General features: G+C 45.3%; 2 protein-coding genes across 2 annotated transcripts in view; one reads left to right on the top strand and one right to left on the bottom strand.

Moving 5' to 3' along the window:
• Positions 1–50069: 50069 nt before the first annotated feature.
• Positions 50070–174181, top strand: LOC139313376 (protein hinderin-like). Its single transcript, XM_070938970.1, has 7 exons — positions 50070–50133; positions 56348–56467; positions 92959–93629; positions 98681–98785; positions 127682–127860; positions 134524–134623; positions 173623–174181. Exons 1-7 carry the CDS (start codon positions 50092–50094, stop codon positions 173816–173818), a joined length of 1413 nt encoding a protein of 470 aa, XP_070795071.1. The 5' UTR covers positions 50070–50091; the 3' UTR covers positions 173819–174181.
• Positions 174182–214505: 40324 nt separating this feature from the next.
• The window catches only part of CELF4 (CUGBP Elav-like family member 4), a gene marked incomplete at its 5' end in the record, with an annotated part of 118300 nt that continues 44447 nt past the window's right edge, over positions 214506–288358 (bottom strand). The window contains 4 exon segments of the mRNA XM_070938971.1: positions 214506–214629; positions 247461–247628; positions 274928–275071; positions 285380–285460. Coding sequence (XP_070795072.1) covers positions 247501–247628; positions 274928–275071; positions 285380–285460 — 353 coding nt within the window.

The raw sequence follows: 288358 nt of genomic DNA, 5'->3' as shown, positions 1-288358 counted from the left end.
TCTCCAGCCAGCTGGCTGGAGAATTCTGGGAGTTGAAGTCCACAAGTCTTAAAGCTGCCAAATTTGAAGACCTCTGCTCTAGAGGTAGCGATCCCTGCCAGTTACGGTCCTGGGTAAGCCTGGGTGAGGGTCTTCACCCTGGGCGGGTATCGAGAATCTCAAAAGGAGCCCACTTTGGAATCCCTCCCCCTCTGCAGTATTGGATGGTAAATAGAAAAGAGTTGCATTTTTTGGGGTCCTTGGTGCACCCGGAGTTTGGTTGGTTTTTTGCAGACCTTTCATTATTTATTTATTTATTTATTTTATTTTATTTCGAATTTATATACCGCATCTTCTCCCGAGGGACTCAGGGCGGTGTACAGCCAGATAAAAACATACAATACAAACATTAAAAACAATTAAAAGGACATATATTAATTTGGCCCCAATTTAAAATAACAAACCAATTAAAAATATTTAAAAAATATATAAAGCCAGCCCGGCTTGCTGGAAAAAGAAGGTTTTAAGGGCACGGCGGAAGGCATCGAGGTCTTGGATTCTCCTTATCTCTGGGGACAGCTGATTCCAGAGGGTAGGTGCCCCCACAGAGAAGGCCCTCCCCCTGGGGGTCACCAGCCTACATTGTTTGGCTGATGGCACCCCGAGGAGGCCCTTTCTGTGGGAGCGCACGGGTCGATGGGAGGCCGTCGGTAGCAGCAGGCAGTCTCGAAGATAACTAGGTCCTATGCCATGGAGCGCTTTAAAGGTGGTAACTAACACCTTGAAGCTCACCCGGAAGACCACTGGGAGCCAGTGCAGCTCGCGCAGGAGTGGTGTTATGTGAGAGCGCCAGGTGGCTCCGTGATTACCCGCGCGGCCGCATTCTGGACCAGTTGGAGCTCCGGGTGCTCCTCAATGGGAGCCCCATGTAGAGAGCGTTGCAGTAGTCCAGGCGAGAGGTGACAAGGGCGTGAGTGACTGTGCACAGGGAATCCCGATCAAGAAAGGGGCGCTTTCTGGCGGATCAGGCGAACCTGACAAAAGGTCCCCCTGGCTACAGCCGTCAGATGTTCCTCCAAGGACAGCTGCATATCCAGGAGGACTCCCAGATTGCGAGCCCTCTCTGCGGGGGCCAAAGACTCGCTCCCAATAGTCAGTGATGGAGTCAACCGACTATATCGGGATGCCGGGAACCACAGCCACTCAGTCTTGGAAGGGTTGAGCTTGAGCCTGTTCCTCCCCATCCAGATCCGCACAGCCTCCAGGCACTGGGACATTACCCAAGTAGGTAACGTCATCAGTGTTAGAAGGGAGTGGGGATTGTGGAATGGAGGAGAAAGGAGGAGGATGGTCCTTGATGCTCTCTGAGCTTGGTTGGTTTTTTGCAGACCTTTCATTACCCAACTAGGTAACGTCATCAGTGTTAGAAAGGAGTGGGGTTTATGGAATAGAGGAGGAGGAGGAGGACAATGACTGTGGGATCCTTGGTGCTCTCTGAATTTGATTGTCCCAAAGGTCCTTTTTTTCAAGAGGCAACTGGACTTTCTTGAGAAAGAAAGAAAGAATGAAAAAGAAAGGAAGGAGAGAGGAGAAAGATAGAAAGGAAGGAAGGAAAGAGAAAGGAAGTGAAAAAGAAAGAAGAAAGAAAGAAAGAAAGAAAGAAGAAAGAAAGAAAGAAAGAAAGAAAGAAGAAAGAGAAAGTCCACTTAACAATAGAACTATCAACAGAAATTTTGAGCTCAATTGTGGTCATAAATCAAGGACTACCTATATTTAATACAGGTTGCATCTTGGATCTCACTTATTTAGGTGTTAGCTTGTTTTACAAAAGAATTTTGACTCATCTTAAATTTTATTTTGTTGGTTACCTGTCTTTGATCTCACTGAATTTCAGAGTTGAATTGAAATCAAATATCAACGTCGGAAAAGAGCTTTGGTCAAAATATTTCAGATTTTCCAGACCTTTTCAGCCCTCGCTTAAAATCCTATTTTGCCTATATCCGTACTTCCGGCTAGGATTCTCAGATTGGAAAAAGAAAAGATTGCACCCTCTAGCAATTTTGCGTAGCAAGAGGGATTTAAAAAAAAAAAAAACACGAGTTACTTATTCAGAGTTGGGAAGATGGTGGCAGCATCTCAGCAAGGTACGTCTTAAGCACTGTGGTTTGCTTTTTGCTAGTTTTCCGGGGTTCCCCACCAGGAAACTGATTTGTTTGTCAAATGATTCACTTAACAACCATGGCAAGAAAGGTCATAAAATGGGGGCAAAACTCACTTTAACAGCTCTCCTGCTTGGGAATGGAAATTTTGGCCTCATTTGCGGTCGTAAGCAGAGGTGGGTTGCACATATTCTTACCACTGTTTCGTCCCGCGTGCACGCGCCTTTCACCCATGCACCCGGCCTTGAAAACATGGCTAAATAGAACGGTATTACGCCGGGGCAGTGTGCCGCTACCTGTTCGAACCAGCTGAATACCACTATTGGTTGTAAGCTGAGGGCTACCTATGTTTCCGTTCTTTATCTTCCCCCAAATTCGTGCTTTCATAGTGTGGTTTTGATCAGCGATCGCCAACTGGTGGAGTCCGCGAGAAAATTTTGGTGGTCCGCAGAAAAATTATTTGCATTTTTAATATTGCACTAAATCAGGGGTCCTCAAACTACGGCCCCTGGGATGGATACGTGCAATGGACGTTTGTGTTGCTGCAGAGAGTCTCCCCCTTTGGGGTCTTTTTCTGTGGGTCGGAGGGAGGCAGAAATTCTGACTCGGGGTCTGCTTTGGCCTCCTGGTGTGGGGCTTTGGACGAAGGTTGGAGGGAAGAGCCACTGGTGGCGAAGAGCCGGAGAGCCTTGTTCCAGTGTGACAGCATCATGGCATGGAACTGGCTGACCATCTCAGCCCGCTGAGCCTCCAGGCGCCGGTACCTGGTCTTGCACTCCCGCAGGTCTTCCCTCTACTTAGAAAGCCTATGCTCCTAGTCCTCAGTGAGGTGCTGCTTCTACTGAGCCTCCTTCTCGGCCAGATCCAATTTGAACTGAGCTGTTTTGCCAACTCTTTCTCGTGGTGGATGCTTAGCTCCAGCAACTGCTTCCTGTTGGGGCCCTGAGGAGCCCAGGCGGGGAGGCGAGCTGGCCACGCCCATCCGGTCACATGACCACCTAGCCACACCCACCCAGCCGGTCATTATGCAGATCATATTAGTGGTCCGCGGGATTTAAAATTATGAATTTAGTGGTCCTTGAGGTTCGAAAGATTGGTGACCCCTGATTTAGATGATTCTATAACTGTTTTAGGTCCTGGAAATGGCGAAGATTTCTGTAGTGGTAGAAGGTTGCTCCAGTCAGAAATGGGCTGTATTTTTATTTTCTGCTTATTATGCCGTGATAATTTTCCATGTGCTAGATGGCTTATTTCATAGCAGTTTTTCACCACTTTTCTAAGGTTTGATGCCATTTTGCCGAGTGCTTCAATGCATTTTAAACTGATTTCCATTTTGGCTTGGGTTTTCTTTAACCGTCATCTTTGCCATGATCACACTGGAGCAAACTGTAATAAGCAGAATTAAAAAAAAAAAAAAACAGCTTTTCCGACCTTATAAAATCTTTAAGCAATTGGGTGGATTAAAAACACAATACATCTAACGCCAGTTGTTAGACTTAACGATTAGGTGACAGATCATTGACAACTCCGATTTAAGTTAATCGTTTATTTTCGTTTAAATTTTAGGCAGCTTTTTCTTCCTGAACTTTAAAAAGAAAAGGCATTTTTGAATCTTGCCATATGCTAGTTCGGCAGGAATATCGCTTCAACTAAATGTCCTCAAGCATGTGTTTCCATCGTGTAAAATAATTCCTTTTATAAAAAAGCAAATTTTGATAAGCATTGTTGATGAACCGTGAGGTTGGTAATTCCAACTTTTCTCCAAGAAGCAATGAGTAAAAAAAGCCTGATTATGTACTTTGCTGTAACTTGGAAAAAAATGCAGAATAACCAGAGTTGGAAGGGACCTTGGAGGCCTTCTAGTCCAACCCCTTGCTCAGACAGGAAACCCTATACCCGTGATGGCGAACCTATGGCACGCATGCCACAGGTGGCACGCAGAGCCATATCTGTGGTCACGTGAGCATTGCTCTAGCTCAGCTTCAGTGGCCATGTGCGCACCGGCCAGCTGGTTTGCGGGCCTTCTGGGCTCACTGGAAGTCGGGAAACGGACCGTTTCCGGCCTCTGGAGGGCCTCCAGGGGGGTGGGGAAGGCTATTTTTGCCCTCCCCAGGCTCCAAGAAAGGCTCTGGAGCCTGGGGAGAGCGAAAAAACGGGCCTTCTGGGCTCACTGGAAGTTGGGAAATGGGCCGTTTCTGGCCTCCGAAGGGCCTCCGGGTGGGGGTGGGGGTGGGGAAGGCTGTTTTTTGCCCTCCCCAGTGTCCAAGAAAGGCTCTGGAGCCTGGGGAGAGCGAAAAACGGGCCTTCTGGGCTCACTGGAAGTTGGGAAATGGGCCGTTTCTGGCCTCCGAAGGGCCTCCGGGTGGGGGTGGGGGGTGGGGAAGGCTGTTTTTTGCCCTCCCCAGTGTCCAAGAAAGGCTCTGGAGCCTGGAGAGAGTGAAAAACGGTCCTTCTGGGGTCACTGGAAGTTGGGAAATGGGCCGTTTCTGGCCTCCGATGGGGTGGGGAAGGCTGTTTTTGCCCTCCCTGGGCTCCAAGAAAGGCTCTGGAGCCTGGGGAAAGCGAAAAAGGAGCCTACCGGGCCCACCTGTAACCTTTTTGCTGTCATGTGCCAAAAGTGGGGGGAGTGGGGGGGGGGTTTGCGCATGCATGCACGGGGGTCATTGAATTTTGGGTGTGGGCACACGTGCGTGCGACACCCCCCCCCCGCAACCTCCCTGCTTTTGGCACACGGCGGCAAATAGGTTAGCCATCACTGCCCTATACCATTTCAGACAAATTGTTGTCCAATCTCTTCTTAACAGCCTCCAGTCATGGAGCATGCACAGCCTCTGGTGGCAAGCTGTTCCACTAGTTATTTGTTGTAATTATCAAGAAATTTCTCCTTAATTCTAGGTTGCTTCTCTCCTTGGATATTTACTTATTTATTTATTTATTGGTTTGATTTATATGCCGCCCTTCTCCGGAAACTCAGGGTGGCTTACGATGCGTTAAGCAATAGCCTTCATACTTTTGTATATACCTGCTTAGTAGGGCTTTCGCGCCCCCCCTTAAGCAGTGTTCTTTTTTATACAAAGTCAGCTTATTGCCCCCACAATCCGGGTCCTCGTTTTACCTACCTCGAAAGGATGGAAGGCTGAGTCAACCTTGAGCCTGGTGAGATTTGAACTCGCAGTAATTGCAGACAATTACAACAGATACTTTTCCTCCGTTGCTTCTTGTCTTGCCTTCCGGTGCTTTGGAGAATAGGTTGACCCCTTCTTCTTTGTGGCAACCCCTCAAATACTGGAAGACTGCTATCATGTCCTGCCCAATCTTTCACTTCTCCAGACTGGACATACCCAATTCCTGCAACCGTTCTTTATTTGTTTTAGCTTCCAGTCCCCTAATCCTCTTTGTTGCTCTTCTCTGCACTCTTTCTAGAGTCTCCACATCTTTTTTACATTGTGGCGACCAAAACTGAATGCAGTATTCCAAGTGTGGCCTTACCAAGGCCTTATAAAGTGGTATTAACACTTCACGTGATCTTGATTCTATCCCTCTATTAATGCAGTCTCCGACCAATGCTGAAATATAATCTCTGGTGTGCAGAAGAAGAAGAAGAAAAAAACCCTTAATAAATTGACTGTTCCTTTAGAAGCCAGAATTCAATATTGGCTCTCTAAACTGGCAGAATCGTTGTGGCTCTTCGAGCCTCAAGAGGTTGAATATGCGAGCTGCGAATCGATGGCTTAATTGATCCATTATTTCTGTTCACAAGATCTATTTAATACGGCAGCAGGAACCTGCTTGTCAATCCATTATGGATGGCAAATGATCTGTAGGAGAGCCGAATGCAAAAAACCGATGGAAAAGCTTATTTGATGTACGTTTACGAAAACTTTAGCCGTTTGCTGCTTTCCGTATTCTCCGATGTACGGCTTTCGACGGTGTTTCTTTGAACATAAAGGCTTCCTCCAGACTTCATTCCTGATGGATACCTGGATGCATCCCTTCCCCTGGGCTGGCGGTTTTTTCCGAAACCCACAAAACTAAACTTCCCAATCTGCTTGAAAAAGTTTCCGGTGTCCTCCCTGAGGATACACGTAGTCCTCGACTTACGACTGCAACCGAGGGCCCAATTTCCACGGCAGTGGTTAAGGGAGTTTCGTCCCGTTGTACAACCTTTTTGTCACAGTTGTTAAGAGTCTCACTGCTGTTGTTAAGTGTAAGCCGCCCAGAGTTACCTTGAGGTCAGATAGGCGGCCGATAAATTTTACAAATAAGTAAATAATGAGTAAGTAAGCAAGCTTGGTGGTTTTACTGTAGACGTTTCTTGCAGATGTTTCATTACCCAACTAGGTAGTGATATCGTGATCATCATCTGAGGCAGATGTTAGCTAGTTGAGTAAGGAAACATCTGCAAGAAATCAGCCAAGTTCAAAGAACACCAACTTCCACACAATCGTTCTTCTCCTCCTCCTTCTCTACCACCCACTGCCGCTCCTCCCCCCTTCTCCTCCTCCTCTCCTCTCCTCTCCTCTCCTCCCTTCTAGGACTGATGATGTTACCTAGTTGGTTCATGAAATGCCTGCAAGCAAACAACCAGGCTCGGAGAACTCCAAGGACCCCACAGCCCCCCTCCTCCTCCTCCCTCCACAATCCCCTCTCCCAGTGGTAAAATCACTGGAGCCTGAGTGGCGTAGGAGGCTAATGCCTCCTACTAAGGCAGCATTTAACATCCAGCTGCCTGTAATTACTGCGAGTTCAATTCTCCCCAGGCTCAAGGTCGACTCAGCCTTCCATCCTTTCTAAGGTGGGTAAAATGAGGACCCGGTTTGTGGGAGCAATAAGCTGACTTTGTATAAAATATACAAAAGGATGAAGGCTGTTGCTTAACGCATTGTAAGCCGCCCTGAGTCTCCGGAGAAGGGCGGCATATAAAAATAAATAAATAAAAAAAATCAGATTTTTTTTTTAACTACCGGTTCTGTGGGCGTGGCTTGGTGGGCGTGGCAGGGAAGGATATTGCAAAATCTCCATTCCCACTCCACTCTGGGGCCAGCCAAAGGTGGTATTTGCCAGTTCTCCAAACTATTTGAAATTTCCGCTGCTGGTTCTCCAGAACCTGTCAGAACCTGCTGGATTTCACCCCTGCCCTCTCCCTTCTAGCACTGATGATGTTACCTAGTTGGGTCATGAAATGCCTACAAGAAAACATCCAAGCTCTGAGATCACCAAGGACCCCACAGCCCTCGTTCCCCTCCTCCTCCTCCTCCTCCTCCTCCTCCTCCTCCTCCTCCTCCTCCCTCCACAATCCCCTCTCCCTTCTAGCACTGATGATGTTACCTAGTTGGGTCATGAAATGCCTACAAGAAAACATCCAAGCTCTGAGATCACCAAGGACCCCACAGCCCTCGTTCCCCTCCTCCTCCTCCTCCCTCCACAATCCCCTCTCCCTTCTAGCACTGATGATGTTACCTAGTTGGGTCATGAAACGCCTGCAAGAAAACATCCAAGCTCTGAGATCACCAAGGACCCACAGCCCTCCTCCTCCTCCTCCTCCTCCTCCTCCTCCTCCTCCTCCTCCTCCTCCTCCTCCTCCTCCTCCTCCTCCCCCCCCTCCACAATCCCCTCTCCCTTCTAGCACTGATGATGTTACCTAGTTGGGTCATGAAATGCCTGCAAGAAAACATCCAAGCTCTGAGATCACCAAGGACCCACAGCCCTCCTCCTCCTCCTCCTCCTCCTCCTCCTCCTCCTCCCCCTCCACAATCCCCTCTCCCTTCTAGCACTGATGATGTTACCTAGTTGGGTCATGAAATGCCTGCAAGAAAACCACCCAGCTTAGAGAGCATCAAAATCTCCACCGGTCAACTCTGAGCTACTAAAATGCTCTTGGATCGATAGCTGCTTATCTCTTTAGACGATATAACACGGTGCTCATGATTTTCAGGAGTTTGCCTCTGAACATTGGCAATCAGATTTATCGTATCTTCTGGGCGTGTTTATTATTTTGGGGCCTGTCCGGATGTTCTGGCTGAGAAGGTCAGCAAGCAGACTGGGGAAAGCTGGTTTGCAAGATTATGTCCAAAAATCCATAACGAGACCGGATCACGACTCGAAAGCGTCCATTGCACCCCGTTGGCCGTCTTGCTCGGGAGCACCTGAACCCGCCTGTTCCTTCCCTGAGGAACTGGCACCGAAGTCGTGGTTGCATCTGTAGTCACCGCGGAATGCCAACATTAGCCAGATGTTAATGGAACCAAGCCATGGTTTGGCTAACGTGACAGCAAATCGTCCTCGTTCTCCCACGGATTTTAGAGCACTTGGTGTTGTGTGCGAATGGCTTCATTTCCTTTGGTGTCTTCCCAAAGTTTCCTCCCAAACTTTGAAACAGATGTTCCAAACGCGGCTAATTTGGCAGTCTAATAGACTTGGCTTGCCGCTGCTGTTGCTTTGAGTGCCTCCCGTACCCAGCATCCTACTGCGATGCCTTTAATCGTCCAGCCCCATAAAAAGCAAACGATAAAATTGCTCCTCGATTTCAAATCTGCCTTTCCTGCTTTTCCTTGCATCTGACGGAGCTCCAAGATGTCAGGTTGTTTCAATTGCCCGTTTGGAGGCAGTTGGTCCTTTTCTTTCCAGGGCTCCAAGATAGCTGGGATAAAACAGAACTCCTAAAGGAGATTTGTGGCTCAGGGTTGAAATAAATTTATCTATCTATCTATCTATCTATCTATTTATCTATCTATCTATCTATCATCTATCTATCTATCTATCTATCTATCTATCTATCATCTATCTATCTATCTATCATCTATCTATCTATCTATCATCTATCTATCTATCTATCTATCTATCTATCTATCTATCTATCTATCTATCTCCATCCTTCTATCTATCTATCTATCTATCTATCTATCTATCTATCTATCTATCTATCTCCATCCTTCCTTCCTTCCTTCCATCTATCTATCTATCTATCTATCTATCTATCTATCTATCTATTGGTTTGATTTATCTCCCGCCCTTCTCCGTAGACTCAGGGCGGCTTACAATGCATTAAGCAACAACCTTCATACTTTTGTATATACCTGCTTAGTAGGGCTTTCGACACCCCCCCCAAGCGGTGTTCTTTTTTTTATAGAAAGTCAGCTTATTGCCCCCACAAACCGGGTCCTCAGTTTACCTACCTCGGAAGGATGGAAGGCTGAGTCAGCCTTGAGCCTGGTGAGATTTGAACTCGCAGTAATTGCAGACAGCTGGTGCTAGTTAACAGCACTTTAGTCTGCTGCGCCACCAAGGCTCTTGGTGCTCTCTGAGCTTGGTTGTGTACTGGCAGACGTTTCATAACCCAACTAGGTAATAATATCGTCAGTGTTCGAAGGGAGGGGGGTTTGCAAAGGAGGAGGACTGTGGGGTCCTCGGTGTTCTCTGAGCTTGGTTGTTTTCTTGCAGGCATTTCGTTAACCAGCTAGGATGTCAGTGCTAACGTGAGCAGGATTTGTGTTGATGGAGGAGGAGGAGGAGGAGGAGGAAGACCATGGGGTCCTTGGTGCTCTCTGAGCTTGGTTGTTTTCTTGCAGGTGTTTCACGACCCAACTAGGTTACATCATCAGTGCAAGAAGTGAGGAGGGTTTGTGGAGACGGGGAAAGAGGAGGAAAGGAAGAGGAGAGGAACATTCGATAAACTAGACCACAACCTATTTCTTGATAAGCTAGACCAGGGGTCTGTAACCTTAAACACTCAAAGAGCCATTTGGACCCGTTTCCCGCAGAAAAGAAAACACCGGGAGCCACAAAACCCTTCCCGTGCCTGACTATTTCTTGAGCGGCCACAAAACTAGCAGATGTACTTGCATTAAACCTTCTGTTTTCTACTGAAACTTTTCTTTTCTTGGATTTATCCATGGTTGGCCTACCAGGGGTTGAAAAGCTCAATAAATCGTGTGCTGGCAGATGTCACACATTGGCGGTTATGACACATATTTTGAGTGACAGGGAGCCGCAGCAGAGGGGTGAAAGAGCCACACACGGCTCCAGAGCTGCAGGTTGCTGACCCCTGAGCTAGACAAATGTGGGATAGACAGCATCACCACCAGATGGATTTGTACCTGGCTTACAAATCGTACTCAACAAGTAGTCCTTAACAGTCCTACATCCACATGGAGGGGAAGTAAGCAGTGGGGTACCACAAGGTTCCGTCTTAGGCCCAGTACTCTTCAATATCTTCATAAATGGCTTAAATGAGGGGATAGAAGGGGAACTCATTAAATTTGCAGATGACACTAAGCTGCCAGCTTGGTGGTTTTCTTCCAGACGTTTCGTTAACCAGCTAGGTAACTTCATCAGGGCTAAAAAGGTTGTGGGAAGGAGGAAGAGGATGAGGACTGCAGGGTCCCTGGTGTTCTCTGAGCTTGGTTGTTTCCTTGCAGACATTCAATTTCATTACCCAACTAGGTAACATCATCAGTGCTAGAAGGGAGCGGGGTTTGTGGCAATGGTGGTGATGGAGGAGGAAGAGGAGAAGTACGACCGTGGCGTCCTTGTTACTCTCTAAGCTTGGTTGTTTTCTTGCAGATGTTTCATTATTCAAGCTAGGTAACATCAGTGTTAATGCTAGCAAACTAAACCCCCTTGGTATTTTTTCCTTTTGGGGGGCGTGCAACAAAAGGTGTAAAACATCAACTGAAGCTTGGCCATTGCTCCTTTTCATTTCTCTTTGGTGGTTGAGGCATTAGAGACAAAACTGAAGCTTGAGTAGATCCTTCTGGAGAATGGATGCAGGGGCTGATTTGTCTTCCTCCATTCTACACCAAAGATCTACAAGTGGGGATCGAAGCAAAAACAATTGGAAGCATCTCAGCAACTTTCCTTTATTTATTAGAGGTTGTAGAGATATGCTCTTAATTGAGCTTGGTTATTTTCCGGCAGATGTTTCACGACCCAACTAGGTAACATCATCAATGCTCCAATGTAGTAGAATTTTCTGTCTGTTTATATACAGTGACTTGTCCTTGGTGGGGATGTTCTTAGTGGTTCCTTGATTGGGCAGTTGTTCATTGGTAGTTGGTAGTTCCTTGATAGGGGTATTGTTTGCGAGCAAACCCCACTCCATAGTAGCACTGATGATATCATCTAGTTGGGTAATGAAATGTCTCCAAGAAAGCAATTTAGGTCAGAGAGCACCAGGGAGCTTACAGTTCAGCCCTGAGTTACAAATACTATTGTCAGGGTTCCAGGTAATAACTCCATTGAAAGCAAAACTCTGAAGCAGGCAGACTCCTCAAAGAACAATTTTGCTGGAGATATCCTATTGGCACAAACTGGTGAAAACCGACTCTGAAAGTTCCCGCGATTTTCACCTGTGATTAAAAAGTGAAAGTTCCCCCTTTCCCCAAACGATCAGTCACATTGTCCAATCAAAGTGCTGGCTGGTTGCCTGGTTACCGTGCTCCTCCTCCTCCTCTCCAGCCACCTGTTGGAATGTCCTTGGTTCCCACAGGAAACTTTTTTTTTTTTTTTAATTTGATTTATATGCCGCCCTTCTCCAGAGACTCAGGGCGGCTTACAATGCATTAAGCAATAGCCTTCATTCTTTTGTATATTTTATACAAAGTCAGCTTATTGCCCTCACAAACTGGGTCCTCATTTCACCTACCTTAGAAAGGATGGAAGGCTGAGTCAACCTTGAGCCTTGGAGAGATTCGAACCAGCAGAAATTGCAGGCAGCTGGTCTTAATAACCAGCTTAATAACAGGGTGCCTTAGACCACTGTACTATCAAGGCTCATTTTGTTTTGGCTACAAAACCCACATCTAACTATGTTCCCCCTCCCTATCCCTTCTTTGCATTGTGGCAACCCTGAAGCCTTCGAAATGGGCCCAGCCAGGTTCGCTTCAGAGTTTTGTTATATTGGTACATGTTTTTAAGCCACATTCAAGGTCCTGGTTGTCACCTTTAAAGACCTACCTGGCCCGAGAACAGATTATTTGAAGGGTCATCTTCTCCCAGGCCTATCTATCCGACCCACCAGAGCAGGAAGGCAGGGTCCCCTATCTTAAGGAGGTCCTTCTAGCAGGACCAAGAAGAAGGGCCTACTCTGGGGTGGCTCCCTCCCTGTGTAACATCATCCTGCAGAGATAAGGACTGGCCCCACCTGGAACTCTTTCACAACGTCCTGAGGACGCGGTTTGGCCAATGGGCCTGGGGATCCCCAGAGTGGGATGATGACCATGGAGTGGCTGGTCTGATTGTTATCATCAGTGTGTGTGTTATGTGTGGGTGGGTTTATTGAATTTTGTGTTGAATAATGTTATAATAGAATAACACAGTTGGAAGGGGCCTTGGAGGTCTTCTAGTCCAACCCCCTGCTCAGGTTTAAGATTAGTTTAAGACTAGTGGTTGTCCAGTCTCTTCTTGAAAAGCTCCAGTGTTGGAGCACCCACAACTTCTGGAGGCAAGTCATTCCACCGATTAATCCTTCTCACTATCAGGAAGTTTCTCCTTAGTTCCAGGTTGCTTCTCTCCTTGATGAGTTTCCACCCATTGCTTCTTGTCCTGCCTTCAGGGGCTTTGGAGAAGAAATTGACCCCCTCTTCTTTGTGGCAGCCCCTCAAATGTTGGAAGACAGGTATCATGTCACCACTCGTCCTTCTCATCAAAGTAGACATTAAACAGCTCCTTAGTTATTGGAATATCTAATTTTATTTTATTTTTTTCATTTCATTTTCTTATTATTATTTATTCATTAAACATGAAACTCAGTCAACTGAACATTCAAAAATGCACCACAAATACCATTGACCAGTGCTAATGGTTGATACGGGTTGCTGCCAGCGTCCTAGGGATAAACCAAGTACCTTCTTAAGATGTACCATGTTCCGAATAGCGCAGTGTTTTTGCAGTTCCGCTGGTGTTATTGTAGGAAGCTGCAATTTGTTGATGTATCTTATAAAATTCTTGGACATGGTACCAAGTTCCCCAATGACAACGGGTATCACTGTTACATATTTCATCCATAGCCGTTTAGTTTCGATGGGCAGGTCGCGATATTTTGTGATTTTTTCCAGTTCTTTTTCTTTGACTCTGGCGTCTCCTGGTACCGCGATGTCAATAAATTGTACGTTTCGGTTTTCGACAAGTGTGATATCTGGCGTGTTGTGTTCCAAATGACGATGAGTACTCCTCCTCCTCCTCCTCCTATTAATAATAATAATAATAATAATAATAATAATAATAATAATAATAATAATAATAATAATAATAATATTTTTAGTAAGCTGCCTGGAGTCACCTTCACTGAGTTGGTTGGCTGTATAAATGTTCTTAATACATTTTTTTTTGGAAAAAAGATAAATATTCTCCAGTGCTTTGTCTTCTCTGCATCGACCCCTTTCTTCAGGGTGGACTTCTTGCTTCTTAAGGCTGCTAAGGGGAAGGAAAGGACAGGGAGTCGGGGTCCTGCCTTCCCTTGCCAGAGCTGCTCTAAAGGTGGGGGAAGTTTTTTCCCTTCCTGCCTCTATTAAAGCCCATTTGACTCTGCAGATGTCTGGCCAGCTTCTAACTCAAAGGTGCAGCTAAATCCAGATTTTGTTGTGGCCTGTCAGCCGCCAGTCCCTCCAGCAGCCAAATCGGAGGAGGAGGAGGAGGCGTGGGAGTCAGGGTCAGCATCAAAGCAACCTGAGAGCTCCGAGGAGGAAGAGGGAATGGAGCTGGCAAAGAGAGAGAGAGAGAGAGAGAAAGAGAAAGAGAAAGAGAAAGAGAAAGAGAAAGAGAAAGAGAAAGAGAAAGAAAGAGAAAGAGAAAGAGAGTGGGAGTCAGCATCAGGGCAACCTGAGAGCTCTGAGGGGGAAGAGGGAATGGAGCTGGCAGAGAGAGAGAGGGAGGGAGGGGGAGGAGAGAGAGAGAGAGAGAGAGAGAGAGAGAGAGAAAGAAAGAAAGAAAGAAAGAAAGAAAGAAAGAAAGAAAGAAAGAAAGAAAGAAAGAAAGAAAGAGAAAGAGAGTGGGAGTCAGCATCAGGGCAACCTGAGAGCTCCGAGGGGGAAGAGGGAATGGAGCTGACAGAGAGAGAGAGACAGAGGTGAAGCCTGGGCCCTCCGTCAGCCCTCAGATGGAGAGTCAACAGCCCCCCAGGTTTAGAGGTGGCTGATGAGGAAGAGGAGGAACAGCTGGGTCCAGAGCCTGATGCGTGGATGCGCAGAAGGCAGAGGAGAGGAGAGCAGTGGAAATCTATGGGCCGGTCCTTGGGACAGAAGAGCCACCGCTGCTAGTGAAGCCCCTCCCTAGCTCTGGGGATAAAAGGCAGGGGCAGAGATGAATAGATGTGGCAGATAACTATTCTTCTCCCTGCCGGACGGACTAGTTAGCCTGCGGTGAGAGAGAAACTTTTAACCGGGGCTGCTGGCACTCTTAATAAAGGAATCTTTTGAGTTCACTTGAGAGGGTTTGTCGTGTTTGGGGAGCTGGGTCAGAACAGATTTATCCCAAAAGCAATTTAGGAATCCATCCTATCTCGCCTTCCTCTTCCCCGTCACTGCTGTTGCTTAAACACATCCATATGGCAGCCTTATCGCTGCCTTTTTTTTAATGGTCTCTTAATTGGACAAATAGCATTAGAGATGAAGCTACTGTACGAACCAGGGTTTATGGCCCCATCTTAAAAACAAAAAGAAATCCGATAAACAGGCATGCTTACCTAAATTTATGTCAAAATAGTATCAAAGGCGTTGCTGGAAAAAAAATATATATTGCAGGAAGCGAGTTTTGAAATACCAGCAAGTTAGTGGGGTCAATCCGGGGACAAAATTAAAGCTTCAGTGCTTTTCCTTGGTAGAAAAGCAAATTAAGGACAAATTAAGGACAATTAAAGCATTGCTGGCTGTTACCCATTGCTTTTGCTAGCTTAAATAAGTGGCATGTATTAGAGGTTGTGCTTTTGAGTAAATACTCCGTCATGTCACAGAAACAAAGATAATTAGGGGGTTGGAGGCTAAAACATATGAAGAACGGTTGCAGGAACTGGGTATGTCTAGTTTAATGAAAAGAAGGACTAGGGGAGACCTGATAGCAGTGTTCCAATATCTCAGGGGCTGCCCCAAAGAAGAGGGAGTCAAGCTATTCTCCAAAGCACCTGAGGGCAGACAAGAATCAAGGAGAGAAGCAACCTGGAACTAAGGAGAAATTTCTGGACAGTGAGAATAATTAATCAGTGGAACAGCCTGCCACCAGAAGTTATGAATGCTTCCACACTGGAAGTTTTTAAGAAGAGATTGGACAACCATTTGTCTGAAATGGGATAGGGCAGTGATGGTGAACCTATGGGGCGCATGCTGGGAGTGGCACGTAGAGCCATCTCTCCAGGCACGCCAGCTGTAACCCGTTGTTCTTTCAGGTCCAGTAGCTGATGCCCAGATGCACAGAAGGCAGAGGAGAGGAGAGCAGTGGAAATTTTATGGCCTGCGCGGGAGCGCTGAAAACCCAAAGAGCAGGTTACCAATGTGCATGCGCACGCCAGAAAGCAGAAGCTCCCGCGCACTCGAAGACCAGCTGGCTGGCACGCATCTATTCATCTCCGCCCCCTGCCTTTTATCCCCAGAGGTAGGGTGGGGCTTCGCTAGCAGCGGTGGTTCTTCCGTCCCAAGGACCGGCCCATAGATTTCCACTGCTCTCCTCTCCTCTGCCTTCTGTGTCAGGCACTGGACCCAGCTGTTCCTCCTCTTCCTCATCAGCCACCTCCAGCCCTGGGGGCTGTTGACTCTCCATCTGAGGGCTGATGGAGGGCCCAGACTCCACCTCTGTCTCTCTCTCTCTGCCAGCTCCATTCCCTCTTCCCCCTCGGAGCTCTCAGGTTGCCCTGATGTTGGCCCTGACTCCCACACCTCCTCCTGATTCGGCTACCAAGAGGGGCTGGCGGCTGACAGGCCACAGCACAACCATTTGTTTAGTGACTATTTGAAAAAACAAGGGCACCGAAAAATGTGGCTTCTGACCACTGCTCACATTTAGAATCGGTCCTCACATTTATAACCATCCTAGCATTCCCCCATGCTTACGTGCCCAAAATTTGGGTGCATGGCAACCGGCGTGTATTTATGGTGATTGTAGCATTTTGGGGATGGAAGCACCATTCGGGACACTTCCACAAGGAAAGTGGACTTCTGACAAGCAAAGTCCATGGGGGTGGGGGGGTGGGAGGAAGCCGGATTGACTTAATGACCTCATGATTCGTTTAACAACTGCAGTGATTCGCTTAAGAAGTGTGGCCAAAAAAAAAAAAAAATCTGGTAAAATAAGATGCAACTCAACCGGGCTTGCTTAGTGATGAATATTCTGGGCCCTATCGTCGTAAATCAAAGACTGCCTATATTCCAACAAAATTTTGTCTGGTTTATAGAAGAGACCGGTGCAGATCTGCAAAGAATAACAGAATGACAGCATTGGAAGGGATCTTGCAGGTCATCTAGTCCAACCCCTGTCCAAGACCTTATACCAGTGGGTCTCAACCTTCCTAATGCCGTGACCCTTTAATACAGTTCCTCATGTTGTGGTGACCCCCAACCATAAAATTATTCCTAAAACCATTGAAAATATGTGTTTTTGGATGGTCTTAGGCGACCCCTGTGAAAAGGTTGTTTGACCCCCCAAAGGGGTCCCAACCCACAGGTTGAGAACCACTGCCTTATACCATTCTGGAGCAATGGTTCCCCGATCTCTGCTTAAAAACCTCCAGTGTTGGAGCATTCACAACTTCTGGAGGAAAGTCGTTCCACGGGTTAAATTTTTCTCAATGCTAGGAATTTTTTCATTAGTTCTAGATTCTCAGTGCCTTGTAAATAACCCTTTACAATCATAGGATAATAGTGCTGGAAGGGACCTTGGAGGTCTTCTAGTCCAACCCCCTGCTGAAGCAGGAGACCGTATTCCATTTCAGACAAGTGGTTGTCCAGTCTTTTCTTTAAAAAAAAAAACCCTCCAGTGATGGAGCAGCCACAACCTCCTGGATTGAATCTCCAAAAGTCAAAGCAGAACAAGCTTCTTTAAAAAAGTGTCCCAAGATTCAGCAGGAAAATGGGACTATCCCCGGTGGGAATACTACTTCAAAAAGGGTTTTCTCCTTGACTTAGCTGCTAATTCTCAGCGTATCTTTGATACTTGGGAGCCCATAACAGGACAGATTATAGCTGCGAAAAGGTTCCATTAGCGAGCAGGGCTATTTTTCAGATAAAACTGCCGTGAGCACGGACTGGAAATAGCCTAGATGTGTGAAGATGGTTAATTTTTGGGGGTGGGTGGGATGTCTGGTGCTATTAGAAAATCAGAGTGCATGCAGAAAACTGTGGCAACCCCCATCCTAAAGTCACAATTATCTTAACTCCATTGAAGTTGCAGGAAGTGCTTGGTGGCTCTTCAAACATTTGGGTTTTTTGCCATTTTCTCTCCCCCACCCCCACGAGATGGCAATTCAGGAATCAGCTTTAGACGTATTTTTTGGAGTATAAGACACACTTTTCCCCTCCTAAAAGAGGCTGAAAATTTGGGTGCGTCTTATAGTCCTAATATAATCTCGCCCACCAGCCGGCCCCCACCCTTCGGCCTTCGTGCGTCTTCTTCCTGGCTGCAGAGATTGCCACCAGCAATGGCTTGTGGTTTTGGGCTCCCTGCATCGCTTTTTCAGCCTCCAAACCCTCCGTTTGAGAGCCCTTCAAGGCTACGGGGATCGCCAAAGCACATCGCCACCGATCACCGCCCAAAAATGCAATGCGTTTGGAGGCTGAAAACGTGATGTGCGGTGCCCAAAATGGCTACCCGGAACAGCTGCTGCCTTCTTTTACCCCTTCCGCGCTTCGCCTGCTTTAGTCACTGGAGCTCCCTCTGATGTGCTTTTGAAGCTGTTTTTCCGCCCCAACATGAGCGAAGTGATCTTCCGTGCTTTGCCTGCTTTTCTAATTGCTGCTCCCTCCGATGATCATCTGTGCTTTTGAAGCTGTTTTTCCGCCCCAACGCGAGCGAAGCGATCTTCCATGCTTTGCCTGATTTTCTAACTGCTGCTCCCTTCGATGATCAGCTGTGCTTTTGAGGCTGTTTTTTAGCCCCAACCAGCAAGCGAAGTAATGTGCTGAAGCTGACCAGGCTAAGGACGCTAGCCAGATGAATACCTGGTAGGCAGAAATTCTTTTTTCCTATTTTCCTCCCCAAAAACTAAGGTGCGTCTTATACTCCGGTGCATCTTACACTCCAAAAAATACTTAAAGTTAAAGTTTAGTACTTGAGTTAAAGTTCAGTACTTGCATTTTTTGTTCTCCTGATTTTGCTCTGCCAGCATCCAGAGTCGAAGTTTCTTATAATCCTTAAAATTGCATTGCTGGTGTGGTCGCGACCCCTTGTTCTGCATAAAGCAGACTCGTCCCGGATCCGGAGCAGTGAAGGGCTTTCAGGGAGCTCTCACCCTGCAAATCCCAGGCTTAAAAAAAAAAACCTGGGGGTCTAGGGGAGCTCTGCCCAGACCCTTCTGCTCTTGTCTCCCCCTTTTTCCCTAGGGGAGAATTTCGAGCCGCTAAACAGCTGATTTTCGCTGTTCTAGCGGCAAACGGAATCGCGGGGCTGGAGCTCCTAAAGGAGCGTCCATCGGGGTTCGCGGAGCCACCGGAAGTTGATTTGAACATTGCCTTTGAATCGGTAGAGGGCAAATCTATAAAGGCCACACACGGAATACTGTACCACATGACCAAAAAAAGATGTTGAAACTTTGGGGATGGGTGGGGGGAAGTGCAGAAAAGATAAACTAGGATGATTAAAGGCCTGGAGACTAAAACATGCGAAGAACGGTTGCAGGAATTGGGACTGGCCAGTCTAGAGAAAAGAAGGACTAGGGGGGACATGATAGCAATATTCCAGTATTTGAGGGGCTGCCCCAAAGAAGAGGGGGGTCAACCTATTCTCCAAAGCACCAGAAGGCAGTAGAAGAAACAATGGATGGAAACTAATCATGGAGAGAAGCAACCTGGAATTAAGAGAAACTTCCTAACAGTGAGGACAGTTAACCAGTGGAACAGCTTGCCACCAGAAGTTGTAGGTGTTCCCATCATTGGAGGTTGTTAAGAAAAGACTGGACAGCCACTTGTCTGAAATGGTATAGGATGTCCTGCTTGAGCAGGGGGTTGGACTAGAAGACCTCCAGCTCTATTCTGATTGAAATTGAAAAATATTTAAACAGATACAAACAGATTAACAGTGTTGGAAGGGACCTTGTAGGTCATCTAGTCCAACCTCCCACCCAAGCATTTCATGGGTCTACTTCTGGGTTAATCTACCCAGTTCGCAACATGTGTCAATGTGAATCTGGGATTGCTTTATGCGATGGCCTGTTTCATCCAGCAGTTGGCAGATATTGAAATCTATTTCACAAAAAAATAATGTTGAGTTACACCGTGGTGGATTTTCCTTCTCCTTTCCCTTTCTCCTTTTCTGTCCCTTCTTGAATGGCTCAAATGCAAAAATTTCTCCTTTTGTTTTTAGTTTGGTTTGATAGCCCTCTGCCCACCCCCACCCCCGTTTCCATTTTCGCTACGGGAGGGACTGCGGACCGGTCCTTTGCTGTTTCCAGGCCGGCCCCCCGAGCCAGCTCTAAGCACCCCATGGGCCAGATCCGCCCCCCCCCAGGCCTTGAGTTTGACACCTCTGCTCTAGATAATAGAGCCCTTCCCCCCCCCCCCATATTTGCCTACGGAAGTTGAAAGATGGGTTAATTCAACATACCGCATTACTTTCTCTACCGGTTCGCAAATGTGCCCAGCCACGCATGCGCCCGGCCTTCCGTGCATACGCTTTACTGGCGTGTGTACATTTCCTCGCATGCACCCGGCCTCAAAAATGTGACTACGTAGGATGGCGTTGTGGCCCGTCAGTGGCCTGTGCAGTTAGTAGCTGATTCCGACAGCGAGGAGGCTGGTATGGTGCTGCGCCAGCAGCCTGTGCAGCTGGCACTCGAGTCAGACAATGAGGAGGCTGGAGAAGACGTGGTGCCAGAGGCGGGGATTCAGCCAGGGCCTTCAGAACCTCCAGAAGCTCCCATAAGTGAAGAGGAAGAAGAGGAGGAGCCTCTTCTCAATGCATGAGCGCACAGAGCTGCGAAAAGGCAGGAGTGGCTCCTCAGGAGGAGGTCTCAAGAGTAAGGCTTGGGGCTAATTGGCCACTCCCTTAGCTTATTTAAGGAGGAACGCCGACTGAAGCAATTTGTAGGGAACAACTTTAGTTCATTCTCCTTCGCGTCTGGATTCTCTGCAAATTGCTTCTGGGCTTTCTGCCAACCTTAGTAAGATTGTGATTACTTTTATCTTTGGTTTCTTGTAGGGTGTTAAGAAAGTTAATCAGGGTTCCCCAGGCAACCTGAAGACCTGGTGGACTTCAATTCCGAGAATTTCCCCAGCTCTGCTGACTGGGGAATTCTGGAAGTTGCAGTCCACCCCTCTGGTTTGAGAATCTCTGTTTTTAGAACATCGGATCTTAAGAAACCTCCTTCCAGCGCTTGAACGACGATTGATCCTCATAGCCGAGAAAAGCAGTGAAATTATCAATAGGCATCTGGCCTGCCAAAATAGTATATATATATATATATATAATATAGATAGATAGATAGATAGATAGATAGATAGATAGATAGATAGATAGATGATAGATAGATAGATAGATAGATAGATAGATAGATAGATAGATAGATATATCATGCGACAATTAGCCGAGCTCCGTTTCCTCTTGCCTAATATCCTAAAGTAAAGCAAGCCATGTTTTTTTGAAGCCTGTCGCTTAGGCGTGACGTCTTTTTTTTTTCTTTTTCCCCCCCGAGTTTGTGGGGAAAGCAGAAAGAGAGAGAGAGAGAGAGAGAGAGAGAGAGAGAGAGAGAGAGAGAGAGAGAGATGCTGTCAGGATCTAAGACTTACATCTCCTGGAAAGAAGAAAAAAAAAAAAAGAGAGATAGAATTGATTTCTCTTGTACCGTCTGCCCTGATACCGAAATTGTTCTAACACAGCATTGGCTGCGTCTTATCTGTTTTATTGGCAAGGGCGATGATTAAAGCCGGGTTTTTCTGCCTATTTCCTTGGCAACTCCTGCCTTCTTTTTTTTTTTTTTGACTCTTGATATCGGTAGCTTTGGGTTAATTAAATGGGGGCCCTGATCGGAGTTAAGGGTGTAGAATGGTAACTCTCCCCTTGTTAACAGCTGAGGCAAAGTATCACAGTGCGGGGATGAGCCGCAAAGAAATCTAATACATAAAATGAAAATAAACCGAAGAAATGCGGGATGGATATTAGTTCTCTTTTGCTCTGAAGCGTCAGATTCCTATTGCTGCTCAGTTTTAATTGGTGCTCATTGCTGTTTATTCCTCTGGTAATTGAAGATGCATTTGCCAACGGATGAAAAGCAAATTACGAGTTAACTCGTAGAGTCGATCTTCCTTAACATCTGGCTGGGAAAACATCTCTTGACAGGACCCAGTGATGTCAGATCGCTCAATTTTAGGAGGGTCTTCTCAATTGCTCTACAGTGGTAAAAAAAAAAAAAGGTTCTGGTGCGCACATGCACGCCGGCCAGCTGCACTCTTCCAGGTTCTGGTGCGCGCATGCACGCCGGCCAGCTGCACTCTTCCAGGTTCTGGTGCGCACATGCACGCCGGCCAGCTGCACTCTTCCAGGTTCTGGTGCGCGCATGCACGCCGGCCAGCTGCACTCTTCCAGGTTCTGGTGCGCGCATGCACGCCGGCCAGCTGCACTCTTCCAGGTTCTGGTGCGCGCATGCACGCCGGCCAGCTGCACTCTTCCAGGTTCTGGTGCGCACATGCACGCCGGCCAGCTGCACTCTTCCAGGTTCTGGTGCGCACATGCACGCCGGCCAGCTGCACTCTTCCAGGTTCTGGTGCGCACATGCACGCCGGCCAGCTGCACTCTTCCAGGTTCTGGTGCGCACATGCACGCCGGCCAGCTGCACTCTTCCAGGTTCTGGTGCGCACATGCATGCCGGCCAGCTGCACTCTTCCAGCTTCTGGTGCGCACATGCACGCCGGCCAGCTGCACTCTTCCAGGTTCTGGTGCGCACATGCACGCCGGCCAGCTGCACTCTTCCAGGTTCTGGTGCGCACATGCACGCCGGCCAGCTGCACTCTTCCAGGTTCTGGTGCGCACATGCACGCCAGCCAGCTGCACTCTTCCAGGTAATACGTAATACCAAGCACGCCTGCCAATATTTTATTAGGTAAACAGATTAGAATTCTTGGCAGACCAAGGTTTTGGCAGCAAACTGCCGAATGCCTACCAAGACCGTTTTCACTCCCATAAAGCAGAAGAGGACTTTTCTTCAGTCCGTTCCAGGAGCAACAAATTATCCACCAGACAAGAGTTTAGACAATGTTCAGTCCAGAATATATCCAAGCCGAATTTCAGAGATCACGATGTGACTTTCAGGGTTTAACTTTGTCCGTCACAAAGCCTGAAGAGCAATCCCACCCACTTTTATTCCTGGTGGGGCGTGGCTCCGTGACTCAGCTCAATCTCTGGCCCTCCCACGCCTCTTCCGTTGCTGCGCACGCTTCTCCCTCCGACGCTGCCTGGGATCAAGCCAGGATTCATCCTCCTCACTCCGAGGAGTTGTTCATCCTCACTCACTCTCTGTTGTTGTTCCGATATGCCTTCCTCCTGGCACATCCCAGGCTGTTCCTCCTGACCCTAACCTGAGGCATTGCCAGAGAGGAGGGTCCTGGAGACCCTTATCCTTGTCAGTTCCTCCCCATCACCTTCTGAGTCCTCTTCCTCTGTTAGGACAGGCTCAGGATTCGGGGTCACAACAGCCGCCTGCACCAACCTGGAAGTCAAAACGGGGCAGGGTGTGTCGCGCGAGCCCCCCCCCCGTGCCCCGTTTTGGGCCTAGAAAGCCTCCTGCACCAACCTGGGGGGCAGGGCACATGTGCAGGGGATGCAGACGCATGCACAGGAGTGGGGTGCGCTTGCATTGCATTTTGGAGATTGGGGCACGTGCACCTGCATTTGTGTGCCCATGCACTTTTGGCACTCGGCACCAAAAAGGTTAACCATCACTGTACTAGTATAAAGCATTAAAAGAATAAATAGGGGTCTTGAATTCAGCCACCCACAGCTAACCGTTCAGCAATGTACAGAAGACACAGGTGATCCTCGACTTACAACCATTTGTTGAGTGACCAAAGTTACAACGGCACTGAAAAAAGTGACTTAGGACCGTTTTTCTCACTTAGCGACGGTTGGTGCCTCTCCGTGGTCATGTGATCCAAATTCAGGCGCTCAGCAGCTGGCATGTGTTTATGACGGCTGCAGTGTCCCGGGGTCGCGTGATCCCCTTTTGCGACCTTCTAACAAGCAGAGTCAGTGGGGAAGCCAGATTCACTTAACAACCATGTCCCTAAATGAATCAGTGCGGTGATTCACTTCACAACTGTGTTACTCGCTTAGCAGCTGTGGCAAGTCACTCAACAATTGTGGCAAGAAGGGTCGTAAAATGGGGCAGAACTCAGTGATTAGCTCTCTTGGTTAGCAATGGAAATTTGGGACTTCATTGTCGTAAGTCGAGGACTACCCGTACTCTGAACTTTTAAGCCCAATTTGAGTCTCTTTCCAGATCTCTTGGGACCACAATTCCATTTTCTTTTTCCTTCCCCTTTTCCTTCTCTTGGTTTTCCCCGACTTTTACTTTCCTTTGCATTTCACATTTTGATAAACAAAACTTGAAAATTTGAAACCGAAAATAAAATCATGCTTTTTTTCATAGGAGGACATTTCCCCCACTAACCATTTTAGTCTGCCATTATTCAGGTGGAATTCTCTTTACTTTGCCTTGAGCCCAGCAAGTCTTCTTCCCCCTTCTGATTTTCTTAATCACATTTGGGCTCCTAAATTCTCCGTTGCATTAACCCGCCTAACACGATTTTATGAATACCTGTACAGATGTTCTTCCTAGCTTTGGTGTCTGTGATGCCCTTGTTATTATTTTTCTACTACTACTACTCCTTCTATCCAGCAGTAGCTTTAATCTCTCTCTGGAGCTGTTAGATATTTTCTGTAAGTAGGTTTATATAACGGATACTGATTCCTTGTATAACTGAAGGGAATCCAGAAAAATCAAATCTTGCCGTTTGAAGCGGGATCTTATTCCACTTCAGTTTAAACATCTAAAATTTAAAAACATTGAAATTCAACTGTGAAAAAAGCTAGGTTCTACATTTAGGCAAGAAAAACCAAATGCACAGGTACCGTATATGTAGTACCTTACTCAATAGTAGTAACTGTGAGAGGGATCTTGGAGTCCTAGTGGACAACCATTTAGATATGAGCCAGCCGTGTGCAGCAGCTGCCAAAAAAGCCAACACAGTTCTGGGCTGCATCAACAGAGGGATAGAATCAAGATCACGTGAAGGGTTAATGCCACTTTATAAGGCCTTGGTGAGGCCACACTTGGAATACGGCATCCAGTTTTGGTCGCCATGATGTCAAAAAAGATGTGGAGACTCTGGAAAGAGTGCAGAGAAGAGCCACAAAGATGATGAACAGTTGCTGGAACTGGGTATGTCTAGTTTGATGAAAAGAAGGAGTAGGGGTGAAATAATAGCTGCGCTCCAATATCTCAGGGGCTGCCACAAAGAAGAGGGAGTCAAGCTATTCTCCAAAGCACCTGAGAGCAGGAGAAGAAGCAATGGATGGAAACTCATCAAGGAGAGAAGCAACTTAGAACTAAGGAGAAACTTCCTGACAGTGAGAACAATTAATCAGTGGAACAGCTTGTCACAAGAAGTTGTGAATGCTCCAACACTGGAAGTTTTTAAGATGATGTTGGATAACCATTTGTCTGAAGTGGTATAGGGTTTCCTGCCTAAGCAGGGGGTTGGACTAGAAGACCTCCAAGGTCCCTTCCAACTCCCTTATTCTAAATCTGTTTGAGCCTCTTCTGTTTGTCAAGAAATCTTCCATTCCGACAATGGTGATTGTGGCTTGGTGGGTGGGAACTCTCCCCCCTCCCCACTTGAATTTAGATAGATGTATTTCTAAATGGAGGGTGAGAAGTAGATGAGAAAACTTTTATTTGTAGAACACTATGTAGGGAAGTTCCCCCCCCCCTTCTTGGAGTCTAAAAGAAAAGGATTGTGACAGATAAATTCCTGAGAAAATATTTTGGCATTTGACTGAACCTTGCTTGAAATAAAATGATGTTAAAACAGATTTCAGGGAAGAAACAGGAAAAAGTTCAAGGGAAAACGGTGACGTTTATTAGGGATCCTTGAACGTTGCTTTGTTTAACAACCGGGCAGATACAGGTAGTCCTCGACTTAACAACAGTTCATTTAGTGAAACAGGCAATATGTTGTTAATACATTTAACCACCAGGTGGCAGCATTAGATAAGCCTGGGTCCTTTCTCCCAGGTGTTGCTAAGATAATACTGGCAGAAGGAATCCAGATGTATTGTGTTTATATAAACACACTTACTTGATAGTGGTGGACATTTTTTTCTGCAACCTGAAACACTTTAATTTAGGAACAGGAAGGCAAGCCTCATATTTTTAAGAGGGTTCTTCTTTTTGATCGTCTCAGAGGCTGCGTTCTCGTCCCTATGGACAAATCATTTGTCTCTCTTGAACCCAAAGTGGCAAATATCACCTACAGTGGGGAGAACATTTTTTTTTTTTTAAAGTCTTAATGTAGGGGCAAAAGGGCTGCCTGGAGAGCGGAAGCCGAGGCCATTTGAAAACGGTTTCTCTTTTATATGGTTCCCTTTTTTCTGAGCTTTAAGTGGGGAGCCACGAGAGAAAGCGTGGTGGTTTCTAATGGGAGTGTCCTTGAAAGAGCAGGCAGGTGCAAAAAGAAGATGTCGGATACTGAGAGAGAAAGGAGGGGGAAAGGGGTTAGAATGCATATTGTCAACAGGAGATGATATTTGTAGCTCATCGTTTAAATGAAGGGGTCCTTGGTACTCTCTGAGCTTGTCTGTTTTTTCGCAGACGTCTCATGACCCAAGTGAGTAACGTCATCAGTGCTGGAAGGGAGCGGGAGTTGCTCTCCTTTTATATACTAGCAGGGTCAGGGATGGTGGGAGTGGTCTTGGGAGCCTCCTTGATTGGGTAAGTACCACTTGATTGTTAGGCTTGTATTAATCTAGAGAGCGAGAAGAGAGAGAGTCAGAGGGAGAGACAGAGAGACAGGGAGACAGAGACAGAGAAAGAGAGGGAGACAGATGGAGAGGTGGAGGGAGGGAGAAGGGGGAGAGAGAGAGAGAGAGAGAGAGAGAGAAGGAGAGAAGTCCTGTGAAGCAGTCTAAGTGCTATTGCTATTATTCTCTCTGTCTGCCTGTCTGCCTATCTATCTGTCCGTCCGTCCATCCATCCATCCATCCATCCATCCATCCATCCATCCATCTCTGAAAAGGATGGTGCAGTGGTTAGAATGCAGTATTGCAGGCTAATTCCGTGGACTGCCAGGGGTTTGATCCTGACCAGCTTCAGGTTGACTCATCCTTCCATTCTTCTGAGGTCGGTAAAACAAGGACCCACATTGTTGGGGGCAAGAGGCTGACTCTGTAAACTGCTTAGAGGGGGCTGGAAAGCATTGTGAAGCAGTATATAAGCCTAAGTGCTATTGCTATTCCTTCCTTCCTTCCTTCCTTCCTTCCTTCCTTCCTTCCTTCCTTCCTTCCTTCCTTCCTTCCTTCCTTCCTTCCTTCGTGGTGGCACAGTGATTACAGCGCAGTACTGCAGGCTACTTCTGCTGGCTGACTGCAGTTTGGCAGTTCTAATCTCACCAGGCTCGAGATAAACTCAGCCATCCATCCTTGTGGGGTCGATAAAATGGGGACCCAGATTGTTGGGGGCAAGAGGCTGACTCTGTAAACTGCTTAAGAGAGGGGTGCAAAGCACTATGAAGCGGTATATAAGTCTAAATGCTTTACTGTCATTATTTCTGTCCATCCATCCATCTATCTCTGAATCGTGATGGTGCTGAGGTCAGAATGCAGTATTGCAAGCTGACTCTGCCCACAGCCAGGAGTTTGATCCTGACCGGCTCAAGGTTGACTCAGCCTTCCATCCTTCCGAGGTCGACAAAACGAGGGCCCAGATTGTTGGGGGCAATAGGCTGACTCTGTAAACCGCTTAGAGAGGGGCTGTAAAGCTCTGTGAAGTGGTATATAAGTCTTAAGTGCTATTGCTAACATCATCAGTGCTAGAAGGGAGAGGGGTTTGCTCTCTGTTTATGTACAAGTGACTTCCCCCATCAGTGTTGGTAGGAGTATTCTTGATGGTTCCTTGATTAGGCTGTTGTTTGTTGTTAGATTGATTGTCTGAGTTGGTCGTTCCTAGATTGGGATATTGTTTTTTTGTTGATTGTTAAGCTTTTTATAAACAGCATCTACATACCATTCAAAACAGATGATCAAAAACACAAAAAGGAAACTCAAAGACCAAAAACACTACCTTAGCAGCAATCAACAGCCAGAGAAGTGGAGATTAACACCAATATTAACACCAGCCCAACAATCAGGAAGTAAACAACACCCCAATCAAGGAACTACCAACTTAGTGTGTAGTTTACTCCCTTTTATTTTGTTTTCATCCAAGAACACATTCTCTCCAGCAGCCAACATCCAGATAAGCAGGGGTTAACTCCAGACAAACAATCCAGCAGAAAAATAAATCTCTAATCAAGGAATTACCAAAGAGAAGACCACAGCAACAGCACTACAGGTAGGGGAAGCTACTGTGTATAAACAGCCAGTAAACCTCACACTTAACACTGATGATGTTACCTATCTGGGTAACAAAACGTCTGTAAGAAAACAATTAAGCTCAAAGATCACCAACGACTTCACAATTCAACCCTGAGCTACAAATATTCTCTTCCGTTGGAACGTAGAGGAAGAAAATAATGTTTGTAAGAAAGAAGTAGCTAAAACGGAGGAAAACAGTCCCTGAAAATCAGAGTGCGTTCTGCAGACGTTTGCCAATCTACATTTTTAAAATATATTCTTCTGTTCTGCTAACAAATATAAAAATAAGATGATCTGATAGACATGGATTTCTGAGGAGGGCTTGACCACGGTCAAAAAGGCTCCTAAATACATTTTAAAATGTGTGGACTACGTATTAAAATTAGAGAGCAGGTTATTGTATGTCTGAATAACAGGAAACAAAAGACAAGAGACAAGCAAGTAAGAACGCAAGAAGGAGATTTCTTCCCAAATTTAATTGTTCCTTCGTGCTCCAGAGTCAGAAGGGAGCACCAGGTTATCCAAGACATTGGATATCCCTAAACTCAGAGGTGGGATTCAGCCAGTTTGGACCAATTCGGGCGAACCGGATGTTAATTTTAATCTGATTCGTGGAACCGGTAGTTGTAAGGACTGGCTCACCCCTCCCTGCCCTTCCCATCCCAGGAGTCTCCACGCGGCCCGTTTTGGATGCCAGGTAAATGCAGGGCCCACGCGGAGGCTCTGGGAGGGTGAAAAACAGGCCTCCCGGATGTCCGGAAACGCGCTCGTTTCCGCCGTATGGAGGGCCTCTAGAGCCCGGGGAAGGCCGTTTTCGCCCTCCCAGAGGCTCAAGGAAAGCTTCCGGAACCTGGGGAGAGCGAAAAGCCCCCCCTCCACCGTGGTTCAGGAAGCCAACTAGACCACACCCCCATTGCCACGCCTACCCAACCCCCGGGCAGAGAAGCAGTTGCTAAAATTTTTCAATCCCACCCCTGCCTAAATTATTCAGGATTTTAAAGTGATTCTGATGCTGCCATAAAAAGACGAGGCTTGACTTTTCACCTACTTATTTTCTCTGTAGATAATATCCCCTAGGAGATGGGAGGGGAGGGGAGAACATTCCTGTGGGGTGAGGTCAGAATCTGGGGAGACTGACTTGGAAGATGGCCAATGAGAAGATGAGAATTGGGGAACAGAAAGGGAAGGATTTGGGGGTTAGAGGGTTAGTATCGACTACGACGAAGTCGGGGCCAGATCTGTCATACTCAATAAATGGAATATCTCAGCAAAGATTAATTGTTTGGGAGTGCAAAGATGACATCGAAACCTGACACTAAGTGGCCTGAAAACAGTTATTTTCTAAACTCCCTTCATTCTGCGCAAATGGCTAACCAAATGGTAAGCGAGGTGCAAATAATCCCCAAGTGTGAATAACCAGAGATGATCTTGAGGTTACTACGGACAACAACATTCAGATTTTAGCCGGCTTTGTGATGGCACTCGGGGGGAATAAAAGAAAAAAAAAAACACATTTATGGGGTAAAGACCTTGTCTGATCTGGCAGATTTTGTGACTTTATGAACCTAGCGGTGACACCTCTTAGAAGTTTCAAATGCCGTTCACCATGAATGATCTCCGTCCGGAGCTAAAAGGAGGCTGGAATCGGAGAACAGTGAAGCAGGAAAAATCTCTGTGAAGAAAAAGTGAAAAAAAAAAAAAAATGGAGAGAGAAAATACAAGATTTAGAAATGGAGGAATTGAGTTTGGAACGAATGGTGAATTCACCAGCATCATGGGTCAGAATATGAAGTTTTTGGTTACATGCCAGGTACTTCATCACTGGAGGTTTTTTAAGAAGAGACTGGACTTGTCTGAAATGGTATATATATATATATATATATATATATATATATATATATATATATATATATATATATATATATATATATATATATAGGGTCTCCTGCTTGACACCAGGAGGTGGACTAGAAGACCTCCAAGGTCCCTTCCAGATGTATTCTGATCTAGTATTAAGGATTACTAAAAGAAGGACCACTACGAACTGTCCCATACTTTGAAAAGTATCATGCGTGAAAAGTGGTTGCACTTCATGGTGTCCAGAGCACCTGAAGGCAGGAGAAGAAACAATGGACAGAAACTCATCAAGGAGAGAAGCAACCTGGAAATAAGGAGAAACTTCCTAACAGTGAGGACAATTAACCAGTGGAACAGCTTGCCACCAGAAGTTTTGGGTGCTTCATCACTGGAGGTTTTGAAGAAGAGACTGGTCAGTCACTTGTCTGAAATGGTATATAGGGTCTCCTGCTTGAGCAGGGGGCTGGACTAGAAGACCTCCAAGGTCCCTTCCAGTTCTATTCTGATTCTGGTTTCATCCTGAGTTCCCACCAACACAAGAGTTTGAATTTAGTGTTGCAGAACAGGAAAAGAATTACAGGTAGGCCTCGAGTTACGGACCAGAACGGTGCCTCAAATTTATGTCGCTAAGCGAGACAGTTGTTAAGTGAGCTTTGCTCCATTTTATGACCTTTCTTGCCACCGTTGTTAAGCGAATCACTGAAGTTGATAAGTTAATAACCCAGAATCTGCTTTCTCCATGGACTTTGCTCGCCAGAAGATTGCAAAAGGGGATCATGTGGTAGATAGACAGGTGTAGATAGACAGGTAGATGAAGGGGAGAGAGAGAGAGAGAGAGAGAGAGAGAGATAAAACAGATGATAGATAGATAGATAGATAGATAGATAGATAGATAGATAGATAGATAGATAGGTAACATATTTTCAGACTATAGGACGCACTTTCCCGCCACAAAAAGTGGGTGGAGATGTCTGTCTGTCTTATAGAGCGAATGTTGCCAAAGCTCCGCCCACCAGCCAGTCCCACCCTTCGGCCTCTGCCTCCCAGCAATTTGCCTCCTTGCAGCAAACAGCAAAGAGCCTGGCCAGCTTCAGCACAGCCTGATTTAGCACGAGCAGCTGATTGGCCGTTGGAACTGCCTCCCAGAATACAACCGATCACCTGTTCCAGGCTGTGGGGATCGCTGCTGTCCCTTATCACACACACCCTTTTTGGCCTCTGCGCGTCCTGGTTTCAGCCCGTTCCAGGCGTCTATCCCCACCGCCTGGAACGGGCCGAAAATGGGATGTGCGGAGGCCGAAAATGGCGCGTGGAGGCTGCAATTAGTGGCAGCACTGATGGGCGGTGACGATCCCCACAGCCTAGAACAGTTGATCGTCGGTATTCTAGGAGGCCGATCTAACCGCCAGTCAGCTGCTTGTGCTAAATGAGGCTTTGCTGAAGCTGACCACGCTGTTTGCTGCAAGGAGGAAAATTGCTGGGAGGTAGAGGCAGATTTTTTTTTCTTGTTTTCCTCCCCAAATGGTAGGTAGGTAGGTAGATTAGATGATAGGTAGGTAGGTAGATTAGATGATAGGTAGGTAGGTAGGTAGGTAGGTGGGTGGGTGGGTAGGTAGAATAGATAGATAGATAGATAGATAGATAGATAGATAGATAGATAGATAGATAGATAGATGATAGGTAGGTAGGTAGGTAGATAGGTAGATAGGTAGATAGATAGATATGGATATAATATTGATATAATAAATATAATAAAGATGAGAAATAGATGGATATAGAGATGAGATAGAGATAAGAGAGATTATAGATATAATTATAGATATATAAAGATGGGAGAGAAGAGTTAAAGAGATATACTGTAGATATAAATATAAATATAATAGATACAGATAGAGATATAGAGATAGATAGATGATAGATAGATAGATGATAAATAGATGATAGATAGATAGATAGATAGATAGATAGATAGATAGATAGATAGATAGATAGATGATAGATATGGATATATAGATATAATAAAGATTAGAAATAGGATATGGATATGGAGATAAGAGATTATATAATTATAGATATATAAAGATGGGAGAGAAGAGTTATATAGATATACTGTAGATATAAATATAAATATAATAGATACAGATAGATATGGAGATGATAGATAGATAGATAGATAGATAGATAGATAGATAGATAGATAGATAGATAGATAGATAGAGGTAGATACATACACAGGATTGTGTTAGCATGGCAAATTTCAGTCCCCTCGGCATTAAAAATACAAATTGACGTCCTTCCCAGGAAGCAGAACTGCCTTCTGGACTAAAACTGAATCGGGGTTAAAGGAAACTGAAGGGCTGAATCCGTAAGCAGCCCCACTCTCTCGGAAAATAACAATAATTTGAGATAAACTCCGCAATTTTGAGGCATTTCCTTGTTTGTCCTGCCTAGTGCCAACGCTTCAGCCCCACTGCTGTTAGAGAGATGCTATAACAGCGGGTGATAACTGTCCTGAAATTACTAAAATAATCTCTGGGCTTCTTTTATAACTTTTTTTTTCCAATCCACACTTGGGCGTTTTATATGAAGCCGCTCCTGACGAGCTTTCTCGCCTAGCCGATTGCTTTGGATGAGGCCTGAAGTATTATTCAAGCAAATCACTAATAAAAGTTTTAAACCTGTCTCTATTTTTGTTAAAAGCACCGAAACCTCTTTGTTTCAATTTCTCACTCGCTCAAGTGCAAATCCCACAAGAGTCTCCTTTTTGTCATCTCTTTGCAACAGAGAAAGGAAAACCTTGTGCATTGATCTTCAAATGGGTGGGTGGGCTGAAGACCACCACTCTCCTGAGAAGGTGCACAGGACACAAAGGTATACAAGTACACCCTATAATAGAGATTACAGGTAATCCTCAATTTACAACACTTCATTTAATGACCGTTTGAAATCAGCACACTGCTGAAAAAAGTGACTTACTGTATGACTGTTTTTCACCCTTATGACCGTAGTAGCAACCCCATGGTTCCATAATCAAAATTCTTGGCAACCGGCACATATTTATGATGGTCACAGCACCCAGGGTGTGTGCGAGTGTGTGTGGTCATGTGATTCCCCTTGTGCGACCTTCTGACAAGCAAAGTCGACGGGGAAGTTGGATTCACTTAACTGTGTTCCTAATTTAACAACCGCAGAGATTCACTTAACAACTGCGTGGCAAGAAAGGTTGTAAAATGGGGCAAAATTCTCTTACCTACCGTCTCGCTTCCCAACGAGGAAATTTAGGACTCAGTGGTGGTCGTAAGTCAAAGACAAGCTGTAGAGTCTTCTCATGATTGAGGAGCTGCAACCTTGTAGAGTCTTCCCAATCATAGGCAGCAGCTCTCAGAAATGCTAGTTTAAGGGTGCAGGCACGTTCTAATTTGCCTCTCCTCTGGGTACGAAAATACAGTGGAACATACTCTACCCTTCCTAGAAGCTAAGGAGAATCTCTTATGATTCAACTCAATTACTGCACATTCTTAATTCATGTCATTCGGTAGCTGGGCAACTGTTCTCTGTAAATTTTTCCCCCCTTACCAAAAAAGAAAGCAATGAGGATCTGCAGGAAACCTGGATTTTCCCTCTAGGTAGCCTCTGCCTTAATAACCACTTCAGGAGACTTTATAGCAATCGTGTGCATATCACACCAATCGTCTTTCTTACCCTTACAATGGGGTTGCCCTTCATTGAGATCTTGTATGGAGGCACCCAGGTTCTATGACTAGAAAAATATACTGCATGTATAAAACTAAGGAAAAACATGGATGGTTTCTTTAAAATTTCTTTGCCTCTGCTGAGAAGAACCAATAGCAATAAGACTTATATACCGCTTCATAGTGCTTTACAGCACTCTCTAAGCGGTTTACAGAGTCAGCCTCTTGCCCCCAACAACCTGGGTCCTCGTTTTGTCGACCTTGGAAGGATGGAAGACTGAGTCAACCTTGAGCCGGTCAGGATCGAACTCCTGGCTGTGGGCAGAGTCAGCCTGCAATACTGCATTTTGACCTCGGCACCATCATGGCTCAGAGATGGATGGATGGATGGATGGACAGACATAACGATAGCAATAGCACTTAGACTTATATACCGCTTCACAGTGCTTTGCAGCCCTCTCTAAGCAGTTTGTAAACCTCTTGCCCCCAACAATCTGGGTCCCCGTTTTATCGACCTCACAAGGATGGATGGCTGAGTCTACCTTGAGCCGATTAGGATCGAACTGCCTGCAATGCTGCATTCTAACCACTGCGCTGCCACAGAACCAAGCTGAAAGGCCATGGAATAGACTCTCTTCTTCACCACGGACCCCACTTTAAATACCTTTTGTGGCCATGGACCCCCCGAGACTTAAGATTTAAATCAGACCACTCTTCAAGCCTTCGTGGACCCCTTATGATGACATCACCTCCCACCTCCCCCGGGATCCATGGACCAAAGGTTGAGAACCACCGGAATAAGAGAGCTTCGTAGCATGTGATCACTCCGCTACCTTGAGAAAGAAATATTGAGGTGTGCTGGATTGTGGGAACAAGGCCAACTGAAGAGGGAGGGATGATAACACTCTCAGTGAGTTATACCTGACCCAAGTCAGCTCCGGTGTCAAGAATGAAACCTTTTCAGACTTAAACCTTCTGTACATTTTAGTTGGCAAGGTGCTGTGATGATTGTTTACAGATTGTGGGGTCCTTGGTGCTCTCTGAGCTTGGCTATTTTTCTTGCAGATGTTTCATAACCCAACTAGGTAACATCATCAGTGCTAGGAGGGAGCGTGGTTGGTGGAGAGGAGGAGGAGAAGGAGGACGGGGAGGAGGAAGAGGACTATGAGAATATTGGTGCTCTCTGAGCTTGGTTGTTTTCTTGTAGACGTTTCATGACCCAACTAGGTAACATCATCAGTCTTCGAAAGGACTGGGGATTGCTCTCTGTTTACATTCTAATGGCTTACCCTATCAGTATTGATAGGAGTATGCTTGGTGGTTTCTTGATTAGACTGTTGTTTACTGTTTGATTGTTTGAATTGATAGTTCCTTAATTAAGATATTGTTTACTTCTGTATTGTTGGTGTAGTGTTAACCCTGGCAGTAATTTTTTACTCATCCAGTTGTTGATTGCTGGCCAGGAGGTGTTCTGGTCTATTTGTTTCCTTTTTCGCTTTTTGAGTGTTTCTTTTAATGGTATGTAGATGTTGTTTATCTCTCTGTGCCTGTTGATGGCAAAATTTGAATCCGAAGCCTGGCAACGATCAATCCATGAAACCTGAAATGGGTTTGTGAGCGATCCCATCCCCGTTGGCAAAAGTTGGACGTTATATTTTTTTATTTTTTTTTTGCCCAGAGTTAAAGAACACTTTCCTTCTCAAGGCCTGCATGCCTTTCTCAGCCTCCGATGGATATTGTTCTGTGAGCATATTTCTTATTTCATGCTTCATTTTGTCTTCTCCCAAAGCAAAAAGTGTAATAAAGAACGTTGCATTATAAGCGCCGGGGATATGGTGTCCAGAGCAATATTTCCTCCTGTGGAAAACGAGAAAAAAAGGACACGTGGACCTAAATAAAATAGATTTTTCTCTCTTTTTCATTCCAACTTGGGCCTGATCGTCACAGAGTGAGAAAAAAATATAAGCGATTAGATTAGGACCGGCTTGACCATGGTAGCCTCTGCATGGATTTTGATATTTTATGAGTATGGTCCAATTGTACTTCGATCGCTACTATTAGCATTCTTTCTCTCTTCCTCCCAGTCTCCCTCCCAGTTTTGGGTCTGTTCCAGGGGTGGGTTTCAATTTTTTTTACTACCGGTTCTGTGGGTGTGGCTTGGTGGGCGTGGCAGGGGAAGGATACTGCAAAATCCCCATTTCCTCCCCACTCCAGGGGGAAGGTTACTGCACAATCCCCATTTCATCCCGATCAGCTGGACTCTGGAGGCAGAGAATAGATGGGAATGGGGCCATTCAGAGGTGGTATTTACCGGTTCTCCGAACTACTCAAAATTTCCGCTACCAGTTCTCCAGAACTGGTCAAAACCTGCTGAAACACACCTGTTCCCCAAAATGGGGAATGGGCTCCACCCTTTATAGGTAGTCCTTCTTCCATTCTGACTGAAAGGTGGAGGATGGAAGGATTTATATTCCTTGTGGTCATTTAGTCATTAGCACTCTCTCTCTCTCTCTGAGAGTCCTTGAGGCTACCTGGAGGTTTGTCTGTAGTCCTCAGGGACACCTGAGTACTGCCAATGGGTGTGGAGCCTTCTTGGAACTGTTGAAAGGACTGTGTTGTAAACAGGAGATGGTGGTGTGGTATCCTTTCTCCTCTGTTGAGGGAGGGCTGTTTAATTTGGAGATAGATGGCCTCTTTGACCCCTCTTTCAAGCCATTGGTCCTCTCTGTCCAGACTTTGCAGTCTTCCAGAGTGGCCTTTGTGTTTCAGATACAGGTGGACCGTTGAACCTTATCCTGATGGGTTGGTTCTCCTAAGTGGTGCCATGCGTTTGTGAAATGGTTGGGCACAGATAAACCTCCAAGTGCCCTCAACGACTCTCAGAGAGAGCGCTAACAACCAAATAGAATAATACCCTCTTTCCCGAAAATAAGACACCCCCTGATAATAAGCCCAATCAGGCTTTTGAGTGCATGCACTAAAATAAGGAGCCTGGAATAGCTCAACAGACAGAGCTCTGTAATTTAACACCAGCTGTCTGTAATTAAAGTAAGATCGAATCCCGCCAGGCTCAAGGTTGACTCAGCCTTCCATCCTTTCTAAGGTAGGTAAATTGAGGACTCAGTTTGTGGGGGCAATAAGCTGACTTTGTCTAAATATACAAAAGGATGAAGGCTATTGCTTAACGCATTATAAGGCGCCCTGAGTCTCCGGAGAAGGGCGGCATATAAATCAAATTAAAAAAAAATAAAAAAATAAGCCTCCCCCGAAAATAAGCCCTCCCTGCAAATATTTAAACGCAGTGCTTGAAATCAGGTAAGATGGCAAGAGGAGTCCCGTCTTGCTCCATATGCCCCAAAAGAATAAGACCTCCCCGAAAATAAGGCCAAGCACTTATTTCGGGGTTCAAAAAAAATATAAGACAGTGTCTTATTTTCGGCAAAACACGGTAGAATAATAATAACTTTATTGTCACTTTGAATGTACATAAGGTCAGGGTTCCAAGTAATACATTCATATTGAACAGAACTCTGAGGCAGGTAGATTCGTCAAAGAATAGTTTTATTGGCTATATCAGATTGGCACAGGCTGGTGAAAACCGACTCTGAATATACCGACGGTTTTCACCTAATGAAAAGTAAGTTTTCTCGCTTCCCCAAATAATCAGTCACATGGTTCAATCAGGGTGCCGTCTGGTTGCTTGGTAACTTCACTCCTCCTCTCTCCGACCACCTGTGGGAATAATGTCCTTGGTTCCCAAGAAAAAGTATTTTGTTTTGGCTGCAAAACCCCAGCTCTCTCTATTCCCCACTCCCTCTCCCTCAGCTCCTGTATGGCAACGCTGAAGTCTCAAAATGGCCTCGGTCAGGTCAGCTTCAGGGTTGACACACTAATCTGCATACATTAAAATGTAATTTTGTTGCATACAGCTCTCAAAGGGTCACCACCTCCAATATGCACTACACGAACATGACAAAATAAATAAATGCAAAATTATGCATACACCCACTTATATGACACGGAGAAACAACACAGTCTAGTTTTTTGGTTTTTTTTGTTTTAATTTGATTTATATGCCACCCTTCTCCGGAGACTCAGGGCGGCTTACAATGCGTTAAGCAATAGCCTTCATCCTTTTGTATATTTATACAAAGTCAACTTATTGCCCCCACAAAATGGGTCCTCATTTCACCTATCTTAGAAAGGATGGAAGGCTGAGTCAACCTTGAGCCTTGGAGAGATTCGAACCAGCAGTAATTGCAGGCAGCTGTGTTAATAACAGGGTGCTTAGACCACTGTACTATCAAGGCTCGTATTAGTTCAGATGTATACATGTACAAGGCGAGAAAAACGAATCTTGCGAGTTTGCCAGACGGATGGCATAAGGAACAAAGCCGTTGCAGAATCTGGAAGTCCTGCTAGAAATACTCCGAAACCACCTCCTAGAGGGGAGCAACAGAAACAGCCCGTGAAGTGGTTGTGTGGGGTCTCTAACAATGCTTTGAGCTCTAAGCACATAGCCCTTATAAGCGGTATCCTGGATAACAGGAAGCGAGCTTCCTATAATCTCCGCTGTCCTCAGCATTCTCTGTAGGGACTTTCTATCTGAGACACTGCTGCCACCAAACCAAAAAGTGATGCGGCTTGTTAAAACGCTCTCAATTGTGCCTCTGTAAAAAATGGCTGCAAGGAATAGAAATCCTTCCATCCTCCACCATCCAGTCAGAACTGAAGAAGCTTCTTGGATGAGAAGCGAAACGTCTTCAAGGGGAAAAAAAATCCCAAGAATGTCCAGTTGCCTCTTGAAAAAAAAAAGCACTTTTGGGACAACTTGGCTGGCAGTTTCCCAACAGACCTTCATCTTCCCCAACCCAAACCAGATGTCAGCTGCCCTGGTTCCTCCGCTGGGTTCCTCTTCGTGCCTGGAGTTTGTGATTGTTGCGTGGAAAAAGGTGCCACGTTCTCATGTTCATCCCCACTTCGTCTTTGACTCTGGGGCCATGCGACCGCATGTGTGTTTGTGTCCCGGCCTGGGCAACCCCTGCTGTGGGAAATCACCCTTCGGCCGTTATCTCTTGCTGTTTTTTCCGAGCCGGCGATCGCCAAGGATGCCTCATTCCCTGGAAGGCATTATTATTGAGAAATGTGAATTTCCAAACCTTTCCGCGTCAGTTTCGTTCTGCGCCGTTTGCGAGCAGCTCAGCCAATGGTCACGCAGAGCCCTTCAAAAGCCTCCTGCAAAGACGTAATGCGCTTAACCTTTAGTTCAAGGTAACATTTAAAAGGAGAGCATTTTGCATGGTGAACCGCTAAATTGCCGCAATAACCAGTTAGCTGAAGTGCAAACAGCTCGGCCGTTATTATTTACCGCTCTACATTTTTCTGGCATTTTATTATTATTATTTTTTTTTTTTACAGACATGCTATTGTAAACGCCCTGGAAACAGTTTTTACGAAAATGACCTGCCATGGAGTAAAAGTTTACTCTGCCTTTGTAAACCCTTTGTTGGCTTTCTCTGCTTTGGCGTGCTGCACTCCGATGATCTCAAATCAATCAGAATAGAGCCAGAAGGAACATTGGAGGTCTTGTAGTTCAGCAGGAGAACCTATACAATATGAGACAAGTGGCTGTCCAGTCTGTATTTAAAAAGCCTCCAGTGATGGAGCACCCACAACTTCTGGTGGCAAGCTGTCACACTGGTTAATTGTCCTCGTTGTTAGGAGGTTTCTCCTTAATTCCAGGTTGCTTCTCTCTTTGAGTAGCTTCCATCCATTGTTTCTTGCCTTCAGGGGCTATGGAAAATAAGTTTTTTTTTTTATTTGATTTATATGCCGCCCTTCTCCGGAGACTCAGGGCGGCTTACAGTGCGTTAAGCAATAGCCTTCATACTTTTGTATATTTATACAAAGTCAGCTTATTGCCCCCACAAACTGGGTCCTCATTTCACCTACCTTTGAAAGGATGGAAGGCTGAGTCAACCTTGAGCCTGGGGAGATTCGAACCTGCAGTAATTGCAGGCAGCTGGTCTTAATAACAGGGTGCTTAGACCACTGTACTATCAAGGCTCAAGTTGACCTCCTTCTCTTTGTGGCAGCCCCTCAAATATTGAAAGCCCCCCTCCGTCCTTCTTTTCTTCAGAATACAGGTAGTCCTCGACTTATGACCACGATCGAGCCCAAAATTTAGGTTGCTAAGCGAGGCATTTGTTAAGCGAGCTTTGTCCCATTTTACGACTTTCCTTGTCACATTTGTTTAGTGAATCCCTGCAGTCGATAAGCGAGTCACGCGGTTGTTAAGTGAACCTGGCTTCCCCGTCAACTTCGCTGGTCAGAAGGTCGCAAAAGGGGATCGCGTGTCACACACACATCGGGACGCTACAAGCGTCATAAATGAGAGTCAGTTGCCAAGCGTATAAAATATAAATCACCTGACCACAGAGGAGGCTGCGACGATCATGACTGTGGAAAAACGATCGTAAAGTCATATTTTTTTCACGGCGGTGGTAGCTTCAAACGGTCACTAAATGAACTCGGGTGGGATTCAGCCGGTTCGGACCAATTTGGGCGAACCGGATGCCAATTTTACATCTGGTTCACCAAACCGGTAGTTCCAAGGACTGGCTGGCCCGCCTGCCCTGCAGCGCCCCGCCCGGGAGTCTCCATGTGACGTGTTTTGGATGCCAAGTAAGTGTAGGGCCTGCGCGGAGGCTCTGGGAGGGCGAAAAACGGGAAGGCCCATTTCCGGCCTCTGGAGGGCCTCCGGAGCCTGGGGGAGGCTGTTTTCGCCCTCCTGGAGGCTGAAGGAAAGCCTCTGGAGCCTGGGGAGGGCAACCCCCCCCGTCCCCCGCTGTGGTGCAGGAAGCCAAGTAGGCCACGCCCACCATAGCCACGCCCACCCGGCAACCCGGGCAGAGAGCTGGTTGGTAAAATTTTTGAATCCCACCCCTGAATGAACTGTCGTAAGTCGAGAACTACCTGTACGTTTTTCAGCTTCCCCTTTTTTTCGTTTAAATGCAAGAATTTATACGGCCGGGGGTTATTTTTTTCCGACGTTACGCAATTCAAAAGTGATGACTTGAGGAGGGGGAGAGAACCCGAGGGGAGTGATTTCTCTCCCCCCACCTCCCGGCCCCCCAAACCTCAGCTCTGATTATCCCAGCTTTAAAGAGGCCTTCCCTGCTTCTACTTTACAGCTAAATCATCCCTAGGAAACATCTATCAAAACTTATTTTCGAGAAGATATTCCGAGAAAATTGATTCAGGGATTGGAAGAATATAGGCAGGGAGCCAGTAAAGTGATGATATATATATATAAAAAAAATCTGCTTTTCTTTCTGTCTTTTATCTTTTTTTTTTATTTTCATTATTTATTTTTTCGCTGCCCATAGAAAAGATTTATGTCCGTAAATTCTCGGGAAAGAAGCTTTGAGTACAGAAAGTTCAAGGTTTATTCGGGAGAAATCAAACTGCGGCCCAACATATAGGTAGTCCTCGACTTACGGCTACCATGGAGCCCGGAATTTATGTTGCTGAGTGAGAAATTTTGTGAAGGGAGTTTTGTCCCATTCACACGACTTTCCTTGCCACTTTTTGTTAAGTAAATCACCGCAGTTGTTAAATCAGTAACACGGTTGCTAAGTGAATCCGACTTCCCCCATTGACTTTGCTAGTCAGAAGGGTCGCAAAAGGGGATCAAGTGGCCCCGGACACTGGAACCGTCATAAATATGAGTCAGTTGCCAAGCGTCCCGAGTTTGGATCACGTGATTGTAGGGATATTTCAACGGTCCTAAAAGTGGAAAACGTAACAACAGTGGCAAGAGAGCTCGTAAAATGGGGCAGAACTCACTTAACAAATGTCTCACTTAGCGGTAGAAATTTGGAGCTGAATTGTCGTAAGTCAAGGATTACCTGTATGCTACATTTTTTGACTGTTGACCATGACCGTTTTTCACACTTACGACCGTTGGCAGCATCCCCGTGGTCAAAGTGATTTACATCCGGATGCTTGGCAACTGACTCACATTTATGACGGTTGCCGTGTCCCGGGATCACGTGATCCCCTTTTGCGACCTCCTGACATGCAGAGTCAACGCGGAAGCCTAGTTCGCTTAGCGACCGTGTGACTAGTTTAGGAACTGCAGTGGTTCGCTTAACAACGGTGGTAAGGAAGTTCGTAAAACAGGGCAAAACTCACTTAACAGCTGTCTCGCTTAGCAAGGGAAATTTTGGGTTCAATTGTGGCTAGAAGCTGAGAACCATCCGTAATGCCAAAATGCTGGAACGCATCATCTGATGTTCCTCAGCCTTGGCAACGTTAAAATGGGCGGCCTTCAATTCCCAGAATTCCTTATCAGCTCCATGACAATCATAAGTCGAAGACTTCCTGTACCCCGGAATTGGCTTCCCACCACAAAAATGGCTCTCCTGCCACCATTGGGATGCTTCTTCTTGGAGATGTGTCTGAACGGACGGCCCTTGCTGGAATCACCTCTTGGGCCCTCAAACTGAAATCAAGAGAACCAGGTGGTTAAGGCACCCAGGCTACAAAGCAGGAGACTGTGAGTTCTAGTCTCTCCTAAGGGATGAAATCCAGTTGGGGGACTTTGGGCCAATCACCAGGTGACAGTGAGTTCTAGTCCTGCCTCAGACAGGAAAGCCAGTTGGGGGACTTTGAGGTCAATCACCAGGTGACGGTGAGTTCTAGTCCTGCCTTAAATAGGAAAGCCAGTTGGGGGACTTTGAGGTCAATCACCAAATGACAGTGAATTCTAGTCCCGCCTTAGACAGGAAAGCCAGTTGAGGGACTTTGGGCCAATCACCAGGTGACGGTGAGTTCTAGTCCTGCCTTAGACAGGAAAGCCAGTTGAGGGACTTTGGGCCAATCACCAGGTGACGGTGAGTTCTAGTCCTGCCTTAGACAGGAAAGCCAGTTGGGGGACTTTGGGCCAATCAGCAGGTGATGGTGAGTTCTAGTCCTGCCTTAGATAGGAAAGCCACTTGGGGGACTTTGGGCCAATCACCAGGTGACGGTGAGTTCTAGTCCTGCCTTAGACAGGAAAGCCAGTTGGGGGACTTTGGGCCAATCAGCAGGTGACGGTGAGTTCTAGTCCTGCCTTAGATAGGAAAGCCACTTGGGGGACTTTGGGGTCAATCACCAGGTGACGGTGAGTTCTAGTCCTGCCTTAGACAGGAAAGCCAGTTGGGGGACTTTGGGCCAATCAGTAGGTGACGGTGAGTTCTAGTCCTGCCTTAGACAGGAAAGCCAGTTGGGGGACTTTGGGCCAATCAGCAGGTGATGGTGAGTTCTAGTCCTGCCTTAGATAGGAAAGCCACTTGGGGGACTTTGGGCCAATCACCAGGTGACGGTGAGTTCTAGTCCTGCCTTAGACAGGAAAGCCAGTTGGGGGACTTTGGGCCAATCAGCAGGTGACGGTGAGTTCTAGTCCTGCCTTAGATAGGAAAGCCACTTGGGGGACTTTGGGGTCAATCACCAGGTGACGGTGAGTTCTAGTCCTGCCTTAGACAGGAAAGCCAGTTGAGGGACTTTGGGCCAATCAGTAGGTGACGGTGAGTTCTAGTCCTGCCTTAGACAGGAAAGCCAGTTGGGGGACTTTGGGGCCAATCACCAGGTGACGGTGAGTTCTAGTCCTGCCTTAGACAGGAAAGCCAGTTGGGGGACTTTGGGCCAATCAGCAGGTGATGGTGAATTCTAGTCCTGCCTTAGATAGGAAAGCCAGTTGGGGGACTTTGGGCCAATCACCAGGTGACGGTGAGTTCTAGTCCTGCCTTAGATAGGAAAGCCAGTTGAGGGACTTTGGGCCAATCACCAGGCAACTATGAATATTAGTTCATCCTTAGGGACAAAAGTTGACTGAATGATTTTGTGTCAATGACCAGGAGACGGTGAGTTCTAGTTCCGTCTTAGGCACAAAAAGTGGTTGGGGGACTTTGGCTCTACCAGCAGGCGACTGTGAGTTCTAGTTCTGTGTTGGACTCTAAAGGTGGCTGGGTGACTTTGGGCCAACCCACCGGAGATGGTGAGTTCTAGTTCCGCCCTAGGCATGAAAGCCAGTTCGGTAACACACTCACTTGGCCCCGACCCACCTCACAGGGTTGTCGTTCTGGGGAAGAGGAAGCTGTATGGGCTATGTTTCACCGTTTCTGAAACTAATCCAGGCGGGATACGAATACAGAAAACGGATACATCCTAGCAAGGGCCACAGGAAGACCTACAGGATTGGATACTGGATTGTTGTGTATCAAGGTACAACCTCCATACACCACAAAACAAAACTCCCCGTTGAACCTGCAACGGGATTGTGTCTAAATTGGTTGAAGTAAGGAAGCTTCTTTGTGAGAACAGTTGCAAAATTAGGCATTTCCCATTGTTTTCCCATTAAGGCCACCCCTCAACAAATCCTTGCTTTTTATTCCTACTGGATTTGAAGGAATAATATTTTGGCATTTCAAGTTCGGCGCCTGCAGAAAATTGATGTGGAGAGCAGAGAAGGATTTGGAGGGCTGGGGCCAGAGACCCTGCTCTCCATCCCCAGCTGAGACCCACGGAGGGGTCTGAGCTGCCCTGGCATTTCCCCTCCCTGGCCACTAAGGGGAGCCTGCGGTCCATTTTCACCTCCGCGGCCCGTCGCGCTGACCCTTGCTTTTTGCAAGCTTTGTTGAACGCACATATGGTAAAATATTATCATTTTATAGTCACAATTATGAGCAATTTGATAGGAAATGACAGCTAAATTATGCCGGCTTCTCTGCAGTTGTTTTAATCTAGTGTTTTAGACACATAAAAGGGAAAGAGAGAAAGACCCCGCTTTTCTTTAGCGGGGGGTGGGTTGGTGGGTGGGTGAGCTAAGTTATTCCCGGCTTTAGCTGCCCCATCGTCTCTCGCAGGCTGAATTTGGGGGCGGATTCCCGTTTGGTTGCCAAGGGAATCTCTGTTCTCCCCCAGATTTTGCACCTCCAAAGAGAATTTGGCCCTGTTTGATCCTGTCTCCTCCAGAGGTGGGTTTCATATAATTTTACCATCGGTTTGGCGCGCACCGAAAATGTGAGCGCGCACACGTACTGCTTTGTTGTGACCCAGGCCCAAGTAGGTAGTATTCGACGCAAACAGTTCCAAAACAAACTTTATTAGAACAGCTGAGAATTAACTCATTCTCAGCATAGTCCAAACTAAATCAAAACAAAGTCTTCATAACACAAATTCTTCAGTCTAATCACCAACCTTGGGATAATTGGGCAACCTGCCAAAGGCTTTTCTTGGCAAAAGTTCAGAAGCAGAAGACGCCGACAAGAGATAAATGCAGCAAAACAAGAAACAAATCTATCAACGTTGTTTTCCGACAAAGAGCCCAAGAGCCATTGCTGATCTTTTAAGCCTTATGGGAGGGGCCAAACATCTCCAGGCCTTACTCCCGAGTCGTCCTCTTTGCTTTAGCTGCTCCTGCCTTCTGGCAGCTCTTCTCATACGTACACTAGGAACAGGCTCCTCCTGTTCCCAGAAAGCCAGAAAGAAAGAAATATAGGACAGGATAGGGTGGGTGGGTGGGGCCACCTGATCTTCAGAACTACTGGTTCGCCCAAACCGATCTGAACCCGGCGGCAGCCCACCACTGTTTGTGGGCGAACGCCAAAATGGTAACCATTCTTGACTTTTCTCGTGCCAGAGAGGTGTGGATCTCTTCGGGATTGGCCAAGCAAAGTTGTTTCTTCCCCCAAATTTAGCACTGATTTTATTTAGCAAGACAGGGACGCAGTGGCCCAGTGGCTAAGGCACTGAGCTTGTCGATCGGAAAGGTCGGCAATTCAGCGGTTCGAATCCCCAGTACTGCGTAACGGGGTGAGTTCCCGTTTCTTGTCCCAGTTTCTGCCTACCTAGCAGTTCGAAAGCACATAAAAAATGTAAGTAAAAAAATAGGGACCATCTTTGGTGGGAAGGGAACAGCGTTCTGTGCGCCTTTGGCGTTGAGTCATGCCGGCCACATGACCACGGAGACGTCTTCGGAGAGCGCTGGCTCTTCGGCTTTGAAACGGAGATGAGCACCGCCCCCTAGAGCCGGGAACGACTAGCACATATGTGCGAGGGGAACCTTTCCCTTTATTTATTTAGCAAGAGTGTTTGCAGAATTTGATGCAACTGGAAACCTTGCTAGTTTTCCATTTTAAACTCTTGGATAAATTGCCCTGAAGCGTTGGGTTAGCATTTCGTTTTATGAGATCAACGAGAAACAGGTGTCGGGCTTCATTGAACGTACGAATGTGCCATATCCAGTTGTCGATCACTGGCCATTGTTCGTGGTATTTTGTCCATGACCTTGTCAAAGCTTCAGAGAAGGAACTCCTTGGGGTCCTTGGTGCGCTCTGTGTTTGGTGGTTTTCATTGAGACGTTTCATGACCCAACTAGGTAACATCATCAGTGCTAGAAGGAGGGGAGGTTTGTGGAGGAGGGGGAGGGGGGAGGAGGACCGTGGAGTCCTTGGTGTTCTCTGAGCTTGCATGTTTTGAGACATTTCATGACCCAACTAGGTAACCTCTTCAGTGCTAGAAGGAGGGAGGGGGTGTTTGTGGAGAAGGAGGAGCTGTGGGGTCCTAGGCACTCTCTGAGTTTGATTGTTTGGTTTTTGCAGACGTTTCATGACGCAACTAGATAATCTTATCAGGGCAACAGGGAAAGCTTTTTTCACATCTGAGGGAATAATGAGAATTATAGTGAAATAAATGGGGTTTTGTTTGCAAAAAGGCAAGAATATACTAGCAATATTAGTGGACAAAATGAAGTGAGTTCATGCCCTTTCTTTGATGACATGATTGTGTCAGTGCAGTAAATGATTGTAATTGAGAGCCAGTTTGGTCCAGTGCTTAAGATGCTGGCCTAAGAACCAGGTGCTGGCGAGTTCTAGACCTGTCTTACACTTGAAAGCTGCTGGGTGACTGGGCCAATCACCAGGAGGCTGTGAGTTCTAGTCCTGCCTTAGTCAGGAAAGCCAACTGGATGCCTTTGGGCCAATCACCAGGAGACAGTGAGTTCTAGTCCTACCTTAGCCATGAAAGCCAACTGGGTGACTTTGCTTCAGTCCCTCTCTCTGGACACGACCCTCCTCACAGGATTGTTGTTATGGGGGGAAATAGGATGAAGAAAGTGTGTTAAGAACGTAACACCATATTGAGTTATTTAGAAACGGAAATAAAGGCAGGGTAAAAAAATAACTTAAAAACAAATTAGTTCAAGTGACTGGAAATCATAAGGTAGAAATGTTGGAAACAGGGTCAGAAAAAGGCTCAAGTGGGAGGATCGGGGTATATCCACGAATGGCTGATATCTCAGTCTCAGCAGTCGGTATGTATTCCAAGAACGACTTTTAGGTCTGCTGGGGTAGCAGGCAAAAAATAATAATAATTAAAAAAATCAAATAATTAAAAAAAAACCTTACTTTGAAGACAGAGCACACAACTTGAGAAGTTTTAAAGTCCGGTTTTGATGCAAAACGGCCCAATTATGAGCTTAACGCTGCCTCCAATCTCTTATTTTTCCAGTAACCTTTTTGATATCATAAGAGCTGAGGTGGCACTGTGGTTTAGAGTGCAATACTGCAGGCTACTTCTGATCATTGGCTGCCTGCAATTTGGCAGTTCGAATCTCACCAGGCTCCAGGTTGACTCAGCCTTCCATCCTTCTGTTGGAAGAAACATCCTTCTAGGTTCTGCTCCAAGTGGGGAAAAAGACACTGGAAACATGGGAGACTGCTTGGAAAGATGGTTTAATGGTGGACAGGATCACATGGCTTGAGTTCCCGAACAGAAAAGGGGCAGATACAGTAAATCCTCGGGTTTTTATGCTGTCTCTGGCTCTGCATTTCTTGGGGCCCCAAAAGAGTATCCTGATTGGTTGTCAGACTCCCAGGGGGTGGGGGCTTTGCTGGCTGATGGTCACATGTGCTTCCCAGGTCACATGTGGTGAGTTTCTGCTGCTATTGTGTAGAGGGCTAATCCTATCTTTGTTGGATCTTTGGCAATTCCTACTATGGCTCTGCCTGAAGGAGGCAGATCTTTGTTATGTAGAATAGACTGGCCCAGGCCTTAATGGCCCATTGACAAAGGGTGGGGGGCAGGAAGGTGGGAGCTGCTTTGTCTATAAAATATGCTTCTCCATTTCTCATCCAGGGAAATATAATATTCTGCCTTTTTCATATTTCCTAAAATATTTCACTCTTCCAGGAAAGGGGTGGGTGCTAACTTCCTACACTTCCGAGGTGGGTAAAATGAGGACCCAGATTGTTGGGGGCAACAGACTGACTCTGTAAACTGCTTAGAGAAGGCTGTAAAAACAGTATGAAGCAGTATATAAGTGCTGTTGCTACTGCTTGGCAGCTTTTAATCTGTCCTTTTTTAAAAAAACGAAACCCCCCCCCAACTTTGGGGAGGTAAGTCTTTAATTCAAAGAGCGGAAGCAGGAAAGGCCTGTAAATCTCCTTTTAATAGTTTGCAAAATGCCCCTCTTGTTTGCGCAAAGAAATCCCAAGTTGGCTGTTTGGATCAACCTAAGAAGCTTAAAGGGGGGAGGGGGGGTTGTGTGTGTGTGTTTGTGGGGCGGGGGTTTATTTTTCAAACCGGGTATTCGCTTCTCTCCTGCGCAGGTGGCCGAGGAGGAGCTGCTAGGATTATTTGCCCAAACAGCTCGTTCCTTTGATTGGAAAGTGCATCTGTAAGTGATGCCAGTGGGCCTGGGTGCCAGATGGGCGCAGAAAAAGATTTGTATTTGATATCTCCAGCTGGAGAGCCCTTCCTTGCCTTTGTTCCCTGTGCCAGCCCCTTCCTCTGGCAACCCACCCAAACTCATCCAGAAACCCGAGCAGGTAACTGAACTGTCGGCTTCATTGATATGCATCCTGGCCCCTTCCCTCTCACTTCAAAGTATAATCAAGTCATGAACTAATTATGATACCACCGTGTTCTTCCAGGAATGTAAATTTAATTTCCTTTTCAAGACGGTGGCAAGGAAGGAGCTGCGCCTCGCTGCCGAAGTTCGGCAGTTTAAGGGGGAAAGGCTCCCAAGAGAAGGGCAGGGCTTGGGTCCTGTTCCAGTGTCCCGTCCCCCCCGTCCCCCGGTCTTCCTCTCCTCCTTTCTCTGCTGAAGGTCTATTCTCTTCCTTTTGTGCATCGGGGGATAGTTGAAAAAAGCGACAGCAGCCAAAATCTCTCCACTGGCCCTTACTACAACATTGTTTTTCCTCCTCTGCCTTTTTGTATTTTCCTGCTTTCATTTTTCATTTTTAAGATCTTGGCAACTAGTATTTGGTGAGTGTTTACCGTCAGCCAAGGTGCAAAGCCAAAAACGCAGGCGAATTTTAAAGGCTGGAAACCTTTATTATTTCATGTTTGCTAAGCTTAAGGTTAGAGGGAGATAGGACTGGTCTAGCTGAAAGCATTACTCATCTGAAAATCATAAGGGTTTCATTGGGAAGCAAAGAAACAGCCTTGTTATAAACCCGATTCATTATAAAATGGTAAGAAAGGGAGAGATGGATAATATATATAATATGGATAAATGCACACGTACAGTATATGTGGTACCTTGCTCAATAGTAGTAACTGTGAGAGGGATCTTGGAGTCCTAGTGGACAACCATTTAGATATGAGCCAGCCGTGTGCAGCAGCTGCCAAAAAAGCCAACACAGTTCTGGGCTGCATTAAACAGAGGGATAGAATCAAGATCACGTGAAGTGTTAATACCACTTTATAAGGCCTTGGTAAGGCCACACTTGGAATCCTGCACCCAGTTTTGGTCGCCACGATGTAAAAAAGATGTGGAGACTCTAGAAAGAGTGCAGAGAAGAGCAACAAAGAGGATTAGGGGGCTGGAGGCTAAAACATATGAAGAACGGGTGCAGGAACTGGGTATGAATGGTTTAATGAAAAGAGGGAGTAGGGGAGACATGATAGCAGCCTTCCAATATCTCAATTTCTGCCACAAAGAAGAGGGAGTCAAGCTATTCTCCAAAGCCCCTGAGGGCAGGACAAGAAGCAATGGGTGGAAACTAACCAAGGAGAGAAGCAACTTAGAACTAAGGAGAAATTTCCTGACAGTGAGAACAATTAACCAGTGGAACCACTTGCCTCCAGAAGTTGTGAATGCTCCAACACTGGAAGTTTTTAAGAAGATGTTGGATAACCATTTGTCTGAAGTGGTGTAGGGTTTCCTGCCTAAGCAGAGGGTTGGACTAGAAGACCTCCAAAGTCCCTTCCAACTCTATTATTCTATTCTATATTGGCAAGGTAGAGTTAAACAAAACTCTGATTTTACACGGTCTCCTGGTTTTATTTGGGTGCTGCAGGCTTTATATCCCTGGAATTTTTTTTTTTTTTTTCTTATTCAATTTGGCAGCTTAGGAAATAGCAAGTTTCCTTGCTTTGAAAAGAAACGAAATCTTCAAAAATAGGTCCAGCCTGTTTTACGGCAGACACATGACTGATGAACTGTCAAAAGTTGAACGGGCAGCAAGTGATTGGTCAAAAATTCAGACGGCTTATTTTTTTTTAGATATTTTATATTTTGTCCTGCCATTTGGGTTTAAACGAATTGGACTGTAATTCGTACTCAAAGGCCAGTGTTTAACTCTTGAAGGATACAAATGAAGAGGCATTTTCAAGAGGAAAAGTCACTCTGGCTCCAGGTGAATGTGTTCATTTATTATAAATTTAATTACTGATTGTTATATACGTGATCACTGACGAAGGCTTCAAAGTCCAGAGTTGCTTAGATGAGATAGATAGATGGCCATACAAATCAAATAAGCAATAGTAATACTTCTCTTTCTTGTGTGCTTGCCTCCTTTCCTTTCCTTTCCCTTCCCTCCTTCCTATTTTCCTTTCCTTTCCTTTCCTTTCCTTTCCTTTCCTTTCCTTTCCTTTCCTTTCCTTTCCTTTCCTTTCCTTTCCTTTCCTTTCCTTTCCTTTCCTTTCCTTTCCTTTCCTTTCATCCATTTACATCTTTCCTTTCCTTTCCTTTCCTTTCCTTTCCTTTCCTTTCCTTTCCTTTCCTTTCCTTTCCTTTCCTTTCCTTTCCTTTCCTTTTTCCTTCCTTTCCTCTCTCTCTCTCTCTCTCTCTCTCTCTCTCTCTCTCTCTCTCTCTCTCTCTTCCTTCCCTTCCCTCCTCCTCCTTTCCTTCCTTTCCTTCCCTTTCCTTCTTCCTCCTATCTTCCTTTCCTTTCCTTATTCATCCATTTACTTCATTTCCTTTCCTTTCCCTCCTCCTCCCTCCCTTCCTTCTTTCCCACCTTTAATACTTTTATAAATAAATCAACGGGGAGGGGGAGACAAACATACCTAGTCCTCCTCCTGTTTTCCCCCACAACACCAACTGTGTTGTGAAGTGGGCTTAGGCTGAGAATCACAGGACCAAAGTCACCCTGTCAATTATAGTATTGACAGTTTGCTCAGGAATATGCTCACCTTCTTTAAACCTTGCTTGACTCTTTCTCGATTCAAGTTCCTTGGAAACGTTATTCTTTCAACGGAAGGAAATTCCATATTTTGTCAGCCTGCTTCTAATGGAAGGGTTTATATATTAAACAAAGTTGTGAGTTGGTTGGGCTTGGAAAGACTGATTGGCCCAAAGTCACCCAGCTGGCTTTCATGCCTAAGGCGGGACCAGAACTCACTGTCTCCTGGTGATTGGTCCAAAGTCTCCCAGCTGGCTTTCATGCCTAAGGCGGGACTAGAACTCTCCGTCTCCTGGTGATTGGCCCAAAGTCACCTGCTAGCTTTCATGCCTAAGGCGGGACTAGAACTCTCCGTCTCCTGGTGATTGGCCCAAAGTCACCCAGCTGGCTTTCATGCCTAAGGCGGGACTAGAACTCTCCGTCTCCTGGTGATTGGCCCAAAGTCACCTGCTAGCTTTCATGCCTAAGGCGGGACTAGAACTCTCCGTCTCCTGGTGATTGGTCCAAAATCATCCATCTGGCTTTTATAGCTAAAGCAGAATTGACAGTCTCCTGGGAATTGGCTCAAAGTCACCCAATTAGCTTCATGCCTAAGGCAGGATTAGAACTCCCCATCTTCTACTTTTGCGGCCACCTCCCTTAACTACTACACCCAACTGGCTATCTTCCATACCGCCTTTAGCTTAGAGGGTCACGATGGGCTTTCACCCCCCCCCCACCTTTTCCACCTCTGGTTTGTCTTAGAGCAAAAAATATGCAACCCACCTACCCTCCAAGACCCTCTCTGGCTGTGGGCCAGATGTGCTCCAAGTTTCCTCCCAGTTTTGCTCTCCCTTCCCCTTTCTGTCAATCAGAATAGAGCTGGAAGGGACCTTGGAGGTCTTCTAGTCCAACCCCCTGCTCAAGCAGGAGAACTTATCAAGGTGGCTCTCCAGTCTCTTCTTAAAAACTTCCAATGATGAAGCACCCACAACTTCTGGTGGCAAGCTGTTCCACTGGTTAATTGTCCTCGCTGTCAGGAAGCTTCTCCATAATTCCAGGTTGATGAGTTTCCATCCATTGTTTCTTGTCCTACTTTCAGTTGCTTTGGAGAATAGGTTGACCCCTCTCCTCTTTGTGGCAGCCCCTCAAATATTGAAACACTGCTATCATGTCACCCCCTAGTCCTTCTTTTCTCTAGACTAGCCAAACCTAAATCTTGCAACCGTTCTTCACATGTTTTTGTCTCCAGGAATTTAATCATCTTAGTTGCTCTTCTTTGTACTTTTTTCCAAAGTCTCAAAATCTTTTTTGTAATGTGGGGACCGCAACTGGATGCAGTATTCCAGGTGTGGCCTTACTAAAGATTTATAAAGTGGTACTAATGCTTGATGTATAATACTTGATAAAGTGGTACTAATACCGATTTTGATTCCGTGCCTCTGTTTATACAACCATGGTATTAGCTTGGCCTTCCTGCCTAATTAGGGGTCCCAGGCAGAGAACAAAATGCAGAGGTGGGGGTGCCACCTCTGCGCCTCCCCAGGTTCAATGAGCGAGACAAGTTAGGTACAGCATAGTGGTACCTGGCTCAATAGTAGTAAGACAGATAGCAATAGCAATAGCACTTAGACTTATATACCGCTTCATAGTTCTTTTACAGCCGTCTCTAGGCGGTTTACAGAGTCAGTCTCCTGCCCCCAACTATTTGGGTCCTCATTTTACCCACCTTGGAAGGATGGAAGGCTGAGTCAGCCTTGAGCCTTGTGAGATTTGAACTGCCAAATTGCACGCAGCTGGCAGTCAGCAGAAGTAGCCTGTAGTACTGCACTCTAACCACTGTGCCACTGTTCCCCAGATCTTGGAGTCCTGGTGGACAATCATTTAAATATGAGCCAACCATGTGCAGCAGCTGCCAAAAAAGCCAACACAGATCAAGGCTGCATAAACAGAGGGATAGAATCAAGATTCCATGAAGTGTTAATACCACTTTATCATGCCTTGGTAAGACCACACTTGGAATCCTGCATCCAGTTTTGGTCGCCACGATGTAAAAAAAGATGTAGAGACTCTGGAAAGAGTGCAGAGAAGAGCAACAAAGAGGATTAGGGGACTGGAGGATAAAACATATGAAGAACGGTTGCAGGAATTGGGTATTCTAGTTTGAAAAGAAGGACTAGGGGTGATATGATAGCATCTTCCAATATTTGAGTGGCTGCCCCAAAGAAGAGGGAGGCAAGCTATTCTCCAAAGCACTTGAAGGCAGGACAAGAAGCAACGGATGGAAACTAATCAAGGAGAGAAGCAACTTAGAACTAGGGAGAAATTTCCTGAGAGGTAGAACAATTAATCAGTAGAACAGCTGATGTGGGTGCTCCATCACTGGAAGTTTTTAAGAAGATGTTGGATAACCATTTGTCCGAAGTGGTGTAAGCAGGGGGTTGGACTAGAAGACCTCCAATGTTCCTCCCAACTCTATTATTCTAATTCTAATGCTACAGAAAGAATTGCCTGGTGAGAAGTGTGGAGCCTGCTCATCTCCTTCGGGGAAATGTGCTAATATCCTTGCAAAGGCCACCGTGGGCTCTTTCTCTAAATCACTGTCCAAAATCTGTCTTCTCCGGAAGGCCAGCCAGGCTGAGCCTGCGTTTGCGGAGCCGCAGGGAGCTCGCCAACAGCCTCCCATGTGGGAAGGGGCGTCAAGGAAATGGATGACCGGCCCGGCCCCCGATACATAAATCACCTTTATTTGCATGTGGGTCTGTCTACTCACCCCCACCCTTGTTTGTTTCCGTCTTGTTGCATCTTCCCTTCTTTGGCTGAATTAACATCCTGCTTTCTGCTGAAGGCGTTTATCCCCTTGTTGGAAATTCTAGTAAACAAAGGGACATTTTGCCTTGGGTGCTGGAGATGTTTGAGTTGCTGGGCGATAAGAGGTAGCTCTCGATTTGCAACCAGCTGTTTAGTGACCGTTTTGAAAGATAGATGTGGCCCTTGAATTAACAACAGTTGGTTTAGTGAGTGTGCAAAGTTACAATGGCACCGAAATGAGCGACTTAGGATCATTTTGCACACTTTACAACTATGGCGGTATCTCCGTGGGAGGAGAGAGAGGGAAGAAAAGAAGGAAGGAAGAGAGAGAAGGGAAGGGAGGAGAGAGGGAGAAAAGGAAGGAAGAGGAGAGAGAAGGGAAGGGAGGAGAGAGAGGAAGGAAGGAAAGAAAAGGGAAGGCAGGAAGAGGAGAGAGGGAGAAAAGGAAGGAAGGAGAGAAGGGAAGGGAAGGGAGGAGAGAGAAGGGAAGGAAAGAGGGGAAGGGAAGGGAAGGGTAGGGAGGAAGAAGAGAGAAGGGAAGGGAGGAGAAAGAGGGAGAAAAGGAAGGAAGGAGAGAGAGGGAAGGGAGAGGAGAGAGAGAAAAGGAAGGGAGAAAAGGGAAGGAATCCATCCACCCACCCATCCATACCTACCTACCTACCTACCCACCCATCCATCCATCCATCCATCCATCCATCCATTTTTGGTGCTGCATTTGAGATTAAAAAGCGAACATTGTAGCTGACTTTTTCCCATACACAGGAAAAATACGGGTTGCTTTATTGGAAGCTCTAATAATTTTGACCCTAAGTTAATTTCCCTTCTTCACCCCGCGAGTTAGCAGAGTTTGCTTTGAGCAATTAGGATGATTAAATAAGAATATATGACAAGCTTTTTTCCCCTCTTTTTTTGTGTGTGTGTGGCTAATTTGTCCAGTCTCTGTGACCAACCTTTATCCCCCTGCGCTGAGACCCAGGGAAGGTTAGAAACAGCAATGGGGGAGGCGAAATGCTGAGAGGAGGGGGAGAGCCCACCTACAGCTCAAAAACATCCCACAGAAAAATTACATCATTTTATATTAGTAGAAGAGCAACAAAGAGGATTAGGGGCTGGAGGCTAAAACATGAACAGTTGCAGGAATTGGCTATGTCTAGCCTAGTGAAAAGAAGGACTAGTGGGTGAGATAATAGCAGTCTTCCAAAAAGAGGGAGTCAAGCTATTCTCCAAAGCACCTGAGGGCAGGAGAAGAAGCAATATTCTATTCTGTTCTGTTCTGTTCTGTTCTGTTCTGTTCTGTTCTGTTCTGTTCTGTTCTATTCATACCAAAGGCAGGACTAGAACTCACAGACTAGGTTTGTGGAGTAGTAGTAGTAGTAGGAGGAGGATTGTGGTCCTTGGTGCTCTCCGAGCTGGGTTGTTTTCTTGCAGACATTTCACGACCCAACTAGGTAACATCTTCAGTGCGAGAAGGAAGTGGGGTTTGCTCTCTGTTTATATACGAATGACTTGCCTGGTCAGCAAATTTATAAACAAGTATTTTACCCTTCCTCATCTGCAGGGTTTTCCAGTTGGAAAACCATTTTGACCAATAGAAGAGAATGTTTGTAGCTCAGGGTTGAACTGTGGGGTCCCTCGTGCTCTCTGAGCTTGGTGGTTTTCTTGCAGATGTTTGTTGTGGCCCGCCAGTGGCCTGCGCGGATCGTGGCTGATCCCGACGATGAGGCAGGTGTGGGGTCGCGCCAGCAGCCAGCGCAGCTGGCACTCGCATCGGACAGCGAGGAGGCTGAAGAGGATGTGGTGCCAGAGGCAGAGACTCAGCCAGGGCCTTCAGAACCTCCAGAGGCTCCTTCAAGTGGAGAGAGCGAAGTGGAGGAGCCTCTCTTCAATGCTCGGGCACGCAGGGCTGCCAAAAGGCAGGAGTGGCTACTCAGGAGGAGGAGGTCTCCTCGAGAGTAAGGCTTGAGGATAATTGGCCACTCTCTTAGCCTATTTAAGTCACACGCAGCTAGTGCGTTCTTGCTGGAAACAACTCGTATTATTATCAGAGTATTTTGGTTTATCATATCTTGTTTTCTGGGCTGGTTGCCAACCTTTGCCGGTCTTGTTTATTCTTGTTACTTAATAAATTTGATAAGAACCATTGGTGTGTATCAATATCCTCAGAAATCCGGAGCTGGGGCAGAACAATGTTTTATGACCCAACTAGGTAACATCATCAGTGCTAGAAGGAAGTGGAGTTTGTGGAGAGGAGGAGGGGGGAGATAGGAAGAGGAGGAGGAGGAGATTGTTTAGTCCTTGGTGCTCTCTGGAATTTGGTTGTTTTCTTGCAGACGTTTCATGACCCAACTAGGTAACATCCTCAGTGTTAGAAGGGAGTGGGGTTTGCTGTCTATATCTGGACCTGAACCCGCGAATGCTGGTCTTGTGTTGGTCAAACTTTTGCTTCTTCTGAGTCAGGAGTTTTCTCCCTCCCCTGCGGTCTACCTTTCATGTTGCATTTCCCCGTCTCTTCTTCAGATGTCAAAAAAAAAAAAAAAAAAATCAGATTTGCGCTGAATTAGCAGCAGGGGGTCTCCTGCATTGCCTTCCCTGCCTTTTCTCCACTGGAAATGTTCTTTTTTTTTTTTTTCCTTAACTCGTTATCTCACCCCTGCAGCACCAATACCGCGAGTGCCAGGAGCTGCTCAGCCTCTATCAGAAATATCTTTCCGAGCAGCAGGAAAAACTCACCCACTCCCTTTCCGAGCTGGAGGCCGCTAAGCAGAAGGAGCATCAGGTGAGCCTCTCTTCCGCCAACTCTCCGGTCGCTTCTGTCCATTCGTTTCTCAAATGCCTGCCTTTGTATCCCGCACTTTTTATTTTCACAAATGACTCGCGGTGGCAAACATATTCCGACAACGTCCTTGTGTTTTCCCTGTGACGACAACCCTGTGAGGTGGGTTGGGCTGAGAGAGACAGACTGGCTTAAAGTCACCCAGCTGGCTTTCATGCCTAAAGTGGGACTAGAACTCATAGTCACCTGGTAATTGGAAGTCATCTAGCTGGGTTTCACTCTGAAAGTGGGACTAGAATCACAGTCACTTGGTGATTGAAAGTCACCCAGTTGGCTTTCATGGCTCAGGTAGAACTAGAACTCACCATCTCTTGGTGATTGGTCCAAAGTCACCCAGTTGGCTTCCATGGCTCAGGCAGAACTAGAACTCACCGTCTCCTGGTGATTGGATCAAAATCAACCAGCTGGCTTCCATGGCTCAGGCAGAACTAGAACTCACCGTCTCCTGGTGATTGGACCAAAATCAACCAGCTGGCTTTCATGGCTCAGGTAGAACTAGAACTCACCGTCTCCTGGTGATTGGACCAAAATCAACCAGCTGGCTTTCATGGCTCAGGTAGAACTAGAATTCACCGTCTCCTGGTGATTGGACCAGAATCAACCAGCTGGCTTTCATGGCTCAGGTAGAACTAGAACTCACCGTCTCCTGGTGATTGGATCAAAATCAACCAGCTGGCTTTCATGGCTCAGGTAGAACTAGAACTCACTGTCTCCTGGTGATTGGTCCAAAGTCACACAGGCAGCTTTCATACCAAAGGCAGGACTAGAACTCACAGGTTTGTGCAGTGCAAGAGGAGGATCGGCGTGGAGTCCTTCATGTTCTCCGAGCTTGGTTGTTTTCTTGCAGACGTTTCATGACCCAACTAGGTAACATCATCAGTGCTGGAAGGGAGTAGGATTTGCTGTCTGCGCCTATACAAGTGACTTGTCAGTGTTGATGGGAATATTCTTGGTGGCTCCTTAGTTAGGCTATTGTTTAGTATTAATTTTGCTTGTGTGACTCACTATAAGCCTTGGTGGTGCAGTGGACTAAAGTGCAGTTAAAGTAGCACCAGCTGCCTGCAATTACTGCAAGTTCAAACCTCACCAGGCTCAAGGTTGACTCAGCCTTCCATCCTTCCGAGGTAGGTAAAATGAGGACCCGGATTGTGGGGGCAATAAGCTGACTTTGTATAAAAAAGAACACCGCTTGGGGGTGGGGGGCGAAAGCCCTACTAAGCAGGTATATACAAAAGTATAAAGGTTGTTGCTTAACGCATTGTAAGCCGTCCTGAGTCTCCGGAGAAGGGCGGCATATAAATCGAACCAATAAATAAAATATATTTTCTTGATTGGGGTGTTGTTTTACTTCTTGAGGAAACCTTACTCCCTTCCAACACTGATCATGAAACATCTGAAAGAAAAAAGCCAAGCTCGGAGAACACAATCCCCCCGGTGACTTCAAAAAGGTTATTACATGATGGATGAAGCAGAGTCCTCATGACAGAAAGGCAAGGGAGTGGAATAACACGGAGGAACATGGATGGGCTTTCTTGCAAGAATCATGAAGGGGAAATCCCAGGTGGAAAAATCCATTCAAGGGCCCCAAAGTTGCTTTTGCAAAAGGCAACTGCACCTTGTTTTTTTTCCTTGAAGACGTTTTGCTTCTCATCCAAGAAGCTTGTTCAGTTCTGACTGACTGAACGGTGGAAGATGGAAGGATTTGCATTCCTTGCAGTCATCCGGTCGTTAGTATTCTTTCTGAGAGTCCGTCAGCCCCAGCCTTGCAACGGTCCTTGGGGCCGCCATTTGTGTGGGGATCGCCATTCCGCTGCTGCATACTTTCGCCGATGATCCTTCCTCTGTGCCTGCTCAACTGCGTCGTCAGCCCCGAGACATGCCTCTCACTTCGACTTCCCAGCCGATGACGTCAGGGCAGTGGTGAAATCTAAAATTTGTTACTACCAGTTCTATGGGCGTGGCTTGGTGGGGGGGAGGTAATGTGACTGGGTGGGCGTGGCCATTTTTAAAAACTTTTAAAACCATTTTTTCTACAACCTCTTCCGCGAAGAGGTTGTAAAAAAATGCTTTTAAAAGCCTCTGACGATCCCAGCTGAGTTGCCTGATCGTCAGAGGCTTTTTTTCTTTTAAAAGCCTCTGATGATCAGGCAACTCAGCTGGGATCGTCAGAGGCTTTTAAAAGAAAAAAAGCCTCTGCCGATCAGGCAATTCAGCTGGGATCGTCAGAGGCTTTTAAAAGAAAAAAAGCCTCTGCCAATCAGGCAACTCAGCTGGGATCGTCAGAGGCTTTTAAAAGAAAAAAAAGTCTCTGCCGATCAGGCAACTCATCTTGGATCGTCAGAGGCTTTTAAAAGCATTTGACAATCTCGGCTGAGCCGTGCGATCATCAGAGGCTTTTTTTTACTTTTAAAAGCCTTTTTTCGGTCGAAGAGGTTGTAGAAAAAATGCTTTTAAAAATTTTAAAAAAAAGCCTCTGATGATTGTGCGGCTCAGCTGGGCATGGGGTGGGGGTGGGCAGGGATTTTTGCTACCGGTTCTCCAAACCACCCACCTCCATCGCTACCAGATCGGACGATCCGGTCCGAACTGGGAGCGTTTCACCCCTGCGTCAGGGTCATGCACTGAAGCAGTTTCTCACCATCTCTCACTTTAAGGAAAGACGGGGCAGCTGCGGAACAACTGAAGTGACTTACGATGGATTGGGGAGGGAGAGGGAGGATACGGGTTAATTGGATAATTGAGTGATTGCACTGGGGTGGAGCTGTATGCTGCTTAAAAGGTGATGGGGAGCACGGAACATCAGCTCCAACAAAGATTCCTTTCTGTAACACTTTAAGGGGGTCAGTTGGTACCTTAAAGCAAACCTGGGCAAGAACCCCATATAGATATTTTAATAAGATATTTTAATAGAGCCTTGGTAGTACAGTGGTCTAAGGCACCCTGTCATTAAGCTGGTTATTAAGACCAGCTGCCTGCAATTACTGCAGGTTCGAATCTCGCCAAGGCTCAAGGTTGACTCAGCCTTCCATCCTTTCTAAGGTAGGTAAATTGAGGACCCAGTTGTGGGGGCAATAAGCTGCCTTTGTATAAAATATACAAAAGTATGAAGGCTATTGCTTAGCGCATTGTAAGCCGCCCTGAGTCTCCGGAGAAGGGCGGCATATAAATCAAATTAAAAAAAAAAAAGATTTCTCTGAACCTCCCAAGGCTTAGGAGACCAACAATTGCACAGGTACAGTATATGTGGTACCTTGCTCAATAGTGGTGACTGTGAAAGGGATCTTGGAGTCCTAGAACGGTTGCAGGAACTGGGTGTGTCTAGTTTGATGAAAAGAAGGACTAGGGGAGACCTGATAGCAGTCTTCCAATATCTCAGGGGCTGCCACAAAGAAGAGGCAGTCAAGCCATTCTCCAAAGCCCCTGAGGGCAGGACAAGAAGCAACGGGTGGAAACTAATGAAGGAGAGAAGCAACTTAGAACTAAGGAGGAATTTCCTGACAGTTAGAACAATTAACCAGTGGAACGACTTGCCTCCAGAAGTTGTGAATGATCCAACCCTGGAAGTTTTTAAGAAAATATTTGTCTGGAGTGGTGTAGGGTGTCCTGCCTAAGCAGGGGGTTGGACTAGAAGACCTTCAAGGTCCCTTCCGACTCTGTTATTCTATTCTTTTTTAAATTCCTGTTTCATCTCTGCTTGATGGTTCTCTGAGACACCACGGATGAGCTGAGACGAAAACGGCCTTAGAATCACAGTCTATTGCCTCCATTTCAACTTTTCTCTTGACATGAGTTCCCGAGCTTTGGGGGGGGGGGAGGAATGGTGCCAAAATGATTTAAGACAGAGCTCTCATGGAGTCAATAATCAGTAACTGGAACGTGAGTCTTTTTTTTTCTCTCTCTCTCTTTTTCTTTTTTCTTTTTTTGTATGTGCGTCCGAGATAAAGTTAATTCCATTTGAAAAGATACTTAAGGTGACACGAATTGAATTATTCAAACCGGCTTTCTCAGCATTAACTCTAGGTTAATATCTCATGATGCCTCCGGTTTCATTACTGGAGTTTTTAAGGACATAACTTTTTATAATAAATTCAATACCGAGAGAAGCCGGACTGAAATTGGTTTACTTTCTAGCCAGCCATAAAAGAAAAAGCAGTATTAATTGTAAAAGCGAATATTAAAACGCTCACCGAACTTGACTCAAGACAGATGTGGAAATAACCCTTCTGATTGCGGTGGGCCGAGCCACTCATTTTCTGCTCTTATAATGTTAAAAATGTGAAAATATAGTTTAAGGGGCTTCCATCAAGAACAGTTGGAGACTTGTTTCTTAGCTGCTGTGCTGTGATCTTCCTTGTTTTCAGAAGGCTACAGATGTTTAGAAAAATCACCTCCATTCCAGGTAATCTCTGTGGATCTAATTATAAAGTTAGGTTATTATCTCCAGTGGGTGGAAAAATTCACTTGGTTTGGACCAGGGGTGAAATCCAGCAGGTTCTGACAGGTTCTGGACAACCGGTAGTGGAAATTTTGAGCAGTTCGGAGAACCAGCAAATACCACCTCTAGCTGGCCCCAGAGTAGGGTGGGATTGGAGATTTTGCAATATCCTCCCCCCAGGAGTGGGGAGGAAATAGGGATTTTCCAGTATCCTTCCCTCAGGAGTGGGGTGAGAACGGAGATTTTGCAATATTCTTCCCCCAGGAGTGAGGGAGGGAATGGAGATTTTGCAGTATCCTTCCCCTGGAGTGGGGAGGAAATGGGGATTTTGCAGTATCCTTCCCCTGGAGTGGGGAGGTAATGGGGATTTTGAAGTATCCTTCCCCTGGAGTGGGGTGGGAATGGAGATTTTGCAATATCCTCCCCCCAGGAGTGGGGAGGGAATAGGGATTTTGCAGTATCCTTCCCCCAGGAGTGGGGTGGGAATGGGGATTTTGCAGTATGGAATGGGGACTTTGCAGTATCCTTCCCCCAGGAGTGGGGAGGGAATGGGGATTTTGCAGTATCCTTCCCCCAGGAGTGGGGTGGGGGAATGGGGATTTTGCAGTATCCTTCCCCCAGGAGTGGGGTGGGAATGGGGATTTTGCAGTATGGAATGGGGACTTTGCAGTATCCTTCCCCCAGGAGTGGGATGGGAATGGAGATTTTGCAATATCCTCCCCCCAGGAGTGGGGTGGGGATGGAGATTTAGGGGTATCCTTCCCCTGCCACGCCCACCAAGCCACACCATACCCACCAAGTCATGTCCACAGAACCAGTAGTAAAAAAAAAAAAATTGGATTTCACCACTGGTTTGGATGGACATGATTTCATCTCCCTGAATTGCCTCCATGCCAAGGGTAAAGTCTTTAGGAACCCGGAGTGGCTTGCCGGTTTGATGTCGTGGCCCCTGCGGAGGATGAGGGCGCGTAGGGATTCTTGGACATAGAGTTTCATCCCCTTCCACTCTAGGTCCTCTCTTTTTGTCAAGCTGTGTCGGTTGTCTCGGAACCAGGGGTCTGCTAGCAGTTCGGTTTTGAGTTTCGTGATTAGATTGCTTACGGGTTGGTCTTGCCGGTTGCGGCGTTGTCGTCTGGTGGTTAAATGGGCGTCTGGGTAGGGGGGGACGATGGCGTTTACTACCTCCTCCCGTTCCCATTTGTACTGGAGCATGCGTGAAAAGGACTCAGCTAGAAGGTTCCTCCCCACCTCCGGGGATGTGCTTTAGCACGAAGTCAAACCGGTTGAAGTATTGAGTCCAGCGGACTTGTTTGGGTGGTAGCTTTCGTGGGGTTTGAAGGGCCTCCACAGATTTTTGTGGTCAGTCCAGACTTCATTCATTTGACATTCATTCATCGGACATGACGGCTCATGATTTTATTAGGGCAGTGTTTCTCAACCTTGGAAGCTTGAAGATGGGTGGACTTCAACTCCCAGAATCCCCCAGCCAGTTGAAGTCCACCCATCTTCAAGCTTTCGAAGGTTGAGAAACACTGAATTAGGGCATCCGTCAGAACCCTGACACCAGAATGATCTTCTGTAGATGGTCTTCCTGCCTTCGATCAGAACTATCTGGGTGATGTGGTCCACCAGCAGCCTGCAGAGCTGGCAGCGGAGTCGGACACTGAGGAGGCTGAGGAAGAACATGGGCCAGTCCTGGAGTCTGGGGAAGGCCCGGACAAGGGCTCTGCGTCGGAGGCAGAGATGGGGCCAGGGCCATTTGGGAGTGTTGTGCAGACTCCAGAGCCTCCAAAGGCTGACAGCAGGGAGGCAGAGGAACAGGAGGAGCCTGTTCCTAGTGCACGCATGAGAAGAGCTGCCAGAAGGCAGGAGCAGCTAAAGCAAAGAGGACGACTCGGGAGTAAGGCCTGGAGATGATTGGCCCCTCCCATGAGGCTTAAAAGACCAGCAACGGCTCTTGGGCTCTTTGTCGGAAAACAACGTTGATAAATTTGTTTCTTGTCTTGCTGTATTTATTTCTTGTCGGCGTCTTCTGCTCCTGAACTTTTGCCAAGAAAAGCCTTTGGCAGGTTGCCTAATTAGACCAAGGTTGGTGATAAGGCTGAAGAATTTGTGTTATGAAGAATTTGTTTTGAATTAGTTTGGACTACGCTGAGAATGAGTTAATTCTCAGCTGTTCTAATAAAGTCTGTTTGTTTCGAATTGATTGCGTCTGATAATACCTACTTGGGCCCTGGGTCACAACTCTGGGTGACTTGTGGACTTTGACTCCCAGAATTCCTCAGCCAGCCATGGCAACCCCACTCCCTTCTAGAGCTGAGTCACGCTGGCTGGGGAATTCTGGGAGTTGAAGTCCACAGGTTTTAAAAGTTGCCAAGTTTGGAGAGTCACCTGTTCTTGAGGGAGAAGGAGATTCTCCGATTACTCCAAGGTGGAAGCAGAGGCACAATTCTGATTAGGTTGGGTTTCTTTGGAGAATGGGTGAACCCAACAGGTGCTTTGGTCTTCCGGTTTTTTATTATTATTATTATTATTTATTTATTTTTATATGCCGCCCTTCTCCGGAGACTCAGGGCGGCTTACAAGGCGTTAAGCAATAGCCTTCATACTTTTGTATATTTTATACAAAGTCAGCTTATTGCCCCCACAAACCGGGTCCTCATTTTACCCACCTTAGAAAGGATGGAAGGCTGAGTCGACCTTGAGCCTGGGGAGAATTGAACTCGCAGTAATTGCAGGCAGCTGGATGTTAAATGCTGCCTTAATAGGAGGCATTAGCCTCCTACGCCACTCAGGCTCCTAAATTGGCCTAAGGTCACTGCTGTTGCAGCCCCGGTTCATAGTTTTATGTTGACTGCTAACATGTCATTAAAAGAAGAAAGCGCTACTGTATTTTTCAGACTATAAGACACACTGGAGTATAAGACACACCTAGATTTCGAAGAGGAAAACGAGAAAAAATAGTTTTTGGCCTCCGCGCATCTGGTTTTTGCCTTCCCCGGCCCCCAGAAGCACTCTGCAGGCCTCCCAAATCCTCTGCGGATCCTGTTTTTGTGAAAAACGGGCCCGTTATTGGCCTCCCAAACCCCCAGGAGCTTCTGTAGGCCTCCAAAACCTTCTGCGTGTCCTGTTTTTACGAAAAATGGGCCCTTTTTTGGCGAAAACAGGATCTGCAGAGGGGAAGTGTTTCGGGAGGTCAAAAACAGGTCCGTATTTGGTCTATAAGACGCACGAACATTTCCACCCAACTTTTTTGGGGGGAGAAGTGCGTTTATAGTCTGAAAAATACAGTAACTGGACAGTTTTCCTGTCCGAACTTGGGGACCCAAAATGCAACAATCTTGCAGGTAAGGCAAAGGCGAAAGGTGGTGAGTTCTAGTCCTGCCCTAGGCATAAAAACAAACTGGGTGACTTTGGGCCACTCATCAGAAGATGGTGAGTTCTAGTCCTGTCTGAGGCATGAAAATTATCTGGGTGACCTCGGGGCAATCACCAGGAGATGGTGAATTCTATTCCTGCCTTACGAGGAAGATTAGACATGTTCACCGCCTTGAGTGGTTTATACAAACAATAAAGCAGGATAGAAATCAATAGATAAGGGAATTCTTATGAAGGCTCCAAGGATGTTCTTTGGAAGCTCATTGTCGAACAGGTCAATTTATCTCACCCTGCCACGTCTACGGAGATTCTCCGTCATCCAAGTCATGGTTCTCCCAAAAGTGCTTTTTCAAGAGGCAAGTGGACTTTCTCGGTTTTCCTTTGAAGGCCTTCCTTTCGCTCTGAGCTGAAGAAGCTTCTTGGATGTGAAGCAAAACGTTTTCAAGGAAAATCCAGAAAGTCCAGTTGCCTCTTGAAAAAGCAAGCACCTTTAGGACTTACCCCATCACCCAAAACGATAATGAGGAATATAACATGCAGATTTCAGGCTGTAGAAGTTTCCTAAGTGGCAAAAGTGATAATGTTAAGGATATTGGTGTTGTGTTACCAACCAGCAGAGTAAATGCAGAAGGAAACGTTGCTGAGAGCAATGAATAAGAAATATGCAAACTGGTTTATCAAAAGCTTACTTTATAGTAGAAAAAACAGTCTCATAGTCTTTAAACAAATTCCAAGTCTTTGCCAGTTAAATCAGTCCAGTGGTTACAGATATCTTCTTACCAAACAGACAGTAGTTGGTTAGAATAACAAACTCACTCTGGTTCACAAACCATGATGGTAGCAGATCCATCAAACGATGATAGCAGATAGCAACTCCTCACAATGGTAGCTTATCATAGCAACTCCACACACAAAGGTAGCATATCACATCAGCTTCATACACAATGGCAGCATAGCATAGCAGCAACTGAACACGTTACAATACCTTGCTTAAATACTCTCGCAACCAGTGATTACCTAATTACAGCATGACTCAGCATTATAATGATTCAGCAATAAAGCCTTAAAGTCACACAATACATTTACAGATTAAAGTTACAGTACACATATATTGCCTGGACAACTTGTTAGGCTCAAACCATATCCTAACAGATACAACGGGAACTTAAGAGGCAAGAGTTTTAACACAGCCAAAACCCTGATCAAGGGAGTAGGCATGCATGTAGGAGTATGTACCTGTGAATGTGTACCTCCATCTAAAATTGAGGTGTAAGAAGAACCCCTTACTAGATATCTCTTGGGTGAAAAACCTGTGGTCCTAACGGTCTCAGCCCAAGTCCCATTCCGTGTCTCTGTTGCTGGCACGAGACAGCACAGGACGATGGGTGATGAATGCCCTGGGCAGGCAGCTTCCTTTTGAAGGTAGCTTTTCAAAGTGTAAGTGGCGCATTTATCATTTGCGATAGCAGCTTTATAAATTATACACCGTGAATTTCTGGCCCAGCCGTTTCTCTCCGAGCTTCGTCCCAGGATCCGACAGAATGAGGACGGGGATTATTTTATTGTGGGGGACACCATGGAAGAAGGGCGAACTGACATCTCCCGCCTCATTCTAGCTGAGCTGCAAGGAGTGTTTCCCTACAGATAGTCCTCGACATACAACCATTCGTTTAGTGACCGTTCGGATTTACAGTGTCACCAAATAGGAGCCATCCGTGTGCTGCAGTTGCCAAAAAAGCCAACACTGTTTGTTTATTTATTTATTATTCATATTTCTATGCCGCCCACTCTCCGAGGACTCTGGGCGGCTTACACCAAAGACAGTATACTAAATAGCATCTTGCCCCCAACAATCTGGGTCCTCATTTTACCCACCTCGGAAGGATGGAAGGCTGAGTCAACCTTGAGCCGGTGAGATTTGATCTGCTGATCTGCTGAACTAGCAGTCAACTGAAGTAGCTGCAGTACTGCACTCTAACCACTGCACCACCTCGGTTCACAGTCCTAGGCTGCATCAACAGAGGGATAGAATCAATCCACGTGTTTCCAACTCATACAGTCCTGGGATTTCTTTTGCCAATTGGGCTCGCTGTACTTGCTGATGTGGTCGCTCCATCTTGTTTGAGGTCTTTTTCGTGGAGGCTTTTGATCAAGTGGGATCCATTCTATGACTGCCTTGGTCTACCTACCCTCAGTTCTTCGTGCTAGGTGACCAGCCTGTTTCCATTTCAATTCTTTTACTCTCTTGATGGCATCGTATACTTTCATTGCTTGTTTCATTGCTCCCCTTGAAGAGCACTCGGAGGCTCCAACTGGTCCAGAATGCGGCCACGCAGGTGGTTATGGGCGCACCTCATTATGCCCATGTAACACCTCTCCTGCGCGAGCTGCACTGGCTCCCAGTGGTCTTCCGGGTGCAATTCAAGGTGTTGGTTACCACCTTTAAAGCACTCCATGGCTCAGGACCAGGATATCTACGGGACCGCCTTCTGCAGCCAATAGCCTCCCACCAACCAGTTCGCTCCCACAGAGAGGGACTCCTCAGGGTGCCGTCGGCCAAGTTGTGCCGGCTGGCGACACCCAGGAGGAGAGCCTTCTCTGTCGGAGCCCCTGCCCTTTGGAATGAATTGCCCCCGGATATTTGTAACATCTCTGATCTCCGGGTCTTTCGCTGCGCCCTCAAGACCCTACTGTTCCGACAGGCGGGGCTGTCTAATTGAATGATTTTAAATTGGGTTTTAACTTTGGGTTTTAAAATTCGGCCAAAACTATTTAATGATTTTAATTAATTTTAATTATGATATTGTATATTTATGTTTTAATTTTGGCTGTACACCGCCCCGAGTCCTTCGGGAGGAGGGCGGTATATAAATAAAATTATTATTATTATTATTATTATTATTATTATTATTATTATTATTATTATTATTATTATTATTATTTAATCTGTAGTGAGATTCACAGCCTTTGAGGCTGGTTAATAGCTCAGCAGCTCGAGTCCTAACCAAGGACCTAGGAACTGTTAAGGTATCGTCGGAGGATGTAAGCTGTTCCGAGTAAGGTGGTTTTTTGTAGAGTCAAAATGTTCAAGTCCGGCAAATTTAGAATTTCTAAATAGCGGGGTAGCCCTTTGGGTATTGCTCCAAGGGCTCCAATTACAATCGGGACAACACACGATTTCTTTTTCCACAGTCGCTCAACTTCAATTTGCAAGTCCCGGTACTTTGTGATTTTTTCTTGCTGCTTATCTTCAATCCATGCATCACCAGGTATTGCAATGTCAATGAACCATACTTTTTTCTTTTCAACTATTGTTATGTCAGGTGTGTTGTGGACCAAGTGGCTGTCAGTCTGAATCCTAAAGTCCCACAAGATCTTGAGTTTCTCATTCTCTAAAACTTTCTCAACCTGATGTTCCCAGTGGTTTTTGCTGTACTCAAATCCAAACTTCTGGCACAATTTCCAGTGAATGATCTTAGCAACACGGTCATGGCGTTGTAGGTAGTCAGTTTGTGAAATTTTGCTGCATCAGGTGGTCGACTGTCTCATCTTTCTCATTGCAGAGGCGGCATTTGCTGTTGGTGGTAACATGTTGAATTTTTGCCTTCATGCAGTTTATGGCTAGGTCTTGTTCTTGAGCTGCCAAAATAAAGCTTTCTGTTTCTTTTTTCAGTACTCCTGATCTTAACCAGTTCCAAGTTAGTTTCTGGTCAGCTTTGCCTTCAATACTTTTCAAGTATTATTATTATTATTATTATTATTATTATTATTATTATTATTATTATTATTATTCATATAAAGTGTAGATTTTATATCTATATCTATCATCTATATTGATTATCTATCTATCTATTCATTTATCCATCTATCTATATTGATCATCTATTCATCTATCTATCCATCTTATCATCTATCTATCATCTATCATCTATCTATCCATCCATCCATCCATCCATCCATCTATCTATCATCTATCTATCTATCTATCTATATCTATCTATCTATCTATCTATCTATCTATCTATCTATCTATCTATCTATCATTCTATCTATCTATCTATCTATCTATCTATCTTATCTATCTTATCTATCTAATCCATACTTTATAAATAGAAGAAACAACGCCAATAATACACAACGCACTCTCATTCTTCCTCTGGAACTCAGCTATCTTCCTGGCATCCTCAGCATCGTCAGCATTCCAGGAGGTCACATCTGGTGGATTCTGCACTACATTCCATAGCCCTTCTTTGCGCAAGAGGAGACTGCACTTGGTGGACCAGGATTTGTAGTTGGTGCCATCCAGCCGGGTAACCAGCGATAAGTTGGGAGCTTGGCCTTGTGCCATCCTCACCAGGATATTTAATACGTAACAGAACATCTGGAGCAATAATGTGTGTCGCAACTCTCTTATTGCTGTAACTGGTACACACACTCTGGCACTGGGCCCATAACCAGTGTTGAGGGTAAAACTGCCCTCTGCAAAGTGGTGCAACGGACCAGACAGCGAATAGATACGATGCTTAGCAAAACACACAGATACTCACAGACTCTGAACGTTTAAAGAAAAAAAGAATCCGCTGGCTAGATATATATCCCTTGCTGAGAATAAAATTTCAGGCAAACGTGTTCTCTCTTTATACAAGCGAATGCCGTCGGAGGCAAATAAGCTGGAAAAAAACTCCCGGAGCTGGCCTATAATGCATCCTTTAAAAAAAGAAAGAAAAGCTTTGCAGGGTAGCCTGTTCAAAAGCACAGCTGGCCACAATAAACCTGGTTTCCTTTTTTTCTTTGCGCGTAATTTACTGCCCTCCTGACCTGTATAAACATCAACCGCTTTGGCAGTCTAAATGCCTGCTCGGAGGCGCTGGTGCGGGTTTTAAATATTGCATGTGTGAAAGGTTTTCAAAGCAGGTCCTTTGGAAGTGGGAAACATTATATTTCCATCGGCTGCAGCGGCTTCGGCCCTGGGGAAGTTGTGATCTTGAGGATTGTGGGGAGACATCTGGTTTTTGTTTCGAAAGAGAAACCCAGCGGGCTGGAATTTCCTTTTTTTTTTCCAGGATTGACTCAATTAAAACTTTCTAAGCTGGATCTAGTTGGTTGATCCCAACAACTGCGCCATTGTTCAAATTGTCTTGTGTTGTGTGTGCCGTCAGCAGATTGTATAATTGCGGGGTCCTCGGTGCGCTCGGCTGGGTTTCCTGCAGACATCTCCCGACCCAGCTAGGTAACATCATCAGTGCTAGAAGGGAGCGGGGTTTTCCTCTTTGTTCGTATGTTAGTGGCTTGACCGGTCAGTGTTGCTGGGGAATGGTGTTGGTAGTTCCTTGATTAGGCTGTGGTTAATTTATTATGAGATTTATCTTTCTTGCAGTCCTCTGGTCATTAGTACTCCCTCTGAGAGTCATTGAGGCCACTTGGAGGTTCATCTGTGCCCATGGGGGTCATCTCTTCTTGGAACCTGCACACCACACGGGGGTGTGGCGCCTTCTTGGAACCTGCTGAAAGGACAGTGTTGTTCAGGTGAGCCTGAGGTCACAGGTAAACCTCCAAGTGGCCTCAACGACTCTCAGAAAGAGCGCTAACGAACAGAGGATTGCAAAGGAATAGAAATCCTTCCATTCTCTGCAACAAAACCAGTTGGTACCTTTCATCAGAACGGATGAAGCTTCTCGGATGAAAAGCAAAATGTCTTCAAGAAAAAACAAAATCCAGTTGCCTTTCAAAAAAAGTGCTAGCGGCCCCAGAGAGAAGCAATGTAGGGTCTCCGCAGCTGTTGCCGTCATGAGTTTTCTCAATTTGTTTCAAGTTTCCAATTTCCTTGGAGGTTTTTTTTTTTGCGCCCTCAAAGGCTCCTCGTCTTTCCAATGAATGCTGGTGAATTAGAAAAAAAAAATCTTAAATGCAGTTAACGGATACAGGTTTTGAATCGCCACCTGTCTCTAGTCTTTTTTTTTTTTCCCATGTGCCTTCCTTGGCATGCATCTCTTGAGAATCTGAGGATAAACAAGGCAATTAAACTTCCGTCCTTTTGTTTCGGCGTGATTTCTCTACCAACGTCTCTCTTCAAAGCCCGGATTTTGGATCTTTCTTGGAAGCGTTGCCCTTAATTTTATTCCCCCCCCAGAAGCTAGGTTCAATCTCAGTGGTGTCTCCTTTCTACCACTGCTTTTTTTTCCCAGGTATAGATCCGGATACGTAGATAAATAAATGTTTTGGGGATTGCAAGCAGGTCTCGAGGGATGAGCACCATTGAGGCCCAAATTCCTACCACTAAGCTAGACAGGTGTTCAGTGAATTTTGTCCCACTTTATGCCCTTTCTTGCCACAGTTGTTAAGTGAATCACTGCAGCTGTGAAGTATGTAACTTAGTTGTTAAATGAATCTGGCAGTCCTGTTGACTTTAACAGAATTTTATTAGCAGAATAACAGAGTTTGAAGGGACCTTGGTGGTCTTCCGTCCAACCCCCTGCTTAAGCCAATCCCCTCCCTCCTTCCCTCTCGCATCTTCCTTCCTTCCTTCCTTCCTTCCTTCCTTCCTTCCTTCCTTCCTTCCTTCCTTCCTTCCTTCCTTCCTTCCTCTCTCCTTCCTCCCATCTTCTTTCCCTCCTTCCTCCCACCCTCTCTTCCTTCCTTCCATCCTTCCTTCCTTCCTCCCATATTCTCTCCCACCCTCTCTTCCTTCCTCCCTCCTTCCTCCCACCCTCTCTTCCTTCCTTCCATCCTTCCTTCCTTCCTCCCATCTTCTCTCCCACCCTCTCTTCCTTCCTCCCTCCCTCCTTCCTCCAACCTTCTCTTCCACCCTCTCTTCCTTCCTCCCTCCCTCCTTCCTCCAACCTTCTCTTCCTCCCTTCCCTCCCTCCTTCCTCCCACCTTCTCTCTCTCCCTCCCTCCCTTTCTTCCTTCCTTCCTTCTTTCCTCCCTCCCTCCTTCTCTTCCACCCTCTCTTCCTTCCTCCCTCCCTCCTTCCTCCAACCTTCTCTTCCTCCCTTCCCTCCCTCCTTCCTCCCACCTTCTCCCACCTTTTCTCCCTCCCTCCCTTTTTTCCTTCCTTCCTTCTTTCCTCCCTCCCTCCTTCCTTCCACCTTCTCTCCCACCTTCCCTCCCTTTCTTCCCTCCCCCCTCCCTCACCCCCTTCCTATTATTGATCATCTTTTTGTCTGTTTGACCAACCAACCGATCAGCCTCCCTACTATCACTGATGATGTTCCCTAGTTGGGTCATGAAACATCTGCAAGAAAACCAGCAAGCTCAGAGAGCACCAAGAACCCTGTAGTCTTCCTCCTCCTCCTTCCTCCTCCCTCTTCCTTCTCCTGCATTCCACTAATACCACTTCTAGCACTGATGATGTTACCTAGGTGGGTCAGGAAACGTCTGCAACAAAACAAACTAGCTCAGAGAGCATTATGGACCCAGAGTCGTCGTCGTCATCATTGTCCTCCTCCTCCTCCTCCTCCTCCTCCTCCTCCTCCTCCTCCCTTCTAGCACTCATGATTTTACCTAGTTGGGTAATGAAACGTATGCAAGAAAACACCAAGCTCAGAGAACACCAAAGAACTACAGTCCTCCTCCTCCTCCTCCTCCTCTCCACAAACCCCACTCCCTTCTAGCATTGATGACGTTACCTCATTGGGTCACGAAACGTCCTCAAGAAAACCACCAAGCTCAGAGAGCCCTAAGGACTCCCGCATAGCCGTTGTGGAAGCTCTGGTTGCTTGGCGAATGTTCACTTAGCGTCAGAGTGTCGTGAGTCAAAAACCTGGATTGCTAGTGAGTTGCTCTTTTGGGGACAAGCCCGCCGTCTTCGAGTTGCCGAATTTAATCAAAGGCCCCAGCCTGTAATGCCATTATGAATAATCAAAACCTTTTAGCCCCCGGGGCCCACCCTGTCATTCTGGCAAGCGCCGAACTCCGTCAGTCTCGATTGAAGCTCTGCCAATCTTTCTCAGTGACGCTGATGGGTGCGATCGCTCGGCTCGCCGTTAATTTGAAGCACCCCACAGTGCGCGGCTCACGTCCGGCCATCACGGGGTCCCCAAAATAAATGCGTTTTGACATCTTCCGCTACAGATTTGGGGGCAAATGTGCAAATCTCGGGGAAGAACTTTTTGGCCTGTGTTTCTTCCGGTGCGTACGCCGTGAAGGATGCTCACAGCTTTTCTCCAAAGCCTCCAACGCGCGTCACCTCCCGCGTTTCGGATTTTATTTTTGAATTTGCCTTCCTCAATTAGATCACATCACATCAGATTAACAGAGTTGGAAGGGACCTTGGAGGTCTTCCAGTCCAACCCCCCACCCAAGCAGGAGATCCTACACCATTTCTGACAGATGGCCGTCCAGTCTCTTCTTGAAAGCCTCCAGTGATGAAGCTCCCACAACTTCTAAAGGCAACTTCTCTTCCATGGGTTGATTGTTCTCACTGTCAGAAAATTCCTCCTTATTTCCAGGTTGAATCTCTCCTTGACCAGTTTCCATCCGTTATTCCCTGTCTGGCCTTCGGGTGCTTTGGAAAACAGCTTGATCCCCTCCTCTCTGTGGCAGCCCCTCAAATATTGGAAGATGCTCTCCTGTCTCCCCTGGTCCTTCTCTTCTCTTCACTAGACTAGCCAGGCCCAGTTCCTGCAACTGTTCTTTATATATTTTATCTTCCAGTCCCCTAATCATCCTGGTTGCTCTTCTCTGCACTTTTTCTAGAGTCTCAACCATCTTTTTTCTAGTGTGGTGACCAAAACTGGATGCAGTATTTTAGATATGGTCTTAGTAAGGCTTTATGGAGTTGTATTAGTACCTCCCTTGATCTTGATTGTATCCCTCTGTTAATGCAATTTAGGATTGCATTGGCTTTTTTAGCTGCTGCTGCACACTCCTGGCTCATATTTAGCTGGCTGTCCACTAAGACTCCAAGATCCCTCTCCCAGTCACTGCTATTAAGCCTGGTTTCCCCCAGTTTATATGTGTGCTTTTGGTTTTTCTTACCTAAGTGTAGGACTTTACTTTGAATTTCATTTTGTTAGATAGGGCCCAATGTTCAAGTCTGTCAAGATCCATCTGGATCTTGAGCCTATCTTCTAGAGTGTTAGCTATTCCTGCCAGCTTCATATCATCTGCAAATTTGGTGATTTCTAGTCCTCACGACCACAATAACAATGTCTTCCATAACATATTATATTTTATTATATTGTATTGTATCATATCATACTGTACTATGCTAAATTATACTATACTATATTTTATTGTACTAAATGATATTATTTCGTATACTGTACTGTACTATCCTATTATAAGAGCCTTGATAGTACAGTGGTTTAGTGCACCCTGTTATTAAGACCAGCTGCCTGCAATTTCTGCTGGTTCGAATCTCTCCAAGGCTCAAGGTTGACTCAGCCTTCCATCCTTTCTAAGGTAGGTGAAATGAGGACCCAGTTTGTGGGGGCAATAAGCTGACTTTGTATAAAATATACAAAAGAATGAAGGCCTTTGCTTAACGCATTGTAAGCCGCCCTGAGTCTCTGGAGAAGGGCGGCATATAAATCAAATTAAAAAAAATAAAATAATGACTGCTGTGAGAGAGCAACCAGGAAGTCCTTGGGCCAAAGGACTCTCCCACCTGCATTGCAAAGCAGCTCGAGAAAATGCTGTTATTTCCTCTGCAGACCTTCCGAAGTCCATATTTTTAACCTTCGGTGAGTTGTCAACCCTCCGTGCTCTCTTAAAACAAATTAAGTGAAAATTGAATTAATAGTGGTGGGTGCGGAGTGATTTTTTTTTTTTTAATCATCCCGAGATCGTGAATCTTGGTCTGAAGAAAAGCTACGTATTGCATCTCTCGGTGCCCTTTCCCCCCCCCCCCCCAGCAATTGAAATCTTTATATTAAGCATAAGCTGAATGGCGATTTCTTTCATCTAAATTATGAGCATGCAGACGGGCGGCGGATTTCAGCTAGGAAGAATTTCTCTGCATCAGGGTTTAAAACTTTCTGGAAAGATGTACAGGTTGGCTTGAAAATGTTGTCAACACACAAAAGATCCAATAGAAGGCATTGGATTAAGGAGTGGAGAGATTCAGGTTGAAATTCATCCATCAGTAACCATCTAAGCAACCTGAGTGGAGCCTCCAGTGATGGAGCACCCACAACTTCTGGTGGCAAGCTGTTCCACTGGTTAATCGTTGTCACTTTTAGGACGCTTCTCCTTAATTCCAGGTTACTTCTCTCCATGATTAGTTTCCATCCATGGGGATGCTGGTAGGCAGCAAACACTGACTTGTTCTGTCCCCGTCCCACACATGCACCCCCACAGACGGCCCGGAGTTAATAAGCCACACAACAAAACTCTTTGAAGATAAAGCTGGCAGCAACCCAGTGGCTAGCTGCCAATTCAGACTTTACTCACACAAAACAAAGATTAGACTGCAAGCATTCCGATAAAACAGGCAGAGTTTCAACAATACAAGGATTAATCCAAATGCAGTCCGATAAAGCAGGCAAAGTCCAGTAACGCAGAGATCATGGATTATTTCCAGTTTTTGCTCGTCACAAACTGAACCGGCCACCACACCCACATTTATACCCTGTGGGGTGTGGTCCAGTGACTCAGCTAATCTCTGGCACGCCTTCCCCTCTGCTGCGCACGCTTCTCCCTGCGCCTCTGCTGAGGGTCCAGCCAGCACTTATCTCCTTCATCGCTGTCCACCTGTGGCTGCGGGGACGTGCTTGGCTCTGGGCCTATCTTTTGGCCTTCGGTGTCCTCCGGAGGCATTGCCAGAGAGGAGGGTCCTGGAGAGGGAGGCCTTGCCAACTCCTCTTCCTCACTCTCAGAGTCTGCATCTGTCGATAGCCCAGGCTCAGGCAACGGAGGCACAACACTTGTAGCTAATAACTTGGAACTCACCCTTGCTTGGTCTTAGCCAAAGATCAGGAAGAACCAGTTGCAGAGAGGACCCTGGATTTGAACCCAGGCCTCCTGAGTATAGAGCAGAATTTAAACCCTGGATTTGCTGCTTCTCCACAGGATATTCTATCCACTTGCCATCTTTCATGTCTCTGTAGTACACTGTCCCATTCAAACAATCTTGGGGAACCCAGCACTGTTATGAGTTGAACATTTTCTGCTGCTTATTTGAATTAATTAATTAATTAGTCCTTTATAGGTGATTTTGTAAAGTCAGGATGGGAGCCTTGATAGTGCCATCAAAACTCTAGGGTCCTTGCTGCTCTCTGAGCTTGGTGGTTTCCTTACAGACATTTCTTTACCCAACTAGGTAACCTCATCAGTGCTAGAAGGGAGGGAGGTTTGCAGAAAAGAGGGGGAGGAAGAGGAGGAGGAGAACTGTAGAGTCCTTTAGTGCTCTGTGAGTTTTGTTGTTTTCTTGCAGACATTTATTTATTTATTTATTTTATTGGTTCGATTTATATGCCGCCCTTCTCCGGAGACTCAGGGCGGCTTACAATGTGTTAAGCAATAGCCTTCATACTTTTGTATATACCTGCTTAGTAGGGCTTTCGGGGCCCCCAAGCGGTGTTCTATTTTATACAAAGTCAGCTTATTGCCCCCACAATCCAGGTCCTCATTTCATTATTTATGAGGGACATTTCATGACCCTAATAAATAATACCATCAGTAGAAGAGAGTGAGGTCTGCAGAGTGGAAGAGGAGGATTGTGGAGTCCTTGGTGCTTCCTAAGCTTGGTTGTTTTCTTGCAGACATTTCATGACCCAACTACATAATATCATCAATGCTAGAAGGGAATGGAGTCTGCAGAGTAGTAGTAGGATTATTGGGTCCTTCATGCCAGTGGTGAAATGTAAAATCTGTTATACCGGTTCTGTGGGTGTGGCTTGGTGGGGAGGGTAATGTGACTTGGTGGGCGTGGCCAACTTTTTTTAAAAAAAAAACTTTTCAAAGCATTTTTTCTAATGCTTTGAAAAGCCTCTCTGCCGATCAGGGAACCCAGCTGGGATCATCAGAGACTTTTCAAAGCATTTTTTTGACCACCTCTTCGGCCAAGAGGTTACAGAGAAAAATGCTTTGAAAAGCCTCTGAGGATCCCAGCTGAGCCGCGCAATCATCAGAGGCTTTTTTTTTTTACTTTTAAAAGCATTTTTTCATCGGAAGAGGTTGTAGAAAAAATGCTTTTAAAAGTAAAAAAAAAAAAAAGCCTCTGATGATCGTGCGGCTCAGCTGCGCATGGGGGGGGGCGCAGGAATTTTTGCTACGGGTTCTCCGAACCACCCGCCACCATCACTACTGGATCAGGCGATCCGGTCCGAACCATTTCACCCCTGCTTCATGCTCTCTGAGCTTAGTAATTTTCCTGCAGACGTTTCATTGCTGAACTAGGTAGTATCATCAGTGCTAAAGGAAGTGCTAAAGGAACAGGGACTTTCCCTATTAGTGTTCATGGGAGGGTTCTTGATTGCAGCATAAAATAAAACTTCTTGGTTATTGGTCTAGTATTCAGATGAATGGATGGAAGATAGATAGATAGATAGATAGATAGATAGATAGATAGATAGATAGATAGATAGAAAGAATACGAAGGAGGATGGATGATAGGTAGATAGATAGATAGATAGATAGATAGATAGATAGATAGATAGATAGATAGATAGATAGATTATAGATAGAATGAATACGAAGGAGGATGGATGATAGATAGATAGATAGATAGATAGATAGATAGATTATAGATAGAATGAATACGAAGGAGGATGGATGATAGATAGATAGATAGATAAGATAGATAGATAGATAGATAGATAGATAGATGATAGAATGAATACGAAGGAGGATGGATGATAGGTAGATAGATAGATAGATAGATGATAGATAGAATGAATACGAAGGAGGATGGATGATAGATAGATAGATAGATAGATAGATAGATAGATAGATAGATAATAGGAAGGATGGATGATAGATAAGAAGGAAGGAAGATAAATGATAGAGAGATAGACAGACAGACAATAGGAAGGAAGGAAGATGGATGATAGATAAGTAGATAGATAGATAGATAGATAGATAGATAGATAGATAGATAGATAATAGGAAGGATGGATGATAGATAGGAAGGAAAGAAGGAAGGAAGATAAATGATAGAGAGATAGACAGACAGACAATAGGAAGGAAGGAAGATGGATGATAGATAAATAGATAGATAGATAGATAGATAGATAGATAGATAGATAGATAGATAGAAAGAATACGAAGGAGGATGGATGATAGATAGATAGATAGATAGATAGATAGATAGATGATAGATAGATTAGGAAGGAAGGAAGATGGATGATAGATAGATAGATAGATAATAGGAAGGAAGATGGATGATAGATAGGAAGGAAGGAAGATAAATGATAGGGAGATAGCTAGACAGACAGACAGATAATAGGAAGGAAGGAAGATGTCTGATAGATAGATAAGTAGATAGATGATAGATAGATAGATAGATAGATAGATAGATAGATAGATAGATAGATAATAGGAAGGAAGGAAAAGATGGATGATAGACAGACAGACAGACAATAGGTAGGAAGGTAGGTGAATGGCTGGATGGATGGGCAGACAGACGGACAGACAGACAGATAAGTATCCATAGAAGAGAATATGTGAGGTTGGTTGCTTTCTTGCAGAGGGATTGAACTGGAGTCAGACCAGCGTTTGATAGCTGAAGGAGCGATGAAATCCTCCCAGTTTGGACCGGTTTGGGCAATCCAGTAGCAATGGCAGAGCAAAGCTCCGGCCACCCACCGGGGTGTCGTTACTTCCTGGTTTTAACCAGGAAGTAATGTTTTCTTTACCTTTTGCACATGCGCAGAAGGTCTGCGAGCGCGGTGCGTGCATTTCCAAACCGGTAAGGAAGGTAAGTAGATTTCACCCCTGGGCTGAAGGGCAGGTCTCCTCCTGCTGCCAAAGCTGAAACGTCTCTCCAATTTTCAGGGCTTTTGAAGATAAAAAAACCCCTTCATTTTAAAGAGAGAGAGAGAGAGGGAGACTTGTTTTATTCCGAACTTCCGAGAGTACCTTTAAAACGCCCAAGTTCTGTAGAAATGGAGTTATCTTGACTCAGCAGCCCAGACAAATCGCTTCATTCTTTTCACACACACACAAAAAAGAAATCACATTACACAGAGCCCATGCATCAAGGGATGTGCCTGGATCAACAGCGGGGCCATCCGAGAGTGCCCTTTTTGGCGGGCTCTAATTTAAGATCCAATAAAAACCCACATGTTAAATCTTCAATTAATGAATCCATCAATTAATGGTATCAATTGATAAATGTTTTCTTCTCCTTATTAGTTTATGGGGCCTGAGATGCAAAGTAGATAGAGGGAAAATCATTAATTTTCTTCCTCCCGTGGTGCAGGCTCACAGTGGCAACAAGAGCCTCTTAAAGCGAGCGAAGCTTTCCTCCATCCAAAGTGGACTGAGAACTGGGTGACGGTATTAGAATGTTTGCCTTTGTATAACGGGAAGTCCTTGATTTATGAGTGGGGACAGGGCAAGTCGCTAGTATGTAAGCAGAGAACAAAACCCCACTCCGTTGTAGCGCTGATGAAGTTACTTAGCTGGGTCATCAAATGTCTGCAAGAAAACAACCAAGCTCATAGAGCAGCAAGGACCCCACAATCGTCGTCGTCTTTTGTCTTCTGTCGTCGTCGTCTTCTTCCTCTTCTTCCTTTCTTCTTCCACCTTTCTCCTTCCTTTGTCTTCCACCTTCCTTCTTCTTCCTCTTCCTCCTTCCTCCTTCTCCCTTCTTCCTCTTCTTCCTCCTTCCTTCTTCTTCCTCTTCCTCTTCTTCCTTTTTCCTCCTTCCTTTCTCCTTTCCTTCTTCCTCTTCCTCTTCTTCCTTTTTTCTCCTTCCTTCCTCCTTCCCTTCTTCTTCTTCTTCTTCTTCTTCTTCTTCTTCTTCTTCTTCTTCTTCTTCTTCTTCTTCTTCTTCTTCTTCTTCTTCTTCTTCTTCTTCTCCTTCTTCCTCTTCCTCTTCCTCTTCCTCTTCCTCCTTCTTCCTTCCTTCTTCCACCTCTCTTCCTCTTCTTCCTCCTTCCCCCTCCTCCTCCTCCCAAACCCCCAGTCCCTTCTAGCACCAATGAGGTTATCTGGTTGGGTAATGAAATGTCTTCAAGAAAAACACCAAACTTAGAGACCACCATGAACCCCCCACCGTTCAATCCTGAAGATTCCTTTCTATCGGTAGTAATTCACTAGTTGGCTTTTCCTGAACTGGCACCATCCAAAGGAATTCATACTTTGGCTCTCATAATTTTCAGTCAACAGAGGGGTGTTGGGTTTTTTTGGTGAGATGTCGCTTCTAGGAACCGTAGGCCAATCCAATCCACCCTATGGTCTCCATCTTTGTGGAATCCCCAATGGATCCATCCTAGCACAGCCGATTTTTCATCTGTCTTCTTTCTTCCAGACAGTATTGAGCCATCCTGGTTTCTGTCCTTATGTCGCTATATCCAGAACGACGTAAGCGATGGCCCGTCTCGCCGAAGTTGCATTTTGACTTTTCCCGTTTAAGGCTCCCTTGTGTGCTTTGAATTTCAAAAGCAATCTGAATGCATATTTTGGCCAGAGCCTGACATTTAATTCGTCAGCCAGGCTGCATGTCTAATGATCAATTTATAAATGCCTTTTTTTGATGTAAAGCTGCAGATAATTGGCATTAGCGGATTCTTTGCCAGGGCTGTTGATCACCCACTGCTCCTGCCAACTTCGATGAGATGTGGGGTGCTTTGGGACACAGTGAAATGAGAAATTATATTTGCTAGGGAGAAAGAAACCCTGTACCATTTCAGACAAATGGTTGCTGAGTAGCTTGACCCCCTCCTCTCTGTGGCAGCCCCTCAAATATTGGAAGACTGCTATCCTGTCTCCCCTGGTCCTTCTCTTCACTAGACTAGCCAGGCCCAGTTCCTGCAACCGTTCTTCGTATGTCTTAGCCTTCAGTCCCCTCATCATCCTGGTTGCTCTTCTTTGCACTTTTTCTAGAGTCTCAACATCTTTTTTATTGGTGGTGGTGACCAAAACTGGATGCAGTACTCTAGGTGTGGTCTTACTAAGGCTTTATGGAGTGGTATTAGTACCTGCCTTGATCTTGATTGAATCCCTCTGTTAATGCAATTTAGGATTGCATTGGCTTTTTTAGCTGCTGCTGCACACTGCTGGCTCATATTTAGCTGGCTGTCCACTAAGACTCCAAGATGCCTTTCTCAGTCACTGCTAGTAAGCCTAGTTCCACCCAGTCTATAAGTACTTATGGTTTTTCTTTCCTAAGTGTAAGGCTTTACTTTTCTCTCCATTGAATTTCATTTTGTTAGATAGGGCCGCAGGGTTCAAGTCTGTCAAGATCCATCTGGATCTTGAGCCTATCTTCTAGGGCAGGGGTCAGCAACCTGCGGCTCCGGAGCCGCATGTGGCTCTTTGGGCCCTCTGCTCGGGTTCCCTATCAAGTGATCCCACCACTGGCTGGCCCTGCCCCTCGCCTTCCCCTCCCAGTCACTCCTCGCCTGGCCTGAGTAGGTAAGGGTGACGGGGGGGATGGAGAAGCAGCCGGGGCAGAGACAAGGAGATACAGAGAGGGGGGAAGAGAGAGAGAGACATAGAGAGAGAGGGGGAGAGGGAGAGATGTCAAAAGAATTTTTTTTTAATTTATTTTTATATGCCGCCCTTCTCCAGAGACTCAGGGCGACTTACAAGGCGTTAAGCAATAGCCTTCCTACTTTTGTATATTTATACAAAGTTAGCATATTGCCCCCACAATCTTTCACCTACCTTTGAAAGGATGGAAGGCTGAGTCAACCTTGAGCCTGGTGAGAATTGAACTCGCAGTAATTGCAGGCAGCTGGATGTTAAATGCTGCCTTAGTAGGAGGCATTAGCCTCCTACGCCACTCGGGCTCTCTTTTGTGGTTCCGGTGTTTTTTAACAACTGGTTCTCTACCCTAATGACCCGCTAGGTAGGCATGGGTGGGGGTGGGTGGTTTCATGTGACTGGTGGAAGTGAGTGACGTCAAGTTGGCCACGCCCACCCAGGTTTTGTGGCTCCCGGTGTTTTCTTTTCTGTGAGAAATGGGTCCAAGTGGCTCTTTGAGTATTTTAAGATTGCAGACCCCTGGTCTAAGGTGTTGGCTATTCCTGCCAGCTTAGCATCATCCGCAAATTTGATAGGTTCCCCTCATCTAAGTCATTTATGAAGATATTGAAGAGTCCTGGGCCTAAGACGGAACCTTGTGGCACCCCACTGCTAACTTCCCTCCATGTAGACATAAACCCATTAAGGACTATGTCAGCACTTCAAGCTGCATTTACTCTAGTGCTGACATAAGAAGGAGAAGTGGAGGCGTCTAGAAAGGGATGTTTGACTTTTCACCTACTTATTTTCCCTGGCGATAATATCCCCTAGGAGATGGGATGGGAGGGGGGCAATTCCTTTGAGCTGGAGCGGTAGATTAGGGGTAGAATGACTTGAAAGATGGCCAATGAGTGCAGGGGAGTGGGGAACAGAAAGGGAGGGTTTTGGGTCTGGAAGTCAGTGTTGGCGTCGATGGAGTTGGGTTTTAGAATGCCGTGCTTAATAAATAGGAGTTTTTCTTCAAAGACTTTGTTTGAAATGCAATTTATTTGAGATGACCTCGAAACTTGACAGACTACTCATACTTGCTAAGGAGAAAGAGGCTCAAAGTATGGGAGAAAGGATCAATTATTATTTCATCGGTGATTCTCCATTCCCGGAGAGCTGGGGCAGTGCTGTTCATAAATAAGTTGTGATCTCTGAGAATAATGTGGAAAACTTTTCTTGGTGATCTTCCCACCAATCAGGGAACTTTCCAATTGTACCGATAGAGGTGAGTACAGGTAGTCTTCAGCTTACGACCACAATTGAGCCCAAAATTGATGTTGCTAAGCGAGACATTAGTGAAGTGAGTTTTGCCGCAACGGTCGTAAGTGTGATAAACAGTCATAAGTCACTTTTTTTTAGCGCCGTTGTAACTTCAAACAGTCACTAAATGAACTGTTGTAAGTGGAGAACTACCCGTACAATGGGTCTGCAAGAAAAGAGCCAAGCTCGGGGAGCATCAGGGACCCCACAGTTGAGCTCTAGCTACAAATATTCTCTTTTATTGGTAGAAGGAAGGCAGCTTCACTTTACGACTGTTACTTACTTAACGACTGCAAGAATTCACTTAACAACTGTGGCAAGAAAGGGCGAAAAATGAGCGAAATTCTAACAAGTGTCTTGCTTAGCAACAGAAATTTGGGAGTCAATTTGGTGGTTGTAAATTGAGAACTACCTGTAACTACCTATCCATCCATCATCCATCCGTCTGTGTCTGTCTGTCTGTCCGTCCATCCATACATCATCTATCTATCGTCAGGTTCCAGAATGGCACTTTGAAATAAGACTCCAGGCAACTGGATTCCTAGTTGTAGACTAGTTGTCGCCAGGTCAGCTCCCCGGTCCTGCCTGAATGACAGCCCCAAGCCACGAGGTGCGGCGCTGTGGGGCTGACATCTATCTATCTATCTATCTATCTATCTATCTATCTATCTATCCATCTATTATCTGTCTGTGTGTCCATCCATCCACCATCCTCTCTCTGTGTCTATCCGTCCATCCATCTTCCATCCATCATCTATCTATCTATCTATCTATCTATCTATCTATCTATCTATCTATTTATCTATCTATCCATCTCTATCTATCCATCCATCCATCCATCCATCCATCCATCCATTATCTCTCTATCCATGCATCTATTGTCTGTCTGTCTGTCCATATGTCCATCCATCTGATTATCTATCTGTCCATATGTCCATCCATCCATTATCTATCATCTCTCTCTCTCTCTCTCTCTCTCTCTCTCTCTCTCTCTCTCTCTCTCTCTCTCTCTCTCTCCTCTCTCTCTCTCTCTCTCTCTCTCTCTCTCTCTATCTATCTACCATCTAACTATCATCTACCCTGTTTTCCCTAAAATAAGACATCCCCTGATAATAAGCCCAATCGGGCTTTTGAGCGCATGGCAATAAGGCCAAGCACTTATTTCAGGGTTCAAAAAAAAGTAAGACAGGGTCTTATTTTTGGAAAAACACAGTATCTATCTATCTATCTATCTATCTATCTATCTATCTATCTATCTATCTATCTATCTATCTATCTATCTATCTATCCTGTCTGTCAGTCCATCCATCCATCCATCCATCCATCCATCCATCCATCCATCTATCTGATTTATATGGCCGCCCACTCACTCTCCCTGCTTCTGGGCAGTTTACAAACAGTAATCCCGTCTTAGGACAAATTGTGATTTTGGTGACTTTGGGGCTAGACTTTCATGGCTGCGGCGTCTCTTCCACCAAGTTCCCATTTTACAGGCAGTCTCAAACCTTCCTATAATTCCTCAAGCGGGAAGCATCTTTATTTGGTGGAGAGGGAAGAAAAAAAGAAGATGAAGCTTTTTGTGGGTTGTGTGCCTGTTGTTTTCAATAGTCATTCAATTTCCCCTCCCTTTTCCCCCGCCTCCTGCAGGGAGGCCTTTGCATGAAAACAAGTCCTTTCTCTCTGAAGAGCCTCACCTGTTCCTCCTGCTTGTTCTCCCACCTGGCTGTAATCCTGTAGCTATTGACATCTCCACAGGAGGCCGTGCAAATGATTACCATGTCAAAAGAGGAATTAGGGCTTCAGGTGAGACCTAAGCAGCAGGAGCAGGTGGGCTCAGGAGGGGAAGCCGATCTTGTTCCCATTCTGGTCTCCTGTTAATGCAGAGTAATGCCTCTCAGATGTCTTTTGGTGTAAAATTTGCATCTCTTCCTTCGCAAGTATCTAGTTTCAAATGAAGTTTCTGATCTGTATGCTAAATTCTTTTTTTTTCTTTTTCAACCTGAACCGTGTGTGGTGCATTCCAATGAGGGATTATATCCTAGAATCCTAGTGCTGGAAGGGACCTTGGAGGTCTTCTATCTAGTCAAACCCCTGCCTGAAGCAGGAGTCCTCATACCACCCTGGACAAACACCGTGTTTCCCTGTGTAGGAAGTTAGCACCCACCCCTTTCCTAGAGGAATGAAATATTTTGGGAAATATTAAAAAGGCAGAATATTATGTTTCCCTGGATGAGAAATGGAGAAGCATGTTTTAAAGACGAAGCCGCTCCCATCTTCCTGCCCCCCACCCTTTGTTAATGGGCCAGAGGCAGAAACTCAATCTTTGTCAATGGACCATCATCATCTGCAACACAATAGGGCCCATCTAGCAACAGAAACTAACACAATAGGACCCATCTAGCAACAGAAACTCCCCACATGGCGCCTGGGAATATTACATCAGCCAGCAAGGCTAGCTAAGACCCCCACCCCTTGGGAGTCTGACAACCAATCAGGATACTCTTTCTAGGGCCCAGGAAGTTCAAAGCCAGAGAGGGCATAAAACCCGGAGACTCGCAGCATCTTGGCCCTTTTTCTGTTCAGGAACTCAAACCATGTGATCCTGTCCACCATTAAACCATCTTTCCAAGCAGTCTCCATGTTTCCAGTGTCTTTTTCCCCACTTGGAGCTGAACCCAGAAGGATGTTTCTTCCAACACCTGTAAATAAGACCCGGTCTTATATTTTTTTTGAACCCCGAAATAAGCGCTTGGCCTTTTTGAGCGCATGCGCTCAAAAGCCCGATTGGGCTTATTATCAGGGGGTGTCTTATTTTCGGGGAAACAGGGTATTTGTCCAATCTTTTTCTTGAAAACCTCCAGTGATGAAGCAGCCACAACTCCTGGGAAGGCAAGCTACTCCATTGATGGATCGTTCTCAATGTTAGGAAATTCCTCAGTACCCAACTAGTTAACATCATCAGTGCTAGGAGAGAGTGGGGCTTGTGGGGAGGAGGAGGGACAGTGCAGCCGTCATATGTACACGCCAGTTTCCAAGCGCCTGTATTTTGATCACATGATCCTGTGAACGCTACAACAGTCGTAAGTGTGAAAAACGGTCAGAGGTCGATTTTTCCAGCGCCGTTGTAACTTCGAACGACGACTAAATAAACTGTTGTAAGTCCAGGACCATCTGTGCTATTCTTCCTCAGTCCTGAGCATGGCTGTTAATTTTATTTCCCAAGGTTCAATTATTTTTTTGCCAAAACCTTGACAGAGCCAACAAAATAAGAGCCTGTAGTACAGTGGACTAAAGCACTGTAATTTAACACCAGCTGCCTGCAATTACTGTAAGTTCGAATCTCCCCAGGCTCAAGGTTGACTCAGCCTTCCATCCTTTCTAAGGTAGGTGAAATGAGGACCCAGATTGTGGGGGCAATAAGCTGACTTTGTATAAATATACAAAAAGTATGAAGGCTATTGCTTAACGCCTTGTAAGCCGCCCTGAGTCTCCGGAGAAGGGCGGCATATAAATTAAAGCAAAAAAATAAAAATAAAAAAAAAATTGACTGAATTTCAGTTCTCCCGACATCGCAAAAACTTCCTTTGGAGATGCTAAACCTCTTGTGAGTCACCCTGCCCCGAAGCCCGGAAAAATCCCTTTGTTTAGAAAATACAAAATCCTATTATTTCTCCTTTCCCCCCCCCCCCTGCCTCCACGGAACTTCCAAATCCCAATTTTTACAGATTACGCCGTTCTCTGCCTTCTGCTTTTATTCCACCCACTTCGACACCCCCCCCCGGGATTAGCGTGGGGTTATCAAATAATGACGTAAGCGCCACCGAAATAACATACTTTGACAGGGGCTAAGCCAAATCACCGGCAGCTTTCATTGTGGGCGTCAAAGAATTATCCTAAGAGGGCGTCGTTCGGATTTCTCCATAAAATAATGTTCTGTTCGGCTTCCTTGGAAATTAGCAATTTCACGGCACACTCGCGAGAGATGTAAATACCTGTGTTGCCAAGCCATGACATAACCCACACCAGGCTCTTGAGTTGTACCCAAAAACAAGATACCAGAAGTGAGATACTGGTAGAAGCAAATGCCAGAGGCGATTCCAATTCTTAGCAAAGCAATTTGTACAGAAGCAAAACAGCAAGTCAAACCAATTCTACCGACTATGTCCCACTACCGATTGTACCAATTCTACCGATTATGCCCCACTAATTCTACCTATTCTATTATTGTTATGTCCCTTCAGTTTCATTCCAAATACTGCAGGCCAGATGCAAACGGTTGTAGGAATTGGGTATGTCTGGCTTAAGGAAGAGAAGGACTAGGGGTGACAGGATAGCAGCCTTCCAAAATTTCAAGTGGATGTCCCAAAGAAGAGGGAGACAAGCTGTGCTCCAAAGCACCTGAAGGCAGGACAAGAAGCAACGGGTGGAAACTCATCAAGGAAAGAAGCAACCTAGAAATTAAGGAGAAGTTTCCTGACAGTTAGAACAATCAACCAGTGGAACAGCTTGCCACCAGAAGTTGTGGGTGCTCCATCACTGGAGGTTTTTAAGAAGATGTTGGATAACCACTTGTCTGAAATGATGTAGAGTTTCCTGCTTGAGCAGGAATTCTGGGAGCTGAAGTTCCCGGATCGTAAAAGGGCCATACTTTCCCACCTCTGCTTTAAGCCAATTATCAGATAAGTAACAGATTAACAGAGTTGGAAGGGACCTTATAGGTCATCTAGTCCAACCCTCACCCCCGCTCAAACAGGACACCCTAGACCATTTCTGACAAATGGCAGTCCAATCAGTCCAGTTTTCTGGGTCCACCTGACCCAGATTTTCTGCGTGATGCTTCCGTCCGTCGGCAGGCGCACTGGGAAATGCAAATCCAAACAGCTGCAGGGGGAAATCTCTGCCAAAGGCCCCGTTCTCGACTTAAACGGGGCGCCTTCTCCCCGGTGCAATTAGAAATCCTACTCTGGCAGCTTTTCAGCCGGGGAGATCATCGAGGTAGATGACTTTCCAGCAGATGAACTAAAGACTTGCAGGTGTTCCATTGCCCCCCCCCTCCTCCCCCCGATCCCCCCCCCGCGCCCGTCGTTTCCAAAAACCTCCCTGCTTTTTAACGAGGCCAGCTCTGCCAAAGGAAGCATCTCGGCCATGCATTATGCATGAGAGCCGTTTGCCTGCCACGCTCCCGGCGTCATCCTTGGCCTTTTCCAGGTTGGACGACACCAATTAAGAGCTGGGATTTTTATTATTATTATTATTATTTTAAATTATTCAATAATCTGAACTCTCACGGTCGTTTAACATACCGGTATCGATGTCGTAAACAAGTTCTAATGGGCCCTAGAGGGTTTTGCGGGTGGGTTATATTTTTCCCTCGTCATTTTCCTGCCCGTAAGCGACAGGGATTGGACTCTGTGGGACAAAGGAAGGAAGGAAGGAAGGAAGAAAAGAGAAAGAGAAAGAGAAAGAGAAAGGAAGGGAGGAAAGGAAAGGAAGGAAGGAAAGAAGGAAGAGAAAGAAAGAAAGGGAGGGAGAAAGGAAGAGGAAGGAAGGAAGGAAAGAAAGAAAAAAAAGAGAAAGCAGAAGGAAAGAAGGAGAGAGAAAGGAAAGGAGGAAGGGAAGAAAAGAAAGGAAGGAAGGGAAGGAAGGAAGGAAAAAAGGAAGGAAAAGAAAGCAGAAGGAAAGAAGGGATGGAGAGGGAGAAAGGAAAAGGAGGAAGGGAAGAAAGGAAGAAAGGAAAGAAGGAAGAAAAGAAAGGGAGGTAGAAAGGAAAGGAGGAAGGAAAGAAAAAAGGAAAGAAAGGAAGCAGAAGGAAAGGAGGAGAGACAGGAAAGGAGGAAGGGAAGAAAAGAAAAGAAAGGGAGGGAGAAAGAAGAAAGGAAAGGAGGAAGGAAGGAAGGAAGGAAGGAAAAAAGGAAGGAAAGAAAGAGAGCAGAAGGAAAGAAGGGATGGCGAGGGAGAAAGGAAAGGAAGGAAGGAAAGAAGGAAGAAAAGAAAGGGAGGGAGAAAGAAGAAAGGAAAGGAGGAATGAAGGAAAGGAAGAAGGAAAGAAAGCAGAAGGAAAGAAGGGACAGAGAGAGGGAGAAAGGAAAGGAGAAAATATGGAATAGAATAGAATAGAATAGAATAGAATAGAATAGAATAGAATAGAATAGAATAGGGAATAGAATACAGTAGAATAGAATAGAAAATGTGGAATAGAATAGAAGAATGGAATGGAATGGAATGGAATAGAATTCTTGATTGGCCAAGTGTGATTGGACACACAAGGGATTTGTCTTTGGTGCATACGCTCTCAGTGTACATAAAAAGACAAGATACATTCGTCAAGAATCATAAGGTACAACACTTAATGATAGTCATAGGGTACAAATAAGCAATCAGGAAACAATATCAATATAAACCGTAAGGATACCAGCAACAAAGTTACAGTCTTACAGTCATAAGTGGGAGGAGATGGGTGGTGGGAACGATGAGAAGATTAATAGTAGTGCAGACTTAGTAAATAGCTTGACAGTGTTGAGAGAATTATTTGTTTAGCAGAGTGATGGCGTTTGGGAAGAAACTGTCCTTGTGTCTAGTTGTTCTGGTGTGCAGTGCTCTATAGCGTCATTTTGAGAGTAGGAGTTGAAACAGTTTATATCCAGGATGTGAGGGGTCTGTAGATATTTTTGCAGCCTCTTTTTGACTCGTGCAGTATACAGGTCCCCCATGGAAGGCAGGTTGGTAGCCATTGTTTTTTCTGCAGTTCTAATTATCCTCTGAAGTCTGTGTCTGTCTTGTTGGGTTGCAGAGCCAAACCAGACAGTTATGGAGGTGCAGATGACAGACTCAATAATTCCTCTGTAGAACTGGATCAGCAGCTCCTTGGGCAGTTTGAGCTTCCTGAGTTGGCGCAGAAAGAACATTCTTTGTTGTGCTTTTTTGATGACGTTTTTGATGTTAGGTGTGTATCTATCTGTCTATCTCATCTCTCTCGTCTGTCTGCCTCTGTCTGTCTATCATCTCATCTATATCTCTATCTGTATATGTATATCTATATGTATGTAAAAACATTTCACCTTGTACTGAATGGGATATTTATCCCATTTGATTATATATATATGTATGTATGCATGTATGTATGTATGTATGTATGTATGTATGTATGTATATGTATATATCATCAAATTTCCAACAGTTAAGTAATATCCCATTCAGTACAAGGTGAAACATTTTTACCTCGAATTCCCCGCTGTGTAATGGCCAATCAGATGGTATTTATAAGGGGTAGAATGGATTTCCTGGCTCCGTTATTCAAAATTAAACATTTTTCAGGCATTAACATTTAATGGCTTGTCTTTTCTTTCCTTTTTTTTTTCCCCCCGCCACACTTCAAGTTGATTTTATGTAACCCTAGATACTCGCAATTCCTGGATAGGCTGAAGTGCCTTATTTATACCCCAGATCCTGCAGGCGATGCTTTTATATTTATTTGTACCTGTGTAGACGGAATTAAATTGCAGATTTGATAGCACGTTCTTCTCTTTCGCTTGGAAACAATGGACTGGGGAGGTGTGCTGGCTCTTGATAATCAAACCATTTCATTTCTGTATCTTTGTTTTTTTTAAAAAAAAAATCGCCTCATAAATCACGGACAAGAACTAGCCAAGGAACCATAGACAAGATTTTAACGGAATAATGGAGTTGGAAGGGACCTTGGAGGTCTTCTAGTCGGACCCGTTGCTCAAGCAGAAAACCCCATACTGGTAGTCCTCAACCTACGATCACAATTACGAGCCCAGAATTTCTGCTGTTAAGTGAGACGTTCGTTAAGTGCATTTCGCCTCATTTTACAACTTTTATGGTCACCGTTAAGTGAATCACCGCAGTCAATAAGTTAGCAACCCGGTTGTTAAGTGAATCTGGCTTCCCTATGGACTTTGCTGGTTCGAAGGTTGCAAAAAGGGATCACGTGACCCCGAGGAACTGCGATTGTCATAAATACGAACCGGTTGCCAAGCATCTGAATCAGGGGTGAAATGCTCCCGGTTCAGACCGGATCACCCGATCCGGTAGCGATGGAGGCGGGTGGTTCGGAGAACCGGTAGCAAAAATCTCTGCCCCCCCTCACATTGCCCAGCTGAGCCGTGCAATCATCAGAGGCTTTTTTTTTATTTTTAAAAGCATTTTTTCTACAACCTCTTTGGCCCAAAAAATGTTTTTAAAAGTTAAAAAAAAAGCTTCTGATGATCAGGCAACTCAGTTGGGATCGTCAGAGGCTTTTAAAGGCATTTTTTTTCTACAACCTCTTTGGCCGAAGAGGTTGTAGAAAAAATGCTTTTAAAAGTAAAAAAAATAATAATGTTGGCCACACCCACCCAGTTACATTACACCACCACCACCAAGCCACGCCCACAGAACCGGTAGTAACACATTTTACATTTCACCACTGATCTGAATTCTGATCATGTGACCACGGGGAGGCTGCAAAAGTCATAACTGTGAAAAATGGTTTGTAAGTCACATTTTTCAATGCCGTTGTAACTTCGAATGCTCACCAAAATGAACAGTTGTAAGTCAAGGACTACCTGAACCATTTCAGACAGGTGGCTGTCCTGTCTCTTCTGGAAAGCCTCCAGTGCTGAAACACGTACAACCTCTTGTGGCAAGCTGTTCCACTGGTTAATTGTCCTCAGTGTTAGGAAGTTTCTCCTTAATTCCAGGTTGCTTCTGTCCTTGATTAGTTTCCATCCATTGTTTCTTGTCCTGCTTTCAGGTGCTTTGGAAAATAGCCTGACTCCCTCTTCTTTGTTGCAGCCCCTCAAATCTTGGAGCAAATCTTAGGTTGAACCCTTTCCTCTTTGTGGCAGCCCCTCAAATACTGGACTACTGATATCATGTCTCCCCCTACATTCCTTATTTCCTCTTAACCTAGCCAAACCCAAATCCTGCAACTGTTCTTTGTATGTTTTAGTCTCCAGGCCTTTAATTATCTTTGTTGCTCTTCTCTCCACTCTTTCTAGAATATCAGCCTATTTTTATATCTTGGGAACGAAAACTAGATGCAGTATTCCAAGTGTGGTCTTATCAAGGCATTATCTGGTATCAATACTTTGCGTGATTTTGATCCCAACTCTCTGTTAATACAGCCTAACAGAGGTTGGATCTTTCCTTGATTGGTTTCCCTCAAGAGGTCTTGGATGTCTCCTAGTCCAACCCCCCTCTGTTCTGTCCCCCTTCCTCACACAGGCAAACGTAATACCAATACCAAAACGCCTGCCAATATTTTATTAGGTAAACAGATTAGAATTCCTGGCAGACCAAGGTTTTGGCAGCAAACTGCCGAATGCCTGCCAAGACCGTTTTCACTCCCATAAAGCAGAAGAGAACTTATCTTCAGTCTGTTCCAGGAGCAACAAATTATCCACGAGACAAGAGTTTAGTCAATGTTCAGTCCAAAATACATCCAAGCCGAATTTCAGAGATCAGGATGTGACTTTCAGGGTTTAACTTTGTCCGTCACAAAGCCTGAAGAGCAATCCCACCCACTTTTATTCCTGGTGGGGCGTGGCTCCGTGACTCAGCTCAATCTCTGGCCCTCCCACGCCTCTTCCGTTGCTGCGCACGCTTCTCCCTCCGACGCTGCCTGGGATCAAGCCAGGATTCATCATCCTTGCTCCCTATCAATGGGTTCTCCGATATGCCTTCCTCCTGGTATCTCCCAGGCTGTTCTTCCTGGCCTTCGGATGGAACCTGAGGCATTGCCAGAGAGGAGGATCCTGGAGAGGGAGGCCTTGTCAGTTCCTCCCCATCACCTTCGGAGTCCTCGTCCTCTGTTAGGACAGGCTCGGGAGTCGGGGTCACAACACCCTCCTTAAGCACGAGACCTTATACCATTTCAGACAACTTTTTGTCTAATCTCATCTTAAAAACTTCCAGTGTTGGAGCATTCACAACTTCTGGAGGCAAATTGTTCCACTAATTGATTGTTCTCACTGTCAGGAAATTTCTCCTTAGTTCTAGGTTGCTTCTCTCCTTGTTTAGTTTCTACCCATTGCTTCTTGTCCTGCCTTCAGGATCTTTGGATAGGTTGACTCCCTCTTCTCTGGGGCAGCCCCTCAAATATTGGAACACGGCTGGCATTTACCACCTGCCAGGTTAGCTAAAATGTTTAAAAATATGTCTAGCAAATGTTGGAAATGCAATAAAAAAAAAAAACGGGCACATTTTATCATATGTGGTGGCAGATGGCTAGAAAAGATAATAGGGAAACATGTAGACTTTAAACCTGAACTGTTTTTATTAGGGATGATATCAGGAAAAAAATTGATAGGAAAAGTATGTATTTAATATTACACGTCTTAACAGCAGCGAGGATTATCTTCGCACAATATTGGAAAAGTGAAGAAACACCGCAAGACGAGGAGATAGTTCAGAAGATACTAGTAGATTGTCCAGAAACGGATTAGACTTGCATTGAAAATCAAACAGAAAGAAGACATAGAATATTATCAAACATGGAATTTATTTTACTGGTTGGAATTTATTTTAGTGGTTGGAAGAAAAAGGGGTAGAGATTGAGAATCTGTATTGCTAAGCAAATTAAAAACCCAGACAACACAATGTTTATTAAATACTAAGAAATGTAATTAATAGAAAATTAATACAATTTATATATTTTTTAATAAAAACTATTGGAACAATGCTATTTTGGAATTGTCAAAGCTGAATGTGGTTTTCGTTTCCTCTTTATCTACAGATGTCTAGCCAGAGAGGTCATGGACAGCTGGTGCCACCTTCCGAAATGGATGGCTCCTACCTTGGTGTAGCTCGACTACAAACTTTGCAGAAGGACCACAACTTAACTTGTAGAAGCCCTAGTCTTCAACCTTCAACTCGACCTGGTAGGAATAGGGGCGTCCTTGAGGCCGGCACCCCCGGAGGTCAGACGGAGGCCAGGAACAGTCGTCTTTTGCAAAACGGATTGCCCCATAAATGCAACCACAGGGCATCTCCAGCCACGCAGCCATTGGCTCCTCTTCTTCGGAGAACTCCCGATGGGGAGAAGAGGAGGAACGGCTGTCCTCTTCCGGGGTGTCCCTTCCATCAAAAATTAAGAAACTCGGCTCACGAGTCTTTCCAAGACGCTTGCCACATTCGAGACCGATATCCGGGGGCCCCGTGCGAATCCTCCTCGGAATATTTTGGCTCGCCGCACCTTCGGAGGCCAAAGGCCGGCGATGTCACGAGACCGAAAGAAGCCGATCAGCGCGGCCAGAACTTCTCCGAAGAGAAAAGGAAAGAGCTCCTGCTCCAGAAAATTGAGCTGGAAATCGAGAAGGAGCGTCTGCAGAATTTGTTAGCGGAGCAAGAGGCCAAACTTCTCCAGCAGCAAGAGCAGCTCCAGCAATCCAGGCGGGAGTATCATCGGTAAGCTTGGGAAAGGGGAATAAGAAACCGGTTTTTGCTACCTTAAGAGGTTGTAGAAAAAAATGCTTTTAAAAGCCTCTGACGATCAGGCAACTCAGCTGGGATCGCCAGAGGCTTTTAAAGGCATTTTTTTTCCTTCTACAACCTCTTCAACCGAAGAGGTTGTAGAAAAAATGCTTTTAAGAGTAAAAAAAATAAGCCTCTGATGATTGTGTGTCTCAGCTGGGCATGGGGGGGGGGCGGGGGGGCAGGGATTTTTGCTACTGGTTCTCCGAACCATCCACCGCCATCGCTACCGGATCGGGTGATCCGGTCCGAACCGGGAGCATTTCACCCCTAGTAGGATAGCTTGGGAGGGGAGGGGAGTGAAGTGGGACTGGGAGTGGGAGTGTTAGAGGAGGGATAGGAGAGGGGAGGGAGTGGAGAGGATGATAAGATAAGATAGGATTATCTTTATTGTTGTTTATTCTGAGCACACAGACACACATTAAAAATGAAGTTCTGTGAATCACCACGGTTGATAAATTAGCAACCCGGTTGTTAAGTGAATCTGGCTTTCCTGTGGACTCTGCTTGTCAGAAAATCACAAAAGGGGATCATGTGACCCCTGGACACTGCAACCGTCATAAGTACGAACCGGTTGCCGAGCATCTGGATTCTGATCACGTGACCTCGTGGAGGCTGCAAAATGGTAACTGTGAAAAATGGTTGTAAGTCACATTTGTCAATGCCGTTGAATGGTCACCAAATGAAGTCGAGGACTACCTGTACCATTTCAGACAGGTGGCTGTCCAGTCTCTCCTGAAACGCCTCCAGTGATATAAGCACCTACAACTTCTGGTGGCAAGCTGTTCCACTGGTTAATTGTCCTCAGTGTTAGGAAGTTTCTCCTTAATTCCAGGTTGCTTCTCTCCTTGGTTAGTTTCCATCCGTTGCTTCTTGTCTTGCCTTCTGGTGCTTTGGAGAATAGGTGGACCCCCTCTTCTTTGGGGCAGCCCCTCAGATATTGGAAGACTGCTATCATGTCTCCCCTGGTCCTTCTTTTCCCTAGACTAGCCATGTCCAGCTCCTGCAACCGTTCTTCATATGTTTTAGTCTCCAGGCTTTTAGTCCTCTTAATTGCTCTTCTCTGAACTTTTTCCCAAAGTCTCAACATCTTTTATGCAGTGTGGTGACCTGTTTGGAGGGTTTGAATAAATACCTGCAGAACTCTTGCCATGCATATGTGTGTGTCTGTCTGTGTGTGTATAGCAGCACATTCCCTCAATCGTTCATCTGGTTGAACCGTCTTACTGGCTTGAAGCCACAATCCGCACATCATCGTCGCCACCACCCTGTTCTGCCCCAGCTACAGACCCCAAAGAACACAGCACACACAAACCCTATACAAAGCTTATTTTACTCTAATAACTCAGTCTTTATCAACCAAAGACTGTTAATGAACTGTCTTAACAGCCTACAAGAATTCTAAGATAAAGTAATCACAGTCTTACTAGAGTTGGCAGAAAGCCCAGAAGCAATTTTGCAGAGAATCCAGACGCGAAGGAGAGTGAACTAAAGTTGTTCCCTACAGCTTGCTGCAATCAGCGTTCTTCCTTAAATAGGCTAAGGGAGTGGCCAATTAGCCCCAAGCCTTACTCTCGAGGAGACCTCCTCCTGAAGAGCCACTCCTGCCTTTTGGTAGCCCGTGTGCCCGTGCATCGAGAAGAGGCTCCTCCTCTTCACTTAAAGAAGCTTCTGGAGGTTCTGAAGGCCCTGGCTGAATCCTCGCCTCTGGCATCAAATCTTCTCCAGCCTCCTCACTGTCCGACTCGAGCGCCAGCTGCACAGGCTGCTGGAGCAGCACCACACCAGCCTCCTCACTGTCGGAATCAGCTACAATCCACACAGGCCGCTGACGGGCCACAACACCCCCAGAGCTGAACACCCTGCAGCCCCGAACTCTCTTAACTGGTTTATTTCCAACCATTGTTTGATGAGAGAATATCAGAGCTGCAGTGTTTTGAGAAGTTGGCTTGGGGGGGGGGGTTTCACCCGCCAAGGTCAAGAGCAAAGCGGGAGCAGATGGATTTTTAACGATCAAAACCACCTTTAATCATCCCTACACGGGACTTTCTTTTGGTGAAAGGGAGGCAGGAGAGGAGAGGGAGGCCGAAGGGCTGGGGAGGGGAGGGGGTTTGTTTTTCAAGCCGGCTCAGAGCGCTCAGCGGGGACCCTGCTGTCCAGCCGCAGGACTCTCTGCCGGGTCTCGGCGAATTTGTTTCCCTTCTCCTCCTCCTCTTTCCGGATGCTCCATCGGAAGTCTGCTGAGAAGATTGCACCTTGTGCAAAGGACGAGGGGATGGAGACTTGAGGTGGCCTTTATTGTGTCTGCTCAGCGCCTTCCCGCAGTTTGATGGACTTAAGTTCACAGAGGATAGATGGGTCTCTCTCCACACCGATAGGACTGATAGCTAGATTCTGTCTTCATTTTAGGATACGTGGAGTTTCTCTCCCTCCCTCTCTCTCTCTCTCTCTCTCTCTCTCTCTCTCCTCCCTCCCTCCCTCCCTCCCTCCCTCCCTCCCTCTGCCACTTTCCCCTCCCTTATTCTCTCTTTCTCTCCCTCCCTCCCTGCATCTATCTCCCTCTCCTTTTCTTTCCCACTCTTTTTCTCCCCCCCTTTTCCAGCCCACTCCCTTTCTCTCTTCCCCTCCCTCCTTCTCCTCCCTCCCTCCCTTTCCACCTGTCTCTCCCTCTTTGTTTCTCTCTCCCTTTCCGTCTGTCTCTCCCTGTCTTTCTCCCTCCCTCTTCCTCTGTCTCTCCCCCTCTGTCTCTCTCTTTATCTCCATCTCTCTCTCTCAGTCTTTCTCTCTCTATATATATATCCTTGTCCCTCTCTCTCTCCCCCTCCCTCCTTCTCCCTCCTCCCTCCCTCCCTTTCCACCTGTCTCTCCCTCTTTGTTTCTCTCTCCCTTTCCGTCTGTCTCTCCCTGTTTTTCTCCCTCCCTCTTCCTCTGTCTCTCCCCTTCTTTCTCTTTCTCTTTATCTCCATCTCTCTCTCTCTTAGTCTTTCCCTCTCTATATATATATCCTTGTCCCCCTCTCTCTCCCTCTTCCTCTGACTCTCTCTCTCCGTCCCTCTCTCTCCCTCTCCATCTGTCTCTCCCTCTATATATCCCTGTCTCTCACTCTCTTCCTCTCCCTCTGTCTCCCTTTCCATCTGTTTCTCCCTCACTCTTCCTCTGTGTCTTTCCCTCTCTTTCTCTTTCTCTCCATCTCTCCCTCTTAGTCTCTCTCTCCCTCCCTCTCTCTATATCTATCCCTGTCCCTGTCCCTCTTCCTCTGTCTCTCTCTCTCTCCCTCTCTCTCTCTCTTCCTCTGATTCTCTCTCTCCCTCTGCCTCTTTCCCCTCCCTCTCTCTCTCTCTGTCTGTCCCTCATTCTCTCTCTTCCCCATCTCCTTGTCCCTCCCTCCCTCCCTCTCAGCCTCTCTCTTTCTTCTTCTTTTTTTTAACTCTCTGGGTGGGGAGGCTTCTCACTGCTGGGAGAAAGATAGGAGATAGGTAGATGCAAAAAATCTAGCTACCTTGTACCGTCCATTTTGCTTGTTTTACACAACTCCCTTGACCGGTTTTGAAGTTTGGATCAATATTCTCTGTGTGTGTGCAGGCACCCACTCACAAGGACACTCGCATTTAGTTTAGAGGCAGCGTTATGTGTTGGCCTCTAATTAGACCCCCAACGGCAACTGTGATAGTGATAACGGGAACAACAACAACATGGACCAGAGCCCGCCTGCTAGAAGGGCATTTCTCAATGTGAGCAACTTTGGGGTCCTGGATCTTCTCTGAGCTTGGTGGTTTTCTTGCAGACGTTTCAGGACCCAACTAGGGAACATCATCAGTGATACAAAAGAATGGTATTTCTTCTCCTATTAGACACACATGCTTTTTTTCTCTGTCATTCTACAACAGAAATCTGCATCTTAGGGTTGAACAGAGCCTTGGTAGTACAGTGGTTTAATGCACCCTGTTATTAACACAGCTGCCTGCAATTACTGCAGGTTCGAATCTCTCCAAGGCTCAAGGTTGACTCAGCCTTCCATCCTTTCAAAGGTAGGTAAAATGAGGACCCAGTTTGTGGGGGCAATAAGCTGACTTTGTATAAATATACAAAAGTATGAAGGCTATTGCTTAACGCATTGTAAGCCGCCCTGAGTCTCTGGAGAAGGGCGGCATATAAATCAAATTAAAACAAAACAAAACAAAACTGTGGGGTCCTTGGCACTCTCTGAGCTTAGTGGTTTTCTTGCAGACATTTCATGACCCAACTAGGGAACATCACCAGGGCTAGAAGGAAGTGAGGTTTTCTCTATGTTTATTTACTAGTCTCTTTTGTTTTCTTTTTTTCATCTTGTTTTATTGTCTCTTTCGAAGGGTATGTACATGTTGTTTATCTCTAATTGCCTGTTGATGGCTGACTTGGCTGAGCGCCAGGCTTCCAGCAATTCTTGAACATTTTCCATAGCACCTTCTCCATTAATTTGAACTTCCACATGGACTTCAACCCCCCAGCATTCTCCAGCCGCAGGGAAAATTACATTTAGAGGAGTTTTATCAATTGGAATAGAGTTGGAAGGGACCTTGGAGGTCTTCTAGTCCAACCCCTTCTCAAGCAGGAGACCCTCTACCATTCCAGACAGGTGGCTATCCGGTCTCTTTTTAAAAACCTTCCAGTGATGAAAAGCACCCACAACTTCTGGTGGCAAGCAGTTCCACTGTTTAATTGTCCTCACCATTAGGAAATGTCTCCTTAGTTCCAAATTCCTTCTCTCCTTGGTTAGTTTCCATCCATTGTTCCTTGTCCTGCCCTCTGGTGCTTATCCTGAAGTGTCTCCTTTGAAGGTGGAGTTTGGTGGAGTTTCCTCTTGGAGAAATGTGTCTCTCATTTCAAAACCTTCTCAATATGCTTACCTTATAAAATGGGAGTAAAAAAGACGGGACAAAAGCACATATAGTTTCTCCGATATTTGAGCCTGCACATGGTGAGGAGGGTCTCTGTTTTCCTTGCAGGTTTAAAACCCGGACTGGCAATCCGGAAGACGGGCTGATGGGGGAAGCCCTGATGGGACCAGGCTCCTCGGCTCCGGCCCTGAACGGGATTTGTGATGGCCTCAGGTAAGGTCCTGACTTGGCTCACCTGTTAACTGCCTTTGGTGTGCCAGAATATTGTATGATGTGCAAGGAGCTTGACTTGGTATCACCCACACTTTTCTTCATGACTTCTTCTCTTCTCTTCTCTTCTCTTCTCTTCTCTTCTCTCCTCTCCTCTCCTCTCCTCTCCTCTCCTCTCCACTCCTCTCCTCTCCTCTCCTCTCCTTCTTCCCCCTTCCTTTCCTTTCCTTTCCTTTCCTTTCCTTTCCTTTCCTTTCCTTTCCTTTCCTTTCCTTTCCTTTCCTTTCCTTTCCTTTCCTTTCCTTTCCTTCCCTACCATAACTCTCTCCCCTCCCCTCCCCTCTCCCTTCTCTTCTCTTCTCTTCTCTTCTCTTCTCTTCTCTTCTCTTCTCTTCTCTTCTCTTCTCTTCTCTTCTCTTCTCTTCTCTCCTCTCCTCTCCTCTCCTCTCCACTCCTCTCCTCTCCTCTCCTCTCCTCTCCTCTCCTCTCCTCTCCACTCCTCTCCTCTCCTCACCCCTCTCCTCTCCTCTCTCCTCCCCATCTCTCCTTTCTCCTCTCCCCTCTCCTTTCCTCTCCCTTTTCCTCTCTCTTCTCTCCCTCCTCCTCTCCTCTCCTCTCCCCTCCCCTTTCTTATCTCTCCTTTCTCCTCTCCCTCTCCCTCTTCCTCTCTCTTCTCTCCTCTCCCTTCACCCCTCCCCTCCCTTCTCCTCTCCTCTCCTCTCCTCTCCTCTCCTTCTTCCCCCTTCCCTTCCCTTCCTTTCCTTTCCTTTCCTTCCCTACCATAACTCTCTCCCCTCCCCTCCCTTCCCCTCTCCCTTCTCTTCTCTTCTCCTGTCCTCTCCTCTTCCTCTCCCCTCCCCTCTCCTCTCCTTTTTCCCCATTCCCTTCCTTTCTTTCCTTCCCTACCATAACTCTCTCCCCTCCCCTCTCCCTTCTCTTCTCCTGTCCTCTCCTCTTCCTCTCCTCTCCTCTCCCCTCCCCTATCTTATCTCTCCTTTCTCCTCTGCCCTCTCCTCTCCCACTTCCTCTCTCTTCTCTCCTCTCCCTTCCCCTCTCCTTTCTCTCCTCTCCTCTCCCTTCGCCCCTTCCCTCCCCTCCCTTCTCCTCTCCTCTCCTCTCCCTTCTCCTCCTCTCTTCTCTTCTCCTCTCCTCTCCTCTCTCCTCTTCTCTTCTCCTCTCCTCTCCCCTTCTCCTGTCCTCCCCTTCCCTCTCCCTCCTTCTACTTCCCTGACCTCTCTTTGCCCTCCCCCTTTCCTCCCCTCTCCCTCCCTTTCTCCCCTCCTCTCCCCTCTATATAACACTGGATCGCTGTATCCGAAATCCATACCCCTAGCTTTCACTACAGTCACAAGCAGAAGGAAATGCCATTCCTTCTTTGGGATTTCCAGTGGGCGTCGTGCAAGCAGGGGGCAAAAAAAAAGGAAGATGGCCTCTAGGGTGCTTGGTGTTGGAGAAGCCTGGTGGGAGTCCAGCCCTGATGGGTCGGGGCTGAGGCCCAGATTAGGAAAGTCATTTTTGGACGGTTTATGCAAAACTGCTCCTCAAGTATGCTTCTCAACCCATTTGGTGCTCGGGCGATTAACATGCTGTGAGCACCTTGCCTCTCTTAAGTTTCATCAAAAGAACCTTGGATAGTACAGGGGTTTAGTGCACCCTGTTATTAACACAGCTGCCTGCAATTTCTGCTGGTTCGAATCTCTCCAAGGCTCAAGGTTGACTCAGCCTTCCATCCTTTCTAAGGTAGGTGAAATGAGGACCCAGTTTGTGGGGGCAATAAGCTGACTTTGTATAAAAATATACAAAAGAATGAAGGCTATTGCTTAACGCATTGTAAGCCCCCCTGAGTCTCCGGAGAAGGGCGGCATATAAATCAATTTAAAAAAAAAAAAAAAAAGCTTCCAGTCACGGTGCCAGATCTGGAGTGGCAGATGTGGGGAGACGCTGGGTTCCAGCCAGCCCAATAAAATGCGCGTGGTCAAAATGGCCTTTTATTTTTGTTTTTTATTTATTTTATTTATTTTCATTTTCAAAAATGAAAGTATACCTATAGATGAAAGTGTAATAAAGAAAATACTAGATTGGACAGGTTAACTATGAAAATTAAGGATAAAGAGGAAACATGGGACTTATTTTACAAACGGTTAGAAAACAGAAGCAGAAGTTAGTAAATTTATAATTAAGTATGATCAATAAAATAGAGGTTAATGTATATATAGATATATACGAAAGGAAAGGAAAACAGATATATAGATATATATATAAACATAACACTATAAGCAATATTATTATTGGATTACATTTGATTATAGATTAAATTGTATAGAACAACCAGAATTGAAGATTATATTGCATATATCATGAGAACTGTATATATATCCTGGAGGCTGTACGGATCTGGATGGGGAGGACCAGACTCAGGCTCAACCCATCCAAGACCGAGTGGCTGTGGTTTCCGACGTCCCGCTATAGTCAATTGGTGCCATCACTGACTATTGGGGATGAGTCATTGCCCCCCATGGAGAGGGTTCGCAACTTAGGCATCCTCTTGGACTCACGGCTGTCTTTAGAAGAACACTTGACAGCTGTGGCCGGGAGGTCTTTTTATCAGGTTCGCCTGATTCGCCAGTTGCGTCCCTTTCTGGATCGGGACTCGTTAAAAACGGTCACTCATGCCCTCGTCACTTCACGCCTGGACTACTGTAATGCTCTCTACATGGGGCTCCCCTTGAGGAGCACCCGGAGGCTCCAGCTGGTCCAGAATGCGGCCGCGCGGGTAGTTATGGGAGCAGCATGGCGCTCCCATGTGGCTCCCCTCCTGCGCGAGCTGCACTGGCTCCCTGTGGTCTTCCGGGTGCGCTTCAAGATCTTAGTTACCACCTTTAGAGCGCTCCATGGCTTAGGACCGGGGTACTTACGAGACCGCCTTCTGCCACCAATAGCCTCTCACCGCCCAGTACGCTCCCACAGAGAGGGGCTTCTCAGGGTGCCGTCAGCCAAACAGTGTCGACTGGCAGCCCCCAGGGGGAGAGCCTTTTCTGTGAGGGCACCCACCATCTGGAATGAGCTGCCCCCAGAGATACAGAAGATTCCGGATCTGCGCACTTTCCGCCGTGCCCTCAAAACATTCCTGTTTCAGCAGGCCGGCCTGGCCTAACTTTCCCTTTATATTGCTTTTTGATTTTATTTTAAACTGGGATGTCTTGAATTATCTAGGACCAGAGTGTTTAGTATATTTTAATTGGTTTTTTATTAACGTTTGTATTACATGTATTTTTATCGTTCACTGTTCACCGCCCTGAGTCCCTTAGGAATAGGGCGGTATATAAATTTAATAAATAAATAAATAAATAAACAGTGGCTATAATTATGGTGTATAATATTATGTGTCTTCAAAAAAGATTTGATATGGACAATACACTGTCGTTGCAGAAATGGAAACGTGATGTATAAAAAAGGAAAATGTATAATAATAATAATACATTTCCACTGTTGGAAATGTAATTAATCACAAGGGACATACTACCACATGTGGTGGACGTGTCCCAAAGCAAGAGAATATTGGCTTAAAATTAAAAAATGGTTGGAGGAAATCACTGGGGAAAAAAAATGGATATGAATCCTGAATTATAAAACAAAAAAAAGAAATTCAGTACCTTATACTCCACATAATTACGGCCGCTAGAATTTCATTTGCCCAAAACCGGAAACAACAACATGCTCCAACAAACACGATGATTATAAAAAAGGTGCTGGAGTATGCAGAAGCAGACAAGTTAACGAGGAAGTTCCTTCCTCTCCTTTTTCTTTCCTTCCTCCTTCCCTCTCTCCTTCCTTCCTTCCTTCCTTCCTCTCTCTCTCTCTCTCTTTTTCTCTTTTTCAAAAACGCACCCCCCAAACCCCATTTTTTGCCTACCCCCCTTTTTTTTTTTGACCTAGCAGGCTTCAGGAAAGCCTGCTGGGAGCAAAAACGGACCTCCACCCCACCCCACCCCTTAAAAAAAAGGTTCCGATGATCATGTGCCACAGCTGTGATCCTTGGAGCCTTTTTTTTAACCTTTTAAAAGTGTTTTTTTACTACCTATTCTCCGGAGCCAGTAGTAAAAAAAAATGCCTAAAAAGTTTTTAAAAACAGTTCTGATGTTTTTTTTTTTTTACTTTTTAAAGCATTTTTAACTACCGGTTCTGGCATGTACCCCTGCATGCGCAGAGGGTACAAAACACATTACTTCCTGGTTAAAACCAGGAAGGAACGACAACTGGGCGGGTGGGCGGAGTCTCGCGGCAGGATCGCTACTGGTTCTCCGAACCACCCGCCACGATCACTACCGGATCGGGCAATCCGGTCCCAACCGGGAGCATTTCACCCCTGGGATTGCGTCCAGGCAGGTGGACGGGCCCCACCCCCAGGTCGCCACTACCGATTCGCCTGAACCGGTCCGAACCGGCTGAATACCACCTCTGCTACCACTCCTGAGCTCCATCCGGTAGTGTGGCATCCAGGGATATCCAATCTTGGCAACTTTAGGACTGACTTGTATTTACGACGGTGGCAGTGGTCCCAGCGTCACGTGAACCCCTTTTGTGACCTTCTGACACACAAAGTCCACGGGGGGGGGGGGGGGCGGGGGGAGCCAGATTCGCTTAACAAAAGTTTGACTAATTTAACTCCGGTGATTCATTTAGGAACACTAGCAAGAAGGATCGTAAAATTCTTAAGTTAACTCACTTAATGTTTTGCTTAGCAACAAGGACTTTGGGCTCCGTGGTGGTCATAAGTCGAGGACTGCCTGTACTCCGCAGTTTCTAGGACAGTGATGGCTAGCCTTTTTGCCATCGCGTGCCAGGGGCCAAGGGGGGGGTCACGCGCACGTATGCCCACACCCATTATTCTATGCGCCCCACCCCACGCATGTATGTGCGACCTCCCGTTCACCCTGCTCCCCCCCCCCGCTCCTTGCACGCAATGGCACGGTGGGCCTAGTAGGCCCGTTTTTCTCTCTCCCCAGGCTCCAGAGCCTTTCTAGGAACTTGGGGAGGGCAAAAATGGCCTTCCCCACCCCTCCGGACACCCTCCGGAGGCCGGAAATGGCCTGTTTGCCAACTTCCGGTGGGACCCGAAGTCCCGTTTTTTGTTCTCCCCAGCCTCCGGAGCCTTTCTAGGAGCTTGGGGAGCCTTCCCCACCCCCCCACCCCTTGCAGAGGCCCTCCGGAGACCGGAAACTGCCTGTTTCCCTACTTCCAGTGGGCCCAGAAGGGCCGAAAATCAGCTGGCGCTGAGCTCACGTGCCCACAGATATGGCTACATGTGCCACCTGTGGCACGCGTGCCATAGGTTCGCCATCACGGTTCTAGGCTCTCGGCCACAATGAAACCGTGATTCACGAACACACCGAACATATCATCACAACATATCATCACATTTGTTGGTCTGAAAGTCTGTTTACCAGACACCTCCTGGTTTTTGGCTACCATAATCCAAGGAATTTAAGTTATTCAGAGCCTCTGATGAGGGGTCTTTTCAATTCTTTCTCGTCCCCGTTTCCCCCCCCCCCCCAACCCTGGAGCAATTTTTCAGCATCCCTTGACGCATCCCGTCTCGTCTCTGGGCCAGCCAGTTGTGACGGATGTCAGAAAGTTTGTTCCCTGCATTCATTCATCGGCTTTGCAAAAGGTTACCCGATGAACGCGCCCTAAATTATTTAATCTAATGTAAAACCAGAGCAGGCGAAGAAGACAAATCCATTTGTCTCTTGTGCGTTTGAATATGGAAGGGATGTTTACTTGGTGATCGAAGCTGAAACTTGATGCTTTCTCTGCAGGTAGAATAGACGGTGTTGCTTAACGCACTGTAAGCCGCCCTGAATCTCCGGAGAAGGGCGGCATATAAATCAAATTAAAAAAAAAAAAAAAAGTCAAAAATCTGTTTTTTGTTGTGGTTCTGTTGTGTAGGAAAGAAATACAGGCGGTCCTCGGCTTACAGGAATTCACTTAGTGACCGTTGGAAATTACAATGGCACCATAAAAAGGGACCTAGGATCCTTTTTCACACTTAACGACTGTTGCAGCCTCCCCGGGGTCACGTGATCAAAATTAGGACGCTTGGCAATCGACTCATATTTATGACGATTGCCCTGTCCCGGGGTCATGTGATCCCCTTTTGCGACCTTCTGACAAGCCAAGTGAATGGGGGAAGCCAGATTGACTTAACGACTATGTGACTAACTTAGCAACAGCAGTGATTCACTTAACAACTGTGGCAAGAAAGGTCGTAAAATGGGGCAAAACTCACTTAACAAATTTCTTACTTTTTGTGTATATTGGTGGTGGTGGCCCTTTGAGAGCTGTGTGCAATTAAATTTCATTTTAATGTGGGCCAATTAGTATATGTTCAAAGTGACAATAAAGTTATTATTCTTCTTATTCTTATTCTTATTCCATTACATTCCACCCTACCCTACCCTATCCATCATCCTATTCTATTCTATTCTATTCTATTCTATTCTATTCTATTCTACTCCATTCCATTCCATTCCATCCTACCCTACCCTACCCTACCCTACCCTACCCTACCCTACCCTACCCTATCCTATCCTATCCTATCCTATCCCTCATTCTATTCTATTCTATTCCATTCCATTCCATTCCATTCCATCCTACCCTACCCTACCCTACCCTATCCTACCCTATCCTATCCCTCATTCTATTCTATTCCATTCCATTCCATTCCATTCCACCGTACCCTACCGTATCCTATCCTGTCCTATCCTATCCTATCCTATCCTATCCTATCCTATCCTATCCTATCCTATCCTCTATTCTATTCTATTCTATTCTATTCTATTCTATTCTATTCTACTCTACTCTACTCTACTCTACTCTACTCTACTCTACTCTACTCTACTCTACTCTACTCTACTCTACTCTACTCTACTCTATATTCCATTCTACCCTACCCTGTCCTATCCTATCCTATCCTATCCTATCCTATCCTATCCTATCCTATCCTATCCTATCCTATCCTATCCTATCCTATCCTATCCTATCCTATCCTATCCATCTTCTATTCTATTCTATTCTATTCTATTCTATTCTATTCTATTCTATTCTATTCTATTCCATTCCATTCCATTCCATCCCATCCCATCCCATCCCATCCCATCCCATCCCATCCCATCCCATCCCATTATTCTATATTCTATTTCCTTCCCTTCCATTTAGCAACAGAAACTTTAGGCTTAATTATGGTCGTAATTCGAGGACCACCTATAATAGAAAAAAGATGCTGCATTCTTACGATTCACAAACCAGCAAACTAGTCAAAATAACTAGATGAGTTTTTTTGGCTTTTTGGGCTGTTTCTTTTTTTTTAAGTCCCTTGTTTAGTAGTTAAGAAACACAATTATGATATTCTAAGATAAACTAGGATGAATTTCTCGTCTCCTTTGCTAATCATAAGAACGCAGCATCTTCGTTTCGATTCTTTCACATTCTTTCCTAAACCACCTAGCTCATTTTTTCTTTTTTTTAAAAAAAAGGAGAGAAAAAAAGAAAGAAAGAAGCAGGTGAAAAGTATTTACAAAATTAAACTTGCTCACCTGAGACGTCGCAGGTTGAAAGCAAAGAAAGGCCAGCCTCCCCCATTTGAAAAACATATTTTTTTATAATTAAGTTCTCATTTTGAGTTAATTATGTACAATTATATAATCTAATTGCCATTTATTGTCTATTATCTGTGGGAAGAATAGCAGAGGAGGGAATGGGTGGGATTTGCCGGCATCTGGTGAAGTAAGGTCCCCTTACAAGGAGTGAGAATTTTACAGATCGTCCTTGACTTATGACCGTTCATTTAGAGACTGAACTTACAACGGCACTGAAAAAAGTGATGGATTGATTGATTAATTAAGGTTTGGACACCAAGATCCCTCAGAGGTTCCTTCCAGCCCTATGATTTGATATTCTACTGTGTTTCTCCCAAAATAAGACCGGGTCTTGTATTAATTTTTGCTCCAAAATACGCATTAGGGCTTATTTTCTGGTTAGGTCTTTATTTTGGAGGAAATACAGTACTAAATGCCTCCGTCTGCTGATGATCTTAACTGGGGCTTATTTTTGGGGTAGGGCTTCTATTACGAGCATTCTGAGAAATCGTGCTAGGGCTTATTTTCCGGTTGGGTCTTATTTTCGGAGAAACAGGTTATGCATTTCAGTCTTTCAAACAGTCTCTGACGATTGTTAAGGAATTAGCAGAGTAACCCTTGAATAACAAGGGTGTACACATGGAAGCGATTGAGAGTAGATATGAATAAACACAGTCAACACACAGATACACTGAGTTGTGTTTACTTTCAGGAAATAGTAAGGCACAGTCCAATAAACAGTCCAGGTCATACACATATAAAGCAGGAGATAGCAAAATGACAGTCCAGGGATAATCCTATAACAAAGTCTTCTTACCAGTCGTCGTAGTCATTCACAATAAACAGTTCTTCTGGATTTGCAAACAGTAGCATACAGAGATATCAGAGAGCAAGAACAGCAAAGAGAAACTAACCATGTTTCTAGCTCCCTCTTAAGGAGATTGGCTACAGAGCTAACCAATCAGGACACAGTATGATGCAATACAACAGTCTTAAAGCTATATTGAGGGTTTATATATTGCCAACCCAACAAAGTAGGTAATACTCATTTCCTAACAACGATGAATCTTCTTCAAACTTGAGCCTTCCAGGTGTGTTGGACTACAACCTCAATTCCCCATCCACGTCTTTTTCCCATGTTGGCTGGGAAGCATGGGACTGAAGCACTTAGCTATTCAGAAGGACCAGACTCGGGGTTAGGAGGGTTTAGGAGGCATCTCAGCCACTTCTCTTGGCGAAGGCTAACTTTCCCCTTTGGGTTGCAAATTCAAACCTGCTTCTACAGGTAGGTCTCAACTTACAACAGAGTTCATTCAGTGACGATTCGATCAGCACTGAAAAAAGTGACTGAAACCTTTGCAGGTTACTTACAGTTTACACTCACAATTATTTGTTTAGGGACCATTTGAAGTTACTGCGCTGAAAAAGTGACCAGTAACCATTTTGCACAGTTAACGACCGTTGCAGCAGCCCTTTGGTCACATGACCAAAATTCAGAGGCTTGGCGACGGGCTTGTATTTATAACGGTTAGAGTGTCCCGGGGTCACGTGATCCACTTTCGTGACCAGCAAAGTCAATAGGAAAGACACATTTGCTTAACAATTGTGCTACTGCAGGGATTCACCTATCAACGGGGGCAAGAAACGTTGTAAAGTGAGGATAGGTTGACCCCCTCTTCTCTATGACAGCCTCTCAAGTAATAGAATAACAGAATCAGATGGGACCTTGGAGGCCTTCTAGTCCAACCCCCTGCTTAGGCAGGAAACCCTACACCACTTCAGACAAATGGTTATCCAACATCTTCTTAAAAACTTCCAGTGTTGGAGCCTTCACAACTTCTGGAGGCAAGTGGTTCCACTGGTTAATTGTTCTAACTGTCAGGAAATTTCTCCTTACTTCTAAGTTGCTTCTCTCCTTGATTAGTTTCCATCTATCACTTCTTGCCTGGAAAGAAGGAAGGAGATAGAAAGGAGGAGAAGGAAGATGGGATTGAGGGAGGAAGAAACAGGAGGAAATAAGGAGGAAATAAGGAGAATAGATGGAAGGAAGGAAGGAGAAACAGGAGGAAGGAAGGAAGGAAGGAAGGAAGGAAGGAAGGAAGGAAGGAAGGAAGTATAATGGTAGCAGGAAACACTATATTATCCCACACAAATGGCTGTCCAGTCTCTTGTTGAAAACCTCCAGCAATGGAGCACCCACAACTTCTGGTGGCAAGCTGTTCCACTGCTTAATTGTTCTCACTGTCAGGAAATTCCTCCTTAGTTCTAAGTTGCTTCTCTCCTTGATTAGTTTCCATCTGTTGCTTCTTCTTCTGCCCTCAGGTGCTTTGGAGAATGGCTTGACCCCCTCTTCTTTGTGGTAACCTCTCAAATACAGGTAGTCCTCAACATACGACCACAATTGAGCCCAACATTTATGTTGCGAAGTGAGAAATTTGTTAAGTGAGTTTGGCCCCATTTTACGACTTTTCTTGCCACATTTGTTAAGTGAATCACCGCCGTTGTTAAATCAGTAACACGGTTGCTAAGTGAATCTGGCTTCCCCCTTGATTTTGGTTGTCAGGAGGTCGCTATAGGGGGTCATGCGACCCCAGACAAAAATCACAAATGTGAGTCAACTCTCAGCTATCCGAATGTACATCATGTGGCCATGGGGATGCTGCAACAGTCATAAGTGTGAAAAATGGTCATAGGTTACTTTTTTCAGTCCCGTTATAACTTTGAATGGTCACTAAGTGAACTGTTGTAAGTCGAGGACTACCTGTACTCGAATACTGCTATCCTGTGCCCCCTAATTTTTCTTTTCTAGCCAAACCCAAATCCTGCAACCGTTCTTCATGTGTTTTAGTCTCCAGGCCTTTAATCATCTTTGTTGCTCTTCTCGGAACGTTTTCCAAAATTTCAACATGTCTACGGTGATTCTCCGTCATCCTGGTCATGGTTGTCCCAAAGGTGCTTTTTCAAGAGGCAACTGGACTTTCTGTTTTTTCTTTGAAGAGGTTTCTCTTCTCATCCAAGAAGCTTCTTCAGCTCTGGCTGGATAGTGGGGAATGTATAAATCCTTTCATTTCCCCACCATCTAGTCAGAGGTGAAGGAAGCTTCTTGGATGAGAAGCGAAACCTCTTCAAAGAAAAAACAGAAAGTCCAGTTGCCTCTTGGAAAAAAAAACACCTTTGGGACAAAGTCTCAACATCTTTTCTGTAATGTGACGCACATGTAGAGCCTTGGATGAACATGTCAAATAGGTAAAATATTTTGCATGTTCACATTGTACGTGTAAAACGTTATTATTTTACATGTAAATCCTGTAAAATATTTCACCTCTTGGCTGAACGCCCTGGATCGGTTTATCCTCTCCCAATTACTCGGCGCAGCTTGCCCGTAACGTGAAAGGCACTTCAAGGTACCCTCCAAAGCTAAACCAATCTACCAGTTGTAGCTCCAACGCAGATGGTCGGCTATGTGCCGGAATATCCCACACCGCAGACATTCGTTTGCGAGAGCAATATGCTCGGCACCTCCGAGTGCTCCCGACATCTGGGGTAGTTGAACTTCTCTCTCTTTTCTCTCTCTCTCTCTCTCTCTCCTCCACCCCTCTTCTGCCCTTGCATTTCAGCTGCATTTTTGCATATGCGTATCTTCGGCCAGGAAACGTGGGAGGGGTGGGGTGGGGAGGGGGCTTATTTGAAGACGAGCCAAAGAACGGATTAACGCCCAGGCAGATGCCAGGCCGATCGTGAAGCAGATCCTCATTTATACTCCGAAGATCTTGGCCGAGTCGCTAGCTTGAGATAAATCTGTTTTTCCTAGGAGTTGACCGATATGGCTTGAACTGCTCATGCTCCTGGCTGTGTCCAGGCTTTCAAGGGACTGAGTATCTTGGGAGCTTGCCCTACACAAGCCCTACTGAACGGAACAAGCGGAGACTCTTCGGAGAGGTCCTTGGTGCTCACCCGCAGGTCGCCACTACCGATTCGCCTGAATCTGTCCGAACCGGCTGAATACCACCCCTGTATTTGTTGTATGGGGCCATAAGAGACAGTTTGGAGCCTGGGCGTGGCTTTGGCCCCCACTGAAAGGGCTTGCAATCTGGGAGTCCTCCTGGATAGGCAGCTGTCTTTGGAGGAACATCTAACGGCTGTTACCAGGGGGACCTTTTATCAGGTTCGCCTGATTCGCCAGTTGCGGCCCTTTCTTGATCGGGATTCCTTGTGCACAGTCACTCACGCCCTCGTCACCTCTCGCCTTGACTACTGCAACGCTCTCTACATGGGGCTCCCCTTGAAGAGCACCCGGAGGCTCCAACTGGTCCAGAATGCAGCAGCGCGGGTAGTGATGGGAGCAACATGGCGCTCCCATGTAACACCGCTCCTGCGCGAGCTGCACTGGCTCCCAGTGGTCTTCCGGGTGCGCTTCAAGGTGTTGGTTATCACCTTTAAAGCGCTCCATGGCATCGGGCCTAGCTATCTCCGAGACCGCCTGCTGCTACCGACGACCTCCCATCGACCCGTGCGCTCCCACAGAGAGGGCCTCCTCGGGGTGCCATCAGCCAAACAGTGCAGGCTGGTGACCCCCAGGGGGAGGGCCTTCTCTGTGGGGGCTCCTACCCTCTGGAATCAGCTGCCCCCAGAGATAAGAAGAATCCATGACCTCAATGCCTTCCGTCGTTCCCTGAAAACCTATCTTTTTCAGCAAGCCGGGTTGGCTTAGAAGAAATTTTTAAATTCTTTTAATTAGTTTGTGATTCTTAACTTCGGGCCAAAATTTATATATATTTTAAATGTTTTAATATTTGTATTCTATGTTTTTTATCTTGGCTGTACACCGCCCTGAGTCCTCAGGGAGAAGGGCGGTATATAAATTGGAAATTAAATTAAATTAAATTAAATTAACTGTTCTATATATAAGCTTGAGGGCACTAGCTTCTCCCTCCTCCATTTTGCCTCCTTCATTTTTGCTGCTTCCATTTGCTGGCCTCCTTTGGCTGGCCTCCATTTTGTGCTGTGTTTGTACTTGCTATTTCCCTTCTCTACAATATATATATATATATTTCTTGATATATACATCAAGAAGTTTTGAATCCTGCTGAATTGTCTGACCGTGTGTGCTGCAACAAACTCTGATACTCCCTTAGCCACAGAAATTTGGGGCTCCATTGCGGTCATATTTTGAGGACTGGGTTTTCTGCCTAACCATGGGGTTGGACTAGAAGACCTCCAAGGTACCTTCCAACTCTGCTATTCCGTTATCTAGGGGAACTTGGCCTTCCCCCAACTGCCTTTCCTTTAGGCATTTTGGACAACAGCACCCATCTCCTGACCCCCCCAAATCAGGGGGACCAGGATGCTACCCAGATCCTTCACTCTCAAGCGGCAAACATTTTTTTTCGTACACCCACAATTCATCTATCTTTGTTGGTTTCTGTGGCTCTTGGGAACACTTCCGTTGTCGTTATTTCTTTGGCAGCGATTCTGACGTGAGGTATCTGGAGGAGATGCCATCTTGCTGAAGTGTCAGTTCCCCTTCCCTTCCCTTCCCGTCGCTGATATTTTTAGTTAGCGGGAAATGTCAAACGGAAAAATTTTCACCGCAATTTTCTTGCCTTCGGAATGCGGGTTGTTAGGGTGATCTTTGCGGGGAGGGAAATGTCAGCTTTTTTCAGAATATTTCTTTATGGTGCCACTTCTTCTGATCGTCAGGAGAGAGAAGGGGGCACATGCTGTCGGGAAGGAATTTCTATTTTTATTTTTTCCCTCCTTGTTAAGAAACACATTATTGGCAGTCCCTTCGCTCGCCACGCTGCTGAACTCGCACAAGCGCCCGTGTCAGGAACCCGGTGGCTTTCCTTCTCCCCTACTTTTGTATCGCCAGAGAGACGTTAAAGAATATCAAATTGGATTGTAGTTTTTCCGGAGCTGCAGCAGCACTTCCCTGTATACTTCCCCTTTCTGGTTCTGCCTTGAAGTGCCACTGTTTTACTCTTAACAGAATGACAGAGTTGGGAGGGACCTTGGAGGTCTTCTAGTCCACCCTGTTCTCAGGAAGGAAATCCTTGTACCATTTCAGACAAATGGCTCTCCAATCTCTTCTTGAAAACCTCTTCTGATGGAGCACCTACAACATCTGGAGGCAAGTCCTTCTACTGATTAATTAATTAATTAATTAATTAATTTATTAGATTTCTATACCGCCCTACTCCCGAAGGACTCAGGGCGGTGCACAGCCAGACAATAAAAACACATACAATACAAAATTTAAAAAATAGAATAAAATCAAATTAAATAATTTTGGCCCCGACAAATTTAAAACCCCAAACTTTTAAAACCAATTTAAAATTGAATATATAAATACTAAAAGATATTTAAAATTTTAAAAATCTTTTATAAAAGAGGGGGAAAATTAGGCCAGGCCGGCCTGGTGAAATAGTAAGGTCTTTAAGGCGCGGTGGAAGGTGCGCAGATCCGGGATCCTCCGTATCTCTGGGGGGAGCTCGTTCCAGATAGTAGGTGCCCCCACAGAGAAGGCTCTCCCCCTGGGGGCCGCCAGTCGGCATTGTTTGGCTGACGGCACCCGGAGGAGCCCCTCTCTATGGGAGCGTACCGGCCGGTGGGAGGCTATTGGTGGTAGTAGGCGGTCCCACAAGTACCCGGGTCCTAAGCCATGGAGCGCTTTAAAGGTGGTAACCAAAACCTTGAAGCGCACCCGGAAGACCACCGGGAGCCAGTGCAGCTTGCGCAGGAGAGGTGTTACATGGGAACGCCATGTCGCTCCCATTACCACCCGCGCGGCCGCACTCTGCGCCAGTTGGAGCCTCCGGGTGCTCCTCAAGGGGAGCCCCATGTAGAGAGCATTACAATAGTCCAGGCGGGAGGTGACGAGGGCATGAGTGACTGTGCGTAAAGAGTCCCGATCCAGAAAGGGACGCAACTGGCGAATCAGGCGAACCTGATGAAAAATCCTCCCGGTCACGGCCGTCAAGTGCTCTTCTAAAGACAGCCGTGAATCCAGGAGGACGCCCAAGTTGTGAGCCCTCTCCGTGGGGGCCAATGATTCGCCCCCAATAGTCAGTGATGGCGTCAACTGACTATATCGGGACGTCGGAAACCACAGCCACTCAGTCTTGGATGGGTTGAGCCTGAGCCTGTTCCTCCCCATCCAGATCCGTACGGCCTCCAGGCAGAAGAATTAACAGAAGAGCAGAGTTAGAAGGGCCCTTGGAGGTCTTCTAGTCCAACCCCTTGCTCAAGCAGGAGACCTATACCATTTTGGACAAATTGTTGTCCAACCTCTTCTTGAAAACCTCCAGTGATGGAGCACCCACAACTTCTGGAAGCAAGCCATTCCACTGACTAATTATACAGAATGACAAAGTTAGAAGGGACCTTGGAGGTCTTCTAGTCCAACCCCCTGCTTAAGCAGAAAACCCTATACCCGTGATGGTGAACCTATGGTACGGGTGCCACAGGTGGCACGCAGAGCCATATCAGTGGGCACGCGAGTGTTGCCCTATCTCAGCGCTGGCCAGCTGATTTTCGGGCCTTCCGCGCCCACTGGAAGTCGGGAAACAGGCTATTTCCAGCCTCCGGAGGGCCTCCAGGGGGGTGGGGAAGGCTGTTTTTGCCCTCCCCAGCTCCTAGAAAGGCTCTGGAGCCTGGGGAGGGCGAAAAAACGGGCCTTCCAGTCCCACCGGAAGTTGGCAAATGGGCCGTTTCCAGCCTCCGGGGGGATGGGGAAGGCTGTTTTTGCCCAGGCTCCAAGAAAGCATCTGGAGCCTGGGAAGGGCGAAAAACGGGCCTACTGGGCCCACTGTGCCATCGCGTGCCAAAAGCGGGGGGAGCGCAGGGGTGTCGCGCACGCATGCGTGGGGGGCAGGGCGCACTGAATTATGGGTGTGGGCACGCGTGGGCACAACCCCCCCTGCGCTCCCCCTGCTTTTGGCACACGACGGCAAAAAGGTTAGCCATCACTGCCCTATACCGTTTCAGACCAACGGTTGTCCAATCTCTTCTTAAAAACCTCCAATGATGGAGCAACACCCAAAACTTCTGGTGGCAAGCTGTTCCGCTGGCTAATTGTTCACACTGTCAGGAAATTTCTCCTTAATTCCAGGTTGCTTCTCTCCTTGATTAGTTTCCATCCGTTGCTTCTTGTCCTGCCTTTAGGGGCTTTGGAAAATAGGTTCACCCAGTGGTGAAATTTAAAATTTGTTACTACCGGTTCTGTGGGCGTGGCTTGGTGGAGGGGGGGGTATATGACTGAGTGGGTGTGGCCAACTTTTTTTAAAAAAAACTTTTAAAACCATTTTTTCTACAACTTCGCACCTTTCGCCGCGAATTAAAAACTTGGCTTTTCGAGTTCCCCGGCCTGGACTGATGGGCTTTTTACGGGTTTTAACTGTATTTGTTTAATTAGGCATTTTAATCTTGCATTGGATTGTGGTTTTATTGTTATGAGCCGCCCTGAGTCCATTGGAGATAGGGCGGCATATAAGCCTAATAAAATAAAATAAATAAATAAATAAATAAACTTCTTCTGCTGAAGAGGTTGTAAAAAAAATGCCTTTAAAAATAATAAAACAAAGCCTCTGATATTGCGCGGCTCAGCTGGGCAATGGGGGGCGTGGCAGGGATTTTTGCTACCGGTTCTCCGAGCCACCCGCCTCCATCGCTACCGGATCGGGTGATCCTGTCTGAACCTGGAACATTTCACCCCTGGGTTCACCCCTCTTTTTTCTTGTGGCAACCCCTCAAATATTGGAACGCTGCTATCGCGTCTCCCCTCTTTCCATCAGACTAGATGTACCCAATTCCTGCCACCGTCCTTCGTATGTTTTTGCCTCTAACCTCTCGGGAGCGTGTGGGTGGGTGGGGGGGGACTCTCAATTCTTTGGCAACCCGACCCCCTACATTATGCACGGCTGTTGAAGCTTCAGGAGAAACAGGCGCCAACCGGGGTTGCGTTCATCCAGGGCTTCTGCGAAACACGACACTTTGTGAATTTGCTCTCGGCCTCTCGAGGTGCATTTAATAACAACCCGAGGCTCCCCGTCAAGCTTCTCGGATAGTCACCTCACCTGCGACTCGCTTGTCCCGTCCTCGCCCGTCTCTTCCTTCCTAGCTGCTTTTAAACTGACATTTTGACAGCTTCGGACCAACTCGGTTTGCAAATGGCTGGGGAGGGTTTGATTTTTATTTTTCCCCCTTCACCTCCTCCTCCTCCTCCTCCTCCTCCTCTCCTCTCTCCCGTCTCCTTGAGCTAACAGGAATCTCTGCTTAACCCACTTGTCAGCCTCTTGTCAAAAAGCCAGGCTTACCTGCCAGCGTGGGATGGCTTCGTGTTGATGCTTGTTGTAGCTTTTTGAAGAGGGGAAAAAAAAATAAAATAAGAATAAGAATAACAGCAGCCCAGCCACTTTCCTCGGACAATGAAACGTCCCTGGACGGATCTAGAGAAAAACGGAAAGGCTGGACTTGCTGGGAGAGAGAAATCGGGCTTGTCAATCAGGGCCGTATCTCTGCAACAGATGGAGGCCGTTGCCCGTTGCTGCCTAGCAGATGTCTGCATACAAAGCCTCGGAGAAGCTCAGAGGCAGCAGCCTCCGATGAAGGACACCTCTGTCCTTCAGAGGCTGGCATGGCTCTTCTGTTATCAGACAAAATGGGCAGAGTGGCAGGCCTTGGGTGGTTGTGGGTTTTTTTTTTTTTTTTGCCCAGGATTCATTACTGGCCCTTCAGTTATCTCTCTGGAGATAGGGATGGATGAATAAAATAGAGTAGAGTAGAGTAGAGTAGAGTAGAGTAGAGTAGAGTAGAGTAGAGAAATAGATGATGGATAGAATGGGATGGGATGGAATACAATAGAATATAGAACAGAACAGAACAGAACAGAACAGAACAGAACAGAACAGAACAGAACAGAACAGAATAGAATAGAATAGAATAGAATAGAATAGAATAGAATTCTTTATTGGCCAAGTGTGATTGGACACACCAGGAATTTGTCTTTGGTGCATACACTCTCAGTGTACATAAAAGAAAAGATACATTCGTCAAGAATCATAAGGTACAACACTTAATGATAGTCATAGGGTACAAATAAGCAATCAGGAAACAATATCAGTATAAATTGTAAGGATACAAGCAGTCGCACATAGATAGAGAGGATAGATATAGATAGATAGATAGATAGATAGATAGATAGATAGATAGATAGATAGATAGATAGATAGATAGATAGATAGATGGATGCAGATGGATGGATGGATGGATGGACGGGTAGGTAGGTAGATAATTAGATGGAGAGAGGCAGATGGATAGATTAGATTGGTAGGTAGGCAGGCATATATACAGAGACAGACAGATAGACAAACAGACCAGTTCTTAGTTTTCTTTTTTTCCTCTTTCCTTTCCTCTCCAAATTGTCAAACTCTTATAGAGTCCACAGTCACATCATTAGACGGATGGATGATAGATAGTTAGCTATAGACTCTATCTCTGTATTATTTCCATCTCCATCTCGTATCTCAGTCTCTCTATCTCTGCTTTCTCTGTCTATCATTTCCATCTTTAGTCGCTCTCCCATATCTCTCTCTCTCTCTCTCTCTCCCCATCTCTATCATTTCCCTCTCCATCTCTACCACGTCCTTCTGTCTTTCTGTCTGTCTGTCTATCTTTCAAATAGTGACCCAGGACCGTTTTTCACACTTAGCAACCATTGCAGTATCCCCACGGTCACGTGACTTTCATTCTGACGTTTGACCACCGACTCACATTTATGTTCAGGGGTCATTTTTTGCGACTTTCTGACCAGCCAAGTCAACGGAGAACCCAGATTCACTTAACAACCGCGTTACTAATTGGGACATAAAACGGGACAAATCCACTTAACGAATTTTTCACTTGACAACATACATTTTGGGCTCAATTGTGGTCATACGTTGAGGACTACCTGTACTTACACGAATCTCACACACACACACACACACATATATTCCAAGGGTCACACGGAGAAAATGTTAGATTTGACTTGGTAAAATCTGTTCTTCACATTTCTCCTGTGGTGAGAAAGATTGATTTTTCTTGAGGGGGTTTTTGTTTTCCTCCTCTTTCTGTGTTTGGCTTGCTTCCCACACCCCAAATGCTACGCTTTGGCCCGTAATCATTCCACCTTGAATTTAAGCATCACCGCTGCATGACGAAGGAGCAAGGTCCTTTTCAAATTCCATCCCCTCAGCTGGAGGTGGTGACGCCTGATGAAATGCAGGCACGGAAAATGTATTTTGTGGCATCTCAGAATGGAAGAGTGGAAGGGAAGAAGGGATATTGGAAATCACCAGCTGTCTGATGAAGGAGTCAAATAGTCTTTCTTTCTTTCTTTCTTTCTTTCTTTCTTTCTTTCTTTCTTTCTTTCTTTCTTTCTTTCTTTCTTTCCTTCCTTCCTTCCTTCCTTCCTTCCTTCCTTCCTTCCTTCCTTCCTTTTCTTCCTAGCATCTCTTTCCTTTCTCTTGCCCTCCTTCCTATCTCACTTTCCTCCCTCTCTCCCTTCTTTCCTTCCTTCCTTCTCTTCCTAGCATCTCTCCTTCCTTCCTCCCTCCCTCCCTCCCCTTCCTAGCATCTAACATCTCTCCTCCCTTCCTATTTCCCTCCCATCAATTTCACTTTCCTCCCTCCCTCTCTGTTGTTTCCTTGTGCTGCCAAGCCCTTGCCTTCTAAGTACTTGATAGGCTGGTGGTGAATCAGCACTCCTGTTGACCGACGAGGGGGTCCGTTTCCCAGGCTTCAATCACTTCCCCAGCTGTTTTTGTTCCTGCTCGTCCGACAATCTTAGTAGCTGCAAAATTGAATATGTGTCCCTGTTCACTGTAGTGTGAGGCTACCGATGAGTTCAGGTCTCCTCGTCTGACCGCTCGCTTGTGTTCTTGCAGTCTGGTAGTTAGCTTCCTTCATGTTTGTACTACGTAGTCACAGGGGCTCAAGTAGATTACATTGGAAGTATCTCCCACCTCTAAGCGATCTATGCAATGCATAATATGTCCTTGTTCATCGTGGTCGTACGTCGAGGACTGCCGGTAGGTCATTAAAGTTTCTCAAATTTGCAATCAGAGCTGTTCTGTCAGCCACCGGCCTCTCCAGCAGCCGAATTAGAGTAGAAGGAGGCTTGGGAGTCAGGATCAGCATTAAGGCAACCTGAGAGCTCCAATGGGGAAGAGGGAATGGGGCTGGCAGAGAGAGAGAGAGAGAGAGAGGGACAGAGGAGGAGCCTGGGCTGTCCGTCAGCCCTCAGATGGAGAGTTAACAGCCTTCAGATCTGGAGGTGGCTGATGAGGAAGAGGAGGAACAGCTGGGTCCGGTGCCTGACACACAGGTGTGCAGACAGCAGAGGAGAGGAGAGCAGTGGAAATCTATGAGCCGGTCCTTGGGACAGAAGAGCCAGCGCTGCTAGCGAAGCCCACCCTAGCTCTGGGGATAAAAGGCAGGGGGCGGAGATGAATAGATGTGGCAGACAACTATTCATCTCCCTGCCGGATGGACTTGTTAGCCTGCGGTGAGAGAGAAACTTTTTGCTGGGGCTGCCGGCGCTCCTAATTAAAGGAATCTTTTGAGTTCATGTCAGAGGGTTTGTCGTCTTTAGGGAGCTGAGTGAGAACACGTTCCTTCTCCACACCCAACTTCACAAACAGATCCAGGGGGTCGGAAGAACAATCTGGAGCGCTCAATTTTTATAGGAGCATTAATGAGACGCGATAAAACCGCCACGCGTGGCCTTCGTAATGCGATGAAGTTCATTACGAATGGCCTTTTCATAGTCTTGATCTCATTACATTCAGTCCTTGTGACCCAGACATCGTGCAGGTTAACTTTCATTTACCAGAGGTCCTAATTTTAGAAGCTCCAGTGTCTGATCTTTTTATGGTTTTTATGGAGAGACCGTGAACTTGTCGGCAGGTGCTGCTGCGCACGACACTCTCTAGCTAGAAAGATTTCTGGAGTCCTCGACCTACGACCAAAACTGAGCTCAAAATTTCCAAAGCCTAAGCAAGACAGTGGCTAAGTTCGTTTTGCCCGATCTTACGACCTTTCTGGCCACGGTTGTTAAGTGAATCGCCGCAGGCGTTAAGTTAGTGACAAGGTAAGTTAGTCCATCTGGCTGGTCAGAAGGTCACAAAAGGGGATGACGTGACCCCGGGACACTGCAACTGTCATAAATACAAGCCAGTCCGAATTTTGATCACATGACTGCAACAGTCGTAAGTGTGAAAAACGGTCCTAGGTGTCTTCAGTGCTGTTGTAACTTTGAACAGTGACTAAATGAACTGCTGTAAGTCAAGGACTACCGGTATCTCTGCTTTCCAATTTGAACCCAGGATTCAGAGTTGACAGTTAGCAAACCTGAGTCAAGGGGCAGCTGGATTTATGCTCACATTAGATGGAGTCTTGGATATAGGAAGAAGTTTCCTTTTTATTTTATTATTTTTTTTTTTTACAAAAAAAATAATCCGTATGTAGAGAAAACTAGGCTGTTGGAGACCTACAGTGTACAAGTAGTCTGTTGTGGCTCACCAGCAGCTGCGGAGCTGGCAGCAGAGTCGGACAGTGAGGAGGCTGGGGAGGACCATGGGCCAGTCCTGGAGTCTGGGGAAGGCTCGGACGAGGGCTCTGCGTCGGAGGCAGAGATGGGGCCAGGGCCATCTGGGACTGATGTGCGGACTCCAGAGTCGGACAGCAGAGAGGCAGAGGAACAGGAGGAGCCTGTTCCCAGTGCGCGCATGCGCAGAGCTGCCAGAAGGCAAGAACAGTTAAGAAAAAAAGGGGCGACTCAGGAGTAAGGCTTGGAGATGATTGGCCCCTCCCGTAAGGCTTAAAAGAGGAGCAAAGGCATGTGGGCCCTTTGCAGGAAAGCAACATTGTTAATTCTGTTCCCAGTCGGCATCTCTCTTTGATTCTGGACTCCGTGTGGCTTTGCCAATTAGGCCTTTGGCAGCGTGTCAAGGGAGATAAAGGTGGGTGATTATCAGCCTTATCCGGAAGGACTCTTTACAACTCTTTGGGACTCATCTGTGAATGAACAGAATTCACAGCTGTTGCAATAAAAGTGGGTTTTGGGACTACTCGTGTGTTTTACTGACTCAGAAAGCCTAGGTCAGAACATAGTCCTCGACTTAACAACAGTTTGCTTAGTGACCGTTCAAAGTTAAAACGGCATTGGAAAAACAGTGACTTACGATCGGTTTCACAGTTACGACCGCTGCAGTGTCGTTCCCCTCCTCCCCCCCAGTCACGTGATCAAAATTCAGGTGCTTGGCAACTGACTCACATTTATGATGTATGCAGTGTCCCCAGGGGTTACGTGATCCCCTTTCGTGACCTTCTGACAAGCAAAAGTCAATGGGGAAGACAGATTCACTTAACAACGGGGTTGCTAACTCAACAGTTGCAGTGATTCGCTTAGCAACGGTGGCAAGGAAGGTCGTAAAATGGGGCAAAACTCACTCAACAACTGTCTCGCTTAGCAACAGAAATGTTGGGCTCAGTTGCGGTCGTAAGTCGAGGACTACCTGTACTCTGGTCTAGCTATTGTCATACTGTTCCAAAGGTTTATTATTATTATTTTCCTGCGCTGTTTAACCTACCTTTTATAATAGGAACCTCTTTAATGAGCATTAGGTGATTGTGAACACTGGATAGATGATTAAATTTACACATTGCCTTTTTTTTTTTCCTTTTGGAAAACAAACATCCGAAAAATAATTAATGCCAGAGACAATCTGACAAGAGAAAATAGCATCACTAGGAGATGCTGGAAACTCTGGGTTTTTTTTGCAATAGATGATGGGGCAGAGACATAAACCGGCTGTATTTCTGGCTGTGTCTTTCCAGCCAACCTCTTCCCTTTTTCCTTTTTTCTATTCTGTTCTGTTCTGTTCTGTTCTGTTCTGTTCTGTTTTGTTCCGTTCTGTTTTGTTCCGTTCCGTTCCATTCCACTCCACTCCACTCCACTCCATTCTATTCTACCCCCTATTTCTATTCTATTCTATTCCATTCCATTCCATTCCATTCCACTGCACTCCACTCCACTCTATTCTACCCCCTATTTCTATTCTGTTCTGTTCTTTCTTTCTTTCTTTCTTTCTTTCTTTCTTTCTTTCTTTCTTTCTTTCTTTCTTTCTTTCTTTCTTTCTTTTTCTGTCTGTCTGTCTGTCTGTCTGTCTGTTTATGTACTAGTGGCTGGCCCTGTCAGTGTTGATGAGAGTATTCTTGGTGATTCCTTGAGTAGGCTGAACGTTTCGTGTTTATTGTTTGTCTAAATTGGTTGTTCCTTCATTGGAGTGTTTACAGCTTGATTGTTGGTCTAGTGTCAATCTTGATGTTAATCTCTGCTCATCTGGGAGTTGACTGCTGGCGAAGAGCTGTTTTGGGTTTTTTGCTTCCTGTTTAGTTTTTGGATTGTCTCTTCTGAACGGCGTGTAAACGATGTTGAACTCTACGGGCCCGTTGATGGCTGATTTGTTTGAGTGCCGGGCTTCCAGGAATTCTCTAGCATTTTTGGAGTTGGTTTGATCTAGGACAGTGATGGCGAACCTTTTTGCCATCGTGCGCCAAAAACGAGAGGAGCGTCGGGGGGGTCACACGCGTGCCCACACCCATAATTTTATGTGCCCCACGCACGCGCACGTGACACCCCACTCCACGCTCCCCCACGCTTTTGGCACAGTGGACCAGGTAGGCCCGTTTTTCGCTCTCACCAGGCTTTAGAGCCTTTCTAGGAGTCTGGGGGGGGCGTGAAAATGGCCTTCCCCCCCCCCTCCCGGAGGCCCTCCGGAAGCCAGAAACGGCTCATTTACCACCTTCCTGTGGGACTGGAAGTTGGCAAACGAGCCGTTTTTGGCCTCCAGAGGGTCTCCGGGGGGGGGGAGGACATTTTGGTCCTCCCAAGGCTCCTAGAAAGGCTCTGGAGCCTGAGGAGAGCAAAAAATGGGCCTTCCCCACCCCCACCAGGCCCTCCGGAGGCAGGAAACAACCTGTTTCCCTACTTCTGGTGGGCCCAGAAGGCCCGAAAAATCACCTGGCCGGTGCATACACGCGCGCCGGAGCTGAGGTCGCTCCGGCTATATGTGCCACCTGTGACACCCGTGCCATAGGTTCGCCATCCCGTCTCAAGGATGTTCCCAGCTTCCCAGTTGAAACTGTGGTGAAGTCTGGAGCTTTTGACATGTCTTCTGACTGCTAGCTGATGTAAATAACAGAATAACAAAGTTGGAAGGGACCTTGGAGGTCTTCTAGTCCAACCCCCTACTCATAGATGGACTCTGCTACGGTCAACTGGTCCCTGTTTGTCTTACTCTTCTTTTGGTTCCTTGGATACCTCTCATCAACCCTACAAGATGCACCTCAGCCACAGGATTCAAGAGAAGGGAAGCCCTCTATAAATTCAGACCAGTGTAAAATACCAACTGGGAACTCTTGTGAGAGTTTATGGGAGGTAATGTAGTGGTGAAATGTAAAATTTGATACTACCTGTTCTGTGGGTGTGGCTTGGTGGGGTGGGGGTAATATGACTGAGTGGCCAACTTTTTTTTTTTTTACTTTTAAAACCATTTTTTCTATAACACCTTCAGCTGAAAGGGTTGAAGAAAAAATGCTTTTAAAAGCCTCTGACGATCCCAGCTGAGCCACGCGATCATCAGAGGCTTTTTTTTTTACTTTTAAAAGCATTTTTTCTATAATCTCTTCAGCCGAAAGGTTTGAAGAAAAAATGCTTTGAAAAGCCTCTGATGATCCCAGCTGAGCCGTGCGATCATCAGAGGCTTTTTTTTTTTACTTTTAAAAGCATTTTTTCAGCCGAAGAGGTTGTAGAAAAAATGCTTTTAAAAATAATAAAAAAAAAGCCTCTGATGATTGTGCGGCTCAGCTTGGCAATGGGGGGTGGTCAGGGATTTTTGCTACCGGTTCTCCGAACCACCCAACTCCATCGCTACCGGATCGGATGATCCGGTCCGAACCGGGAGCATTTCACTCCTGGGGTAATGGAGGGAAAACCTCTTCTGTATCCAGGAGAAGAACATTTTCAGGAAGAACCAGAGATGCAGGATTTGGGCGTGTCTAGTCTACAGAAGAGAAGGAGTAGAGTTGACCTGATAGCAGTCTTCCAGTATTTGAGTGGCTGCCACACGGAAGAGGGATCAACTTATTTGCCAAAGCACCAGAACAAGAAACAATAGATGAAAACCACTAGTGGGATTCAAATCCCGTCACTACCGGTTCGCTAGTGGGTGTGAGACCACTCGCGCACGCACGCAACACTTTTTTGCATGCTCAGAAGCTTCTGCGCATGTGCAGAGACGTCCAGGCGGGTGGGCGGAGCCCGATCCGGAGCAAACTGGTAGTAACCCACCACTGATGAAAACTCATCAAGGAGAGAAGCAACCTAGAACTAAGGAGAAACTTCCTAACAGTGAGGACAATTAACCAGTGGAACAACTTGCCACCAGAAGTTGTGAATGCTCCAACGCTGGAAGCTTTTAAGAAGAGCCTGCACAGCCACTTGTCTGAAATGGGCATAGGGTCTCCTGCACAAGCAGGGGGCTGGACTAGAAGACCTCCAAGGTCCCTTCCAAATCTGTTATTCTGTTAATCAGTGGAACGACTTGCCTTCAGAAGCTGTGGATGCTCCATCACTGAAGGTCTTTAAGAAGAGCCTGGACAGCCACTTGTCTGAAAAGATGTAGGGTCTCCTGCTTGAACAGAGGGGTGGATTAGAAGACTAGAAGATCTTGTCCAGGGGGCTGCCACAGAGAGGAGGAAGGGGGTCGAGCTATTTTCCAAAGCACCCGAAGGCCAGACAAGGAATAACGGATGGAAACTGATCAAGGAGAGATTCAACCTGGAAATAAGGAGAAATTTTCTGAAGTGAGAGCAATTTTTTTTTTTAAATTTGATTTATATGCCGCCCTTCTCCGGAGACTCAGGGCGGCTTACAAGGCGTTAAGCAATAGCCTTCATTCTTTTGTATATTTATACAATGTCAGCTTATTGCCCCCACAACCGGGTCCTCAATTTACCTACCTTAGAAAGGATGGAAGGCTGAGTCAACCTTGAGCCTGGCGAGATTCGAACCTGCAGTAATTGCAGGCAGCTGGTCTTAATAACAGGGTGCTTTAGACCACTGTACTACCAAGGCTCAATCAAATCATGGAACAGAAGAGCTTCATCACTTGAGACTTACAAGAAGAGATTGAACTGCCATTTGTCAGAAATGGCGTAGGGTCTCCTGCTTGGGCTTGGGGGGGGTCAGACTAGATGACCTACAAGGTCCCTTCCAACTCTGTATAATCTGCAATCTGTAAACCTCCCTTCCAGCTCTATTCTGATAGCCCCATAAAATGCCTTTGGTGATTCTGTGCCCGACCTTCTTGCTGGATTGACTCACCCCGCCTTCGCAAATGAGTTAAATTCCACTGTCCTTGGCTGGTTTTTAATTTAAACACGAATTTCGCCACCTCCGAGCGGACGTCGGTTTATTTTTGTTTTTTTTTATTTTTCGAAGGGGGAAAAAAAGTGACATTTCTCCCCTTCTCCACAAGCAGACCTAATGAAGCCGTATTAGTGCCCTAACTTGAGCAGTAGATAAAGATTGGTAAATAAGACCCCCATTAAAAAATACTTCGCAGGCAAGCATCATGGGTCCCAGTAGCCTCTCTAATGTCCGTTAATGGTTATTCGGAGGATCAGAATGCTCATTTTCCTGAGCCATTAAGTCAAACTGTGCGATTATTTAGAAAGTTAATTCATGCATGCTCAAAATCAGGCTTAAGTAATGCGGAGGGTAGGAGGTAAAAACTCGGCGGAGAGGATCCTTTCGTCCTTTTTGTTATTTAACCATCAGCCGTAATTAACTTGCAAATTTGAAATAATTAGAACAAATTAAAGGTATTTAACTTCGCCTCCCTGAAGAAAAATTCAAATTGCGCCAAATGCAGTTTTAAATTATTCAAGTCTCCGAGGTCTCTGCTGGGTTTTTTTTTTCTCTTCCTCAAACCCCCCCCTTCCCTCCCTCCCTGCCTGCCGCCACACACCCCCTCCCCATATAATGCATTTATTTTATTTTTTCTATGACAGGAATACCAATCTGCTTTTTGTCAGAGAAGGCTTCCCATCAAGTAATTGTTCTTTGTGTCTAATAAATGACAGCTATTCTTCTCAGTTAAAAGAAAAAAAGAGAAGGAAGTATTTTAGTCTCTGAAGGCTACATAGGCATTGCCGTGGCATTTTAATTCAATAAAACAAAAGGTTAACTTTCTCTCCCTCCCTCCCTCTCTCTCTCTCTCTCTCTCTCTCTCTTTGTCTCTTCTCTTCTCTTTTCTCTCCTATCCTTTCTTATCTTCGCCCCCCACCCCACCCCATCCCACCTCCTCATTTTGTTCTAAGGAACAATCTTAGCAAGAGAGGGTCCTGAATGACATTTTTTAAAAAAACAATTTGCCATTCTGTCTCCGCAGCCAGGCCTGGTTTATAAAAGCATCAAAGGAAATCATAACATTGAGCGGTTCATTTGGGCAAAATTTTAGATAAAGCGTGTGGGGTAACTGACAATGAAATTCTCTTTTTCTCTCTATCCCGAAGGTGCTTTTTTTCAAGAGGCAACGGAGCTTTCTGGTTTTTCTTTGAAGACGTTTCTCTTCTCATCCAAGAAGCTTCTTCAGCTCTGACTGGATGGTGGGGAAGGGAAGGATTTATATTCCTTGCAGAGAGCTGGTCCTTTGCATCCTTTTTAGAAAGTCGTTGAGGCCCCTTGGAGGTTTCTCGGTGTCCTCAGGGTCACCTGAGTGGTGCAAATGGTTCCCGTAGTCATTTCCAGAACGAATTTCCAGAAAAATTGCAGAGTACAGAAACCATTTGCACTACTCAGGTGACCCTGAGGACACCGATAAACCTCCAACCGGCCTCAACGATTCTCTTAACAGAATGCAAATGACCAGCTGTCTTCCATTCCTCACCGTCTAGTCAGAGCTGAAGAAACTTCTTGGATGAGAAGTGAAATGTCTTCAAAGAGAAACCAGAAAGTCCAGTTGTCTCCTGAAAAAAAGCACATGAGGGACAACCATGACTTGGATGTCTGAGAATCTGCATAATCTCTTTTTCTCTCTTATATTTTTTTTTTCTATTTTCTGTACCAGTAGTCTTCAAACAGTTCATTTAGTGACCGTTCAGACATTTCATGACCCAACTAGGTAACATCATCAGCGTTAGAAGGGATGACAATTTGCAGAGTGGAGGAAGTGGGGAAGAGGAGGGAGGGATTCTTAGTGATCTTTGAGGTTGGTTGTTTTATTTCAGCGTTTTCATGACCCAACTAGGTAACATCATCAGGGATAGAAGGGAGCAGGATTTAAGAGGAGGAGGAGGAGGACTGTGGGGTCCTCTGAGCTTGGTGGTTTTCTTTTTTTTCTTTCCGCCTGCTCCCTTCTAGCACTGATGATGTTACCTAGTTGGGTCATGAAACGTCTGCAAGAAAACCACCAAGCTCAGAGAGCACCACAGCTGTTTCGTGTCTGTGTGTATGTCCACTTGTGATGCTGGTAGTCAATACTCTGCAACCAATGGGAAGGATAGTCTTGGCCAACATGCAACCCCAAATTGTCACCGCCATGGGGAGGCATCCTCCCTCATCCTGCCAACCTCTTTCTTTCTCTTTCTCTCTCTCTCTCTCTCTCTCTGTGTGTGCTTTACGTCTTAAAACTCTGCAGGGTTGCTGCTCTTGAAATCCACATCTTTTTTTCATCTTTTTCTTTCCTAACTGCTTGCTCCTTCTGGTTTTAGCTGACATTAAGAGCTGAAGAGTCAAGAGACCCCAAGGCCTTGTTAGGAGAGCTTGTTATGCTGTAGGGTGGGGTTTTTTTTCCCTTCATTCCAGATCCATCTTAAAATTAGCAATCCTCCCCCTCCCCCCCCCATTTCTGCCATTTGGAGGGCTATTCAGCCTTGCGTGCCATGTTGCATCCCAGGGGTAACCAAGCCCCATTGAGAGAAGTCATTGGAAAGCCTTCCTTCCCCCAACCCCTAATTTTAGCCAGTCAAATGTCAGCATCTTCACAAAACTTTCTCGTTAAAATAACTATTTGCCCCCCCCAAGCAATTATGACTGAGGACTTAACTGTGTTCTACTTTGATATTAACACAGGTTGAAGGTTGAAGACGAGCACCTTAAAAAAAAAATAGGCACCTCTAACCCACTCTCCCTTCTTCCTTTTTCTTTCTCTTCCAGTTCCCCCAAGATGGACTGCGAAGGCTGCCTTTTGAGGACACCCTCCAGGAGAAGCTTCAGAGCACCAGAAGGCAACGAAAGGGTTGATTCGGGGATGAAGAGCATGGGCTTCAGTAGTGACGCAGATGGCCCCACTCTTTGGGACAGCACGAAGAAGGAGCCCGTCAGGTCCAAACGAGGTAAGACATCTTTTACTTTTACATATTATTTGTCAGATAGACTGATGTGCCCAAAGGTGTTTTTTTCAGGAGGCAACTGGACTTTCTGCTTTTTTTTTTCTTTGAAGACGTTTCGCTTCTCATCCAAGAAGCTTCTTCAGCTCTGATTGTGTGATGGGGAATGGAAGGATTGATACTCCTTGCAGACAGCTGGTCATTTGCATCCTTTTAGAGGGTCGTTGAGGCCCCTTGGAGGTTTATCTGTGTCCTCAGGGTCACCTGAGTGGTGCAAATGGTTCCTGCAGTCTGCCATTTTTTTCCTCTGGAAATCCAGTCACTACTCAGGTAGACCCTGAGGGCACAGATAAACCTCCAAGGGGCCTCAACGGCCCTCTAAAAGGATGCAAATGATCAGCTGTCTGCAAGGAGATAAATCCTTCCATTTCCCACCATCTAGTCAGAGCTGAAGAAGCTTCTTAGATGAGAAGCGAAACGTCTTCAAAAGAAAAAAACAAAGTTGCCTCCAGGAAAGGCACCTTTGAGACAACCATGACCTGGAGGACTGAGAATCTCCATAGACATAGAATGATGTGGCTGCCCAACTCACACTTGGTGACTCCAGGCAGTGTGCAGACTTCAAAATCGACACATAAAACCCCCCAAAAGCTGCACCCTACCCCATGGTGGCAACAAACAGAGTCGTGATGATGATGTGACCCATTCAGTCGTGTCCGACTCATGGTGATTCTCTGAGCCAGGTCTCTCCACCTCTTCCAATCTTGCACTGCTTCTTTGAGTTGTTCTATGCTCTGGCTGATGTCAGCTTTGATACTGTCCAGCCACCGTATCCTCTGGCGGCCTGGTTTCCTTTTAGCGCTAACTCTTCCAAGCAGAATTGCTTTCTCCAGTGAATTCCTCCATGTGATGGGGGAAGTGAGGCAAACATGCTGATACAAGATACAGTGGTACCTTGGTACTCGTCATTAATTGGTTCTGGGAGGCAGGATGAGTAACAACAAAGTTGGTATCTATTGGTTTTTTAATTTTAATAGTTGAGGGCAATGGACAGTTTAAATATGTGTGTGTGTGTGTGTGTGTGAGAGAGAGAGAGAGAGAGAGAGAAATAATAATAATAATAATAATAATAATAATAATAATAATAATAATAATAATAATAATAATAATAATTTTATTTCTATACCGCCCTTCTCCCGAAGGACTCAGGGTGGTGTACAGCCTAATTAAAAGCACAAAGACAGACAAAATTTAAAAATAATTAAAATTATTAAATAAATGGCTCAATTATAAAACCCTCAAATTTAAAATCCCACATTTAAAATCAATTAAAATCTTTACATTGATAGCCCGGACTGGCGGAACAACAAGGTTTTGAGATGATGGATAGATTGATAGAGAGATGATAGAGAGAGATAGAGAGATGATAGATAGATGATAGAGAGAGAAGTGATAGATAAATAGATAGATGATAGAGAGCGAGATGATAGATAGAGAGATGATAGAGATGATAGAAAGATTTTAGATGATAGAGATGATAGAGACAGAGGTGATTAATAGATGATAGAGAGCGAGATGATAGATAAATAGAGAGATGATAAATTAGATAGATAGATAGATAGATAGATAGATAGATAGATAGATAGATAGATAGAGATAGAAGAGAGATGATAGATAGATAGATGATAGGTAGATAGATGATAGAGAGAGAGAAATAGATAGATGATAGATGATAGAGATGATAGAGACAGAGAGAGATGATAGATAAATAGATAGATGATAGACTGATGACAGATAAAGAGAGAGATAAGAGATAGATGATAGAGAGAGAGAGAGAGGATAGATAGATAGAGATGATAGATAGATAGATAGACAGACAGACAGACAGACAGACAGACAGGAGAGAGAGAGAGAGAGAGAGAGAGAGAGAGAGAGAAGATAGATGGATGGGATGATGATGATGAAGAGGAAGGAGAGAGGAAGAGGGGGAGAGAGAGAATATCTCAACAAAAAGCACCGATGATTCCATTTCTTGTGTCCAAGTCTTTTTTTTTTTTTTTTGCGTTCTTTAAAGCAAATACAAATACAAAACGGCTCGCCCTAGATGAGAGCATCAGCCAGCAGGATATGTTTACGTATTTTTCTGCATTCCCTGCTGTCTTAAATGCGTTAAACACTTTTATGTAGCAGTACAACTCTTGCTGGTTTTGCCGTTATTTATAATTCATTACACCCTTCCAACGTTTTCAATTTATTACTTATTTAGTACTTTCTCTGTATGTCCGTGGGCGCTCGCACATGCGTGCACGCCTCGGAGATCCAGCAGGTATTTCTATCAGATCAATAATCTGGACTATTAAAATCACAGCCTTTGTGAGCAATTCATTCTTCCCCTTGCAAACTCCATTTTCCAGTCTGTTTCCCCTTTAATCTCGGTCTAATTGCCTTCAGTTCAGACCTACCTAATTGCAATTTAAATCTTTTGTGGAAGTGGCCCTTTTATTTTATTTCATTTTGCGCCCACGCATGTAGTCCTCGAGTTACGTCCGCGACTGAGCCCAAAGTGTCCGTTGCTAATTGAGACCTTTGTTAAGTGAGAGTTGCCCCGATTTATGACCTATCTTGCCACCGTTTTTAATTGAATCACTGCAGTGGTTAAGTTGGTGACAGGCCTGTTAAATGAGTCTGGCTTCCCCACTGATTTTGCTTGTCAGAAGGTCGCAAAAGCGGATCACGTGACCCCCGGGTCATTGCAACTGTCATAAATATGAATCAGTTGCCAAGAGTCTGAATTTTGATCATGTGACTACGGTGATTGTCATGTCCCTGAATCTGTGGGGGAAGATGACCTGGAACCTGAGCCGACAGAGATTGAGGGGGCAGCTTCGTTGGCTTCGGAGGAAAATGGGGAAGGGCAGGGCCAGTCAGGCCAAGGCATTTCAGGATTAGGACGGCTTGTAGACAGGGAGGAACAGAGGCAAGAGGAACATGAGAGACAGAGCTCAGGCGATGAGCAAGGACCACTCACTCCTGATCCGAGAGCATGGAGAGTGGAGAGCAGGCAAGAACAGTGCAGACTGAGCAGGCTACTCGGGAGGAGAACACCCCCACCCTCGGTCCTCCAGGTCCTGGTTGTCCCAAAGTTGCTTTTTTTTTTCAAGAGGCAACTGGAGTTTCATGTTTTTCTTTGAAGACGTTTCGCTTCTCCTCCAAGAAGCTTCTTCAGCTCTGACTGGATGGAGGAGGATGGAAGGGTTTATATTCCTTGCAGACAGCTGGTCATTTGCATCCTTTTTAGAAAGTTGTTGAGGCCACTTGGAGGTTTGTCTGTGTCCTCAGTTGTCCCAAAGCTTGCTTTTTTCAAGAGGTAACTGGACTTTCTGGTTTTTCTTTGAAGACGTTTCACTTCTCATCCAAGAAGCTTCTTCAGCTCTGACTGGATGGTGGAGGATGGAAGGGTTTAACAAACCTCCAAGTGGCCTCAACGACTCTCTAAAAAGAACGCAAATGACCAGCTGTCTGCAAAGACTATAAAATCCTTCCATTTCTCTCCCCACCCCCCCACATCCAGCCAGAGCTGAAGAAGCTTCTTTGATGAGAAGTGAAACATCTTCAGTTGCCTCTGGAAAGAGCACCTTTGGGATAGAGTCACGAAAGGAGTGATTGTAAATCAAGGACTACCAAGTACTTAGAAAGCAGAAGAAAAAATGAGGAAATGAAACATAATTTTCTAGCGGAAAGAACCCGTTCCAGAATTGAATTTTTACAGTGCAATTTTTTTGTAAACGCCCCCCAAATTCCCCCAAATCCTAAACTCGGGGAAAACAGCATCTTCTAAGCCACCGATATCTTAACGGCAAATGTTTTTTTCCTGCTTTTAGTTTATTTGATTTTTGTGGCTCAACAGTTCCACGAACAAAGCAAAAGTACTTTTTACTCCTGCAAGTGAAAATACACAAAGCCGAGGAGTTTTGGGCTTTGCTGAAAATCCTCACCTAATCTTTGGGTCACTCAGAAACTGCTTTGTTCCTTCCTTCCTTCCTTCCTTCCTTCCTTCCTTCCTTCCTTCCTTCCTTCCTTCCTTCCTTCCTTCCCTTTCCTTCCTTCCTTCCTTCCTTCCTTTCTTCCTTTCTTTGATATTTTCGCACTCTGCCCTTTCCTTTTTCTCTCCTCTTAAACTCGTCAACCAGTTTGCAATGGGTAGGCTTCAGTTAAGCCTACCAAGAAAAGGAACAAACCCATTGCCATATTGGATAAGGAACGTATTTTATTTTATTTTATTTTGAAAAAAAGAGGGAGAGAGAGAGAGAGATGCTTTTGCTGCAAAGAAACTTTGGAAAGGGGTCATCGGAGGGCTCCCTGAACCGAGCGGGGAAGGTTAATCTCTCGCAAAGCTCGGCTACGAAAGTTGGAAAGCTGGCAAAAGGCCTGGTGTCCAAAAGAAATCAATTTCTAATTTGAAACAAAATCATTTTTGACTAACAGGAGTTCAGGATCCATTACTTGTGCTCTCTTCTCGGCTGACATTTCGGCTCTCTTCTGGAGCGCGCCGTGAATTCTAATAGTCGCCTCATAACGTCGCTCCACGCAATCAATTCAAGCCAGAGAAAGAAAGCCGGTGCAATCCGTGAAGTTTTCAGGGGCAATTTTCACTGTGGGTTTTTTTTTTGTTTCTTTTTTCCCCTTTATCTTTCTTTTCTAAAGCTGTCGTCTTCTTCTTCTTCTTCTTCTTCTTCTTCTTCTTCTTCTTCTTCTTCTTCTTCTTCTTCTTCTTCTTCTTCTTCTTCTCCTCCTCCTCCTCCTCCTCCTCCTCCTCCTCCTCCTCCTCCTCCTCCTCCTGTCCTTCATTCCTTCTCCCCTCCTCCCCTCCTTCTCCTTCTTCCTATTCCTCCTCCTCCTGTCCTTCTCTCCTCCTCCTTCCCCTCCTCCTTCCCCTTCTCCACCTCTCTGCAAACCACACGTCTTTGTAGCACTGATGAAGTTACCTAGTTGGGTGGTGAAACGTCTGCAAGAAAACCACCAAGCTCAGAGAGCATCGAGGACTCCTCCTCCTCCCCTTCCTTCTCTCCTTCATTCCTTCTCCTCCTTTTTCTCCTCCTTCTCCTTCCCCCTCCTTCTCCTCCTCCTTCCGCTCTTCCTTCCCCTTCCTGTTCCCCAAATCCCTGTTCCCCTTCCTGAGTACCAAATCAAAACTTGCTATGTTTACCCGAGGGGTCTGCCAGACAGGTTAAAAACATGCGAAGATGGCAACCACAAAGATGTGACAGAAGCCCTGGCCTCTCTTCAATATGGGTTGCATATATCCAAATTCAGACGCTTGGCAACTGACTCGTACTTCTGACTGTTGCAGTGTCCCTGGGTCATGTGATCCCCTTTTGTGACTTTCGGACCAGCAAAGTCAATGGGGAAGCCAGATTCCCTTAACATCTGTACGACTGACTTGATAACTGCAGTGATTCGCTTAACGACGGTGGCAAGAAAGGTCGTAAAATGGACAAATAAAACTTCTATTCCACTTCTACTTCTACTCTATTCTTCTACTACTTCTAGTTACTTCTAATTCTACTTCTATTCTATTCTACTTCTACTCTATTCTTCTACTTCTGGTTAGTTCTACTTCTAGTCTACTTCTATTTCTAGTCTTCTGCTTTCTACTCCTTCTACTTCTATTGAACTTCTAGTTTATCTACTTCTATTCTACTTCTATTCTATTCTACTACCGTAGTCTAGTCTATTTCTACTTCTAGTCTATTCTACTTCTAAATTCTATTCTACTCTATTCTTCTGCTACTTCTAGTTACTTCTACTTCTACTTTCTACTTCTAGTCTACTTCTAGTCTACAGCTTTCTATTCTACTTCTATTCTATTCTACGACCGTAGTCTAGTCTATTTCTACTTCTACTCTATTCTTCTGCTACCTCTAGTTACTTCTACTTCTATTCTACTTCAACTTTCTACTTCTACCCTATTCTTCTGCTACTTCTAGTTACTTCTACTATTCTACTTCTACTTTCTACTTCTATTCTACTTCTAGTCTATTCTACTTTTATTTCTACTTCTTGTCAGCACTTCAAGCTGCAGTTACTCTAGTGCTGACATAAGAGGAGAAACGGAGGCGTCTGGAAAGGGACGTTTGACTTTTCACCTACTTATTTTCCTTGGAGATAATATCTCCTAGGAGATGGGATGGGAGGGGGAAATTCATTTGAGCTGGAGTAGATTAGGGGTAGAATGACTTGGAAGATGGCCAATGAGTGCAGGGGAGTGGGGAACGGAAAGGGAGGGTTTTGGGTCTGGAAGTCAGTGTTGGCTTCAATGGAGTCGGGTTTTAGAATGCCGTGCTTAATAAATAGGAGTTTTTCTTCAAAGACTTTGTTTGAAATGCAATTTATTTGAGACAACCTCGAAACTTGACACTTCTACTTCTATTTCTACTTCTATTGAACTTCTACTTCTTGTCTATTCCTACTTCTAGTCTATTCTACTTCTATTCTTCTTCTACTCCTACTTCTGTTCTACTATACTATATATTTCATCCCTTCCCTGTCACTGGGAAGAACTTAGCCTGCTGATTCACCGTATCTAAAGCTCCCCGGAGAACAGCACGCTGCATGGGCCCACTGTTAAAAACCAGACAAAGCAAGAAAATGTTTCCCCTCTTTCCATAGGGACGTCTGGGAAGGATTCCGCCACGTCTCCTGGAGTGACAGCCGTCAAGAAGGAGCTTGTGACTGCAGCCACCTCCCCAATGCAGCAAGGAGCTTGGCGGTAAGAGGCCTGGTTTAGGCACTGCCCCCGTTATTTTTATTTTATTTTAGGTACTTATTTTGTATCCCGCTTTTATTATTTTTACAAATCGCTCAAGGCGGCGAACATATCCAACACACCTTCCTCCTTCTATTTTCACAACAATAACAACAACAACAACCCTGTGAGGTAGGTTGAGCTGAGAGAGAGAGGGACTGGTCCTAACTAATCCAGGTGATTTTTGTCTGTAAGGTGGGACTAGAACTCACTTCCCCCCGGTGATTGATTCAGCTGACTTTCATGCTTAAGGCAGGACTAGAACTCACTGTCTCCTGGTGATTGGTCCAAAGTCACCTAGCTGATTTTCAGGCTTAAGGCAGGACTAGAACTCACTGTCTCCTGGTGATTGGCCAAGAGTCACCTAGCTGGCTTTCAATTCTTAAGGCAGGACTAGAACTCACTGTCTCCTGCTGATTGGCCCAAAGTCACCTAGCTGACTTTCAGGCTTAAGGCAGGACTAGAACTCACTGTCTCCTGGTGATTGGTCCAAAGTCTCCTAGCTGATTTTCAGGCTTAAGGCAGGACTAGAACTCACTGTCTCCTGGTGATTGGCCAACAGTCACCTAGCTGGCTTTCAATTCTTAAGGCAGGACTAGAACTCACTGTCTCCTGCTGATTGGCCCAAAGTCACCTAGCTGACTTTCAGGCTTAAGGCAGGACTAGAACTCACTGTCTCCTGGTGATTGGTCCAAAGTCACCTAGCTGATTTTCAGGCTTAAGGCAGGACTAGAACTCACTGTCTCCTGGTGATTGGCCAAGAGTCACCTAGCTGGCTTTCAATTCTTAAGGCAGGACTAGAACTCACTGTTTCCTGCTGATTAGCCCAAAGTCACCTAGCTGACTTTCAGGCTTAAGGCAGGACTAGAACCCACTGTCTCCTGGTGATTGGCCAAGAGTCACCTAGCTGGCTTTCAATTCTTAAGGCAGGACTAGAACTCCCTGTCTCCTGCTGATTGGCCAAGAGTTACCTAGCTGGCTTTCAATTCTTAAGGCAGGACTAGAACTCACTGTCTCCTGGTGATTGTTCCATCATTTAGCCAGTGGGATTAGATTAAATTAAACAGCATATGTGATTTTAAGGACCCCGGGTACAAAGTAGTGATAAATGTAGAATGATGGCATCCGAAGGTTTTTAGCAGCCACGGGGGACAATTTTTGGACATAAACCCGGATTAATCCCAGGTGGCCCTCTGTTGGTCACATGTGCTTGATGTGTCAGGCGCCAAGCATCAGGAATACACGTTTACTCCAGTTCATCTGATTTATTGCTCATGCCTAAATCAATAAAGAATCAGTCAACTAACAGTCAGCACTAAATTAGCACTAGATAAGGTGATTCATGAGGGGCTGGACAGACAGCTTGTGGGAATGTAATGACTCCAGATTGATTCCTCTCTTGACTCTGCCCCCAGACTCTGCCTCACCTACTCCTTCCTTCCTTCCTTCCTTCCTTCCTTCCTTCCTTCCTTCCTTCCTTCCTTCCTTCCTTCCTTCCCTCCCTCCCTCCCTCCCTCCCTCCTTCCTTCCTTCCTTCCTTCCATCCCTCCTTCCTTCCTTCCTTCCTTCTGTCATTATTACCATCTCTATCCTTCCTTCTGTTATTATTCCCGTCCTTCCTTCCTTCCTTCCTTTCTTCCTCCCCATCTTTCTTTCTTTCTTCTCATTCCTATCTCCTCCCTCCCTCCTCCTTTTCATTCCCATCTCCTTCCTTCTTCTCATTCCCATCTTCTTCCTTCCTCCCTCCCTTCTTTCTTTCCTTCTTCTCATTCCCATCCCCTTCCTTCCTTCCTTCCTTCCTTCCTTCCTTCCTCCCTCCTTCTTCTCATTTCCATCTCCTCCCTCCCTCCCTCCCTCCCTCCCTCCCTCCCTGCCATGCAAAGAATCAGGACCACATGCTAAACTCCAGTTAAGCATCTTCATTGCTCATGCCTAAACAGAATAATCGAGTCAGCTAATGGTCAGCTCTAAATTGGTGCTAGTTAAGAGTCATTGGAATTGAAGACAGATCGGACTTAGCGCTGTTTGTGGGAGCGTAAAGGTTCCAGGCTGATTGCTCTCTTGACTCCACCTCCCCCCCACTTCTTCTGACGTGTGGCTGCCTCTGAACTCAAACTGAACCTCTCCCTTTTTTTTTTTTTTTCTTCTTTTTCCAGAGCCTTAAATTGCCTGGGGACTATATTAATTTCATTGGATTTGCAATAAATGAATTCTGAAAAATGTACTTACAGAAATTAATTTCCCAGATAGCAAAGTAGTTGCGCTTCAAGAGATTTCTTTCCGCTCTCTGCTATGTTGGTAAAAGGGTATCCGTACGACCCTTAAGAATTGGCATTTCCCCCCCCCCCCACCCTTTTGTCTTTTTTAGGAACATTTGGGAATTTGGGAGTTGATACAGGCAGTCCTTTTTTTATGACCTCTCACTTAGGAACCATTTGAAATTCTGACGGACGTATCTGCGAGTTACTTATGACCCAGTTTGCCCTTCCCCCCTCGTGGTCACCTGACTGCACCGGCTTAGTGACCATGGATTCACTTAATGACTGTGATGATTTTCACTTAATAACTGCCACCCCCAAAAAAGTCATAAGGTTTGGACGGTGACAGAATTTTGGCAATCTTCATGAGTTATGACAGTGATATGACAGACTCCATGATGGTCAAAAGTCGAGGACTATCCATATATATCTGAATGATCAGGAGAGAATTTGATCTCTGAGTCTTGGTCTGAGTTCTCCTCCTACCCAGCTGCAACCACCAGTTTTGGTTGTATAGGTAGTCCTTGATTTACGACTACAATGGGAGTCCAGAAATCCGGTCATAAGTCATTGTGTTTATCAGTTGAGGCAGCCACGTGGCTGGACGTGGGTGGATTTTTTTGACGTTTCTCATGGCAGTCATTAAGCGAATCACATAGTCATTAAGCCGACAGCCAGGTCATTAAGGGAACTGTTCTTCCAAATATGGTTTTGATGCCAGAAACCAACAAAAAATATCACAAATCTTGGTTCCGTGACCACAGGATGGGGGCAACATTTTACAATGGCTAGAAATGCTTTACGGGGCCACACAGCACCCGTTCTGGGGGCCATCGTAACTCCAAATGGTTGTAAAAAGGACCTGTCGTAAATTGAGGACTATCTTCAGCTATAAGGTGGACATTAAACACGAGGAATTCTCCCTGGGCAGCTTCTGCTGAGGAGAGTTGTGTGACTTGTTAGGCAGTTACATGATAACACACAAACATATTTGCCTGTTCTTGCATTTCCATCAGGGGTAAAATCCAGCAGGTTCTGACAGGTTCTGGAGAACCGGTAGCGGAAATTTTGAGTAGTTAGTAGAACCGGCAAATATCACCTCTGGCTGGCCCCAGGAGTGGGGTGGGAATGGAGATTTTGCAATATCCTTCCCCTGGAGTGGGGTGGGAATGGAGATTTTGCAATATCCTTCCCCTGCCACACCACGCCCACCAAGCCACGCCCACAGAACCGGTAGTAAAAAAAAATTGAATTTCACCACTGATTTCCATGCTGCCCAATTTTTAACCTCTTGACTAGGATAATTCATTTTTCCTTCCGAATGTAGAAGACTTCTCTAATTCGGTTGATGAAATCATAAGAACGTACAAACACAGGGCTCTTCTCATGAAAGAGAAAGAATATCAGAAGTTGGAAGAGACCTTGGAGGTCTTCTAGTCCAACCCCCTGCTCAAGATAGGAGACCTTATGCCAGGAATGTCAAACTCAATTTCATTGAGGGCCGCATCAGGGCTGTGGTTGACCTTGGGGACGGGGGTGGGGCAGCTGGGCATGGCCAACTGGGTGGGCGTGGCCACCTTGACGCCACTCACTGGACGTGGCAGGCTGGGTGGGCGTGGCCAGCTTGACGCCACTCCCCAAACTGCTGGCATGTTTCTTCTTTGCGTTGGGTAGACCGGGCCGAAGTAATCCAGGCTGGCCCCTTACATTTTCCAGGACGACCCCTTGCACCAGATCCAGGGGTGAAATCCAGCAGGTTCTGGAGAACCGGTAGCAGAAATTTTGAGCAGTTTGGAGAACCGGCAAATACCACCTCTGGCTGGCCCCAGAGTGGGGTGGGAATGGGGATTTTGCAGTATCCTTCCCCTGTCACACCCACCAAGCCACGCCCACCAAGCCACACCACACCCACCAAGCCACGCCCACAGAACTGGTAGTAAAAAAAAATTTGGATTTCACCGCTGGCCAGATCCAACGACATCGTGGGCCTTGAGTTTGACACCGTTGGGATAGATCAAAGCAATCGATAAGCCAGACTTCCAAAATGTTGGTTGCATATAACCGACCAGGTTAAAGAGTCGGACTCGTCTTTCCCCTTACTCAGGGGCTTCTCTAATTGAAAATGGTTAAGCGGGCAAGTACATTTCTGCCCGAGACCCTCAACCCATCCTATCCTTCATCAGCCAAAGCTGCTTGGGCAAGCAGGTCGGTCTCCATATATCACCGGGTGGGTGATAAGCTTAGATTGCAGGTTTAACTAACTAAAGGAATCAATATGGAGAATTATAGCTGCCGGGGTGCCAGTAAAGTTAAAGATCTGTCAGTAGCTATAAGCCACACTGAACGGTTAAACCCTCACGCTTTGCTTTGCGAAGGGACCGAATCTTTGCTGAACCATATTGGAGACTTAAGAGGAAGGAGAAAGAGTGGGGGGGAGAGAAAGAGAGAGGGGAGAGAGGGAGAAAGAGGGAGAGAGGGAGGGAGAGAGAAAAAGAGCGAGGAAGAGAGGGGGAGAAAGGGAGAAAGAGGGGGAAGGAGAGAGAAAAAAAGAGGGGCAAAAGAGAGAGGGGGAGAGAGGGGGAAAGAGAGAGAGAGGATGATGGGGATGGGATGAGTTTTCAGGACATGTAATTTAATTTTGCTTAATTTAAAGTTCTAGCACAATGATGGTGAACCTTTTTTTCACTCAGGTGCCAAAAGTGTGCGCGTGCCCACACTCATAATTCAATGCCCCCCCATGTACCTCCATCATCATCCATCCATCCATCCATCCATCCATCCATCCATCCATCCATCCATCCATCCATCCATCCATCCATCTATCTATCTATCTATCTATCTATCTATCTATCTATCTATCTCTATCTCTCTATCTAAGCAGTTTACATAGTCAGCCTCTTTCTCCCAACAATCTGGGTCCTCCTCATTTTACCAACCTCAAAAGGACGGAATGCTAAATTAACCTTGAGCCAGTCAGAATCTGAATTCTGGGAGTTGAAGTCCAGACATCTTAAAGTCACCAGGTTGAGAAATCCTGCTCTTTCTACCATCTGCACATCTGACACAGCTTCCGTGCCCTGCAATCTCCTGTAACGCTCACATTAAACAACAAACAAACACACACATACACACACACACTTTGAGCGTGTCTCAACAGCGGTATCCTTTTAGAGGGTTTAGGCGGGGGTGGGTGGGTGAGGGAAACAAACCCCTCAAATTACCTCGTGCGAATTTGTGTTGTGGGGCTGTTAGGAAGAATTGCAAGCGTTTCCCAGCGTATCTCTGATCAGGTAGATGGCCGTTAAGGGACTTTTAAACCAATTAATATTTGATGTAATACGCCGGGCTCCGAGCTGCATATTGAACGTAGTCCACAGTGCAGCATTTACCCCTCCAGATCCTTTCAACTCAACACTTTGCAGTAAATAAAAACGCGAATTAGCTGCGCGCCGTTTAGAGACGCGGCTGTGGAGACGTTGGTGCCTCGGATAACTAAATGAAGTTTTGACTCCCCGCCACCTCCCCCCCGGGCTAAAAATGGTCTCCGCAGAGCCAAACGGATCTCTGCGACAAAACACCTTTTCTCCATGTTATATCTTGACGCTGAAAAGGAACCTTTTTAATATTTTCAGGAAAAAAATAAACCCCGGTGATGGGGAGAATGGAGGCTGCAAATATTAACAGAATAACAGAGTTGGAAGGGACCTTGGAGGTCTTCTAGTCCAACCCCTCTGCTCAAGCAGGAGACCCTATACCCGGCGAAGTATAGGCACTTCTATGTATATGTATACATAGCTTCTATGTATAGAAGCTATGGCACGCGTGCCACAGGTGACACACCTAGCCATATCAGTGGGCATGCGAGCTTACCTGATTTTCAGGCCTTCTGGGCCCACCAGAAGTAGGAAAACAGGTTGTTTCCTGCCTCCGGAGGGCCTCGGGGTGGTGGGGAAGGCCCATTTTTCTCTCTCACCTGGCTCCAGAGCCTGTCTAGGAGTCCCACCGGAAGTTGGCAAACGGGCCATTTCTGGCTTCCAGAGGGATGGGGAAGGCCGCTTTCGCCCTCCCCAGTTTCCTAGAGAGGCTCTGTAGGCTGGGGACAGCAAAAAACAGGCCTTCCGGTCCCACCAGAAGTTGGCAAACGGTCCGTTTCTGGCCTCGGGAGGGTAGGGAAGGCCGTTTTTGACCTCCCCAGACTCCTAGAGAGGCTCTGGAGCCAGGTATAAGCCAGGCATTGTAAGCCGCCCTGAGTCTCCGGAGAAGGGCGGCATATAAATCAAATAAAAAAAAAGGGGGGGGGACATAGAATTATGGGTGTGGGCACGTGTGTGCGCAACCCCCCCACACCCCCTCTCGTGGCACGCAATGGCAAAAAGGTTAGCCATCACTGCCCTATACCATTCCAGACAAATGTCTGTCCAGTCTCCTCTTAAAAGCCTCCAGCAATGGAGCACCCACAACTTCTGGTGGCAAGTCGTTCCACTGCTTAATTGTTCTCACTGTCAGGAAATTCCTCCTTAGTTCTAGGTTGCTTCTCTCCTTGATTAGTTTCCACCCGTTGCTTCTTGTCCTGCCTTCAGGTGCTTTGGAGAATAGCTTGACTCCCTCTTCTTTGGGGCAGCCCCTGAGATATTGGAAGATGCTATCATGTCTCCCCTAGTCCTTCCTTTCATTAAACTAGACATACCCAGTTCCTGAAACCGTTCTTCATATCTTTTAGCCTCCAGTCCCCCCATCATCTTTGTTGCTCTTCTCTGCACTCTTTCTAGAGTCTCAACATCTTTTTTATAGTGTGGTGACCAAAACTGGGTGCCATATTATAATGGTGACCTTATCACATCATTATGAAGTGGTACTAGAACTTCACGTGATCTTGATTCTCTCCCTCTGTGAATGCAGCCTAAGTTTGCCTTGGCTTTTAGTTTCCAGCCCCCTGAGCCTCTTTGTTGCTCTTCTCTCCACTCTTTCCAAACTCTCAACACCTGGTTTACATCGTGGCCACCAAAAGTGGATGCAGTATCCCAAGTGTGGCCTTCCCGAGGCATTTACAAAGCGGTACCAACACTTTATGTGATCTTGAGGAACTAACTCTTCACGTGATGTTAAGGAAAGTTGATCGTTCCCCTTTCGACCCCCGGAGGAGAATTTACCATATTTTTCAGATTATAAAATGCACCTTAGTTTTTGGGGAGGAAAATAAGAAAACAGCTGATTGGCGGGTGGATCAGCCTCCCAGGATACCCCCAATCAGCTGTTTCCAGAGGTGAATTTTAGCAACAGGTTCTTTAGTTGTGAGTTCTGTGTCTTGCTTTTTTTTTTTTTTTTTTGCTTTTTTTTTCTGCCTCTGAAACTTATGAAACTCTGTTGCAGAAAAAACTTTTTTTTTCCTTCCTCTGAAAGCCTATGAAATAGAGCTTCGGAAAAAAAGGCTTTTTTTCTGAAGCTCTGTTTGGAGGCTTTTTTTCTGAAGGACTATCTGTACTCTGTTCAATCTCCTTTCTTTGGAATTGGTATGTAGATTAACCTCTTCTGATCTGTTGGCTATGGTGTCATTCTCCAGATTTGTTATCGTAGTTTGGTTAGAACCTTTACTGATTCTTCTTTTGTTGCTTTCCTTATTATTTTAGATAAAAGCCTTTCAGAGGCTTTTTTTTTTTTCTTTCTGAAGCTTCGTTTCTGAGGCTTTTTTTCTGAAGCTTCTTTCAGCCTCTGAAATCTACGTTTGTGAGGCTGGGCGGGGCTACATTCGGAGTATAAAACACACCCAGATTTTCACCCTCTTTTTTGGGGGGGAGAAAAGGTGCGTCTTATACTCCGAAAAATATGGTAACATCCCGAAAAGTTGGATATGGTCCCATATACGAGTGATCAAAGCAGACACCGGCAAATTAATCTCTCTTACTCACTGTGTAGCTTGTTAATTGTTCCCTCTGCTAGCTGTCGATAGAATGTGAAAATTTTCATTCTCCCCCCCCTCCCCTCCATCCAGGATGGAGAAAGGGTGGGGGAAAGTTGTAGCTGTAAAATGTTAACATTTGCATTTTTATTTGTTGATTTATTTAAAGGACAGCCTCTCTTACAGCAATCCATCACTCCCTGACACCCCAGATATGAATAATGTATTGTAGACTTGCGGTTACAATGTGTAATAAGTGCCAGAGACAGTGGAGAGAATGTTAAGTATGTTGCAAATGTAATATTTATCGACTCGCAGTTTATTGCTTTTGAGGTTCAATAATACTGACCACGGGACATTAATACCGCTTACCCGGAGTTTGGCCGGCCAACTGCGTTATGCAGAAAGGAGCCATCTCTCCCTCTCTCTCGCACTTCCCCCGATAAATATGGAATGTATCGCACTTTCTTATCACGCATCATTGGATGGTCAGATGGACCCATATGTTCAAATTCTAAAGGTGATGATGGCGGAGAAATTGGTTTTGCCACTAACTCAGTTTCGCCCGGAGTGTCGGACTCCCAAAACTGAGAAGGACACACTGAGCTTTCTTTCTTTCTTTCTTTCTTTCTTTCTTTCTTTCTTTCTTTCTTTCTTTCTTTCTTTCTTTCTTTCTTTCTTTCTTTCTCTTTCTTTTTTCTTTCTCTTTCTTTCTTTCTTTCTTCCTTCCTTCCTTCCTTTCTCTTTCTTTCTTTCTTTCTTTCTTTCTTTCTTTCTTTCTTTCTTTCTTTCTTTCTTTCTTTCTTCTATCTATCTGTCATCAATATGAATCTGTCTATCTTCTACCTATCTATCTGTCTGTCATCAATATCTATTTGTCTCTATCTTCTATCTATCTATCTCATCTATCATCTGTCTGTCTTATCGTCTCTACCTCATCTATCTATCATCTGTCTGTCTTATCATCTCTACCTCATCTATCTATCATCTATCTCATCTATCATCTATCTCATCTATATCTGTCATCAATATCTATCTGTCTCTATCGTCTGTCTATCTATCTATCTATCTATCTATCTATCTATCTATCTATCTATCTATCTATCTATCATATTTATTTATAGGTTAGTATGTAGTTCATTTAGTGACCAAAGTTACAACGGCACTGAAAAAAGTGACTAATGGCCATTTTTCACACTTATGACCATAGTAGCATCCCCATAGTCAGGTGATCAAAATTCAGACACTTGGCAACTGACTCACAGTCTCGTCAAGAGACTTTGTGGTAGGACTTCTCCAGAGGAGATCACCAAAAAAAGAGCTCATTTAAGCTACTACTCCTCAGGCATTTAAAATTGTTGAAGTTCTAATACACAAAATGTGTTCCGTGGAGGAACAGACTAACTGAGTTGGAAGGGACCTTGGAGGTCTTCTAGTCCAACCTCTTGCTCAAGCAGGAGATCCTATACCAGCCTGGACAGAAAGCTGTCCAAATCTCTTCTTAAAAGCATCCATAATTTCTGGTGGCAAGCTGTTCCACTGGTTCATTGTTCTAACTGTCAGGAAATTTTTCCTTAGTTCCAGGTTGCTTCTCTCCTTGATGAGTTTCCATCCATTGTTTCTTCTCCTGCCTTCTGGTGCTTTGGAGAATAGCTTGACCCCCTCTTCTCTGTGGCAGCCCCTCAAATACTGGAAGAGAGCTAGCATGTCACCCCTGGACCTTCTCCTCTTTAGACTAGACATACAGATTCCTGCAACCCTTCATCCAATGAGTAGAACAGAAATGTTGACAGAAGAAGACACTAAGGAACCTAGAGGTCAGAAGATGTTGAACTTGGCAGAAGCTTCTGAAAGATCTCAAAGACATTGAAGAATTCCTCCTGGTTGTGGTGCCTGACGCTGGTGGAGATAGTTGCTTCTTTGGGATTCCCAGAAATCACTTTCTGAAACCACTTTTGTCCCTTTCTCAGAATAACATGAGTTGGAAGGGACCTTGGAGGTCTTCCAGTCCACCCTCTGTTCAAGCAGCAGTCGTTATACCATGTCAGACAAAGTGTTGTCGAATCTTTTCTTAAAAACCTCCAGGGATGAAGCACCCACAACTTCTGAAGCCAAGCCGTTCCACTGATTAATTAACAGAATAACAGAATTGGAAGAGACTTTGGAGGTCTTCTAGTCCAACCCTCTGCCCACATAGGAGAGCCTATACCTGTGATGGTGAACGTATGGCACGCGTGCCACAGGTGGCATGTGTAGCCATATCAGTGGGCACGCCAGCTCAACTCCGGCACGCATGCACGTGCCGGCCAGCTGATTTTCAGGCCTTCTGGGCCCACCAGAAGTAGGGAAACAGGCTGTTTCCTGCTCCGGAGGGTCTGGGGAGGTGGGGAAGGCGTTTTTCCTTCTCACCTGGCTCCAGATTCTCTCTATGCATCTGGGGAGGGCAAAAACAGCCTCCTCACCCCCCTCGGAGGCCTGAAAAGGCCCATTTCCCAACTCCCTGTTGGACAGGAAGTGATTTTTTTTGCTGTCCCCAGCCTCCAGAGACTCCTGGAGAGGCTTCCGGAGGCTGGGGACAGCAAAAAAGTCACTTCCTGTCCAACTGGGAGTTGGGAAATGAGCCCTTTCAGGCTCATTTCCGAGGGTGGGGGAAGACTGTTTTCTCCCTCCCCAGATGCATACTGGGCCATTACATGCCAGGAGCGGAGGGGAGGGGGGTTGCACGCGCATGCACAGGGCGGGGCGCATAGAATTATGGGTGTGGGCACGCACACACACAAACCTCCCCCCCCCCTTCCTGGCATGTGATGGCGAAAAGATTAGCCATCACTGGCCTATACCATTTCAGATAAACGATTGTCGAGTCTGTTCTTGAAAGCCTCCAGTGATAGAGCACCCACAACTTCTGGTGGCAAGCCATTCCACTGATTAATTGTTCCTTCTGTTTCTCCTTAATTCCAAGTTGCTTGTCTTTTTAAAAGAAGAGAAAATGAAGAGCCTGTACAAAAGAAAGGCAGCATTCTAGGAGATGGCATGGCCCACCATCATAAAAATTCAGTTCTCTTTCAGTCAGCAGAGAAGAAAGGAACCAAAAGAGGCCAACTATCCGGGATCAGAGCTGAAGAAGCTTCTTGGATGAGAAGCGAAACGTCTTCAAAGTAAAACCAGAAATTCCAGTTGCCTCTTGGGGGATGTGGGGTGGGAAGCATCTTTGGGATAACCATGACCTGGATGACTTGAGAATCTCCCGTTAGATACCTGGGATTTTGCGGAGGGGCCAGGAAGGAAGGTCCTTTTGTTGAGTAGAAACCTTTTGTGCGTAAGATGGACAATTCGTGCGAGCAAAGGGCTGTCATTACCAGCTCCATTTTGGCAGGGAGGGGTGGGGTGGGGGATTGTGTCCATTGCTAAGAGAACGAAATGCTGTCGAAAGCTCCCTGCCTTTCAATGCCAAGAGATTAATGTTAATTAGCAACCATCGGCTCTAATTGTCACCCTCATTAAAATACAGAATTATGTATTTTTTTTTTTTTAGTTATAAATAACCTTTCTAATTGTACTTGATGTATGCCAGTTTAATCAAATAGTACACTCGCTGGCAGGCAGATATTTGCATTAATCTAACATTGGATCTTGGTCTTTTTGATTATTATTATTATTATTTCTTCTTCTTCCTCCTCTTCTCCCTCCTCTTCTTCTTCTTCCTCCTTCCTCCTTCCTCCTCCTCCTCCTCCTCCTCCTCCTCTTCGTCGTTTTGATTATTATTATTATTATTTCTTCTCCTCTTCCTCCTCCTTCTCTCCTTATTCCTCCTCCTCCTCCTCCTCCTCCTCTCCAACTCCTTCTCCTTCCCTTCCTTATTCCTTCTCCCCCTCCTTCTCTCCTTCTCCTTTCCTCCTCCTTTCCCTTCTCTTCCTCCTTCTCTCCTTATTCCTCCCCCTCCTCCTCTTCCTCATCATCTCCCCCCCCCCATTCCTCCTCCTTTTTCCCCCAAATTTTTGCTGGGGTGTGCTGGGACTTGTTGCAGGGACTTTCCCTTTCAGTTCCTTGTCTTTTCGACGTTTTTGTTGCGATTTTGCATTCAGCTCCGCAACTCCCGATAGGATTTTATATGAAAATGAGGCGCCTCCTGGGATCGTTGAGTGCATCCGAACGCCTGTCAGTTGGGCAAGGTTTCTGTCACTCAGCCGTGTGACAATAAGTTGATTACGACTCAAGAGCTAAGAAAGAAGCCCAGGAAAATGCGGTATAAATCACAGCATGGAAAGCTGGCTTAACCCCTTTTAGAGGAGCCCCCGGGGGAGGAGGCGTTGCGTTGTGTCTCGTCGGGAGGTGTCGTGTTGCGTCTCATCGGCGGGTCGGAGATTTTGCAGCTGCTAAACTCCGGAGCGGCAAATGGATTCTGGTTTCACAACCAGCCTAGGTTTTAAAAGAGAGCGAGATCTGCAAGTGATGCTCAATTTAAGACCACAATCGAGCCCAAAATTTCCGTCATTAAGTGAGACGCTTGTAAAGTGAGCTTTGCCCCATTTTATGACCTTCGTGAATCACTTGGTTGTTAAGTTAGTCCCATGATAGTAAACCTATGGCACGTGTGCCCGAGGTGGTACGCAGAGCGAACTAACGGGCACTCGAGCTGTCGTCCAATTCACCTGCGCATGTGCCCCAGCTGGTGTTCGGGCCTCTGGTGTTCATGCGCGCAATTCCGGAGACCCGGTTTGTCTTCGGAGCTCTCCTGTGCATGCATGCGCATTTGTGCATGAGCGTATGAGTACCTGTACACAGCAAGCGCATGCACAGATGGCATTCATGCTTATGCATAAGCCATGCGCATGCACAGATGGTACAATTGCACGTACAACACACGGGGGAAGCCACATGAAAGCCATGTACATGTGCAGATGATGTGGTTGCGTGCACAGCGCATGGGGGGAACAGCGCTTAAGCGAAGTGCATACCTGTTTGGCACGCGATGAGTAAAAGGTTCGCCACCACTGAGTTAGTCAGATGACTGTTAAGTGAATCCAAGTGTTCTGACCCGGCCTTTCGCAGAAGCAAGAAACAGATTCCCCGCAAAGGAAAAACCAGGGGTGAAATCCAGCAGGTTCTAGCGAACCGGTAGCGGAAATTTTGAGCGGTTCAGAGAACCAGTAGCGGAAATTTTGAGTAGCTCGGAGAACTGGCAAATACCACCTTTGGCTGGCCCCAGAATGGGGTGGGAATGGAGATTTTGCAGTATCCTTCCCCCAGGAGTGGGATGGGAATGGAGATTTTGTAATACTCTTCCCCTGCCACGCCCACCAAGCCACACCACAACTACCAAGCCACGCCCACAGAACCGGTAGTTAAAAAAAAATTGGATTTCACCACTGGAAAAAACCCTCTTTATTTACACCTTGGGAAAGAAGTGCCTTCCCCAACAGAAAGTCCAGGCAAGGAGTTCACTGAAGCAATAGTCCTTATCTGCTGGTTAGGATCAATGCAAGGTTGGGAGCTCCCAGCCGGGAGGCTGCCAATTAAGTCAGGGAAATAGACAAACCTCAGTTGTGGCAAGGCAGTCTTTGTCGCATGAAGCTCACAAGGAGCAAACTTGCCAGAAATACGAACAGTTGTCTCCTACAACCACCCCTCCCCTTTCCTTCTATTTATTCCCCAGCCAAAGAGGGGCCAGTCAGTGTCCACGTTGGTTTTGCTTCCCAATCCAGCTCATTGTCCTCCGTTGTTCACCTCTCCTATCTGCTCTGCGCATACACGCAGGTGGAAGAGGCCCCAGCTGTCCCTCCTCCTCCTCCTCCCTCATCTCTGACTCCAAAGGCAGCGGCCTCTCTGGTGGCTGGGAAATGCCGGAGGGTCCTGGCTCTATCTCTGCGTCCGACGCCGAGCATCCATCAGAGCTTTCCTCAGGCTCCAGAACTGGCCCAAGTTCCTCCCCAACCTCCTCATCGTCCGAATCTGGCAGGCCACCTGTTTCCCCATTGACTTGGCCTGTCAGAAGGTCACAAAAAGGGGATCACAAGGACCCCGGGACGCTGCAACTATCATAAGTACATGCCAGTTCCCAAGCATCTAAATGTTGATCCCATGACAATGGAGATGCTGGTCATAAGTCACTTTTTTCCGTGTCATTGTAACTTCAAAGAATCAATGCAAGTATCTGTGTTGTCGACTGAAGTGATGCCATGCAATACAATGGATATATACCAGTATGTATACCTTCCCTGCTCCCTCTCTTTCTCTTTCTTTTTCTTTCTCTCTCTCCTCTCTTTTTCTCCTCTTCTCTTTCCTTCTCTCTGTCTTTCTCTTTCCCTCCTCTCTCTCTCTTTGTCTCTTTCTTACTTTCTTTCCCTTTCACTCCTCTTTCTTCTTTTTCTCTTTTACTTTCCCTCCTCTTTCTCTGACTTTCTTCTTCCTCTATTTCTTTCCCTTTCTCTTTCATTCTTCTCTTTCTTTCCATCTTTTTTTTCTCTTTCTCTTTCTCTCTCTTTCTCTCCTCTCTCTCTCTTTGTCTGTTTCTTTCTTTCTTTCCCTTTCTCACCTTTCTTCTTTTTCTCTTTTACTTTCCCTCCTCTCTATCTTTCCTCCTCTCTCTTTCTCTTTCCCTCCTCTTTCCCTCTCTTTCTCCTTCCTCTCTTTCTTTCCCTTTCTCTCGTCTCTTTCTCTTTCATTCTTCTCTTTCTTTCCCTTTCTCTCGTCTCTTTCTCTTTCGTTCTTCTCTTTCTTTCCCTCCTCTCTCTTTTCTCTTTCTCTTTTTATTTCTCTTTCCCTCTCTCTCTCCTCTCTGTCTTCCTCTCTCCCTCTCTCTCTCTCTCTCTCTCCCCCCACCCCCACCCCTGCTTTTTCTTGGCACACCTCCTAGATTACTTCTTAAAACAGAGCACAAGCCACGGAGAGATGAAGAACTTAAGTGGGCCTCCCCCCTCTCTTTCCATGCCCAGAAGTGGTCCTGTTAGGCACCCTCCCCCTCGCACATTCGAATCCTGAGCTGTCATCATCTCCGTCTCCGCACCCCTCCACTTAAGCCAAGAGGCCGGAGCGCCAAAAACGCTCCAGCAATTCTGTTGGGAGTCCTGTACCAAGGCGGGAAGTGTTGACAACACATGCCTCCCCTCTCCAAATGCAACTTCAGTTCCGAGACGCAAAGAGTTTGTCTGGTTTAAAATTCATGCGCTGCTTTCTCCTCCTGGGAAAATCTGGGTGACTCACAACATTCTGCTTAGTTTCCCATTTCCCAATGCACGTAGTCATCATGAAGGAAGGTGAATCTACGTGTCCCAAGATAAGGTTGGAGGATCCAATCTGGGTCGGTTACCGGGACCAAAGGTTTTGTCTTCCGCGCTTTCGGACTCATCCTGGAGCCCGATTTCAGGGAACTTCTCTCTAGCAGAGTGTGTGCTAGAATAGAATAGAATATAGAAATATAGAATAACAGAGTTAGAAGGGACCTTGTAGGTCATCTAGTCCAACCCCCCACCCAAGCAGGAGACCCTACCCCATTTCTGTCAGATGGCAGTCCAGTCTCTTCTTGAGAGCCTTCAGTGATGAAGCTCCCACAACTTCTGTTCCACGGGTTGATTGTTCCCAGTGTCAGGAAATTCCTCCTTATTTCCAGGTTGAATCTCTCCTTGATCATTTTTCATCCATTATTCCTTGTCTGGCCTTCAGGTGCTTTGGAAAATAGCTTGACCCCCTCTTCTCTGTGGCAGCCCCTCATATATTGGAAGACTGCTATCCTGCCTCCCCTGGTCCTTCTCTTCACTAGACCAGCCATGCCCAGTTCCTGCAACCGTTCATCGTATGTTTTAGCCTCCAGTCCCCTAATCATCCTGGTTGCTCTTCTCTGCACTCTTTCCAGAGTTTCAACGTCTTTTTTTTATAGTGTGGTGACCAAAACTGGATGCAGGATTCCAAGTGTGGACTTACTAAGGCTTCTAACGTACACAGTGGTAAGGGTAGTAAGAACATTTCATCCAGCCACATATTCCAGCTTGCCAGTCTCCTCAAACCATCTCTGTAGGCAGGTATTTATATCCCGAATGGTTTTTGATTTATGGCAGGGTCAATTTACGACAGTTCCTTTAGCAGCCGTTCGAGGTTACAACGGCACTGAAAAAACGTGACTTATGATCGTTTTTCACACTTAACGTTGCAGCATCCACAAGGTCATGTGATCCAAATTAAGTGTCTTTGAGAACCGGTCAGGGGTGGGTTCTAAATTTTTTTACTACCGGTTCTGTGGGCGTGGCTTATTTTGTGGGCGTGGCTTGATGGTCATGTGACAATTCTTTAGGATTTAATAGAGGTAGTGGTCTACCAGGCTTTTAACTGCTTGCAGAGCTGGCCCGGTCTACTCATTTGTTTTTGGAGGCACTGGTCTATTCATTTGTTTTTGGAGGCACCGGTCTACCCATTCATTTTTGGAGGCATCAGTCTACCCATTTGTTTTTGGAGGCACCGGTCTACCCATTCGTTTTTGGAGGCATCAGGCTATTCGTTTGTTTTTGGAGGCATCAGTCTACTCATTTGTTTTTGGAGGCACCGGTCTACCCATTCGTTTTTGGAGGCATCAGTCTACCCATTCGTTTTTGGAGGCATCAGTCTACTCATTTGTTTTTGGAGGCACCGGTCTACCCATTCGTTTTTGGAGGCATCCGTCTACTCATTTGTTTTTGGAGGCATCAGTCTACCCATTCGTTTTTGGAGGCATCAGTCTATTCGTTTGTTTTTGGAGGCATCAGTCTACTCATTTGTTTTTGGAGGCACCGGTCTACCCATTCGTTTTTGGAGGCATCAGTCTATTCGTTTGTTTTTGGAGGCATCAGTCTACCCATTTGTTTTTGGAGGCACCGGTCTACCCATTCGTTTTTGGAGGCATCAGTCTACCCATTCGTTTTTGGAGGCACCGGTCTACCCATTCGTTTTTGGAGGCATCAGTCTACCCATTTGTTTTTGGAGGCACCGGTCTACCCATTCGTTTTTGGAGGCATCAGTCTACCCATTTGTTTTTGGAGGCACCGGTCTACCCATTCGTTTTTGGAGGCATCAGTCTACCCATTTGTTTTTGGAGGCACCGGTCTACCTATTCGTTTTTGGAGGCATCGGTCTACTCATTTGTTTTTGGAGGCACTGGTCTACCCATTCGTTTTTGGAGGCATCAGTCTACTCATTTGTTTTTGGAGGCACCGGTCTATTCATTCGTTTTTGGAGGCATCAGTCTACCCATTTGTTTTTGGAGGCACCGGTCTATTCATTTGTTTTTGGAGGCATCGGTCTACCCATTTGTTTTTGGAGGCATCAGTCTACCCATTTGTTTTTGGAGGCCCCGGTCTACCACCACACTGCCTTTTAACACTGATCAGCTGTAAGGCAGCCCTTTGAAGCCCCACGGCAAGAGTTTAAACAGTTTTTTTCCTTCTAGCCAATCAGCTGGGACTCGTGAGGCAGCGAATAGATTGGGGGTGGGGCCAAATAAAAGGTAAGAATAACGCGGGGGTGTGTGAGTGGGAGGGCCCAACTCCCGAACAAAGAGAACTGGTTCGATGACATCATATCGTCACTGCTACCAGCTCGGCCGAACCAGGAGGAGCCCACCACTGGAACCGGTTCATAATTGGCCAAATACAGGTAATCCTAAATTTACAACAGTTTGTTTAGTGACCGGTCAAAGTTAAAAAGGCGCTGAAAAAAATGAGTTACGACTGTTTTTTCATACTTAACGACCATTTGCAGCATCCCCATGTTCACACGATGCAAATTGATTCTTGGCAACCGACCCGTATTTATGACGGTTGCAATGTCCCGGGATCATGTGGATCCCCTTTTCGGATCTTCTGACAAGCAAAGTCAACGGGGAAACAGACTCACTTAACGACCGGGTGACCGACTTGCAATGGTTCACTGAACAACTGTGGCAAGGAAGGTCGTAAAAGGAGGCAAAACTCACAGAAGAATGGTCTCACTTAGCGACGGGAAGTGAAAGTTGGTTGCTCCGGTGGTTTTGAATCAGATTTTATTTCAATGTTTTTACAAATATAATGCACTTCGCTCCAAATTGAGTCTTTCAGTTATTTCTTCTGGATGCCAAATTCTTTTTATACATATTTTTTCGACATTTCCTTTGCCTCTTTCTATCCAGGCATCTTAAGTTTTTAAGACGTAGTTAACAAAAGTACTTTCTTACTAGATGCATGTATAATTCTCCCTCTCCCTCCCTCCCTCTCTTTCTCTTTTTCAAAGTCAATAAATTGAAGCACCAACCTCAATAAAGAGAGGGAAAAAATCCCTTTTTTTTCCCCTCGGAGGCTTTCTTTAAAAGTGATTAAAAAGAGGGGAAAAGATCGGCTTTTCAAACGCTCTAATGCTATTGTGCTTTTTAACTTTCATTTTTTTTTTTTTTGCCTCGTCTGCATCAAATCACCTTCGACGATTTAAAATGAAAATTGGGTTTATTGAAACATTTCAATTTTGATTATTATTATTTTTTAAAAAATAAAGATGTTGCCATCTCACTTAATGAAATCACTGGCACGAAATGAGTAAAAAGTTTAGAAGAATATAATAATCTCAGCGCCCTGCAGATTTGATTAAAGGCACAGCAGACAGAGCACGAGCCTATTTCTGTAGAGTGTGTGTGTGTGGTGACACACAGACACAGACCCCATATGCTGCCTTGGATCCATAGGGTGTGAAAAGCACCGTTCCATCAGAAATGACCTTTGCACCAAACTTCTCTTTCCGGCAATTTTCCATCAGAATGAATTCTACGCCTTTTTCACGTTGCTGAGAGTTTTGTATCTGGGTTTTGTCATAAACTTCCTTTCTTTGTCAAGATCTCTTTTCTTTTTTCAAGCAAAAGAATTTGTGTCCCCACTCTCAGTTACATTACACCCACTGCAGTGGTGGGTTCCTCCCGGTTCAGCCCGGTTCTCCCGAGCCGGTAGCAGTGACGATATGACGTCACTGAACCGGTTTCCCCCCCCCCCGCGCCCCCCACCCACCCACCCACCGTGTTATTCTTACCTTTTATTTGGCCCCACCCCCAATCTATTGCTGCCTCCTGAGTCCCAGCTGATGGCTAGAGGGAAAAATACTGTTTAAACTCTTGCCGCGGGGCTTCAAAGGGCCGCCCTACAGCTGATCAGTGTTAAAAGAAAACAAATGAGTAGATCAGTGTCTGCAAAAATACATGAGTAGATCAATGCCTGCAAATATACATGAGTAGACCAGTGCCTGCAAAAATACATGAGTAGATCAGTGCCTGCAAAAATACATGAGTAGATCAGTGCCTGCAAAAATAAATGGGTAGATCGGTACAGCTCTGCAAGCAGTTAAAAGCCTGGTAGACCAGTACCTCTGCTAAATCCTAAATAATTGTCATATGACCATCAAGCCACGCCCACAAAATAAGCCACGCCCACAGAACCGGTAGTAAAAAATATTAGAACCCACCCCTGACCCACTGTCACTGTGGGACGGTCATCGCATTTTTACAAGGGAAAAAATGCATCTTGCTCCAGAGTCCAGAGGCCCTGCAAATAAATGCAAACCATCATATCGGATGTATGCCCTGGTGATTGGGCCACAGTCCCCCATCTGGGTTTCTTGCCTAAGGCAGGACTAGAACTCACCGTTTCCTGGTGATTGGCCCAAAGTCACCCAGCTGGCCTTCATGCCTGGTGGAACTAGAACTCACTGTCTCCTGGTGATTGGCCCAAAGTCACCCAGCCAGGTATCTTGTCTAAGGCGGAACTAGAACTCACTGTCTCCTGGTGATTGGCCCAAAGTCACCCATCCAGGTTTCCTGCCTAAGGCGGAACTAGAACTCACCGTCTCCTGGTGATTGGCCCAAAGTCACCCATCCAGGTTTCCTGCCTGAGGCGGAACTAGAACTCACCGTCTCCTGGTGATTGGCCCAAAGTCACCCATCCAGGTTTCCTGCCTGAAGTGGGACTAGAACGCACTATCTCCTGGTAGTTGGCCCAAAGTTACCCAGTCAGATTTCATGCCGAGGGCAGAACTAGAACTCACCATCTCCTGGTTTCTCAGCCAGCACCTTTGCCTCTAAACTGTGGCTCCTTTTCCTATTTCTCCTCCCGTCTATATTACACCTATATTCTGCTTTTGTAGAGATTTCTCTCTAGTCCCGCCCAAAATATAGTGTTGTACTTCCTCACTGAAATTGTAAGAAATATAATTTTATACCACATAGACTTCACTGTCACTTTTTCCTCTGTTAAAGCTATGAGAAATACTTGTTTCTTCCTTTTGGGCCTTTTTCCTGATCAGTTTGGGGTTTTTTCCACTCTTTTTACATGCCAGATAGGTAGATTCCGTCCTCTTTGCTTTTTTTTAAAAAAAAATTATTATTTTTTAACTTTACGGAAAAGATTAAAATCCAAAAGATTTTAACAGAGACAAAACAAAACAAAAACATTTTTAAAATTAAATTTTTTTAAAAAAAATTAAAAATGAATTTTAAAAGACAATAAACAAAAAGATATATTATCCCCGCTAGCTCAGCACCGACAAATCTATTGCAACAATAGTAGTTCCCCAGTTTAACAGAATAACAGAATTGGAAAGGGAACTTGGAGGTCTTCTAGTCCAACCCCCTGCTCAGGCAGAAAAAACCTACACCATTTCAGACAAATGGCTGTCCAGACTCTTCTTAAAAACCTCGATGTCAGCGTCTCAGCGCTGACATAGAAAAGGGAGGATGAAGCTTGAACTTTTGCCTGCTAAATCCCTTTGAAGATTCGGGCTCCTTGGAGATGAGGGGTGGGGGGAAGCATTCCTGTGAACTGACGGGGAAAGGAATCAGGAGAGTGACTTGGAAGATAGCCAATGAGAAGCAGAGAATTGGGGATCGGAAAGGGAGGGATTGGGGGGCAAAGGTCAGTATTGACCGCGAAAGAGTCAGGATCAGATGGCTGTGCTCGAATAAAGAGAAAATTTCCTTAAAGATTGGCAGTTTGGAAGTTCATTTATTTTGAGATAGCATCGAAGCCTGACACTCCAGTGATGAAGCACCCCAACTTCTGGTGGCAAGCTGTTCCACTGGTTAATTGTTCTAACTATCAGGAAATTTCTCCTTAATTCCAAATTGCTTCTCTCCTTGGTTAGTTTCCACCCTTTGCTTCTTGTCCTGCCTTCAGGGGCTTTGGAGAATAGCCTGACTCCCTCTTCTTTGGGGCAGCCCCTGAGATATTGGAAGACTGCTATCATGTCTCCCCTAGTCCTTCTTTTCATTAAACTAAACATACCAAAATCCTGCAACCGTTCTTTATATGTTTTAGCCTCCAGTCCCTTCATCATCTTTGTTGCTTTTCCCTGCACTCTTTCCAGAGTCTCCACATCTTTTTTTACATCTTGGCCACCAAAATGGATGCTGTATTCCGAGGGTGGCCTTACCAAGATATTATAAAGCGGTATTAACACTTCACGTGATCTTGATTCTGTCCATCTCTTAATGTAGCCTAGGACTGAATTAGGACTGCAAAGCAGCTGCAAAATTTATAAACCTCTACATCTATTGGCAAACCAATTGACTCCTCATATATTACATATGAGGGACGCCGTGGCTCAGTGGCTGAGCTTGTCGATCGAAAGGTCGGCAGTTCAGCGGTTCGAATCCCTAGTGTCGCGTAACAGGGGTGAGCTCCCGTTCCTTGTCCCAGCTTCTGCCAACCTAGCAGTTCGAAAGCAGGTAAAAAATGCAAGAAGAAAAATAAGGACCACCTTTGGTGGGAAGGTAACAGCGTTCCATGCGCCTTTGGCGTTGAGTCATGCCAGCCACATGACCACGGAGGCATCTTCGGACAGCGCTGGCTCTTCGGCTTTGAAATGGAGATGAGCACTGCCCCCTAGAGTCAGGAACGACTAGCACATATGTGCGAGGGGAACCTTTACCTTTATATTACATATATGGAAGAAAAAATAGTTCAACCATTTAAAGCAACTGCAAAAAGTTAAAAATTCAAGGCACTCTGTTAAACAGCCCGTACAACAGTTTTTTACTCCTGATCACCTCCGTCGTTATCTCTGATCCATCCAGGATCAAATACACCCCACACCCAGTTTGTCTCTTAATAATGACACCTTCCCTTAGCTTTTTAATCGGGAACTTTCCCAACAATTCCTCTTTTTGCCAACTTCAGCAATTGCCAATATACTTCCAGAGCACGCCAGCCAAGTCTTCAGAATTACAGAAATTAAGCACGGGGGGAAAGACGGACCCATTGTAGGGTCCTTTATATATATCACTTGTAATTTATATTCTCGGGGATGAATCTTGCCTCCGGAATTAACTGCGATTGAGCAATCGCTCTTCAGCTGCCTCCATATTGAATCAACAACCTCGTGATTGATCACTACTGGTTTGCTATTCCTTTCCACCGAAGGAGTAAGCTTGTCTGGTCCTTCCTTTAAAGGCACGGACATTCTTTCAGCCAGCTTTTAGCAGACGTTTTACCCAGATTATTTGCAATCTGTTTCTTTTCTCTTTTTTTTCCCCCCTAAGATTCAAAACCATCCTTCATTGTGTCCCAAGTGAAATTCCTTTGGGGAGGTTGGGCATGTCACGGCTGCGGCCTTTCCTTATGGAAATGGGATGGCTCGGAGAGAAGCATAAAATGTCTGGAAAGTCTACGAATTGTACAAATACGAAAGAGGGGGTCCTTGGTGCGCCCTGAGCTTCACTGTTTTCTTGCAGACTGTTGTGGCTCCATTGCCTGAGCCTGGGCTATCGACAGATGCAGACTCTGAGAGTGAGAGTGAGGGGGAGGAGTTGGCAAGGCCTCCCTCTCCAGGACCCTCCTCTCTGGCAATGCCTCCGGAGGACACTGAAGGCCAAAAGATAGGCTCAGAGCCAAACACGTCCCCGCAGCCACAGGTGGACAGCGACGAAGGAGATAAGTGCTGGCTGGACCCTCGGCAGAGGCGCAGGGAGAAGCGTGCGCAGCAGAGGGGAAGGTGTGCCAGAGATTAGCTGAGTCACTGGACCACACCCCACAGGGTATAAATGTGGGTGTGGTGGCCGGTTCAGTTTGTGATGAGCAAAAACTGGAAATACTCCATGATCTCTGCGTTACTGGACTTTGCCTGCTTTATCAGACTGCATTTGGATTAATCCTTGTATTGTTGAAACTCTGCCTGTTTTATCGGAATGCTTGCAGTCTAATCTTTGTTTTGTGTGAGTAAAGTCTGAATTGGCAGCTAGCCACTGGGTTGCTGCCAGCTTTATCTTCAAAGAGTTCTGTCGTGGGGCTTATTAACTCCGGGCCGTCTGTGGGGGTGTGTGCATGGTAAGGGGACAGAACACAGATGTTTCATGACCCCATTGGGTGGCATCATCAGTGCTAGAAGGGTGAGGGTTTTGTGTAGAGGAAGAAAAGGAGGAGGGATCCTTGATACTCTCTGAGCTTAGTTGTTTTCTTGGAGAGTTTTCATGACCCAACTAGCTAGTGTCATCAGTGCTAGAAGGGTGAGGGTGTGTGTAGAAGAAGAAAAGGAGGAGGAGGAGGAGAACAGGCAGTCTCTGAGCTTAGTTGTTTTCTTGCAGACTTTTCATGATCCCACTAGGTAGCATCATCAGTGCTGGAAGGGTGTGGGGTCTGTGTTGAGGAAAAGGAGGAGGAGGAGAACGAGAAGGACTGTGGGGTCCTTGATGCTTTCTGAACCTAGTTGTTTTTAACACATTAACAAGAGTTGGAAGGGACCTTGTAGGTCATCTAGTCTAACCCCTCCGCCCACCAAGTATGAAAAAACAATTATGACATTTTTTTTCAGTGCTGTTGTAACTCCAAACGGTCACTAAACAAACTGTTGTAAGTCAAGGACCATCTGTGCATCTGTCTGCAGTTGGCATGTCCTAAGTTACATAGGTGAAAGAAAAAAAATAGTTAACTGGTTAAACAACCACACAGTTAAAGGCACTCAGTTAACAGTTTATTATTATAATTTACACATAGAAAGTCTACACGGTTTCTTATAGAATAGAATAGAATACAAAATAGAGTAGAGTAGGAGAGAACAGAATTGAAATGAGAATAGAATAGAAAATGGAACGGAACTATTCTTAATTCGTATTCATATTCTATTCTATTCTTTTTTTTTCCCCAAGTTTTTTTTTAATCAAAATATCAAATCAATGCGTGAACAGTGTGGCAACAGGGTGTCATACATTCTAATACAAATAAAGCTAATGAAGTTAATCATAATCCTTACATTCAGTCTGCTTATATATTTCTAATAATAATGCATACTTATATTAGCATAAGTATACTTATATATAATTAAAGGGACATGGTGGCTCAGTGGCTAAGACACTGAGCTTGTCGATTGAAAGGTCGGCAGTTCAGCGGTTCAAATCCCTTGTGCCGCGTAAACGGGGTGAGCTCCCATGACTTGTCCCAGCTTCTGCCAACCTAGCAGTTCGAAAGCAGATAAAAAAAATGCAAGTAGAAAAATAGGGACCACCTTTGGTGGGAAGGGAACAGCGTTCCGTGCGCCTTTGGTGTTTAGTCATGCTGGCCACATGACCACAGAGATGTCTTCGGACAGCGCTGGCTCTTCGGCTTTTTAACGGAGATGAGCACCGTCTCCTAGAGTCGGGAACGACTAGCACATATGTGCGAGGGGAACCTTTGCCTTTATATTAATCTGTAGTCTATCATTATTCAATTATTCCACATTTTCTCTTGTTATTACTTTCATTTTGTAATATAAAAAGTCTATACTAATCTCCCCCCTCTTCTTATTTCTATCACTTATTCTAGCTTTTGATCATATCGCCCTTTAATAAAAGGAAGCTTTTCCTTTCTTTCTTGTCTGACTTCTAATCATGTCACCTACTTAAAAGAGGAAAAAGGAAAAGGACGCAGAAAGCGAGAGGGGAAAAAAAAAGAAGTAACTCATAACAACAACAAAAAGAGCATCTATCTGTCATCCCTTGCCTGCTTCCATACTTTCTTTACTATGCTTTCCAAGAAAAATAGGAAAGAAGGAGAGTAAATCAAAACAACAATATAATAATAAAAAGAATATCACCTATCCAAAGTCTCTTGATTTTAATTGCCTTGAAATTTTAATTGCTATGCTTTTTTTTTTTTTTTTTTTACTTTCCTCCCAAATTCCCCTGGGAAGGGGTTTAATATAGAATAGAAGGAAAAAATGGAATTTGGTTAAAATTAGAGATGAAAATGAAGGGTAATATTGGTAAAAAAAATAATAGATGAAAATAAATACTATGGCAAAAAGGAGGTATAGAAATTGTAATTTTAGTTGAAAGGATTAAAAACTGTTTAAATTTGTTAACCGGCCAAATACTCTGTTCAGCAAAAATACATTGTATGTCTGTGTGTGTGTTTGTGTAAAAAGATAAAAAAAACTTCTTATTAAAAAAAATATTTAATCTAGGTATTCCTCCCACCTCTATCCTATCCTATCCTATCCTATCCTATCCTATCCTATCCTATCCTATCCTATCCTATCCTATCCTATTCTATTCTATTCTATTCTATTCTATTCTATTCTATTCTATTCTACAAGAATCTGAGCTACTAACAGTCCAACAAATTGACGGTAAATAAGAGTCCCAGGAATTCAAGCTGGGCTGGACCAGGGGTGGGTTCTACTTACCTGTCGCCGATGATGACATCCGGGACAGTGGGCGGGGCCTCCCGCCGGTTTTACTACCAGTTCTTGCAAACCAGTCCGAACTGGAAACAACCCACCACTGGGCTGGATGTAGATCTCTTGCAGGTGTGAAGGAACTCATGACTGATGATGCATTTGACCCCTCCTTCGGGTTCAAATTGGTCACCTGTACAGTATCTCTTTCCCACTCACCCCCTTCTTAATCTATTTTACATCCCAGGAAACTAGAGAAGGTGTCTTCTCAGCCTCTTGCCCCACCCATGTCTAAATATTCTATTCAATTCAGTTACTCAGCAACCGCCTGCGGCAGCCCTCCTCAATCCCTTGGCTTCTGGAGTTCCCGAACTTGCTTAACCGACTGCATTTCGCCCATAGTTTTTAAATCTCCGCTTGGCTTCCCTCCTGCTCCGAAAGTGTGAGTTACACGCAGGGGTTTTTCTTTCATTGATGTATGTTTCTGTCCGGATCGCTCGGAAGATTAACGAGCAGGAGGTTGGTAAATAGAAAGAGTGCAGAAGGGTGGGTGGGAGAGTGGGGTGGCATGAGCGTTTCTTCCCATCCGAAAATCCAAAGCAAAACGCACCTTGAATGATGGATGCCAAATAAGGGCCGCGTAAAGCAACCCGCTAAACTGGAGTGAATGCCCATCCAGCAGAGACTTCCAAAGTGCACGTTAAGAAAGCAGAAGGATAGCTTACCGTGACTTCAGTCCCGGAGGATTTACAAATCAAGCTTGTTTGGGGTGGGGGGAGTTTGGGGTGCAGGGAGGAATAAATGCATCGGGTACTTTTGGCTTTGATTCAGACGGTTCTCTCGACGTGCGTCTTGACTTTCAAAGCACCGGTTTAATTAAAAGCACGGCCAAGTGAGTTTCATCTCGCCAAGAAAGGCCTTGTTATTTCTCCGCAAAACATTATCTGAAGCCAAGTTGGCTGTAAGGCAGGGGTCTCAAACACAAGGACTATGGGCCGGATTTGGCCCGCCATGTCAGATCCAGCCCATGGGGCTGTCCTGGAAAATGTAAGGAGCTGGCCTGCATCGCTTCAGCCCGGTCTATCCAGTGCAGCTTCGGCCCGGTCTATCCAGTGCAAAGAGGAAACATACCAGCAGTTTGGGGAGTGTTGTGACCTAGGCTTCCTGAGTCATTAAAACACACAAGTAGTCCCAAAAACCTCTTTTATTGCAACAGCTGTGAATTACGTTCATTCACAGCTGAGTCCCAATTAGTTGCAAAAAGTCCTTCGGGATAATCACCAACCTTTATCTTCCTTGACACGCTGCCAAAGACCTACTTGGCAAAGCCACACAGAGTCCAGAATCAAAGAGAGATGCCGACTGGGAACAGAATTAACAACGTTGCTTTCCTGCAAAGGGCCCACGTGCCTTTGCTCCTCTTTTAAGCCTTACGGGAGGGGCCAATCATCTCCAGGCCTTACTCCTGAGTCATCCCTTTTGTTTTAACTGTTCTTGCCTTCTGGAAGCTCTGTGCAAGCACGCACTAGGAACAGGCTCCTCCTGTTCCTCTGCCTCCCTGATGTCTGACTCTGGAGGCTCCGGAGTCCACGCATCAGTCCTAGATGGCCCTGGCCCCATCTCTGCCTCTGACACAGAGCCCTTGTCCAGACCTTCCCCAGACACCAGGACTGGCCCATGTTCCTCCCCAGCCTCCTCACCGTCTGACTCCGCTGCCAGCTCCACAGGCTGCTGGAGGACCACAACAGGGAGTGAAGCTGGCCATGCCCACTCGGTCAGCCACGCCCCCCCCCTCAGATCAACCACAGCCCTGATACAGTGCTCAATAAAATTGAGTTTGACACCCCTGCTGTAAGGCAAGGAATGATCCAGAATAACTGAGTTGGAGTGGGACCTTGGAGGCCTTCTAGGCCAATCCCCTGTTCAACCAGGAGACCCTATACCAGTGATGGCTAACCTTTTGGCCATCACGTGCCAGGAGCGGGGGGGATTGCGTGTACATGTGCCCATGCCCATAATATACAGTGTGTTCTGTCCCTTTTCCACTCACGCACCCCCACAGACGGCCCGGAGTTAATAAGCCACACGACAAAACTCTTTGAAGATAAAGCTGGCAGCAACCCAGTGGCTAGCTGCCAATTCAGACTTTACTCACACAAAACAAAGATTAGACTGCCAGCATTCCGATAAAACAGGCAGAGTTTTCAACAATAATGCAGTCCGATAAAGCAGGCAAAGTCCAGTAACGCAGAAATCATGGATTAGTTCTAGTTTTTGCTCGTCACAAACTGAACCGGCCACCACACCCACATTTATACCCTGTGGGGTGTGGTCCAGTGACTCAGCTAATCTCTGGCACGCCTTCCCCTCTGCTGCGCACGCTTCTCCCTGCGCCTCTGCCGAGGGTCCAGCCAGCACTTATCTCCTTCATCGCTGTCCACCTGTGGCTGCGGGGACGTGCTTGGCTCTGAGCCTATCGTTTGGCCTTCGGTGTCCTCCGGAGGCATTGCCAGAGAGGAGGGTCCTGGAGAGGGAGGCCTTGCCAACTCCTCTCCCTCACTCTCAGAGTCTGCATCTGTCGATAGCCCAGGCTCAGGCAACGGAGCCACAACACTGTGCTAGAAGGGAGGGAGTTTGCAAGGAGGAGGAGGAAGACTGTGAGGTCCTTGCTGCTCTCTGAGCTTGGTAAGGTGGTTTCCTTACAGACATTTCTTTACCCAACTAGGTAACATCATCAGTGCTAGAAGGAAGGGAGGTGTGCAGAGAAGATGGGGAGGAAGAGGAGAAGGACTATGGTGTTCTCGGCAGTCTCTGAGTGTGGTTGTTCGTTTGCAGACATTTCACGACCCAACTTGGTAACATCCTCAGTGCTTGAAGGGAGGGAGGTTTGCCCTCTGTTGATATGCAAGTGTTAGTAGGAATGTTCTTTGTGGCTCTTCGATTGGGCTGCAGTTTACCATTAGCTTGTTTGTTTGAGTTGATTGGATATTGTTTACTTTTCATCATTGTTGATTGAGCGTAGTTAATCTCTGCTATCTGGATGTTGCCTGCTGGCCAGGAGATGTTTTGGTCTTTTTGTTTCCTTTTTTTTTTTTTTAGCTTTTTGACTGTCTCTTTTGAATGGTATGTAAATATTGTTTATCTCTACGTGCCTGTTGATGGCTGACTTGTCAGAGTGCCAGGCTTTCAGCAATTTGGAGCTCAGCCTAGTTTTTTTATATGTGTCGTCTGTTTTGGTTGATGAGGCTGTGCGCATGTCCATCCATGTGGCTGCAGATCATATTGGAGGCAGCTGGCACATTTTATTCAAGCATTTCAATCCAACGTTGGAAAATTGAAACATTTAAGTGTTGGAAAAGTGTGCAGCCCGTAAGAGGACAAATTTGACCATGGAGGGACCTTGGAGGTCTTCTAGTCCAACCCTCTGCAGTCCAATCTTTTGTGAGGTCCTCTTCTCAACCTTGGAAGCTTGAAGATGGGTGGACTTCAAATCCCAGAATCCCCCAACCAAGGTTGAGAAACACTGATCTAAATGAATCGTTGCAAGTCAAAAACGACATGTATTTTTTGTAAAGGATTTAAAAGTGCGCGAGAAATACAAAGCAATTGGCTGCGGGAACCGAGAAGCAATTCACGTACCAGGCATTAAATCACTCCGAAGTTGGGGGTTTTTTGTTTCTTTTTTAATGTTCGGGCTCCAATTTCAGCCGTAAACCGTTTTATTTCCTCGGGCGCAACGTGCCGAATTAAAAAGCCGGTAAGGCCGCCCTGGCTATTCTCCGATGCCGGATTAGGCAAACCCTTGGTGGAAATGCCATCCACTTTTTTAGAGAACCAGAGCTGTGGGTTTGGTTTTGATTATTTTTTTATTATTATATACTTTATTTATTTTATTTATTAGTTCGATTTATATGCCGCCCTTCTCCGGAGACTCAGGGCGGTTTACAATGCGTTAAGCAATAGCCTTCATACTTTTGTATATTTATACAAAGTCAGCTTATTGCCCCCACAATCCGGGTCCTCGTTTTACCTACCTCGGAAGGATGGAAGGCTGAGTCAACCTTTAGCCTGGTGAGAATTGAACTTGCAGTAATTGCAGGCAGCTGGCAGCTAAGTGCTACTTTAACAGCAGTTTAGTCTGCTGCGCCACCAAGGCTCTTATATTCATTAAATATGAAACTCAAGTCAACTGAACATTCGAAAATGCATCACAAATACCATTGACTGGTGCTGATGGCTGATAACGGGTTGCTGCCAGCGTCCTAGGGATCAACCAAGTACCTTCTTAAGATGTACGATGTTCCAAATATTATTTTTTATTACTCCAAGTATTTTTATTAGTAGTAGTATTAGTATTGGTAGACATTTACAGCAGAAGAATAAATTGTGAGGCTGTAAATGAAGAGATATCGCTAAAGAGGACGATCGAATAATATCTCGCACTGCCCGTTGAAAGAAATCTACATCTATCTTTCCTGCCGGAGTGTTTATGAAGCCAATAAATCTCATTATTTTTTTTTCTTTTTCTTTTCCCTTCCAGTAGTAGGACTCTTATTGATTCCTACGGATATCAGCCGGGGCCTGAAGCCCTGCCAAAATCATCATCTCCTTTCAGCCGAGTGTGAAAATCAAAAAAATATAATGCGAGCGGAAACCTTAAAGCTTTAAAGCTATTGTCCCGTCTTTTGAAGCTCGGCGACGTAGATTGACAGTCGTTGACAGGAGTCTATTCAAAAGACGGTGTCGGGTTTTTTTTTCAAAAACACAATATCGGTCTGTTAGGCGAACCGAAGCCATTTCATAGCACCGGTCTAAAGGGGGGGAAAAAAATGCAAGTTCATTTGATTTCTTTTCTCCATGCCTGTTCTGTCCCCGTACCACACACGCACCCCCACAGACGCCCCGGAGTTAATAAGCCACACGACAAAACTCTTTGAAGATAAAGCTGGCAGCAACCCAGTGGCTAGCTGCCAATTCAGACTTTACTCACACAAAACAAAGATTAGACTGCAAGCATTCCAATAAAACAGGCAGAGTTTCAACAATACAAGGATTAATCCAAATGCAGTTCGATAAAGCAGGCAAAGTCCAGTAACGCAGAGATCATGGATTATTTCCAGTTTTTGCTCGTCACAAACTGAACCGACCACCACACCCACATTTATACCCTGTGGGGTGTGGTCCAGTGACTCAGCTAATCTCTGGCACGCCTTCCCCTTTGCTGCACACGCTTCTCCCTGCACCTCTGCCGAGGGTCCAGCCAGCACTTATCTCCTTCGTCGCTGTCCACCTGTGGCTGCGGGGACGTGCTTGGCTCTGAGCCTATCTTTTGGCCTTCGGTGTCCTCTGGAGGCATTGCCAGAGAGGAGGGTCCTGGAGAGGGAGGCCTTGCCAACTCCTCCCCCTCACTCTCAGAGTCTGCATCTGTCGATAGCCCAGGCTCAGGCAACGGAGCCACAACAATGCCTTGGCTTTGGAAAAAAAAAAAACCTGTGGCATTTCTTCTCTGCCGTGGTGTTTAATAGCCCCTTTTTTTCTCCTCCTTAGTTTCCTAGTCAACTCGCACATTGACGACTCTCGCACAGCGGCTTGTGGAAGGTTTCCCCGGGTGAGGCTCATGTGAATGTGAAACGTGGTGTCCTTCGTGCTCTCTGAGCCAAGTTGTTTTCTTGCAGACGTTTCGCGACCTGACTAGGGAACATCATCAGTGCTAGAAGGGAGAAGGGTTTGCAGAGAGGAGGAGGAGGAAGACTTTCTGAGCTTGGTTATTTTCTTGCAGACGTTTTATGACCCAACTAGGTATCACCATCAGTGCTAGAAGGGAGTGGGGTTTGCAGAGAGGAGGAGGAGGATTGAAAGGTCCTTGGTGCTTTCTGAGCTTGGTTATTTTCTTGCAGATGTTTCAGGACCCAACTAGGTAGTGTTATCACTGCTAGAAGGGAGGGGGAGTTGCTCTCTGTTTAAATACAAACTGGTTTGTCCCGTCAAGTGTTGGTGGGAATGTTCTTTGTGGTTCCTTGTTTAGGATGGGGTTTACTAACTTGATTGGAGTAAACAGAGAGCAAAACCCACTTCCTTTCCCTCTTCCCTTGCAAACCCTTTCCCTTCTAGGGCTGATGATGCTACCTAGTTGGGTCATGAAACGTCTGCACGAAAACAACCAAGCATCAAAGACCGCATACTCCAACCTCTTCTCTGACAGAATTCTGTCACTTGTCTTCTAAACCTTTCGGAGTATCCCTGCTTCTCCACTTCAGGCCCCACTCAAAAGACCCGAATATCCTAAAACTCCATGGAGCTGACCTCCTCCAGAAAGGACAAGACGTAACAGATGGATGGAGAGAACCAACCTAGACCTAAGAAGAACTTTCCTGACAGTTGCAACAATTAATCAGTGGAACGACTCGCCTCCAGAAGTTCTGGATGCTCTCCATCACTGGAGATTTTCAAGAAAAAAAAATATATATTGGACCACCGTTTGACCAAGATAGTATAAGTTCTCCTACCTCCAAATATAAGACCTCCAAGCACCTCTTCCAATCAGGGGTGATATTCACTTATCTTCCCTACCGGTTCACAAATTAGTTTAGTTTAGTTTAGTTTAGTTTAGTTTAGTTTAGTTTAGTTTAGTTTAGTTTAGTTTAGTTTAGTTTAGTTTAGTTTGTCAAGCATATATAAGATAACAGGTAAAAGTATAAACATAATTTGAATACATGAAAAGAGTAAGTAAAAAGGAATATTAGGACAGGAACGGTAGGCACGCTGGTGCACTTATGCACGCCCCTTACAGACCTCTTAGGAATGGGGTGAGGTCAACAGTAGACAGTTTAAGGTTAAAGTTTTGGGGGTTTGGGGAAGAAACCACAGAGTCAGGTAGTGCATTCCAGGCATTGTCCACTCTGTTACTGAAGTCGTATTTTCTGCCATCGAGTTTGGAATGGTTTACCTTGAGTTTGTATCTATTATTTGCTCGAGTATTGTTGTGGTTGAAGCTGAAGTAGTCATTGACAGGAAGGACATTGTGGCAGATAATTTTATGTACTATGCTTAGGTCAGACTGAAGTCGGCGTAGTTCTAAGTTGTCTAAACCCAAAATTTGGAGTCTGGCGGCATAAGGTATTTTATTGCGGTTAGAGGAATGGAGGACTCTTCTCGTAAAATATCTCTGGACTCTCTCGATTGTATTTATGTCCGATATGCAGTGCGGGTTCCAGACAGATGAGCTGTATTCGAGAATTGGTCTAGCAAATGTTTTGTATGCTCTAGTTAGTAGTACAACATTGCCAGAGAAGAAGCTACGCAAGATTAGATTAACAACTCTTAATGCCTTTTTGGCAATGTTGTTACAGTGGGCTCGGGCACTTAGATCATTAGCGTGCAATGGCATAGAGCCGGGGCAGGTGAGCGGGCCCAGCCGCGATTTCTGCTACCAGTTCGAGCGAACCGGTCCAGACCGGCTGAATATCACCTCTGCTTCCAATGCTGTTATTCTATATTCTGTATGCAGGCAAGGTCGTGCATTTGCGTACTATGCTGGTGACAATGCTAAACACACGGAAGGAACTTCCAATTTGGGGGAAACGTCTACTCCATCTTCCTTTTACACCAAAGGGGGACTTTTTTTGGCCCACCCTATTTGGTTTTCCTCTGATCTTCAAGGAGAGCACAAATCACAATCTGGGAGTCCTGGATATGCAGCTGTCCTTGGAGGAACATCTGACGGCTGTAACCAGGGGGACCTTCTGTCAGGTTCGCCTGATTCGCCAGTTGCGGCCCTTTCTTGATCGGGATTCCCTGTGCACAGTCACTCACGCCCTCATCACCTCTCGCCTTGACTACTGCAACGCTCTCTACATGGGGCTCCCCTTGAGGAGCACCCGGAGACTCCAGCTGGTCCAGAACGCAGCAGCGCGGGTAGTGACGGGAGCCGCCTGGCGCTCCCATGTAACACCGCTCCTGCGCGAGCTGCACTGGCTCCCAGTGGTCTTCCGGGTGCGCTTCAAGGTGTTGGTTACCACCTTTAAAGCGCTCCATGGCATAGGACCTAGCTATCTGCGAGACTGCCTGCTGCTACCGACGACCTCCCATCGTCCCGTGCGCTCCCACAGAAAGGGCCTCCTCGGGGTGCCATCAGCCAAACAATGCAGTCTGGTGACCCCCAGGGGGAGGGCCTTCTCTGTGGGGGCACCTACCCTCTGGAATCAGCTGCCCCCACAGATAAGGAGAATCCAAGACCTCTGTGCCTTCCGTCGTGCCCTTAAAACCCATTTTTTCAAGCAAGCCGGGCTGGCTTAAGAAGAAATTTTAAATGTTTTAATTGGTAGTGAGTTTTAATTGGGCCAAATTTATATATCTTTTAATTGTTTTCTTAATATTTGTATTGCATGTTTTTTTAATTCTGGCTGTACACCGCCCTGAGTCCTCAGGGAGAAGGGCGGTATAGAAATTAAAAAATAAAAAATAAATAAAATAAAACCCGAAGAACAGACCCAGCATCTGTTCGTTTCAGCGTTCACAATTACCAGCAACCCAAATACCACTTTGCAATCCCTGGCTTTGGGTGCAAAAAAAAAAAAAAAAGCTTCATTCTTCCAGACAGAGCAAATGAGCAGGTTTCCCCTTTAAACATTTGGAATAAATGTGGGGGAGAAAAAAAAGCTCTGACTTTTGTGCCGTTAAAAGAGGGCTCTGCCTCGAGGCAAAAGGCTTTGTGACAGCACCTGACAAGCCACGACAAACTCTTCTATCAGGGGATTAAGCGCTAAATAATAGCCCAAAGGAGCATTTTTCCCTCTCTGATAAAACTGGCCTTGCTTTCCGGCATAGAGAGGTGCCTCGGTGTCAAATAAACCGATTTCCAATGCTGGCGCTTTTAAATAATCTTTCCCGTATTTGCTGCTCCCATTATCTCCCCAGATCTTTTAATTTTCCCTGATAGCTGCAATGCTGTAAAACTTAGATAAAACTTAGCGTAGAATGTTTCTCCGGGGTGATTTGTTCCCCCAAATGCAGACATGGCTGCCTTTCTTTTTAACTGGATCCTCCTCCTCCTCCTCCTCCTCCTCCTCCTCCTCCTCCTCCTCCTCCTCCTCCTCCTTCTTCTTCTTCCTTCCTCCTCCTCCTCTTCTCCTTATCCTCCTCCTCTTTTTCTCCTCTCCTCCTCCTCTTCTTTTCCTCCTCCTCCTTTTCCTCTTCCTCCTCCTCCTCCTCCTCTTCTCCTTCTTCTTCTCTTTCTTCTTCTTCCTCTCCCTTCCTCCTCCTCCTCCTCTTCTCCTTATCCTCCTCCTCCTCTTCTTCTTTTCCTCCTCTTCTTTTCCTCCTCCTCCTTTTCCTCTTCCTCCTCCTCCTCCTCCTCTTCTCCTTCTCCTTCTCCTTCTTCTTCTTCCTCTCCCTTCCTCCTCCTCCTCCTCTTCTCCTTATCCTCCTCCTCCTTTTCTCCTCTCCTCCTCCTCCTCCTTTTCCTCTTCCTCCTCTTTCTCCTCCTCTTCTTCTCCTCCCCCTCCTCCTCCTCCTTCTCCTCTTCCTCCTCTTCTTCTCCCTCTTCTTCCTACACAACATCTAAGCTGACTGGAAACATCACCCCCACAGGACTACCAAAATGGGAAATTGGAGGTGGGCCACAGAGTACGTTTCTTAGTGCAGGAAGCCAGGTAGCAATAGAATAACCTTGGAATTGGAAGGAACCTTGGAGGTCTTCTAGTCCAACCCCCTGCTCAAGCAGGAGACCCTCTACCATCCAGAATAAATGGCCGTCCAGACTCTTCTTAAAAGCCTCCAGTGATGGAACAACCACAACTTCTGGAGGCAGGTTGTTCCACTGGTTAACTGTTCTCACTGTCAGGAAATTTCTCCTTAGTTCTAGGTTAAGAACAGCTTACCTCAGATATTGTGGGCATCACTGGAGGTTGTTAAGAAGAGACTGGGCAGCCACTTGTCTGAAATGGCATAAGTTCTCCTGCTGGAGCCGGGGGGTTGGACTAGAAGACCTCTAAGGTCCCTTCCATCTCCTATTCTGTTCTATTCTATTCCTCCTACTCTACTCTATTTTACTCCTATTCTATTCTACTCCTACTCTACTCTACTCTCTACTCTACTCTACTCTACTCTACTCTACTCTACTCTACTCTACTCTACTCTACTCTATTCCAGTTTGGTTCTCTCCTTCATTAGTGTCCACCCATTGCTTCTTGTCCTGCCCTCAAGTGCTTTTGAAAGTAGCTTGACTCCCTCTTCTTTGTGGCAGCCCCTGAGATGTTGGAAGACTGCTATCATGTCTCCCCTGGTCCTTCTTTTCATCAAACTAGACATACCCAGTTCCAGCAGCATTTTAACCTTCAGTCCCCTAATCATCTTCGTTGCTCTTCTCTGCACTCTTTCCAGAGTCTCCACCTCTTTTTTTAAAACTCTGGTGACCAAAACTGGACGCAGGATTCCAAGTGTGGCCTTACCAAGGCATTCTCAACATTTATTAACAGTATTTATGACAGCATGTTTATTCCTAGCCCGTCTTAATTAGATCTGGAGGTTGTGATTAATGATTAATGAGCGGTTTTTGTTCGGGGGGGGTCTGGCTGAGATTTAATTGCATCTTTGAAGGAAAAAAACAAAAAACCAGGAAATCTCTTAGGACTCCATTTGAGACCATAAAGTTCTACAGTTTAGGCCTAACTAGTTCTCCAAAGGATTCAAATTAGCTCATGAAGATCCGTGCGGGGCATATTAATAATATTTGGGAAATTCAATAAGAGGGTGCAAAACAGTTAGTGAAAAATGACACGCATAAGAAGGTGGGTTTTTTTTTCAAAAGTCAGCTGGACTTTCTTGCAATAGTCCTTCCATGAATTACTGCAACCGTTCAGTTAGTGACACGGTTGTTAAGTGAATCTGGCTTCCCTGTTAACTTTGCTTGTTGGAAGGTCTCAAAAGGGGGGTCACATGTCCCCAGGGACCCTGCAACCATCATAAATACCTGAATTTTGATCACGTAACTGTCGTAAGCGTGAAAGGGGATCATACTTCACTTTTTTTGGGTACCGTAATGAACTTTGGTCATTAAACAAATCATGGTAAGTCAAAGATCACCTGTATCTTGCAGAGTCCATCTCAAGATTTCTCTTGGGGGACCAGTAAAATGGGTAAATGGTACCAATAAAAGAAAATATTTGTAGCTTGTGGTTGAAATGAGGGGTCTGAGCTTGGTGGTTTTCTGGCAGACGTTTCATGACCCAACTAGGTTATATCATCAGTGCTAGAAGGGAGTGGGATTTGCTCTCTGTTTATACACAAGTGGTCTGGCTAGAAAAGAGTCTTTGTAGCACAGAGTTGGTCCTTGGTTCTCTCTGAGCTTGGTGGTTTTCTGGCAGACATTTCAAGACCCAACTAGGTAACGTCATCAGTGCTAGGAAGGAAGGGTGCTTGCTGTCAGTTTATATTTTTTTGTTTTGTTTTTTGTTTTTTTTTATTGGATTTATATACCGCCCTACTCCCGAAGGACTCAGGGCGGTGAACAGCCACAGAATAAAACACATAAATACAAAAATTTTAAATAGAATTAAAATAGAATAAAAACGAATTAAATAATTTGGCTGAGACAAATTTAAAACACCCAATAATTTAAAACAAATTAAAATTTACATTCATATTCTGGTGAGTTGCCTGTCTGTGTGGGTGGAGGCGGCCTTCGAGATTCTTTGGTTGGCCTTGTTGAGGGTAAAACTGCCCTCTGCAAAGTGGTGCAACGGACCAGACAGCGAATAGATACGTTGCTTGGCAAAACACACAGCTACTCACAGACTCTGAACGTTTAAAGAAGAATAAACACTCTTTACTTGTAGTAAAAAAACCAAACTTGGTTTCTCAAAACAAAGAGAACACTTCTTCAAATAATCACGGTTCAACACAAAACATAGTTTGCTTACAATTCCAGTTCTCTTCAGTAACACAGACACAGTTCCTTCCAGCAGTTCAACCTTCAATAGCAGGAGCAGAAGTGAATGAACTTCCTGCCTTCTTTTATGTCTGCTTAGCACAGCCAATTAGTCATCTTGTAGCAGTTAAAGTTACAGAACATCGTTTTCTATATATTATCTACCCAACCGTAGGATAAGCATCCAACAGGCCTGTTTACTGATGGCTCTTTGGCAGTTTCTTGATTGGGGGATTAATTGATTTGATTGCTGGTCTGAAGTTAACCTTGGAAGTTCGGTTAAGTTAACCGAGGTCAACTTCAGACTAACAATCCAGTAAGCAACCTTGGAGGTCTTCTAGTCCAAGGAGACCCTATCTAGAATGACAGAATAACAGAGTGGGAAGGGACCTTGGAGGTCTTCTAGACCAACCCCCTGCTCAACCAGGAGACCCTATACCAGTCCAACCCCTTGCTCAAATAGGAGACCCTATACCAGTGATGGCAAACCGTTTTGCCATCACGTGCCAAAAGTGGGGGGAACGCGGGGGGTACATGCGCACATGCCCACACCCAAAATTCAATGTGTCCCGCCTCCCCCCCCACGCATGCACGCACGACCCCCCCTGTGCTCCCCCCGCTTTTGGCACTTGATGGCACTGTGGGCCCGGTAGGCCCATTTTTCGCCCTCCGCAAACTCCGGACATTTTTTTGGAGCCTGGGGAGGGTGAAAATGGCCTTTCCCACCCCCAAGAGGCCCTCCGGAGGCAGGAAGTGTCCTGTTTGCTGACTTCCAAGCCATTTCCGGCCTCCAGAGGGCCTCCTGGGAGTGGGGAAGGCTGTTTTCGCCCTCCCCAGGCTCCCGACTTCTGGTGGGCCCAGAAGGCCTGAAAATTGGCATGCGCCGGAGCTGAACTCGGGCAATGTTCGCGTGGCCACCGATATGGCTCTGCGTGCCACCTGTGGCATGTGTGCCATAGGTTCGCCATTCCAGTGTCAGCACTGGAACGAATGTCCAACCCCTTGCACAAGTAGTAGACCCAAGACAGAATGCCAGAATAACAGAGTTGGAAGGGGCCTTGGAGGTCTTCTAGTCCACCCCCCTTACTCAAGCAGTAGACCTCATACCATTCCAGACAAGTGGCTTTTCCAGTGTCTTCCTAAAAACCTCCAGTGATGGAGCACCCGCAACTTCTGGTGGCAAGCTGTTCCCCTGGCTAATTCTTCTCCATGCCAGAGAAAACGAGATAACCTTCACGTCTTATCCTCTCTCCTCCAGATACGAGACTTCTCTCCTGGACCTGGTGGCTGCCATGAGCCCGAGGCAGGACGATCACCACGGCTTTCCCAGAGGGATCCAGCCCCAGAGCAGAACCGGCGGGAACCCCCGCTGGGATTGGAGATCCCCCAGAGCCAAGAACGGGCTGGCCGATTTGGAAGAGAGCCGGATTTTGGAGGAAATTTTTTTCATTTGAGGGCCTTGGGGGGTTTCCGAGGACTGTTTTTTTTTAACGCCTTCCTCTTTTCTCGTCTGGGTGCGTGGACGTCTTCAGGATCTTTTAAATTATTTGTCTGACCGACGATTGTCTCCTCTCTCTCTCTCTCTCCCCTTAGAGAAGCGAAGACGGTAGCTCCCCTCTCCCACCTCTGAATCATGATAGAGACGAACTGCATGGAGTGTTAGTGGAAACTTTCCAGGGGGATTTTTCTCTTCCGGGGATTTCATTGCTGAAGGGGGCGGAAAAGTCACGTCGTTGTGCAAAGGATCGGTGTTTCCTTATTGAGTTTTGATTTTTTTTTTTTTTTTAGTGGTGGAATCCGTTTTCCAGGGCTTAGTCTCTCTCTCGCCCTCCCTCTCCGCTCCCTCCCTCTCCCTCTTTACTCCGTTCCTTCCTCCTTTCTTCCCTCCCTTTCTCTCTTCTTGTCCCCTCCTTTTCTCCCTCTTCCTCCTTTCTCTCTCCCTCTCTGTCTCTCCCTCTCCTTCCTTCCTCCCTTCCTCTCCCTTGCCCTCTTTCTTCCTCTCCCCTCCATCCTCCCCTTCCCTCTCTCTCTTTCTCCCTCTCCTTCCTTCTGTCTTCCTCTCCCTCTCTTTCCCTTTCCCTCCAACTCTCTCTTCCTTTTCTTCTCTCTCTCCTTTTCCCTCTCCTCTCCCTTTCTCTCTTTTCCCTCTCCTTTCCTCCCTCCCTCTCCGCTCCCTCTCTCTCCCTCTTCCTCTCCTTCCTCCCTCTGTCCTCTCTCTCTCTCTTTCTCCCTCTCCTTCCTTCTGTCTTCCTCTCCCTCTCTTTCCCTCTCCCTCCTACTCCCTCCCTTTTCTTCTCTTCTCCTTTTCCCTCTCCTCTCCCTTCCTCTCTTTTCCCTCTCCTTTCCTCCCTCCCTCTCCCCTCCTTCTCCTTCCTTCCTCCCTCTCTCCTCTCCTCTCCCTCTCTCTCTTTCTCACTCTCCTTCCTTCTCTCTCCCTCTCTCTCCCTCTCCAACTCTCTCTCCCTTTCCTTCTTTCTCTCCTTTTCCCTCCTCTCCCTTCCTTCCTTTCCTTTTCTCTCTCCTCTCCTTTCCTTCCTCTCCACTCCTCTCCCTCTCTCTCCCTTTCCCTCTTCCTCTCCTTTCTCCCTCTCGCTCTCTCCTCCTCTCTCTCCCTCTCTCTGTCTCTCTTTCACATATCCAAGGCCATTCCAGCAGTATAATTTTCCATTTGCAAAGCAACCTTTGAAACGGAGAGCGCAGTGCGTTTTCCAAAAATACATCCCCGGGAATTACGAACCGTTTCCCTGGTCTTTTTAGGCAGGTAACTTAAAAGTAGCTCTCTGCACTTCAATGGTTTTCTTCCCAGTTAATGAGCCTTTGATAGAAGATGCCTCTTTAAAGACAATAAATAAATCCAGGGCGCATCGGATACAGTATGTCTGAAATACCATTCTCCCCTTCATTTCATTTGCTTACTCTCTTAAAGCAGAACGGAGCATCTCCCTCGGAGCTGCTCCGTTCACGGTCGAGAGAGAAAGCACCGGACTTGCAAGGCGAAATTAATTCACTCCGTGTTTCCTGGGTCTAAAAGGCTTCCTTCATTTCTGCAACCTCTTGCCTTGATGTTGTAAATAAAGACGAATCAGTAATTATTTCCACTCACCCCTGGTAATGCATGTTTCGCCTTCTGACTTTAATTATTCATTCTGTAGCTGTTCCAGTTGGTTTTTGAAGGAGCTTCCCCCTCACTGCTGCTCCGTTACTTAAAGAAAGATGTAAAATTGGTGTGTTTTTTTTTAAAAAAAGGAAACAATTGTAGATTCCAGAATCGGCAGTCATTCTCCGCTCAATGCAATTGTCTTTTTCTATCAGGATATAACAGATACATCAGTTTTAAAATCTGATAAATAAATAAATTCGTGTCAGAATAGTAGCCAGTGGCATGAAGAACAACAGGGAGATCCGTCTCTTGTGTAGCATGAAGGCAACACAAAATTGTTGCATTACACCTGTTTTGGGGATTTGCTAGAGAAGGAACCAGCCATTGTGGAATCCACCCTCAGATCTCTTAAGATCCCTTTCGTCCTCTGAATTTCCCTTCTCCCTCTGGTCTGCTCCAGTCCTCCCAAAGGACCAACCTTTGAGGTGGACCTGGAGATGTTCTGATGAAGATACTGGTGGCAGCAATGGGCCCATCCTTCATTGGTTTAGACCAGGGGTGTTCAACCTTGACAACTTTGAAACCCATGGACTTCAACTCCCAGAATTCATAGCTGACTGGGGAATTCTGGGAGTTGAAGTCCACAAATCTTAAAAGTTGCCAAGATTGGACACCTATGAGGTTAGACCCGTGGTTCTCAACCTGTGGTGCACGGAGCCCTGTGGGGGCCATGATATCCTCACAGAGGGTCTGCGAAGGCTTGGAGAAATGTTATGATTTAAATATTAAGTGTTGGGAGGGTGATCCATGACCAAATAAGGTATTTCAAGGGGTTCCATGGTGAAGAAAAGAGACCACTGGTTTAGACCATTGAAACCAGTTCTTGGTTTCTCAGAACACACTGCTATTCTCCAGGCATGAGATCCTAAGGTTCCTTCTCTTGTGTGAGATTGTGGGAAGACTGTTGGGGAATATGTGCAGAGTAACCCTTGAGTAACAAGGGTGTGCACATGAAAACGGCTGGGAGTGATAATGAATAAGCACTGTCAATACTCAATTGTGATATCCTTTTACTTTTGGGAAAAAGTAAAGCAAAGTCCAATAAACAATCCAGGTCATACACAGATAAAGATAGTTAAAATGTCAATCCAGGGATATTTCAGGAACAAAGTCTTCTTACCAGTTGTTGTAGTCATATGCAATAAAACAGTTCTTTTTGTAGTTGCAAACAAGAACAAATACAGCATGAAAACATTCAGTAAACAGTAGAAAATAACAAGAAGTAACAATGATCAGGCAGTGATCATGCAGAGAGAAGCAGAGATAACAATAAGAATGTAATAAGAATGCAGTAAGAAAAATAAGCCATGATTCAAGCTTCCTCTTATGGGGATTGGCTACAGAGCTAGCCAATAAGAATACAGTATACAGTATGATGCAATACAGCATTACAGCTATACAATACATTTTGACTGCAAACATGCATTGATGGTTTATATATATTTCCAACCCAAACCAGTTAGGTAATAGCTATTTCCTAACTTTGTAATTAAATCCTAGACTTCTTCCACAGCATTAGAGATTACAGGTTAAAATAGGAAAAAGGCTGAAATTTGGACTCTCTTGCTGGCTTTGGACTGGACTCAACGTAAGACTGTCCAGCTGATTTCAGATGGCCTGGCTAGCTCATCCTTGGTCCTGTAGCCCTTGGAAGAGTGGGCCCTACAAGATATTCTAAAACAAGGTTGGGGGGCTCTTGCGCAGCCCATCAGAATTGCCCTCCTGCTGTACAGTAGATCTTGAATAGCCTCTCTTTTCACTTACAGAAATTTTGCTCTCTTTTCATTTACATAAATCTGATAAATAAATAAATACGTATCAGAATGGTAGCCAGTGGCATGAAGAACAACGGAGATCCATCTCTTGTGTAGCATGAAGGTAACACAAAATTGTTGCATTGCGCCTGTTTTGGGGGCCTGCTAGAGAAGGAAGCAGGCATTGTGGGGTCCACCCTCTGATCTCTTAAGATCCCTTTCGTCCTCTTGAATTTCCCTTCTCCCTCTGATCTGCTCCAATCCTCCTAATGGACCAACCTTTGAGGTGGCCCTGAAGACGTTCTGGTGAAGATGCTTGCAATGGCAATGGGTCCATTGGTTTAGACCAGGGATGTCCAACCTTGACAGCTTTGAGACTTCAACTCCCAGAATTCAAGAGGAATGTAAATCCTCATCCCAATCTTTCTGTCATTTAATCACAGGGGTTGCAAAAGTGATCAGGAGCTCAGTATACAGGCAGTCCTCAACCTACGGCTGCGATTGAGCCCAAAACTCCCGTGGCCAAGTGAGACAGTTGTTATGTGAGTTTTGCCCTATTTTACTACCTTTCTTGCCACCGACGTTAAGCGAATCACTGCAGATGCTAAGTTAGGATCCCGGTTGTTAAGCGAAACGGGCCTCCCCAATGGACTTCGCTCATCAGAAGGCCGCCAAAGAGGATCACGTGGCCTGGGACACTGTCATCGTCATAAATATGAGTTGCCAAGCGTCCGAATTTTGATCACGTGACCCTGGGGATGCGGCAATGGTCATAATGCCGTTGTAACTTCAAACGGTCACTAAACGAACTGTTGTAAGTTGAAGATTATCTCAGCAATTCTATCTCCGCTGGTAATGTGGCACCTCCCATGCGAAATTGTCCTTCCGCTCTGCAGTTTTATCCCTCCCCACCCGCTCTTTTCAAACTTCGAAAAGATGTGTCATGGTTCCAGTTAACACACCCAACGGAAACAGAACTCCGAGGCGGACATATTCCTCAAAGTATAGATTTATTAGGCCTGTCATATTTGCACATCTGGGGAAAACCCGACTCTGAAGGACCCGAGGTTTTCCCCACTCAAATCAAACCCCAAAGTTCTTCCCCTCAGGCCACACGTCCGTCACATGGTCGAACCAGGTCGCAGTCACCATCCTGGCTGGCTTTGGTCCACACCTCTCCAACACCTGGTAGAACATCCTTGGCTCTCCCAGGAAAGAATATTGTTTTGGCTACACATCCCCAGGTATCTCTATCTCTCCCCTTACGTTTGTTCTGTCCCCAACCCCACGCACACACACACCAACAGACGTTCAGGAGTTAAAGACCAAACCAGCCAGCAAAATCCTTTTCCTTATGATAACGGAACTTGGCAACAACCTAGTGGCTGCCTGCCAAGAGTTTATTATTTACAAAGAGGAGAGATAACTTCTCCCCACTTCTGATACATCAAAGGAAAGCAGCTCAATAATTACAATGAAGTCCAGAGATAATCCAGTCTTAAAGCAAAAGTCCGGCAATGCAGAATGGCGTGGAAGCTTTCAGCTTTGTTCGTCACAAGGTTTGACTGACCACCACGCTCCCTTTTATATCCTGTGGGGTGTGGTCCAGTGACTCAGCCTAATCTCGGGCATGCCCTTTCTTCTGTTGCGCGCGCTTATCTCTGCGATGCTAGCGTGGGTCCAGCCAAGATTCACTACCCTCATCGCTGTCCACCTGTGGCTGCGTGGACGTGCTTGGCCCTGGCCCTGTCTCTTGCCCTTCGGCGGACACCGAAGGCATTGCCAGAGAGGAGGGTCCTGGAGAGGGAGGCCTTGCCAGCTCCTCTCCTTCACTCTCGGAGTCCTCTCCTGCCGATGACACAGGCTCCGGTAATGGAGCCACAACAACGTTCTCACAGCTCCAACCAGCCTTGCTGTGGCACCCCTGAAGATGCCCCCAAAATGGCTCCAACCTAAAAAAATGGCTTCAGGGCTGACAAGATGTTTTCGAATTTTCCTTCCGCCACACTTCTCCCGGCGCGATTGTTCGCCTCCAGTTCTTAATCTACACCATGCCAGGGTTCCAAGTAACACACCCAACAGCAAACCAAACTCCGAGGCAGGGAGCTTCCTCAAAGAATAGTTTTATTGGATATGTCATATTGGCACAGTTCTGGTGAAAACCGACTCTGAAGATTCCCGCGGTTTTCACCTAATTAAAAGTAAAAGTTTTCCCTCAACCCCAAACAGTCAGTCACATCGCTGTTCACCGCCCTGAGTCCTTCGGGAGTAGGGCGGTATATAAATCAAATAAAAACAAAACAAAACAAAAACAAACATAGTCCAATCAAGTTGCTGTCTGGTTGCCTGGTGACATCACTCCTCCTCTCTCTGACCAGGTGTGAGAATGTCCTTGGTTCCCAAGGGAAAGTATTTTGTTTTGGCTACAAGACCCCAGCTATCTCTAATCCCCCCCCTCTCTGTATCCCTCAGCTCCAGTGTGGCAACACTGAAGTGGTCAAAATGGCTTCGGTTAGGTCAGCTGCAGGGTTGATACACCAATACTTCACCTCTTTTAATATCGAACCCAAGGACTCTCAATAAAGTTCTTGATAAACGGGTCAGATCAATGCTGTCCATTTGACCGTCCGACAGTCCTTGGAAAGGACGGCGGTCAACTTCCTTTTTTTTCCTTCTGTTTTTATTCGGGGGGGGGGGTTGTTAAAATGCAAAAATCCAAAAGAATTTTTTAAAAAAAGAAAGCACAACAATCTTTCTTTTTTAATGAAGGCAGCACAAAATTGTTGCATTACACCTGTTTTGGGGATTTGCTAGGGAAGGAACCAGCCATTGTGGAATCCACCCTCAGATCTCTTAAGATCCCTTTCGTCCTCCACTTTCAACTTGACTGCTTTAAAAAATAAAAATCCCATCTGTAGGTGAAGCTCAGCTCTAAAAAAAAAAAAAAAAAACCACGCACATGCACACAATATCCCACCACACCGTCGGGGTCGGCAGCATCAAAAGGTTGTGCCTGAGCAGAGCCAAAAAAAAAATATCCCGTTTTAATTATGCAAATTTGAAGGAAGTCGGGAAGATGGTTGACGCCTGGCTTTATCGAAGTGTGGCCGTGACAAATGGCAGATGTCCATATAAGCATCTGCCACGGCGCATACATTAAGAGCATCAATACTGACCCTCGTCTCCTTGTCCATCTACATCACTTCCGCACAATCTTAGTGTCATAGTCTGGGCCACGGTTGCTGATTGCTGAACCCAATTTAGCACTAAGGAGAAACTTCCTGACAATTGGAACAATTTATCCGTGGAACGCCTTGCCACCAGAGGTTGTGGGTGCTCCAACCCTGGAGGTCTTTAAGAAGAGATCGTCTGAAATGGTACAGGGTTTCCTGCCTGAGCAGGGGGTTGGACTAGATGACCTCCAAGGTCCCTTCCAACTGTGCTGTACTCTTATTTACTCCTGTAAACGGCTTGCCTCCAGACGTGGGTGCTCCAACACGACAGGTTTTTAAAAAGAGATTGGACAGTCATTTGTCTGAAATGGTGTAAGGTTTCCTGCTCAAGCGGGGTTGGACTAGAAGACCTCTAAGATCCCTTCCGGCTCTACTCTTTTTGAACGATTGATTGATTGATTTTCCACCCAGTTCTGCGTATTTCTTCACCTAGTCTGGAGGCTCCGCAGAAGGATAGTGCCCGGTGCGAAACCCCCCACTATTACCAGAGTTATTGACAACTTCCATTAAACTCCCATTAACCCCTGACGCGTGTAGCCTTCTGAAGCCCAAACTCCGAACGCCTGTCATTTTCGACAGGGATTGTGCAAACAACACTCGGTCACCCCTCCCAAGCAGATGGTACTTTGTCACCCAACATTATGAAACTGAAGTTATTAAAAACCATTTACAGCCTCGGGGCAGGAAGGGGAGACGGAAGAATCAATGACTGTCAAATAGAAACGGACGGGAATCGGTGACGGGGGGAAAAACAGAAATGAGATTTTTTTTTCTCCCCCCCGCCCCCCCGCTCTCTTTCCAATCCGTCAAAAGAAATCCGCGAGAATCAAAAACTTCAACCAGCCAAAGCGGTCTCTCGGGATAGTCCCATTAAATTTAAAAGTTCTCCACTTGGAAACATCCAACCAGGAATTCCTGGACCATTCATCCTCGAGTTACGACCACCGTGGAGCCCAAAGTTTCCGTGGCTAAGAGAAACAGTTGGTAAGTGAGCTTTGCCCTGTTTTACGCACTTTCTGGCCGCCGTTTAAGTGAATCGCGGCAGTTGTTAAAAAGTTAAGTCACACGTCTGGTAAGTGAATCTGACTTCCCCGTGGACTTTGCTTGTCAGACCACAGTGGAGCCTAAAATTTCTGTTTCCAAGCGAGACAGTTGTTAAGTGAGTTTTGTTCCGTTTTACGACTTTTCTCACCTGAGTTGTTAAGTGAATCACTGCGGTGGTTCAGTTAGTCACACGGTTGTTCAGTGAAACCGGCTTCCTCATGGACTTGGCTTGTCAGAAGTTCACAAAAGGGGATCATTTGACCCCGGGACATTGCAACCGTCATAAATGCGAGTCAAACATCTGAATTTTGATCACGGGACCGCGGGGATTATTTATTGATTTATATTTCATTATTTCTTAACTCTCCATCTCCTTCCGAGAGACACCCTGGGCGCAATGGTGAAATCCATTTTCTTTTACTACTGGTTCTATGGGCGTGGCTTGGTGGGCGGGGTGTGGCTTGATGGGTGTGGCTTGGTGGGCGTGGCAGAGGAAGGATACTGCAAAATCCCCATTGCTACCCAACTCTGGGGCCAGCTTGAGGTAGTATTTGCCGGTTCTCCAAACAGCTCAAAATTTCCGCAACCGGTTCTCCAGAACCTGTCAGAACCTGCTGGATTTCACCCCTGCCTGGGCAGCCTACAATATTCCCCACTAAAATGAGAACACTGAAATCAGAATAATTTAGGACTGAAAGTTTTAAAACCCATCAAAACAACATTGTAAAAATTTCCTGGAGTTGAGGAATTCCAAAATGGGGAATTAGCTGTGTTAATACAGGTGGAAGGAGGGTCCCGTGGGCCCAGCCATATGGGCCTCGGTGTCGCCTGTGCGAGACCGATTGAGTTGTCTGTCTTTTTGCTGTGTTTCTTAGTTATTCTTCCGCCTTGATTTCCCCATAAATATCCCCGTTATCTATTCCCGGATCTATAACCCACTTTAATCAGGGTCTAAATTGCAAAGTGATGGATCTGTACATTCATCAGACACTTCCTTCCACCTCTTCTGTCAAACAGCTTTATAAACCCAACTTCGCCCTCATTAGCTCCCTTAAAGAGAAACGCGTGACATTTTAATTTAATAAATTACCCAGATGCCTTTATAAAAACTTGGCCTTTCCGCTTTATTTGCCGTACGTCTCAGCTCACATCTGGCCCAGACTTTGACAGATGTGCTTCAAAGGTTTTCAAGAACATTACCCTTTCATTTGGGCTTTTTGCTGCCAAGTAGCAAAATGTCGGAGTGAAAATCTGGGTGGCAAAGACGACGTTTTTTTTGGGGGGGGGGTGCAGTTTTCATCTCTGTTGTAAGCATATAAAGCCAGAAACTTTCCCTACATCCCTTGCATACCTCTCTCTTTCTTTCCATACAGGGGGTCCTTGGCTTACGACCACAACGGAGTCCAAAATTTATGTCGCTAAGTAAGGTGGCACTTAAGGGAGAGTTTTGCCCCAATTTTACAACTTGCCTTGCCGCCGTTGTTAAGGGAATCACTGCAGCTGTTAAGTCAGGAATGTGGTCATTAAATGAATCTGGCTTCCCCGTTGACTTTGCTCGTCCGGAAGGTCGCAAAAGAGGATCATGTGATCCCGGGGATAACGTGACCGTCGTAAATATGAATCGGTTGCCAAACATGTGCATTTTGATCACACGACCCTGGAGATGCTGCAACGGTTGGAAGTGTTAAAAATGGACATAAGCAGTGGTGGGATTCAGCCGGTTTGCACCTATTCGGGAGAACCGATTGTTAACTTTCTAAGCAGTTCGGAGAACCAGTTGTTGGAAGAAATCTTATTTTGTTTTGTTTTTCCCACTTCACAGGGCTAATCCTCTAAGGAAGGCAGGAAGGAAACATTCTGGTGTTGTTTCTAGCCTAATCTTTATTGCCCTGCTTACAGAAACTGCCTCTCTGGTTAACCCTTATTACATTGTAACTGTGAGTGAGGTTGAGTTGGCCACGCCAACACGGTCACATCACCACCGAGCCACATCTACCTGGCTGGTCATTAGGGCAGAGAACCGGTTGTTCCCACCGCTGGACATAAGCCACTTGTTTTGGTGCCATTGTAACTTTGAACGGTCACTAAAAGAATGGTTGTAAATTGAGGATTACCTTATTTCATCCTTAACCTGGAACTAACCCTGTTTGGTTAGGAAGAAGTCTTCCAGATGTTGCCCTTGGTGTTTTCTAATCAGTCTTCACTGTTAGTGACTCTCTAGACAAGTGCAGAGTAGTGGAGGAGGAGAAGGAGGAGGAGGAGGAGGAGGAGGAGGAGGAGGAGGAGGAGGAGGACTGTTGGGCCCTTGGTGTTGTTCTGACCCAGCCTTAGCAGAAGCAAGAAACAGACTCCTTGTCACGAAAAACCCTCTTTATTTACCTCTTGTGAATTAATGGCATTCAGCCACTGAAAAGTCCAAGCAATAATCCTTCAAGGAGTTAACGGCAGTAACAGACCTTATCAGTTCCTTGCAATAATTGCAAGGCCGTGAGCTCCCAGTCGAAAGGCTGCGAATTAAGTTCTGGCAAGCAGTCTTTGTGGCACGAAACACAATGTGCAAAATCTTCAGAAATACGAACGGTTGTCTCCTACGACCACCACTCCCCTTTTCCTTCTATTTATTCCCCAGCCAGGGAGGGGCCATTCAGCATCCACATGTGCTTTGCTTCCCGAGTCGACTCCTTGTCCTCCATTGTTCTCCTCTCCTAACTGCTCTGTGCATACGTGCATCTGGAACAGGCCCCAGCTGTTCTTCCTCCCCACTTGTCTCAGCTTCCGAAGACAGCTGCCTCTCTGGTGGCTGGGAAATGTTGGACGGCCCTGGCTCTATCTCTGCATCTGACGCAGAGCATCAATCAGAGCGGTCCCCAGACTCCAGAGCTGGCTCAAGTTCCTCCCCAACCTCCTCATCGTCCGAGTCTGATGCCAGCTCCACTGGCAGTTGGTGGGCCACAACAGGTGTTCTCTAAGCTTAGTTGCTACTGCAGACGTTTCATTACCAAAGTAGGTAACGTCATCAGTTCTAGAAAGGAGGGAGTTTGCAGAGTGGAGGAGGTTGATTGTGGGGTCCTTGGTGCTCTCTTGGTTGTTGGTGATCCAACTGGGTCACATCATCAATATGTCAATTGTGGGGTCCTTGATGCTCTCAGGGAGTTGAAGTCCACCCATCCTAAAGTTGCAGAGGTTGTGAAACACTGCTCTAAGACATCCAACTGTGGTTAAAGGAGACCCAAAACTTCCTCCATCTTTCTACAGCCTCCATTAATCATCTTCCTTCTTCACCAGGAGTGAATTTATGATGCCATCTAACAAAATGAAATTCAATGGAGAAAAAAGCAAGGTTCTACATTTAGGCAAGAAAAACCAAATGCACAGGTACCGTATATGTGGTAGCTTGCTCAATAGTAGTAACTGTGAGAGGGATCTTGGAATCCTAGTGGACAATCACTTAAATAGGAGCCAGCTGTGTGCAGCAGCTGCCAGAAAAGCCAACACAGTTCTGGCCTGCATAAACAGAGGGATTGAATCAAGATCCCGTGAAGTGTTAATACCACTTTAGAATGCCTTCAGTTTTGGTTGCCACAATGTAAAAAAGATGTGGAGACTCTAGAAAGAGTGCAGAGAAGGACAACAAAGATGATGAGGGGACTGGAGGCTAAAAGATATGAAGAACAGTTGCTGGAACTGGGTAAGTCTAGTTTAATGAAGAGAAGGACTAGGGGAGACATGATAGCAGTCTTCCAATATCTCAGGGGCTGCCCCAAAGAAGCGGGAGTCAAGCTCTTCTACAAAGCACCTGAACGCAGGAGAAGAAGGAATGGGTGGAAACTAATCAAGGAGAGAAGCAACTTAGAACTAAGGAGGAATTTCCTGACATTTAGAACAATTAATCAGTGGAACAGCCTGCCTCCAGAAGTTGTGAATGCTCCAACACTGGAAGTTTTTAAGAAGATGTTGGATAACCATTTGTCTGAAGTGGTGTAGGGTTTCCTGCCTGGGCAGGGGGTTGGACTAGAAGACCTCCAAGGTCCCTTCCAACTGTTATGTTATGTTATGTTATGTTATGTTATGTTATGTTATGTTATGTTATGTTATGTTATGTTATGTTATGTCATATCATATATCATATTGTATCGTATCATATCATATCATGCACCCCCGGCTCTTTTCTGCATTCTCCCTCCTCTGTTGGGTTTCTTGTGGCGTGCTCTTCCTCCCTTCCTTTCCACCTCTCCAGAATCCCTTCTTTAATTATTGAGCACCCAGCCCGTAAAGCAAGCTGTTTTAATTTTAGTTATTGTTTTCTTAATTGCAGATCAGGTTGCGGAAATGGGCCCCGGGGGTGGGGGGGAGGTCTTCTGAACGACTGGCCAGCAACCCTCGATTGCTGATGGGAGCATTTAGAAACAGGAGGTGGATGCCTGACCCGCAATACACCGCTTGCAATGACACGGAGCTCACGGCAGCCCCAGTCGCCTGTCCGGCAGAGAGGAAACTTCTATCTGGGGGATAGAATTTCCTGAAAGTGGGAATGCTGGGTAGATGATTCTCCCAGGGAATAGAAGAGGGGGTCCTTCCTGCTTTCTGAGCTTTTTCTTGCAGACGTTTCATGACCCAACTAGTTAACATCATCAGTGCTAGAATGGAATGGGGTTTGTGAAGAGGAGGAGGAGGAGGAGGAGGAGGAAGAGGAGGAGGAGGAGGAGGAGGAGGAGGAGGAGGAGGAGGAGGAGGAGGAGGAGGAGGAGGAGGAGGAGGAGGAGGAGGAGGAGGAGGAGGAGGAGGAGGAGAACGCCTGTGGGGTCCTTGGTGCTCTCTGAGTTTGGTGGTTTTCTTGCAGATGTTTCATGACCCAACTAGGTAACATCATCAAATCTAGAAGGGAGGGAGTTTGCAGAGAGGAGGAGGAGGAGGAGAGGAAGTGGATTATGGGATCCTTGAGCTCTCTGAGCTTGGTTGTTTTCTTGCAGACATTTCATGACCCAATTAAGTATCTGCATCAGTGCTAGAAGCGAGGAGGATTGTCTCTGTTTATATAGAAGTGGCTTGCTCTGGTGGGAGCATTCTTGGTGATCCTTTGATATATTTGGTTCCCTTGCAGGCGGAAGAGATTGGCTTGTCTCTCTTCCACTCCCACAATTCCTGGATTCTATGAGTCCTTTTCTCCCAGTCCCACCTCCTGTGTAGCAACCCAACCACATCAAAATACTATCATTAAGTACCAAAAAATGTATGTTGCTTGCAGGTTCTTCCCAGCGGAATCGATCAATCTCTTCAATCAACAAGGTACAGTTAGGTACAAAATTATTTTGCTTTTTTTCTTTCTTTCTTTTTTAACACCTGCAACTGGTTCTCCTCCCAGAACTCCACCGAGTATTTCTTTTCTTTTTTAAAAAAATTCCGTTCTTAAAATAGTCAATATTTAGTTTCCAATCTCCATTTCCCTTATTATCCACCTCGGAATCTAAAACCTCTGAAATGCGAATGATTGACGATGGACTGAGAAAAATAAAAATATCCAGGTTAAAAAGTATAAATAATTCACATGCTGTATTAAACAGGGCAGAGGAGGGGGGGAAAAAACCCAAAAGATCGACAAGGGCTTTCATTATTAGCCAGGGGTGGGGGTGGGGGTGGGTCAAATTTAAATAAATGTAATATTTATTAAAAATTCTTCCTCTCTTTTTTTTTTTTTTGTGCTGTTACCTGAGATTCGTAAAACTTTTGAATTGTGTCAGTGTCGTGAACTCCAGATGATCTGCAAATACTTTGGATCAATGCAAACTATATTTTCATTTCATTTCATTTATTCAAATTTCTATACCGCCCTTCTCCTTTACGGACTCAGGGCAGTGAACAGCCAGATAAAAAACATCTATACAAATATCACAGTTAAAAAATAAAGTTAAAATAATTTATAAATTTGGCCCATAATTTAAAACTTGTCAATTAAAATAAATATTAAAATTTTTAAAACTAACCCTAAAATCAGGACAGACCGGCTAGCTGAAAAAAATAAGTTTTTAGGGCCCGACGAAAAATCCGGAGGTCGGAGATCACTCGTATCTCTGGGGGTAGATTGTTCCATAGGGTAGGTGCCACCACAGAGAAGGCTCTCCTCCTGGGGGTCGTCAGCCGGCATTGTCTGGCCGATGGCACCCTGAGGAGGCCCTCTCTGTGGGAGCGAACCGGCCGGTGGGAGGCTATTGGTGGCAGAAGGCGGTCCCGTAAGTACCCTGGCCCTAAGCCATAGAGCGCTTTAAAGGTGATCACCAACACCTTGAAGCGCACCCGGAAGTCCACCGGAAGCCAATGCTTCCGAGAGGAGTCACATGGGAGCGCCCCGTCACTCCCATAATCCCCCGCGCAGCCGCCTTCTGCACCAGTTGGAGCCTCCGGGTGTACCCCAAGGGGAGCCCCATGTAGAGAGCGTTACAATAGTCCAGACGAGAAGTGACGAGTGCTTGAGTGACCGTGCGTAGGGAGTCCCGGTCCAGAAAGGGGCGCAACTGGCGTATCAGGCGAACCTGACAAAAAGCCCCCCTGGCCACGGCTGTCATATGCCCTTCTAAAGACAGCCGCGCATCCAGGAGGACACCCAAGTTGCGGGCCCTCTCCGTGGGGGCCAATGATTCGCCCCCAATAACCAGCGATGGCGTCAGCTGGCTATACCGGGACGCCGGCAGCCACAGCCACTCGGTCTTGGAAGGGTTGAGTCGAAGCCTGTTTCTCCCCATCCAGACCCGCACGGCCTCCAGGCACTGGGACATCACTTCCAAGGCATCATTGGGATGGTCTGGGGTGGAAATGTACAGCTGAGTATCATCAGCGTACTGATGGAACTCCACCCCAAAACCACGGATGATCTCACCCAGCGGCTTCATATAAATGTTGAACAGGAGGGGCGAGAGGACCGACCCTTGCGGCACCCCACAAACAAGGCGCCTTGGGGTCGACCGCTGCCCCCCTGTCAACACAGATTGCAACCGGTCGGAGAGATAGGAGGAGAACCACCGCAGAACGGTGCCCCCCACTCCCAGTCCCTCCAGCCGGTGCAACATGATACCATGGTCGATGGTATCAAAAGCCGCTGAGAGGTCTAATAGGACCAGGATAGAGGAATAACCCCTATCCCGGGCCCTCCAGAGATCATCCACCAACGCGACCAATGCCGTTTCCGTGCTGTACCCAGGTCTGAAGCCGGACTGGAGCGGATCCAGATAGACAGCTTCATCCAGGTACTGGGGAAGCTGTCGCGCCACCACACTCTCAACAACCTTCGCAATAAAGCGAAGGTTGGAGACTGGACGATAGTTAGCCAAAATAGCCGAATCCAGGGATGGCTTCTTGAGGAGAGGCCTCACCACCGCCTCTTTCAAGGCGGCCGGCAGGACACCCTCGCTCAAAGAAGCATTAATAATCCCCTGGAGCCAGCCTCGTGTAACCTCCCGGGAAGCCAGCACCAACCAGGAGGGACACGGGTCCAATAAACATGTGGTTGCGTTCAGTCGTCCCAAGATCCTATCCACGTCCTCGGGAGCCACAGGATCGAACTCCTCCCAGATAACACTCTCAAGGCCTGCCTCAGTCATCTCGTCTGAACTAACCCAGTCGGCGGCCAAGTCTTCCCGAATCTGAGTTATTTTATCATCCAGATACTGTACAAAATCCTCAGCTCGGCCCTGCAATATATTGCCTTATATTCAAAAGAAATATATACACATATACATACATACATACATACATACATACATACATACATACATACATACATACATATAACTTTTACACACAGTAGCCTCTGGCTGCGCCCAGTCTAGGAAAACGAAGGAACAGGGAAATGAGTCCACAAAAGAAGGAAGAAGCAAGCAGTCCTGCAGACTCCAAATGTCTGTACTGGCACACCAAACTCTACCAATTCAGCATTTGTTCCTGATAAATGTCCCTCCCCACAGCATCTCCTTCAATCTCAGTCCCCAGGCGTGCCTTGTGGAGAGGGGAGAGGCGCTCTCCTCCCAAGTTGTTGGCTCGGCCTGTGCTGTTCCCGCCTTCTCTCCACTCTCCGTGCTCAGGGATCAGGAGGCGGCAGTCCTTGCTCATCGCCTGAGCTCCGTCGCTCCTCATGTCCATTGCTTATCCTCTCTAGGTCATGCGTCCCAATCCTGAGGTGCCTTGGGCTGCCTCGGCCTACTCCTCCCCACATTCCTCAGAAGCCAACAAAGCCGCCCCCTCAATCTCCAAAGGCTCCAGCTCCTGCTCGTCCTCTGCAGATTCAGGCTCTGATAGGGGGGTGGGGTGGGGTGGAGTGGGGATAACAGCAGGGGTGAAATGCTCCCGGTTCAGGTTTAGTTGTTCTTTTTTTAGACCTAGCCATTTAAAGTTTAGGAAGTTTTAAATTTAGCTGCTTTTATATAAAAATAAAAATAAAATAAAATAATATTTGTGCAGCTTTCTGAGATTAAGTGTGTTTCTGTAGTGTTTCACTCTAACTACACAAACACACAAAATCTCACAAAGCTGTATGTGGAATTTTGTGTGTGTAAAGTGTGAAAGTTGGTTTTTTTGGGCTTTTTGTGGCTGTGTGAGGTTCCTGCTTGTTGCAGGAGCCATTTTGGGTCTAGCACAGCTGCTTTTACATTGTGGGTGAGCCAGTTGTGTTGTGTTGTGTTTTGTAGGTTAAAAAAGAGCAAAGAAGTGACATTGACTTGGCCACGCCCACCTGACCAACAAGCCACGCCCTCCCAGTCACCTTACCACCAAGCCCCGCCCACTAATTATGCCACACCCACATAACCTGTAGCAAAAAAATTTAGATTTCACCCCTGGATGACAGCAATCTTCATTTTTTTTTTTTTTTTTTGCATTTTTAAAACAAGGGGCATTTTACATGTTTAACATTTGCATTTTGGTCTTGCATTTTCACAACAAGGGGCACACAGAACTGCCATCGTCCTTTTGAAAAAGAGCTATTCTTTGATAACACACATGCACAAAACAGACACACACAAACACACAAATCTGTATGTCAAGAGGCCAGTTGGAACAAAAAACATACATATTCATGAAACAATTTCCTCCCAGTCGGAAATTATTTGCAAAAACAGTGGGCATTAGGCAAAGCTGCAAACAAAAATGCAGATTTATTTATTTATTTATTTATTTGTTTGTTTGTTTGTTTGTTTGTTTGTTTGTTTCTTTTCTTTTACATTTTTGGGAGAAAGAGACCACAAAATAAACACACTGTTGCAATATTTTCAGGATCAGACTCAATAAAATTAGTGAGAGTTAAAGGTTTAAATATACTTCCTTTTATTTACAATAGGCATTCTATATTCACTGAATATTCACAGATAGAAGCAAGGAAAAGGGTGTAGGTGGCTCCTTATATATACAATGGGTGGAGCTATAAGTGGGAGTGGTGAATTATGAATACATTAAGAAGTGAAGAATAAGTTAACCCCTGATACCCCATTCATATACTATTTACACATTAGAGAATAAGGCATTTACATCTGACAAATCCCCCTCTAAATGCCGATTCGTTATACAACACCAATTACATTCTGATTCAGGACAATACAAGACATACAATTTAGATGTTAAATATTTGTGTTGCTTAGAAGGTAAAGGCTTTGTCAATATGTCAGCTAATTGTTCTGAAGTATCACAATGCACTGCTTTAATAAATCCATCCTGAGATAATTGCCTCACATGTTTAAATTTTATATCTATGTGTCTGGACCTTTGTCCAATGGCATCAGATCTAGATATTTCAATGGCCGCTTTATTGTCTTCATGCATAACAAAAGGCAAAGCAGGTTTTTTCCAAACATCTGAAATTAAATCATTAAACCATACAAGGTTATTTGCAGCTTTGGATAAACAAACATATTCCGCTTCTGTCGTTGAAGTGGCTACTAGTTCTTGTTTACCAGTATACCAGTAAACTGGACAGTCATTTAAGAGAAAAATATAACCAGATGTACTTTTTCTGCATGATGTGTCTCCAGCCCAGTCCGCATCTGCGTAACATGCAAGCTTTGGTTCTTTATTATCACTAGGTTCTAATACTAAGCAAAAATCTAGTGTACTTTTCAGATATCTTAAAATTCTTTTAACAGCTTCCCAGTGATACATTGTTGGTTTGCTGACGTGTCTGGATAATAAATTGAGTGGTAAGGCGATATCTGGTCTAGTCCAATTAGATATATAAAGAAGTGAACCTATGATTGATCTATAAAACGTGTTATCCTTGAATTCAGGGGAAGATTCATCAGTATTTCTAAGAAAATCAGTTTGCATAGGAGTATCACAGGGTTTGGCATTGTTTAAATTGCATTTATTTAAAAGTTCTATAATCTTATCTCTCTGAGTAAGTTTGAATCCCCTTCTAGTCTTATTAATTTGAACACCAAGATATTTGTTCACTTTACCTAGAGATTTCAACGAGAAATGTTCATTTAACTTATTTACAAAAGTTTCTCTTCTCTCTTTGTGTTTTCCTATATATAAAATGTCATCTACATAAATCAACACAAATTCAATGTAATCATCACCCTTTTTGACAAAGAAACAGTTATCAGCAGTGGTAGCGTTGAAATCCATGGTCTTAAGTACTTTTACTAAACAATCATACCATCTTTTACCAGATTGTTTTAATCCGTATAAACTCTTGTTCAACAGCCAAATTTCATTTTTGTTGGTGTATTGACTGTGAGGTGCTCTTACGTATATTTCCTTATCTAGTTTTGCGTGTAGATACGCAGTCTGTATGTCATATTGAAATACATCAAGATTGAGTGCTGATGCTACCACTAGAGCTGTTTTGACACTCTCTGTTCTTACAGTGGGGGAATACGTGTCAGTATAGTCCTCCGGATATTTCTGTGCATAACCTTGTGCAACTAATCTAGCTTTATATAGGGTATTGCCTCCTTCTAAGTTCTTAATTTTATATATCCACCTGGTACCAATAATTGTTTTATCTTTAGGTGCAATTGCAGGTGTAAATACATTTAATCCTTGTAAACTTTCCATCTCTTTTTTCATAGCTAATTCCCATTTTTCTTTTTCTTCACGAGGGAGTTTTAACACTTCTTCATAAGTATTAGGTGTTATTGGCTCACCATCCATATGCATTATGTAATCTCTGTATTTATTTGGCATTTGATTTCTGTTGTTTCTAATGACTCTTTCAGGTTTGCTATTGTTATCATGCAAATATCTTGCTTCTTTTTTTGTTAGTGTGTCTGTCTTTATTTTGTGTTGGCTATTTGTCCAAGTTTTGGTTTTGCTTTTATATTTGTTGATATTCTGTTTTTCTATGGTCCCTTTCTCATGAGATTTTGTATCTTTACATTTATTTGGAAATATTTCATTAAGATGTAATTTAGACCAGTTGGCCTGTTCATGGAACACAGCTGTTCTGGAAACTATAAATTTGTTATTATTATCAATGAATCTGTACCCTTTGGTGCCAGTTTCATATCCCATAAATCTGAGTCTTCTGGATACGTTTTCTCCCTTTCTTCTCAACTGCTTAGGTATGTGTACGTCTGCAGTGACTCCAAAAATGTGCATGTGTGCTAATTTTGGTTTCCTATTATACATTACTTCATATGGTGTCTTATTTACAATACTGGACCAGGTTCTATTTTGTGTGTAATTTGAATAATGTAAGGCTTCTGACCAAAATTGTTTGCTTAAGCCAGCATCCTCCAATGTGCATCTAATCATGGTTTGTAATGTGGAATTCTTTCTCTCTGCAATCCCGTTCTGAAACGCAGAAAATGGACTAGACGTGTAATGTAGCATTCCTCTATCCTTTAACCATTGGGAGAATTCTTTAGACATGAATTCACATCCCCTATCTGTCATAATTTGTTTTATTCTGATATTGTGTTGTGTTTCTATGCGTTTGTAAAATTCCTTAAATTTTTGAAAGGTTTCATCTTTGTGTTTTAATGTATAAACAAACCCATAACGGCTATAATCGTCTACTATTGTCAGGAAGTAACGTTTTCTATAGGTGATTGATGGAGTTAATGGGCCAACTAAGTCCATGTGTACTAAGTCAAAAATTTTGTTAGTTGATCTAGTAGATTTTCTTGGCCTGGGACTAGTTTTTAGTTTTGTAGATTTACATACTGAGCATTCCAAATAGTTTTCACAATTTTTTATTTTGACACCTTCTGCGTGTTCAGTCATTTTTTGTACTACAGGAAAACTGGCATGTCCTAACTTCCTATGTAAGATGTGAGCACACTCATCATGAATTGGTTTACCTATTTTTTTCATTGTGTGCATCTGCGTGATCATGAGATATTTTACATTCATCATTGTCACTGTTGCTAATATTTTCATCATCTGCTTCAATACAATCTTCCATATTTGAATCAATGTTATGCAACCATTTTTCCTTTGTTATCAGATAAGGTAGGCCTCCTTTAATCATCACAGTGCCTATATTTATTTTATTCTTCTCCAAAGTCGCTTTTCCCTTTGAGAAAACTATATTAATGTCAGAATCTCTACTTAGTTTTATGGCACTTAGTATGTTATGAGGTATTTCAGGTATTAACAATACCCCCTCTATTTTTCCTAGACCAGGCAAGGTTACATTTCCTCTGCCTAATACTTGAACCTTTTCTTGGTTAGCTACCTTTATTACAAATTTATCTTCTGTAAATGAAGACAATATATTTTTGTTATTAGTGGTGTGATTAGTTGCTCCAGAATCAATAAGCCAATTATTGTTCTCATTTTGCTGTATTTTAGTGTTGTCTTGTTTATTTAATCCATTCAGTGAACCAGATTTTCTATCCTTTGAATTATCTCTGCCCCCTCTATTCTCTTTGTAATTTGGTGGGCTTCTATATCTATGTCTATCTATGGAAGACTGTCTATAATTGTATTTGTTCCTATATTCTGACCTATGTCTTTCCTTTGAAATTTTGGGACAATCTCTTCTATTGTGTTCCCTGGATCCACAATTGTGACATTTAAATGTTTCATTATATTTTTCTTGGAAAGCTACTTTCCTATAAGGTTTGTGTTCTGTGTGATTGCTAGAACGATTTCTTCTTGAATTGTCTTCTGCTATCAATTTATTGGATAGACTTTCTATGGATAAATATCCTAGATTGATAGTGTCTAAATGTGACATAAAACTGTCCCATGATGAATCAAGTGAGTTGATAATAACACTTTTCATTGTTTGGTCTGAAATCACCTCCCCCCTCAAATGCAGCTCAGCTCTTATTTTGTTTAAAGATATTAAATGCTCACTTATGGAAACCCCTGGTTTCACTCTAGATGAAAAGAAATCCTTAGAGATTCTTGTGGTGGTAGCCACACTATCGCTGTGAAACAAATTAAACATGCATTGAATAATTTCTGAAACAGTCAGATTAGGTTTGATGCTATGATACATTGCAGGAGACACACTAGATATTATTAAGAAAAATGCTCTATGGTGTAAACAATCTATTTTTAAAGTCCAAGGTCTTTTTGGGGGACTAGTGATAAAAAATAGTAAATTTTCCTTCATAAAGACAACCTGGAGCTGTTGATACCATTCTTGCAAATTAATGCCATCAACCCTTAGTTTTGGGAAGTCACTGGGTAAATTTCCGACATTATTTTGTCCATTACTTACGACCTGAGGTAGTCCGTGGTCTCGCAAGTGTAGAAAATTGCAAAACGGCATGGGGATGCTCGCAACGAGTCTGCGTGGTTCTCTCGCCAGTTCATGTCTTCCCGGACCGTCTGCGTAGTTTCGCGCATGCGCGTTGTCCATTTCTTCTTTGGAGTCATCGTGGAAGGTTCTCTCCATTGCGGCTCGCTCGCTCTGCTCTGCTTCAGACGAGTCGGTCTCTGGTTCGACCTTGGGAGTTCTGACGACGGCGGCTGCTCTTCTTTTTCTTTTGGGGGCGTTGGCACTTGCTTCGGTCTGTGGTGTAGGGCGGAATCGACAAGGCTCTCTGGGTTCGGGCGTCGTCGCTTTCGAAGTCAGGATGGGAGCGGGCAGGTCTTGAGGTATCGGCTTGCTCGCTCGCTTCTTCGGTGGCTCTTTGGTAATTTTTAGTTTTGGCCCAAATGCAGCAAAAAGTGTTTTCATTGCTGATTTTATTTGGGATTTTGTTGAGTCATCTTCACTTTCTGATTCTGATTCTTCTGAGGAGTTCGAATCTTCTTTTTCATTTTCGTTGTCTGATAACGTTTTTCGCGCCAGAAATTTTGAATTGAGCATTTTGATTGGCTCTGCTTCGCTCACCTTGGAGGCCTGTTGAAACCAAGATGGCTGCCATTCAAAATTTCGCGCGGGATCACTGTTTTTCTTCTTCGTAATGACTTTCTCTGCAGTCATATCACTCACTATTTTTGGGTCTTTGGACTTCTCATTAGTGATGTTTTTCTCTCTCGCTGCTCCGCTGTTCTTCAGCATTTCTTGGAGGTTCGCGATGAGGCTTTCATCATTCTTCTGGCTTTTTAATAGTTTTAATATCTCTGACCTGAGTTCGTTATTCTCTATTTCGATTTCCTCCTGGTCATCATTTTCGTCTATTATTTCTTCGTCTTCAGTGGTGTATTCTTCGGATTCTCTCGAAATTGCGTTTGTGGATTCGTTGATTATTTCTTGTTCTGTTTCCATTTCTTTGCTGTAGGCCCTGGTGTTGGGCCTATCTTTCTTAGACATTTTTAAGTTTTTATTGAGTCAATTAACCATCCTCTGCTACCAGCTTGTTGCAATATTTTCAGGATCAGACTCAATAAAATTAGTGAGAGTTAAAGGTTTAAATATACTTCCTTTTATTTACAATAGGCATTCTATATTCACTGAATATTCACAGATAGAAGCAAGGAAAAGGGTGTAGGTGGCTCCTTATATATACAATGGGTGGAGCTATAAGTGGGAGTGGTGAATTATGAATACATTAAGAAGTGAAGAATAAGTTAACCCCTGATACCCCATTCATATACTATTTACACATTAGAGAATAAGGCATTTACATCTGACACACACGGTTGCAAGATTCCTGGTGTAATTGGAAACAGCAAGTCTGAATCAGAGCTGCCATGTTGTGATTCCTTTGTGTGTTGTTGTGCCCAAATCTAACTGTTTCTTCCTGCTTTGGGAGTGGGGGGGCAGGGAAATTATTCAAGGGACTAGTTCAAGGGAGGGTTTTTCAAAACAGAAAAAAACGCTTTGCCACAAAGGGAAAAACAACAACAACAACAACAACAACAACAAGCCCTTTCTGGAGGTATCCTGGTCTGTTACGTGACAAACAGCATTAGGAACTGAAAATTGAAAGTAGGGCACAGAGCAGAAATGGGATATTTCATGGTTTCTTTGCACAGATAGTCTGTATACAACCTTCGTTTTTCCTGCTATCATAGAAGTCGAGGAGACAAGGACGGTTGAATGGTTTCAAAATTATTAAATCTTAATTAAATTTGAAATTTCAAAATTGTTATTTTTATGGTTACGCAAGTACTAGCACTGATGACGCGACCTAGTTGGGTTGTGAAATGTCTGCATGAAAACATCCAAGCTCAGAGAGCACCAAAGACCCCACAGTCCTCCTCTTCCTCCTTTTGCCCTCCTCCTCCTCCCTCCTCCTCCTCCTCTCTTCAAATCCCAAACCCTTCTAGCACTGATGAGGTTACCTAGTTGGGTCGTGAAACGTCTGCAAGAAAACATCCAAGCTCAGAGAGCACCAAGGACCCCACAGTCCTCCTCCCCCTCCTCCTCTCTTCAAATCCCACTCCTTTCTAGCACTGATGAGGTTACCTAGTTGGGTCATGAAAAGTCTGCAACAAAGCAACCAAACTCACAGAGCTTCAAGGAACCCAGAGTTCAATCACGAGTTACAGAATATTCTCTTCTGGTTTAACCTCCGGTCCCCTAATAATTTTTGTTACTCTCCTCTGCACCCTTTCTCCGGTCTCACTCTTTTATGGAGCAAATTCTGCTCGGTTCGCCATTTTCTCCTTTCCCTCCTGCTGATCATTTAACGTGCCAAAAAGAACTTGAAACAGTGGCACTTATTTCTTTTGTCTCTCCCAAATGAGGATTTATTCATTTATTCAGCAAGGTTAAGGACCCTGAAACGTGCTGTCAAGATCTTTTAGCTCCTCATTCTTTCAAACCTCACATCCATTATATACAGAAATCCTTAGCGTTCTTGTGATCTCTCCCTCTGCCCCTCTCTCTTCTTCTCTCTCTCTCCCTTTCTCTCACCCTCTCTCTTTCCCTCCGTCCCTCCCTCTGTCTTTTTCTCCCTCTTTCCCTCCCTCTCGGTCTCTCATCCTCTCTCTCTCTCCTCTCTCTCCCTCCCCCTCTCTTTCCCTCCCTCTCTCCCTTTCTCTCATCCTCTCTCTCCCTCCCTCTCTACCTTTCTCACACTTTCTTTCTCTCTCCCTTTCTCGCACTCTTTCCCTCTCCCTCCCTCTGTCTTTTTCTCCCTCTTTCCCTCCCTCTCCCTTTCTCTCATCCTCTCTTTCCCTCTCTCCCTCCCTCTCTTTTTCTCCCACTCCCTCTTTCCCTCCCTCTCTCTCCCTCTCTCTCATCCTCTCTCCCTCCTCCCTCTCTTTCCCTCCCTCCCTCTCCCTCCCCTCTCTCTCTTTCCCTCCCTCTCTCCCTTTCTCTCATCCTTTCCCTCCCTCTCTCCCTTTCTCACACTCTCTTTCCCTCTCCCTCCCTCTGTCTTTTTCTCCCTTTCCCTCTTTCCCTCCCTCTCCCTTTCTCTCATCCTCTCTCCCTCCCTCTATCTTTTTCTCCCTCCCTCTTTCCCTCCCTCTCCCTCCCTTTCTCTCATCCTCTCTCTTCCTCCTCCCTCTCTCTTTCCCTCCCTCTCTCTCCCTCATATCTCTTTCCCTTCCTCTCATCCTCTCCCTCCCTCCCTCCCTCCCTCTCTCTCCCTTTCTTACGCTCTCTTTCCCTTTCCCTCCCTGTCTTTTTCTCCCTCTCCCTCTTTCCCTCCCTCTCTCTCCCTTTCTCTCATCCCCTCTGTCCCCCCTCCCTCTCTCTTTCCCTCCCTCTCCCTTTCTCTCACCCTCTCTCTTTCCCTCCCTCTCTCCCTCATATCTCTCTTTCCCTTCCTCTCTCTGCCTTTCTCTTGTCCTCTCTCTCTCCCTCCCTCTCTCCCCCTTTCTTACGCTCTCTTTCCCTCTCCTTCCCTTTCTCTCACCCTCTCTCTTTCCCTCCCTCTCTCTCCCTCATATCTCTCTTTCCCTTCCTCTCTCTGCCTTTCTCTCATCCTCTCCCTCCCTCCCTCTCCCCCTTTCTTACGCTCTTTCCCTCTCCCTCTTTCCCTCCCTCCCTCTCTCTTCCTCTCACCCTCTCTCTTTCCCTCTCTCCCTTCCTCTTTCTCTCCCTCCCGCTCTTTCCCTCCCTCTCTCTCCGTTTCTCTCTTCCCCTCCCTCTCTCTTCCTCTCACCCTCTCTCTTTCCCTCCCTCTCTCTCTCTCCCCTCCCATTCAAGAAGATTTTTTTTTCCAAGGCAAAATTTGCTGGCACAAACCTAATGGCACAATCCATCTCTCCCTCCCTCCCATCTTCACCTGGTTATAAAGTTATTCAGGAAAGATTGAAATCGCAGGGTTTGTGTGAGGGAAAAGTTATTTCTCAATTGCTGGGCCTATTAATGGCTTTGGAATGGACAACTAAATAAGCCAATCCGAAAGCAGCTAATAGGTTTGAATCCACCGGGTTTTTATAGACCCTCCCCTAACTGTCACAGTCGACAGTATAAAAGGAGATTCGTGACAGAAAACCGTTGGCAGTTCAGAAGGCAGTTTGGAGAGTTCTCTTCAGCTCTTCTGTTAGAAAACGGGGGGCAGTTTGGAAGTCAGTTAGAAGGGCGGTTCTGATGCAGTTTTGATGGTTTACAAGACTCTTCCTTCTGAGGAAGAATAGCCAGAACGAACATCGCTTAGAGCAATTACATATTATGTCGCTACTACCTTTTTGAGAATATGTTTACAATTACACGGGAAGAAACCCGAGATATTAACTGTACACACACACACACACACACAAACACACACACACACACATATATATATATCTGTCTTCTTAAGTTTTCGCGGGTGTGTATATGCAAAAAATTAAAATCTCTGGTGTTTTCCCGCGTCATGTTAAATAAGTTAATTAAAATGTTTAAAATTCTGGTTAAAATCCTAGCTTAAAATCTTCTAAAAATCCTTACAGAGCACTCTACAAGGTCCTTTAAAACCTTTAATCCTTTAAAGGTCCTTTAAAACATTTAAAACCTTAGCTAAAATCCTACCAGAACCTTAAAAGTTTTTATTTTAAGAACTTTTAAGGTTCTGGTAGGATTTTAGCTAAGGTTTTAAAGGATTTTGCAGAGTGCTCTGTAAGGATTTTTAGAAGATTTTAAGCTAGGATTTTAACCAAAATTTTAAACATTTTAATTAACTTATTTAACATGACGTGGGAAAACACACGAGATTTTAATTTTTTGCATATATATATATATATATATATATATATATATATATATATATATATATATATCTGACAGGATATTTATTGTTATATTAATAAAAACATTTATTGTTAACTAGTTCAGAGGCTCATTTGTTAAAGTAGATCTTAATTGAGATAAAGGTTTACGGTACATTGATTTATTTCCTCCACTCAACAGTTTGGGAGAAAGCTTCTCCTAGCTGGACAAGAAGCAAGATATTATTTTATTGAGTTTTGGTGTCTCGAACAGCCCAGAACCTTCTGGAAGATTTTTGAATCTTCCAGCTTCAATCAGCAGTCAATAGCGGGTGAGAATTTCAGCCTGCTAAACCAGGGGATGTGCATTTAGCTGGCCACCTACATGCTAAAGTCTCATTTTATTTGACGGTGACATGTCCACCCTGAACGAAGGAGAAATTTCTTTTTTTTTTTTTTAATATACTTTATTGAATTTTTCCATAATAAAAAGAAAATATACAATCTCTATCTCCTTCAGAGGTACAGTGTTTATACAATTTGGTGAATCATACGTTAAATAAACTTCATCCTTAGCTATACAATATTCTATGCAATATAACTCGAATTCGAATACAAAACAGGTCATATCCTGGGCAGTATAGAAATCTAATAAAATGAAATGAAATGAAAAAAATGAAAATATCCTAAAATCATGTTTTTATCTTGTTCTTCAACCAATTATACCAGTTTCCCCATACTTCATAATATTTAGATTTCTCCTCATTATTTAACTCACTCGTCAATTTTGCCATTTCTGCGCACTCTAGGATTTTGTTTATTAATATTTCTTCTGAGGGTATAGATTTATTTTTCCAGTATTTCGCAAAGGCTAGTCTAGCCGCGGTTGTAATCTGGATTATGAATCCAGATAATCCAAAGGAGAAATTTCATGACAGTGAGAACAATCCCAACTCTGTCATTCTCCTGTTCTCTCATTGTCTCATTCTCTTATTCTAGGTAGGCTCTCCTTCTTGAGCAGGGGTTGGACTAGAAGACCTCCAAGGTCCCTTCCAACTCTGTGGTTCTCTATTCTGTATGTCGTTTTCTTGACAACAGTATGGAAATGGACAATGGTCTTCTTCTAGGGGTTTTATTTATTTATTTTTGCAACTTTCCAGTTTAATCTATAATCCTGAATTTCTGGGGGTCTCACACGCAACTGCTAATAAGTTTGTTCTTGCTTTCGTCTTCAGTATAAGGTGAGGTTGGCTGTGCCTTGCATTGAGGGAGCCAGTTTGGTCAAGTAGTTGAGGCACCAGACTAGAAAGCGGGAGATGTGTTCAAGTCTTGCCTTAGTCACGAAAGTCACCTGGGCGTCTTTGGGCCAATCAGCAGGAAGCTCTGAGTTCTGGTCCTGCCTTAGCAGTGAAAGCCAACTGGATGACTTTGTGGCAGCTCAGGGGGTGGGGGTGGTGTAAATAGGAGGAGGGAGATGTGTTGGACCTGTTCACCACCTTGAATTATTTGTAACAATAATAATCAATCAATTAACCAACCACTCAACAAATCAATCAATCCTGAAACAAGCAAAAAAGTTTCTTCCTTCCCTTCTCTCCGTCCCTCTGTTCCTCCCCCTCCCTTCCTTCCCCTCCCCTCCTCCCCTCTCCCTCTCTCCCTCCCTTCCTCCCTCCCCTTCTTTCTGTTCCTCTGTTCCTCTCCTCCCTTCCTTCTCACTCCCTTCCTTCCCCACTCTCTCCCTCTCTCCCTCCCTTCCTCCCTCCCTCCTTCCCTCCCTTCGTTCCTTCTTCCCTCTCCTTCCTTCCTTCCTCCCCTCCCCTCCTTTTCCTTCCTTCCTCCCTTCCTCCCTTCCCCTCTCTCCCTCCCTCCCTCCTTTCTTCTCCTCCCTCTCTCCCTCCCCCTTTCTCCTTCCCTCTGTTCCTCCCCCTCCCTCCCTCCCCCTCTCCCCCTCTCTACCTCCCTCCCTCCCCCTTTCTCCTTCCCTCTGTTCCTCCCCCTCCCTCCCTCCCTTCCTTCCCCTCCCTCCTTCCCCCTCCCTCCCTCTCTCCTTTTCCTTCCTTTCCTTCCTTTGTTCCTTCTTTCCTCTCCTTCCTTCCTCCCCTCATTCCTCCGCTCCTTTCCTTTTCCTTTCTTCCTTCCTTCTTTCCTCCCTCCCTCCCTCCCTTCCTTCCTTCCCCTTCCTCCCTTCCCCTCCCTCCCTCCCTTCCTCCTTTCCTTCCCTTCCTTCATTCCTTTTCCCCTCTCCTTCCTCCCTCCCCTCCCCTCCTTTTCCTTTCTTCCTCCCCTCATTCCTCCCCTCCCTTCCTTTTCCTTCCTTCCTTTCTTCCTTCTTTCCTTCCTTCCTCCCTCCCTCCCTCCCTGCCTCCACCCTTCCCTTCCTTGGGTCCCTGTTTTTCTTTTGGCAATGAGTCTAGAAATCATCAGTTAGAACCGGACTGAGAATCTCCTTCCACAAGGATCCCAGATCACCATCAGGACGTTTTGAAATCTAAAGCAGCCAGTTCTTACTCAGAGAGATGAATCCCGATCTTGGGGAGTCACCCTTCTTGGCCTGAGTCGAGGGCAGAACCCCAGGGCTTCTGATGGGGCTGGAATGATGGAGGCATTCATGTCACTACAGCAAGGAATTCTTCTGGTTTGGAGAAAGATGCTGGATGCTGGTGGAAGGCAACCCGTAAGACGGTTCCAAGGGAAGCTCCCTCGGGTGCCATTTATCTCCAGCGAGTTGTTTCAGCAAGGAAAGTTTGACAAAGATGAAGAACGGAAGGAAGGAAGGAAGGGGAGTCCATGTGGCAGCTGGATCGCTCTGGAACCAACCGGGTTTGTTGGCAGAAGTCTAGGCGAGGAAGAGGAGGAGCGTTTGGAAGCAAGAACCTCCAAACCAACAAAGGAGATCCGGGGCTCCACCTATTCTCCAGGACACCCGAAGGCCAGACAAGGAATAATGGATGGAAACTGATCAAGGAGAGATTCAACCTAGAAATAAGGAGAAATTTTCTGGCAGGGAGAACAATCAACCCATGGAACAGAAGTTGCCTTCAGAAGTTGTGAGAGCTTCATCACTGGAGGCTTTCAAGAAGAGGCTGGACTGCCATCTGTCAGAAGTGGTGTAGGGTCTCCTGCTTGGGTGGGGTTAGACTAGATGACCTACCAGGTCCCTTCCAACTCTGTTATTCTATATTCAATGGAACAGAAGTTGCCTTCGGAAGTTGTGGGAGCTTCATCACTGGAAGCTGTAAAGAAGAGATTGGACTGCCATTTGTCAGAAATGGTGTAGGGTCTCCTGTTTGGGCAGAGCGGGGTTGGACTAGATGACCTACAAGGTCCCTTCCAGCTCTCTCCATCTGTTTAATCTGTTTATTTACCTTGGGAAGACTCTTCGTGAATTATGAGAACCATGGAGCGGAGGACAAAATCTTGCCCCATTCCCAGCTGGTGTCTGCTGGCGATAACGGGCAAACTTTAGAAGAATTGATTATGGAGAACCATCCACATCCCACTCACAGTTGCCAGGGCCTTGGCAGTGGGAAGAGGCTCCAGGTGTTCTTTTTAGGAGAAAAAGAGATTAAGAGTCAACATCAATCAAGCTTACGGCATATTCAAATGAGAAGAGGGAAGGATGATAAACGACCACCCACACCTGAAAGGGTCTCCTGAAGATTGCAGGAGGAGGAGGAGGAGGAGGAAATAAGGGACACTGGACAGAGCCATGGAATTAGAGTTTCAAATTGGGGAATTGGACCTTTCTCTTTCTCTCCTCTCCCTTTCCCCATCCTCCTCTCTCTCTCTCTCTCTCTCTCTCTCTCTCTCTCTCTCTCTCTCTCTTTCTTTTTCTTTTTCTTTCTTTCTTTTTCTTTCTTTTTTCAATCTATCTCTGTATCCCACTATCTCACTCTCTCTATCTCTCCTTCCCTTTCCTCCCCTCCCTCCCTCCTTTCTTTCTTTCTTTCTTTCTTTTTCTTTTTCTTTCTTTCTTTTTCTTTCTTTCTTTCTTTCTTTCATCTCACTATCTCTCTATCTCGCCTTCCCTTTCCTCCCCTCCCTCCCTCCCTCCTTTCTTACTTTCTTTTTCTTTCTTTCTTCTATATCTCTATCCCACTATCCCTCTATCTCTCTATTTTTACTTCCTTTTCCTCCCCTCCCTCCCTCCCCTTTGTTTCTTTCTTTCTTTCTTTCTTTCTTTCTTTCTTTCTTTCTTTCTTTCTTTCTTTCTTTCTTTCTTTCTTTTTCTTTCTTTCTTCTATATCTCTATCCCACTATTCCTCTATCTCTCTATTTTTACTTCCTTTTCCTCCCCTCCCTCCCTCCTTTTTCTTTCTTTCTTTCTTTCTTTCTTTCTTTCTTTCTTTCTTTCTTTCTTTCTTTCTTTCTTTCTTTCTTTCTCTTTCTTTCTTTCTTCTATCTCTCTATCCCACTATCCCTCTATCTCTCTCTTTCTCCTTCCCTTTCATCCCCCTTTCCTTCCTTCCTTCCTCCCTCCCTCCTTTCTTTTTTCTTTCTTTCTTATCCCACTATCCCATTCCCACTATTCCACTATCTTTTTTTTTTTTTTTTTAATTTGATTTATATGCCGCCCTTCTCCGAAGACTCAGGGCGGCTTACAATGTGCTCAGCAATAGCCTTCATCCTTTTGTATATTTATACAAAGTCAGCTTATTGCCCCCACAAACTGGGTCCTCATTTCACCTACCTTAGAAAGGATGGAAGGCTGAGTCAACCTTGAGCCTTGGCGAGATTCGAACCCTGCAGTAATTGCAGGCAGCTGGTCTTAAGCAGCTTAATAACAGGGTGCTTTAAACCCTTGTACTACCAAGGCTCTTTCCTTTCCTTTCCTTTCCTTTCCTTTCCTTTCCTTTCCTTTCCTTTCCTTTCCTTTCCTTTCCTCTCCTCTCCTCCCCTCCCCTTCCCTTCATCCCACTTTTCCCCTCTCTTATCTACTGACTCTTCCTTTCCTTTCCCTTTCATTCCTCTTCTCCTTTTCTTTCCTTCCCTTTCCTTCCCTTCCTTTCCCTTCTCTTCCCTTCCCTTCCCTTCCCTTCCCTTCCTTCCCTTCCCTTCCCTTTCCCACCCTAGAAATCCAGAGAAAATGTTCAGCAAATCCAAGATTTAACAGGGTTAAATAACAGTACAGCATAGTTGGAAGGGACCTTGTAGGTCATCTAGCCCCAGCAGGAGACCCTACACCATTTTTGACAGATGGCAGTCCAGTCTTTTCTTGAAAGCCTCCAGTGATGAAGCTCCTACAACCTCCGTAGACAACTTCTCTTCCATGGGTTGATTGTTCTCCCTATCAGAAAGTTCCTCCTCATTTCCAGGTTGTATCTCTCCTTGTTCAGTTTCCATCCATTGTTCCTTCTCTGGCCTTTGGGTGCTTTGGAGAATAGCTTGACCCCCTCCTCCTCTCTGGGCAGCCCCTCAAATATTGGAACACATCAGTGGTGGGATTCAAATTTTTTTATTACTGGTTCTGTGGGCGTGGCTTGATGGGCGTGGCAGGGGAAGGTTACTGCAAAATCCCCATTTCCTCCCAATCAGCTGGGACTCGGGAGGCAGAGAATAGATGAGGGTGTGGGCAGTCAGAGGTGGCATTTACCGGTTCTTCGAACTACTCAAAATTTCCACTACTAGTTCTCCAGAACTGGTCAGAACCTGCTGAAACCCACCTCTGGATCACATGCTATCATCATTTCAGACAAGTGACTGCCCAGTCTTTTCTTAAAAATCCTCCAGTGTTGGAACATTCACAACTTCTGGTGGCAAGCTGTTCCACTGGTTAATTGTTCTTGCTGTGACTAAGTTTTTCCTTAATTCCAGGTTGCTTCTCTCCTTGATTAGTTTCCACCCATTGCTTCTCATCCTACCCTTGGGTGCTATGGAGAATAGAATAGAATAGAATAGAATAGAATAGAATAGAATAGAATAGAATAGAATAGAATAGAATAGAATAGAATAGAATAGAATTTTTTTATTGGCCAAGTGTGATTGGACACACAAGAAATTTGTCTTGGTGTATATGCTGTCAGTGTTGACCACCTCCCCTTTTGGCAGCCCCTCAAATACTGGAATATTTCTATCATGCCCCCCCCCCACCCCATCTTCCTCTTCTCTAGATTAGTGGTACCCAAATCCTTCAACCGTTCTTCATATCTTTTAGCCTCCAGGCCTTTAATCATCTTATTCTTTCTCTGCATTTTTTTCCCAAAGTCTCAACATCATTTTTTGTAATATGGTGATTTGACCCCACCTCCCGCCCCCAACATCCTTCTCTTGATTGCTATATATATCTATTTTTTTAAAAAAATCTTTTTTTAAAGATTTTTAAAAAATCTTTAAATTGCAGAATCTTTTCCAATTGCAGAATTGGAAAAAAAAAAATCTTGCTTCTGGTGACCCGGATGTCTTCTTTATGGAGGAGGTTAGCTTGCTGAACTGAGCTGAACTGAGTTTGTTGAAGGCAATTAGAGAAGGCAAACTGCCAACATTCAGGCTCCGTGCCCAACACCAGCAATAAATTCCCCACATTTTGCAGTCAGCCCTGGCTGTTTTGGAGAGCAACCAGCTCCCATCCATCTCTGACTTAAGTAGCAACATTCCTATCCAAGAGGCTTGCAGAAAATCCCTCGCTTGTTGGAGATACGAGCATGTTCAAATAGAGTTAAGAGGAATTTTAGTACTTGGCAATACCTGGAACATAGAAGAAGGGACCTTGGAGGCCTTCTAATCCAACCCCCTGCTCGAGCTGGAGACCTTATATCTTTCTTATACATTGTCCAATCTCTTCTTGAAAACCTCCAGTGATGGAGCACCCACAACTTCTGGAGACAAGCTAGCTGAGTACCGTATTTTTCGGAGTATAAGATGCACCTTTTTCCCCCCTAAAAGGGGGATGAAAATTTAGATGCGTCTTATACACCGAATGTAGCCCCGCCCACCCACTGGCCCCCCACCCTTTGGCCTCTGCCTCCCAGCAATTTACCTCCTTGCAGCAAGAAGAAACAGCCCATTTCAGCTTCAGCGCAGCCTAATTAGCACAAGTTGTTTGTCCCTTGGATCGGCCTCCCGACTCTCAGCTGTTTTGCGGGGGCCTCTGCTGCTTGCTGCAAGGAGGTAAATTGCTGGGAGCAGATTTTTTTTTTTTCTTGTGCTAATCAAGCTATGCTGAAAACGAAAATGAAAGTAAAGCAGGCTATTTGCTGTTTGCTGCAACGAGGCTGGGAGGCAGAGGCAGATTTTTTTTTCTTGTTTTCCGCACCCAAAAAGGTAGGTGCAGCTTTATTTGTTTGTTTGTTTGTTTGTTTGTTTGTTTGTTTATTTATTTATTTATTTATTTATTTATTTATTTATTTATTTAGTCACATTTCTATGCCACCCAACTCCCAAGGGACTCTTTTCAGTGGTGGGATTCAGCCAGTTCTCACCTATTTGGGAGAACCGGTTGTTAACTTTCTAAACAGTTCGGAGAACCGGTTGTTGGAAGAAATTTTATTTTGTTTTTTTTTCCACTTGACAGGACTAATCCTGTAAGGAAGGCAGGAAGGAAACATTCTGGTGGTGTTTCTAGCCTAATCTTTCTTGCTCCGCTTACAGAAACTGCCTCTCTGGTTAACCCTTATTACATTGTAACAGCTAAGGTGAAGCACCCAGTGACGTCAGTGATGTTGAGTTAGCCACACCTATATAGTCACATGACTACCGAGCCACGCCTACCCAGCTGGTCATTAGGGTAGAGAACTGGTTGTTAAATTATTTGAATCCCACCACTGACTCTTTTGTATATACTCTGAAAAATACGGTAATTGTTCTCACTGTCAGGAAATGCCTCCTTAATTCGAGGTGGACCTCAATTTAGATGGGACATCTAAATTGGATCTCTCTTTGATGACCTTCCATCCGTTACTTCCTGTCCTGCCTTCAGGTGCTTTGGAGAACAGGTCAACCTTCTCTTCCCTTGGATAGCTGCTCAATTACTGGAAGACTGTTATCGTACCAGCCCTAGTCCTTCTCTTTGTTAGACTAGACATACCTGCTTCCTCCTTTCAGAAGGCAAATCCATCTGGTTCAGTTCCAAGCTGGGAGTAAGACACTAGAAACATGGTGGCTGATTGGAAAGATGGTTTAAGGATGATATCGTAGAATAACAGAGTCGGAAGAGACCTTGGAGGTCTTCTAGTCCAACCCCCTGCTTAGGCAGGAAGCCCTACACCACTTCAGACAAATGGTTATCCAACCTCCTCTTAAAAACTTCCAGTGTTGGAGCATTCACAACTTCTGGAGGCAAGTTGTTCCACTGGTTAATTGTTCTCACTGTCAGGAAATTCCTCCTTAGTTCTAAGTTGCTTCTCTCTTGATAAGTTTCCACCCGTTGCTTCTCGTCCTGCCCTCAGGGGCTTTGGAGAATAGCTTGACTCCCTCTTCTTTGGGGCAGCCCCTGAGATATTGGAACACTGCTATCATGTCTCCCCTGGTCCTTCTTTTCATTAAACTAGACGTACCCAGTTCCTGCAACTGCTCTTCATATGTTTTAGCCTCCAGTCCCTTAATCCTCTTTGTTGCTCTTCTCTGCACTCTTTCCAGAGTCTCTACATCTTTTTTACATCATGGAGACCAAAACTGAATGCAATATTCCAAGGGTGGCCTTACCAAGGCCTTATAAAGTGGTATTAACACTTCATGGGATTTTGATTCTATTCCTCTGTTTATGCAGCCCAGAACTGTGTTGGCTTTTTTGGCAGCCGCTGCACACGGCTGGCTCCTATTTAAGTGATTGTCCACTAGGACTCCAAGATCCCTCTCACAGTCACCACTATTGAGCAAGGTACCACATATACTGCACCGGTGCATTTTGTTTTTCTTGCCTAAATCTAGAACCCAAATGTATGAACAGAACCACATGTGATTCTGGGCAGTTGACAAAATGGAGTTGAGAGTGAGGGGTTTTTATATACCTTCTCTTGGGCTTTGCACTTGAGCTTCCTGTTCCTGTGCGAGAACCTGTATTTTATTGGCTGTTGTCAGATTCCTATGGGGTCATATAGGGGTTATGTAGGGGTCATAGCTGACTCTATAGGCAAAAGAGGAAATGCAAACCCTAGGTGTTTGTCTGAGCTAATCTGGTCAATCTTTGGCTTGTTGTTGATCTGCGGTCCCAGGTTTGAAGTTGGGACTGCTCTGTTGGGCAATTCCTATTGTGTCTTAATGGCTTTCATCCTGTGTTGGATCTTGGGTGAGGGGCTGCTTCTAATCCTACCATTCTGCCTTTGTTCGGACTTTGCTGCAAAATTTCAAAATTTCCTGTCTCGAAATGGGCTTCTGCCTGCAGTATTTGCTTTGCTTATGAATAGAGCTATCTAGATACTTGGCTTCTTTCAATAAGCTCTTTATCTCCTTAAGCGCTGGCATCTGTTGTGGGCTACTAAAAAAGACTTGGGAGCTGCTCCCCTATGGAACAGCATCTTTCCCAAGATGATTGATACCCTTGTTGCTGATGAATTGGATTGTTGTTCACCGTCCAGACTCATAAATCAAAATAATAAATATAGTATATAAAGAAGGCAAGGGATTGTGCACATTGAAGTCAAGCTCATCTAGAAGACGCCATCTTACCCATGGTGGGGGCTGTTAGGAAATGACTATTTTCTAACATGTTGGATTGGCAATATATAAACCCTCAATATAGCTTTAAGACTGCTGTATTGCATCATACTGTGTCCTGATTGGTTAGCTCTGTAGCCAATCTCCTTAAGAGGGCGCTAGAAACATGGTTTGTTTCTCTTTGTTGTTCTTGCTCTCTGATATCTCTGTATGCTACTGTTTGCAAATCCAGAAGAACTGTTTATTGTGAATGACTATGACGACTGGTAAGAAGACTTTGTTATTGGATTATCCCTGGACTGTCGTTTTGCTATCTCCTGCTTTATATGTGTATGACCTGGACTGTTTATTGGACTTATTATTTCCTGAAAGTAAACACAACTCAGTGTATCTCTGTGTTGGCTGTGTTTATTCGTAACTACTCTCAATCGCTTTCATGTGCACACCCTTGCTGCTCAAGGATTACTCTGCAAATTCCTTAACAGGGGCAGCTGGAGCAGGATGGAGTAGGACTAGATATTCCGTGACCCTCTGGATGTTGCCGAACTACAACTCCCATGAATACTTTCAGGGTGTGATAAACATGGCTGTCCTCTCTCAGGGAGATTGATGTGGGCAAATATAGGGGTTGTGTGTATTTGCTGTTCTAGCTGGTTGTGTTAATGTTTTCAAGCTTGTTTCACCAACGTTTTGTAATACATTGTCAAGTGTTTCATTGCACCTCAACTTTGCAGGATGAAGATAATTCAGCCCATTTTACAAGTATTGGACAGTATGGCGGGTTGGAGATTATCTTAACCCCTCATAGCAGAATGGGGGCAAAAATCCCTCCTGAACAGGACAGAACAGGGAAACTGAGTTGAAAGGAAGGGACCTTGGAGGTCTTCTAGTCCAACCCCATGCTCAAGCAGGAAACCCTACACCACTTCAGACAAATCGTTGTCCAGTCTCTTCTTAAAAACCTCCTGTGATGGAGCACCCAGAGCTTCAGAAGGCAGGTCATTCAACCGATTAATTGTTCTCACTGTTAGGAAATTTCTCCTTAGTTCTAGGTTGCTTCTCCTCTGGATTAATTTCCATCCATTGCTTCTTGACCTACCTTCAGGTGCTTTGGAGAATGGAATGGAATGGAATAGGGAATAGAATAGAATAGAATAGAATAGAATAGAATAGAATAGAATAGAATAGAATAGAATAGAATAGAATAGAATAGAATAGAATAGAACAACAGAACAGAACAGAACAACAGAACAGAACAGAACAGAACAGAATAGAAAAGAAAACATGGAATGGAATGGAATGGAATGGAATCAATAGAATAGAGTAGAGTAGAATAGAATAGAATAGAATAGAATAGAATAGAATAGAATAGAATGGAATGGAATGGAATGGAATGGAATGGAATGGAATGGAATGGAATGGCATGGCATGGAATAGAATGGAATCAGAATAGAATAGAATAGAATAGAATAGAATAGAATAGAATAGAATAGAATAGAATAGAATAGAATAGAATAGAATAGAATAGAATAGAATAGAATAGAATAGAATACATGGAATGGAATAGAATGGAATCAGAATAGAATAGAACAGAACAGAACAGAACAACAGAACAGAACAGAATAGAAAAGAAAACATGGCATGGAATGGAATGGAATGGAATGGAATGGAATGGAATGGAATGGAATAGAATAGAATAGAATAGAATAGAATAGAACACATGGAATGGAATAGAATGGAATCAGAATAGAACAGAACAGAACAGAATAGAACAACAGAACAGAACAGAACAGAATAGAAAAGAAAACATGGAATGGAATGGAATGGAATCAATAGAATAGAGTAGAGTAGAGTAGAGTAGAGTAGAGTAGAGTAGAGTAGAATAGAATAGAATAGAATAGAATAGAATAGAATAGAACAGAACAGAACAGAACAGAACAGAACAGAACAGAAAAGGAACAGAACAGAACAGAACAGAACAGAACAGAACAGAACAGAATGGCTTGCTCTTCTAGGGTTGATTTTATTTATTATTTATTAATTTAATTTGTATACCGCCCTTCTCCCAGAGGGGACTCATGATGAGAGTGTCCTTGGTAATTCCTTGATTAGAGTATCGGTATATTGCTCACTGTTTGTCTGAGTTTGTAGGACTTTGACTGGGATGATCTCACTCCCTTCTGGCACTGATGATGTTACTTAGTTGAGTAATGAAATGTCTGCAAGAAAAAAGCAAGCTCAGAGCCCACCAAGAATCCCTCCCCCTCCCCTCTCCCTCCCCCTCTTCCCAAACCCCCCTCCCTTTCTAGCACTGATGAAGTTACCTAGTTGGGTCATGAAACGTCTGCTGGAAAACCACCCAGCTCAGAGAGCATCAAGGACCCCACATTTTAATGCTCAGCGACAACAATTCTTTTCTGTTGGTATTTATAGTTCTGCAAACCTTCATGACCCCCCGTTGAAAGAAAATGCTCTTCATTCTTGAAGCACGTACATTAAGAGACTGAAAGAAAGCGGGAGAAAAAAAAAAACACACCCCAAAAATTAAAATATGTTTTTTTTTTAAACTGTGCTTTATTTAGGGCTAAGCTGGTAAGCGTCATTCATTAATTACATAAGATTACAAGGAGTTTTAAGGGAATTGAGACTCAGAGCACTTTTATGGAATTGCATGGCATTTTATACACCGAGATACCGGCTTGCTGTGGCAGTCAACTCCTAGCCAAACCACCGGAGAAGATTTGGGGGTGTTAAGCCAGTGTAAAGCAGGAGTCTCCAACTTTGGCAACTTTAAGACTTGTGGACTTCAACTCCCAGAATTCCTCAACCGGCAAAACTGGCCGAGGAACTCTGGGAGTTGAAGTCCATAAGTCTTAAAGTTGGAGACCCCTGGTGTAAAGACTTCAAAATCAGATCCAAGATGGAGGGGAAATGAAAATAGGGAAAAAAAAAATTTTTTTTTAAACTTCCCCCAAATCTAACCCAAAGGAAAACAATTATTCAGAAAGAATAATGAATAATTATTTGTTTGATCTGATAAAACGGTAGGAGTGAGGGAGGGGAAGTGAGGAAAGAAACCGCACACTTAAAATCAAATCTTAATCCCATGGAAATAAATTATAATAAATATGATATCCTTTAAAATATATGTGTTCTTAAATAATCGTTTCTATTTTTCTGATTCAGATTTTAAAGCAACTTCTTTTTTTTTAACTGCTCTAAAGTCATTTACCAAAGATAAATATCGTGCTTCCTTAAATAGTTTTTTCCTTGATTTTTTTTCTCTATCATTACAATTAAAAGTCCTACAAAATATGCAAATTTATTTACAGAAAAACAGAGCCAGCATCTTTTTTTTAAACATCCCCGTTTTTCAAAATTCCTTGTAAACAGTTTCAGAAATTCTTCAAAGAGATTGCATTTTTTTTGTAATTTTTTTTTTGTGTCTGTATTTTTTTCCCATACTTTTATGATTTTTTTAAAGGTTTTTCTTTTTTTAAGATTAAGGTTCTAGGCTAAATCCCACCCCCTCCCCGCCCCTCCTTGCCCCCGTCCTGAAGGATTTAGAACAAATATGGAAGCTATCAAAGCAAAAAGTTAAATCAGTGGCTTTTGGCAATGCGTCTCGTGGAAAATGTCCAACCTTTGATTTGCCTTCCGTCAAGTTCAACTAAACTTTGGACTAGACAGCTGCTGAGTTATCGGTTGGTTCAAGACTTTCGAGTGGTTAATTATCCACCGATTTCGGTACGACTTAGTACGACTTTTGATGGTTATAATCAAAAACTTGCCAAATGAAGCCACTTTCTCTGCCCTGCCTGTCCATCAGACAACCGCTTCCAACAGCAGTTGATTAGAGCAGGAATGGATATCAATCTAAACGCTACAAAAAAGTTTCTACATCTTTGTATGTTTTCTTAGCATTAACGCTAACGCCTATATATTTTTTTTGCTTTTTTTTTTTTTTTGCTTTTTATGTCATCTAATCTTCCCCCTGCCCCATTATATAGGTATTTAAACTTTTTTCTTAATTCTGTACAACTATTAGGGGTTTTGGTAGGGGAGGTAGGGCTCCCCCTTTTTTAATATAAACAAGCTATCGTTCTACGGTACACTTTTTTTCCCTTCTTCTTTCTCCTTACCCAAATATGGAGCCATATTTTCTTTTCTCTTCTTCGTCTTCCGACAAAATTTTCCCCTGTACCTGCCCCTTCAAACCCCCTTGGTCCATCCCTATTATAAAGAAAACCATATGAAAGTTTCATAGACTCTAATTAATGTATATCCAAAGACCTTCCAAAGTATCAAAGAACTATTATCTTGCCTTTTTTTTTTTAAAGCGTCGAAGCTGAGTTTTAGTTTTTTTTGTTTTGTTTTTTTTATACATTATTTCATAGAATTGCTCTCCAAAGCTGTCTTAGCGGGAACAGCTAAGAGAAACGGAAAGATCTTCTGAGTAATTTACATACAACTACAAGTTTGCGGTAAAAAGTTATGTCCTTTGGTCCCTATGTAGCTAAGGAATGACAGATAAAGAATGCTTAGTGACGGTTGCCATGGGCGACCATAGCAACCCCATCCGTGATGGCCACAGGCACACTTTTAGCATTTCCGAATCGGGGAAAAGCTATGATGGTTTAGATCAAGTTCACGGTAGAAATCCAAGTCAATCTTGCTCCTGCCGTGATTTCTCTTCTCTTCTTACTTTTTCTTTCTTTTCTTTTCTCCAATGTTCTTGATTCGTTCATCAGATAGTTGGTACAGTTTAGTTGTCCACCATGTGTCCTTCAAAGCCAGCTGAACGTGACTTTCCTCTAAGCAAAATTTCCAGTCGAAACAACCAGAAAGAGCATTAAAAGTCTGAAGTTTTCCACTTGACTGAGATGTTTAAAGGTGTAATCTCACAGTTCTCGTTCCTATATATATTTATTTAATATATATATATATTTATTTATATATATATATCTATATTTATATATATTTCTCTAAGGGTGGCCCATTCAGCTGATGCCCTAAAAAGAGAGAAAAAATGTCATTCCAAGCTGGACCAAAACGAATCAATATATATATATACATATATGAATGTATACAGATGTTTTGTTTTGTTTGAAAGAAAGGAATAAAAGATAGAGAAAACTGACAAGGGGAGAGAAGATCCAAAGAGCATACCTTATAATCAACAAAGAAAAATAAAACACTCATACAGATTTAGGAGAACATCTATTTCCAAGACAATCTTGTTCCCATTATGGAAACTATATGCAAATTTAGTTGTGTTTCGCTTTGTTTTTTTTTTATCTTGGATAGACACATCTCCCCTTCAGGATATTTTATTAATATTTTCTAAGATTATCCCAGATACTAACTACTAACTGTGAAGAACATCTGGCCATCCCATCTCAAAGGTGTCTCTGGCTTCACAAATAAGAGAAGTAGATTAAGAAAGCTACCTAAACTTCTGTGTCTGTTTTGGGACCCTAACATTTGTTCAGAGTTTGTAGCGTAAACTTTTTCTCCAGTCCCTTCAGATGAGATTTCTAGATGTTTAGCTTCTTAGTCAGGAGTGAAATGCTCCCGGTTCAGACCAGATCGCCTGATCCAGTAGCGATGGTGGCGGGTGGTTCGGAGAACTGGTAGCAAAAATCCTTGCCCCCCCCCCCCCCCAATGCCCAGCTGAGCCGCACAATCATCAGAGGCTTTTTTTTAATTTTTAAAAGCATTTTTTTTCTACAACCTCTTCGGCCGAAAAATGCAAAGCGTGTGCACGAAGAGAACCGGTAGTAACGCCAGTTGGAACTCACCACTGCCTCTGATGCTTTGTAGAATAATTTGACCCCCTCTTCATTGTGGCAGCCCCTCAAATACTGGAATACTGCTATCATGTCGCCCCTCATTCTTCTTTTCTCTAGACTGGCCAAACCCAAATCCTGCAGGTGTTCTTTATATGTTTTAGTCTCCAGGCCTTTGATCATCTTAGTTGCTCTTCTCTGCACTTTTTCCAAAGTCTCCACATCTTTTTTGTAGTACGGTGACCAAAATTGGTTGCAGCATTCCAGGTGTGGCCTTACTAGGGTTTTATAAAGTGGTACTAATACTTCACATGATCTTGATTCTATGCCTCTGTTTATACAAACCGGGATTGTATTAGCTTTTTTGGCTGCTGCCGCACATGGCTGGCTCATGTTTAAGGGATCGTCCACTAGGAATCCAAGGTCCCTCTCCCAGATACTGGTTTTGCGCCAGGCCTCGCCTAATCTGTACTTATACCTTTGATTTTTCCTGCCTAAATGTATAACTTTGCTTTTCTCCGCGTTGAAATTCATTTTGTTGGATGGGGCCCATTGTTCAAGTTTGTCAGGATCTTTTTGGATCCTCAGCTTGTCTTCTGGGGTGTTGGCTATTCCTGCCAGTTTAGTGTCGTCTGCAAATTTGATGAGTTCCCCTTCTATTCCCTCATCTAAGTTTGAGTCCCTCCCTCGCCTTGTCTCAAAAAGGCCAGTTGCTGATAAATTGTTTTCTTTTTTGCAAAGCACAGAAAAAAAATAATAATACTTAGAACAGGAGGCTTGGAATGTAAAAATCGCCTGGAACAAACTTCCTGTCCAGTGGTGGGATTCAAATAATTTAACAACCAGTTTTCTGCCGTAATGACCGGCTGGGTGGGCGTGGCCATGGTGGGAGTGGCCAGGGGATGTGACAGGCAGTACTCGGCCTCCTGCATCCCCCTGGGAGCAAAAATGGGCCGCGGGTTTGTGTATGCCCCCCCCCACATCCTGTTTTGGGCCTAGTAGGCCTCCCTGCAGCCTCCTGGGAACAAAAATGGGCCACCGGGGGAGGAGGAGCCACGTTGCACCCCGACCCCCGTGCCCCGTTTTGGGCCTTGGAGGCCTCCCTGCACTTACCTGGGAGCCAAAATGGGGCACGTGGGGACTCCTGGAAGGGGTGGGGAGGGGTGGGGCCAGGGAGCAACTTAACAACCGATTCACCCGAACTGGCTGAATCCCACCACTGTTCCTGTCTCTCTGTGCAATAAAAACGAATGTAAAAATGTAAGGCTAATGTTTCTTGAATAAAAAGATTTTTTTTAAAAAAAAAAAATCATGATTCCAACTTGACATTTAAGGAGAATGCTTAATCGTTGAGGGATTAGCTCTTATCTCCGGCTGGCAAGCAGGTTTCTCTTCTCAGAGACTCGGTGATTTATTACATCAAGAAAACTTTAAGAAAAGAAAGAATGAAAAAAACCCCCGCAAAAGCTTCCTTTAGATAGAGAAACGACATGCTTTTAGCTCAAACCATGCTGGCAAAGTTGTTGTTTTTTCTCCCCACACTGTTGATCGAACAAACAGCAAACTGGACACAGCAGTTGTAACAATTACAACACCAAAAATTATAAGAATAGAAGAAACTAAAGGAAATATAAATATATATATATATATATATATAAAGGAAAAAACACTCATCCAGGATCCTTTTTCAGTTGTAACTAAAAACAAAAATGCACGAGGCCTTTTAGTTTAGAATCAGGATTGTTTTGGGTTTTTTTAAAAATCTTTTTAACCCCAAATAATATTCTCACACACACCCCTTTCCCCAAAGCAATGGATTTCTTAAGCCTTCTTGTGCTACCCAAACCTTAAAAATTGGAATTTTTTTTTTTGATAATAAGGCACTTAAGAAGTTCTTTTCTAGCTTGCTTTGGTACGTGGCTATTTTCTTTTGCACTGCAATTAACTCTTGATTTTTTTTTATTTTTTTTATTTTTTTGGAGAGGGATTTTAAGGATATATTTTAAGGAAGGAAGAGAACGAGAAGACTCAATTGAAAAAGGCCCCCAATTCATTGAAAACACAAGTATTCAGGGTGCAAAAAAATACCAATCACACGTCTCCTTTTCCTTATTGGTTGGAAATTACTCAAAACATAGACAACAATCCCATTTCTTCTCTTTCCCTAAAAAAAAATAATTAGAAATTTGTCTTCTCCCCCATTCCAGGTGATATCTAAAGAAGCGTTAAAGTTGCTGAACGAGAAAACTCAAAACCACAAAGAAACCACTGCAAGCACTAAAAAGGAAACAAACGAAGAATAAGACAAATAAATAAATAAATAAATAAACATGAGCACGGCAAGAAAAAATTGTGGCAGCACAGAGTCAAGAAAGGCACAAGTGATCATGACTGGCCAATTATTCAACCGATACGACATCCAAGAAAATAATGTTTCAATCACAGCATCTCCACGAAACTTGACGGCAGGTCATGCAACCAATTCTTAGCTGAGTTACATGGTGCCATCATATCACACTTCCAACTTTGAGTTGACGGTTGAACTTACGGACTGGGGTACTGTGTGCTCCACTTTCCTGTCATTACTTTTTTCCTAGCTCAGCGCGGGACTGTGGTGGATTTGACTGGCTCTTGGTGGTTGGGTTGGAATTTGATTGAATGACAAAAGAAGAAAAGAATTTTTTTTATATAGATATTGATATATTTATATATAGTCTGGGGTGGGTGGGTGGGGAAAGGTGGGGGGGAGGAAGGTGGGAAGGAAGAGAGAGGTTAAAAACCCAAACAAAAACCAGACGACAGAGAGTGAGAGAGAGAAAGAAGGAAAAGGAGAAGGGAGGGAGGGAGGGAAAGAGGGAGGAGAAAGAGGAGGAGAGGGAGAGGGGAAGGAGAAGAAGGAGGAGAAAGAAGAAAGAGAAGGAGGAGAAGATGGGAGGGAAAGGAGAAAGAGAAGGAGGAGAAGAATGGGAGGGAGAGGAGAAAGAAGGATGGGAGGAAGAGGAGACGGAGGAGAAGGATGGAAGGGAGAGAAGGAGAAGCAAAAGGAGAAGGAGGGGAGAGGAGAAGGAGAAGGAAATAGAGGAGAAGGAGTAGAAATCACTAAAATACAGCATTGTTCCAAAAAGCTGTAATGAGCACACAACCAAACGAAGAGAAAACAAAAAGGACAAAAAAACCGAAACAAAACAAAAAAAACAGAAATCATAAGGAAGAAATCAAAAGGAATGGAGGAAGCCTAGCCAAAGACACACTGACACAAAAGACACAATTCATGTGGACACATAAAAACAGTGACTATTAACAGAACCATGTTGTGGCAGCTGAGAGAAGCATGCATTCAATGGATGGCGGCCAACGTGGACCATTGATTTGCAAAGTCCGAACAGTATCTTGGCTGCCCAACATCTCTTTCGGAGGTTGGACTTCAAAACAAACCTGTCCCAGTCAATGCCTACATCTCCAGATCTGACCTGGAGGAGGTACCTCTGCCTAAACAGGTGTCCCTTGCCCCAAAACTTTCAGTTCTTCTTGGAAAGGACCTTGGAGGAAGCTTAATACTTGAGACTTCTTTCGTCTAAACATGTCAAGAACCCAAAAGAGTCTGGACTATCAATGCCTAGCAGATGCCTCCTCCTTGAAGTATGGGTTGCCCAGAAATTACATTTTGTTGTGTTCGGTTGTGTCAATTGTGTGAATGCCAGTTACTTTCGGGGCCCCCGATTCCATGTAGAGGTGTATGAAGTGAGCAATCTTTGACATAGCTTCCTGAAATCTAGACACACCATGTTATGAAGGAAGCAATAGTTAGGTAATGTCTCGGCACTCAGAGCATACCAAAAACGGAAGATCGGCTCCCCCGTTTTAAAGCGGCTACAAAACACAGCAGAGCCCACCACAGAAGCAATGTCTCATACACAACTCCCTTTCCCTAGGGAGTTCCTGTATGTAGAGAACAGCGTTCATGTTAGCGAAAAGAAAAAAAAAGAAAGAAAAAGAAAGAAAGAAAAGAAAGGGTTGACAGAGTTGTTTTTGGGAGGGACTGTAATCCAATTGATCAGCTGCGTGAAATATTCTAGAAAAATGTATAAACTAAAAGAATAAATTCAGATTAAAAATCTCTGGACCGTGTGTCACTCTATCTTTTTTGTTGTTTATCATCTCTCTCTCTCTCTCAACATCTTCCATCTATCATCTATCTCTGTCTGTCTGCCATTATCTCTCTCATCTATAGTATCTCTGCCATTATCTATTTCTATCATCTATTTTATCTATCTCTTACGTATTGTATGTATGTATGTATGTATGTATGTATGTATGTATGTATGTATCCATCCATCCATCCATCCATCCATCCATCCATCCATGTCTACCTACCTACTGTATCTACCTACCTACCTACCTACCTACCTACCTACCTACCTACCTACCTATCTTCGATCTATCTATCTATCTATCTATCTATCTATCTATCTATCTATTTATCTATCTATCATCTATCATCTATCTATCTACCATGTTTCCCCAAAAATAAGACCCTGTCTTATATTTTTTTGTACCCTGAAATAAGTGCTTGGCCTTATTGCCATGCGCTCAAAAGCCCAATTGGGCTTATTATCAGGGGATGTCTTATTTTGGGGGAAAACAGGGTATCTATCATCCACCCATCCTCTATCTATCTATCTATCTATCTATCTATCTATCTATCTATCTATCTATCTATCTAAATGTGCCCACCAGGTTTTCGTGCATTTCATCAGCCAAGGGCCCAGGGGAGGGGTGGGGGAGTGGCGGTGATTATTAGGGAGAGTCTTTGTCCGAGGGAGACCACTGTTCCTCAGATAGCCGGATGTGAGTCCCTCTTTGTGAAGTGGGGCCGTGGGGTGCAGATGGGTTTGCTGACTGCGTACCTGGCTCCCTGCCACGTGGCAGCGACCCTACCCGAGCTACTCGACGTCATCGCCGGGGTGGCGGTGGATACCCCCAGACTTATTGTCATGGGGGATTTCAACCTTCCATCCGCGGGTGAGACGTCAGAGGTGGCTCAGGAGTTCATGGCTTCCATGATGGCCATGGACCTGACCCAGTTAGTTCAAGGCCCCACTCACATAGGAGGACACACTCTGGACTTGATTTTTATCTCTGGTCAGTGGCTGAATGATCTTGGTAGAGGGGACTTAGACATTAAACCCTTGTCATGGACAGATCATTCGCTCCTTCACTTGGACTTTCCTACCGCTTGCCCCCGCCGCAGGGAGACGGAACCGACTAAATGGTTCCGTCCCAGGCGCCTGATGGATCCAGAAAGGTTCCTGACGGAGCTTGGGCCATTCCCTGAGACCCTGACACACGACTCGACTGAAGAGCTGGTGGCCGCCTGGGAGAGTGCAGCCGCCGGAGCTTTGGATCGTGTCGTGCCTTTGCGGCCTCTGACCCGATGCCGATCTCAATTGGCTCCTTGGTTCTCTGAGGAGCTGAGAGAGATGAAGCGTCGGAAAAGACGCCTAGAGAGCATTTGGAGGACTAGTCAATCCGATTCCGACCGGACACAGGTGAGGTCTTATATCAAGACCTACCTAGTGGCGATAAAAGCGGCGAAATCTAACCATTTTTCCACTCTTATCGCATCTGCAGAGAACCGCCCAGCCGCCCTGTTTAGGGTGACCCACTCCCTTCTTCGGGGGGGGAGTGCAGGAAGATCCCTTGCAGGGTCGAGCTGAGGATTTTGTGCAATTCCTGCACGATAAAGTCGCTCGGATTCGGGAAGGCTTGGACTCCGACTGGGCGAGTCCGGGGGAGGAGACGAGGGTAGGTCTTGAGAATATTATCTGGGAGGAGTTTGATCCTGTGGCTCCCGAGGATGTGGACAGGGTTCTGGGTAGGATTAGTGCCGCCACATGTTTATTGGACCCGTGTCCCTCCTGGTTGGTACTGGCCTCCCGGGAGGTTACACGAGGCTGGCTCCAGGGGATTATAACTGCTTCTCTGAGTGAGGGTGCCTTTCCCGCCGCCTTGAAAGAGGCGGTGGTGAGGCCCCTCCTCAAGAAGCCTTCCCTGGACCCGGCTGAATTAGTTAACTACCGTCCGGTCTCCAACCTTCGTTTTGTGGCGAAGGTTGTTGAGAGTGTGGTGGCACGACAGCTGCCCAGGCACCTGGATGAAGCTATCTATCTAGACCCGTACCAGTCGGGCTTCAGGCAGGGGCACAGCACAGAAACGGCATTGGTCGCGTTGGTGGATGATCTCTGGAGGGCTCGGGACAGGGGTTGCTCCTCTGTCCTAGTCCTATTAGATCTCTCAGCGGCTTTTGATACCATCGACCATGGTATCATGCTGCAGCGGTTGAGAGGGTTAGGAGTAGGGGGCACCGTTTTGCGGTGGTTCTCTTCCTTCCTCTCCGGCCGCTCGCAGTTTGTGTTGGCAGGGGGGCAGAGGTCGACCTCGAGGCATCTCGCATGGGGAGTGCCACAAGGGTCGGTCCTCTCGCCTCTTCTGTTCAACATTTATGTGAAGCCGCTGGGTGAGATCATCCGTGGTTTTGGGGTGAAGTGTCATCTGTATGCTGATGATACTCAGCTGTACATCTCCACCCCAGACCACCCCAACGATGCCCTTGATGTGATGTCTCGCTGCCTGGAGGCCGTACGGGCCTGGATGGGGAGGAACAGGCTCAGACTCAACCCATCCAAGACCGAGTGGCTGTGGTTGCCGGCGTCCCGATATAGTCAGCAGGTGCCATCGCTGACTATTGGGGGTGAATCTCTGCCCGCCACAGAGAGGGCTCGCAATCTGGGTGTCCTCCTGGACGCACGGCTGTCTTTAGAAGAGCATATGACGGCCGTGGCCAGGGGGGCCTTTTATCAGGTTCGCCTGATCCGCCAGTTGCAGCCCTTTCTGGACCGGGATGCCTTGCGCACGGTCACTCATGCCCTTGTCACCTCCCGGCTGGACTATTGTAATGCTCTCTACATGGGGCTCCCCTTGAAGAGCACTCGGAGGCTCCAACTGGTCCAGAATGCGGCCGCGCGGGTGGTTATGGGCGCAACCCGCTGTGCCCGCGTGACACCCCTCCTGCGCGAGCTGCACTGGCTTCCGGTGGTCTTCCGGGTGCGATTCAAGGTGTTGGTTACCACCTTTAAAGCGCTCCATGGCACAGGACCTGGGTACCTTCAAGACCGTCTTCTGCCACCAATAGCCTCCCACCGACCAGTCCGTTCCCACAGAGAGGGTCTCCTCAGGGTGCCATCAGCCAAGTTATGTCGGCTGGCGACACCCAGGGGGAGGGCCTTCTCTGTGGGAGCCCCAGCCCTGTGGAATGAACTGCCCCCGGAAATACGCAAGATCTCTGACCTCCGGGTGTTCCGCTGCGCATTGAAGATCTTGTTGTTCCGCCAGGCAGGGCTGTCAATATAATAATTTTAAATTGGGGTATTTTAAATTTTAGAGTTTTTAAAGCAGCCAAATCTATTTAATTATTTTAATTTTTAATTATTGTTGTGTCTTGTGTTTTAAACTGGCTGTACACCGCCCTGAGTCCTTCGGGAGAAGGGCGGTATAGAAATAAAATTATTATTATTATTATTATTATCTATCATCTATCTCTGTCATTACCTCTCTCTCATCTACAATATCTCAGCCATTATCTATTTCTATCATCTATTTTACCTCTCTTATCTTTCATTCTCTCAACCTAATCATTATCTCTCAATCTTGATCTCTCTATACTTTTACCTTATTTTCCATCTATTTTGTATTTATCGTATCTTACCTATATTTCTGTCTATCATCTCACTCACTTGCTCACTCACCCATCTGACACTGTCAATGCCCAGGACAACAAGAGGAAGGTCTTTGAATTTACAAAGAACTCAGAATTCACTCCTACAAGACCTTCCCCACTTCAAGTCTTTGGACAGTTAGATGGCATGTAAATGTCCATGGATTCTCTCCCAAAAGGTTTAATGATGATGACTTAACTGTATCTGTTACTGATTTAGCCTAGGCTGACCAGCTGCAGAGGAAAAACAAAATTTCTCTCTCCCTCCCTCTTTCTCTCCCTCTTTCTCTCTCTCCCTCTTTCTTTCTCTCCCTCCCTCCCTCTCTCTCCCTCTTTCCCTCCCTCCCTCTCTCCCTCCCTCTTTCTTTCTCTCTCTTCTTCCCTCTCTCTATCTCCCTCTCTCTTTCTCTCCCTCTTTCTCTCTCCCTCCCTCTCTCTATCTCCCTTTCTCCCTCTCTCTCTCCTCCTTTCTCTCCTTCCCTCTCTCCCTCCCCCTCTCTCCATCTTTCTTTCTCTCCCTCCCTCTTTCCTGCTTTCTTTCCCTTCCCCTCTCTTTCTCTTTCCCTTCTTCCCTCTCTCTCTCCCTCTTTCTTTCCCTCCCTCCCTCTCCCTCTCCCTTCCTCCCTTCCTCTCTCCCTCCTTCCATTCCTCTACTTCTCTCTCTTCCTCCCTCCCTCCCTTCCTCTCCCTCCCTCTCCCTCCTTCCATCCATCTCTCCTTCTCTCCCTCTCTCTTTTCCTCCCTCCCCCTTTCCTTCTCTTCCTCCCTCCCCCTCTCCTTCTCTCTCTCCCCACCCTCTCTCCCTTTCTCTCACCCTCCTTCATCCCTCCCTCTCTCTTTGTGTTGTAGTTACCATGTTTCCCTGAAAATAAGACCGGGTCTTATATTAATTTTTGCTCCAAAAGATACATTAGGCCTTATTTTCTGGTTAGGTCTTATTTTTGGGGAAATGCGCCCATCTGGCTGGCAATCTTAACTGGGGCTTATTTTGGGGGGTTGGGTTTATATTACGAGCATCCTGAAAAATCATGCTAGGGCTTATTTTCTGGTTGTGTCTTATTTTTGGCAAAACAGGGTACCTGGGTTGCTTGCTAAGTATTAAACTTCTTTTTGAGGGTCCTTGTGAATATTTCTATTTTTCCTGTTTATTCTAGCATACAAATCTAGCACATTTAGTAAGCTTACGATTCAATATATTAAGGAAGTCCACAAAACAGGCTAACTTAACTCAGTGACCAGCTCAACTACAGATAGTCCTCGACTTATAACAGTTCGTTTACCATGGCACTGAAAAAAAGAGACTTATGACCGTTTTTCACCCTTACAACCGTTGTAAGCATCCTCAGGGTCACATGAATAAAATTCAGACACTTGTCAACTGACTCACATTACGACGGTCGCCGTGTCCGTCGGCGTGACCCCGGGACCTTTTGTGACCTTCTGACGAGCCAAGTGAGTGGGGAAGCCAGATTCACTTAACAACCATGTGACTAATTTAACAACTGCAGTGACTCGCTTAACAAACATGTTAAGAAAAGTCATAGAAATGGGGCAAAATGCACTGAACAAATTTCTCACTTAACAACATCAACGTTGGGCTCAGTTGTGGTCGTAAGCTGAGGACTACCTGTATGGACATTGGTGCAGATATACCTATTCGACACACTGTATCTAAAATTTCCCTAATGAAGGAGCTAAATTCTCTTTTCATCAAGAGAACGCCTACGCAGAAAAGTCCAGAGGACCCACGATAAGATAAAAATCACATCATCTTCCCCAACCTAACTCTTGTTCAACATCATCGTTTAACGACCCCATAATCCCTTGCGGGGTGGAATCTGGACAACTGAATGGAGCGTTTTAATGGCCAGATGCCCTTCCTGTCACCAATGCGGAGTTATATTCAGCAGATATATTCTCAGAGCACCCAGAGAGAGAAATATCTGCCTCTATCTAGGATCGAACTCACAGCCTCCTGATTGTGAGGCGAGAGCCACACCACTCTAACCTAACTCTTGTTCATGACCCTTAGATATTCCTCAAGAAGGTCAATCAACAATAACCCACCACCTATACTTTCTAAAAAAGACCCCCTAGAGGTCCTATGGATTGAAGAATCAACCATGTACGTAAAGAGGACATCACCCTTGCTATTCAGCTTAGCAGTTTTGTACTTCTGTAGACATAACAGAAACAATATTATAGGAAGAACATCTAAACAGGCGGACCAAAGGAAGTCTCCACGTTTAGCATATTTAATACTGGATTTTCCTTCTCAGATTCCTCTGTCATATTTAGCAAGAGGGAAGGTCACCTTTGGATAGTAAAGAATTGTTTCTCCTGTATCTAATGTCATCTATACTCAAGCACTTGTGAGGTCCTTAGTCACCTCCAATTTAAAATAATTTTACAGAACTGGAGATCTTTTAGTCCAATCCCTTGCTCAAGCAGGACACCCTATACCCGTGATGGTGAACCTATGGCACGCATGCCATGGTGGCACATGGAGCCATATCGATGCGCACACGAGCTCAGCTCCGGCGTGCATGATTGCGCTGGCCAGCTGATTTTCGGACCTTCTGGGCCCACCGGAAGTAGGGAAATAGACAGTTTCCTGCCTCTGGAGGGCCTGGAGGGTGAGGAAGGCCTGTTTTTCTCTCTCTCCAGGATCCAGAGCTTTTCTAGGAGCTTGGGGAGGGCGAAAATGTCCTTCCCCACCCCTCCGGAGACCCTCCAGAGGCCAGAAACAGCCCATTTCAGGTGGGACCAGATGTTGGCAAATGGACCGTTTCTGGCCTCCGGAGGGCCTCTGGGTGAATGGGAAAGGCCGTTTTCGCTCTCCTCAGGCTCCTAGAAAGGCTCTGGAGCCTGGGGAGGGCAAAAAAAACGGGCCTACCAGGCCCACCGTGCCATTACGTGCCAAAAGCGGGGGGAGCGCAAGGGGGTCGCGTGTGCATGCACGGGGGCGGTGCGCATAGAATTATGGGTGTGCGACCCCCCTGTGCTCCCCCCGCTTTTGGCACGCGATGGCAAAAAGGTTAGCTATCACTGCCCTATACCATTTCAGGCAAATGGTTGTCCAGTCTCTTCTTCAAAACCTCCAGGGATGGAGCACCCACAACTTCTGGTGGCAAGTTGTTCCACTGATTAATTGTTCTCACTGTCAGGAAATTTCTCCTTAGTTCTAGGTTGCTTTTCTTCTTGATTAGTTTCCATCTATTGCTTCTTCTCCTGCCTTCTGGTGCTTTGGAGAATAGCTTGACTCCCTCTTCTTTGGGGCAGCCCCTGAGATAGCGGAAGACTGCTATCATGTCTCCCCCTCTTTTCATTAAACCAAATCTACCCAATTAGGGATGCGGTGGCTCAGTGGCTAAGACGCTGAGCTTGTCAATCAAAAGTTCAGCGGTTCAACGGTTCGAATCCCTAGTGCAGCGTAATGGGGTCAGCTCCTGTTACTTGTCCCAGCTTCTGCCAACCTAGCAGTTCAAAAGTGGGTAAAAAATGCAAGTAGAAAAATAGGGACCACCTTTGGTGGGAACAGCATTCCGTGCGCCTTTGGCGTTGAGTCATGCCGGCCACATGACCCCGGAGACGTCGTCGGACAGCGCTGGCTCTTCGGCTTTGAAATGGAGATGAGCACCGCCCCCTAGAGTCAGGAACGACTAGCACATACCATATTTTTCGGAGTATAAGACTCACCTACCTTTTTTGGTGAGGAAAAGAAGAAAAAGAAATCTCCCTCTGCCTCTGAGCAATTTTGCCTCGTTGCAGCAAACAGCAAACAGCCTGCTTTGCTTTCATTTTCGTTTTCAGCATAGCTGGAAAAAAAAAATCTGCTCCAGCAATTTACCTCCTTGCAGCAAGCAGCAGAGGCCTGCTCAAAACAGCTGAGAGCAAATCAGCTGAGAGTCGGGAGGCCGATCCAATCAACTTGTGCTAATTAGGCTGTGCTGAAGCTGAAAGGAGCTGTTTTTTCTTGCTGTTTGCTTGCAAGGAGGTAACTGCTGCGAGGCAGAGGCCAAAGGGTGGGGGCCAGTGGTTGGGCGGGGTTATATTCAGTGTATAAGACACACCTAAATTTTCTCCCCCTTTTGGGGGGGGGAAAGGTGCATCTTATACTCTGAAAAATACGGTATGTGCGAGGGGAACCTTTACCTTTACCCAATTCTTGCAACAATTCTTCATATGTTAGCTATCCCTTCTTCTCTTCCTATATCAAGAACCCCTATGAATTCTAAAAAGTCTCGACCACGGGTGTCAAACAGAAGGCCAGCGTGGCTTCGGCCCGGTCTACCCAATGCAAAGAGGAAACATGCCAGCAATTTGGGGAGTGGAGTCAAGCTGGCCATGCCCACCCAGTCGGCCACACACCCCAGCCCCCCCAAGCAGGGGTGAAATCTAAAATTTGTTACTACTGGTTCTGTGGGCATGGCTTGGTGGTGGTGGGGGCAATGTGACTGGATGGGTGTGGCCAACTTTTTTATTTTTTACTTTTAAAAGCATTTTTTCTACAACCTTAAGAGGTTGCAGGAAAAATGCTTTTAGAAGCCTCTGACGATCAGGCAACACAGCTGGGATCGTCAGAGGCTTTTAAAAGCATTTTTTCTACAACTTCTTCGGCCGAAGAGGTTGTAGAAAAAATGCTTTTAAAAGTCTCTGACGATCCCAGATGAGCCGCGCGATCATCAGAGGCTTTTTTTTTTTTACTTTTAAAAGTATTTTTTTTGGCCGAAGAGGTTGTAGAAAAAATGCTTTTAAAAGCCTCTGATGATCCCAGATGAGCCGCGCGATCATCAGAGGCTTTTTTTTTACTTTTAAAAGCATTTTTTTTGGCCGAAGAGGTTGTAGAAAAAATGCTTTTAAAAGTAAAAGAAACAGCCTCTGATAATCGTGCGGCTCAGCTGGGCATGGGGGGGTGGGGGCACAGGGATTTTTGCTACCGGTTCTCCCAACCATCCGCCGCTATCACTACTGGATCAGGCGATCTGGTCTGAACCGGGAGCATTTCACCCCTGCCCCCAAGGTCAATCACAGCCCTAATGTGGCCCTCAGTGAAATTGAGCAGGGGGCTGGACTAGATGACCTCCAAGGTCCCTTGCAGCTCATTCATTCTATTCTTTTCTAAAATAATCTTTCAGTTTCAATGGAATATTATAGCATTGACTTTGTTATTGTTGTTCTTATCATTATTGGCCAGCAGCTTCAAATCGCCTTCCATTTGCTACGCGGCACAATGAGCTCCAAATCAGGGGTGAAATGCTCCCAGTTCAGACCAGTTCAGCTGAACTGATAGCGATGGTGCTTGCTCCAAATATTTTTGATTCATTTTTAATTGCACTAAAACTAGGACGTCCCACCAGCTACAAAGAATGATGTGAAAATTAGTGTCCCTGTACACTCAAGACCGATTGAAACCTCTGATTGCTCCATATGCTTTCACGGACCTATTAATTATTCAACTTTTATTAATTTCCTTTCCCCCCCCTTTTTTTTTCAAAAAAATCTAAAACTCCGTTTTGAACGATATGCCAGATATTGAATTATTGCCTCAATGAAACTTGGATTGTTGTCCAAGTTATCCAAATAAACATTGAGCAAATCTCCTAGAATTAAAAGGAAGCCACCGGTATAAACACAAATCTATTTTTAATCCTTTGCTGTAGGGTAGACACCCATCTAAGTATCTGGGCTGTTTCCCAACCAGGCTATAAATATATGTTAATTAATTACTGGATGTTGTTAACTTCAGACTGCTTTAAAAAAAAGAAAAGAACATAACACTCATATCAGAATAAACATGCCATATTTTTCAGAGTATAAGACGCACCTTTTTCTTCCAAAAAAGAGGGTGAAAATCTGGGTGCGTCTTATTCTCCGAATGTAGCCCCGTCCAGCCTCGCAAATGGAGATTTCAGAGGCTGAAAGAAGCCTCTGAAAGAAGCTTCAGAAAAAAAAGCCTCTGAAAGGCTTTTATCTAAAATAATATGGCAAGCAACAGAAGAAGAATCAGTAAACTTTCTAACCAAACTATGCTAACAAATCTGGAGATTGACATAATAACCAACAGACTGGAAGAGGTTAATCTACATACCAATACCAAAGAAAGGAGACTAAGCTTAACCTAAACCCTAACCCTCTGTCAGGCACAAAGAGATAAGTTCTAGTTAAACTGATGTTAGATAACAGTTAACGCAATTCAAGAGAGCTTAGACCTAGTGTTGTGACTCCGACCCCCGAGCCTGTCCTAACAGAGGGAGGGGACTCAGAAGGTGAAGGAGAGGATTTGGCAAGGCCTCCCTCTCCAGGACCCTCCTCTCTGGCAATGCCTCAGTTTTCCTCCAAAGGTCAAGAATTATGCCAGGAGCAAAGCACTTCGGAGCAGCCACAGATAGAGAGCGAGGGGGATGAGTTTTGGCTGGATCCCAGACAGCGTCGGAAGGATAAGCGCGCACAGCAGAGAAAGAGGCATGGGCGGGCCAGAGATTGAGCTGAGTCACTGGACCACACCCCACAAGGGATAAAAGGGGGTGTGTCGGCTATTCAGGCCTTGTGACGGACAAATTGAAAAGCTCGGAAATCATATCGTGTTTCTAGAACCCTGTTAGAATCTCTTTTTGGATTTCTTCGGACTGGACTTTGACAATTCTTTGCTTGGAGGAATTAATTTGGTATATCGGACTGAGGAGAAAAAAACCTCCCTTAGTGAGTAAAATCTCTTGGCAGGCGGTTCATGGGTCGCTGCCAAGTCTGTTATCTTAAAGGAATTCCTGACTGTTTGATTCATTAACTCCTGGCTGTCTGTTTGTGTGTGTGCGTGCGACGGGGACAGAACATCTAGACTGCTTGTGGGAACAAAATGATACCAAACTTATTCCTTTCTTGACTCCACCCACAGCTCTGCCTGGCCTTCTAGAATCGTCTTCTTCTCCAGGAAGGTTTATACAGAGGTTAGGATCAACCACAATGGCACTAAAAAAGTGAATTATGACCATTTTTCACACTTATGACCATTGCAGCATCCCCACGGTCAAAATTCAGACACTTGGCAACTGACTCATATTTACGACGGTTGCAGTGTTCCCGGGGTCACGTGATCCCCTTTTGCGAACTTCTGACCAGCGAAGTCAACGCGGAAGCCATATTCACTGAACAACTGTGTTAGTAACTTAACAATGGCAGTGGTTCACTTAACAACTGCAAGAAGAAAGGTTGTAAAATGAAACAAAACTCACTTTACACCTTTCCTGTTTAGCAATTTGGGCTCGATTGTGGTTATAAGACCACAGGACTATCTCTAGTCGCCTCTTCGTGGACCTTTGGATTTTTCTGGGCACCAGCTGGAGAAGCCAACTGGCAGATAAGGGGTGCCATGTACACGTTGTATATCCATCCAATACAATGGATATAAATTGCAGGTGTGCAGGTGTTGTGTTGGTGTCTGCGGGGGAAATGGAGAGGACTGATTGAAGAGGAATGGAAGAGGGAAGAAAGATTGCATTACAGCTAAGATGCCTTCAACGCTAAAGGTAAGTGAATTCCCTTGTAATGAATGCCGAAAGCTTATGAGCAGAGGTGGTATTCAGCCGGTTCGGTTCAGACTGGTTCAGGCAAACCGGTAGTGGCGACCTGCAGATGGCCCCGCACACTCGCCCAAGTGCAATCCTGTCCTATATCGCTGTGTTTTTGATGCCGCATGCATGCACGGACAGTGCACACTCACATTTCCGGTTGGAAATGTGGGCGAACAGGTTGCTACAGTATGTGAAGGACCCCCCCCACTTCCCCCCCCCAATTGGTTCCATCCAGATGTATGGAATTTGACGGCTGCTTGTATGTGGGGGGGAAAAAAAACCTTCCCTGGCTGGAAAATATAAGAAATAACAGAATAACAGAGTTGGAAGGGACATTGGAGGTCTTCTAGTCCACCCCCTGCTCAAGCAGGAGACCCTATACCAGTGATGGCTAACCTTTTTGTCGTCGCGTGCCAAAAGCAGGGATCACATGGGGGGGGGGGTGTCACGTACGCGTGTGCCCATACCCATAATTCAATGTGCCCCACCCCCGAGCATGTACATGTGACACTCCCCCCCACGCTACCCACGCTTTTGGCACGCGATGGAACAGTAGGCCTGGTAGGCCTGTTTTTCGCCCTCCCCAGGCTCCAGGAGCTTTCTTGGAGCCCGGGGAGGGCAAAAACAGCCTTCCCTCCCCCCACGGAGGCCCTCCGGAGGCCAGAAACAGCCCATTTCCTGACTTCAGGTGGGCCCGGAAGGCCCGAAAATTAGTTGGCCAGTGTGTGTATGTGTTCTGCCCCAGCTACGGACCCAAAGAACACAGCACACACAAAGTCTGTACAAATCTGGACAAGCCACAACAGTATGGAGTTGGAGCCGAGTAGGGCAACACTCATGTGCCCACAGATATGGCTCCGTGTACCACCTGTAGCATCTGTACCATAGGTTCGCCATCATGGCCCTATACCATTTCAGACAAATGGTTGTCCTATTTCTTATTAAAAACCTCCAGTGATGGAGGACCCACAACTTTTGTAAGCAAGTTCCACTGATGAATTGTTCTGTCAGGAAATTTCTCCTTAATTCTAGGTTGCTTCTCTCCTTGATTAGTTTCCATCCATTGCTTCTGGTTAATTAACAGAATAACATAGTTGGAAGGTGCCTTGGAGGTCCTCTAGTCCAACCCCCTGCTCAAGCAGGAGACCCAGTGGTGGGTTCCTCTCGGTTCGGCCCGGTTTGGCCGAGCCGGTAGCGGTGACGATATGACGTCACCAAACCGGTTCTCTTTGTTCGGGAGATGGGCCCTCCCGCCGTCCCCCCCGCGTTATTCTTACCTTTAATTTGGCCCCACCCCCAATCTATTGTTGCCTCCCGAGTCCCAGCTGATCAGCTGGAAGGAAAAAAACTGTTTAAACTCTTGCCCAGGGGCTTCAAAGGGCTGCCCTACAGCTGATCAGTGTTAAAAGGCAGTGTGGTGGTAGACCAGTGCCTCCAAAAACGAATGAGTAGACCAGTGCCTCCAAAAACAAATGAGTAGACCGGGGCCTCCAAAAACAAATGAGTAGACCGGCGCCTCCAAAAACAAATGAGTAGACCGGGGCCTTCAAAAACGAATGAATAGACCGGTGCCTCCAAAAACAAATGAGTAGACCAATGCCTCCAAAAACAAATGAGTAGACCGGTGCCTCCAAAAACAAATGAGTAGACCGGTGCCTCCAAAAACAAATGAGTAGACCAGTGCTTCCAAAAACAAATGAGTAGACCGGTACCTCCAAAAACAAATGAGTAGACCGGTGCCTCCAAAAACAAATGAGTAGACCAATGCCTCCAAAAACAAATGAGTAGACTGGTGCCTCCAAAAACAAATGAGTAGACTGGTACAGCTCTGCAAGCAGTTAAAAGCCTGGTAGACCAGTACCTCTGCTAAATCCTAAAGAATTGTCACAACACCATCAAGCCACACCCACAAAATAAGCCACGCCCACAGAACCAGTAGTAAAAAATTTTAGAACCCACCCCTGAGGAGACCCTATGCCACTTCAGACAAATGGTTGTCCAGTTCCCTTCTTAAAAGCCTCCAGTGATGGAGCACCCATAACTTGTAAAGGCAACTCGTTCCATTGATTAATTGTTCTAATTGACAGGAAATGTCTCCTTAATTCCAGTTTTGCTTCGCTCCTTGATTCATTTCCATCCATGGCTTCTTGTCCTGCCTTCAGTGCTTTGGAAAATAATTTGATCCCCTCCTCTTTGTGGCAGCCCCTCAAATACTGGATTACAGCTATCATGTCACCCCTTTCCCCAGATAAGCCATACCCAGTTTCTGCAACCGTTCTTCATATGTTTTAATTTCCAGGCCTTTAATCATTTTAGTTACTCTTCTCTGCACTTTTTCCAAAGTCTCAACTTTGTTTTCATAATGTGGGGACCAAAACTGGATGCAGGATTCCAGGTGTGGCCTTACTAAGGCTTTATAAAGTGATACTACTAGTTCATGTGATTTTGATTCTGTGCCTCTGTTTATACAACCAATGATTGTATTCGCTTTTTTGGCTGCTGCCACACACCGCTGGCTCATGTTTAAACAATCCTCCGCTAAGACTCCAAGGTCCCTCTAACAATTACTGTTTTTGAGCCAGGTTTTGCCTAATCTGTACTTGTGCCTTTGTTTTTCGTTTTTTCTTCCTAAGTGTAAAATCTATCTGCGTTGACCTCACTATCCCTGCCTCGTGAGGCTCATCTTACAAGTTCAAGATTTATGTTCTGACCCAGCTCCCCAAACACGACAAACCCTCTGAAGGTCTGAAAAGATTCCTTTCTTAGGAGCGCCGGCAGCCCCAGCAAAAAGTTTCTTTCTCACCGCAGGCTAACAAATCTGTCCAGCCGGAAGATGAATAGTTGTCTGCCACATCTATTCATCTCCGACCTCTGCCTTTTATCCCCAGAGGTAGGGAGGGGCTTCACTTGCAGCGGTGGCTCTTCCGTCCCAAGGACTGGCCCATAGATGTCCCCGGCTCTCCTCTCTTCTGCCTTCTGCGCATCCATGCGTCTTCTGTCCCAAGGACTGGCCCATAGATTTCCCCGGCTCTCCTCTCCTCTGCCTTCTGCGCATCCATGCGTCTTCTGTCCCAAGGACTGGCCCATAGATTTCCACTGCTCTCCTCTCCTCTGCTTTCTGCGCATCCATGCGTCTTCTGTCCCAAGGACTGGCCCATAGATTTCCACTGCTCTCCTCTCCTCTGCCTTCTGCGCATCCATGCATCTTCTGTCCCAAGGACTGGCCCATAGATTTCCACTGCTCTCCTCTCCTCTGCCTTCTGCGCATCCATGCATCTTCTGTCCCAAGGACTGGCCCATAGATTTCCCCGGCTCTCCTCTCCTCTGCCTTCTGCGCATCCATGTGTCTTCTGTCCCAAGGACTGGCCCATAGATTTCCACTGCTCTCCTCTCCTCTGCTTTCTGCGCATCCATGCGTCTTCTGTCCCAAGGACTGGCCCATAGATTTCCACTGCTCTCCTCTCCTCTGCTTTCTGCGCATCCATGCGTCTTCTGTCCCAAGGACTGGCCCATAGATTTCCACTGCTCTCCTCTCCTCTGCTTTCTGCGCATCCATGCGTCTTCTGTCCCAAGGACTGGCCCATAGATTTCCACTGCTCTCCTCTCCTCTGCCTTCTGGGCATCCATACGTCAGGCTCTGGACCCAGCTGTTCCTCATCAGACACCTCCGGACCTGGGGGCTGTTGACTCTCCATCTAAGGGCTGACGGACAGTCCAGGTTCTGTCTCTGTCTATCTCTCTGCCAGCTCCATTCCCTCTTCCCCCTCGGAGCTCTCAGGTTGCCTTCATGCTGATCCTGACTCCCACGCCTCCTCCTCTTCCTCCTCTGATTCGGCTGCTGGAGGGGTCGGCGGCCACAACAATTTAAGTCCTGAGCTTGGACCATCTGTCCCCGGAGATACATTTCTTTGCTCATCCTTAACATTCAATTTTTTAAATTCTGCTGTAGGCCCGATCAAGAAAAACAGCTCTTTTTTTTTTTTACCTTTTTCTGACAGATTTTGAGAAACGAGAGCATCGTCTGCCGGCTCGACTTTTTTTGATGGATTCGGCCTCAGCCAAACGAAATTAAGATTTCAGCAAACAAGGCTTACTTCTGCATTGGCACCAGAACAAATGATGGCAGATAATTGTGTGGCTCCGTTAGCTTATTCTTTGCTCTGTTTGCTCCATCAGTCTCTCCAGATTATATTTTCAGCCGAGTTTAATGAACATCATTTATTAAACTAACACCGGGGTTTTGCTCGGGCCTCAGACAGATGTGCTCACTAATATGAATCATTTCTTTAAATTGGATTATTCTGACTGCGAACAGATCCTTGCCATGGCATGGAAGGCAAACAAATGGGGACGGTTTGCTTCTAGCCACGATGATAATCCAGTTGGGGTCCTGCAAAGCTCTTGGTGGGGACATCTGCACCTGGGGCAGGAGACCATCCCCAATTTCTGTGCATCTCCCCCAGGTACAGAAATATAGGATCAATTCAGCAAATTCAGATTTTCTGATAAAAATTTGGTAACCAAATTTAGGAACGTGGATTATAATCCTGATCAACTAAACTCTCTGGTTTTGTTTGTCACCTTGAAAATTATGGGTTCGGTGGGGTCTTTAGTGCTGGGAGAGGAGGAGGAGGAGGAGGAGGAAGAGGAGGAGAGGAAGAAGAGAAGGAGGAGGACTGGGGACCTTGGTGCTCTCCGAGCTTGGATGTTTTCTTGCAGGCATTTCTCTGCAAACCTTTTTCCCTTCTAGCATTGATGATATTCCCTAGTTGGGTCATGAAACTTGCAATTACTGCGAGTTTGAATCTCACCAGGCTCAAGGTTGATTCAGCCTTCCATCCTTTCAAAGGTAGGTGAAATGAGGACCCAGATTGTGGGGGCAATAAGCTGACTTTGTATAAATATACAAAAGGATGAAGGCTATTGTTGAGCACATTGTAAGCCGCCCTGAGTCTCCGGAGAACGGCGGCATATAAATTAAAGCAAAAAAAAAAAAAGTCTAACATCATCAGTGCTAGAAGGGAGTGGGGTTTGTGGAGAGGAGGAGGAGGAGGAGGTGGTGGTGGTGGTGGTGGTGGTGGTGGTGGTGGAGGAGGAGGAAGAGGAGGAGGAGGAGGAGGAGGAGGAGGAGGAGGAGGAAGACTATGGAGTCCTTGGTGCTTTCTGAGCTTGGATGTTTTCTTACAGACATTTCATGACCCAACTAGATAACATCATCAGTGTAACAAGAGAGTTGGGATTTTTTTTGGTCTGTTCTTGATTGGTTACTATCTCGGTAAACTGTCTGCTGTCTGCTTATACAGATAGTCCCCAGTTTACAACCACAGTTAAGTCTAACATTTCTCTTACCTCCATGGTACCTCAGTCAGTGGTAGCATCAGGCTACCTTGCCTTCTATCGGCCCTTTTTCCAATGCTTTTGATTTTTTTCCCCCCACGGGTCAGAGTCCCTTCAACTGCTTCCTGCCTTTGCAATTTATGTCCCCAATATTTAATAGCTTCATTAACTGGCCCTTCTGGTGAGCAAAGCAGGTTTACTTCATCTAATATGAATAATTCATTCTCGTGGTCCAAGGTATTTTCAACAATTTTCTCCAACACCACGCTTCAAAGGCATCCATTTATTATTTTCCTGCCACCTTCTGAAGATGCAGCTTTTGTAACAACTGGGAAAACACAGTTTTGACCACCCAGTTCAGAGAGCACAAAGGATCCCACAGTCTTCCTCCTCCTCCTCTTCCTCCCCCCCACCACAAACCCCATTCAGGAGCCTTGGTGGCACAGCGGACTAAAGTGCTGTTAAGTATCACTTTTTTTTTTCATTGAATTTGTATACCGCCCTACTCCCGAAGGACTCAGGACGGTGAACAGCCAAATAAAATACATATATACACTTAAGTAACACTTGTCAGCACTTCAAGCTGCATTTACTCTAGTGCTGACATAAGAAGGAGAAGCGGAGGCGTCTGGAAAGGGACGTTTGACTTTTCACCTACTTATTTTCCCTGGAGATAATATCCCCTAGGAGATGGGATGGGAGGGGGGAAATTCCTTTGAGCTGGAGCAGTAGATTAGGGGTAGAGTGACTTGGAAGATGGCCAATGAGTGCAGAGGAGTGGGGAAAGGAAAGGGAGCGTTTTGGGTCAGGAAGTCAGTGTTGGCTACGATGGAGTCGGAGTTAGAATGTCGTGCTTAATAAATGAGAGTTTTTCATCAAAGACTTTGAAATGCAAGTTATTTGAGACGACCTCAAAACCTAACAACTTAGCTGCCAGCTGCCTGCAATTACTGCAAGTTCAAATCTCACCAGGCTCAAGGTTGACTCAGCCTTCCATCCTTCCCAGGTAGGTAAAATGAGGACCCGGATTGTGGGGGCAATAAGCTGACTTTGTATAAAAAAGAACACCGCTTGGGGGGGGGGAGGCGAAAGCCATACTAAGCAGATATATACAAAAATATGACGGCTATTGCTTAATGCATTGTAAACCGCCCTGAGTCTCCGGAGAAAGGCGGCATATAAATCGAACCAATAAATAAATAAATAAATAAATTTCCAGCACTGATGATGCTGCCTAGTTGAGTCATGAAAAATCTGCAACAAAACAACCAAGCTCAGAGAACACCAAGGACTCCACAGTCGTTGTCCTCCTCCTCCTCCTCCTCCTCCTCCTCCTCCTCTTCCTCCTCCTTTTCCTCGGAAACCCCATTTCCTTCTGGCACTGATAATGTTACCTAGTTGGGTCATGAAACGTCTACAAGAAAACCCAGCTCAGAGAGCATCAGCAATTCCACAGTAGTTCTCCTCATCCCTTCTCCTCCTCCTGCTCCTCCTCCTCCTCTTCAACCCCACCCCCTTCTAGCACTGATGATATTCCCTAACTGGGTAATGAAACGTCTGCAAGAAAACCAAGCTCAGAGAGCACCAAGGATCTTACAGTCCTCCTCCTCCTCCTCCTCCTCCTCCTCCTCCTCCTCCTCCTCCTCCTCCTCCACCTCCTCCTCTTCCTCGGAAACCCCATTTCCTTCTGGCACTGATAATGTTACCTAATTGGGTCATGAAACGTCTACAAGAAAACCCAGCTCAGAGAGCATCAACAACTCCACAGTAGTTCTCCTCCTCCCTTCTCCTCCTCCTGCTCCTCCTCCTCCTCTTCAACCCCACCCCCTTCTAGCACTGATGATATTCCCTAACTGGGTAATGAAACGTCTGCAAGAAAACCAAGCTCAGAGAGCACCAAGGATCTTACAGTCCTCCTCCTCCTCCTCCTCCTCCTCCTCCTCCTCCTCCTCCTCCTCCTCCTCCTCCTCCCCCCCTTCTAGCACTGATGTAACAAAACAACCAAGCTCAGAGAGCACCAAGGACCCCACAGTCCTCCCCTTCCTCCTCCTCCCTGCAAACCCCCTCCCCTTCTAGCACTGATGAGGCTACCTAGTTGGGTCATGAAACATCTGCAATGAAACCACCAAGTTCCGATAAAACCAAGGTCACCCACACTTTAGTGCTGAGCTATGAATATTCTCTTCAATCCATATTCTGTCATTTGTCAAAATCCTTCTCATCATGGGTGCTAGTTTACAAAGTACTCCCTTGTAGTTTGGGCTTTCCTTTTTGTCACTTTTCGGTTTTGGTACATGGCAACAGGGACCACTAAGGGGCTGACACAAAAGAAGACGGGATAACCTCTTCTCCAAAGCACCAGAAGGCAGGACAAGAAACAATGGATGGAAACTAATCAAGGAGAGGAGCAACTTAGAACTAAGGAGAAATTTCCTGGCATTGAGAACAATTAACCAGTGGAACAACTTGCCTCCAGAAGTTGTGGATGCTCCAACACGGGAAATTTTTAAGAATTTAATTTAATTTAATTTTCAATTTATATACCGCCCTTCTCCCTGAGGACTCAGGGCGGTGTACAGCCAAGATAAAAACATAGAATACAAATATTAAAAAACAGTTAAAATATATATATATAAATTTTGGAAGAAGATGTTGGATAACCATTTGTCTGAAGTGGTGTAGGATTTCCTGCCTGGGCAGGGGGTTGGACTAGAAGACCTCCAAGGTCCCATCTGATTCTGTTATTCTTGAAATTAAACAGTGGAATGACTTGCCTCCAGAAGTTGTGGGCGCTCCATCACAGGAGTTCTTCAAGAAGAAATTGGACATCCATTTGTCTGAAATGGTATAGGGTCTCCTGCTTGAGCAAGGGGTTGGACTAGAAGACCTCCAAGGTCCCTTCCAACTGTGTTATTCTGTTAACTTTCCTTCAATCAGACACAAAAACAAACTTCACACCTAATAAGCCATGGTGGCGCAGTGGTCAGTGTGCAGTACTGCAGGCGACTTCTGCTGACTGCCGGCTGACTGCAATTTGTTGGTTCGAATCTCACCAGGCTCAAGATTGACTCAGCCTTCCATCCTTCCGAGGTGGGTAAAATGAGGACCCAGATTTTTGGGGGCAAGAGGCTGACTCTGTAAACCGCTTAGAGAGGGCTGTAAAAGCACTGTGAAGTGGTATATAAGTCTAGGTGCTATTGCTAAGTGCTAAGATTGGAAGGGAGAAAAGGGAAGGAAGGAAGGAAGGAAGGAAGGAAGGAAGGAAGGAAGGAAGGAAGGAAGGAAGGAAGGAAGGAAGGAAGGAAGAGTCCTGGTGGCACAGTGGTTAGAATGCAGTATTGCAGGTTAATTCTGCCCAAGTCTGGAGTTCGATCCTGACTGCCTCAAGGTTGACTCAGCCTTCCCTCCTTCCGACGTGTGTAAAATGAGGACCCAGATTGTTGGGGGCCAGAGGCTGACTCTGTAAACCGCTTAGAGGGGGCTATAAAAGCACTATGAAGCAGTATATAAGTCTAAGTGCTATTGCTATTGCTACATCAACCAGGTGGGCTCTATAAGCAAAGTCCACCCTTATTTTAACAGAACTCCTTTTCTTTTCCAGCTTTACCATTTTTGAAGATTATCACAACACTTATGAATCCATTTTTCCCCCTCAAACCCTAAGATTTATCACATTCATTTCAATTCCATTTCCCCCCGTATCACCACCACTCCCTACGTATTGCCAGTAAAAACTTAAAATATAAACAGCAAGCAACTTTAGGGTTTCGAGGTGAGAATATTCAAAATGCTGCAGCACATTGGTGTGGAATTTTACACATCCGTTGCAACCTGTGGTTCCATGATGTGCGGTTTCGGCTTAGGGAATTCACTCCCATTGCTGAATGTCCAAAAATGCACTGAGACAAATGGGGCGGCGCGGTGGCTCAGCGATTAAGACGCTGAGCTTATCAGCTGGAAAGCCGGCAGCCCAGGTTCGAGACCCCAGTGCCACGTGATGGAGTGAGCTCCCGTTCCTAGCTCTAGCTCCTGCCCACCTAGCAGTTTGAAAGCATGTAAATGCGAGTAGATAAATAGGTACCACTTTGGCGGGAAGGTAACAATCCTCCGTGACGTCATGCTGGCCATGTGACCATGGAAATGTCTCCCGACAACACTAGCTCAATGGCCTTGAAATGGAGATGAGCAATGGCCAGTATAGCTGCCAACAACTAACAGAATAAAATCCGCAGATTTTATGAGACAAATAAACCAAGCTACTTAAAACAAACAAACCCAAGATAACTCAAGATTAAAGCTAAGAGGCTGACTCTCTATGGAACAGCAGCCCAGGGACTTTAACTGACCTGCTGACCAGCTGTTTTGGCTAGGATATTTCAACAGGGTAGAGGATTTGTACCTTGGTTTTTTTTATTGCAAACTATTTTGGAAATTAAAGCAGGCTCATTGTCTACCAGTGAAGACAATTCTCCTCCAGAAGTGTATACAGGTAGTCCTCCACTTACAACCGCTAAAAGAGAACATTAACATGGAAAATAATCAAGGAGAGAACCAACCTAGAACTAAAGAGAAGTTTCCTGGCAGTGAGAACAATCAAACAGTGGAACAGCTGGCCACTAGAAGTTGTAGGTGTTCCATCACTGGAGGTTTTCGAGAAGAGATTGGACAACGATTTGTCTGAAATGCTTTAGGGTTTCCTGCTTGAGCAGGGGGGTTGGACTAGGAGACCTCCAAGGTCCCTTCCAACTCTCTGTTATTCTGTATTGCAAATGCAATTTAGGATGGAAGGGTGAAGGGATTCAGAGATGGTCCTTTCGGGTTTCTCAATTCTGAAATCTAGCGATGATGTGAAGATGTTTCACCCAGAACCAGCGGCCTTGGTCCTACCAAAACACAAGACCTAGACTTGATGCAATAGAACTCAAAAGCTCAAGTGAAGCCATCAAATTCAGCCTTGCCTGAGGCAGAGTTCATGCCTCCTCCCCCCGCAACACACACAAGAAAGAGCCAATTGTCCAAAGACTCCTAGTTCGGTTTCCTAACTGGTTCCATTACTGTTCTGCTCTTACCAGAGGTGGATTTACAATATCGTTACTACAGGTTCGCCACGTGCACGCACGCTCGCTTCGTGCGGATGCACGCATTCCATGCATGCGCCCGGCCATGAAAACATGGCTAAATACAACGGCATTATGCCGGGGCAGTTGGCTGTGCCCTCCCACAGTCGCCGCTACCCGGTTCGCCAGAACTGGTCTGAACCGGATGAATACTACCTCTGGTTCTTACCCTCAAAAACATTCCCAGCTCCTGATTACCCAAAATGATCCTAAAATCTCTGGCAAAGATCTGCAGCTCAGTTTCAGAGGATGGATTAACAGAAATGAAACTGGGTAAAATGTTAGTGGCAGAGGACACTTCCCTGCCCTTCCTCGTCTAAAGCCATAGTCATTAAAAAAAAAGTGAGCCTTCGTCAGTCATGCTTCAATTTTCCAGTATGAGCTCTGAGTAACAGACGAACAGAGTTAGGAGGGAACCCCCCTCCTCTTCCTTGTGGCAGCCCCTCAAATATTAGAAGACTTCTATCATATCACCTAGTGGTGGGTTTCACATTTTGTTACCGCCGGGTCGCCGTGCACACGCTCACTTCATGCGTGTGTGTGTGCCTTCCATGCATGCGCTCGGCCTTCCACATATGCGCTTTGCTCACATGCACTCCTTCCGTGTGTGCACCTGGCCTCAAAAATGTGCCTAAATAGGATGGCATAGAGCCAGGGTGGGTGGGCAGGTCCAGTAGTGGGTTGCTCCCGGTTCGCACCAGTTCGCAAGAACCGATAGTAAAAATTTGTAGTAGTTCGGAGAACCGGTAATAACATTGGCTGGCCATGCCCCCAAACCGGTCCCTGGCCCGGTTGCCGCTCGCTTACCCCGCCCACCTCATCAGAGGCTTTTTTAAAAAAAACTTTTAAAAGCATTTTTTCTACAACCTCTTTGCATTGAAAAAATGCTTTTAAAATAAAAAAGCCTCTGATGATCGTGTGGCTCAGCTGGGATCGTCAGAGGCTTTTAAAAGCATTTTTTTCTACAACCTCTTTGGCCGAAGAGGTTGTAGAAAAAATGCTTTTAAAAGTAAAAAAAAAAAAAGTTGGCCACACCCACCCAGTCACATCACCCCCCACAAGCCACACCCACAAAATAAGCCACGCCCACAGAACCAGTAGTAAAAAATTTTAGAACCCACCCCTGGTCAGGTCCATCTGCAATTTCCGCTACCGGTTTGCCTGAACTGCTCCAAACCAGCTAAATACCCCCCCCATGTCAACCCTAGTCCTTCTTTTCATTATATGCAGTATTATTATTTCATTACACACAGTATAATAAATACATACACAGTTCCTGCAACCGTTTGTCGTACATTTTAGCCTCTAGCCCCCAAATCACCCTTGTTGCTCTTCTCTGCACTCTTTCCAGAGTCTCAACCAGAGGTGGGTTTCAGCAGGTTCTGACCAGTTCTGGAGAACCGGTAGCAGAAATTTTGAGTAGTTTGGAGAACCAGTAGTAAAAATTCTAACTGGCCCCGCCCCCATCTATTCTCTTCCTCCCGAGTCCTAGCTGATTGGGAGGAAATGGGGATTTTGCAGTATCCTTCCCCTGGAGTGGGGAGGGAATGGAGATTTTATAGTATCCTTCCCCTGGAGCGGGGAGGGAATGGAGATTTTACAGTATTCTTCCCCTGGAGCGGGGAGGGAATGGAGATTTTACAGTATCCTTCCCATGGAGGGGGGAGGGAATGGAGATTTTACAGTATCCTTCCCCTGGAGCAGGGAGGGAATGGAGATTTTACAGTATCCTTCCCCTGGAGTGGGGAGGGAATGGAGATTTTACAGTATCCTTCCCCTGGAGCGGGGAGGGAATGGAGATTTTACAGTATCCTTCCCCTGGAGCGGGGAGGGAATGGAGATTTTACAGTATCCTTCCCCTGGAGCGGGGAGGGAATGGAGATTTTACAGTATCCTTCCCCTGGAGTGAGGAGGGAATGGAGATTTTACAGTATCCTTCCCCTGGAGTGGGGAGGGAATGGAGATTTTACAGTATCTTTCCCTGCCGCGTCCACCAAGCCACGCACACAGAACCGGTAGTAAAAAAATTTGAAACCCACCACTTGTCTCAACATCTTTTTTTACAACACGGTGACCAAAACTGGATGGAGTATTTCAAGTGTGGCCTTACTAAGGCTTTGTAAAGCGGTATTAGAACGTCACGTGATTTTGACTCTAATCCCTCTGTTAATGCAGCCTAGGATTGTGTTGGCTTTTTTGGCAGCTGCCGAACACGGTTGGGCTCCTATTTAAGTGATTATTTTGTGTCCTCTTAGTTTAGGCCAGGCTTTACAGAGTGAAAATAAATGAATTTGTCTAATGCATGAATCAATCAAATTGGTAATTATTCTTACCACTGAAAACAACGAGGAAAAAATTGGAAGCAAGAAAAAACACCAAGTGAAACAGAAAGGAAAAATAGGAAAAATTTTAGAATGCGCTGAAATGGATAGGTTAACCAAAGAATTACAAGAAAGAGAAGAATCAGATTATTACAAAATATGGAATAATTGGTATAATTGGTTAAAAATCAGAAATATACAAAAAATATAGGGGGAAATATTACCGATTTAAATATATATATATAATAAAAATGTTATTAGATTAAGGAGAGGTGAAGGAATATATCATAAGTAGAATTGTAGAATGTCACTCTGAAAAAATGCTTAAGAAGAAATTATACTCTTTTTGTGTATATGTTGTATAAATGTTTGTTGTGTATATATTACGTATGTCTTTTTTAATATTTATATTCAATAAAAATTTAAAAAAAATAAAAAAATAAAAAGAAATTGAAGTAAAAAAAAAAGAAAACAATGAGGAAGAAACAGATCTGCACTCAAATATGGCATTGATGCATATTAAAGGATGCTAATGGGATTATTTAAGGTGCTTAGCTTGATGGAGTGCTTGTCAACATGGCAGTCACAGTTCCTGTTATTCCTACAGTTTTTTTTTCCTCCTCCTCATTCTTCCCTCCCTTCCCTCCATGTACACTTCACACAATCTTCAACTCATTTCCCCAAGGAAAATCATGGTGCAAACACCTTGAGTTTCCTGGTTGTACTTTTTGTACAACAGACAGCTGATTTGGGATTATTTGAGGAAGCTAAACTGGATCTGATTAGTTCCTGGGCTGGACTGAGGAATCCTAGCGCTGTAGGTTACTGTGGGAAGATGGCTTCCTAGAGATCTGGTGGAATTGGGATCACTTTTTAGAATTTGGGAAAAGAGATAGCACCTGCACAGAGAGTAGACAAAGCCAGAGAGATCCTCAGGTGAGGGTATCATAGAAAAAAATGCAACGTGGAGAGTTTTCTTTGCTTTTGGAAGGGGCCAAGAAACCCTTTGCTTGGACTTTTGTCTGAGAAAAGCACTTTCTAGAAGCTTTGCATCAGAAAAGGTCATTCTTAAATTCTAGAAGAATTTTTGAGGTCTATCTAGGACATCATTTGTCCAACATGGCATAGGGCTTCCTGCTTGAGCAGGGCATTGGAGTAGAAGACTTCCAGGGTCCCTTCCAACTCTGTTATTCTGTTATGTTCTGTTATCATTCTGTCTCCATACTCACACCCCAACGTTCACGTCAAGCTTATGAAAAGGACAAAATTCAACGGCAACCACGCAACTTTGCTTCCAACCAGTAGCTCCTATTCCTAATAGAAGAAGGTGTGAGTAATCTGATAGGTATTTTTTGCATGAACTGGTGGTACCTTTGGAGCAAATACACCACATTAGTGGCAGAATGGCAGTTAGCAAACCCTTAGTTGGGGAACTGCTACTCAATCCAGATTTGAGAAAAGTCCACATTCTGCTAGTAACTATTTGCTCCTATTTCTCTCCTCTCTGTCTGCTCGCCTTCCCAAGCATCAGAGTTGCTACTATGGTAAAGGATGAAGAATACAACAATGCTATATAACAACAGTTTGGGTGTATTCCGATAGCAGGAAAACAGTTAAAACAAAGGCACGGCTACCAATTCTGAACCTCTTGAGATGCCTTCAAAGATGATGCTCTGGAGGGTTTCTTGTAAACCCTGAAATAGTTTCTCCATTTTGGTCCCTACATTCACCACCAAGACTCTCAAACCATGCTTTCTGAGGCTGTTCAGAAGACCCTCGTGGTGGAGCCCACCCTCCTTAATGTTCACATCCTAAAATTTGTCCTACGCAAAGAATGGAGAATGTTTGAATGTTCTCATACCAGATCTGCGTACTTAACTTACTTCCGTAACCATTACAAGTCCACAGGGGTCCTTTACTAGCATCTAGATTCATAAACCATCAACTGTACCCACCCCGCGGCAATGAATGGGGACTCCAGTTCCCATCTCTTTCTTGAGCAATTGTGGAGGGGATATTTCCCAAGGGCCTGTACTGTACTTTCCCCTCTTTTAACCAACAGCAATGGAAATGAGCATTGGTGATCAAAACTCTTGTATTGAAATGGCCGAATTAAAGATAAATGAGTTGTAATAATATGTAACTGTCCACAGCTTAGGAGAAGGATGACAGGAAACCAGAAATAGGATCAATTGAGTTTGCTAAATAGGTTTCTTTCCAAATATGCTTGTGACATATTTGGGAAATAACAATTTTATTGTAGCAACTTCTGCTTTTTATCTATCTTTTCATGCAAACAGCTTTTTTTCTCCCCTTGCTTGTGTAACCGCATAAACGCCTGCTGAATAAAATCATTTGGGGCTCTTCCAAAAGAGCCACAGTGGCACAGTGGTTAGAGTGCAGTACTGCAGGCTACTTCTGCTGACTGCCGGCTGCCTGCAAATTTGGCAGTTCGAATCTCACCAGGCTCAAGGTTGATTCAGCCTTTCCATTCTTTGGAGATCGGTAAAATGAGGACCCAGATTGTTGGGGGCGATAGGCTGACTCTGTAAACCGCTTAGAGAGGGCTGTAAAGCACTGTGAAGCGGTACATAAGTCTAAGTACTGTTGCTATTAACGGAGGAGCTTTGGATAGCTCAGCAGGCTAATGCATTGTAATTTAACTCCAGTTGTCTGCAATTAGCAAGTTCGAATCTTGCCAGGCTCAAGGTTGACTCAGCCTTCCATCCTTTCTAAGGTAGGTAAATTGAGGACCCAGTTTGTGGGGGCAATAAGCTGACTATGTATAAATATACAAAAGAATGGAGGCTACTGCTTAACACATTGTAAGCCGCCCTGAGTCTCCAGAGAAGGACGGCATATAAATCAAATTAAAAATAAATAAATAAATAAATTTGTGACACAGAGTGAATTGATCTCTGCTTCTTTGTTCACGCTTGGTCTGATCTAGATTTCCTGCTTGGCAATTACTCCCCCATTTCTTTTGGTGCCAAGTTTCAAGGGATCTCTTTTGAAATTGCCCCCTTGGTACCAGGGATTAAATGTGGATTCAAAAAAGAGAGCTTGCAAGAAGAAGGATGTGTTGAGAAATGCAAAATTATGGCATGGGTTCAGGGCATCTGAGGAGCCGACGGGACAAGCTCACCCCACCTGTGCCAGTGGAAGAGGCCTGGTATAGAGCCTATCTGGTAAGGAACTAGAGTCAATGGGATCAAGGAGAAGGGCCTTTTCTGCTGTGGCCCCATCTCTGTGGTACACTCTACCATTGGAGGTGAAAACTGACCCCTCTGTTTTGGCCTTCCGGAAGGGTCTCAAAACTTGGGTTTGCCAGTTGGCCTGGGGTCCTGAGGAAGGTGCTCACCACTGGAGGTGGCTGATGGGATATGAAGACCGCACCACTGGAGGTGGCTGATGGGACAAGAAGACCTCACCACTGGAGGTGGCTGATGGGTCAAGAAGACCTCACCACTGGAGGTGGCTGATGGGACAAGAAGACCTCACCACTGGAGGTGGCTGATGGGACAAGAGGACAGATTGTCCCATCCATCTCTCAGCTCTTGTAGGCCTGGTTTTAATAGCCTTTTAATATTGGCTCATTTTAATCTGTTGACGACTTTCCCCTTGGGTTCTATAATTTGGAATCTGCCCAGAATGTCCTTGTAGGGGCGAATGGGCAGCATAGAAATTTAATAAACAAACAAACAAACAACAACAAAGCAAATAAATAAATAAAAAACCCAGGTCAACCTCGTATCTCCCTCACTATAAACCCACTGTAATGCCTCAACCCCGTAGAGTCAAGTCCTTGAGGTGCTTCAGAAGTGGCTCTAGAAGGAAAGGTAGAATCTTAAGAGGTTAAAAGTCATTAGTGTCGACAACACAAGAGACGCTACGGGACAACAGGTGATGTTCCTTGCCACCCCCCAACAGTTACCTGTGCTAGACCTTGCTTATCCAGTGTTTCCCACCGTGCTTCAATAAGGACGGTTAGCATCCTTTGGCCTTTTCAGCTGGACCTTCAGCCTCTTCATCCCAATCTGGAAGCCATTCATGGCCTGGATGGCCGCTTGGGCGCTAGCAGGATTGTCAAAACTCACAAAGCCTGTCAAAACACAAGGAAGGTGCAGGATTTAACCAGCTGTAGGGGGGCGACGGGGCCATCCCACGCTAGATCACACCAAGGATGAACATGGAACAGGGGGGGCCAAGGAGCTGCCCCCTCCCTCCCCAGCGCTTGATGCAGGAAACTTCCAGCTTCTGACAATGTCACGGTAGGTTCGGGTGAGCGGCGTTGGGGATGGAATGGGTCGAGCGTTCACCTCAACCGAAAGTTGGCTGAGAGGGAGGATGGGAAGCAAGCCATGGAAAAGTTAGATTTTGGGGTGGAGGAATGAAGAGATGCCAGATGGACCACCAGATGGTCATTGAAAGGGACAAGTCCTCAGCTGAAGTTATTCTTACAGAGAAGGAAGGAGTGTTGCCAGGAGGGACTTCTAATGGGTCGCAGTGAGGTGTCCGCCTCAAACTAGAACATACATTTCACATCCCGTCTTGAATACTGCAACACGCTCTACATGGGGCTGCCCTTGAAGAGCATCCGGAAGCTCCAGTTGGTGCAAAATGCAGCAGCCTGCATGATTTTGTGCAGATTTCAGTTGTGCACGTTTTAAGTTTTTAAGTTTTAAGTTTAAGTTTTAAGTTTTATTAAATTTCTATACCGCCCTTCTCCCAGGGGACTCAGGGCAGGTGTACAGCCATATTAAAACACATGAATTTATAAAATTTAAAACCAATTAAAATCAGATGTATAAAATTTGGCCATCAATTTAAAACACACATACACCCATTTGAAATTCATATTAGGACAGTCCGGCTTGCTGAAACAGAAGGGTCTTAAGGGCGCGGGGAAAAGTGCGCAGGTCGGGGCTAAGACGAAGCTCTAGGGGCAGCTCATTCCAAAGGGCTGGTGCCCCCACAGAGAAGGCTCTCCCCCTGGGTGTCGCCAGTCGGCATTGTTTGGCCGACGGCACCCTGAGGAACTCCTCTCTGTGGGAGCGTATTGGCCGGTGGGAGGTTGTTGTTGGCAGAAGGCGGTCTCGTATATACCTCAGTCCTAAGCCATGGAGCACTTTAAAGGTGGTAACCAACACCTTGAATCGCACTCAGAAGACCAGCGGAAGCCAGTGCAGCTCATGCAGGAGCGGTGTTACATGGTTATGCCGAGTTGCAGCCATAATCACCTGCGCAGCCGCATTCTGGACCAGCTGGAGCCTCCGAGTGCTCTTCAAGGGGAGCCCCATGTAGAGAGTGTTGCAGTAGTCCAGACGGGACGTGATGAGGGCATGAGTGACTGTGCGCATGGCATCCCGGTCCAGAAAGGGACACAACTGGTGTATCAGGCGAACCCGATAAAAAGCTTCCCTGGCCACGGCTGTCATATGATCTTCCAACGACAGCTGTGCATCCAGGAGAACACCCAAGTTGCAAGCCCTCTCTGTGGGGGCCAAGGTTTCACCCCCAATAGTCAGCGATGGTGACAGCTGACTATACCGGGCGGCCGGAAGCCACAGCCACTCAGTCTTGGAGGGGTTGAGTTTGAGCCTGTCTCCCCATCCAGATCCGCACGGCCTCCAGGCACCGGGACATCACATCAAGGGCATCATTGGGGTGGTTCGGGGTGGAGATGTACAGCTGAGTATCATCAGCATACTGATGGAATCTCACCCCGAAACCACAGATGATCTCGCCCAGCGGCTTCACATAAATGTTGAACAGAAGGGGTGAGAGGACTGACCCTTGCGGCACCCTGCATACAAGGCACCTCGGAGTCGACCTCTGCCTCCCTGCCAACAAAAACTGCACATGGTTGGAGAGGAAGGAGGAGAACCACCACAACACAGTGCCCCCCACTCCCAACCCCTCCAATCGTCACAGCATGATACCATGGTCGATGGTATCAAAAGCCGCTGAGAGATCTAATAGGACCAGGACAGAGGAGCAACCCCTGTCCCGAGCCCTCCAGAGATCATCGACCAATGTGACCAATGCCATTTCAGTGCTGTGCCCTGACCTGAAGCACGACTGGAATGGGTCTCGATAATCAGCTTCATCCAGGTACTGGGGAAGTTGTCGCGCCACCACACTCTCAACAACCTTCGCAATGAAGCGAAGGTTGGAGACTGGGCGATAATTCGCTAATACAGCTGGGTCCAGGGAAGGCTTCTTGAGGAGAGGCCTCACCACCACCTCTTTCAAAGAGGGGGGGAAGTAACCCTCATTCAAAGAAGCATTAATAATCCCCTGGAGCCAGCCTCGTGTAACCTCCCGGGAGGCCAGCACCAACCAGGAGGGACACGGATCCAATAAACATGTGGCAGCGCTAAGCCTCCCCAGAATCCTGTCCACGTCCTCGGGAGTCACAGGGTCAAACCCCTCCCAGATAAGATTCTCAAGATTCCCCTCCATCAGTCCATCTGGATCTACCCAATCAGAGTCCAGACCTTCCCGAATCTGAGTGACTTTGTCATGCAGGAATTGCACAAAATCCTCAGTCTTGCCCTGCAAGGGGTCTTCCCTCGCTCCCAGATGAAGGAGGGAGCAGGTCACCCTAAACAGGGCAGCTGGGTGGTTCTCTGCAGACCCGATAAGAGTGGAAAAATAATTAAATTTTGCCACTTTTATCAACACTAAGTAGGTCTTAATATGAGACCTCACCAGTGTTCGGTCAGATTCGGAGCGACTGGCGCTCCAATCACTCTCCAGGCGTCTTTTCCGGCGCTTCATCTCTCTCAGCTCCTCAGAGAACCAGGGAGCCAGTTGAGATTGGCACCGGGTCAGAGGCCGCAAAGGCACGACACGATCCAGAGCCCCGGCGGCCACTCTATCCTAGGCGGCCACCAGCTCTTCAGTCGCGCTGTGAGCCAGAGCCTCAGGGAATGGCCCAAGCTCCGTCAGGAACCTATCCGGGTCCATCAGGCGCCTGGGACAGAACCACCTAGTCGGTTCCATCTCCCTGTGGTGGGGTGTAGCAGTTCAAAAGTCCATGCGAAGGAGGGAGTGATCAGACCATGACAAGGGCTCGATGACTAAATCCCCTCTTTCCAGATCACTCTGCCACTGACCAGACACAAAAATCAAGTCCAGAGTATGTCCCCCCAAGTGAGTAGGGCCTTGAACTAATTGGGTCAGGTCCAAGGCCGACATGGAAGCCAAGAACTCCTGAGCCGCCATAGACGTTTTGCCGACAGATGTTAGGTTGAAGTCCCCCATAACTATAAGCCTGGGGGTATCAACTGCCACCCCGGCTATCACGTCCGGTAGCTTGGGCAGGGCCACTGCCACGCAGCAGGGAGCCAAGTACGTGATCAGCAGGCCCATCTGCACTCCACGACCCCACTTCACAAGAAGGGACTCACATCCAGCTATCCGAGGTCCAGGGGTCTCCCTCGGACATAGACTTTCTTTAATAATAACTGCCCCCCCACCCCTATCCTGGGCCCTCGGCTGATGAAATGCCCGGAAACCTGGTGGGCACATTTCAACCAGGGGCACCCCCCGCCTTCTGGGCCCAACCAGGTCTCTGTAATACCCGCCACATCCGCTCCCCCCTCCTGAATAAGATCATAAATGAGGGGGACCTTATTTGCCACGGATCTGGCATTGCACAACAACAGCCGAAGGCCCAGGCCCTGAGAGTCTGTGCTACCTGGGAAACGAGTAAAGCCTTGGGGACCGGAGTGCGCGATCGCTCGAAGATAGCGAGAGTGCACTCCCATAACATGATATGGCTCCCTGCTTCCACCATATCTGCCCCTCCCACCCACCATACAGATCACACGGCCCTCACAAGGTTGAGCTCTCACCCCCTCCCTGATATCCAACCCTGCATCTCCACTGCCGCTGCCCTCTGCCGGACCCGGCCTTGACCTTTGTGGGTTCTCCCCCGCTCCCACTCTGGTCATCCCTGAACCCCTTAAAATTTTAGTTAATAATGCATTTAAAAAAAACCTTAATCCCCTCTTTGACGCATGCCATCTCTCGGGGTTCCAAAACCCGTCATCAAGATAGGCCCTCGATAAGATGGAGGGCCAGATCTGTGAGAGGGGGGAAATCTCGCAGCACAAGAAGCTTAGACCTTGAGTACATCCAAAACACAAAACATCCAATAACACGTGTATTACACCTCTTCTACGGGAGCTGCATTGGTTGTCGATTTGCTTCCGGGTGCAATTCAAGGTGCTGGTTGTCACCTTTAAAACCCTTCATGGCTTGGGACCAGGGGATCTGAGGGACCGTCTCTTGCTGGTCACATCCACCCAACCCACCAGAGCAGGGAGGCAGGGAATGTTGCAGGTCCCATCCCGGTGAGAGATATACCTGGTGGGACCCAGAAGTAGAGCCTTCTCTGTGGTGGCTCCCTCTCTCTGGAACATCATCCTCTCAGAGATTAGAATGGCCTCCACTCTAACACCCTTCCAGAAGGCGCTGAAGTTCTGGTTCTGCCAGCGGGCCTGGGGAACCCACAGCGGGATGGAGCCCATTAAATGGCTCGTGTGATGTGTTGTCGCCGGAGCAGGAGTGGGGGTGGGGTGATTTTATTTTATTATATATGATTCTTTTATAAGTTTTACTGCTTTTTATATGATGTTTTTATATCTTTGTAAGCCGCCTTGAGTCGCCATGTGCGAATAGGCGACAATATAAATCTCCTAAATAAAAAAAGAAAACAACAATAATAATAGAATCATAGAATCCTAGGGCTGGAAAGGATCTTGGAGGTCTTCTGGTCCAACCCCCTGCCCAAGGCAGGAAAACTATCCCAGACAAAAGATTGTCTAGTCTCTTCTTGAAAACCTCCAGTGATGGAGCACCTACCACCAGGGGTGAAATGCTCCCGGTTCGGACCGGATTGTCCGATCCGGTAGCGATGGCGGCGGGTGGTTCGGACAACCGGTAGCAAAAATCCCTCCCCCCCAGAGGCTTTTTTTTTTTTTGCTTTTAAAAGCATTTTTTCTACAACCTCTTCGGCCGAAAAAATGCTTTTAAAAGTAAAAAAAAAAAAAAAAAGCTGAAGGGGTTGTAGGAAAAAAATGCTTTTAAAAGCCTCTGATGATCCCAGCTGAGTTGCCTGATCGTCAGAGGCTTTTAAAAGCATTTTTAAAACAACCTCTTCGGCTGAAGAGGTTATAGAAAAAATGATTTTAAAAGTAAAAAAAAAAAAAAAGTTGGCCACGCCCACCCAGTCACATTAACCCCTCCCACCAAGCCACGCCCACAGAACTGGTAGTAACAAATTTTACATTTCACCACTGCCTACCACTCCAGGATGCAGGCTCTTCCACTAATTAATCATTCTTACTGTCTGGACCACCCAAAAAACTGGTCCACCAAGTTCTTGTACACCAAAAGAGCTGGTGATTTTTTTTACCGGATTAGCATTTGTATAGGCAGTGGTGGGATTCAAATAATTTAACAACTTGTTCTCGGCCCTAATGACTGGCTAGGTAGGCGTGGCCATGGTGGGTGTGGCCAGAGAGTGTGATAGGCAGCGCTCGGCCTCCTGCACCCCCCCCGGGAGCAAAAATGGGCTGCCGGGGGGGGGGGCACCGCACACGCATGCATACACCCAGTTTTGGGCCTAGTAGGCCTCCCTGCAGCCTCCTGGAAATGAAAACAGGGTGCAGGGGGAAAGGGGCTGCCACACACCCCGTGCTCCGTTTTGGGCCTAGTAGGCCTCCCGGCACTTACCTAGGAGCCAAAATGGGGCGTGTGTGGACTCCTCGAAGGGGAGGGGTGGGGAGGGGAGGGGCCAGCCAGCAATTTAACAACCAGTTCGCTCAAACCGGTCCGAACCAGCTGAATCCCACCACTATTTATAGGTCACCAAGAAGGTGCTGAACCTTGATGGCTGGGTGGATAGCATGGTGGATGACAAATGCAGGAACTGGGATTGGGTATCTTGGATTTGGCGATCAAATTAGGGATTCTGTCACATGAAAAGAAAAAACAACAACTATGTTAAACCTATTTTAAGGCTCACAATCATATTTTTATGTATCTCCCATCTCAGTTACCCGTTTGGGGCAACTGTCAGGGTTGTTTTCAAATTGGAGGTGAAAAAAAAAACCAAGATTGTGGTTACAATCACGCCATACATGTTAGAAATGAGGGAGGGGACGGACTATGATTGAATGGTTGCGGTTGCCATCTTGAATTGTTTGACCTCTCTATGGACACCCCGGCAACTGTGTTCCAAAAAAGAGTCCAGCAGATGCCTCCTACAGGGAAAGTTGTCACCCTTGGGTCTACTGAACCTTCAGGATTGATATCTGATGATGGGTTTGTAGACGTGGTCCAAAACTTGCGAGAAGAAGACTTGGCCATTAAGGTCTTGAATCTTGATTCTTTATCTTCATCGCCACAGAAATCATGGATTGTAATCACTATGTTCTGAGCTGTTTGGGGGGGGGGTTGTCAAACCCTCCCCAAATGGTGGATCTGATCACCTGATAGAAGGTCCACCCCTTTTTACAGGTGACTGTATCCAAAATAGGGCAAGGCTTCAAATGATTGACATTTGGTCATGGCCGCCATGTTGAATTTGTTCCCACCTGTCTCATCTCCACAGACATCCCTGGAGGCAGTAGCTCACCTTAAACAAGTCAACATCTTCTTCACCCCAAATTATTTCCCCACACATCGACCTGTTCAGCTAAGAGGAAATATATATTTTTGTCTATAGGTAGGCCTCGACTTACAACCTGTTGCTTAGTGACTATTCAAAGTTACAACGAACCTACCTTTAAGCTACGTATGATCCAGATTCAAAATTATGACAGTCAGAACCCTTCCAAAACCACATAATCAAACTTCGGACACTCAGAAACACGACCATTTTTATGGTCGTTTACAGCATCTGATGGTCACGCAATCAAGTTTTTAGGGTGGTTTTCCCGAAAACCTGCACTTATTTCCAGTTTTCGGCAAAACCGCAGCCTAGTGAAAAATGGGTTGGTTAACAATACACCATTTGCTGAATGACCACCACCAAAAAACAGTCACAAAATTGGGTTGATTATATCAGGGGTCCCCAACCCCGGACCCTGAACCAGCATTGGGCCACGGCATGCTAGAAACCAGGCCATGCAAACAAGTGAAGCCCCATCCGTGGCATGCAGGCTGTCAGGGTTCTGACAGATGCCCGAATTAAATCATGATCCTCTTTGAGCCAAGCTTCAAAAGAAATCCAGTTAGTTATTAGGAGCTTCGTGTCGGCACATTCCAAGTGAAGCCAACTCTGACCCCATGTAATTTACAACCCAGGCATGACCCTGTTTCCCCCCTCCCCCCCAGGGTGTGTCATCAGTCACATTCGCCAACGGAGCAATTTCATGGATTGTAGAGATCACTCCCATCTGGCCGCTGTGGGTAACCCTGGGAGACAGCCTTGAGAGATATATATCTGGAATGTGCTTTTGTTTTTGGCTGTCGTGTTTCACCTTTTTTCCCATCCCCCTTGCCTATGGCAACTCAACAGCAGGCCAGGGATGCTTTGGGAGTTGACACAGGAAGCACATGAAACCATGCCCCTCCAGTTTGGGGGAAAACCTCTCTCTACGGAACCGGTTCCTGATACCCAAAAGATTGGGGGGCCCGTTAGGTTACATAACCAACCCATTTTAGGCCTGTCACGATTTACAATGTGGCAGAGTCCATTATGGTCATATGTCAAGGCCTATGTGTCTCTATCAGATTTTTCAACCACTGCAATATCAGGCACACAGCAATTGTGTGGCAAGTACCCAATATTCTGATTCTATTTTTTATTCCTTGTCGAAAACAAGGAATAAACATTTCTTACTGGAAAGGAATCTGAGTGGATGTATTAGGAGTCGGATGTTGACCAGAACATCATATTAGAATAATGCTAGTTGTGTTCTAAGACAATTGACAAGGTCTTCTACTGTAAAAGGTTGGCAGAAAACCTCCTCCATCCACATGTTCAGATGGACACCCACAATTTCACACCTAGGCTTCCCTATTTTAACAAGAAAGAAGCTAAGGGAAACCATAACTACACAACTAGCAGTTCCAAAGTTTCAAGAGGCAATGGAACTTTCTGGTTTTTCTTTGAAGACCTTTCGCTACTCATCCAAGAAGCTTCTTCAGTTGGGACTGGCTGGTGAGGAATGGAAGGATTGATACTCCCTGCAGACAGCTGGTTATTTGTGTTCTTTTTAGAGAGTCGTTGAGGCCACTTGGAGGTTTATCTGTGTCCTCAGGGCCACCTGAGTGGTGCAAATGGGTGTGGAGCCTTCTTGGAACTGCTGAAAGGACTGTGTTGTAGACTGGAGATAGATGATGTCATATCCCTCCCTCTCTGTTGAGGGAGGGCTGTTCAATTTGGACACAGATGGCCTCTTTGACCCCTCTTTCAAACCAGCAGTCTTCTCTGTCCAAATATGGACTTTGCTGTCTTCAAAAGAGTGGCCTTTGTCTTTTAAAGGCAGATGGACTGCTGAATCTAGTCCTGATAGGTTTGTTCTACTATGTTGTGCCATGTGCTTATGAAGTGGTTGTTTTGTTTCCCCAATGTACAGATGGCTCATTGCATTGTACTGCATATACCATGTTGCCCAGTTTGTCTCTAGGTGTTATATCCTTGGGGTGGACAAGCTTCTGCCTTAGTGTATTCTTGGGTTTGAAGTGTGCACATATGTTGTGTTGTCTGAAGATCACTAGCCATTTCCCAAGTGCCTTTAGATAGGAAGGGTCACCATACAAGAAGACCACTAGCTAATTGTCCTCAGTGGGACACACACATGTTCAAGTTTGTCACATCCTTTACAGAACTGTGGACCATTTTTGGTGTAAGCTACCTCAACTATTTGCTGTCATGTATGATTTTTATAACCTTCCAGTGCTCCAGAGGAGCTCCTGGCTTGGATGTTCTTGAGCTCCATGGCAAATTGATGCTGATGGACATCTCTTCTCAAATCCAAATGTTGCCTTCAGATCAGCTTTCAAGGAAAGAGGTAGGCAAGGTGAGTCAAAGGAGAGATTGACATGGTGATGTGGGAGCCTGAGAACCGACGCGGTGCTGAATGGCATTAGAAAAGATTGAGGATCTTGAAGATTCTATTTTCTTTTAGGATTCCTCTTATTTTCCATCTCTCCCTTATTTTGATATTGAGTCTGGCCAATGAGGTGGCAGGAATCTTGACTGAGATAGAAGACTTGGCTATTTTAGAATATAGAGAGAGGTAGGTACCACTTTTGATACTGAGTCCCTTTTATATTAGGAAATCAATCAGAATAAAGGTGGAAAGGACCTTTGAGGTCTTCTAATCCAACCTCCTGCTAAAGCAGGAGACCCTGTATCATTCTAGATAGGTTGTCCAGTCTTTTCTTAAAAGGCTCCGGTGATGAAGCACTCACAACTTCTAGAAGCAAGTGGTTACAGAGATTAATTGTCCTCACTCTTACCCTGTTTTCCCGAAAATAAGACCCAACCAGAAAATAAGCCCTAGCATGATTTCTCAGACTGCTCGTAATAGAAGCCCTACCCCAAAAATAAGCCCCGGTTAAGATCGTCAGCAGACGGAGGCGTTTAGTACTGTATTTTCCCCAAAATAAAGACCTAACTGGAAAATAAACCATAATGCGTCTTTTGGAGCAAAAAGTAATATAAGACCCGGTTTTAATTTGGGGGAAACACAATAGGAAGTTCCTTCTTAATTCCAGGTTGCTTCTCCCCTTGATTAGTTTCCATCCATTGCTTCTTGTCCTGCCCTCAGGTGCTTTGAAGGGTTGAATCCCTCTTCTTTGTGGCAACCCATCAAATATTGGAATATTGCTATCATGTTCCCTGCCAGTTCTTCTTCTTTTTAGATGAGCCAAACCCAATTTCTGCAATCATTCTTCATATGTCTCCAGGCCCTTAATCATCTTAGTTGCTCTTCTCTGCACTTTTTCCCAAAGTCTCAATGCCTTTTTTGTAATGTGCTGACCAAAACGGGATGCAGTACTCCAGGTGTGGCCTTACTAAGGATTCATGTGGTTTTGCTTCTATGCCTCTGTTTATACAATATAACCAAGGATTATATTGGCCTTTTTGGCTGCTGGCAAAATCGTGAAGTCCTTGGTGCTCTGTTAGCTTGGTTGTTTTCCAGCAGACATTTCTTTACCCAACTAGGTAACATCATCAGTTTTAGAAAGGAATAGTGTTTGCTCACTGTTTCAATACTAGTGGTTGCCCTGTCAGTGTTGGTGGGAGTGTCTGTCACGGTATTTCCTTGATTATACTGTTTTTTAAAACTGTTTATCCATCTGCGTTGGCAGTTCCTTAATCTATCATCGTGTACTGTTTACTGCTTGATTGTTGGCCTGGTATTTAATCCTGCTGTTAATCTCTGTTCATCTGGGAGTTGACTGCTGGAGAGAAGGTGTTTTGGTCTTTCGGCTGCCTTTTTAGCTTTTGGATTGTCTCTTTCGAATGGTGTGTAAATGGTGTTTATCTCTATGTGCCTGTTGATGGCTTGGTTTGTCTGCCAGGCTTCCAGGAATTCTCTAACATTTCTGGATTTAACTTTTGATGACTAGAATGACTTGGTTATTATTGAACTGGCCTGAAACATTTAGAAATTCCTTCCTTCCTCCCTCCCTCCCTCCCATCTTTCCTTCTGCTGTCCCTCCCTATCTCTGTCTTCCATCCTGTCTTCCTCCCTCCCTCCCTTCCATCATCCCTCCCTACATGTCTTCCTTCCTTCCTCCCTCCCTCCCTCCCACCCTCTCTCTCCCCTATTCCTTCTTGTCCCACACTCTTTTCCTTCCTCACTCCCTCCCTCCTACCATGCCTCCCTACATCTGTCTTCCTCCCTCCCTCCCTCCCTTCTTGTCCCACACTCTCTCCATTTTCCTTCCTTCCTTCCTTCCTTTCTTCCTTCCTTTCTTCCTTCCTCCCTTCTTTCCTCCCTTCTTTCCTCCCTCCCTCCCTTCTTTCCTTTTTTCCTTCCTCCCTCCCTCCTACCATGCCTCCCATCTGTCTTCCTCCCTCCCTCCCTTCCTTCTTGTCCCGCACTCTCTCCATTTTCCTTCCTTCCTTCCTTTCTTCCTTCCTTCCTTCCTTCCTCCCTTCTTTCCTCCCTCCCTCCCTCCCTTCTTTCCTTTTTTCCTTCCTCCCTCCCTCCTACCATGCCTCCCCACATCTGTCTTCCTCCCTCCCTCCCTTCCTTCTTGTCCCGCACTCTCTCCATTTTCCTTCCTTCCTTCCTTCCTTCCTTCCTTCCTTCCTTCCTTCCTTCCTTCCTTCCTTCCTTCTTTCCTCCCTCCCTCCCTCCCTCCCTTCTTTCCTTTTTTCCTTCTCCCTCCCCCCTCCCTCCCCCCTGCCTCTTTTCCTTCTTTCTTTAACTTTTTCAGTTATTGTTTCCGTTCATGTTTTAGCTTACAGTAAACTTTCATAAAATCTTTCATAAAAACACTTGGGGAAGAAAAAGAAAAATGTTCTCCACGGCAGTCGCCATGCCCTTGCCTCTGGATCTTTTTGTCTTTCACTGCTGTGTTCCCCGCAGGAACCAGGAACAAAAATCACAAACCGGTAAAACGGAAAAGAAGCTGTTGATGAAACTAGATATCAATGGAGTGACTCAATTAAAAATAATAACAATATTATCCAGGAAGCCATGCAGCTACTTGGAGAGAAAACTAACACGCTGGGTTTTTTTTTAGTCCTGGCAACAGGAATATTCCATTCATGGCATCCGATTTTGTCCTGCTGGTTCTACCATTTGCTCCCCACAAACACACGCGGCAGGGTTGCCTTGTTAAAATTGGTTCATACAAGCTCTCTTATTCTAGCAGGATCTGCTTCCCCCCCCCCCAGAATTTCTAGAAATGGCATTCCTGTACTGATAGAAAAGAATATTTGCAGCTCAGGGTTGAACAGCAGGGTCCTTGACGCTCTCTGAGCTTGGTTGTTTTCTCGCAGACATTTCATGACCCAACTAGGTAACATCATCAGTGCAAGAAGGGAGTGGGATTTGAAAAGAGGAGGAGGAGGAGGAGGAGGAGGAGGAGGAGGAGGAGGAGGAGGAGGAGGAGGAGGAGGAGGAGGAGGAGGAATAATGTGGAGTCCTTGGTGCTCTCTGAGATTGGTGGTTTTCTCCCAGACATTTCATGACCCAACTAGGTAACTTCATCAATGCTTGAAGGGACTGGGGTTTCTTGTCTGTTTATAGACTAGTGACTTGTCCTGTCAGCACTGACGGGGGTGTTCTTGATGATTCCTTGATCAGGCTGAATACTGCCTCCAGTTTTAGTCACCGCTTTACAAAAAAGATGTTGAGACTTTGGAAAAAGTGCAAAGAAGAGCCACAACGAAGGCGATTAAAGGCCTGGAAACAAAAACGCATGAAGAACGATTGCAGGATTTGGGTTTGGCTAGTCTAAAGAAAAGAAGGACTAGGGGGCACAGGATAGCAGTCTTCCAGTATTTGAGGGGCTGCCACAAAGAAGAGTTGGGGGTCAACTTATTTTCCAAAGCACAAGAAGGCAAGACAAGAAATAATGGATGGAAATTTAACAAGGAGAGAAGCAACCTGGAATTAAGGAGAAATTTCCTAACAGTGAAGACAATTAACCAGTGGAACTCCTGGCCATCAGAAGACCCTATACTCTGGAATAGTATAGGGTCTCCTGAAATGGTAGTTCCTTGATTGGAATTATGCTTATTGCTTGATTGTTGGCCTAATGTTACTCTTGATGTTAATCTCTGCTCACCTGGATGTTGATTGCTGGCAAGGAGATTTCTTTAGTGTTTTTGTTTCCGTTTTGGCTTGCTGATCGTCTCTTTTTCAATGGTATGTAGATGTTGTTGGATCTCTATGTGCCCGTTGATAGCTGATTTGTCTGGGGAATTCTCAGCTTTGTCTCCAGGAATTCTATGGCACTTTTGGACTTGGCTTGGTCTAGGATGCTCATATTAAACGGCTCAGCATAAATGATCTGCTAAAATGGATTCAGGCAGGGAATTTATTTATTTATTTATTAAATTTAGAGGCCGCCCATCTCCGTATTGGTGACTCTGGGTAGAAGTATTGTTGTGGTTAGTTGCGAAGTCGTGTCCGACCCATCGCGACCTCCAGGCCTTCCTGTCCTCTACCATCCTCTGGAGTCCATTTAAGCTCACGCCAACTGCTTCAGTGACTCTCTCCAGCCACCTCATTCTCTGCTATTCCCTTCTTCTTTTGCCCTCCATCGTTCCCAGCATGAGGCTCTTCTCCAGTGAGTCCTTCCTTCTCCTTAGGTGGCCAAGGTATTTGAGTTTCACCTTCAGGATCTGTCCTTCTAGAGAGCAGTCAGGGTTGATCTCCCCTAGGACTGACCGGTTGGATGGCCTTGCAGTCCAAGGGACTCGCAGGAGTCTTCTCCAGCACCAGAGTTCAAAGGCCTCAGTTCTTTGGCGCTCAGCCTTCCTTATGGTCCAACTTTCACAGCCATCCATTGCAACTGGGAAATCACTATACACACTTTTGTTTGCAGGGTGATGTCTCTGCTTTTTAGTAAGCTATCTAGATTTGCCATAGAAGTATTAGGAGTAACATTTTCAATGGTGTGCTGTTTGAATGCGAATTCCAACCAAGGCTTTATCTAATGTATTTATTACTTACTTGTCTTTTTGCCCCCAGGCTCAATTGATAGGCAAAATCTTTCAAATTTCATAATTGTTTTTATATTCTTATTTTTATTGCCTTGTGAGCTGCCCAGAGTCTTAAACCAACCACCACTGAGCCCAAAATTTTCTGTTGCTAAAATAAAACATTGGTTCAGGGAGTTATGCCCCGTTTTACGACCTTGCTTGCCAGAGTGGTTAAACGAATCACTCCCGTTGATAAGTGAAGTAAGTCACCAGCTGTTAAGTGAATCTGAATTTCCCATGGACTTGGCTTGTCAGGAAGTCGTGAAAGGAGATCACGTGATTCGGGGGACATAGCGACCGTCGTAAGTATGAACCGGTTGGCAAGCATCTGAATTTTGATCGCATGATCATGGGGATGTTAAAAAGGTTGTAAATTTGAATGGTCACTAAATGAAGTGTTGTAAGTCGAGGACTTCCTATAGTCGATTAGCAAGAGAAATTTTGGGGTTAATTGTGATTGTACTACCTGTAGTTACTCAGTGGGGAAGCAAACTCAGGATTAGAACTACTCCCATGGCCAGTGGTGGGATTCAAGTAATTTAACAACCGTTTCTCTGCCCTAATGATTTCTTCCAACAACCAGTTTGCCAAACTGCTCAGAAAGTTAACAACCGGTTCTCCCGAAGTGATACGAACCGGCTGAATCCCACTACTGCCCACGGCTCATAAAACAGTGAAACACGAGGAAGGCCTAATTCTGAAGAACAAGGAAGGGAAAAACAGAGAAGCAGAGGTTAAAAAACACAAAACTGCTTCTCTGTTCGTGTTAATTAATAATCAGAAAAATATATGTACCGGTTTGAAGAAGGTTGACGGGAGGACGAGGTTTTGTGATAAATCTGTTTTATGGGGTTTTTTTTTTCTTCCTGGAATTGCCTTAAAAAAAAAAAAAAGACCACACAAAATAAATGATTTAGCAAGGCAGTTAAGCATGAAGAAATTTGCAAGCTCAGGGTATCCAGTGGTGATTTTTTTCGGCAAAGTTGCTGTTTTTTTGTTTTTTTTTAAAAAAACAAGGGGTTATTTATCTGAAGGGAATGTGAAATTTAGAAGTGGCACCCAAGAGAGGAAGCTGCAAGGAGAAATACTTTGGCTGGAAAGAGGGATGGGTGGAGATATACAGGAGTGGCCAAAATTGTGGAAACCTTTTTGGGGAAAGTGTATTTTTGAGGTTTGACGGCTAATAACCCCACTTTTTTTTTTTTTTTAGTTTCAAGATAATCCCATTCCACTGCTGGAATGGCCTGGGAATAGCCCAGACCTTAACCCAACCGAAAATCAATGGAGCCGACTAAAGAAACTGGTTAGTCAGAAGCGACCCAGCAATAAAACCCAGTTAATAGAAGCCATCATTCAATCTTGGTCTCACATGATAACAGCTGCAGAACTCAAAGACTTGGTTCACTCCATGGGAAGGCGTTGTAAGGCTGTGATTCATGCTAAAGGTTACCCAACTAGGGATTAACTGACATGATCATTTTTGTATATCTCGTTTTTTTTACGTGTTTCACTTTTCTTCTTAGTACTGTAACGGCTATTCTAATAGCAAATCCTGCATAAAAGTTATTGCATTACATTATTGATTAAATTATCTTTCCATTGATATATAATTTTATAGTACTACTCCCCCCCCCCAAAAAAAGCGGTGTTATTAGCTAGTTTTAGAAAATACACTTTTCCCAAAAGGTTTCCACAATTTTGGCCACTATTGTATAGCCATGTTTTGTATGCCTGGATTTTCTGTGTGAACCTAGAAGGGAAAGTGGGGTCCTTGGTGCTCTCAGAGCTTGGTAGTTTTCTTGCAGACATTTCCTTACCAAACTTGGTAACCTCTTCAGTGCACTGGTAAGTAAACTTCAGTGAGACGTTTCAAGCTCAGAGAGCACCAAGGTTCCTTCATTTCAATTCTGAACTACAAATATTCTCTTATAACCAAACCACTTTGTAATATAAACAGAAATCAAACTCCATTCTCTTCTAAGACTGATAATGTAACCTAGTTGGGTAATAAAATGTCTGCGAGGAAACAACCCAGTTTAGAGGGCATCAAGGATCTCACAGCCCTCCTCCTCCTGGTCCACAAGCCCTATGGGCATTGATTGGGTCATGAAATGTCTGCAAGAAAGCAATCAATATCAGAGAGCATCAAGGATCCCAGAGCCCTCCTCCTCCTCTTCTCCATAAACTTCACTCCCTTCTAGCACTGACTATGTTACCTAGTTGGGTCATGAAACGTCTGCAAGAAAACAACCAAGTTCAGAGAGCACCAAGGACTCCACAATTCTCCTCCTCCTCCTCCTCCTCCTCCTCCTCCTATCCCACCCCTCCTCCTCTCTACAAACCCCACTGCCTTCTATCACTGATGGTGTTACCTATTTGGGTCATGAAACGACCGCAAGAAAACAACCAAGTTCAGAGAGCATCAAAGACCCCACAGTTCAACCCTGAAATGCAAATATTTTCTTCTGTTGGTCTTTGTTGTCTTTATCCCACGAGGAATCGAACTTCTCAACAAGGATGGACGAATAATCTGGATTCACGTCACATGCTCCAACTGTCCCATAGAAGACAGTTTCTTCCCCCGTTAGCATCCTTAAAAAAAAAGTCTCAAAAAAAGTTTGCATTAACTTGGTCCCTGATCATTGCTTCAAGGAAAGGCGCAATTAAACTCTGATAGATTATTCCATGTCAGCAGGCAATTGGCTAGTTTTTTTCTTAATATTTTAGCATTTTTGCTGTTGATGTTTCACATCGAATTTTGAAGTACGGCTGTCAATAACGTTGGATTGATGGAGCGTTTCTGAAACAGGATTTAACAAGAATTTAATCCTAAATCTAGCCGGCACGATTTTGAAGGTGGCAATCCGTTCTCATAATCCCATTAGAGTTCTTCTTACAAATAAATGAGGTTTAGCATGGCAAAACTGTGATACGAGCAGAAAAAAAATTAAATGCAACGTTTGTTTTCATTGATCCGTCATATAATTTTCCCAGACTGGAGTTCATTTATAAGAAAGAGTAAGTACAGAATAATTGCTGAGAAAAATCACCTCGTGGCCCGGGTGGGATAAAAAATAGATGACTTTTTTAAAAAATGAATTTTTAAAAAATGTAAATGGGATGTTTTATTTTATTTAGAAAGAAATCCAATTAGGCCAAGAGGCTAGCTATGCCTTTTCGATGGATGCGCTTAAAATGAGATCTAAGCAGAATAGAAACAAAGGAAGGTGAAACTTTTACAGATAATCCTTGACTTACAACAATTCATTTAGTGACCGTCCCAAGTTACAATGGCACTAAACAAAGTGACTTGTGACCGTTTTTCACACTTATGACCATTGCAGCATCTCCGTCGTCACGGGATCAAAATTCAGATGCTTGGCAACTGACTCGTATTATGACGGCTGCAGTGTCCTGGGATCACTTGATCCTCTTTTATGACCATTTGACGAACAAAGTCAATGGGGAAGGCGGATTCGCTTAACAACTTTGTGACTAATTTAACAACTGTGGGGGTTCACTTAACAACTGTGACAAGAAAGATCATAACAATCTTGCCTATTATTTTAATATGGAGAGATATATAACAGCTTGGATGTTTTCTTACTTTTCTTCGTATGTAACATCATCAGTGCTAGAAGTGAGCTGGGTTTGTGGAGAGGAGGAGGAGGGGGAGGAGGAGGATTGTGGGGTCCTTGGGGCTCCCTGAGCTTGTTGTTTACTTGCAGACATTTCATTATCTAACTAGTTAATATCATCAGTACTACTATCCCAAAGGTGCTTTTTCAAGAACAGAATAACAGAGTTGGAAGCAGAAGTGAAATGCTCCCGGTTCGGACTGTATCGCCCGATCTGGTAGCGATGGAGGCGGGAGGTTTGGAGAACCGGTAGCAAAAATCCCTGCCCCCCCCCCCATGCCCAGCTGAGCCGCACAATCATCAGAGGCTTTTTTTTTACTTTTAAAAGCATTTTTTCTACAACCTCTTCGGCCAAACAATGCTTTTAAAAGTAAAAAAAAAAAAGTCTCTGATGATCGAAAACCCTTTTTTTCTTTTAAATGCCTCTGACGATCCAAGCTGAGTTGCCTGATCGGCAGAGGCATTTAAAAGGAAAAAAGCCTCTGATGATCAGGCAACTCAGCTGGGATCATCAGAACCTTTTGAAAGCATTTTTTTACAACCTCTTCGACGAAGAGGTTGTAGAAAAAATGGTTTTAAAAGTAAAAAAAAAATGGCCATGCACACCCAGTCACATTACTCCCCCACCAAGCCACGCCCACAGAACCGGTATTAACACATTTTAGATTTCACCACTGGTTGGAAGGGACCTTATAGGTCATCTAGTCCAACCCTCCACTCAAGCAGGAGACCCTATACCAGTGATGGCCAACCTTTTTGCCATCGCGTGCCAGGAGGCGGGGGGGGGTCGCGCCTGTTTTTCTCTCTCACCTGGATCCAGAGCCTCTCTAGGAGTCTGGGGAGGGTGAAAACGGCCTTCCCCACCCCCCCAAAGGCCCTCCAGAGGCCAGAAATGGCCTGTTGCCAACTTCCGGTGGGACAAACGGAATGTTGACTGCTAGTTATTACTTTACTCATTTCTAGGTGTTGGCAGATCTGGGTGTTTGTATTATCTTTTCCAGTATCTTCCCAGGCACTGATGTTAGGCTAATTGGTCTGTAGTTTCCTTGGTCTGTTTTTTTCTCTCCCTTTTTTGGAGATGGGAAGCACATCAGCTTTTTTCCAATCCTCTGGTAGTTCCCCGATGTTCCAGGATTTTTGAAAGACGTGGTGCAGTGGTTCTGAGATAACATCTGCCAACTCCTTTAGAACTCTGGGATGTAATCAGGTCCTGGTGGTTTATATTCCTCAACATCAGACAGGTGTTCTCTCTCTTTTTTTATGTTTTGCTTATTTTAACTTTTATTTCCAGTCTGTTTTTTATAGTTATGTTTCTGGTAGTTTCTTTTTGCGTGACGACTGATGAAAAGAATGAGTTAAGCAGCTCTGCTTTCTCTCTATTGCCTGTTACTTCCTTGCTGTCTTCTCTCTTTAGTGGACCGACTGTTTCCTTGATTTTTTTTTTTGTTATTTATATGTTGGAAGAAACTTTTTTTGGGGTTATCTTTGACTTTTGTTGCGATTCTTTGTTCATTCTGAGCCTTTGCTTTCTTGACTTCGTCTTTGCAGATTCTGGCTGTCTGCTGATATCCTTAGTTATGTGTCCCTCTTTCCATTTTTTGTACTTGTCCTTTTTGTCTTTTAATATGTCAGAGAGATCTTTGTGTAGCCGTGTTGATTTCTTCTTGGATTTCTTGTTTTTCTTTCTCAGAGGTATTGAGCTAGTCTGGGCTTTTATGATCGTATTTTTCAGAGTTTCCCAAGATTCTTGAGTTGTTTTCCCCTTTAGGATTTTCATCCAAGGAAACTTTCCCAAGTTCTTTCTGAGTTTATTAAAATCAGCTCTTTTAAAAACTAAGACTCTGGTATCAATTTGTTCTACTGCTTGAGTTTGCGTTATGTTGAATTCTAGTATGACATGGTCACTCTCACCCAAGGTTCCTGCAGATTCAACTCCCTCTATCACTTCTTCTCTGTTTGTAAGTATTAAGTCCAGTATGGCTGTCCCTTTAGTTCCTTCCTCTACCTTCCCCAGAATCTTCTCCCCCACCAAAGTTCAAATGCTCCAATGCTCATCCTATTGTGCTTCATCCAAACCTCATTTGGCTCAGAGGATGAATTAAAACGTCTCGTTTTAGAATTCATTCTAAAAGACGAAGCCACTTACAACGGAGATGTCCATCCATCCGTCCGTGTGTTTGCACATGTAAACGTCTGTATAAATGCACATACACTAGACAACAGGTGACTCTTTCCAGAAAGATATCCTCACCGGATTCCTCAAGGCAGGAATTCCTCGACTTACGACCAGCAATGGAGCCCATACTTCCTGTTGCTAGCCAAGACATTCATTCGGTGAGTTTTGCCCCATTTTACGACTTTTCTGGTCACAATTGTTAAGGGAATCACTGCCGTTATTAAGTTAGTCACATCGTTGTTAAGTGAATCTGGCTACCCCATTGACTTTGCTCGTCAGAAGGTCGCAAAACATTGTCGCAAGGTCGCAACATCATAAGTACATGCCAGTTGCCAAGCGTCCGAATTTTGATGACGTCACCCTGGGGATGCGGCAACGGTCCCAAGTCCCGTTTTTCAGTGCCAATTAACTTCGAGCGGTCACTAAACAAACTGTGGTAAGTCGAGGATTTCATCTACCCTGTTTCCCCTAAAATAGGACATCCCCTGATAATAAGCCCAATCGGGCTTTTGAGCACATGCGCTAAAATAAGCCCCCCCCAATAAGCCCTCCCCAAAAATATTTAAACGCATACCCAGCTGGTCCCTGCCATTTCCTCTGGTTTGGGTTAGGGAGACAGAGCTGGAAATCAGGTAAGACGGCAAGAGGAGCCCCATCTTGTTCCACGCGCCCCAAAATAATAAGACCTCCCCGAAAATAAGGCCAAGCGCTTCTTTCGGGGTTCAAAGAAATACAAGACAGGGTCATATTTTCGGGGAAACACGGTACCTTCAGCAATGGCAGAGCTTCTAACGTAGGAAAAAAATTCTTAAAAATTCAGGGAAATCTTCAGACCTGCACCAGCCTCAGAAGGAGCTCGTGTTAAGCCGAATGACTCGGTCAACCTTCAGAACTGGACCACATTTTGTCTGAGGTCGTCAAACGTTGTGCAATAATTTTGTTTAGCCATAAGATGTTTTATACAGTTTGCCAAATTTCAATTTCATGGAAGTTATGGGTCTCAGGTTTGGATATTTTCTGTAAGTTAACCTGTTTGACCCACCCTGGTTCAAAAACTCTTATCCAATGAGACACTGTTTTGCCCAGTTAAAGGTTCCATGCAGACAAATAGGAAACCTTTTTAGTAGCATATGCATAAGTGTCTATGTATACATACACACACAGATACACAGACGTACATTCTCTCCATCTCTTTTTCTCTCTCCTGTCTGTCTGTCTGTCCCTCCCTCCCTCCGTCTGTCCATCCGTCCATCCGTCTGTCCATCCATCCATCCATCCATCCATCCACCCATCCATCCATATCTGTCTGTCTTTGTGTCTGTCTGTCTGTCTCTTTATCATCTATCATCCATCCATCTATCCATCCATCCATCCATCATCTGTCTGTCCTCCATCTGTCTGTCTGTCTGTCTACCTATCCATCCATCCATCCATCCATCCATCCATCCATCCATCCATCCATCATCTATCTATCCATCCATCTTTCCATTGTCTGTCTGTCTGTCTGTCTGTCTGTCTGTCTGTCTATCTATCTATCTATCTATCTATCTATCTATCTTTCCAGCTATCTACCTACAGTACCTACCTACTTTACCTATCATCTATCTATCTATCTATCTTCCATCCATCCATCCATCCATCCATCCATCCATCCATCCATCCATCCATCATCTGTCTGTCCTCCATCTGTCTGTCTGTCTATCTATCTATCATCTATCATCCATCCATCTATCCATCCATCCATCCATCCATCCATCCATCATGTCTGTCCTCCATCTGTCTGTCTGTCTGTCTATCTATCTATCCATCCATCCATCATCTATCTATCTATCTATCCATCCATCCATCCATCCATCCATCCATCCATCCATTATCTGTCTGTCTGTCTGTCTGTCTATCCATCCATCCATCATCTATCTATCCATCCATCCATCCATCCATTATCTGTCTGTCTGTCTGTCTGTCCATCCTTCCATCCATCCATCCATCCATCCATCCATCCATTATCTGTCTGTCTGTCTGTCTGTCTGTCCGTCCGTCCGTCCGTCCGTCCGTCCGTCCATCCATCCATCCATCCATCCATCCATCCATCCATCCATCTATCTATCTATCTATCTATCTATCTATCTATCATACCTACCATCTATGTCTGTCTGTCTGTCTCACCCCACTCTCTCTCTATCTATCATCTCTCTTTCTCTGTCTACCTACTTACCTTATCTATCTATCTATCTATCTATCTATCTATCTATCTATCTATCATCCATCTATCTATCTATCTATCTATCTATCTATCTATCTATCTATCTATCTATCTATCTATCTATCCCTCCCTCCCTCTCTCCCTCCCTCAATATCTCTATCTATCTATCTATCTATCTATCTATCTATCTATCTATCTATCTATCTATCTATCTATCTATCTATCTATCTATCTTTCCAGCTATCTACCTACAGTACCTACCTACTTTATCTATCATCTATCTATCTATCTATCTATCTATCTATCTATCTATCTATCTATCTATCTATCTATCTATCTATCTATCTATCTATCTTTCCAGCTATCTACCTACAGTACCTACCTACTTTATCTATCATCTATCTATCTATCTATCTATCTATCTATCTATCTATCTATCTATCTATCTATCTATCTATCTATCTATCTATCATCCATCCAATCGGCCACCCAATAAAGCCAGGTCCCTGCCCGTCCTAAGTGCCCTTTCCTGGCTGGAATCGTCAGGCCGAAGCCTGGCCAGGCCCAAGCGTGGAGTGGCGAAAGCACCAATCTCTGCTCTTTGTTGCAGACATGCTAGCTAAGACTAAAAGTTTTGTTAAGTCGGGGGATTCCTTGACAATGAAATTTATCTCCCCAATAAGCAATCAACATTATAATAAAGGAAAAATGCTTTGTATGCACCTTTGAGAGTGCATCAGATATTAATCTAAACATCAAATTAATTATAGTTTGCAAAATGAATAGCGGTGCGCGAGGCCCTAATACTTCTCTGGCTCTCTCTCCCCCTCCCCCCTTCCCTGCTGCTGCTCCGGGCTGACTCCCCCTCCCCTAATTGTGGACTGGGGGTGGAGAAAGGGAGTGTGATGGGTCCTGTTTTTCTATTTCTGTCTCTCCCTTTAGTAGGGATCTGTCTCGTCCTGCTAGGAACACAATAAGATCGAACAAAGTGAGATGGAGAAGGGACAAACACCCCAACTCATTAGGACAATGTCACAGATGTTAGAAATGAATAATTTAATTGCTGTAATGAATCGTGTTGTGGATAATTCCTTCCTTCCTTCCTTCCTTCCTTCCTTCCTTCCTTCCTTCCTTCCCTCCCCCCTCCCTCCCTTTCCTTCCTTCCTTCCCGCCCTCCCTCCTCCCTCCCTTTCCTTCCTTCCATTTTCCTTCCTTCCTTCCTCCCTCCCTCCCTTTCCTTCCTTCCATTTTCCTTCCTTCCTTCCTTCCTTCCTTCCTTCCTTCCTTCCTTCCTTCCTTCCTTTCTTCCTTCCTTCCTGCCTCCCTCCCTTTCCTTCCTTCCATTTTCCTCCCTCCCTCCCTCCCTCCCTCCCTCCCTCCCTCCGTGCCTTTCCTTCCTGTCATTTTCCCTTCCTTCCTCCCTCCTTCCCTTCAAAAACAATATGAGCGAGAATGACTTCCGATTTCCTTCTGGCTTCCCCATTGACATTTCTTTCTTTCTCTTTCTCTTTCTCTTTCTCTTTCTCTTTCTCTTTCTCTTTCTCTCTCCTTCCTTCCTTCCTTTCCTTCTCTTTCTTTCTTTTTCTTTCTTTCTTTCTTTCTTTCTTTCTTTCTTTCTTTCTTTCTTTCTTTCTTTCTTTCTTTCTTTCTTTCTTTCTCTCTCTCTCTCTCTCTCTCTCTCTCTCTCTCTCTCTCTCATCTTTCTTTCTTTCTTTCTTTCTTTCTTTCTTTCTTTCTTTCTTTCTTTCTTTCCCCTCTCTACCCCCCCTCGTCTCTCCCTTCTTTCCTCCCTCCCTCCCAATATTACTAGGATTAACAAATAACAATTTCTCCCATCGGATTGAACTGTGGGTCTGATGCAACTGGGCATAGCTGGGACATTTCACTTAGTAACAAAAACTTCCCATGGGAAGAATCTTGATCGCTCAGGGTGATGACCAACACATGATTCTCTGTAGGTGTTTCTTTCCTAAGGGGCCATCATCAGAAAGTCATACATCATTAGCAATACACGGGAGCTCCTAGGCCCTCCGTATTGTTCTGCAACTAAAGCTGAACATTCAGTTTCTTAAAGGAAATATGCATTCTTCCAAAAGTGCTTTTTTTCAAGAGGCAACTGGGCTCTCTGGTTTTTCTTTGAAGATGTTTCCCTTCTCATCCAAGAAGCTTCTTCAGCTCTGACTGGATGGAGGGGAATGGAAGGATTTATACTCCTTGCAGACAGCTGGTCATTTGCATCCTTTTAGAGGGTCGTTGAGGCCACTTGGAAGTGTATCTGTGTCCTCAGGGTCACCTGAGTGGTGCAAATGATTCCTGTAGTCTGCAATTATTCCCTCTGGAAATCCATTCCTACTCCCACACCATTCCAAGGGTGTCCATCCCAAATTGTATAGCTCAAAGTCTGTAGAGATTCTCAGTCCTTCTGGTCATGATTGTCCCAAAGGTGCTTTTTCAGTAGGCAACTGGACTTTCTTCTTTCTTTTTCTTTTGAAGATGTTTCGCTTCTCATCCAAGAAGCTTCTCCTTCAGCTCTGATGTGCCTTGTTATTATGTTATCCAATATAACATACTTTTTTCTCTTTACATGCTGCGGTTTTTGCTCTTAGTCGCAAATTGACCATCCTGTTATTTACGATAATGAAAACACTACCTTGGCTAGAATTTCTCTGGAAAGAAGTTCACACGAGGAATCGGTGGAATGACCTTCAGTTCTGGGGTTTACTCCAGCCCCTGTTGTGGCCCGTACGTGGCCTGTGCAGCTAGTAGCTGATTCCGACAGCGAGGAGGCTGGTGTGGTGCTGCGCCAGCAGCCTGTGCAGCTGGCACTCGAGTTAGACAATGAGGAGGCTGGAGAAGATGTGGTGCCAGAGGCGGGGATTCAGCCAGGGCCTTCAGAGCCTCCAGAAGCTCCCTTAAGTGATAGAGGAAGAAGAGGAGGAGCCTCTTCTCGATGCATGGGTGCGCAGAGCTGCCGAAAGGCAGGAGTGGCTCCTCAGGAGGAGGTCTCCTCAAGAGTAAGGCTTGGGGCTAATTGGCCACTCCCTTAGCCTATTTAAGGAGGAACACCAACTGAAGCAATTTGCAGGGAACAACTCCATTCACATACCTTCGTGTCTTGTCTTGCTTATCTTATCAGCTTCCTGCAAATTGCTTCTGGGCATTCTGCCAACCACAGTAAGCTTTCAGTTATTATTCTTTGAATTCTTGGCGGCTGTTAATGCAGTTAATTAACAGTCCTTGTTGTAAAAGACTGGTTTATTCAGGTAAACTAAGGTTTGAATGGACTTTGTGTGTGCTGCATTCTTTGGGGTCCGTAGCTGGGGCAGAACAGCCCCAAATCCTACAGGTAACCCTCAATTTACAACAGCTCAAAAAGTGACTTATGACTGTTTTCACACTTAAGACCGTGGCAGCATCCCCATGGCCATGTGAGCAAGATTCAGATGCTTGGCAACTGACTCATATTTATGACGGTTGCAGTGAGCTTCCGACAAGCCACGTCCAGGGGAAAGCCAGATTCACTCAACAACCATGTCACTAATTTAACCCCTACAGTGATTCGCTTAATAACTCTGGCAAGAAAGGCCATAAAATGGGGCAAAGAGCACTAAACAACTATCTCGCTTAGCGACATAAATTTTGTGCTCAATTGTGGTCATAAATCAAGGATTACCATTAGCTTTCTGACCCGTATTCTCCTCTCACAAGTCCTCATATCACCATTATTCTTTATGTCCTGTCCGGCCAGTTCAAAATCAATCACCAAGAACCCAATTATGACCCACAGAAACCCATGCATGCGCACCCCAAAGCTTTCTGTTCCCATCACACCAGAATCTTCTCTTAGGTATTGTTCATGGACAAAGGTTGGGATTGTCTGGGTTTCCATGTTGACATTTCATCTTTGCTTCCATAGGCCTCCTTCAACCTGGCCAAGGTCTCAATTTTTCATGTGGCTAGACAGGGGTGGACACCTGCCTTGGCACCGCCCTACAGGCACCCCTGGGTGCTGTTCACCCAAATGTCGAATTTGGGACTCACATTGCCCATGTTGAAGAACGTTGACTTCCGCCTCTATCCCCATGTTTTTGGCCTCTGTACCCCCCCCCCCTTCAGCTGGTACAATCTGTTATTTCTTCTCACCCCAAACCACAGTGGTGAATCAACCCACTTTTCAAGCTGCAACCCATCAGGATTCAGACATGAAGGGGAGAAATTGCCCCAAAGCTGGCTTTGAGCTGGATCTGGAGAAGATTGAAAAAGCAAAAAAAGTTTCTCCTGAACCTCAATTTTTGAGGTTCCCACCTGGCTGTTGCAGGAAGACAAGGGTTGGGCAGGTGAGGGAAGCTTTGGAACCAATGCAGGTGAGCAGATAGCGGGCAGCTCATGAGGGGAGTGAATTGATGGCAGGAGATGAAGGCAAGGTGTTCAAAGTGGTACCCACCAACCCATCCAACAACATGGCATCCAAAACAATTAGCAGCAGCACAAGAGGAAAGAGGAGCGAGGATGGGGACCACCTACCAAGAGTTCAAACATCGATGTTCCCACATGCATCCTGAAACCCAACCCTTCAGGGCCCCAACGGTGCTTCGACAAAAGGCAACTGGACTTCCTTGGTTTTGCTTGAAGAGCAGAAGAAGCTTCTTAGATGAGAAGCGAAACACCTTCAAGCGAAACCAAAAAAGTCCAGTTGCCTTTTGACGAACCACCTTTGGGACAACCATGACCTGGATGACTGAGGATCTCCAACCCTTCTGTCTTTGGCCAAAGCAGATTGAATCCTGCTGATGATCAACTTCACCGTTGAATTCACTTTCATCTCTCCTCCGTCCCTTCCCTTCTTCCCATCCCTCCTTCTCTGCTTTGGCATTCCACATGTCCCTCTCCATCCATCACCCTGACCAACCTCTCTCCTCCATGGCTCCTTTCCCTGTCCCTTCTCCCAGTGCAGGATGAGACAACTTGCCATGGCCAACTCAACGCAGCCAACTCATTATGGCCGACTCAACGCAGCCAATTCACTCAGGGACAAGACAACAAATACTGTACGAAAGTTTAAATTAATTTCAAATGGAAGCCTGGCAAATAATAAATTAAAATAGGTCAATCCAGAAATACAAGAGCGATGATTATTTTGACCAAAATGTGGTCACTGATAACACAACTAATGGAATGAATAGATTAATACAGCGTTGAATTGACCCACAATGAGTTGGCTGTGATGAGATGGCCATGGTGAATTGTCCTAGAAGCCCCCCCACCCCCAGTGTATGGGGGCTTCCCCATTCTCTGCAGCCAGGGTTTTGGGGTGTGCGGCCCCACATATTCCCTTGTGTAGCAGGAGACACAGGACTTGAGTTGGTTAGACAGTAAGAAGGAAGGAAGTGGAGAAGTTACAGGAAAGGTCCTGGAGGGAAGGAAGGACAGAGTTGATCAACAAAGGTAAAGTGAGAGGGGAGGGAAAAGTCAGCTGAATATAAATTTGCAAAAAAAAAAAAAAAAAACAACCCGGAAAAAATAAATAAATAATAAAAATAGCAGTCGGAAGGAAATCAAAATAATTAATAATAATAATAATAATAATAATAATAATAATAATAATAATAATAATAATAATAATAGTCAAAGTAGATCAGAGAAAGTTCCTTTCCTGGATGAAACTAATTGTTTTGTTATCTTTACCCACCAAAGCATTTACTTTGGTTTGTCGCCCGATCCACAAACACTTTCGAGGAGATGACATTACCGAATGGCAGGAACATCTGCATCAGCTCTGCGTCCCCAAACTCCTGGGGCAGATGGTAGATAAACAGGTTGCAGCCCTCTGGTCCTAGGGGGAAGGTGGAGGAGGACAGAGAAAGAGGGAGGGAGGGAGAGAGGGAAGGAGAGAGAAAGAGAGAGAGAGAGAGAGAAGGGAGAGAGGGAGGTAAGATGCCAGAAAGTGAGGAGGTCCCAGCTGGGACAAAACATGGGTCCACTCAGTGATGGTATTCAGCCGGTTCTATCCGGTTCAGGCAAACCTGTAGCGGCGGCTGTGGGAGGCTCTGCAGGGGATGAAATTCAGCAGGTTCTCACAGGTTCTGGAGAACCGGTAGCGGAAATTTTGAGCAGTTCTGAGAACCGGCAAATACCACCAAAGGCTGCTATTCCCAGTGGGCTGGGAATGGAGATTTTGCAGTATCCTTCCCCCACCACGCCCACCAAGCCACACCACGCCCACCAAGCCACACCACGCCCACAGAACCGGTAGTAAAAAAAATTGGATTTCACCACTGGGCTCCACCCACCCGCCCAGACATCATCACGTCCCGTTTTTGATGCTCTGTGCATACATGGAGGTGGCCCTCACTCACATTTGCGAACCGGTAGCGATCCTAAGTTAATACCACCCCTGGTTCTACTACCACAACTCACTCATTGTCTTCTATAACCCCAAGTATCTGAGAAATGAAAACAGGAATCATCTTGAGGCATAAAATAAAGAGGTAAAACCTTCTTCTTGGTCACGTAGTTAAGATGGTCTCTAGGAGATCAGATCAGATTCTGGCACCTAAAACAAGCCAGTTAGTGGTGGGTTGGGAAGGCTTCTCAATAGGCATAAAATTATACATCTCACTTTTTAACCCCCGAGGAGGGAAACTTGTGAGAAACCTGGAATTATTGGGTTTCTTTTTTTCTGTCTGTAGAGGGGCACAAGAAGAGCTATGCTGGGTTCCGCTGAAGTTATCCCTGAGGGTTGATCACATAACTTCAACTCCGCTGAAGTTACCATGAGGGTAATCTCAGAAACCTTAGGGGCTATATTACAGTATATCCTTCCTGTGAAGAAGCAATAGAAGAAGAAGCAGAATAAAAGGAGGAGGAGGAGGAGGAGGAGCAGGAGGAGGAGGAGGAGGAGGAGGAGGAAGACGAGAAGCAGAAGAAAAGGAGGAGGAGGAGAAGAAGAGGAGGAGGAGGAGGAGAACAAGATGAAAAGAAGGAGAAGGAGGAAGAGGAGGAGGAGGAGGAGAAGGAGAAGGGAGGAGGTTTGCAGAGAGGAGGAGGAAGAGGAGAAGGAGGAGAAGAAGCAGAAGAAAAGGAGGAGAAGGAGAAGGAGGAGGAGGAGAAGGAGAAGGGAGAGGGTTTGCATAGAGGAGGAGGAAGAGGAGGAGGAGGAGAAGGAGAACAAGATGAAAAGAAGGAGGAGGAGAAGGAGGAGGAGGAAAAAGAAGAAGAAGAAGGAATAGAATAGAATAGAATTCTTTATCGGCCAAGTGTGATTGGACACACAAGGAATTTGTCTTTGGTGCATATGCTCTCAGTGTACATAAAAGAAAAGATACATTCGCCAAGAATCATAAGGTACAACACTTAATGATAGTCATAGGGTGCAAGAGGAACAAGGAGAAGGAGAAGAAAGAAAGAAAGAAAGAAAGAAAGAAAGAAAGAAAGAAAGAAAGAAAGAAAGAAGAATGATGAGGAGAAAGAAAGGGAGGAGAAGAAGGAAAGAAGAAGAAGGAAGAGAAGGAGAAATCTTCTAATTTCTTCTTTAAAAGTCCCCTTTGTGTATTTCCTGGTAAAGGGTTTTATTGAGAATAGGGGGGAAAAAAACCCTCACTAAATACCAACGCATGGGCAATTTAGTAAAAAAAAAAAAAAAAAAGGGATGAATCTTCTCTCTTTTTCAGGAATGTCAGAAAAAAAAAAATCCAGCATCTCATCTCCAAGGACTTCTTTGAAAGTTGTCATGTCACGCTAGTATAGCAGAGGTTCAGGAATTTCTACTTTCTTGTACTTGGGATTTGAGAGGAGACTTCAGGATAAGCACCAGAAGGCAGGAGAAGAAGCAACGGATGGAAACTAGTCAAGGAGAGAAGCAACCTAGAACTAAGGAGAAATTTCCTGACAGTGAGGACAATTAGCCACTGGAACAGCATGCCACCAGACGTCGTGGGTGCTCCATCACTGGAGGTTTCCAAGAAGAGATTGGACAACCATTTGTCTGGAATGATATAAGGTCCCCGGCTTGTGCAGAGGGTTGGATTAGAAGACCTTCAAGGTCCCTTCCAGTTCTGTTATTCTGTATTTTGATGCGGATAATTAAGAGATGGGTCTTTGATGACATGGACACTACTGCCATCTTTTGGTGCTCTCTCTCTCTCTCTCTCTCTCTCTCTCTCTCTCTCTCTCTCTCTCTCTCTCTCTCTCTCTCTCTCTCTCCCTCTCCCACACACACACATCTCCAGTGGGGAGAAGAAGGAACAAGAACTCCCGCCTATCTAGACGAGTCTGTTTTTTAATGCTCTCGCTTTTCATGGGGGCATAATTATAATGTCATAACACTGCAAATTACAACTTTTCCTTTCCTCTAAGAAAGAGGCATTCACAAAGGGGCTTTTCCGTTCCCTCCCCCCCACTTTTTATGGGTCGTTACTCATCCCTTGGCTGGCAGGTCAGTTCCGCCAAGTCAGGATTCTGACAGATGCCCATTTAAAGCTCATTAAAATTCCCGAGTCTCCGGCGTGATTGAAAGTCCTGTACTCACGCTGCGTTTCCGTTTCAGATTAATAGAAAAGGGAACCCTGGATGAAGACTTGCCGAACGCAAATTTTCCCTTGGTGCTTACGATGCGGAGAGAACGTGAAGATCTTCTGAGGGGGGTACAAGGCTGTGGTTGATGAAATTGCACCTCTCAAAATCCAAGTTATGTTCTCCCCTCCCAAACGGTCTACTTAATTAATGTAACAGAATACAATAACAGAGAAACAGAGTTGGAAGGGACCTTGATGGTCTTCTGGTCCAACCCCCTGCTCAGGCCATAAACCAGGGTTGTCAAACTCAAGGCCCATGGGTGTTGTGGCCCGTCAGCGGCCTGTGCAGATTGTAGCTGATTCCAACAGCGAGGAGGCTGGTGGGGTGCTGCGCCAGCAGCCTGTGCAGCTTGCACTCGAGTCAGACAATGAGGAGGCTGGAGAAGATGTGGTGCCAGAGGCGGGGATTCAGCCAAGAACTTCAGAACCTCCAGAAGCTCCCATAAGTGAAGAGGACGAAAAGGAGGAGCCTCTTCTCAATGCATGGGCACGCAGAGCTGCCAAAAGGCAGGAGTGGCTCCTCAGGAGGAGGTCTCCTCGAGAGTAAGGCTTGGGGCTAATTGGCCACTCCCTTAGCCTATTTAAGGAGGAACGCCAACTGAAGTAATTTGTAGGGAACAACTTTAGTTCACTCTCCTTCACGTCTGGATTCTCTGCACATTGCTTCTGGGCTTTCTGCCAACCTTAGTAAGATTGTGATTACTTTATCTTTGGTTTCTTGTAGGCTGTTAAGAAAGTTTATTAACAGCCTTTGTTCTGAAAAAGACTGAGTTATTTTAGTAAATTAAGCTTTGTACAAACTTTATGTGTGCTGTGTTCTTTGGGGTCCGTAGCTGGGGCAGAACAACGGGGTGCTTTAATCTGGCCTGTGGGTCCGGCCTGGAAATATCAAAGGACCAGCCCACGGTCCATTTTCAGCCTCCACAGCCTCCTGCAGCACTCTGCCGGCCAAAAATGGGCTGCGTGGAGGCTCCACGAAGGCCCCGCACAGCTTGTTTTTGACCTCCCTGGCCAGCAGTCTGCCAGCCAAAATCGGGCTGTGCGGAGGCCTTGCTCCAGTAGGCTGTTTAGGCCAAAAACGGGGCAAAGGGGGCCACACACAGTACCCCCCACGCTCCATTTTGGTCATCAGGGTGCTGCAGGAAGGTCATCTCCCCCCGTGCTCCCCGCCCGCCTCCCACCCCGCCGGCCTCTGGAGGAGAACTACAATGCTGATCCGGCCCTCAAAGAAATCCAATTTGACACCCTTGCCACAAACCACTCCAGACAACTTGTTGTCCAATCTCTTCTTTTAAAAAAACCTCCAATGATGGAGCACTCACAACTTCTGGAGGCAAGACTGATTAATTGTTCTCACTGCCAGGAAATTTCTCTTGATAGGTAGGTCCATAATTGGGCCACTGAAAGGAACAAGTAGACCATGGCTGGATCCATTCAATACTTCAGGTTGAACAAGAACTATATCTTGTTCTTCAACAGCCATTATGGTCCAAATGAGATCACCAACATGCCACAGGGAACATTCATTGCCTAATTCCACAAAAGCAAGAATTGTCAGAATTTTCTGGAGTCACAGTGGAGGAATCTCCTGGTGACTTCTGACACTAAGTAGTCAACTTGGTATCATCACCAAGATGAAGTTTTGATCACCATGATATAAAAAAAGATGTTGAGACTCAAGAAAGAGTCCAGAGAAGACTAACAGAGATGATTAAGGGACTGGAGGCTAAAACATATAAAGGACAGTTGCAGGAATGGGGAATGCCTAGACTAATGAAGAGAAGGACTACTGGTGATGTGTTAGCCATCTTCCAAGGGCTGTCACAAAGAAGAGGGAAGGTCAACCTATTCTTCAAAGCACCAGAAGACAAAACAAGAAGCAATGGATAGAAACTAATCAAGGAGAGAAGCAACCTAGAAGTAAGGATAAATTTCCTGACAGTGAGGACAATTAATCAGTGGAACAACTTGCCTCCAGAAGTTGTGGCTGCTCCATCACTGGAGGTTTTTGAAGAAGAGTCTTGACAGCCATTTGACCGGATGGTAGTATGTAGCAGAGGTCTCCAACCTTGACAACTTTAAGACTTGTGGACTTCAACTCCCAGAATTCCTCAGCCAGCTTTGTTGAGAGCATTCTGGGAGTTGAAGTCCACAAGTCTTAAGGTTGCCAAGGTTGGAGACCTCTGCTATATAGGGTCTCCTGCTTGAGCAGGGAGTTGGGTTAGAAGATCTCCAAAGTCAGTTCCAGCTCTGTTATTCTGTAATTCTGTTAAATCTATTCTGTTAAAAGGCTAGTCTTTATCTTTCTGGTTATGACCAAATTGTTTTTGGTCTTTGGATTTGAGCAGCTGTTAGAAGACGATGCCAAGTTTTGAATGGAAATCAAACATACATTGGGCAATATATAGTATTCTGGGATTATAGCATCTTCCATGACCATGGAGGAAGGTCGGTCAGTGAGGAATAAGTAGATTCTGTGGATGGACAATCAACCACAAGATCAGACGTAGCATCAAGTTGCGAGTGTTATTTAAAGGGGAAAAAAAATTAGACATAACTGGTAGTCCACAAAGTACTAGGGAAAATTTCTGGAGCCTTCATGAGCAAGTTGTCATCTTCTGGTCTACACCTTTGCTGGATATGACTAAATCGATGTCAGCTGGAGAAAACGTAGATAGAATTAACAAAATATATGTGTGTCAATGGGATTATAATAATGGGAGCATTATTCAGCACCAATTTTATTTATTGAGCTGGGAACCTGGCTTTTGTATTCCTCATATAATGTAACCTCTGTTAATTCTTCAGAATTATTCCCTTTCTCTCTGCATTCATCTTCCACTTATAAAGAAAGAATATCAGCGTGTTGGCAAAAGGAACAGTTGAAAATGAGTTCATCTCTCTAAAAAAAATACTGTAAGTTCTGAGGTAAAAAAAGAAAAAGTCCTAAATGTACTAAGAAATTCTCTTTATACCAATTTTTCTCACAGAGTTCGTATCCTTTCAAAAACTTCAGAGGAATTGTGTAAAAATACTTTCATGGCCGGTTTTTTTTTTGGAGATTAATGCCCAAAGAAATCTTTGGTGAAGAATCCAGTGCCATCCTGTTTTCTCTTCTTCTCGGTGAATCGAAAATATCATTCAGTGCTCAACACGTCCAGATAAATCAATACTTTTCATACGAGGCTGAAAAACTCATCAGCTGAACTATTTCAGTATTTGTGGTTTTCTCCATACGTGTCCATTTACTCAAGTATTGATTGCAATGGACAAAATAATAATAATAATAGAGGATAGGGGAAAAAAATCCATCCACAGATGTTCCAGTGAGAAGAATGTGGGAGATCGAATGACAATAGGTGTCTCCAGATTAAGAAGACCACATTAACTTATTAACAGAAGTTGACTATATTCGGAATAACAGAGTTATTCTGACCTATTCCTCACCATACGAAGCTGATCGATGATATCTTTGGTTGATTAGTGTCTTCTGCAAGGACCAGCCCATTTGATGAGTTCATCTTCAGGTTGAATATACAAAATGAAATTCAATGTAGAGAAAAGTAAAGTCTTATACTTAGGCAAGAAAAACCAGAAGTACACATATAGATTCGGAGAAACCAGGCTTAATAGCAGTGACTGTGAGAGGGATCTTGGAATCTTAGTGGACAACCAGCTAAATATGAGTCAGCAGTGTGCAGCGGCAGCCAAAAAAGCCAATGCAATCCTAAATTGCATTAACAGAGGGATTCAATCAAGATCAAGTGAGGTATTAATATCACTCTATAAAGCCTTAGTAAGACCACACCTAGAGTACTGCATCCAGTTTTGGTCACCATACTGTAAAAAAGATGTTGAGATTCTAGAAAAAGTGCAGAGAAGAGCAACCAGGATGATGAGGGGATTGGAGACTAAAACATAGGATGAACGGTTGCAGGAACTGGGCCTGGCTAGTCTAGTGAAGAGACGGACCAGGGGAGACTTTAGCAAGTCTTCCAATATTTGAGGGGCTGCCCCAGAGAGGAGGGGGCCAAGCTATTCTCCAAAGCACCTGAAGGCCAGACAAGGAATAATGGATGGAAACTGATCAAGGAGAGATTCAACCTAGAAATAAGGAGGACTTTTCTGACAGTGAGAACAATCAATCCATGGAACAGAAGTTGCCTTCAGAAATTGTAGGAGCTTTGTCATTGGAAGCTTTCAAGAAGAGACTGGACTGCCATCTGTCAAAAATGGTGTAGGGTCTTCTTGGATGGGGGATTGGACTAGATGACCTACAAGGTCCCTTCCAACTCTGTTAACCTGTATATGAATCTTGAGTTCCTTCCGAGTACTCCTTTGCCAGGCTTTGAGAATTGCATGTGAGAAGTTAGACAACGAAGGTATGGTAAGTGTTAAGAATTCTTGTGGGATCCAAGCAGAGATGCTCGGGGTGGCTGGAAGGATGGAAGGTGGAGGGAGGAGGAATATAATGGAAAGAGAACCTTTGCAGGAGACCAGAGTAGGCAATCAAGTTCACCCTTTGTCAAACCTGGAAGCCAACTTTTACATTTGGGCCTTCAGACCTGCCACATTTCCTACTGTGGGAAACTGGGAGGGGGGATTGTATGGAGCAGGGGTCATATATAGTCATAATAACATTCTTTTCTTTGAGAGTCAAGGACATCCTGCTCTGCACCCGGAGTGGTGTGACTGGAGGCATCTCCAGTTGGGATGGTGCTTTGATTGGACCATGTGATGGACTTGTGGGTGCTGGGGCAGGGACTTGGACTTCCTTTGGGTGAGGAAAACCTGGAAGCTTTCAGATTCTGGTTTTCCCAGATGTGCCAATATGACATCTCTAATAAAATGGAACTTTGAGGAACTTCAAGCCTTGGAGTCTTCTTTCGTTGGGACCCTGACACCCTTATGACATTTTCTTCCTTTAAGTCCTGGCATTGACATTTATCCAGCTTCAAGAGAACTGGGGATGTTCAGATTGCCTGAGACTCAGCCCACATTTCATGAAAGGAAATTTGGCAGATATATTGTAGGTAGGTAGGTAGGTAAGTATGTAGGAAGGTAAGTAGGTAGACAGATAAATAGATTAGATATGGTAGATATAGATAGATGATAGAAAGATGATAAATAGGATAGATGATAGAGAGATAGAGATAAATAGAGATAGAGAGATAAATAGAGATAGAGATATAAATGATAGCTAATAGAGATGAAAGATAGATAGATAGATGATAGATAGATAGATAGATAGATAGATAGATAGATAGATAGATAGATAATGGATGGGTAAGATGATATTTGTTTATTTGTTTATTAGATTTTTAAATTTATTTGCTATCCTTATTACCTCAAGGTGATTCAGATAGATAGATGGAATGATTGATAGACGATTGGATTTATATATAGATGTATATACATACACATATAGTATATACACACAGTATATAGATAGATATAGATGAATATGGATGGGTAGATTAGACAAACAGATTAGATAGATAGATAGATAGATAGATAGATAGATAGATAGATAGATAGATAGGTGATAGATAGATAAGTGATAGATAGATAGATAGATAGATAGATAGATAGATAGATAGATAGATAGATAGATGATACAGATGGAATGGGTGGACGGACAGACAGATGGATGGATAGATGGATGGATGGACAGATAATCAGATAATCAGATAATCTGTCTGACAGTCAGACAGATAGAGATATTAAGAATGGAGATATGAAGGAAGATATCCTAGAAAATGCAAGCTTTCGTGGATTAGATTAATTTTCTTACTAGGTTCTAAGGAAAATTAAATTACAGTCCAAAGCTGGTTAGCCCAGCAGGGGCATCCATAAGGTGAAAAAGAAGAGAAATTAAAAAACAAACAAACGAATATTAAAAGGGATTCTCTAACCAAGGGGTCAAAGCCCCAAGGAAGCCTCAATCCGGTGACTTCTTCTCAAGCCGACGTGATCCACTTTGAGAAGCATTGCCGGAGGAGGCTAAGAGTGGTGGGCTCTAAATTTCTCAAGGATAAAAGAAGGTCGGGGAAAATTTCCACCGTAGAAAAAAAAGTACACATTTTGGATAAAAGTGGATCAAATAAGCAGAGGAACCTATGAACTTTGCTCCCTTCAGTTTGTTGTCCTTGAATTATGCATTAACAACCCTCTTGAAAAATAAGGCACTCATATTTTTCAATGTATCGCTGTCTCTATTGTAAGTCAGAAATCCTCTCAAGGTGTACATACATCTATAAGGTTCAAGAACAGGAAGATTTAGCCTATTTCCCCCCCCTCTTTTTCATCTCATCTTAAAAGTTCCTGGATTTTGACACCACTAGCTGTATACAGAAGGAAGATAATCCAAGACACTTGGTGAATAGCAAGTTGTAGAAGATGGCAGTTCACCCCTTTCTCAATTACAGGAAGTCCTCAACTTACAACAGCTCATTTAGCAACCAAAGTTACAATGGCACTGAAAAAAGTGACTGATATCTATCTATCTATCTATCTATCTATCTATCTATCTATCTATCTATCTATCTATCTATCTATCTATCTATCTACCTACCCACCTACTCTACCTACCTACCTATCTTCCTTCCTTCCTTCCTTCCTTCTTTCCTTCCTTCCTTCCATCCATCCATCCACCTACTCTATCTATCTATCTATCTATCTATCTATCATCCATCTATCCATCTATCATCCATCTATCCATCCACTCTGTCTGTCTGTCTGTCTGTCTGTCTGTCTGTCTGTCTGTCTATCTATCTATCTATCTATCTATCTATCATCTATCTATCTATCTTTCTTTCTCTTTCTCTTTCTCTTTCTCTTTCTCTTTCTCTTTCTCTTTCTCTTTCTCTTTCTCTTTCTCTTTCTCTTTCTCTTTCTCTTTTTCTTTCTCTTTCCTTTCCTTCCTTCCATCCATCCATCCATCTATCATCCATCCATCCATCTACTTTCTTTCTTTCTTTCTTTCTTTCTTTCTTTCTTTCTTTCTTTCTTTCTTTCTTTCTTTCTTTCCTTTCTTTCTTTCCTTCCTTCCTTCCTTCCATCCATCCATCCATCCATCCATCCATCCATCCATCCATCTACTCTATCTATCTATCTATCTATCTATCTATCTATCTATCTATCATCTATCTATCTATCTATCTATCTATCTATCTATCTATCTATCGTTCGCACTAGCAGTTACACTTATATATCGCTTTTACAGCCCTCTCTAAGCAGTTTACAGAGTCAGCCTGTTGACCCCAACAATCCGGGTCCTCATTTTACCGACCTCAGAAGGATGGAAAGCCGAGTCAACTTTGAGTCGGTCAGGATCGAACTGCTGGCAGTGAGCAGAGTTAACCTGCAATACTGCATTCTAACCACTGCACCACCACGGTTCTTATCAACAACTTACCGTCTTCCCTTGATTTACTGTTGACTTTGGCCACCTCTAACAAGATTTCCCTTCTGCTCAGATACCTGGATACCTGCAATCTCCTACGGGACGGTTGGTTTAGCCTTGTTCCTGACCAAGCAGTGGTCATTTCAGCAGCTCAAAGACTCACCTTCTCTCTGTTGCTGTGGAATCATGGGAGGTGGCTGTGGGAAGGCCTGGCCTATCTGACCATAGGCTGCAGGATAAGCAGCTAGAGGGAGAAAGGAAGAAAAGCAGACTTTAAGGTCCTTGCAGGAACAAGAGAGGAACTGTATCATCTCAACCCAAGAACTCAATCTCATAAGTCAGAAACAGCCTTTTGCAAGGACGCCAGAAGGTCCAAAAATTTAGGAAACCAGACCTCTTAACATTCATCAGTGGAAGGAGGAGATAGAATAGCTCAGAGGAGCTAAAGAAAGTTCAGCTTCCAAAAAGATGCTTTTTTTTCCCAAAAGGAAACTGGACTTCCTTGGTTTATTTCCTTTGAAAACATTTTGCTTCTCATCCAAGAAGCTTCAATCAGAATAGAGCTGGAAGGGACTTTGGAGGCCTTCTAGTCCAGCCCCCTGCTCAAGCAGGAGACCCTATTCCATTTGACAAAGGTGGTTGTTCAGTCCCTTCTTAAAGACCTCCAGGGATGGAGCATCCACAACTTCTGGTGGCAAGCTGTTCCACTGGTTAATTGTCCTCACTGTTAGGAAGTTTCTCCTTAATTCCAGGTTGCTTCTCTCCTTGATGAGTTTCCATTTACGGTTTCTTGTCTTGCCTTCTGCTGCTTTGAAAAATAAGCTGACCCCCCCCCCTTCTTTAGGCAGCCCCTCAAATATTGGAAGACTGCTATCATGTCCCTACTAGACCAGCCAAACCCAAATCCTGCAACCGTTCTTCATACATTTTACTCTCCAGGCCTTTAATCATCTTAGCTGCTCTTCTCTGCACTTTTTCCAAAGTCTCAACATATATATATATATATATGTAGGTCTTTGGTTATTCGGGTCTTCTCCCACGTAAAATTGGAAGTGTCTTGGCGACGTTTCGACGAAGTTTCATTCGTCATCTTCAGGCTGTATATAGTATTGCCCAGGTATTTATTTATCCCAATCCTGTATTAGACAGGAAGAGCAACTTCACCCTGAGCCCTGATTTTGGCGAGAATTAAATTAATTAGAAATGTTTCCCTGTGCCCCCAAAAGCATCAAGTAACATGATACTACGTTGTTTTACTAGCTGCTCCATGATCATTTGGATGTTGTAGTTCTTTTCTCCTATGTATGCCTTGTTGAAAATGTCCAGACCAAACGTAATTTCTAATGTTGGATTTTCCCCCTTACCAGAGGGAGCCCCCTTGTGGAGTACTGTAAAGCCATTACCATGGCAATTCCACTGTGCTGTACAGTAGAAGCCATTTTAAGGCACAACAGGCTGTATGCTGTATCTTAACAGAACACACCCTGAGGGGTGTTAGGGGTGTCTTTACCCCCCCCCCCAGTATTTCTTTCCAGAGAGTAAGTAATCTGTGTACCAAGTTTAGTTGAAATTGATCAAGGCGTTCCAGAGTTATGTTGGAACATATACACACACATCCATTTATATATATATATATAGATAGATAGATAGATTAAATATTTATAAGGTATTAATATTTATAAAGTACTAAGGAGAGGTACTTCTTCTGGAACTTCAGGAATTGAAGAAGCTTCTTGGATGAGAAGCGAAATGTTTTCAAAGAGGAAGAAAAAACCAAGGAAGTCCAGTTGCCTTTTGGAAGAAACACTTTGGGGACAACCATGACCTAGATGATTCAGAAGCTTCATAGACATTCGATGTTCAGCTTCCATGTTTGCGCATATCATGTACCTCAAATGGCCATTCGGAAGTGTCAAGTTATTGCACTGACAGGTTTGACGGATGGAAAAAAATACATGAACGATGAAGAGTCACTACAGCCAATTTCAACCATTTCAAGATGCAGAAGATAGACCAGGATGTACTGAGACATCTCAAGGTCCTTTGGAGGAAAGAACAAGACTCCAATGGTTTAGTCATGAAAAACACAGAAGTCAAGTATCCTTCCATTCAGGTTTCATTAGTAGCTGCCCAAACATTGCCCATATTGTTCTCTTGCAATGAGATGTGAGATGGTCTTCTTCTGAGACTTCCTTTCCTGGTCTAGCTACAGTTTGGGACTTGCTAATGGTCTCCTATCCAAGTACCCTCAAGATCATTCTTTGGTCATCTGAACATCACCCAAGATTGGCTAGATGTTGCCATTTTTACATCATTGCCAAGAAAACCACATGGACATCTCCCTGAGGTCTCTTGGAGATAAGCTTGAATCAAGAGGGTCCTTACCTTTTATCCTAAACCTTGCCTGATACCTGTTCCTCAACAGGTTACATCAGCTTGACTTTTTGCATAACACGTTCTTGTGAAAATGGTAGATAAATGCAGATGGTACAATTTAAGACAGTTTCCCCGTATGACCCCCTCTAAATAATGTAGCTGGGCTGCAAACCATGGAATTTTAGTATATATAGATGATGAGATGATGATGATGATGATGATGATGATGATGATGATGATGATGATGATGATCATGATCATGATGGAATTAGCCAATCCAGAAACATATTTGGGGCACGTCTTAACTTGATTGGGCTTAATTTAGATCTTCTACCTTACCAAAATAAGAAGACAACCAATATAATGTGTAGGGTTAGACTTTTCCAAGATGGTGCCCTGCAGAGATCTTACATGAAGAACCTTCTCATTCCCAAAGAAGCCTACAACTCTCATCACTCAGGATAACAACCGAACTGTCAGGTTTCAATGCTATCTCAAAATAAATGAATTTCCAAACTGCCGATCTTTGAGGAAATTTTCTCTTTATTGAGCACAGTGATCTGTCCCTGGCTCTTTTGCGGTCAGCACTGACCTTTGCCCCCCAATCCCTCCCTTTCTGATCCCCAATTCTCTGCGTCTCATTGGCTATCTTCCAAGCCACTCTCCTCATCCCATCTCCGTCAGATCACAGGAATGTCCCCCCTCCTCCCATCTCCGAGGAAACAGAATCTTCAAAGGAATTAAGTAGGCAAACGTTCAACCTTCT

This window comes from Pituophis catenifer, unplaced genomic scaffold (genome assembly GCF_029215685.1).
Source record: "Pituophis catenifer annectens isolate HBS135680 unplaced genomic scaffold, rPitCat1.0.hap2 SCAF_2, whole genome shotgun sequence".
Classification (NCBI taxonomy): domain Eukaryota; kingdom Metazoa; phylum Chordata; class Lepidosauria; order Squamata; family Colubridae; genus Pituophis; species Pituophis catenifer.
This window is presented reverse-complemented; position numbering and strand designations above follow the sequence as displayed.

Excerpts from the sequence above, each read along its gene's own strand:
- LOC139313376 (XM_070938970.1), top strand. The coding sequence starts at position 50,092 with ATGAAGAGGCATTTTCAAGAGGAAAAGTCACTCTGGCTCCAG. Across the intron at positions 93,630-98,680 it reads TCCAGGCGGGAGTATCATCG|GTTTAAAACCCGGACTGGCA; the intron begins GTAAGCTTGGGA and ends TTTTCCTTGCAG. Across the intron at positions 134,624-173,622 it reads ATGCAGCAAGGAGCTTGGCG|ATACGAGACTTCTCTCCTGG; the intron begins GTAAGAGGCCTG and ends TCTCTCCTCCAG.